Genomic DNA, 243,793 nt, shown 5'->3' with positions numbered 1-243,793 from the left:
AAGGCTCTCAACCACACAGGTTTCTCCCAGTGCGGGGAGGCTGTGAGAACAAGCAGGTGACACTTTTTAGTCACGTCACTTAACTGCATGCCTGGAAAGCACTTGGAGCTGCTGCTGGTGGGGAGGACTCTGTCAGACCCTCTGCAGAGCATCAACACTGCACTTCAGTAAAGGCTTTCACAATGGTGTAGATGGAACCATTCTTTTCCCCCAGGGTTTTAGGCACTGGATTCTTTCAAGAGCCATTTAATTATTTCGTTTTATTTCTGCTCAATCTGTATAGGAAGGCTTAGTAGAAGGACTGTTCATTTTGACAAGATTCCTCAGGGAAACTTCAAGACAAAATAGCAGTAATTTCTTCCACGTATAACTCACCAAGAAAAATAGCAGTGGAAATAAAGGGGTAATAAAATGGAAGATTATATTTTAAAAGCAATTCCTTAATACCAATGCACAGTGAATATATTTAATGTCATAAACATTGGTTTACTTAGGGAAGACATGAGGAAATGTCAGGAGCAAAGAGACTCATAGAGCTAAATTGAAATTAAAACTGGCAAGTGTAGGAGGAGAGGGGAGGGAGGGGGAAAGAGAATCCCTCTAGTGGGAGTCCCATGGTCCTGATGAAGACTTGATAGCTGTATCCCAGCTGTGTTTCCTGCTGGTAGGGCTGCCAAAGCACCTGCTAACCTGGTGGCCTTACTGGCTTTCTCTCTCCTTAGAGGGAGACAGATGAAGCAGAGACCTGCAGATAAATACACACATCTGCATTCCCTGGTGTGAACTTGCTTGCAGAGAGGAGACAAATCATAAAGTCCTGCTCCTCTGAACATGTGAGAGCTTTATTTCTGCTGAAACATCCAACATTGCTGGTCCTCAGGCTCTTGATCCACACAGCCCTACCTTTCTTCCCATCCTCTGGCTACACTCCTGGCTGATGACACCCTCTTTCTTCCAAGCACAAGGACACAGGCATTTCAGGGCTCTGCCTGCCACTGGCAGTGCCTTCCTTGCAGGACTGTCCCCAGGCCCCAGCTGAGAACTTGGTGTTGCTGTCTGGGGAGCTTGGCTGGGGCTCCTGCCCAGCCTGGGAGATGCTGCCTTCCAGGACAAAGAGGAAACTCCATCCAGCAGTTATCAGTATCTTTTCTGATTATAGATCTTTCCTCATGCCTCCACAACCAAGGTATGTTCTAAGGTGATTAAGAGACCACGGTGCCCAGGCTTGCAAACCAGCACAGTATTTTCTCACCTATACTTGTTCTGAACCTTCTGCACCCTGAAACCTCTAACACTCACTCAACTCTGCACAATTTTAGTTTAGTAGCAATGAGTTGCCCCTCAGACTTAATATACACCTGACTTTATGGTTTGTGATTGATGTGGTATCTATTCCCCAAGCTGATTTCTCTGCTTGCAGTGGGTCAGGCACATAAATCATGGCAGGTTTCAGGCTTGGACTTTAGGATAGAAACTCTCCCCTAGAAAATGTGTTGAAAATACTCCACTGGGCCCAGCTCTCAGCTGAGGATATTGGTGACACTGAGTGCAGGCATGGCTCAGTGTCCAGCACATATCCTTGCAGGTAGATGAGTCCTTCCCTCACACCAGGCAACCAGCCAGACACTGGGATCTTAAAAGCAAACTCCATTCCCATAAATTCATTTGTCCATAAATTTTATAGCCATGGGGATCTTTAGGACTCTCTGCTCTATCTTTTGCTTAATTGGAGCCAAAGAGGCTCATTCAATAAATTCTGTGTCGAGCTCAGAAATTGTGATTGAGCCATGGAGAAAGTTAGCCAAATATTGACATAAGACTAAAAGGAATGGGGAACATACCATATTAAAATCTTCTCATATTGGCTGTGTATCCTCATTTACCTTCTATCTTTGTAACAACTCACATGTCTCAGTTAAGTTTCTAGCTTTAGGTCTTTGATGCTTTTTTATTCTTTGCCTGTTTAATTAATTTTTTCTTCTCACCTCCCTCCAACCACCCCCACCCCCCGAAAAAAAATACAAAACAAAACAAAACAAAACTAAACACCCTTGTTTGAGATTTAATAGCTTGGTTTTCCAAGCTACCATCACTTATACTTCTCTCTACTGTTCCATGAGCATGCTACTGTTTTGTTGCTAAAAGCTGATTTATTTTATATTACCTACCATTTCATTTTAGTGTGAGAAGCCCTGGAGAGCTTAAAAAGAGCCTCTTGAAGGAGAGACAGCAGCCATTTAGACTGTATGGGAATTTTTGTGGTGCTTGTTCCTACAGATGACCCTGGCACAACAGATAGACACTTAAATGTTTACCTCAGCTGAGGCTCTGGTGCTTGGCCATCAAGGCCATGTTTTTGCCATAAGAATTGTGCCTTTGAGGAGTTAAATTACAGAGTTGAAATGACTGAATGATTTGGAGAAAATGCTGATCCCAGAGTTATACTGTACTGACTGGATTACTGGAGCTGTGTTTGGGCATTCAGGCATTAGGTCTTCTGTATTTGATTTTAATTCTCTTCATAACGTTGTTCTCTCTAATTTTTTACAAGGCAGAACTCTTGGGAAAGGAGAAAAGGAAAGCAATTATGAGAGAAACATATATTATACAGAAAGAAAAGCCTGGGGCATGATTACTTTTACAGCAGGCAGCTGCAGGATCCCATACATAACCAACAGCAATACAAAGCTCCCTTCCTTGTGATGCAGCAGATGTGGTTAGCAAAGACTTCGAGGAAGACTCAGGAATTTGGTGGGTATCAAACAGACCTGGGAATGTTCTTTTACAGTTTTTGTGTCCCTCAGGCTCACACTGGATCAAAAATGCACAAATTTCTGCCGGACAGAAGAGAGAAAAGCAGGCAGAAAGAGAAAAACCAGAGCTTGTGTTCATCACCTTATACAAACACTGTGTGAGAAAGATCCACTTCAAAAGTATAGGAAAATTGATGGCAAATGGGAACAATGAGGTAGGAAATAGAACTCTTTTAGCTGGAGAGAGCCCTTGACAATGAAAATTCAAATCAGGTTACTTCCACATCCCAAAGCAGCTGTGACCCTGAGCCTGCCCATCATTGCTTTTCCCAAAATCTTCCCCCATGCACAGACAACTTAGCTCTGTGTGAGCCCAAACTGAACCAGATTGCTCCACTTCTAGTGCTCAAATCACTACCACAAGAATTAGAGATCTGACTTGATGTTTATCATAAATAGATATTAAGTGTGACACTGAGTGTAAACCATGCAGCTGGAGTTAGTCTGAGCACAAGAATAATTCTTGCTACACATCGTGGCAGAAAAATCTGCTCTTGTGAGCCTCTGTCCTGCTCCTTCCTCTGAGAGACCACTGTGCTAATAAAAAATTTCTGGCTGCTAAGCCCAGTTTATATTCCATTTCCAATCTGTGAATGTTTTCACACTGACAGGCATTGGCTTCAGACTTCTTGCCTTACCCAGACCCTCAACCCATCAGCTTTGGGGCAATTCCTCAGACTGCTGTTCACATCTTCCATGAGAGCAGGTAACAGTGATGTTATTCTTTATCCTTCCCCTCTCCTTGCATCTTTCCTGACACAGCTGACTCCAGATGGTGCTTCTCAAACTGGAAATCTGGTCTATTCAGTATCTGGATTATCCCTGAAAGGAGAAGAGGAGGCTCTACAGACTCCTTTTGGCTTGCACAAAACAAAAGGACAACTTTCTCCTTTTCCTCCTGCTGATTTTTAAAATAGAGCTATTTGTTTTCTGTATTCTTATTCTGCTTGACTTAATGAGCCATTCTCCTCAAACACTTCACATTAACATGTTTATGTATTTTCTTGCCTGGCTGGGTTCTTTAATAGCATGCCTTTGGTTCAGGTGCTCCCAGCAGAGGCTGCTCTGCCAGGCTGCAGGAAACCCTCCATTCACTGCAGCTGTGTCTCCAATTTATGCTCTGTGACTGACTGCTTTTGGGGCAATTGCTCAACAGTAATAAGAAGGAATTGATAAAATGGGGTTTTTTTGTTCAGGACCTGTTCATACTGTGCTTTGGAGAGACTGGAATCTGTCTCATTCTTAGCAGGTTTTTTCTGCAGTATTAGCTGAAGATCCTAGCAAGGGGATTAATTAAGAGTAGAGTCTAGATTAAGATATCCTGCTAACCAAGAATGTGGCTAGGAAGGCTGATGCAGAGGGTACCAATAGGTTTGGGGGATAACCCTAAAAGGAAAACCATTTTAATTTTAAAGAAGTTTGGCAAGCCAATGCCATCCTTGCCAGAAAAGGGATGTCTGATCTGGCTTACTGACTCTGCTGAAGCCTGTTTCCAATGTCAGGCTCATTTCTTTGACAGTTGGTAGAAGATCTACACCTGCAGGGCTTTTCTTCTCTCTTTGCTCTTGTGCTGGGTAAACATGAGTTTTGACTGATGTAGCAGCCACAAGCAGGCAGGCAGTGAGAGTAAGCCTATCCACCATCCCTACATTGTTGAAAGCTTCCTGTGAAATTAGATTAGCACTTAAATGTTGTGTGGCAGAGCTTTATGTTCTAGGTTTTGTAAATGTTCTCAAGGAAAAAGGAAAAAAAAATCACTCCTCAAACTCTGTATCATTTAGGGACAATTATAGTATTGCCAGATTAATTACAGTGTTTCTACAGTGCTCTCCTCTGATTCTACTATTAGAACACAGCAGAAATCAGAGTCTGTTTTGACCTTTATTCAGAGCCTCCTGTTAAAGTGACTTTCACAACAGAACTCAATTTGTCACATTTTATTTGTACTTTAATTTTATTATTAACAGATTAATGAAGCTGGTAATGGATTTCCCAATGCTCCCTTTGGAAATGTGAACTGTGTCCCTTCCTTACATCAATCTGCTGTCAGCAGATGAAGTGCCTTTGCAAAATGCTATTAACTGTTACCAGAAGCAATTAGTCAAAATAGCAAGTCAGCTTCAAAAGGAGAGACTCCAGATTCCCTCAGTGTGTTAGGAAAAGCGCATTAGTAGGATTTAATCTCTCCAGCAGCCACAAGCTTTGGGCCCTGCAGTAGGTGTCTGGGTTAATGACACATAGAAATGTGAATGTATCAGACTTTAATTTGCTCGAAGGAGCAATGCCAGGTTAAAAAAAAAAGAATAATAAAAAAATCACTTTCCGGTGTCGTTAAACAGCAATCCCCACAGTGCCAGAAATGCCCACGCTCTGTTGTAAGATACTACCTCTGTGCCAGCCTTAAAAATCCATGAGTAAAATCCTGGCCTTCTCAAAGGCAGTAGGAGACTGCTTGTGACAATGCTGAGGCCAGGCTTTGTCTTCTTTGTCTTAATTTTCTGGCCCATACAAATATTTGAAAAATATTTCACATCACCTTCCAAAGCATCAAATTCCAACCCCTTCCCAGACAGCTTTTTTTTTATGCTGTGCCAGAAAGTCACAAGATAATTGCTAGTGAGACACACACAGCCCCCAGCTCCACTTCCCCCCTGGGAAGTGATGGTTTGGCATCATCATTGTTCTGACAGCTTTACTGTCTGGTCAGGGGGGCTGGAATGAGATGATCTTTAAGGTCCCTCCCAACCCAAGGCATTGTATGATTTGATGGGCCTGATGAAATTGTGTTACTGTGCACATACAGAACACAAGGTGTGCTCAGTAAATGGTCCCTAGTAGGAGGAGGTAAGGCTGAGGAACAAGGTAGCACTGGGTAAAGAGCCAGCAGTCCCCAGCTCCCTCATCATTGCTCCAGATGAACTGGCAGGGAGGAATATGGGGGATGGGAAGCATCTGGTTTAACATCCTACATGCTTAGCAAAAGTTTCAACCATGTGATTTGGTATTCCTACTGCTTTCCAGACTGGACATACCAACAATTGCCTGCCTTCTCTTTAAAGGATGGAAAAGGATGTTATCCATCACTATTTCCAGTGCATTTATAAGTACATGTGTATTGCATACAGGGGTCCAATTAAAGGGGGAAGGTCACAAAAACAAGAGAAATTCCACTGATACTGAAAATAAAAAAGATTTGTCCCCAGGAATGGGCAGTGAGCTTTCTGTCTCTATGCAGAAGGTTAATATTTTTCATGTCATTTGGCCCTTCAAACCCAGTCCCACCTCCTTTGGGTGGTTGCAGTGGCCCTGATGGCTGCCTGAGCTGCATCCAGGGGCAAACTCTGGGCTCAGTTCACATGCCCCCCACACAACCCTGCCATATGCCAATACTCCCACATTGGGGGTTTTTTTGGAGGCAAAGAAGAACTCAACACAGACCTTGAGGACATTTTTCCTCAAAGAAAACATAAACAGCTGAACCCCACCCAGGACTTGGACAAGCTACAGTCTGGATAAAAACCACCACCCTTTATTTTGCCAAGATCTCATTGATTAAGAATATGCAGCTCTAATGATTTTGCTGAGTGTTTGCAGAGTGTATTCCTGCTGGGTATTCTTCCCTCCACTGCCTTCAAGTGAGTATTCACTGTGCATAAGGTTAAAAGGGTGTTTTTTTTTCCCTCCAAGTGCAGAAGGATACAAAGAGAGTTAGAAATCCAAGACTAAAAAAAAGCCTGGCACAGTCCACTCTAAGATGTAAGAGCAGCACATCCTATCTTTCTTTGATATGAGCTAATGACAGCAAAAGACTGTCCTCTGGTCCCTCAGTCAGCTCCTTCCACTGATTGGAGAGAGAGCTTGTTGAAAAAACACAATGCCTTGTTCAAACACTCCCATAAAAATGGCCTTCTGACCATCCAAACACATTGTCTGTTGTCTTAAATCAAGCATGGCTCTTACACTTAAACATTAGGATTAAAAGGCATCCATTAAAAGGAGAGTTTAAAATTCTATTTTAAAAAAAGCACAGAAGCTTAAAAGACTAATTATTTGTGTAATCTTCTAGATCAAACGTTGTTGAAATAAAGACTTTAACTCCTTTATCAGATAAAACCTGTGTGTGAAGATTGCAAGGGGAGAAGAGACTATTAAGATAATCTAGTCTGACCCCATGACCTCAGGTTTTGGCATTTCACTGGTACAGGACCCTTTCAGTTGTTCATGTAACTATATGGAAAATTGAGTAAAACCATGGAGGATGCAATAGACTACATAAACTTGAAAAAAACAGACCATAGGTGCTCATGTTCCTTTAATTGTTGTGTTTGTAGGCAAGGCTCAGTGCTTAAAGGGATAGTCCAAGTTCTCTGCTGACACAGTTGGTGCAGGTCTTGCTGAAGCTCATGGATGTAATTTTCCATTGAGGATCTAGCCTGAGGAGCTCCCAACTGCAAGGGAGAACTAAGTACAAAAGTGCAAATACCTAGAAAGGACAATTTGCAGAAGTCTCTGGGTAAACTACCTTCCCAAAGTCTCTCTCAGTTTTTCTCCTTTTTGTCTATTTTTTATGACAAGTGCATAGGATTGTGTTCACTGTGCCAGTTTTCAGCAGGACAGGAGGGAGAAGCTGGGACACATTTCTTTGTGTGTGTCTTTTCTGATCTGTTCGAGCTGTCTGATGTCTTCATATCTAATACATTTGGGACTTTTGATCTGAGTTGGAGGATGTCTCAAGGAGTGATGATTCACAGGAAAACAGGATATCCACAGGGGAGCCAGTTGCCCAGTCCAGCAGAATTAATCAGCATTAGCTGTGTGAGCTCTTGCTCTGAAACACTGTAAATAAGAAAAGCGTCACAGGTTATTATAGGTATGGGAATAAACAAAGAAAGAAACACAATTTAAACCTCTAAGTGTCAAAAATGGTTTCTGAACCACCCACTTGATTTTTTGGTGGAGCAAAACTGGTGTCCAGATGAAAACATGACTTCTGTTTTGCAAAGAGGCACCGTTTCAACATTTGCTTCTGTTCTGGCACCTAGACTGTTTTTGCAAACCAGAGACACACCTAACAGGTGTGTAACAGTCTGAAACACAGACCTGCCTTCCTGTGCCCAAACAGCCTGGTTACAACGCTGTGCTCTCCCTGGCTTGCTCTGTCTTGCAGCTTGGTTTATCTTTCCCTCTTCTCTCCTGGCCTCGTTTCTGCCAGCAAGTGCCTGCAGGTGGCCTGGCCAGGGCACAGGAGCTTGGAGCAGCCTCCTGGGAAGGAGGTGTAACTGCTGCAGGTGCCCTTTCACCCAGGGACCCGAGGGACACACCTCCCTTGCTGTGCAGTCCCTGGCTGATAGAGGAGGGAGCTGGTACTGCACTAGAGGATGGTCACTGCATCTTCCCTGGCACCTCTTGGGGGCAGAGACTGCCACCACTGCAGTGTCAGTAGCTGAGTGTAGAAGAAATGGGCAGCACCATCTCCTCCTCATGCTCACATGTCCAGGATGAAGCCCTTGTGATTGTGTTGTACAGAGTATGGTCACTCTGGACATAGTGTTCCTGAAGGATACTAACCTTGTTAGATCCTGTGCAGGACAGCTGGGTGTCAGAAGGGCAGCTGCTCAGGCTGGGGAATGTTTGAGCATTAGCAGAATCAGGGGATGTAGTAATTTTCTGTTCAAACAGGGAATTTTGGCTTCTTGTCAAAATTCCTTCTGATTAGTCAAAAATTTCTGTCAAAAGATGCCTTTTAATCCTTCATGTTGACTTGATTTGACTTGATCATAAGGGATGGGAAGGGTTAAGTCTCAAGATGATGGCTTTCCACTCAAGTGCCTCAGGTCTGGGTAGGTCCTGCTCATAGAATCGTGTTTCTGTTGGAAGGGACCTTTTAAAGGTCTTCTATTCCATCCCCCCTGCAATGATGACAAACTTCTTTTTCAAAATCTGCTCCTGCTCAAGGCCCAGCACTGAGCAAAATCCCTACTGGTGCTCCTTGTCCTTGTGCTCCTGGGAGTGGGTGGATGTTCTTGGGGATGCTCCCTCCGTGCTGTGTCCCTCACTGCATGTTCACATCCAGGGATCTGTGAAAAACCCCTCGTGAAAGTGGGGCTGCAATGGGGATGAGTTCTGTGCCAACAGGAGGGCTCTGAACTCACTTCCATACCGGGGCTAGAGTAGGAAGATAATGGGGTGGAAAACAGCTCTTAGTGGTCAGTGATTTTAATGGAGAGCTTATTACACAGATGGAACTGTCATTCCATGCTCTCTTTCTCAGAAGGAGGAATCCAACCCTAAAGTATTTAAGCAACAATACCAAAACACCTCAGACCTGAATGACCTGCAAATGGAACTTCTGAAGCCCAAAGGGATGTTGTAACTGCCTAAACTCAACAAAAAGAGGAAATGCTGGGGGCATTTGACTTTCCAAACAGCCTTCAGCTGGCCCATTTCCAGCACAAATGCCTCACGCATGGTAATGGATTTCAAATACACTAAAGAGCACAGCCACAAAAACCAAACAAGCCTTAACATTTGACCTTATTGGGGAAAACAAGCCTACAATTACCAAGGAAAACTAAGCATGCCTAGCTAATTGACTCATCTTAGAACTCCAAGTTTTGTTTCCATGACTGAACCATAGGAATGTAAAGCCTTGCCATCTTTCAGCCAGCATGGTTTCCTTAGATCTTGTGGAATATCTGAAAATCACCAATCACCTCCTAACATTCTGAGTAGTCTGTTCAGTATAAAGAGGAGAAATGTACAGACAAACATAAATAGCAACAACACCCTTTTTTTTTTTTTTTTTTTTGATTTAACATTCCTGGAACAAAACATGAACATCAAATCAACGAATTACACGCTGTTACACTCTTGTTGCTGTATGCTCATCCACCCATGAACATTCCATATAAAATTACCTAATAATCGATTTGAAGTACTTTATTGTAGCATGTTTTCATCCTAAGTCAGTAACAGAATTAGCAGTCCAGGGTCTACACCTAAGACAGGGGTTTTATCCTCAAAGATATAAGCCAGAAATGGTGTTAAGCCTGTGCTGGTTTTAGATATCATTTAAAAAGACCATCTGTAGGTGCTGAGACTCCTTACAGGGAACAGAAATTTCCCTAAGACATGGGAAGACAATTCTAATAATGTTTTTTTTAGTCATTCATAATGTAACATTCACAATTGGAGACTGGCCAGAAGTCACCTAAGATGGGTGACACTTTGTGCTCACATGGAAAACCAGGAAAGGAAGGAAAGGATTCCCTGCTATGAGATGGTCATACTGGTCTCAGAGGATCTTTCCAAAGCAACTGAAGCTGTGGCCCATCAGATAAGTCAGCTGAAGGTATCTTGAGTGAGCACTCTCACTTGTGGATTGTTTGGTTTCCATGGCTCTTGGCAAGTCACTCATGCTAAAACTCTGGATTTTTTATTTTGTTTTGATTAAACTGTCCCAATGTTAAATACATGTTTGAAGGGCAGTTTACAGGTTTAAACTGCAGTGTTTATGAAAGCTTAGTGTGGATTATCTTGCAAAAAATGAGGACTTCTGGAGTAAGTTATATAGTGACAAATTAATTTTATATTGTTTAACTGCATGCCAGTAAACTCAAGGCGAGATAAATCTGTTAGGAAACCATACAGAATGTTTAGCTAAGTGTAAGGCATGGTGTGTCTGTTTCATGGTGCATTTCTGGCTTTGAGGTGGACCATATTGTGTTCAGCCTAGTAGGCTGTCTGAGATGAAATGCATGTGATGGGCACATGAATTTGTATGCAATACACTGCTGTCAGACTTTCTGCCAGGGGACTGGCAGATATGGACCAACTGTGGGCTGCTCTAGCCTCAGGGCATAATTTACAGCAACCTGAACTTCAGCAAATTACTTGAGAAAGAAAGGGACAAAGATGTGCACAGCAGCAGTAACCAAAGCACGGCAGAGCATCCCTGCACCTACAAAGTTTGCTTTATTTCAGCTGTGGTCCAGAAGCTGGGAGTTGCATCTGGGGATGTAATGCTACAGGTCAAGAGATCTGAGGGCAGGTACATTGAACATGTCTCTCTGGTTTAGTTCTTGACCTAAGAAGTGACAGGTAGGCCAGGCTGTAGCTTATTAAAGCCTCAACAAGAAACACAGCCACATTTAATAGAGTACATGTTCCAAAACCATTATTATTATTATATGGACATGATGCCTCCAAAATCAGGGACCTACATCACCAACAAACATCATGCATTGCAAGGAGATACCAAGTAAGGTCTAAGTTGAAAGAGCCACAGGCCACTGGCCACTAATTCTTTTTCTAGTGAGGGCTTTTGGCAGATCACAGGGAAGCATCTGCATGGATCCCACAGAGCTGGCTGTGCCCTGTCTGTACTCCGGCTGTATTTGTACCCAGCCTTTAGCTGGCACCTGCTTGCACCCTCCTGATGGGAATAGGTTGTGAGAAGATGCCAGAAGATGCCTGGGTACTCTGAGGAGCAGCACTTGTTCTGGCTTTTTAATGTTTAAACAGCTGTGCTGGATTTGCCAGAGGGTGTCTGACAGAGTCGTTAAAAACTGATCCCTGAGTAAACAGCCCAGTGTTATTTACTCCGACTCAGCTGTGATAATTCACACCATCTGAAGTGCAGCCTAATCTTGCACTGGCAGGTCTCTGAGATGTCTGCTACCACTTTGAACAGAAAGATCCTTGGGAATCAAGGGGAATGTGATGACTCAAGACAATAAAAGATACAATGCAATTTAAAACAAAAGGAATTAATTCAGAATGAAAATGTAATTGCTAATGCAGAAGTCACAGGTTTGTGCTCATGCAGGACACCTGTGTGTGCTGACATATTTATAGATGTTGGCTACAGGCACGAACAGAGAAGGTCTGGTCACACTGTTAGTTTGTTTCTTCCTCTTGTTGCACACGATGTAAAGGCAACTCAAGGAATATCCATTTGGAAACATCCTAGAGGGAAGGGAAACAGGACCACAGTCACATTCAGGACCACAGTCTTCTAGAAAACTGCCATTTCCTCCAACCTTGATGTGAACACTAGATATATCTGCAACTACCTGCTAATAGTAGAGCTCTTGCTTCAAATGTGGCTTATCTGCTTTGTCTGGGTAAGTGATGATTCAGTATTTGTCCTCAGATCTCTTGACCTGCAGATTTACTTCCCCAGAAGCAAATCCTATCTTCTGGGACTCATGGCTGAATCAGTGCTCACTCTCTTGGTCTTTTCTCTCGATTGTCCTGATATGAACTTACCAAATGACACATCTTAACATTCCTCTTTGTGACATATCTGTTGTCATGCCATTCTTACTCTTCAAGATATGCTTCCATCTTATCCTTGATGTCTTTAAAACACCTAGAATAGAAAAGACAGATGTAGATCACCCGATTCACCAGGCTGAATTTTCTGTTAAATTGGAGACTTCCTGGAATTAACCCTGAGCAGAATACGAGCGCACCACAAATTGCTTGTCAAGTAAATATTTAAGATGTGTATACAGTAAATCTCTGGAGTTTAGTAAAATGTGCAACAGCAATTCCTTACCCACTGCTGCCTTATAAAACTCAGGGAATTGGTAATAAGTTGTGATGGCATTCAAAATTTGGAGATAACTTTACTTTGCTGTAAAGCTGTCTGATTCTGTCATCTTTTTTTAGTCATGCTTTCAACAAATAAGCACAAATTAATAATCATAGTTCTAGTTTGCTGGTAGGTGTCCATTTCAAAGCAGCTAAAACTAATGCAAAATTTCTTGAGTTCATTAACTGCAAACCGCCACCTGATTCTACTAGAAAAAGCTTCAGGCTCTCAAAGCACAGGAATGTTTTGGTTCTAGCTTTGGCTGCTTGGCTAAGTTCACGTAAGTATAAATGATAATGGCACAAGACACGGTGACACCACTGCTACACTCATAAAAAGAACACACAGATGCACAGTGACACTTGGCACGGGGGTGCACGTAAGACACTCACAAATTTGGAGTCCGGCGCTGCGGGGAGCCCTCCCCGGGCACTCTTAACTCCCATTAGGCTCAATGTGAGCTGAGAGTGCTTGGTGGCTCAGGTGCTCAGCAAGGCTCTGCACATTCATGTCAGAGACATTCCCCCTTCCTAGTGTGTGTGTGTTTCTAATTGCTAGATTAGTACAATTGCCTGATGATCACGAGTAATAGAAATGGCTTTCTGGTACTGAAGTGCTCTATCTGGAAGTTAATAAAGCTCATTCAACATCGCCTACAGTTTTACAACACGCCGTAATGGAATAATGTAGGGAGTGCAACGTGAGCACTGTACAAAAGCCAGGGAAAAGTTAAAAATGGATCTAGGGTAGTGCTGCTTTTGAATGTGAGCAGTGCAAGGTATGAATTACTTCCTTGAGATGGATACAGGAGTTAATCTGTGAACAATGCAGCCCAGCTCACATTCAAGTTCACTCCCTTTTTTTTTTCCCCAGGTTTGCTTCCCATCCTTTTCTTCCAGTTGTTTTATATGTGCTCCTCCTTGTTAATTCCATAAAAGTGATCATGCTTTTAATTTACACCTTCCAGTTTCCTACTGGAATTTGGCTATTAAAAGGGTTATAAAAACTTCTGTAACAATATGATAACAGCATATTACACATGGACACAGCATGGAACCAAGTCTACTTAAAAATTACAGCATGAATCCCAAGTCATTTTGAAACTTCTAGGAATGTGTAGCCCTGTAACTTGTCAGACATGTCTCCTGCCATATTTGGAAGGCCTCAGCAATTCAGTGATAATTTTACATTGCTTTCACTACGTGCAAACAGAGGAGTGTTAAATTTCTTTTTCCGGGATCCAGCCACGTTTTGTATGCCCAGCATGACAGGTCTGTTGTTAAAATGGCATTTTAGCTGTATGTGTGTAAAACCTCTAGTCCCCTCTTCTTTCCCTTTATGAATAAGACAAAGTTCTATTTAGGGAGAAAATGGCTTTTGTCTACCTGTAAATAAAGATCTCCTGAAACGCAGTCTCATAAGAGGTTGATGGTAATCAGTAGTGCCAAATCCTCATTACAGCAGTGGCATTTTCACCAACTGTATGGCAGATTTCGCAATTAACACACAAAGAATTATTCCTTTCTTGTGTAACAACATTTTAATGTCAGTAAAAAGTGGTTTTATAGTTCAAGATTACAAATAAAAAGTATTTCATCTTGACTCTTTTGCCATTTTCCCTCAGGCAAGTCTTCAGATTTTAGGAAAAAACCACGAGGTGGATGGGTGCTCACTCTACAGAAAGCTGAGGGACTCCCTCCCCACTCTGCAATTGCCAGATGTTTTGAAATGGAAGATTTTACTGCAAGTAAAGTCTGATGAGTTACTCTCTCTCCCATGGCAAGTGAAACCACAGGGGCTTTTACCACCACCAGATCCTTTCAAGCTGAACCAGCTGGAAGGGCACTGAAAGGAACAAGTCAAGCACCTCTCTAGCTACAGGGCTGCATCAAAAAGGCACAACATAAGCAATGGTAAAGTCAGTAAACAAAATTTTACTGTAATATTTTGTAACACAGATACTGTATTTCTCTTTGAAGTGTAAAGCTACCGTCTTACACAAGAAAGATGGACAGACCCTTTTCCAAGACTAATATGGATACAATAAATATGGAGTTTTACATACTAGATCTGTACACAGAAACTTTGTCCCACAGCCATAAAAATTTACATTTAACAGTGCAACATATAATTTAATCCTTTATTTATCTGACATAGGATGTTTACTTACTAAACACAAGCAACTACCTGGTTTTAATATACATATTTTATATATATATATTTTATATATATATATTCAACAATCTGTACAGGTTTCTAAACATAAAACTCCAAAAAGGCACAATTGTCTATACAACATGTACAAAAATGGCTGGAGCTGACAAGAAACGACAATTATTGGTCAAGAGTTCATGATTGCACGAGGATTAGTAATGGGTTTGTGTCAGAAAAATGTGCTTTAAGGAAAGGAAGGTTTGCAAAGAAACCTGCAAGTGTTATAAAAAAAACCCAAAAAACCCTAAAAATAAAACCACAATGAAAAACAAAGACTAGGTCGCTATTACGAGTCTATCCTCATCGTCACTGCTGCCATCGCTAAACTGCACCGTGCTCTGCCGCTGGGGCGGGGCGGCTGCCCGGGGTACCTGTCTGTCCGGGGTGACAGTTCGGTGCACCGGGGACTTGCTTAACGCGCTGGGATTCACCTTGGAGCGGGGCTCTGCCCTCTTCGCCGGGAGGGCAGCGAGGTCACGCTTTGGCTTGCTGGGGTTCGTGAGGTCAGTCTTTTCAGGATCAGTTTTCCCGGGGTTGCTCAGCGGGGCGGGCTCGGCGTGGCTCTTCCCGCCGTACCGCTGGCCGCCTGCCTGGGGAGAGGCATCCCGGCCGGGCTCGGCCGCGGGGAAGCCGCCGGGAGCCGGCTCCAGCTGGGCCTCGCCGGCTTTGGAGCCCGCGGCGGGCGGCTCGGAGGCGCCGTGCGCCTCGGCGGGGCTGACGGAGGGGATGAGGGTGGGCAGGGCGATGTTGAGGATCTGCAGGCCGGGCAGGTGTCCCTGCGGGCTGGGGGTGCCCTGCGGGGCCGCGCCCGCCGCCAGCACCTGCAGGCCCACGGCGTTGAGGGTAATTCCCGGAGGGCGCATCTGCGGGGCGAGGTTGGTGTTGGCCAGGCCCAGGATGTTCACCGTCTCCATGCCCAGCGGCGGCAGAGGCTGCAGGCTGGGCGTGCCGAGCCCCTGGATGCCTGGCACGCTCACCTGGCCGATGGGAATGCACGGCACCACGCTGTTCACCTCGGCGACTCCCACGGGATTGGCGGCGCCGCCGGCGGCCGCGCCGCCCGTCTCGCCGAGGGCGCTGGTAGTCCTGTGAATCACGCTCACAGCCGGGATGGTGAGCTGCACCGGCCCCGCCTGGATGGGAACAAAGGTGGAGTAGGTGGCCAGGCCGGCAGGCACCACCTGGATGCCCCCGACGGGCACCATGCCGTAGGGAGCCTTGGCTTGCTGCTGCGAGTGCAGGGGCAGGTGGCTGAAGAGGTGAGTCTGGGGAGCTCTGGGCTCGGCCGCCGGCTTCTCCTCCGGGATTTCGCTGTAGGGTGAGGGCACCGTGCTCGGCATGCTGCGGTCTGCCGGCGAGGACGGGGAGCTGATGGAGGGCGTGCTCTGCGAGAGAACCACACAGTTGTGTTAATGTGGCAGTCACAGCTGCCCTTCAGTGACATGAAAACACAAGGGAGCTGGGAGTGCTTCCCAGGCCCCCTTTTAAGAAAGAACAACACAATGGTTCATAGTATATAGTGCTCAGCTTAAACAATGAACTGATTTCCTTCCTTTCTTTTTTCACCTCCTTCCTCACCCACTAATTGCATTTTCCTCTCCTAATCACCCTTGCCTAATTTCTCTCAAACACTAGTGCTCAAAAACATTGCTGAATATCTTTTGCACATGTTTTAAGTGCGAGAAGACTGGAGAAGTGTTTTATGTGGAAATCACCCCAGGCGAGAAGGTTAAATAAGCATAAGCTGGCATTTTTTATGCACTGGTTTTGATGCACAATGAAGGCATTACAGCCTCTGGCAGGCAGAGGCAGCATCACGGCACATTTGTCATAGCTGCTTCTAATGTGGCAGACAGGGTACACAATGACAAGAGATGGCTGACAGCTACAGCTCCTGCAGAGGTGGAGGTGATAGGTGGGTGCTGGAGTGAGATGTGGGACCCACATTCCATCGCTGCCTCAGCTCACTGTGATTTATTTGGTGCACACATCTGCATTTATAATGCTATTTCTATCCTCCCTCTTCTTCTCCTACAGCCTGTCACTGACCAAGGCTTGCAACTCCTTTCCTAGAGCCTCCTAAAACAAGTAATCCGAAAGTGCAATTGCAATCTCACAGTTATCTTTTTGTTTTAGGCACATTCATCACACATGCACACACTGGTGCAAACTTACCTAGTTTTTACAGTCCTAACACTCAAAAATTCTCTAGAGCAGGCAAAAAACTCAAAACCAGACAGAAATGCTTTTGAAATCTGCTGGTAGAAAATGTACTGGCAAAGGGAGAACATGATTAACTGGCTATGCAGTGCCGATCTGTCTAAATGAGAAGATGGGTGTGAGAAAGAATCCAGCATCTTTCTCAGAACTGACACCTCACAAGAGATCCTGATAAACTGGTATGGATGCTTTCGAAGGAATGTACAACAGCCTTCCTGAGCTCTGTTGACTCCTTTTCTTGACTGCAAGGACTGGCATGCACAGCCTTTCACAATAGTAACAGACTGTAGATTAACCACTGGAGACACAGGCTAATGCTACTTTGGTCTGGGAAAGGAGAAGAAAAACTGAAAAGGAATTATTTCCTCGTATTACTTACATGACTTTTTTTTTTTTTTTTTTTAATATATATTAATGTAGACAATTATTAGAGCTATATAATTGAACACCATTCAACATTTTTAATTGCATGAATATTTACTTGAGGCTTCAGTGGTTCTACTTAATGAGGGAGTAAACTCAGTTAAATGTCCTTCAGGTATCCACTGGCAACAACGGAACCTAAACTCCAAATATTAGGACCCTACCCATTTTATGGCAGGCATATAGAGTGACCAGAGACCATTTTATTCTCTGTCACATTACAAACTTGCTCCAACATTTGCCACATGAACTTACACTTCCTACAGGCAGGGATGAACCTGTGTCAAACAATACAATACAGCAATAATTTTACTGTTTCTCCATGTCGACAGTTTGCTATCTTAAACTGTGTAAAATAAATAAATCCAGTAGTGTAAATTTTCAAAAGAAAAAAATCAAGTCACTAAGTACTTAAAACTCACTGAAATTTTTACTTTTCATGCTTTTGAAAATTTTCTGCTACTTTTTTTCAGTAACTGCACACAGTTAGGTTTAGGCTTGACTTGATGATCTCGAGAATTTTTTCCAACCTAAATGATTACATGGTTCTATATAGTATTTCTAAATATTGCATTCATCATGGAGAAGGCAGAGCTTTGATTACTCCTTTAATTAAACTATTTTGTATCTAATTTTTCTGAGCATTACTCTGAAAAGCCTGAATGTCTTCATGGTCTGTAGCAAGAATTCCAAACTTTCAAAAGCTGTCTTTAGGGTTAGTCTAGTAAGTGACTTGTACTATCCCTGTGACAGTCCATTAAAGCCATTGCTGAATTGAAAAAGGCTCAGCACCTGCCACTTCCCTCTGTGATTTCGTGGGCATAGTTTTAAAAAAATCAGTTGTCAAAATTACTGAACGCTCCCACAGACCTGCACACAGACTGACCTCACCTTCCTGCACACTGCTTTGAAAAGCTGTGTGTCTAACATGTGCATGGGCAAAATCCATCCATTTCTGATTCAGCTTGGAGAAAAGCTGAGAGCACTGGGAGCTCAGGTCTCAGTCCTGTCTTCATCTCTCCTTTTGTTATTGTGCAAGGGCAATCTCCTAGTTTCTTTGAACATCTGGTGATCTTTCTAATTCTACTATTAAGCATTTTTGGAGGATAGATAAACAATGGCACCATTTATTTTTTTTTACACTAATAAGGCAAAAACTTTAATTTCCCTTTGGAATTACCAGTGATTGTATCACCATATTTCAGAGTGGAATGATTGCTGAATTCTATCACCTTCCCCTGAAAGCTTCATAACCATGTTCATATGTTCATTCCACATATTTGTTATTTCCTTATGATTTGTAGCACAAGCTACCAGCTTAGCAATCTACCAGCTGAGATAACCATATTACAAATAGACCTTTTAGGAAGAATACAATCAAATTAAGTAATTTGAAAAGCAATGCTCCTACAACATCTTTGTGTCTAGAGTCCTACATGTGCTCGGATTAATTTTAACACTTCTGAAAGACTCATCACCAAGAATTCTAAGAATGAAGCGAAAGGCAAACATGAAAAATCTCCAAAGAGATCTTTTCAGAAGGAGGACTCAAAATCCCACTGTCTCCCTGGTTTTAGACACTCCTACCTTTGTAAGAGCTGCAGTTGACATTAAAGAGTGGCCCAAGGCTGTATCTGGATCAGGGTAATCCACAGACATCTGGCGACCTGGAGATGCAGGAGCGATGTCCGTCAGCGCCGCATCAGCCCCGCAGGGACCCGCTACCCTCTCCTGGACTTTGCCCTCATGTGCCTCCTGAAGGGTGGACTCTGCTGGCGAGCTGGAGGTCCTGCTGACCGACTGCACTGTGCTAAGGACAGTCATCTTGGTGAGCAGGGCTTTTGGGAGACCATCCATGGAGTCCGTGTGCGCCCCCGTGAAGCAGTCCGGGAGCCGGATGTCGTCGTCGGTGCTGGCGGCGTCCTGCAGGCCGTGCCGAGAGGGGTGGTGCTGGGGGCTGGCTGTCACCGAGGGCGTTGTGGATAGCACTGACTCGGCCTGGCTGTCTTCATCATCGTCCTCATTGTCATTTTCATCTTCATCCCCACCGTCAGACTCCTCCACGTCGTATCCTGACCGGTCATAACCAAATCTTTGCTTCTCCCCTGCAAAAGTGCAAGGAGAAGTTGACAATGAAAGCTCTGGATGGACTGGGAAGGAAGCAGGAGAAAACAACTAAAACCACCCAAAAAACCACATGGTCCATGTATTTTCCGCTCACACCCCACTGCATCAAAGCAACAGGGAAGACCTAAATTTTTGTTTTTATTTTCCAGCTTACATACTTAACTACACAGCTACTTAATGTTTCATCTTCTGCTTCTGTGTTGTTTTTAATCTTCTGGATTTGGCCGTTTTCCTTCATGCCATTTGTAACCATTTGCTCTAAGTCACCCTTCACTCTTGTGCTCAGGGAGCAGTGAGCAGATTCCTGGTTCATTAGGTTCCCTGTGCTGATGTGTGGGGCTGCTCTGTCAGCCTTAGCAGTGGGATATTCTCTGGCTGGTTCTGACTCATAAGTGGGTGTCCTTGTACCTAAGATGAATCATGGCTGCAAAGGTTTTTGAAGGATTCAAACAGAAAGACTGGAGGCTCTTAGTCAAGAATCTGCCTCGTTAACAGGCAAAAGAGACCAAAATTAGACCTTACTAGATTTCTTCACTTCACAGATGTTTAGAAAGGTTTATTACAAAATTACCCGGGATGTCCCAGGAGCCAAGAAGCATTAATTGTATCAGAACTCACCTCTTACCTATGAATCTTTGTTTTGCATAAAAAAAGCCCTCCTGACTTCAAGCCTAAAAAGCCAAACCTCTGTCTAGGGCTAAATTTCTCTACAAAATGTAGTTCTACTACAGCTTTTCACCTTCTTTTGTATCTAACTTGGAAAGAAAGAGTCATCTTTAGTAAAGCGACAGAAAATTCCATCTGCTCTGTCTGATTCCAAGCCAGACTGTCTGGGATCATATTTTATAAAAGACAAAATGCTTTGAATACATTAATATTTTGTATTTGATTAAAGGTCTGTCTCTTGAGCTGTCCAAAAAAGCATATCAGCATAAAAATCATTTGGCTCTGTAATACCAAAGATGTCAGATAAAATCTCAGAGATGCTGTTCTAGGGAAATTTACACAGCAACTTACCATCAAAATGAACAATTCTGAAAAAAATCAGACCCTGAAAAGAATTTGAATATACTGCCTATACTTTAGTCTGCTAAGTTACCAAAACCCAAACTAACATTTTGAACACCAGATAAAATAAATGGGTTTAATTGAGCTACCTTTCAGTAAGTTACCCATCATTATAAACCTTTATGGTTTCAAATGAGCAATGCAATTAGGAACTAATAGCTTCTTTGAAAAAATCCCTCTGTAATGACTTTCCTCCTCTTTGCCTACACAATAATTTGTACTTAGTTAAATATGGAAACTAGATTTCCTACATTTACTACAGCAGATGTGAACATGTCAGAGTTATTAAAAATACCCCATATCCTCCAGGTCATTGGAATGATCCTAACAAAAATATTTATCAGAATTTTAAATAGTCCTAATTTATGTAATTCTCATCTACAGACAAAGCTGTTCAAAATAGAAAATACACTTTAGTGGAAAAATTAATTCATTAACTTCCATTCCAAAATTATGGCACGTACAATTGTTAAAGATATTATTAACAGTAACGTGGAATGACTTAAATGTTTTTGGTATTTTCTTCTCTATAATTCTGTCATTTCTATTCTTCATATAAACAGTGTTTTATTGATAACTTGCAAAGCAGACACGTCTAAAATGTTAGAACATCTACATCTGTTTGATTTCTGAATGGAAACAAACACCTCTGCCTTCAATACCAATTACAAGCTAGAAGAGTTCCAGTGCTTGAGCTGGAGGACCATGGCTGTGAGAATATAAATTCCCAGTTGACTCTGAAGTTATATGGGAACTGCTGCTCCAGCTGGATGCCTGAAGTCTATGGGGTCTGATGGGACTCATCTGAGAATACTTGAAGAGCTGCTGATGTCATCACAAGAACTCTCTCGATGATTTTTGAGCAGTCTTGGGAACATGGAGAAGTCCTAGCTGACTGAAAGCTGACTAAAATGTCCCAGTTTTCAAGAAGGACAAGAAAGAGGACCCCAGAAAGTACAGACCAGTCAGTCCCATTTCTGTGCCTGGTAAAGTTATGGAGAGGATTATCCTGGGAAGTATTGAAAAACATCTGGAAGACAACACAGCCATTGGTCACAGCCAGCACAGCCTCATGAGAAGAAGAGTCCTGGTTATCAAACCTAATTTCTTGTATGGCAAGGTAACTCACCCAGCTGACCAAGGGAAGCCAGCTGATGTAACCTTTCTGGATTTCAGTAAACCTTTTGATAGGGTCTGTCACAGGATCCTTCTGGACAAACAGCACATCGTGGTGGGTGAACAAATGGCTCACAGGTCAGGCACAAAGGGCTGCAGTGAATGGGGTGACATCAGACTGGTGACCTGTCACTAGTGGGGTTCCACAGAGCCCCATCCTCAGCCCTGTGCTCTTCAACATCTTCATAAATGACTTGGATGCAGGACTGGAAGGGACACTGAGCAAGTTCACAGATACAAAACTGACAGGAGCTGCTGAACTCCCTTGAAGGCAGAGAGGTCCTGCAGAGAGACTCTGACAAATTAGAGATGGGCAATCCCCATCTGTATGAAATTCAGCAAGGGACAGTACCAGATACTGCCCCTGGAACAGAACAATTCTGGATTTACAGACTGGGGAATGGGAGGTTGGGGAGCAGTCCCATGGAAAGGGACCTGGGGGTCCTGGTCAGTGGCAAATTGAACACGAGCCAGCAGTGCCCTGGCAGCCAGGAGGGACATCCCTGTCCTGGGGGCATCAGGGACAGCATCACAGCTGGGCAAGGGAGGGGATTGTCCTGCTCTGCTCTGAGCTGGGGCAGCCTCACCTCCAGTGCTGGGGGCAGCTCTGGGTGCTGCAATATGAAAAAGATATCAAACTCTTAGAAAGCACTCACAGGAGGGTAAAAAAGATGGTGAAAGGCCTTGAGGAGAAGCTTTACAAGGAGAGACTGGTCTGTTTAACCTGGAGGAGACTGAGGGGAGATCTCACTGCAGCTACAACTTCTAGGGGAAGAAGAGCAGCAGGCACTGGTCTCTTTCCTGTGGTGACTTGTACAGGACTGAAGGGAATGGCCTGAAGCTGTGTCAGAGGAAGTTTAGGTTGGATATTAGAAAAGGTTTCTTCCCCCAGAGGGTGGTTGGGCACTGGAACAGACTCCTTAGGGAAGTGGTCACAGCACCAAACCTGAAAGAGTTCAAGAGGCATTTGGACAATGCACTCGGACACATGGTGTGACTCTTGGGGATGCTGCTGTACAGAGCCAGGAGCTGGACTTCAATGATCCTTGTGGGTCACTTCAACTCAGAATATTCTGTGATTCCCTCAATGCCTCTGTAACAGAAATTAAAGACTTCTTCATGTGTCATATCTAAAGGGTGACCTACAGGTTTCCTGCAACTCTTTAAATAATGCAGGGGGCATTGCAAAGTGTTGGAATTCACTCTGGACTCCCTCCTAAATTCAGTCAGTTACCAGTGTAACAACTATTCTCTATTCAATCCTACTGATTCTTTTCTTTTTCTCTCCCTCTCTCCACAAATTACATTTTCTATGAAAGCAGATGTCAATCATGAATGACTGTTTCTACTGGCAGGAGGAACTACCTGAAGTCATTAGACTGACTTGTGGCATTTGTAAAGCAAGGAAAACATAAGTGCAAACAGTGATTTAGAAGAAACTATCTTCTTTCAAATCAACACTTAAAAATGCTACCAGATTTACCAGCAAACGCTGCTTATGTAGGAATTTTCTGCATCCACCTTTCTACAACAAAGCCATGGAAAGAGAAAGGGAAACTGTGTGGAACACAGATTCCTTACATGCAGGAGTCCATGGGATATCATTTCCCTCTATTGTTTCCCTGTTTACCTCCACCCTTTGTGCACTTGCCAGCTTCTATTTGAGTGTGGTTACCTGGAGCCAGAGCCTGCAGTGTAGGCGAGGTGACAGCGATGAATGTGGTTCCCTTACTCCCACACCGCTTTGCAACATCAGATGAGAAAAAATAAGATTCCTGACTTGCTTGTTCTGGCAATGCACAAAGGAATGCTTTGCTCTGACTTTTATATCTGCATGCATGTTTGCTGAAACAAGAGGTGCCCAGACTTTTCCAATCAGTGATCCCACTAAGCACTGCTGTGGAGTTACAAGAGGACTGATGCTGTAGTTTTAAGCAGTACAAGACCCAGGCAGGGTTATGGGTATCCTCTGAAGGAGGCATCAGGCTGAGGCTGTGACCACTCCTTGTGGTGGAAGATTCTCTTTCAAGCAGTGTCTTTTTAACTAAGTAGTATTGGCTCCAATCCATTCTGATGATTGTACACTGCCTACTAAAGTGCCCTGGCAGTTTTAATTGGGGAAAAATTAATTCTTCACTTCCTATCTTGAACTATGCACAATTATAACCATATGCTTATATACATACATATAACTACAACAGACTCAATTTCCAGAGGGAGCAAAATTACTTCTGTGTTTAACTTTGTATGAGGTTGTAAAATGGTATATGGTATTTTCGAATGAAGGATGTATCATAAATTTAAAGGCTCCTAACATATGGAGAAATGGCTTTTGGCATGAAAGTTCAGTTTCTTTTTTAAAATTGAAAACAGGAAAAAAGTTTCACACTATTAAGTGAAGCCTTATGAAAGCTACTTCTCTTTCGAATCTGTAACTCAGCTCTCACTATTTTAACTGTTTAAGACAGCCTCAATGTTTTACAAAGAGCATTTTTGGAAGAGTAGGTGATGCCTTTCATCCTCTCTCAACTGCTGCAATCTTTTCTTTTAAATCCTTAGAAAGACTCTTTCTGCTTCCTGGGCTTCACAGGAGTAAGTGAATTTTACAGGCTTGAACTCTGCAGAAATTAGGAACAGCTGAAAATAAAGGCTTAATAGAAACACAGACAAAACTTTTGACTGGGGATTTTGTTCACATACAGCTACAATTATTTTTAAGAAAACTGAATTTTTTATCTTATGTATTGAAGTGTATACAAATCATAGGCAAAAATACCTTAATCCTTCATTTATTTTCTGTCAGTCCTCAGTTGGTCAGCTCTGCACTATGTTTGTGGTGTTGCTGTTGATCTTGTTGGACAAGGCTCTGTTATAGTGACATTTTACCCCAGAGCAGAAAAGAAAAAACTCCAAGTTCCTTAGCACAGTAGCATTAGCTGGAATTATCAGCATCCTAATACATTCATTTGTGAAGTGCCTGGGGCTGGTAAATCCACATACTGCTATTTCCAGCTGGTATACTATGAATTAGGTAACTGAAATATGTCTCCTTATGTACTTTGAAGTTTTTCATTTTATTAGAAGTTTTTCCTGCAGGAATCCTTACTGTACATGGTTTTAACAATAGTCATCTAATTATCATCATACTGCAAAATACTAAAACAAAGGTTCTTCAGAACCTCAACTTCCAGCTTTTAATTTTAATTGCAGTATCATTGCCACACGACCTGACTTACTGAGGACCTGCCACAGATTCAGCAATTTCTGTACCAAATCCAGTGATGAAGTTGAAAAGCTTATAATTTAGTCACATTTAGTTGTAACTTAATCATATTTAAGTAAATTGTCACATAAAGAGCAAAATGTTCATTTTCATTCTTTCAGTGGCAGGAAGACAGGAATGGTTTGAAAATACAAGTCTGGACTGCTCAGTTTTACAGATCCTTAAAGAAATGTGCAGTTATATAGACAAGTGTATGACTGCCATTAGCTCATGCAGATTAAAGACATAGCTTACTAAGTACCTATTCATTGTCTATTAGCATCTAAATCTAAATTTATTACATTTATTGGCTTTTAGCACCTAAGTAATATAAAGTAGTGTTTATTGTCTTAAGTTCTGCAAGTGTCTTCAGTTATGGACTGGCATTTACATCAAAGCATTTAAAAATAAAGCATCCATTTTATATTCTATATATTCTCCATCAAACTCAAGAAAAAATGTAGACTGTGGCAAGAAAGACAGTAGTTTCCAGCATGTCATTAATGATCATAGATTGAAAGTGAGGTCTGTATGTCATCAATTCACTCCATTCTAAACAATTACAACTTAGACTTGACTTTCACACGTTGTATTAGACTTGCAACAGATCATTCCACAACCATTCACACAAATTTAAACAGGGGTAAACAAGATACGGTTAAACAATGCCAGAATCTGTACCCCACCCTGCTGTCCTCCTGTCATTCTAAGCCTGTTCATAGGCTTCAATTATCTGATTTCAGTCTTCCTTCAGCTACTGTCCACTGCTCACCACCCTCTAACAGGACTCACAGTGACATCTACTGGGTTAAATTCAGACTGGTGATCACCAGGGCTCCTCAGAAATGAGAAGAAAATCTTTGGGTTTTTGACTTCCATTCTTAAGAGCACAGAAAGCAATGAAGTGAAACTACACCAAAAAGTAAGAGCAACTTCTGTTTAAAGAGATTATTTACACCTAAACTTTCTTAAGTAACTTGTTAATCAAGTCTAGCACTAGGTTGTCTAATGTCAGGCTGTGGGTGTAGGGCTTCAGCATGTCTAATGTACATCTAGCTGAAGAACAGATACTGATATTAACAAAAAAATTTAAAAAATAATTATTCTAAACTACACAGAACCAGCCTTCCATTCTCTTTGTAAAAGGAGGATATTATTGCAAAGATTTGCATTTATTTTCACTTCTTAAATGCAGGTTCACTGAAAACACAGACTAAGTCATGATTAAGATAATGAAGAGTCATTGAAACTCACTTAAAATCTACTGTAAGTAACGTATAGCTAATTAACTTAGAACTGTGGTCATAATACTGCAGAAAATGAAAGGTTTTTTTAACTGTGTGTGTGCGTGTAGATATCTATAAACAAGTATCTGAAACTTACAGTTAGGTAAAGTAATGAATATTTTGGGATAGAATTTCTGCACAGAAACCCCTTAAATGTTCTGCCCTTCTACTGATTTCATTATTAAAGAATTCTCTTGTGCAAGTTTACTTAGACATACCATACCATACCATACCATACCATACCATACCATACCATACCATACCATACCATACCATACCATACCATACCATACCATACCATACCATTCATACATTAGCTTATTACAAGTTTGAAGTTTTTAACTGGTTTAATTTGATCACAAATTATTGTTGTTTTTAAGACTGGATAGCAAAACGTTGTGTGAGCAGGGCCAAAGAGGATATCCCCAGTTGCAGTCTGTCACACTAAACAGTTCACCTCCTCTGACAATTTAATTCAGATATTAACATTCCTCACATTGTAACCCTGTATTTTGGTGACAAGAACATTCCACAGAGCAGAAGATGAAAGATAAATGGATGAGGGAATGGTTTTGAACACAAAAACCCAGGCCAGAAAGTATTTACTAATACCCAAATGATGACAAGTCCAAATACAAAGAATGCTATGTTAAAAGCTGTGAACACATACAGTCTTAGACAGCTAGAGAGCATCTTTCTTTTTTCCCGAGACACCACAGCACAACAAAATTTCAGCTTCTCAGATTACTGAAAAAACAGACTGTGTGTGTCTCTGCTCAGCATTGTGCATGAGTTTGCACTCCTGGTTCAGTTTGTATCCATTTAATCTGTACTGCTGTTGGTCACAGCTGGCTTCTCATATGAATCAAAAAAATTTTATATTCAAATAACTGTATTACCCAGCCTTTAAAAAAACCTACAAAAGACTGGAACTAGTGAATTCCTTCATAAATAAAAGGTTGGTGGCTTTCTTAAATTTCTGGGTAAATTCTCTAATTCATAGTGGAATTCTAGTGGAAGACATACAGCTTAGTTATTTTAAGCAAAGCTGCAGACATTTCTATTACTATAAGAATAATCAGTATTCCAAATGTTCAGATAATGAATTAGGTGGAGACAGACAGATAGACAGAAAGACATTCTACAGGTCAGGAAATGGGCCAATTTCACACAGTCTTCAGGAAGAAGGTTTTTTTTCTGAGGTCATAATTATTTCTTATCAGTTTTTTCTGCACCTTCTTCTACTGCTTCTCACGTTGCCTTCCAGCTGAGACAAGCGATGGGAGCAGATAGGCCACTCTCCAAGAGACAAAACATTTTTAACAACCAAATCCCAAAAATTCATGCATTTGAAGATGTTGTTTTTTAAAATACCTGAAGGGTATGTGGCACAACTGTGCCAGCAATGCATGCCAGAGGGCAGAGGGGTGCAGAGGCCAAACTGCAACACTGCAAGAGCAGCTCAGTACCTTAGTGGGTGATGTGCTGCTGCCAGGGCTGTCCCTGGAGCCCAGACCTGGCACGAGGGGTGCTGGCCCCAGTGTGAGCTCTGCTGCTCTGCCCTGGGGAAAGGGCAGCCAAAGAGGTGGCTGAAGCTGATTCAAACACTGCCTAAAATTAGCATGTTCAGGATTTCAGAGAGGGCAACTGAACCACATTTAAAAAAACACATGTGCAAATACGTCACTTTTCTTCCCCTCCTGATTCTGACTTAAAAATAGGCTGACAAGAAAGATTCTGAATTATCATGAGAAAAACCTTCATGGCTGGCCAGATAAGCAGATGGATGAAATCACATTTTTTAAGTGTAGGTCTGCTTGCTGAATTTCTGTGGATAATTGTAAATGCCCTGTGCTCTGCAGCAACTGGAGAGGCCAGACTGGTTTGGCTACAGCAAATGCACTTTTACCAGGGGTTTAATTACCCTTATTCTTGGAGAGGTCTCTAGTGCTGAACTTTGTGCTGCACTGCTGGTTTTGCTATGGGTACCTGTGCCAGAACCACTTTTCACCACCAAGTCGTTTTTGTTTTGGGGCTCCAGTTAAAGAAAGAAATGGTATGTCCTTTATTTCAGGGGGAAAAAAAAGGCATTGTAGCCATATAATTAAATTCCATGAAGAATTTCAAGGATTATGTAGCAAATCCTGCAGAATGTCTGAGCTCTTATTTCCAAAATAGAGTATTTCATGTATTAAGTAATTACTGTGCTGAGCAAAGAATATACTTCAGGGAATGTATAATATATTTATACTATGGTCAAACAGGCCTGTACATGATATGTAAAAAGGGAAAGCCTCTCTCTTTCTCAATCAAATAGTCTTGAAGTCAAAGGAAAGAATTCTTTCAACAAATGTTTGAAGTGGCTTCCTTCGACCCGGTGTTACTGAAAATTCACTTAACATTCAAAACATTTCCCATTGCACTATAACCACAAATTCAACTTTTAATGCATGCAATTGCGAGTATCACTTTATCAATCAATAAAATGTTTTCAGTCACTAGTAAATGGAAGTGTCTGTTCACCTGCAGTTTATGAAACTCAAAAAAATGTCAAATGCTACAGAATATTGCTTTAAAAAGTGACAAATTTTCTGTCATGTGAAGACTGAAAATATTAATAAAAATTTTTCCTCCGTAAGAAAAAGACAGTAATTTCCCCTGCTACTTATCTTCTGTGTTATTTATCTGGTACCTCAAATTGTGATGGGAGACATATTTTTTGCTTATGAAAAAGGAATATATTGAAGAAGACCAAAAAAGGGAAAAATGCAGGCTTCTTTCTACCTAGTGCACTACTGAATCACAGCAGCTGAATCATATTCCCAGCATTATTTAGAATTTGATTCAAGGTGATTCGCTTATTCTGCCAGTGGTTGTCATATGGGAGCAAGCGCATTCATCTTTCTTTCCCCTTATAGTTTAAATAAAGACCCCCACTGCTTTCTTTTTTCCAAGCCTCATCCACAATCTAATAAGCTATTCCACTGGAGGGAGAAAAATACACCAAGGCGAGGCAGCACAACTCATCTCCTCACAGAGGAATGTGAGGAAAGGAAAAATGCCATCACTGCACTGAGGCATGCTGACATCTCTAACAGACCTAATGCACAATCCTGTTCTCCATCTCACTGGCTCTGGTGCAGGCACACCTTTCTTATCATGCTGAGCAAGTCACTCATGAACCTGGTTTGGCCCTCTTTGACTGTCCTTGATCTCATCTACTCTTCACCAGAATCTTCTTGGGATGTGGGAAGTGCAGAATTCCTGTTTTTAGCAAATACATTCATTCTGATAATATTCTCATCACTAATGAAGAAATAGAACAGGTCAAGATGAATAATGTTTTTAATTTCTGTATGTTCTCTATCTGCAGATTTATCCCAGTTATTTGTGAAGGGGGACAGAATTCCATGCTGGAAGATGATTAACCTCCTTGCATAGCACTCAGCAAAATATTTGTGATTTGTGTGGCATGTTAGTAATTTAATTTCTATGAAATATGCATCCCAAAACTTGGACCATTTCATGCACAACTATTTTCAAAGAAGCACTACACTTGACTGCATTTTTTCCAGGCAAACAGCTGTTTTTCTGGTATTTTCAATCTTGTCATATTTATCTGTGAAAGTGATAAAGTTAAACTGCATAACACTTTGTGAAAAATTCAGCAGCAATTTATCCTTAGCATATGCTTGTCATTTCTTTCAGTGAAAGTTTTTCCAGTGTTTCTGGCTCCCTTGGACTAGGTCTTAAAATTTTTATCTCTGTATCTTTACCCTGTAGAAGAATTAAAAAGCTTTGTAAAAGAAAGGATAATAAGCTCAGATGACAAAAAAGACACAATAATTCAGTAAAGAAAGAAGACTTTAGTTTCTTACCAAATTCTTCTTCTCCATCCTGGTCATCTATTAAGCCTACTGAGACTCCCAAATCCATGCACTTCTTGCTATGTGCCTTTGACTTCATATGCTTTGTTAAATTTCCTTAAGGAAAAAGAAAATAAAAATTACCTGCTCTGTGAGTGCACAAATGTCTACAAATATATGCTCAACATGTCCATCTCTTCTTCAGGTACATTTATATCAGCTGTATAATTTCACACTTGCTAGAACCTTGTCTCTCAATGCAAGCTGTCAAGGGCTGCAGCAGATTCTCCATCCTGCATGCTATCAGCTCACTGTCTACATCTCAGGAAGTTTTTTATTGCTTTAAAATAGAATAGGATGGAAATTCTACATGATGATGTATTTTGTACTGGTGTAAGAGATCCTCCTTTGTTCACAGCAAAGTTAAAAAGAGGTGATTCAAAGTCATGTTGACAGAAAACTATCACATGAAACTGAAGTTTGTATCTTGCAGCTCTTCCAGTATTTGATGAATTCTATTTTTAGTATAAACACTTTCAATGCCAACTTAAGCAAACATGTTAATTTTATTGAAAATCAGAGCATGAACATACTTGATCTGAATCTCAAAAGTAAAAGTGTAGCTGAGAGGCCCCACAGGCTGCTCTCTCCTTCTCCTTTAAAAAAATGTGGTAAATATCATCAAGAAATGGCTAAGAGTGGCTCAGATCTGTAAACTATGATATTTATGAAATGCATGTTACCACAAGTAACTGCCCACCTTAAACTTCACAAAAAATGTTTCTCTGAGGTATTTAAACAGGAAAAATTGAAGTGTAATGCTGACTCTTCTATGGTTATGAAGTACTTTATTTCTGCTTTGAAATGAAGGTGGTAACTCATGCCAAGTGTTGAAATAATTGTTGTGAATATATTGACTCTCAAATAACAAATTTTCTAGTTTTTGCACACTTCATGAAGCTGCTGGCTACATCATTCTGTCATGAAGAGTGGCTTACCAAACACCAAACACCCAACTGTGTGACCTGACTGCCAGCAGTAATGGCAAGAGCCAGGCACAGCAAATGCAGAAGAGGATGTGAATACAACAAGCATGCTACAACTGAAACCAGGGAGAACTTTACATAGGCAGAACTTAATTACTTAAATTTGGCCAGCACCCCTCCTCTGCAAATACCATAATGAGAATTTACTGGGTTTGCACTCCAGCATTTCATGGTAAAGGCAATAGGATGACCCAGCCTGTCAGGATGCAGTGATGAGTTTTGACACATCTGAAGCCTGTTCATCCCACTTTGTGCAGCACTGGGTTATTTCTTGGAAGTCTTCCACCCAACCACTGAGTACTCTCAAACCCAATAAAAACACATATGTTCCTGAGGTTACAGCTGGGGCGGGGTGGATTGTTGCTAAATGATGTTCAAAGCCAAGAAAAATTTTACTGCTTAGAATTTTTTTTCTGAAATTATTTTGGCTGTGAACTTCTCCTGTCTGTTTCATTTGAGTCCTGGATATACCACTGTTTAATATACTGCCTGCATAAACTGGGATGCATTTAAATATCTAAAAGTATAAACAGGATTTAAAGAGTTGATGTCCAACTCTGTGTCTTAGAAGGTCAAGTGGAAAGCGAACCTTTGCCCTTCAAGGGTAAAAAAAAAAAGAATTTCAATATAATCATTTATTAGAGGCCAATTTCTTTCCTAGAGCAATTGATTGAGTGCCAATAGGAGTACAATATCCATCCATCTCCTACCTCCAAAAGACAGTGTAAGGGACTTAAAATTCTGTGTCCCATGTCTATCTAGGATGAGCATCATCTCATTTGTCTTCACCTAACTTTCATCATGCTTCCATGATTTCCCTCTTCCACACCTTTCTCACTCACTGTGGCATGCCAGACAGTTCATTGGTATGAAGATGTGATCACATGAATAAGTATACAGAAGACAAAGGAAAAGCAGGAAATAAGAAATTACAAATATTTGAAGCATTAGACAATAGAACTCCACAGAGAGGGAACCTCTTTAGCTCATGAGCAGCCAACTGTGAGAAGAAAAGAATTCTACTTTAAAGTAGAAAGAAAAAGAGAGAAGAACAAAGGCAGTAAAGAAGCCCTACCTTTAGTTTTGAAGGAAAAGTTGCAGTAATTGCAGTGGTAAGGACGGACATCGGTGTGTGTGCGAATGTGCTTCTTCAGCATGCTGGGCTTCTTGCAACGGATTCCACATTCCTCACAGATATACTTCCCTCTCCCTCTCCCTCTCACATACACATAGTCTTCGTTTGACTTGTACCTAGTAACAGTACCAGAAGAGTAAGGCAAGCAGTTGTAATGGGAAAGAGTTCAGCTAGAAACCCTCATCTCCCAGAATTTTTAAAATAACACATTAGATGAAAATCAATGACTAACAAAATCAATCATGCTCTTTTTCTGCTCATTCCTGCATGTATTTGTTAAATTAATATCTATATTTATCACTAGCTAGTCATAGACTTGTTTAGGAATAGCAGCTAATCTTTTTTAATAAAGGTACTGTTGATACTAAGCATTTAAAGATTTCAAATTTCCTCTTAGCAACACAGGAACATATCTTTTAAAGGTGTCAGTTCTTGGGAGAAGGTTTGAGCACCATGAGGGAACTTTAAAAGAGCATCTTTGAGACTCTGCCTTGTGCAGAAAAGGATTAACATTAGTTACAACGATGGGAAACTCTTTAAAATTCCCTATCAATGTCCTCTGGACTCACCCTATGAGGACTGTCTCTGGATGGAAAAAGTAATTGGGATTCAACTACAACCTTCATATTTCCACTCAAGGATGCCAACTGTTGTGCTTAGCTTTTGTGACCTGGTCCTTGCAATGTCTGGATCTGAGCAGGGACAATATTTTACAGCAATATTTTACCTGGGCAGCTGGTAATGATTTAACTGCTGGCCTTGACAAGATTCAAACTGGGAACCAGTAACTAAAGCCCTGCAGCTGACAATCAAGACTAATCAAATATGCACTATTTGTGCTACAAAATTTTACAGGTGTCACTGGCACTTTTCTGTTTAAAAATCTGTTTTATAAGATGTTGTACATAGTGCAACACTGTGGCTTAAGCAACTGTTATTTATATCAGGCAACAGATTTAAAGTATTATGGTGCAGGGAGGAGGGCTCTCAGTAAATATTTCCACGGCACTTTTCAAATCAGAGCTCTCCAGCCTGTGTATGCCACAGCAAGCTGCCAGACAGACAGCACCGCAGGCTGCTGCTTAGCCCCTGGACTATTTCCTCTCCAGCTACAGTTATACAACCTTGCTGCAGAATAGGTATTATTCATCATCTAAGAGAAACATAGGAACAAAATTTACATCTCTGGCTGTATCTAGCTGCCTTAAGTGCTGATTAATGCTCATTCCCTGGGAAAAAAATGCATCGCACTGCCTACTGTTCTTTATTTTATTATCCCTTCTCATAACTCTCATGGCTCCATGCTACTGATGACTTTCCATTTTTCTTGGAAACATAAACCAACATCCACAGACTGCAATATGGCAACTGTTGTTTAAAATAAATCAATCAAGAAGTAACATCTCTGCGAAGTCTAGAATCTAGGAAAAAATATCTTCCCGATGATATCTAGTATACAAAGTACAATACTTGCCCTCCATCAAATATTTTAACTCTTCTTGGTACAGTTTTGATAAAGGAGTTTTCTTTATCATGCTCAGTGCTTGATTCAGAGTTTTCTTTACTGCTGAATTCAGTTGGAGTCAATTTTTTCCTGTTTAATGCTCGCTGAAAGAAAATGAGATATGCTTATCATTAAAATTAGTGTCTTTCATATGCTGTTCAAACATTCAAGTTATGGTGAATAAAAGCATCATAAAAGCCACAATTCTAATAACTGATTTTTAAAACTGTTAAGAGACATGAAACAAAAAATATCTTTTGCTAAACTTCTTGTCTAATATACATTGCCTGTTTGTGGACTGCTGAATCTATACAGAGAATATGGACTTGTAGGAAACAAGGAATGCTGTGAGTCTGAAGTAAAACATTCTTTTTCCTTGTTCTGGGAAGATGAAGGTGATGCTTTTTAGCTCACAAATAGCCTTCAGAGAAAGATGTGTACAATCAAACCAAAGTGCTCCTGAACAGCAGCAGCTGGACCAACCTGTCTGCTGACCCAGGACACAGCAATGCCTCATGGCAGCAGGAGCTGCCTTCCCACGGCACAGCAGAGAGAAGATGGGTGGGAGGGAGGGATGTACCTAGGGAGGTTATTAACAGGTAACATTTCTGAGTGCTAATATTTTTTCAAGAACTACAGCTCTTTTGCTCTGGAGACTGACTGTTCCCAATTTGGTGAGGTTATTAACAGGGGTTCCAGAACCCTTCAAAAGCAAGACTCCACACTTAAATTCCTACTGCCAGACCAAATTATAAGAAAAAACATACAGTTGTCTAGCAGAACAAGATTATATTTTTAATTTTCCCTGATTATTAGTCAAGGAACTTTTTTTTTGTTTGTTTTAAGGAGGATGAGTTCCCCTAACATTTGCCAATTAAAATCTACTTCCAACCCTAGAATATTTATAAAATGGGCAACAATGAAGGAATGATCCAATTAGCCAGCAATTATTACTGTTATTTATAAACTGTTCTACCCACGTAGCTGGCACATTTACCTCATTTGCTCATATTGATAAGTGAATAAAATGATGAGAGGAAAAAAAGTCTGGCCTTATGTTTTTCCCTCATTATAAAATTTAATGCTGTAAGCTTGTGAATTCTTGGCAAGAGGAATGACTTCACTGGCTGGCTTAAAATGACTGATCAGTTATGCTGGCTGTTACATACATTGAAGGGTGACATCATTCTGGCACCTGGTCCTTTGCTGTTGTCCTTCATGCAGCCTCAGACACTGCCTTCACTTCTAATTCCCACATGATAAGGAATTAACACAGATCAGAGGAAAAGCATCTTCCTATTCAATTGAAAGCCCCAGGAAGCAGCACATGCACAAGGACTGCCCCAGTCTGCACCCCCTTATACAGCCCTCTGGATTGATTCAGGCTGCATTTTCAAATGTCTGAGCACCAAAGCACACATGACAACTCTGCCTGTGTGTAGGAAGAAAGAAATTTCACCCTGCATGTTTTAACAGCGCCCATACAAGGTGAAAGGAGATGATGTTCTGGATGAGAAATATCAGAAGTGAAGCCTGCTCCAATAATCACAACCCAGCCATTCTGCAGTTCCTATACACTACCTGGCACATGAACTGCTTTTGTTTCCACTGCAAACAAAGAGTAACAAGGTGACATTTGTAGCTTAACAGGAAGAGAGCTGTAGAAAATACAGAATATACACAATAAAACAACCACATAAATATTCCCAGAAGCTGAAATAATGCAAGCTTTAAGTGCCTGATCTTTCAATACTATATACCAATTAGTTTTTTCCAGATTTAAGTAGCGAAAAGACAAAGTTTTTAAATATGTGTCTATGTACAGATATAAGACAGTACAACTTATGTATTAAAATTATTTACTTCCCCTACTGTACTTTAGTTTACTGTTTATTTGCTGCTTTAGGAAATTGTTTCAGTGTCTTGGACATGCAAAATGCTGATATCATAGTAACAGAAACGTTGAGTTTCTGTCACAGAAATCTACAGAAATGCTCACTGACAATGAAAAAAGCAGTCTGTTTAGGTTTTTCTGAAAAATTTCAAATGGATGGTGAAAATGATTTGGGCCCTCTGTACATTTTAAAGAGCAACCAGCCTCTAAGGAGCACAGGTTTCTTGTGTGGAAATCCTTTAATGCACCTCACCCAAAATTCCCCCAAGCCCCACATGAACTGGTGGAAAGGGCAGAAAAAAAGCAGTGCTGTAAAATGTTCCTCTCTATTATTACTTCTGCCTTCTTTTTCTAACAGAGAAATTTGTCTCTCTACTCCCATAGAGACAAGGACCATGATTCATTTCTACTTTACCCATTTTGCTCCAATTTAACTCCACTGTCCTCAATTACTGGTATAAAACTGAAAAAAAAAATTCTCTTAGGGCTGCTCAGAGACCAGAGTTCAACAGATACTTCTGGTACTTTACAACATCCTTTGGAAAAAAAAAAAAAAAATGCTTGCAGCCTGAATCATCAAAGTTATAAATTTCAGATTAGAATATTCATTAAACATTTTTCCCACTGGCACACAGCCACTTGGGGAAAATGTTTCTAATATCTTTAACCTTTTACTAGTTTACACATAAAAATCTTCTACATTTAACTACTTTCCAGTGGTGAGCTGGACTGTTGTGGCATATCATCCAAGAAAGGAAAGCTTTCCATAGTTAGGAGAAACTTTCCATTCTTCAGCCTATCCTTGCTCAAAATTGTCACCCTGGAATATTGCACACTCTAGTGATTCACTTTAGTGAGAAGAGCCAAGATCAATGCAGAGGCTTTGGAAAGAGCTCCTGTGAATTCAATGAGGAAAACTGGTGAAAAGTACTAATAAATAGAACAATAAAATAAAAAGAGGAGGGACATAAAAGCCTTTTCCATGCAGGTGAAACCTCCTGTAACATTTTAACATGCTGCACTCATTCCAGGAGCTTCTTTCACAATAACATTTTGTGGTTTGTTTTCTGAATCACTGGAACGTGGCAACTTCACCTATTGCCTCTGAGCACTGAATTGTGAAGAGCAAACAAAATCCCAGGGCTCCTTTTTGTTTGCATTTTGTTCACGTGTATCTTCCTTTCCCATGGTACCTATTGTTGAAAGAACTGCCTTTTCTTGTGACAGTGATTAGTAGTGGTTATGCAGCAGCACGAGGTTCCTGTAAAAATGGTTTATAGTTCTGGGGGCAAACCCAGAACAGTTCAGCAAGGTGCTTTATCTCGGTGAGAAGATCAGCAGTTACAGACCCACGAGCAGAGTACACCAAATGAGTCTAGAAAGGGCTACAGCTGTGAGAGAGGAGGTGAGACATAACAGTACTGTATTTTTATTATTATTCTTAAATTGGATTCCTGTAGCATTTAAAGCTCTCTGTCAGATCAGGGTTAAAATGTGCAAACCACTTGAGCAAACACCTGCAATCCAAATCACGGTTCTCCAAGGAACTCAGGACCCTGTCAATCTAAGCAAGAAATCAACAACTTTTTTTTTTTTTTTTTTTTTTTGGTTTTGTGTTTGGTTTTGGGTTTTATTTTAAATGGAATATTAATTTCTGAAATTATCTCCAATGCTTTCCATCCTCAGATTCCAACAAAAAAGCCATCAGTGGAATTACTGGGCCTGAGCTGAGGAATTTCAGTTTTTGCTTTTTTTAAATATGGCTTCTGTGAGGAAGTTTCCAAGTTGGCATCAGCTATTCCATTACCAGGTCTAGCTGGAGACTGGTAACACAGAGGTCTATTGTAATAGCAGCAGCAGCATTCTGGAAAACAGCTGAAATCCTGCTGCCTAAATCATTAGAAGGGAAAGTAGACAAACTCTGGAAGTATTAGCTAGAAAAACCTATCAGGTCTTTGAAATTTTTAACTTCTGCCATGGTACACCTTGCTCATACAATCTGTGGTGCCAATTAAACTTCAATTGGTGCTATTTGCTGCACTTTTTTCCTTAGTAATGGTTCTGAGCAAAGCCTGTAAATCAGCCCAAGCAGAACTTGAAAATTCTTCATTTCCATCATGCTCATGTGCTTCATTCAAAATGTCAAAAACAAAGACTGAAGAAAGATTAGTAAATGTGTTCCTTTTGTGGCAGAAGCACTGTAAATGTACCTGACAGCTGCCTATTACAGCATTTAAGCACTCCTGGAGTGTTTTAAAACAGTGCTGTCAAAATATTTTTCCAAAATATTATAATCCATTATTTGTACTCTAAACAGAATTTGTTTGTAGAGAAAATCTGTTTTTCAAGATGCATACATTGCTTTGCTATCACTGAATTTCTTCTGATAGACTGTTCTTCAAAAATAAAACAAACATGACTTAATGACACAAGGATATGAGACTTGCCGGAGAAAGACTCACTCAACCATACACAATGCAAAAAGCTAAACATTTGTTTCCTTTTTTTTTTAATTTAGCACTATTTAAGTGCAACATCTCATGAAATGTATGAGGAAGCAGACTGAAAAAAAAAGGTAGTAAGAGTTTAAAACCACGGCAGCACACTAACATGGAACCAACAATTTGATTCAACTACAGCACTAAAACAAACTCAGCAGCCCATATGCATTTTCTGCAGGAATCACTATGGATAAATTTTTGAACTCCAATATAAATGTTAACAAGACTCCCACTGATTTCAGAAGGACCAGATTTAACTCCACTGTCATTTTGGCCTTAAAGGTTTCAGCATATCTTCACAACTTGCCCTGTAATTCTGAAACTACTTCTTCCTATCTCACAGTTTCTCTTCCTATTGCTTTTCTCCTCACTGACAATGTTGCATCTTAGGAAAACATTTAGCAGACACAGGAACATTCCAGGGTGACCTTTGACAGCTGCAGTTTCTGTCTCTCAACACCCACTCAAACAGGGGTCTCTTCCCAAAGCTGTGGAGTGTCTCCTCTAGAGTGACTGCTGGCCTATGGACCCTGAGTCCCAATGTCTGGGATGTTTTGCTGATGGCAGTAGGACAAGTTACAGCCACTTTTACCCCCTTGCCAGACCATTTCCATGCCCTGAAGGATCATGGAGAAAGGAAGGTCTGTGGCTCCATTGATGCCCTGTTTTTGCCAGCTCCCACGTGTCTGACAGCAAAAACATGGCATATGCAGCTCAGAGCAAGGAAAAGTGAAACTGTGCGGCAGGCTTCAGAGAGCTTTACAGCTTCAGTGAATTGGACAGTAAAATCCACTGCTGGGTCCATCAGAGACACAGACACCTGCTGCCAGAATGTGGGGCTAGGAGCCACCTTCACCCACGCACAGCAGTGGTTCAGTCACTAAGGAACACCAAATCCAGTCTTCACCAAACAGCTTTGCTCCTGTCCCTAACAAAACTGTCCAGCAAATAAAATCTTGATCACATCTTTGCAACACCAAAGCAGCTAAGGAAATAATGAGACTATTTTGCTCTGCCACTTTGGACTCTGGAATGATGTGGTTTTTTATGTGGGTCACAACTTTTGCCTAGATTAGATTCCTCAGCACAAGATTTAATGTTATCTTTGGAGCCATATCAATCCAATAAATTGCCAGTGGTTTTATGGCAGTGGAAATTTTGTCTAAACCTTGCTATTTTTGTTATTATTTCGCATGACTGATTAACCTAGGTGGGAGAAAGAGAAATGGTCCTCTTAAAATTAGATGATCAGTGATGGTGAAAACTTGTTTTTCATAGTGTATTCATGGACACCTGTCCAAGCACTCTTTTGAAGCAAAAAATATCCCTATTGTTATTTCCTTAGACGACTTTTAAGGCAAAATATGCAATTGTGATCTTAAATTAATTTAAGTTAGAAGTGTTAAAAAATATTTATATCAGACTTATTTTGTTCTACTCTTTGCATGACAAAAAATTGCTAAACACTTATAAATACTTAATACACAAATTTAAGCCCAGGAACTAATTTCCATTAAAAAATGATAAATCCTTAAGAACAGGTTTCCTAATTGAATTACTTAAGATCTTTTTTTAGCAGTGTGATCCAGCATAATTAGAATAAATAAGCACATATATGGCATGTGTCAGGCATATCACATTCTCTAAAATAAGAAGAAGCATGATTTCCAAAGCAAATCCCCTGTAAATGATCAGTATATATTAAACATAGCTTAAGTACCTTGGTCAAGCTGTTCTTCCACTTGCTTGAATAGACCAATACATCAGATCTGGGGTGTGTAGTTCTTGCTAGAGTGTACAGTGGTTTTTCAACTTTTTGTTTGGAATTGAGGAGGGAGAGAGCTACCTTTGTTGACAAACCGAGTGGATTAGGGTTGTTGGGACTAATGGTCCATGTGGAATAGGCAGAGATTTTTTGATCATTTTGCAGCAGATGCAATGGTTTTCTCTTCATGAGGTAACACCAGGTAAAATTTGTTGTGGTCTTGAGGCTTGGAAAGGACAACCTCTGCATTTCTCCTGCATTCATCACAGCCAGCGTCACTACAGGCTTTGCTTGGCCTGGGCTGCTGACGTGAGCGTTCTCATCACTGTTACTCGGGGATCTTCTCTCTTGGCTGCTACTTACAGCCTTGAGAAGAGAACTCTGGCTACTCACTGGAGACAATTCAGAAGGTTTCCTGACTACAAACACCGGTGATGTGGAAGACTTAAGGTCTTCAGATTCTGGTGACTTCTTTACGGTTTCTGTAACCCCAGTGTCAGATGATTGATGGTCAGGAGGGTCTGAAGTACTGGCCTTGCTGCTTTTTTCACACTGTGTAACATCAGGATCCAAGAGGTGATTTTCAAGAGGCTCTGTGGTGCAAACCTGTCTTACCAAAACTGGTTTCTTTTGCTTACTAGTAGGGTCATTAGATCTAACGCTCAGTGAATGCGATGGTCTAGCATCTGTCATACAAGCAGCTCCACTCTCCTCTTTAACCCGCTTTTGCTGTTTTTCCATGGCAATATCTAAACTGTTTGCTGGGGAAAGCATTCGTTTACTTGAAGCTGTAACTTCTGGTTGAGGGAAGAGCCCGCTAACTGGCACTTTCTGAATGATATTCGAAGAGCTTGACAAAGGTGAATTTCTGGTTCCACTTTCCAGTGGCGAATTTTCAAATTCAAATGAATTTGGCAAAGTCCTCTGATGATCTTTGTGAGATTTTGGCAGCTGAGTTTTGCCTTCAAGCGTTGGCACTGTCACAACATTTGTTTTGCAGATGGACTGATTTCCCTGATCCTGGGTCACTAAAATGTGAGGCAGGGGTGTAACAGTTGCAAAACCATAGGATGGCATACTGCTCTGAATACGGACGGGAACCACAAAAGGAGGAATCTGATTTATCTGACTGCTGCAGTTATTAGGAACAATTTGCTTTAGAGGAGGCACAGAGTATGGATTAGACATGTCAGAGAGTTTTGTCTGCACTTCAAAGGAAGATGCATTCTGGTCCACCCCAACTTGACTTGGACCAGTGTGAGCTGATAAAGTATTTTTTAGCAATTTAGAAGAGTATGGCTGACCTATATGTAATGTTTTAACTTGAAGTTGATACTTTGGAGCAAAACAGTCCTTTTTTTCGTCAGGATGACAAGAAAGCGAGTTCGTGCTTGCTTGCTCCCCTTGGGCTGATGTTTTCGTAGATGGCTGGGAAGGCTGATGAGTCAAGGATGGTTGGCCTTGATTATTCAACATGTGATCTAGAGGCTGCTGTGCTGAAGACAGGCTAACAGGATTACAGTCTTGAATCGCTGAATGGGGCCTGGAGTTAGTCTGTGAGTGCTGAGTACTTGAAGGGAACTCCACCAAAGATTGGCCAGGGGTCTGCAGCCTGTGCAATGGCACTGTGGACACATCTGTGGCATGAGCTGCCTGCAATGAAGAAGTTGATTTCACTTGAGGCTGTTGATTTTCTGGGGCAATATTTAAAGATATTTGTCTTACAAATGGCCCTCTCCTCCTTTCTAGGAGAGGCACGTGTCCAGCAGCTCCATTTGCAGATGACACTTTTGGAGTGGCTACCTCTACAAGCGGGACAGGTTTTGATGGAGACATGCTTCCACAGTCAAAAGACTTACTCCTGTAGTCCACAACCTCCATGGAGGGCTGCGTGCAGCTGATTTGCTCTGAGGCAGCACGTCTCATTTCCCGGTAATGAGGTCCAGGCACTGCCAGTGCATGTGAGCCAGCAGGAATCATGAGGAATTCTGAAGACTTACTAGCAGGCTCTGTTTTGGAAAGGTTCTCAGCCTTTAAAATATCATCTTTATCAAGTGAAGTTGAGAAACTGGAGGCATGAGACAAGCTACTCTCCCGACTTAGGCTTCTGGAAAGTGTGGAGTCAATGCTTGATTCAGCAGATGAATGTTCCATTTCAGCCAACCGAATCCTCTTCTTCTTGGGTGGAAGCTTTTCTGTTGGCAATTTTGACAGCGTTTCACTGCGTTGTGGCCAGTTAAACCTTTCTGTCTTTTCTGGGTCGCTGCATTGGTTTTCTTGCTCTCTGTCTGGTTCTTCTGTGACGAGTATTTCAGGAACCTGGATGTTATGCTGGCGAACGAGTCTTGATGGCTGAAGTGGAGCACTCCTCTCATTAGAAACTAATTGGCTTCCCTGAACTTCCCCTCTGGGCGGTTCTGATGACAAGGGTTGGTGACGCTGGGGAGTGCTCAGATGAGAGTGTCTGTCTTCTTGGATTACAACTGTATTCAATGAGCGGTGCTTTGCAGCCTTGTTGGGCTCTTGAGAAGAAACTGGCGATACTCTTTCAAACGACTCTGATTTCTCAAATGAGCTATTTCTGCTTAGTGAATTCGTGTGCTGTATTACTGAAATGCCAGTCCCTTGTCTCTTCAACTCCACCTTTTCTTGCACAGAACTTGCCTGCTTTTCAATGAGTGGAGCCATCTTTGGCTCAGTAGTCTGATCTGTGCCGCGAGCCACAAGCTGAATTTGGGAATTCTGAAGCAGAAGTTTGCTTGGTTGTTGTGATCCTACCACGGTTGTGGCACTGTGTTTTGACAGACTGGAAGAATTTGCTGCCTTGCTTTGGCCTTCTGTGTTCTTTGATGATACACTCGTATCATTTTGCTGTGGGTCGTCATCATCACCAACACTTTTCATTTTCCTTCTTTTTCTTATCTGGGGTGTCTGCTCCCAGACACCAGTTGAAGTTGTGACTCTGTAGTGTAGAATTTGAGGCTGTGTACTGTTTGGAGCAGTTTTGTGCTCAGGCTCCCGGATTGCTGCTTTAGTTTTAGGTCCATGCAACTCTGAACAGTAAAATTTCTTGTGGTTTTCAAAATTTTCCAGTTTTCTATATCTGTTCCTGCAGGTTTCACATTCAAACATTGTTCCTCGCACCTGAGGGGACTTCTTTGTTTTTTCTAAATTTGATCCCTGTGCCAGGGATTTGCTCCTTTGCAGTAAGGATTCATTTGATAAATTACACCCCAGATAACCTTCTTCTACTGATCGCACTGGTCCAAGACCTTGGCCTTCACCAGTAGAAGAATCTTCTATTGCTGCCTGTCTAACCAGGGTCCGAGGATGTCCACCTTGGTTCAGCGGAGTGGCAGGTCCCGACACAAAAACATCATCATATAAAGAGCCAATTTTATCATCAAATGACTGGCTTCCTCGAAGGGGATGAGAGGGAGTTATGACATTAGGAGGTACTGCTGAGTAACTGGTTGTAGGCATGGAATTACTTCGTGTTATAGGTAAACAGTCAAGGGATGGTACAGAAAGAAGGAAAACTTGCTTGGATTTCTCAGTGGGTGTGAAAGGAGACTTTGGTATATCAGAACTTGAGCTAGTTCTTCTTCCCATGGGCTTTAAATCAAACTGGAAAGAATCCTTAAATATGTAGGATTTTGGTGAATCTATGCTTCCTCTTCTCGAAAGAGATGTTCTTCTTGGTTTCACACTATCTAACTGCTTGTCATCCACAACAGCCTCATTATCAGAAATTAACTTTGAGATACGCTCCTCAAGAGTTTTTGTTGCCAAGGGAGGTCGCATTTGGCCAGAGAGAATCAGATTTTTTTCAGCACAAACAGTTTGTACCACTGATGCTACCATGCCACTTGCTCGTGGCACACAGGGCAGATTTTTATTTGGATCTTTCTCAGAGGTCAACAACCCCCTTACAAAAGGAGCTGGGGGGCTCATTGTTTGATCGGCACTTTCAGAACGAGAGAAATAACCAGAATCAGTACTACCTAAACTTCTAGGGCTCAAAAGACATTTTCCTTGCTGATCTTGAGAACCATCAGTTGCCTGTTGTCTCTGGAGTTGAGCATGCCCTGGTCCCCCTGTTGATCCTGGCTGCTCCTCTAACAGGCCTGCTTCTACCTTCTGGTGCTGCTTTACATCATTCTCCTTGAATGAGGCTGCATGTGTTAAATTTGACTGAAGAGTTGTGACTTTAGAATCTCCTTTTCTCTGTGCTGCAGCAAGCTCGGGTGCTGTCTCTGTCACTTTTGGGCTATCGGCCCTCAATGGAGAAACATTTACAGGATGAACTACTACTTTTGGTAAAGCTGCCCTTACTTGAGGTTCTGTATCATGTAACGAAGAGTCACCTGGTATACAGTCTGGGTTGCTTAATGGAATAGGGCTTCCTTTTTGCAGTGTTTCTGCACTCGAAATGACTTTCACTAATTGTGCAGGTTCCAGTTCTTGATCATCTTGTCTTTCATCTGCAGTGCCTTCATCTTCACTTTCACCACTTTCTTCCACATCTGAATGAATGCTAAGTGCTTTATCTGAGTCATGAGATAAGAAGAGGCCACCTGAATCTGGCTGTAGGACAAGTCCGAGTTTGATGGCGTGTGCATGAGATTTTTTGTGCTTGTAGAGATTGCTTTTGGTTTTAAATGAAAACCCACACGTCACACAAGGATATGGTCGCTCTCCAGTATGGGATCGGATGTGCTTTTGGAGAACACTGGGCTTGGCACAGGCCCGATTGCAATACTCACAGACATATTTCCCCAGCTTTTTAGGCTTCTGGTCTTTTAAGAGGTTACATATTTGTTCTACACCGTGGTTTACAACTGATGCTATCTGGGCTGAATTATACACCGGACCTATAGACAAGTGTGTTGAACTCGATGTGTTAATTGACAATGGTGAAGACGAACTAGCTACTAACGGGTTTTGAGAAAAAACCTGAGATACAGTGGAAGATGAGGTGTGAACGACAGACGAAGTCACTGCTATGCTGTAGATCTGCTGGAGCTTGGGATTTTCTTGACTCTGCTGTTGCACCAGCGACCTAGTTAAACTTGGACACATAACAACCTGGTGATTTTGTTGACTGGTTTTAGTAATAAGGTCTTGTGAATGAGAAACTGATTGGCCTTGTGCTTGTCCAGTCTTGGCTGTTGTTGCTACATGCACATTGTTCAACGGGTAATAGTGAGGTCCAGCTGCAAACTCCTGCTGTGACAAAGCAGGCTGATTTTGGACACTTATTGTATTGGACGTGAGACTAGAAGAGGTGCTTACAGTTTTATTTGGTCTCAGTTTCTCTATTTGCATTCCATAAGGGGGGCACTCTTGTGCTAAGGTGTTCAGTTCAGGCTCCATAGCTTTTAGTAAGACATCGAATGCAGTACGCGTACATGGGGACGACGTACTGCAATCAACAAAATTAATACATTCATTACTGTCAGTCTTTGTATTACTTGATGAGGAGTTTGAGGGAGGCTTCCTCTCTGCTGAGTTCAGTTGGTTTGCATCAGTATCCCCCGCTGCCTGTTTACACAAATCTAAGGACTGATGCGTCAGTGAAAGCTTTGTCCGCATTGTTGTCTCAGATTTGGTTGTTTCAACACTTATCTCACTGCTAAGTGCTCCCCCATTTTGTTTGGTACATTGATTTCCATTTTGCACGGGCAGGTGATCCTGTGCCCTGGCATGTTCAGAGGCATCCGGAAGAGCTTTTAGTGATGAAGGGTCTGCATTTTGCTTAACCTTGGCTTCAGCAGGGTTTCTCAAAGGCGATTTTGGTATTTTTTTAAGATGGTTTTCAGACACAATCTTTTTTCTTTTCACACCTTTAATTGTATCTTGGGTTCCTCTAGTACCAGCATCAGTGATTTCTGTTAAAACAGAAAGAGAAAAAGAATATTCAAACTGGATAATGCAGTATATTTTTTATTTATACCATTTTACCATCTCTAAGTTTCAACAGTAAGCCCTGGGGCAACAGGACTGTCTGTCTCTCCAGCCTCCAACACTTTCAGTTAACAGTAAATGTATCTTAGAGAAGATCTATTTTTTCATCTAAGATGAGCAATGCTTTCTAACTAAAGCTTGAAGACATTACAAAAGTAAGTTACTATAGGAAAGACTTCCAAGGAAATGTAAGAAAAGGAAGGCTACTGAAGGAATATTTTAGCAACTCCTTTTCAGACAAGTTCAGAAGCCTCTCTCTTGCACTAGTTAAAGAATTCAAATTATTATAGGAGGAAAATGAAGAACCAAGACACATATGTAATGTTTGTCACTTTTTCCATCTATATGTTCCCGTAGTCAAGGAATGAACACAACTTCCTCATGGTTATATTTGTAAGTAGATTTATCATGGAAATGGCACAACCACCCACACCATCTGTCAAATACTGTATTTCAGAGCTCCAATTACTGAATTTCAATAGCATTTCAGATGAGCAACTATTGTGGATGAATAAAATCAGTCACACTTAAATGACTTCCTATTTGTGCATCATGAAACAAAATAAACTAAATCTGAATTATTTCATTACTAGCTACACTTGTTGCTGATTTTAAACAGCTATGCATGCAGAGTTTCAGGGGGGTAGGGAATAGCAAATGAATTGGAGCATTATTCAGCAGAATAATAATTTTGTGGGAAGCACTTGTATTTGTAGACAGTCCATTCCCTCTATAACAAAAACCACAAATAGACTGAATTTCAATGTTGATACACAGCAGCCTTTTTTTTAGGGGATACCCAAGTTACACACCTTTGTCTACCCGAAAGGTATGATAATCTATCAGCCTTTTTTTTTTTTTTTTTTTTTACTTCTATCCTAAGATAGACACAGTCACAGCCACTGTCTCCAGTAGCTTCACTGGCAGGACAGAGGAAGCTAAATATTAAATGGATGCAAATTCATTTTTTTAGGCTTTAACAACTCCTTCATCATGCTGTTAGCAAAACCCCTACTCGTCTGACTGCCAATATTAAAAATAAAGGAGGAATCCAATGTGACTGGAGGGCTGATGGCTCTGGGAAGGTTCAGACACACACATTTTGGGAAGCAGAACTGAATAACCTTATGTGGGTTTTTCTGCATGAGTAACTCAGGAACAGAGGTTTATGTGCACTTCTAAGTAATGAACAGCCTTACAACAACATATAAAGGGACAAAATCCTCACAATCAGCTTCACAAGGAGTCAAGTGGAGGAAGCTCAGACTTCCCAGTACCCATCAGCCCTACAGCCCCCTAGACTGGCACAAGGACTGTCCTCTTGCAGAAACACCAGCTGGATTCCATACTGTGGTGGGAGGAAAGCCAATGCATTGTGTGCATCTGACAAGAGATACTGTAGTTGATGAATCCAGAGTGAAATTCCTGCTCAGTGTAGAGGAAATCCAGGCAATGCCTAAAGCACGTCTAGCAGAAGAGAATGCAAAGTGACCAGCAGGGGAAAAAAAGCAAAGATATTATGTTTTCTCCATGCCAGAGCTCAACCCAGCTGGGATGTGTGGTAATGCCAGATACTTGGAATTTCAAAATGTAATTTCTGCCTTGATGCCAACTTAATTATACACATATATTCAGATAAGGTGAATGGATATTACCCTGCAAACTGAAAGATTAAAGACCACATATCACACAATGTGCTGGTTTTGGCTGGGGTAGAGTTAACTTTCTTTACAACGGCTAGAATGGGAATTACAGAGCCTTGGCTGCTGGCTGGGGTGAAACCACGGCACACATAATTCACTGCAAATGTGGAAGCTCTGCAGAACCTGACCCATTCCTCTCCCAGCCCTACTAGCAAAAGCTTACCTATGAAGAGTAAGAGTCTGTTTTGCCACATTCAGCAGTCCCTTAAAAGAGATGCTTGGATCCATTGCCAGAACTACTGCCTCCATATCCCAGTTCTGGTAACTTTGTGCTCCTCTTGGGTATCCAGAGAGAAATTTCTGCAGCAATGGTTCACTTAACCTCTAAATGAACTTTGGATTTATTGCTGTATCATCAAAACCTATTCCTATTAGGCTGGATTTAACATATTACAAGCCAAGTAGTCTCCCATCATGTTTTGTACTTTCTATTGCTTCATAATTTAATAGTGACTTAACACTAATAAGTTATCATTCATATAATGAAGGGTGAATTCTTTACAATTCATAGTCTATTGCAACTGTTTTTTCTTCAATAACAACAAAAACCAGTTTTACACAAATCAAAGAGAAAATAACAAGGTAATTACATAAAAGTGCTTTTAGCCATGGTTTGGTGATCTCTCTGAAACATGGCCACGTTAATTGCACATAAGTGATTCCTTTTATGCACACACTGTAGCTTTTGTGCTGTCACAATCACGCCTCCACACCAATCATACTCCAGTGTTTTTACCGGAGCACTAGGGGAAGAGCTGGGCAGATTACACAGCTAGGAAAGTAAGAGTGCCATGAACTGCAAACATCCAAGCAAATGCACACAAAAAAAGACCAAGTTGTTTCATACTGCAGCAATCGAACAATCAAATGATGCAGTGCTTCCTGATATATCGGAATATTCAAAGCTACTGTTTCTGAGTTTCAACCATACAAGGATACTCAACCTGCACAATGTAGTGGTGAACTGGAAACCAACACAGCTGAAAGATAAAATGTGGCTTACAAAAGCCTTAAAGGAAGTAAAAATGTGTCTCCAATCTATCAATCAAGCAATTAAAAAGATTCATTCACTTTGAATAACAAGATCAGAATTTTCCATAATCTCCTTACTGCTTTACTATTAAAAATGCTGTTTGACACATGCCAGAGTATAAAAATTGTTTGGGAACCTCAAAAGAAAAGTAAAAAGAATGAACAAAAGTAAGTTATGTGTTGCATTACATATAGAAAAAGTATTTTTTTTCAGTCTTCACTATAGTTGTGCTGCTTTTATACCTATAAAATTCCAGTCTACAGAAATCATGAGAACTAAATTCTTATTTGTATTTCTGCCTCTATATGTTTTGTGATCCCAGAGATGGAGTGACAGAATTCCTTCAATGTACTCATCTATAAAATCCTGTAAAATGTACTTACTTGACAATGATTTTACATGGCTTAAAAATTGTGTAAGTGCTGTGTTATACCCTTCTCTGGATAATTTAGAAATCTTTATTATTATTCTTAATGGAAATATTCACCTTATGTTTGCTAACAACCAAATTTCTGGCATATCTGAAGAAAAAAAGGAACTACCAACAACTTTGTTTCACTTATTTTTAGCTGGTCATTGTTGTTTTCTAAGTCTCTGCTTCGCATTCACAGTTTATATTGAAGATATTCCACCACACGTTTCTTAATCTACAGCTACATGATTGCACAAAGGTCAACTGCATCAATATTTCCAGAGGTATCAACAAAACTGGCAGAAAGCACCAGTCCCCAAATGCTAAGGACTCCTCTGCCTTGCAACTTTCAGGAGTGTGATGACTTGCAGGGGCCGTCCATGTAGCCACATCCACAAACTGACACTGAACAAAAAGAATGCAGAAACATCCTCATGTGGGAAAAAAGTATGAAGTTGATCTGCTTTTCTTTCTCTCTCTGCCATGCTATGGGCTCAGCTCACCCCCTCTGCAGTCACCCAGCCATTCTCATCATTCAGTGGTAATTCCCCTTTTCCTCTGGTGGCGAAGTGGTATTTTTCAGAACTGCTGTCACCTCAATCAGATGTCTAGAAAGAATCTTTCTCATAAAGCTGTATTACATCAAATATGATTACGTTTCCCAGGCCAGAAGAAGAGAGGACAATGCCACGGTGCTCAGTACCTCACTTTTCACATTCCAGGGACATCAGAGCATCTTTTTATGCTTTGCCTGGTTGGCTTTGTTCTGCTTGCTCTCAAGATTTTCCACTTAATTCCTTTGTTTCAGCATGAATTCTGCACTCAAAACATGACAAGAAAAACCTGACATTTCTAAACATGATTTTGTTCACCTACAATTTCTCTGATGCACTTCACTCTATGCACAGGAAATAGAACAAAAGAACACAGGTGTGATGGGGTAGATAGCAATCTGTGAAGTAGCTCACGCAGCAAATAAGGGAAGTTATAAGTGATCTGATTTTTTCTTCCAAAGCATTTACTGGTGAACGAGACAGTGTCTTGACAAAATGATCTCAATGGTTTTGTTTAAGTAACTTCTAGAACTGCCTGTCTCAAAGCCTACATGTTATTATAACACCTACTCTCTTTCTCTCCCTTCTAATAGTGCTTTGAACTTAAACAAAAGAGGAAGAGGGAACCAAGGAAGGGCACCACTCCCTTCTCCCTCAGTGTCACCCTGTGAACATGGAGCAAGCAACCATCCCTGCAGTCCAATGAGAACCATAATTTTCATCTCATGCACTCACTTGATGTTGCAGAATTTTAAAAAAATCACTGTTGGCTCCTATACAAAGACCAGACCTTCAAGTCCAAGATCCTGATCTTTAGCTCCTAATCTGTACTTTGGCTCTCAGGGCACTGCAAGTAAGATCAAGTCTCTTCTGAAAGTCTTCAACTACTAATTGATGTCTTAAATGAATGGCTAAGAGGTTACTCTGACGCCCAAAAATGCTAGTGATCCAAAGATGGAAGGGTTCCCAAAAGAGAGAGACTGTTACTAAGGATCTTATTCTGATTTAAACTAGGCTTACATACTCTTTAATTTTGATTTCACCAAAACTATCAAAAGTACTCATGAATCACCTCACTGGGTCTGTTTCCATGAATAAGTAAAGAACATGATTATAAAATAAAGAAATAAGTATTGCTGGCAAATATAAGGCCACCAGAACTCACATTAAATGCAGCAAGAAATAAGTAAATGTTCATTTTTTAATAAATTACCTTTTCAGGTAATTTAGCTTCATACTGCTTCCTACATGTTAAGAACAGACAAAAATATTTTCCCTAAAATTACATTTTTCCCAAACAACAAAACCTTGATTACATAACACACCCATATAATTATCAAAATATTCATAGCCAACAATTCAGCACAAAGATTTGAACATGATTAACACAAGTGCCATGTTTAATTTTAAGTTCAAATATAATGGGATTTTAAAGCAAATCACCAACAATTTTAACAGTCTTATTTCAGGTGCCTGATTTCAGACTTCATGAAGTGGCCAGAGGGTGGTTGCTCCCTGTCTCAGAGGTCAGGAGGCAAGTGACAGAACTTGGGGCAGTATAAGTCATCAGTGGTATTTGACAACCCCTATCAGCAGGATTAATGCATGTTTACGTACTTTTATTACTGAGAACACCAGTCCAAACATATCTAAAGCAGACCTTTAAAAACACTGGATTTGTATGTAAAGCACATTTTGACATGGATTAGTTGAAAAGCAAAGTAGGGAGGAGCTTTGACATTCAAAGGCTAAAGCAATATGACAGGGATTGGATCAAGTATTCATCAGTGCCAATGTTTGTCCTTTTGTTCATAGCAGCAAACAGCAGATGATTCTATAGGGCATGGATAAAGTGAGTATGGCTTCAGGATTTCACACTGCCTGTAAGCACATGATTATTCTTCTTGGTGGTTTTAACAGACAATGTTGATATGTGACCCATCAGAGGTACTGTACTGGCTGTCAGGTAGAGGTTCCCCAATCCTCTTTCAAGGATCATTTCACACCAGATTTTTGTACTAGAGTGACTATTTTATCAGCATAATTCCCTACACAAGCTACAGGAAAGGTGCATCTATGTTAATATATAGTATCTGCACCCATCTGAGTGCCACTAACTTCAATGACAACATACATTTTTGTAAAGTCAAATTAAAGTTTAATGCCCCCTACCATCACACCCTGGCAAGCTCATAAAATCAGTGTTTCTCAAGCTCATATATTAAAAGCAATTGTAGAGAAAAATATATATTGATCTATACACACCAAGAAATCACATCTGCCACTGAGTGAATTTTCCAAACTGAAAACTGGTACTTCATACCATCACAAAACAATTCAGGTGGGAAGGGACCTCAGAAAACCTCTAGTCCAGCCTCCTGCTCAAATCAGGACCAGCTATGGGATCAGACCTGAGTCTATAGGGCTTTGAAGTGTAAAGTATTGGAAGCCTTCAAGGAGCTACACAGCTTCTTTGAACAAACATCTTCTGCTGCTTGACTGTCCTTGAAGGGGACAAGCCAGTCTGCATCACTCTTGTTTCAACTTGCTCCTGTTGGCTTCTCATTCTATACCCATTTTCCACTGTGAAGAATCTGACTACATGAAAACCACCTCCAAAACCATCTTTTCTCAAGGCTGAATGAGCTTCCCTCAGCTTCTCCTCAGAGGGCAAATGCCTCCTGCCCTGATGGCTATGGTGCCTCAATACTGAATTCATTTCAGGTTTCTGATGTTCCTTCTGCACTGGGGGGAGTGGGGTGCTGCTGGTGTAACTGGAGTATCTAAAAGTGCTCTAAGGATTGCTGAGTAGAGGCAGACAATTCCTTCTCCTGATCTGGTCATGCTTTCATCCATGCAGCCCAGGATGCTGTGGTCTTCCTTGCAGCCAGGTGTGCTGCTGGTGGGTGCCCAGCTTGCTGCCCACCACATCCCCAGGGCCTTCCCACAGAGCTGCTCTCTGGCCTGTCAGTCCCCAGCCTGGGGCTCCTCCTGCCTGGGTGTAGGGCTCTGCATTTGTACCTGTTGAGCTACACCTCTGGTTGTTCACTCAGTCAACCTCACCTGGATACAGCAAGATTGTGGGAAACAGTGTTCCCTTGTCCCCAGCTCTACAATAGAAGCCATTTTATCATAGTTATCAGAGCTTGCATCAGTTTCCATTGTTGTGAGAGTGGAATAGATAAAGCTGAATGTCTGTAAAGTACTTTTGCTTATGTTCATATCCAAGACACTGTTTGCATGCTTCCACAAGTCTTCATCTTGTTAAGTCATCACAATCAGAATACACACCAATGATACATTCTCTCACTACACCAGGAACAGCATCCTCAGGAATACTGCTTTTCTATTTTCCTTTTTACTTAATTCCTTTTCCCATTTGCGCTTTCATTGTGAAACAAATCCCACCACTAAATTCTGCTCAAACTGCATCTTACTAATGACAAAACTAACAGGTCCCTCAACAAAACCAATGCAATATAAAAACATCCTGCTCATATGGAATTTTGGGATTTTCAACTACAGACATTCCAAGAAATACCCATACTGCTGGCTAAAAAAATAAGCAATTGCTAAGAACTGGCAAATATTATTTTATAATGTTTAGTACAAATGGTAAGGTTCAAACTCCACAATCTACTGTTTCCAGTAATTCCATGTTTTCAGGAGTGAATTGTGAAGGTATGTGAAGGTTAACATTGAGGAAAGGAAGAAGCATTCCTTGCCTTTGAGTAATGTTTCTCTGAAATAACAGGCCAGCCTATTCTTCTCTTGTGAGGGAGAGAAAAGCTGGTGTGGGAGTGAGCAAGGGGCTCCTCAGCCCCCAGGTTTCAGGACCTCCCTCGCCAGTGATCAAGTTGCAAAGTTACACTGAAGCTGAAAGGGGAGAACAATGCTCTGGACGGATCGAAGCTACAGTGAAGAGATACAGATATGATCCAGTCATTAATTCAAACCATAAAAGAACCAGGAACACACATAACCTCCTAAGTGAAATACAGCAACTGACAGGTTTAAAGGTTCCAGCCACAAAGGTGTCCTCTGGGCTAGTCCTCATATGGTGAAACACCATTGCGAGGGCAGAGGGCAGAGCAGATTAGCTTTATAAATTGTGCAATAACATTTTAGCATAAGGAAAGAGAGACACCTTCGCCCCCAGGCACAGGGCTTGGATTTATCAGCAAGCTCTTCCCTGATACAGTTTCATCTCAGGTGTGAGAGCCTGCCAACCCTTGTTTGGCCTTGGGACAGGTAAAGAGTAAATGATAAGCTGCAGTCTGAGGCTGTCTTCCTGGTGGCACCTTTTCAGGACAAGCTTGACTTCTGATGAAATGTAAAGGAATAACTGCCCTATGTCAACAAGACCAAGAAATACCTCCTTTAGAACAGTTTGGTCTAATTTGGTGCACCTAGCATCTCAAGTAAAGAAAGGAACAAGCAGCAGATTTTTAGCCATAAAATCAGCATGCTTGATGAGGAAGACCCTGAAGATCAAACAGGAATAAACATCTGACAACTGAGGTAACACAAAACATAACATTTGATGCTGATTGAGATTTCTCACCGTTATTGTGGTGTAAGAAACCAGCAAAGGCTGAACCACTGTGACTTGACATTCACTGAAAAACGAAAAGCAATGCAAACACAGAAGACACTGATGGCACAGGAGGCTATGGTTAATGCCTAACTATACACATGAAATGGAAATGTATGAACGTTCAGCAAGGGCATATAGTACAGCACTTTAAACATCCTGAAAAAAAATTTAATGTTTGCCATATTAAGGCATATAGGCCTATGGCATTAATGTACTTGTTCTCTCTGCATTATAGCTCTTTAACAACTCTGTATTCCTAATCTACACAGAATCCTCCATACTAATCTAAGGAAAGTAATCACAGTTTAGGTGCTGTTAAGATAAAGCACATTGACTATGAGTAGGTGTCGAGACAATGCTATGATAACTCACATCACCAGCAATCACAGCCTGAGAAGTTCTTCCTTGCTAGGCACTCCAAAGACAAGCAAAAAGACATGATGATTCCCAAAAGGCATATTAATAACCTCCCAGTCAAAGCCAAAGGAGAAACCAGTTCCACCTAATTATCCATGTAAAAATAAAAGCTGCCTAAATATAAATCATTAAAGCAATGTCAGAAATTAACTAAAACAGCTCAGGGATATCCAGAAATTTTCCTTGAGCACCAGGCAATGCTGTCAACAGTTTCATAACTAAAGTACCTATTATAATTTAAGGATGTCCAGTTGTTACTGGAAAGTTAGGATTTGGCTAGGAAATCATTAGAACAACTTCCACCTCTAACACTGCTTTAAGAAGAAAAGCCACGAAAACAGAATGACAGGTTCATGAAACAGCAGCCAGTCTAAGGGTTTTCAGCAACTGCTACATGGCCAGATGAGACACTGAATACAAAATATCCAAACAGGAGTCTGGGGAGAAAAAACAGAAATGAAAGGAACAAGATGTTAACTAAGCCATCCTTGCACATAATGATTTCAAACAGAACAAGCTCCTCAGTCACATTCTCTGCATTTCTTTAACATAATCTTTCATTTGAAAAGCAGGGATCAAATGGAGCAATTTCCATACTGCCTGTAGCAACTCACTGCGAATGAAGAGCAGGAAAGAGCTCACACCTAACAACCTTATTTAAAGACAGAGAAAGGAAGAGGAGGTTTGGCAAAGAGCTAGGAGAAGTCCCTTACAGCAGGTCTTTCTTTTGGGGCTAAATGGTGCTTTTAACATGACAAATGCAGAGTAAAAGTCAATTTGACTGAAATCTAGATGTCCTAACCAAGGAATAACCAGACTCTGGAAAGTGTTTTTTCGTGTTGCAGGTGGGAATGATGATCTCCCCAGGGTAGGTTTGCTTCAGCATCAGTGGGAGGCTCCCAATTCTGAGACCTCTGAGCTACTCAGAGTCCTTCCCCCAGTCTCACCTGCCCTTTTTCCACAGATGTGCACAGTCTCTCTTTTTGCCCTTTCACACATCTCACACATATGTTCAAGGAGATTCCTAGGAAAGGCTCCATCCAGGTCAGCCCATAAGCATATAGTTATTAAGAGACTGGTACATTTTATCCAAGTCATCACTCATCATCCATTTATATATTATATTTTCCCTTCCAAAGCAGACCAGAGGAAACTAACAACTCCCTGAGCTAAAGGAGTATCAGGAAAGTATAAAAAAACCCCCACTCATTACTCATATGCAAGGCAGACTACAAGGAAGCTAACAAGTAAAAACCTTGCATTTCCACAACTGGCTTGCTCCCAGCTCACATCAGCTAAAATTAGCACCCTATTGAATTTACTACGCGTGTGTGCGTAGGTATGCTCTCAAATTAGCCAGTTTGTTAGCTCAGCATCCTCCCACTACAAAAATGAGCTTGTTCTGGCCTCAGATTCTATAAAGTTGAAAGAAATCCTTCTATTCATTAAAGCAAGACTAAGCTCAAAATGCTGCTGTGTCTGAAAACATAGCCACTGATTTAACAATGTACTGTACAGTGGATTTGGAATAGATACATTCCATTTACTTCCATTGGGGAGATGCTTTTCCAATGATTGCTTTATAATGTTAATTTATAAAATGTCCCTTTGAAAATTATACTTGCAGGTTGGAATCTCTTCTGCTGAACTGTCACTCAGAAAATTTGCTATACTTGTCAGGAGAAGTCAAAATACTATTACTTTATTATCTCATTAATGCTTTAACCAAGTTCTCACAATAGCTCCAAAGGATGAATTTCAATTTAAAACTGTAAATCTGTTTGTCTGCCTGTCAAAACAACACCAGCTCTTGCTATGTCTAGCACCAGCAATGGATATACCAAGCAGATTTCATCTGCTAGTAGTCTAAACTAAATGTACTAACTGAAGAAAATTAAAATAGAAATAACAGATACAGACATTGACTCACAACACAGGAGCTTTACAGGAGCCAGAAAACTTCCCTGGGTTAAGCCCATATTCTAACGTTGTCTCTTAGAGCACAGAACACGTAAACATCTCCATTTTTATCAGTTTGCCCCCACTGGCTAAGTGGGGACATTAAAATGTACTTAACCATCGAAGACAAGAGCGAAGAAAAATGAGGTTAAATGATATCAGAGACTATTTCTGTTCCCAGAGAAGTCAGGAGAGTTTTCTATCTGTTCTTTGTGGGCACAAGCCCCTGCATTGAATGTGCCTGAAGACAGAAAGAACCTTTTAAGTTGTCACTGTTGTTATTAGCAGCACTGTTCCTTGTGAAATGTGAAATCCTTCAATGTGAAAACATCAGAGATTTTAAGAATAGATGTGATTTTATGAAAACGTGACACGAGCTATAGACACGAATAGTTCCTGCATTAAGCCAATCATAGATGTCTGAGCTGATGTAAATATTTTAGGAAGACACTTCAGTCTTGAATTAAAGCCTTATAGATTGACACACAGAGAACAATTTAAATAAACTACCTCTCAGATGTATTGACATATTTAAACGCAGATACAAACACCTGATTAAATCAGGTATCAGGAAAATGCACAAGTGAATTGCTTGAAATCTCACTGCTAAATGGTAGTTTTGAACACTTGGAAAGTAAAAGTTAGGTATTTCTGGTGTATGTCAAAAAATAAAAAAGCTAATCCTCTCACCAGCATTAAGTAACAAACACAACATTACTGTAACTTGCCATTTTTGAAAATTATACACTTCCATTTAGAATGACTGGATTTCTAGCCCATGGGGTTGCTGAAGATAAGGATGAAAGAATAAAAATTAAAAACAAAGAAACTTTGGACCTCAGTTATATACCTTGCCCAAGAGTAATGCGGTTTCCTACAAATACAAAACAGAAAAAAAATGTTTTAGACTAATGATAGTACATTAGTACCACACATCAACAAAGAATCCTGAGAGCTTCTGTGCCTGTGAACCTCCTGGAAAAATTCAGGGAAACATCTGTGGACGATGACATCACACTAAGCTAGTAAACCAAAACATGGAAATTGTTTAGCATCACATTTCCAGATTTTTCTTTCATACCTCCCCTTCTCATTCCACTTCCTATTTCGCCCAAGTGAAAGAATACAGTATTGATTGCAGCTGTCTGGCTGTATTCAATGCCAGGTTTGATGAGCCTTTGAGCGACCTAGTCTAGTGAAAGGTGTTCCTGCCCATGGCAAGGGGTCTGGAAGAGGGTAGAACTAGATGATCTTTAAGGTCCCTTCCAAACCAAACCATTCCATGATTCTGTGATAGCCTAGGGAGCAGGGCACACAACCAGCATGCAGCTCTCCCGCCTGCTTTTTTGGAGAGGTGTAGTGGCAGAAGGCAGGAATGGGAGTGTCCATGAGGAGGAGAGAGGAGGGAAGGGACCTGGCTGCTCCTTTGGGGCCAGATGGTGGGCTGGTGAGAGTTGTCTGTAAGCTGGGACATGACAACATGAAAATAGCAGCTATCTTTAAGGTAAGACAGATGCAATGATTTGTTTTTCTAACCATAATGCCGATATATTTATAAATAATTTATTTCAATTTCCCTCTATAATTTTGTCAACAGCGTTCATTCATTTAACAAGAAGGATAATAAAGAGAGAAGGGTTTGCAAGAGCTCTGAAGACACAAAATATGTCTACCATGAATCTGAAGTAGAACATATATTTGTGAACTAAAGTCTCATGCATGCATTTATAAAGACAAACCTTCTCACTCAAATCTCAGTGCTGTTCAGCTTACAAGAAAAATAACGTTCTGCTTAAAAAAACAGCAGATGGGCAAACAAGGTAAAGGGCATTTAATTTTGGTTGCCTCTCCTCCATGCCAACACACTGCTTTGAAGGGACTGCACGTGTGGGAGGGGAACATATGTGCATGTGGATTGTGCATCTCAGAGACTATCTGGAGGTGAATGTAATCTCTACTTTCTTTTCTCTTTCTATGCACGACAGCTCAAAGGTCCGCTCGCTCCATGGGTGGTTCCACACAGCTACACTGGGACTGAAGGAAGCAAATGGAGAATTATGTTCTGCACACAAGCAGTGACTACAGAGTCACTCTACCAAACACTGCTTCAACCTTTAGGCTTCAGAGACAGATCAGCACCCACTGAAAATAATGATGGAGGCTTCAGGTAGCTCCATGACAGAGGCTGGAAATAAAGGTGAACTTCAACAGCACCCCAGGAGTTGCTTGGACCTTCCTGGGGTCCAAATCAGGACTTTGAATGGTTCTGTTGAGGTGGTTTCTTAGTGAACACTGACAGAACCTCTGGCCATTTGAACAACCACTGATCGAGTCATGCAAAACTCTCGAACCTGCCAACTATATTGCTGTATCTCAAGATACACATGAAGAGAATCTACTTATATCAAAGCATAAGACTCTGGAAAAACAGCTGATTTGGGTGAAATTCTGATACTGTCTTAGGGACAAACCTGTGGTTCTTCTGAAAGGGAATGCTATTACCAAGACAGATCTGCCACAACTGGCCTCTGGAAAAAGTGAGAGCAACTTATCTGCACAGACCAGAAAGTGAACAGCTATGCTGAGGATCTGAAACTGATGACACAGAAGAATGAACAGCTTAGTATTTAAATTCTTGCATCTCCAGCTGAAGGCAAGAAATTGAAAAAGCTCATTAAGGAATGTGGAAAGGATGGAGTGAGAAACTACAGCAACTTGACTGATAGGCAAATGACAGACTCAAATAGGTGCTAAATAGACCTTAACACAGATCCTTTAACTCAAGTGGGTACTCCAAAATGAGTACTCATTATCAGAATTGGCAAACATAATGTTCTGAACAGATCTGGAACTTAAGTAACAGCTTATTCCTTTCTGATATTTATGGCATTGCTTTTACTGGGGGTAGGACTAAGTGTGCTGCAACAAATGGAGCCACCAGAACATGGATCCTCCTTGTTCATGCTATGGAGCACAGACCTTGAAGGAAAGGTGACATTCAAGATGTAACTGTTCCCATGCTTTGTCTGAATAAAGTCAGCTGCAATTGTTGACGTAGCATGTAATACAAAGCCTCAAATCCATAACAGGAAAAAAAAAAGGCTTTTCCTTGAAGCTAGACAGAGATACACCTTTCTGGGAAGAAATATGAGAAGAGACTGGCAGATGTCTGCATACCCTTAAGAAGGTCTGGAAGTATGAGCTCAGGATGGATTTGTTATACCATAATACAGCCTGCAGAGACAATCAGTAACCTATTTAAAATTCTACCTATTGAATAGGTACAGGCAGTACATTCGTCTCCCCCTTTCCTCTATGTGCTCATTATGGCTAGGATAGAGCTAATTTTCTTCACAGATGCTCGTATGGGATTGTGTTTTGGATTTGTGCTGAACACAGGGTTGGTAACACAGGGATGTTTTCATTACCCCTGACCAGGGCTTGCACTGTGTCAGAGTCTTTTCTGCTCCCCACACCTCCCCACCAGCCAGTGGGCTGGGGGTGCACAAGGAGCTGGGAAGTGACACAGCCAGGACAGCCAACCCCAGCTCATCCAAGGGATATTGCAGACCATATGGCATCATGCTCAGCATATAAAGCTGGGGGGGAAAGGAGGACAGGAGGAATGATGCAATTTGTTACTGGACAAATGCCAGTGGACCTCTGCTTTCCTGGAGATGGAAGAACACCTGCCTGCTGATACGAAGTGGTGAATGAGTTATTAGTTTTGCCTTGCTTGAGTGCCTTTTGCTTTATCTATTAAACTGTCTTTATCTCCACCCAGTTTTCTCACTTTTACTATTGTGATTCTCTCCCCCATCCCACTGTGGGGGAGTAAGGGAGTAGCTGTGTGGGGCTTAGTTGCCAGCTGGGGTTAAACCTTGATACTGCAGGAAGTCAAAAACTTGATCAAACAATAAGCAGCAGCTTATTCAGAGGAATGAATTCACACCTGAAAAACAACCAGGACAGCCTGCAAGTCTAAACTCCAATGAGGCTGATGAACACATGCAAGTCACCAGTCCATCCCAGACCACCCTATAGTCTGAGGACAGCAATAGCCATGAATGAGAAGGAGAACAAAGAAATCCATCTTCCACCTTACCCAGAAATTTATCATTGATCTTTTTGGCTGTGACACAGCAAGAAGTAGTTACCTGAAATGATGGAGTCCTAACAGTCTGAGAGACCCCAGGATTGGTAGGTAATACTGATGATACATCAGGCCATAGATGGGCCTTTTGGAAATCTTTCATCCATTTTCTGGCAAATATTGGTGCTGCTAGATTTTGTCACCAACTTGAGCTCCCAAAACATTTTCTAAAGCAGAGAGAGATATTTAGGTGGCAGTCAGCATTGCTGACACCAAGTAGGGAGACAGCCAAGTTAGTTCCACTAGTCCTCAGGAACGTGATGACAGTGTTGGTGGTGCTGATGTACCTGGGACCCAGAGTGCTGTGACAGGCAAAGAACTGCTCCAATGGATAAAGCAGGAAACAAATGCTTACAGCACTTTAGATGCTGGACTGTTTCTGGGGATGACCAAATCAGATGGCCTCTGTGGTGATCACAATCTGACAGAACCTGACTTAACTTGTCTAGAAGCAAGAAGACAGACAGACATCCTTGGAATGGCTTTCTTAGGAGGATGGCCACTGGCAGATCACAGATAAAGCAGCTGCATTCACCTGAATGCTTTCCAGCCCACAATAGCCTCTGAGTCCCACACCACAGAAAACTTTCACTGGATTCTCAAGGAGAGATTTTGTGTAGCTCAAGCTCATCATCCCTACCAGATATTAAAGAACACCATGTGGAGTAAGACCTTCTCTACCACACTAATTAAACCCTGTACATGTGTCAGAAGTTGAAATTCAGCCCCCAAAGTAGAGGCACACTTAGGGTGTAAAAGAGCATTGGGAGATAGCAGCAAAAATAAGGAGAAGCAGTTTCTCCTCCTGAAAATTCAGAGGCAAGTGGGCAGCAGAGAGAAAATGAAGACATGAGAATTAGCCACCTTGCACACTCACTGAGCAGGAAGCTGAGCACAGCCCCTAATGAACATGTTTCTGGTCTCAAGTGGTTATTTGATTCAAGGCCATTTGAATAATTTGTGAACTGTCACTTCAAAAAATAAAAAAGCAATTGCAACTTTATACTAAACAACCAAAATGCAAACTTGAAAACTATGTCTGCCCATTTGCTATCTCATCTGTGCTTGAGTCCTACTCCAATTTGCACTTAATTGGATTAATATAGCTAATGGCAACATGAGGTATTAAATACATGTATTTCTGTAATCAATTAAATTCAACTTAAATCCCACACATGTAAAAAGTTATGACTGATCAGTGCACAATGCTACTCAGTAGAAACTCAGCATGAAAACTTATGAAAAACTCTTCCCCACAAATACATTGTGCCACTGACAGGTCCTCTGACAGAGCAGCAGTTAACTTATGATAAATTCCACAAAGTTACATTTCTTAATCATTTCAGATAGGAAATAAACAAATCGAAAGTGATCTAGATGAACTGAAAACCCAAATATATTAACCAAGAGGAAAAATATACAATCATACTTCACACGAATCTGTATACACTGGATTGTGATTTACAATAACTTATGTGAATATGTGATAATTTTGTTTATTTGTTTAGCTCAAAACGTGTATTTTCCTTTTTTCAGCAGCCTTCAGAGCCTAAAGCTTCAAATAAATGATTTTGTTTACTTCATATTACCAAGAATGTGATCTCTTCAGGCATTTAAGAAACAAAAAAACCCCACAGTGGCAAAGGACAGTTTTAATTTGAAAAGAGTAACTTTATTACCTCAGTTATTTCTATATCAGTTTTCAATGCAAAAGTTTATTTTTCAATTTCCAGACATAAGAATTTAGGCCAGAAGCCAAAAATTAAGTCAAATCCTTCTTTGATTCTGAGATGCTTGAAAGCTGAGTGCTACCACCACATGAACCTTTGTAACTCCATCCTTTTCAGAGTACATTGCTAAGTTTACCTTAGAGAATTTATCTTCCTCTATGCAAAGATGTTACTGGGCCACACGTGAGAACAAATGCCTGAAAACAGAGGTTAGCTTGCCTTCAGCTTGAACACATCCATCCCAAAAAATCACCCACAGCAGTATTACTTTTGTGAGACCAACAGCAACAAGAACAGACAGCTATACCTTACGTGCCAAATTTTTCACGTTTGGATGACAATACCACTTATCTACGATACATCAAATAGAAATACATAAGAAATATTCAACAGAATGACTAGTTTGTTTAAAAGTCTCTGCAATCATTTGAAGGTCTGCAATCCAGCCACTTTCATTTTATCTTTTCTACTTTTTACAAATACATAGAGCAACATCACAGTCCTGGTACCCATATGAGACATTTTACATTAAACATCTTGAAATATGAAGACAGCTACAAGTTCAGAGAGAAGAAAGCTGAGCAAAATATGGACAAGATTTATAAAATCATGAAGGCAGTGGATAAGGTGAGTGCAGAACTGCTATTTAATGATTCACAGTGCTTGAGCTAGGGCACACCTGTTGAAAAGGGAAGAAAAATTGGAAACTGAGGAGAAAAGATAAAATCACGTATTTTTAATGTCATTGCTAGTGAAGTACTGCAGTCTGCTGCCAAAATATGTTGGGTGCAAACAGCATTTAATCAACTGTGCTCGTAGATAACAGCTCCATGAATGTCTAGATAATAAAGGCATGAGGCAGACATCCCTAAATTCAATGTAGACTTCATAAGGGGAAGAGGCTAAAGAAAGTGGCCAGACTTTTGTGGTGTCCTTAAACAGTAAGTCCTACTCCCTCCATTGGAGGCCAAATGCTGAGCCAATGAGACCTTGCTGAGATCCACCTGGGTATGTCTTCTGCTCTCTAATCTTCAAAAAGTTTTGAAGTTCATTGCTTTAAAAGATAATAAACCTCCCAGGACAGACCATCAACAATTTACAACACTGTTCACAGATGTGTCACGAGCCAGATGGGCAGTTCACTACCACTGAAAGGTGAATGCCTACCCAGAAAAAGCCAAAGCACTGACACCAGATACTAGAAAATATCTCATCTGCCAAATCTAGCAGCCCAACAGAAGTGAGCTGCTGCTCCCTGCCCCCAAGGTCCAACCAGCAGCAAGGCTTAAAATGTTTTCCCAAGAGGGACATATACACAGATCAAACACACACACTCCATTCATACGTACATATATATGTGGCTGGACACACAGATCCTGGACAGACACTCTGAGCACTCCTACCTCAGACTGCTCCTTGATTTGGCTAAGCAGGGCAAAGGTCCACTAATGGAAATATATCTATGCAAGATGGATCTCACCAGCAGCTCAGCTCAGAAACTCAATCTGTCCAGTAGTCACCCCTGGATCTCAGACTCCCCAGTTGCTGCACCTAGACATATCAGCCCAGAGGGTTGCAGCCCCAGTCCAGTTGCTGGTACAGAACATTACACAATCCCCAAAAGCTTTTCCCCTGCATCCCCCAAGGCATCCCACACCCCCAGCCAGCAATACTGTCAGTCCAAAAAGTGAACTGCAGAGCTGTTCCCCAACTGCACAAGGTGACAGTTTCACTCCTGGACACAGGCTGGGGCTCTGCAGGCACAGGCCTGAGAGGAGACTGGGCAGGATCACTCTTTCTCTGAGTCCTTAATTTGGTTTTCTTCCTGCTTCTGTGCTCCTCTAAGCTGTAGAGATGACTTCTCATGCCTCTCCCATGATGGGCCCAGTAGTAACCTGGCAAAGTTCTGTTTGGGCTCCCCATTCTGTGTCTGGGCATCCCCAGGGTATGCAGATGAGATTTCTCACACAACCAAACATGTATCACTGCAGTCAGCCATTCTTGAAATTCAACAACTTTGCACCAGCTTCCTAAGCTCTAACACACAGATTAAATCTGCCACAGGTTGTCTGCTTCTTAAAAAAAACTGTGATGATCAGTCTCCCTCCTCAGCATCTGTTGGAAATCATCACATATTGCTCACCATAAACCAAATATGATTATTGATGATTAGGTAAATCACATAATGAACCAAGGGTTAGCACAGACTGTGGTCAGCAGTGTGCATGGCCCTGATGCTACAGTTTCAGTCATCTCATCAAGGTCAAGACAGCTACTTGAGTGGTTAAAACAAAGCTTTTGTGTCTCAGCTGAAGTGGGACAAAGCCCCTCATCTGCAGACAGACATGCCTGGGGCCTCATCCAGTATCCAGCCCAGCCAAGTCTTTTCACTGACATAGGAAGACTTTGGACAAGCCTCTAGGATCACAATATTTTATTTATTTTCTATTTTATTTTTGGGGGATATGTTATTACCTCTCTGTTGGTCTTCTGTTCCATTAAGTTGTTTTTGTGCTTCTTCAATTTTGTCTGCAAGAAAGAGAGGTTACTATTAAAATACATATATAAAAAAGGCATGATTGTAGTAAGTCATTTACTGAAATCAGTCTTGAAATATCTGTTTATATTTAGGAGGGATATCATTCATGTGTAACTATGAGGCACATTAAGAGTAATACAACCATATAAAATTTTATCATGTTTTACCAGGGAGGCTATTGACATGTTAAATTACACGGAACCACAGAAAGAAAAGCACTGGCATCGGATCTGCAGTCAACAGCTAATCCCACTGTAGCTTCCTACCATCTATAATAATGTGTGCAGTCAGGGGACTCTTTGGAATAGGTATTAGGATGCATTACAGAGTATTTTAATACATTTTTGAAAAATGCTGTCAGAGCAAGTCAATGTTGCATTAAACATAGTGAGAGCAGCAAACAGGATTTGCTAAGTGAAGCAAAGGAGACAATAGTCTCACATGGGAGCATCAGGGAGCGAGTGGTAGCCCCCACCTTATTCCTCTGTGAAATGCACACACATACAGAGCAGGAGCAAAGGGAGCCCTGAGTTTTTACTCCCAGTCTGTCTTTGCAGTTCACCTGCTGCCCCTCAGATGCACTGGTGTTGGAAGGAGAGTTGTGCTTCGCCTGTTGTTGCACAGAAGGTCCCACGGAAAGGAGGTCCTTGTTCTGCATGTGCACATGTCTGCATGTGCAGAGCAAGAAGAAAGAAAAGGTGCAACTGGAGTGAACAAAAATTCAAGACCGATTTTCTCTTGGTAGCAAACAGTCCTCTGAGTGGGTTCAGGATAAAAGGTTGTGTTGGTAAGAAGCAGCAGCACTGGGAGAGGCTGAGCTCTCTCTCGATGTTCTGAGCATCAAATTACCAAGACTGACCAAGATCTGAGCTTGGAATGTGGCTTTCAGTTGTAAATGATAATTTTCTAAAATACCTGTGAAAACCTTTTTTACTTGTATTTTTTTTTTTTTTTCTTCTTTTCCCATGGTGAGGTCAGTTTTTATTTAACAAAACTGAAAGAACAGAATGTAATCCTAAATCTCTCACTCTATTGGTACAACTCAAGAAATGCCAGACTTCATGGCTGCCATACACAGGAGGAGAACGACAGCTCTGCAAAGTCCTCACCTTTTCTTTATAAGCATAGAGGCTTTACTCAGCCTGATTTTTACTCAGCCTCCCTATGTAACACAAGGATTCAAAAAAAGGCTCTTTCCTCAATACAATTATTAGTAAGTGGATTTAAATGACTTCTCTATTATTTATCAGGTGAATCACTCAAGCATGTTGGAACCAATTGTTCACAGTTGAAGTCTGATATTGTTTCTCGATTATTTCCTCAGTAGAACCAAATAATTATAACTGAATCAAACTCTTCTTGCAGCTTTTAAGACCGAGTTTTGTCAAGCTCACTCTGGTTCTGCTTTTTTTTTTTTTTTTTTTTCAGAACAAGCACCAGGTTTCCTTTCTCATTAAAGCTCAGTAATTTTCCCATTGTACATTGTCCCAGAGAATGAACCAGAGCATCTCACAAGAGTGCTAACTGAGCAGACTCCCAGAGCTTCTCATGAGGAACACTACCACTGCAATTTTAAAAGCCAAATTTCTTCCTGCTTCCCCTGGGGTTAGTGAGACATACATACATACTTAAAGGAAAGTTTTATCACATTTTCTTTTGTACTGACTTACTGGCTGCTGAAGACAAGCACAACTCAGAAAGAGCATAATCCTTCACCCTCTCTTTACCAAGTCAGTTATGCAGGCTTACTTTAAACAGAGAAGACTTGATATTTAATGCTTTCCTGGATTAAATACTACAGCTGAAATACTACATGTGTTAATACATTTTTTTTGTATAGAAAGGGATGTAAAGAACCATTTCCAACAAAAATAAGAGGAAATGTAAACAAAGCATCTTCTATATACATGTGCCACTAATACAATCAGAGGAAAATATTTCTAGCAATCTTACACGGTTTTTTTCACAGACTGTTGCTTTACAAAAAGCAATGGAATAAGCAATTTACAAAGCTGCAGGACAGCCCATAAAATATATGAACACACAGGAAGAAAAATAAATATCAACAAATTACCCATGTAAATGGAACTGTATATTTTACCAAAAGGCAACAAGAAATCTAACCTATAATTTGGCTCTCAAACTCACTTCCCCTATGCTTAGAGATATACTGAATGCACAATATTTGGTGTTTCTGCTCTCAGAGTAAATGCTTTGTCAACAAAACTTACACCTAAGTACATAGCCAACTGCAGTTTTATTATTAAAATAATTACCTGCATATTTTACATAAATGCTACAAGAAATATATGCATTTAAATTCACAATCATCCTACTTTTTAGAGAAAAACTACTTCAATATTTTGGAACTATGCTACATGAGATTGCCAAAAAGATTAAAGGCTTTGATCTCCTTAACTGAAAACTGCCTCTCTTATTGGAAAAAAAATCAGTTCCTATCAGTTCTTTGTCCAACTGTAATCCCAAACAAAGAACCACAGATAACAGAAGTAACAGCTAGGTAAACAGGTGCTTGGCACACAGCCAGAAAGTCTCCTACACTTCCTGCCTCTCCGGCTATGTTTTCCCCAAGGAGTTATATTTGCTCTGTATATTTCTTCATACCTGTGGAGGTATCTTTGTGCAGAGCAGTTTAGAACACTGAAAAACCTTGATCTTGGTGCTGGAAACCAAAAGCAGTGATCTGGTCTGCAAATGAGACGTGGCTATGAAAATCAGTTTGGGCTAAATGTTTTGTTAATGTCTACATCCTCCTGATGGCCAGCATCACACACTACCTGCTCTGGCTACTGCACCATGGCTCGTCCAAACCATCATACAAAACCTGCGGCAGCTGCTTCCTGCCCTGCCATATTTCACAGCTACAGATCCTGCACAAGCAACTGCCTGACAAACTGCTGTGCTTCAGGCTGCAGGGAAGAACTGGGTTATCCCTAAGGGCTCTAGAGCAGGTGGCAAAAGCAGGCTTAGAGCCAAGTACCCCAGCAACACCAAAAGGCAGCCTCCCCAGGTCTTCTGCCAACTCGCACGTACGCCAGCAATAACTTGCTAACTACATCAAATTTATATTATCCAGTCATCTTCTTCTCCTGTGTGCCATTAAATTAGCTGCATGTCAAACATCTTAAGGAAAATTACTTCAGACAACATACCACATTCTGTCATAATTACATTTTACATGTTCTAATGGTACACACCTTTGAAAACGCTTTATAAGCAAAAAAATATCACACAAAAATCATCTGCAAAGCCCAGGAGGAACTGAAAACCAAGAAGTCCTCTATTTAATTGCAAATAATATTATCCAATCCAATAATTGTTTGGTTTAGTATTATTTCAGAATTAAAACTGTGATACTGTCTAACCTGAACATTTTACAAAAGAAACATTTCCTTATCACTGGAATATTATCTACTTCTATTAGGGTAAGAGAAGGCCATTTAACTAATGGAAATTTCTAATACATGGTAGGTATGGCACCCTCTTCATTTCCCCTGAGTGCCAGAATAGTACATATCTTGACTACTTTACTGTAAGACCTATCCTAAATGGCCCCAAACTTAGCAGACAGCCTCCTGGAGTAGCACACATGTAGAAGCAAATGACAGTGACAGCAACACTCTCACTGAAGATGGGACACTTCTCACCAAGCACTTACTACAGGGGAAAATGTGGAGGCACAATGAAAGAGGAAATCATCACATCCATCACTGTAGAGAATGGAGGTTCCATGTGTCAGCAGTGCAAGGAGCCACAGAGCCAGCTCTCAGTTATTCTAGGCAGGTGCATGCCACAAAAATGCAAACCACAAGTAGCATCACGTAATAGTTTTATTTATATATTATATATATAAATTATATATAGACACACAGACCTGCATATGTGCAAAAGAAAATGAAACAACATGGCTTTTCTTACTCCAGCATGAAACCTCCTCATGTTATTCTCCAACACAGCTCTCCCAGCAGGTATCTGCTGCGTGGAAATATCATCAAATTCCTTGAGGTTTTAAATATATAATGCAACTGTGCTTTTTAGGACTGCAAGGAAGGAGACTGGCATGCAGTAAAATATGCTTCTTGTTTTACACACCTCCCGCTGTGATAGATCATTACAAGGATACCAACAGTCTGCATTAAATATGGTGGTGCTGTGGTGGGGTTTTAAATGAAAAAATAAACCAGATTTTTCAACAGCTTTACAGTCTCTATTTTTGGTCTTCACTGAAAGATATAACCTCACATATTTTAATTAGTTCACAAATAAAATGTAATTTACAGGGTTTTTTAAAAGATATGATCCCATTAATATATAAAACCTTGAATATGTCTAGTATTCTATATATTAGATATGCATTGCAAATTTTCAGAAAAATTATAAAGGCCTTACTTATATGGTGAGTTAAAGAAAATAAAGGTTTAGGAATTCCAGCAGGGAAAGACAAAATACTGAAAAGTGTGAGGTTGGCAAAATATAAAATCAGTAACTTGTGACAGCAATTTAAGCTGAAGCACAATGTATTTTCTAGTTGGGTGTTTGTGTGTTTTGGTTTTTTTCATCTCTCTTATTTTGTTTGTTTTGGTTTTTTTTTCCTGCTCACAAGTGTCCCCAGAGCAGCATAATGAGATGACTTTGTCCTGTAGAACAAGTCACCCCACCCCATACAATGACAACAGACAGAAGAATGAAGTCACTGAGGAAGACCTACTTTTAAGCCTCCAGGAAAGCTTACAGGGGAGTAGTCTGTGTGAAAAGTTCATTAGGCTTTTGCAAAACACCCAAACAGAGTATTTTTCATTGCACATATTTGCATGTGTCTGTATCACTGTAAATAGGGTATTTTTTTGGCTTCTTGTTTAGGATGTACAATTGCTGCTCTAAAACAATAAAAGTGTTTTGTTGTGTTTGGTTTTTTTAATCACAAATACTCTGCTTATGTTTTGTGTGGGTAAGTGGAAAATTAGGAGACTTAGACCATTCTGGATGCTGAGAACAGGCTATGACATCAAAACTTTTAAAAATACAAGCTTCCAACTGGCCTGAAAGGGTAGAGTTATATGTTCAAACATTTAACCAAAACAACTGGAAGGAAAATATCAGCGTATTTTTTCCCTTCAGTTAAAGACAAGAACAATTCTCAGGCCTTAGGCCTGAGTCATCCTAAAAATACCTCCTGCAAAACAGCTTCAGATGGCAGCAGATTTTTTTCTTGCTTTCTCATAAACCACACTCTCTTACCTTACTGCATCAGAAGACATTTGAAAAGTAATTTAGAAAATTACTTTGCATTGGCTTTAAGATGGACACAAAGAAAGATGTCACTTCAATTATTTTTTCTTGCATTGATCATCTAGATCAGGGGCAGAAAAGAAAATCAAAGTGACAAAATATTCTTCAGCTGAAGTATAATAATGCAATCAGTCTGTATGCACTGGGCAGTATCACTGAAAACATTTGTCAGTGGGTTTTTATTTGGGGGGGAGAGGGGTGTGCACAGCTTAAGAAAAACACAGATGAAAGTATAAAATGCTGCATTTTCCACTACTTCTTTTATTCAGAGAGCAAGTGAAAAGAGGCTGAGTCCCTGCATGGAAATATCCATCTTCAGACTATTGAAACCTGCCAGGCTAATGTGCAAGTAACATTAGCTTCACATTTCATTGGATGAGAAGTATGCCTGAAAGCATTTATTATTAAATAAATTAAACAAATAATGAATACTCTGAGCACCAGATGGGTGGTGCAGCGTGGCACATCTTATGAATCACAGTATGGTTTGGATTGAAAAGAGCCCTCAGAGATCATTTAAATCCATCCCCCCAGCTACAGCAAGGGCACTTTCCACTAGACCTGGCCTTGAACATCTCCAGGGCTCATACTTGACACAGCCCCACATCCCAACTGAGCCATTTCTTCCCTCCCCCAGAGGGGAGACCCATGCTCCAAGGAGCAGTGCCCATGCAGCACAGGCAGGGCAGGAAGGGCAGCCACATGAAGCCAACGAAGGACGCAAAGATGATGCAAGCCTGGAGCATTTCCCAGATGGCAGGTTCCCTTGGCACAGGAGGCAGTGTTTAATCCCAAGGCACCCTGCCTGCAGCAGTGGGTACCCACCTGGGACTGGGGAGCATGCAGAAGCACCCACACTCCACTGCAAGGGGGCTGTGCTGCTTGTCTTTCCCTTTTGCTAGGAGGAGGAAAAGCTCTTTACAACCTGCTAAAACAAGAACGCCATAGTCCTAGTGTGTTTTGGTTAACTGAGATGAATCCCAAGACTTCCTTTAACCAGCTAATTAAGAAAAAAAAAATAAAAAGAACCCTAACCCAAAACCCCAGAGTCTTGTCTGCACAAGGAGCCCATTAGGTTAATTGGGAGGTGGTGCAGCCAGTGGGATGCTGCCTCTTGCTGCTCCTCAGGGAGTGCAGAGGCTCAGCAGGTCCCTGCATGTCCCCACACCACAGGAGAGCCTCCAAACCTGAAACCCAACCAGCCAAGCCAGGGTCCTGACTGCACCCTGGGCATGGCAGCACTGTCCCTCTGCTGAAGGAGGGCACCCTGCACCCAGGGCTGCAAGGGCTGCCAGACACAGGCAGCTGAGGATGCCTTTGATGGCCCCAAGTTTCCACCACCGCCCTCCTGCCACAAAGCAAACACCTTCAAAGCCGGCAGACAGCAGCTTTTCACAAAACCCACTGGATGAGGCACTCATCTCACTCAGATTTAAATCTACTTTTAATTAGAAACCACTCTTCTGTCCCCACACATTTCCTTTTTCCAGTTTAATGAGGAACACTCAAGATTAAAAGAAAGAGATCCGATGAGGAAAGACAGTCTCTTCATCTTTGTAATTTCATACTGTGGGAACTCGACACTTTTTGGTGCATGGTTTGTTTTGTGGTTTCTCCTTTCCAGTTGGGGCTTAGAGAATCACAGCACCATGGCTTAGTGAGTTGCCAAATGCTGACCCTGATGACTGATAGCTCGGATGTCCCCAGCCTATCAAAAAATGCAAGGTAAAACAGGTTAAATCTCAAGTTTGTCCAGTACTACTAGGTCTGAAGACCGTTTGTACAGCTCTAAGAGAGGGGGTAAAAGAGACCTCTTAAAAATTATGTAAAAACAAAACAACTAGTAGGGTGATGCAGCAGTCATCCAATTAAGAACTTCAAGTTATTTTTTTAAACATCTAAAAAGAGATTTTAAACAATTTAAAATGTTCTGCTAGTCATTATAACCTTGACTAATGACCTGTTTGATCAGTTTTTCAGAAAAATTTGATGTATTTTCATTTTAATGTCAACTTTGAATGCTCATCAGACTCCCTGCCATATATAATTATTTGCATTTAAAAATGAAGAACTCATGACAGATACTTTATATAACCCTGTTAAAAACAGAAAATGAAAATCCTCCTTTATTATTATTCTTCATCTTAAGAAAAAAAGAAGCTTGTATATTTGAAAATACAATCTATAATCTCCAGTTTAAATTTGTATCAGCAATGATCTGCTGTACTGTATATAGAATAAAACAGTCAATGCAAAGGCTGTATATAAATTAAATATATAAATAACTTTATCCTTGCCATCACATGTATTACTCAAATAAGTGAGGGCTCCTGATGAGGTTGGCAAGGTGTATGTGCATAAATTACATAATCACTTTACATATGAACCCAAACTCTGTCCCTGTGTTGTTTATTTGGGATTGAGGAGCTTTCAATCTTGTGTTTGTTTGTTTACACGATTTGAATTTTTATTATGAGGCTTTTAAACTCATTAAAAACGGAGCACAGGAGGGGGTGGGGAGGAAGAGAATTTTTGGATGACTGTCGCCTTACAGAAGGATATAGCAAACAGCGAGGCACCTGTGGGGACAGGCACAGTAGCTGCCAAGCATGAAATTTCAGAAGTGTAGCTGAAGTATCCTCCGAAATGCCTCCTGCCTGGCACCTTCTCACCCTGCCTAAGCCAAAAGGCAAGGGTGGCACTTACCACAGCTAGTTCCTTCTCCACCTGCCCCACCAAGCCAGGTGATCCTGCATCCTGTGGGTGCTTCTGAGAGCACCCAGCTGAGTCGCCAAAGATAATTCCTTCACACATTGTCTCCCTCCGGTACCGAATTACAAACAGAAGTACTGATTGCATTCCATTTGCATAGCTCCTAATTAGCCATCTAGCACAATAATTACCCCATTGCTATGCTGATCCTACGGCATTGTTCTGCCCCACTGCCAAATTTCAGCTGCCTACCTAGGACAGGGTGATTATTATCACTGAAATCTGCATAATAATTACTTAACAGCCTCTAGGGTATTCACTGTTCCGAGGCCTGGTTTTGGCTTTCTGGGTGTTTTTTCTATACCTAACTCAATATCAGTGTTAGAAGTTAAAATATTAAAGCCATGAGTTGCTCTAGTTCATGACCTTCTCCAAGCTGCAGCTAGGAGCACCTTCATACCTTCTGCACTGAGACAGGTTCCCTCTCTTGGCAGGTTTACTGGCCTATGATCTGCTATCCCCAAATTGGCAAAAGGTGTGGTTTTCAATGGTGTATATATATATATAGATTTTTTTAAGAGTCTGACACAGAAATACAATAAATGCCAGTGAAATAACTGAAACAATTAAAAAAAAAAACAAAACCAAAAAACAACCAAACAACAAACCAAACTGACAGCTTTACCACTCACTGGAAACATGTCAAAATAATAACATGTGGAGCCCAAAAGATTTCATTAAATTCTGTATTTTCTCAAATACAGATCCTAAACCAAAGCAACAAACAGTGGAGGCAGCCACTCCCCAGCCAAACAGGGGAAAAAGTTTCTGTGCATCTTTCTGGTACTCCAAAAGCACTTGTTCTCAGCTGCATGGCTGGTGAGGGAGGGCTTGCCCAACACAGAAAGGCAGAAAACTGGTTCAACAGGTAGAACAACACCAAGGTTGGTATTTCGTCACCTGAGACAACTGTGTAGAGGCTTTCTGCAAGTTCTCTGAGGGGTCAAACTTCTCTGTAATGTCTTCTTCTATTTCTGGACTTCCTCAAACACTATCAAGTTTACAAGGCAGATCATCAGGTAAGTAGATGCATTAAGCATGAGGAACCTACAGCACCAATCACCCTGTTTAATCAGAGACTCATTTTCTGAAGCTTCACATATACCCTAAAATAATCTCTTTACTGAGATTCTAAAGTGTCTATAGAAATGGTTTAAAATATGAGATCTTTAGTAGGACTTTGGATACTGAAGTTCTTACAATTACCTGATATTAAGATGGACAGTAAATAGTACTGATGGCTAAGGAAAAAGGAAGTTTTTGATGACTGACAAAATACCAAAATAAATCAAAAACCCACAAGTCAAGCCAAAAGTCCAGCCCAACATCTTGCCTTGAACAAAAGCTGACAGCATAAGCAGAAGAGTAAGCTGAAGATTCTGAAACCAGGCAGCTCTGAAGTGAACCCTAGGAGCTGTTCTTGAACTTAATGGGTCCCACAGATTATTCCTATATTAGTTTCTCCAAGTATCATTTGAATCCTTGGGAGCTTTTCATACTGAAACCGTGTAAGCTTTTCACATCTTTCTGCAAACTTCAAATGGCCTGATCTTCTTAAGTCATTCCTTACACAAAAGCCATTCAATAGACTTATGACCTCTGCAGCTTTTGCAGTGCTATTTTATCCTCTTTGGAGGTGGAAGAGAAGAAGGGAAAGACAATCAGAAGGAAGACATCAGAATCGATCCCACTGTTAGAGATGAAGGCACACCACAGATGCTAGCATGACAGGTATGTTTTTCTCTACTACAGCTATAAATATTCCTAATGTTTTATTTGCTTTTTGACAGCTAGTGAGTGTACAGTTGACTGCCACACAAATACATGACCCCCAGATCTCATGCCCAAATGATAACAAGCAACTGAATTTAAATGAAAAGTTTGAATAATTTTCCTGTGGACATCACATATATCTGCACTGAATTTCATTTGTCATTTTTGCAATTTGGTTGCACAGCAACCTAATGTCATTTTGAAATCAAAATTGCTATTTCATTTGCATCTTCATTTTCACCTCCCTTGATAACTTCCACCAAATCAGCAACACTGTCACTTCACTATTCCTGCTCTTTTCCTGGATCACTCAAGTGAATGGGAATCGACAGTGGCACATTTCTATTAACTGTAAAAAAACAGCAGGCAATGTTTGTCTGCTAAGGAGCAGGTATTGACTGCAAAATGTGTAAATATCAGCCTCTCAGTAGATTTACACACAAGGGATTTTTCTGCTGGGGTATATGTTGGGGGAGTTCACTTGATACTGTCTTCTTTAAAGCCTTGCCCTTATTTCCCGTCTTTAAAATCCAGCCTGCCCACACAGGTACATCCCTTCATCCCTTTACCATGTACAGCCCAAAGCACAAAGTGCCTCTGGGTCACCACCTCCAGCCACCCTGCCCACTCCTTTCTCACCAGCTCCTGCCTGTGCTGGAGCATCCTCATGTAACACTGCAATAACTGATTGACTCTAACACACAGCTTGGGGCTTTTCCATGCTGAAGGGCAGCTGCCTTTTTATGCTATTTGGTAAATCCCCTTCCAGCAGGGCTGCAAAATCACACCTTCAAATCCAAAATCACTCTCTTGGCATGACTAAACATTAAACACAAAGTCAAAGTTTTTCATTAACTTGACTAAAGTATCTCATTTTCAGCTTACTTGTTTTACCAAGAACTAAGTAAAATCCAAATGGGAGTCTAACACATGAACCATCATAACAGCATCTGTGAGTCTTAGAGTTAAAAAACCAAAAAACCTAAAAATCCACAATTCACCTGCTATACTAGACCTTGCTCTACAGACTTTGTAAGCTCCTTTTTCATAGTAATTTTCTATTTTTGCCCTAACTTTTATATGCCAAATGAAATGTTACTAGCTGCAGCTTTAAGGTGAAAAAACATCATGAGGATTCATAAAATGAAAAACACCTTCGAAAAGCTATTCAAATACGAGCTGATGTAGAACTAGGTGTGCCTGAAACACAAAACTTCAGCAAAGGCTGAAGTTTTCATTTTAACAGTATGCTGCAGCCACGAACAGGGGCTTAGCCTCTTAAAGAGGCTTACAAACCAAACATCCCAAGGGAGTTCATGTTATTTTTCTCCAGACAAATTATAAATTGGTGGCAATAAATATACATATTAATCCAATACTTCATTTCAATGACTCTTTTTACTGTTTCCCTCTATCTGCTTCCATTCTCCTTCAAGACCTGAATTAAAACCTAGGTCTAGAGTATCCCAGTGAGCACTTGGGTCTTTTCCAACCTATGTGCTATTCCTAACAAAGACAGCAGGAGTGAGGATAAACCATCTTTCCAGAAACTGATCATGCCCTACCCAGGTTTAGGCAGATCCTAAGCAGAGCAAGTTAGTTGTGCAGTGATTACCTACATCATCCAAATTTTCCCAGACACACCCCAAGGAATGGCTTGGGGAAGGAGGGGACCAATCAGCAGGCATTCAGAGAGGAAATCAGCCAGGGAGATGTTTGGTACTGAAAGGACAGTTCACGTTATTATGAAGGGGTAATTTCTGGTCACAACCACACACCAGCCTGCTGAGGCTGTGCTTGGCTTTAAGCACCAATCTGGTTACCCTACAAACCACACAAGCCATTTCCAAGCTCCCCTCTGCTTCTCCAAGAAGATTTCTGCTTGGAGCAGGATTGTGCTGGTCCCAAAACACTTGTTAAAACCTGTCTCCAGCACAGGCAGCTCTGTCTCTCTCCTCTTCCATGCCTGCTCCAGCTGGCTCTGGAAGCCAAGAGAACAGGCTGGCCCCAGGGCAACCACTGCTGCAGCCTTCCTGTTCCTGGTCCCACCCACAGGTACCCTGCCCACCCTGGCTCACCCACTGCCCCTGTCCTTGTCCTCTGCAAGAAGTCAAAATTGCTCAGACCATACAAATCCAGCAAAAGGGAGCAAAAACAATTTATACAGAAAGGGAATAGAATAATGAAATCTTTAATCAATCCTCTAAAGCAGAGTCCCAGCCAAAACTGTTTTTCTTTCTCTCTCTTCGAGGAGGGCTGGGAGTTTTTAAAATATTTGGCCTAGATGGTAATCAGCAACAAATCTGAAGAAAAAAACCTGAAATGCTGTTTCTCTTTCCCTCCAAGAAAGATAATACATTCTCTCCCAGGAAATAAAAGAAAGGAGGCTGAAGTACGTGGCATTTATTTTTTTATTATCTCCAAGATACCCTTGGATAATAAATAAGCTCTTGAAAAAAAAAAAAATCCTGGAATATTGACTCTGCAAAGTTAACTCATTGACTTTTCTACAAAAACCCCTAGTTATTACAAGTAGCTGATAAGGTTTTGTTCAATAAATAAAGAATAGAAAACAAAAATGGTAGTATGCAGATAGTTAAGTGTATTACTAATATGCTATGAAGTGTTTTGAAAGATGAAGTTTTATAGATCGATTCACATTCACCTCATCCCACAAGAAGTACAGGTTCCTGTTGCTATGGAACAGCAAACTACTATGAATTCTTTAAAAAAAACCCCAACAAGTAAAATCTACACCAATCCAAAACCCAGCCCTCTTCCCTTCTTTCTCTAGTCTCAGTGGTGAAATTTTCTTCCTGTACTTGCAAGCTTAGGAAGATAATTAATGAGCTACTTCTCAAACACCTACGAAATGACGGCACTCTGCAATGTGAACATCACCCAAGTGTTTTTTCTCTGTTTTATTTAGAATTCACACTCAATTTTGTGCTGTCTGATTGAAGATGAGGGGGCGGTGAGGAACGTGGGGGAGAAAGCCACAGCAAGCTGCTGCACACACCATCCTGATCCTGCATTTGGAAGTGAACAATTCAACCTGGAGACAGCTTACTTCAACAACCATGTGCCAAAGCGAGCATCCAAGGATTTCAAGTACTCAAATAAAATTTTTTTTTGGCCTTTAGCATAATGATTTGACATTAGTCAACCTCATGCTACAACAGAGTAGAAAGAATTGCATCCAACTTTATTAACTAATTTACAGTAAGATTTTTTTTTTGTTTTGTTGGAACAATAACTTCTGGAAAATATGGTGGGTGGGAGAAGAGATTATCAGAATGTGACACTTGACTAAAACAATGAAAATGAAAAACCAGTAGAATGTCCTGAAGCTGCTTTTTGGTTTTGTTTTTAATAAGTTTGTTGGGACATTTTCTTGGCACCACTAAAATCAATTATTTAAGAAACAGCCCCAAATTTCCTCAACTATTCAGATTTCAAAGGGCATGTTCTCCCTACCCCTATATATACTCTAATCTGTTTATTTCAGTTTTAAATGTCCTACCTATTTACAGAAGTATTTTTCTCTCTTTTTCTTTTTTTTTTTAACAGCTTAGCTAAAATAAATTCCTGCTTGAAGTTTCCACATTTCCTGGCAAGAAAGGCTGAGACAAAAATTATGCATGGTTAATAGGAAGAAAAGTAACATTGGAAACTTCACATGCACAAAGAAGGGAAGGAGGACAGAAAACAAGGCCAACTGGATGACCTCTCTTGCTCTTTGACTTCTCTTCTCTGAGGAGGTTCACAGTGACTAAGTAAACCACTGAGTCTCCCAGGCCTGAGCACCTGGAGTTGTGTTGAGGGAAAAGGCTTGGCCAATTTCTCAGTAAAGCTTACACCTTGAGCATTTCAACTAAGATAAGAAATCATAGTAATGGCCTGCCAAGGAACAGATGTTGATTTCCTAAGACTTGCTCTTCTCCACTTATATCTTCTCCAAATTCACTTTGTTCGTTGCTACAAATCATCAAGCATAACTTCTGGAATGACTGGATTTTCTAGCACAGAATAAACAGGAGAAAGGCTGGGCTCGGTGCTCCTCAGCCTCTCAGGGATTTTTCCTTGTCAACCCCTCCAAGAATCACCTCAGCAAGACCAAGTTCCTTCCATCTACTGCCACCAGATTCACCTGGCGCTGATATTTAGGGCTGTGAGTCTTGGGCATCCACCACATGCATGGATCTGTTACTGCCCATGTGAACTGCAGTAGGCCAAAGGGCTTCTGACTTGAGGGAGACCTCATTTTCCTCTCTTTCTTTATGGTTCTCAAAAATAGAAATAGTTTGTTCCATGTGGAAACTGATAAGAGAAGGAAAGGACACAGAAAAAAGGCAGCATAAATGATAGTACTTGGAAAAAAAAAAAAGAAGAATATTATGAAGTACAATACAAGGCATATAAAAATTGGCTACACTGTAGAAATGATGCACTGAAATTATTTGCTTCTTTTGCTTCCTTTTTCCTGAGAAAATGACACATCAGTTCATATTTTAAGGAATCTACTTAGGAGAAATCACAGCAAGTAGGAAAATACTAAATATATGATTTCCCAATTCTTTTCTCTTTTAACAAAACACTGGACAATATTTTATCAGTGACTAAATTTAACTAAAATAAATACTCTTAAACAGATGACCCAATGCTTTCATATCTTTGGCAGTCACTCTGTGCAGCTTCTCATTTTCTGTAGCTACAATTCATAAATACAAACTAAATGATCTCAGGTTAATCCTGAGACAAGACTAACTAATTTCATATAGATTGTCAAGTATTTGGCTTTTGGTTTCATGCTGTAGAGTAAATTTTAAGCATAGAATACTTTCAGAGAAAGAAATAAAAGACTAAATCAACCAACCATATCCAAAAGTCAACAATACATCCTACACCCTTTCCGTTCATATCAAGTTTATAGTTTAGGTGTTTAAATACTTCAGTTTTCATTTAACATTTTAGCAATTACTTGAAACCATACTAAACTAAGAGAGTTTTATTTTTAAGAGCTTCCAGAAATTATGCTTTATTCGAATTGAACACTCAACCAGCATTCATTAACAATTCAAGCCAGGATTCAGTAACAGAATCCAACGTTAATTACCAATTATCAACTAGATAAAATTTTCACACTCCTAGTAGATGATCTTTAAGATTTTTGTGGCTCTGATTTCATTACCTCACATGCTACAGTAAACATAAGATTTGGAAAGTATCACTCCAAATTTAGCATAAAAGCAGGGGCAAACCCAGTGGCATTCATTAAATACCCCTTGAAAATTAGGATTTAAATATGGAAAGATGAACAGAGTTTTAAAATTATTACCAGGATATAGTTCTGAGCATGCAAACAGTTTAATTTCCTGGCTTAATTCCCAGCTGAACTACAGGCTGTCATATGGTACCTTGCGAGTCACCTCCTTACAGGACAGCTGGAGCAATACAACCCAACCAGCACACTAGCACCCTAAATTTTGGACTATGGGAAAGTGTTTGTACCTGGAATGCTGTGCTACAACAAGAATGCTAAGGTAAAAAGCCACAAAGGCACTGAAATACATAAAGAAAGAAATAGGTCAAGTCCCTGTATAATTTTAAACTACTCATAACATTCAATTTATGACCTTTTGGTCTGTGGTGCTGAAGAACTGACCTGCAGGTCTTGATGACTCTCTGAAAATAACCACATAGCACATAAAGTTCATTCCTGGGTACTTCGTTGTTTATTTTTTTAAATCTTTGTAGGAAGGGTCAGTCTTTACAGATAAAACATTAGGCTGCTTCAGGAAAAATAGAGACAATACAACTATATCAGAAATAAAAAAAGTTCAAAGAGCAATAAAAATATGAGACTGCAGATGATTCCCAGTGAAAAGAGTCTCACATTTTACAGAGTTTAATTTACAGAAAGGTGAGGAATATTTGAAATAAGGGTATATTAAACAATAAATGATACAGGGAAGGTCAAACTGAGCATTAGTGGAATAGAAGACCAAACTGAAGCTTTGTAATCTTATTTCTTATGTCAAGTTGTAGGTCGTAGGAGTTGAACTTCTCACCAATTTTGTGTCTTCAATTTGTCTTGGCTCAATTTCCTCTCTGCTTTCAGGCAGATATTTAAAATATATGTATTTGAGATTTAGCTTTCCCATTGCGAATGAATTCATTGATCAATTCCGTTTGACACACACTTCTAAACAGAGTGAGGTATGAGCTCCTGGGTTTTTGTCCTGGAACACTGAAGCTGTGGACTGGGGAATCTCAGCACTTTCTTTACTAAGAAGAACACACCCTAGGTAAGGCCAAACAGATAACACTCTCAATGAAGATCAAATGTGACTTTCAGAACACCATCCAGCTACAAATCACACCGCCTAAAGATTAAAAAATCCAGAAAACAAAATACCATGGTCCACAGCTGGTTCTTGCAAAACTGAACTTCTTGTTATTCTCCCTCAGAAACACTTTGCAGGAGCCACTTTGAGACAGGATCCTGATGAATCACTCTGAATTTGTTTTAAAGAACTGAGGAAAGAGTTAAAAATAATTCTGGTTGCTTGAGAAACTGACATCCTTTGTTTTGGTTGAGATGAAATACCATTACATGCATGCAATACCCTTTAAACTTGCCACTGTTCCAACAATAACTAAAGCTATTCTGAGAAACTACCACCCAAAAGGAGATCACCACAGAGCTAACAGTAAGTGTGCTGCTGCAAAGCTGGAATATACTTGCAACATTACCAAAAATGCTCAGCCAAGCCTAGCTGGGAGTGACCTCAGTGTAACCACCAAACACGACAGTGACTGCTGCTCACCAACTTCATCACAACCACAGTGATAAAACAGCAAGAGAAGCATTGCTATTTTCAACAGCAGCTTGCAGCTAAGGTATTTTCAGCAAACTTCATACTCAACCCAAATAACTAAGATAACATTTCTACGCAAGAAAGTTAAAATACTGCTAAAATGTAATGATTAAGGTAAACCCATGTGGTTTTACCATGCATTTTTATGGTTCTCACCATCTCACCCAAATGCAAACTTTTAGACTGATGAATTCACATTCTCTTATTTGCTTTTACAAACACTCCAGTTCTAGTCAGAAGCACACCTCATCATGGATCCTTCAGCATTTCTTTTAAACAGTACAGACTTTTAAACTTGCAAGCTGTTTCAAGTTGGCACCACATTATTTCAAACCATCTCAATTAATACAATTCAAGCACGGAAAGGAATTTATGTTTTGCAATATTTTAGCTTTCACAAACCTGTTCCCAAGCCCATCCATGCTGAGTCATCTCCCACACTCCCCCCTCCACCTGACAGCCGACCTTGGCCCACAAGAACACAAACCTCCTGTTTTGACATCCGTCCCTCACCAAATGAACCTCAAAGGACCACTTTGGACTGAGCCAGGAAAAACCTTTAAAACAATGTTTTGAAACATACTGATGTTCCAGTAATAGCTATGCTTATACAGTTCACAATGCTGCATGTGACAATATATGTGACATGACTTCTAAGTCTTGATCTGTCTTTACATTTTGGAGATTGTTCTGACTAAAATTAAAAACATTGATAGGCAAAACGAAGCTCAATATTTTGCAAACTAAGCTGCCATCTCTCCCTCTACATATGCCTATGAATGCACACATTTTTAAGAATGCATAATTAACTGTAAGAAAATAGTTCTCAGAAACCAGAAAGCTAAAGTATTTATATCAAAAGCTGAATCTTTCTCACTCTATCTGCACAAATAAACCCGCTGAAGTTGCCAGTTTTGTCAAAGTGAGCAAAATTAGGTTCTAAACATAAATCAATTTAAGCAGTCAGAAACCTGCAAGAAGTACTAAGATTGCTTTCAAATTCCTTGCAGATTTTTACAAAATAAAAGTCACTGACATATCTCTGGAAACAAAGTTAGTATTTTCTAAGAAAGCATCGCTACCACATTTCTATTAGGGACATTTAAAAAGTGATTACAATGCTGCTATTTCTAGATATTATTGCAAGAGTGGTTTATGGGTGGGGACTGGGGAGGTGGTGGTGGTGGTGAAAGAGGATTCTGATCTTACAATTGCAATGTCATTTAAAATCACAAGTATCCATCCACACTGGTCAGTCAGATTTGCACTGTTCTGGTTTAATTTTGTTGGGGTTCTTTTTTATGTTTTGTTTTTATTTAGGATTTTTTTTCTGGTTTTTCCTTTTTGCTTCCAAATTTTGCTATGTATTTATACCCATAGAAGTCAGTAAAGTGACTTGATTTGTAAGAGGCACTACAATCAGACAGATCTAAGATAAAAATAAAACTCATTATCTATAAGGTTGCTCTCAAAAGTCAGCTATCACACTGGCATCACAAGAAATTAATTCATCAGTATATTTTTGACAAGCACAGTCTTTTTCTCCGAAAGGTCATTTTTCTAAATTAAGCTAAGTATTAAATATCTTTGCTGTTCTGTCACACATCCCAACTCCTGAAATGTTTTCAAAGTAAAATCAAATTACATTTGAAATAAACATATGAAATAAAGTTTAACATGCATTTAAATTTGACATTTGTACTGTAAGCAATGTAAGCAAACACTAAGGCCTGTTTGTACATTTTATAAACTACATTAATGGAAAATGTGCTTACTTGGTAAATACAGTATAGCCTAGTTTTGCCCAGAAAGTGCCCTTGTTTTAGAACTCCCCTAATGAGAGGTAGATCTGGAAATCACTGCTGTTCATATCACAGTCTGCTAGTGAGGGATTAGGACCATATTTACTGAGCATTTGCCAGAATCATAAAATAGTTTGGGTTGGAAGGGACCTTCAAAGGTCATCTAACCCAATCCCCTGCAATGAGCAGGGACATCATTACAAGATCATGTTGCTCAGAGCTCCATCCAACTTGATCTTGACTGTTTCCAGTTAAGGGGCATCTAACACCTCTCTGGGTAACCTGTTCCAGTGTCTCACCACCTTCACAGTAAAGAATTTCTTTCTTTGATCTAATCTAAATCCACCCTCTTTCGGTTTAAAGTCATTACCCTTTGTCCTATCATTAATGCCCTTGTATAAAGTCCCTCCCCATCTGTGTGGGCTTTCCTTACTGAACCAGGGAGCCCAGACCAATATCCTGCACACTGTGCCCTGCTGCATGCCACCTCGACATCCTCCCGTATCTTTCCTCTCTCATCAAACAGCACTGGAATGGAATCCACCAGAGCTGCTGCCCAGGACTCTGCTTCTGACTTCTACCCTGCCTCCAGAAGGAGCTCTGCTGGGCTCTTTCAGCCAGCGGGGGTGAAGCCTTGTGATGCACTATGGAAAATACCCACCTCTCCCCTTCCGCGTTAGGAAAGGAAACCTACCCGCAACACCGACAAGAAAAAGCAGCTCCGCAGGATAAAAAACGGGAATCCTCTGGTGCCAAGCACACATGCCAAAGACAACTTCTCTTTGTGAATAAACACAGCACAAAGGTTCTCCTCCCCTTTTGCACCTACTGGAGTTCCTCTGCGATGAGTGACTTTTCTGCAGCGCCTGCCTTCCTGGCAGGCGAGGGTTACAGGAGTGTCTTCACTTATGTAAGTGCAGTTTCTTGAGTACACAATTACCCAACACACCCAAGGCACTCCAAGGCTTTTTTTTTTTTAAAGAAAAATCAGTTCCTTTCCAGCTGGAACATTTTTGTTTTTTTCAAACCTAGGTCTGTAAGCAAAGCCTCAGAAGCGTTCTGAATGTGGTGCGCCGAGATCCTCAGTATCCCAGTAAAGGAAACATTAATTTCTTGGCAGCACAATTCTCTCACTATCTACCGGAACGTAGGCTGAGCTCCAGACTTGCAAGAGACCTCGACATTCACAAGAACCTCCTCCATTTTCACCTGCGCACCTTTTTTCCTCCTACAGAAGGTCATCAAGTATCTGCTGAACATTCCTTCCAAAGCCACAGAAGACACCTACGCCAGCAAGCCCCACCACCAGGAGCAAACACCCCTTCTGCCATCTCATAGCACAAAATACTTGACTGTGTTCTTCCTAAATTAAACACTTCATTTTGAAAGAGAAAGAGAAAGAGCAGGATATGAACAAATAAGGGAGTATTTGCCCAGGAAAAGGAAATAAGGCCTTCCTTCTGTGAGGAGATATCTGCAATTGTTCAGCTGCAATAACATGTAGAAAATCTAACTCTGCATTTGAAAGGCCATCAGTGAAATCAAATACAGATCTGTCAGGCAGCACTGCATATACCACAAGAGCCTTATTACCAGGATTTGTACCTACCACAGTTTCCTTAAAATACCTTCTCCCTCCTGAACAAGTCTTCAGCTAAAGGCCATGCAAAAACCGTGGAAAGATTCCCTTTGGGCACACATTCAGGAAAAGACACAGCAGGAACATTCTGTGTAGGTACCAGTGACATCCATCATCACTAGGTCTGTGCCAAGCAGAGTGCGACAGAAATCTCTGATCACATGTTGGTAGAAATAGGCCTTTTTTACTGACAACCTGAATAGTTGAAAGCATGAAAGAATACAAATCATTCCAATGCTGATGTAAGATTTTAATCACACAGGTCTGAAGGAGACGTGGGAAAATCACTGATGTTTATATCACAGTTTGCTACTAAAGGATTAGGACCACATTTACTGAGCAGCATGCCCAACACATATAAAAGGGAAAAAAATACTTAGTTCCTTTTTCCCAAGACGTTTAAAGTATCCATACTCTGGGCAGCTGCACGTCACCATCAGAACTGCTGCAGAGATGGAAGCAGAGATGGGCATTCCCACATCTGGCAACCACCTCAGCTACAGGAAGGGTCAGACACATTTTTCCAGACCCCCAAGATACTGAGCCATGAATACATCAAGTTGAAAGGTTGTTGACAAATATTTGTCCTTGTCATTATTTGAAATAGAAGAAAAAGGTTAAGCTGTCTGAGAGAAATTAGATGTTTTAATAGAGACAAGGACAAAAATGAAGTTGTCAGGATGCAAAAAGGCAACCTCCATAAAACTGTTCATGTTTTAATCTAGGCAACCAATAAAGATACAGTAAAAATAACCATGCTACACTCTGCTTGAATGCTGTTGACATAAGATCTATGGGAGAGAAAATAAAAAGTAAATAACCAATCAGTCTGCTGTTACACTGCTGATTGCTGAAGATACACAGCAGGAAATGATACCTTCTGTCTCATACAGTTCAACAAGACTTAGAGCAAACCAAAATTTTATTTGTAATATTTCATTTCTAGCTCAGATGTGAGATGGCTGGCCATGTTAATTTACAAATTTTTGCTTTATATCACATCTAATTTATATTTAAGAAGTAAGATTTGAAAACAAACAATGCAAAGTAAAGCTTCCTGAAGGCATAATGCCAAGAAAAACCTGAGGGCTGCACTAAACCACACTAGCAAACACATTTTGGGAATACCTTTTCCAGACCAATAAGAAACTCTGTGCTATATTATCAAAGGGGCTTTAAGTATTATACTGCAAATCCTGCATAATAAGAAGCAGATCAAACATATCAATCCATACACTCTCACCAAAAATTCCCCCTATAAAAAATAGGTTTTAAGAAAACAGGTTGACAGTAAATGTCAGCTGGAGAATAAAATGCATTAGGTAGCACATTATCCTCACATTTATCCCCAAAACAGGTAATGTATGTCCATCAAATCAGAGTAAAATAAATTGAAACACATAATGGTTGGGAAACGCACTGTTAAGGCACATGGAGACTTCCTAAATCCAGAGTCAGTACTGGGACTCTTAGATATTCTAGCATTTTGAAATCATAAATTCAATTTTCTTTAATAATGTACTGGCCATTTCTCCTGTTCTAATATTACCAAAGGACATGTTGCTTGGCTACAGTATATGATGGATGACACCTATCTTTCCCTAAAATTTTAAGCTCCCATGGAGGTGACAAGAACATGCTGCCAGAGGGACTCTGACCTCCCCCAACAAAAAAAAAAAAAAAAAAAAAAAAAATCTGGAATTAACAGTTTCATCTTTCCCAAAAACAAGCAACAAAAAGGTCTCAAAAACAATTTGTCCAAAGTTTTCTTTCAAGTTTTTTATTAAATTAAACTAGAAGCCATGCAGACTTTGAAAATCCAAATTCAGTACAAAGTCTTTAAAATTTTTAACAAGAATCCCTCATTTAATGCACATAATTTCAGAAAAACTGAAAAACTATAGAAATATGACAAGTTTTTTAGGTTTCTAACATTTTTGTTGGTTTTCTCCCACTAAATGCAAGTTATAAAGGGAAACAAAGTCACACTTCCAAAAATAATGTCAGCACTGTCCTATGAATCTAATTTCAATGAGCTTTAATTGTGAATGTTTGAGTACAGTACAAAGCTACTCTGAACGCCATCTGACAAAACCAGAAGGAATGGCTTGGCACACACTTATTAGGAGTGGATTTAACATCTATTGCTTATTCCAATCTGTGAACAAATTTACTACTGTTCAGGGGACTCCTTCTGAAAATACACCTGTTTTAAGCAATTTCAAAAGGCATATGTTTTGCTTTTTGCACTAACAACATCGTAGCCATGATAAAGCAACATTTATGGATGTTGAAATGCACGGCTTTTTGTTTCTTATATATCTACCTGTCCCTTGCAGCACTATGCAGGCACACACAGGTGAATATCTCACACAGAATAAATTAGGTGAAGCTGAAATGCTTTTCCAAACTCCATGCTCCAGTCTCAGATGAGCATTTGACTATAAAGTTCCCAAAGATTTTAAGAGAAGCAGAAATTCGTCTTTCAATTTTATTAGGAAACCAAAACTTCCTGGCACAACCCCACGACATCCACCTATCTGTGGGAACTCCCTTGTTATTACTTCCATTCCCCTGTGGCAAGAGACTGCAAACCAGCCAAATCTCACACAAAGGTTCACTTCTCCATCGCACCTGTGGAATCCCAGGGTGTAGATGAAAGGGAGGACTGACTGCCTTGGAAAATATCCAGGCACAGAGCAGTAAAAACAGCAGGCAGCAAGTCACCTACCAGAAGCTCAAAATTCCCTCTTTTAAAGCAAGAGGTGAAAGTGAAGGAGATTCTTGTTTTTGAACATATAGCTAAGTAATGGGAAGGCAGAAGAGAATTTGTGGCATGATGATGGAGAGACGAGGGAATTTCTTAGTAAGGGGAAGTCTGCTCTCTGTGTTTAGGAACTTGTCATGGGATATGTGGAGCTTGGTACCAACGCCCAACAAAACCTTCCTGTGTACTTTATAGTTCCAGTCCATAAAACAAGATTTCCACGCTCCAAGAATTTATGGGAAAGATAATTATATTCCTAAGGAACTTAGTGGCTGCACACATGAAGTCTCACAGAGATATTTAGATACTTTATTGCCAACTACTTACATAGAGATACTCTAGAGTTAACCCCTTGCCTGCCTTCCTGAGCATATCTTCTCATTTACTCATTACAATAATGGAATATTTTGGGTTGGAAGGGACCTTAAAGATCAGGTTCCAACACCTCTGCCATGGGCAGGGACACCTTCCACTAGACCAGGCTGCTCAAAGCCTCATCCAACCTGGCCTTGAACACTTCCAGCGGCATCCACAGCTTCTCTGGGCAACCTGTGCCAGTGTCTCATCATGTATTATTATTGCATCCAAGAGTGGCCACAAAATCCTCCTGCCCTTACACATTCTGACAGGTAATACTAACTAGTAAAACCAGAGACTTACAAAACAGCTAATGAATCAAAGTTCTTTTAAACCAGCCTGGTTTTCAGCAAGAGGCTTTCTGAAAATCAGACCCTATTAGCTACTGCTAAAACTCTTTTTCAAAAACAAAACTGGTTTTTGTGTCTCCTAAATGTAAACCAGTGTCTCCAGTGTAAATCAATTTTGCACAGACAATGCAAAATTTGGGTACTTAGAAAGTAGCCTCTTCTTCCAACCTGTAGGAATTAATTTAAAAATCAACAGTCTTTATAATACAGTTGAGAATTTTCAAAAGGCCTTTGTGATGGGTTTTAACTAATTCATTTTCCCACAGAAGCTGGTAATCTCCTGCCAATTAAAACAGCATTCATCTAATTCAACTCTCAGGTGCTCCCAACAATCACACTCATAACTCCTAGGTGAGGTAACAACCCATTTCAATCCTTTAGAAAATGATCTTTAAAGATAAAACTTATTATTAGGTCATAAAGCCCTGATATTTATCTTGCAATGATGATAAAGACATATAATAAAGCATGGATGTTCAACCAGAATGAATACTGAGTTCAGTTATGAAGTGGTTTACAACCATATACTTCACAATATACAAAACCCAAACAAGTAAAGACGAAACAGTATGGTAAACCTGTAGAGGGTCTCAAACGGACACTCAGACCACACTAAAAGAAACCCATGTGGCTCTTTCAAGACAGCTCTGCCTCCCACCTGACACTTCCTCTCTGGCTAAGCTAGCTTCATTAAGATTCAAAAACCTTATTCCTGCTTCTCAATCTTGCTGTACTACCCACTTTCTGGATGAAAGACAACTTGCAAACATTTAGGATCACGTTTGGTAAAATATACTACAAAAACGTGCACCATCAAATTTAGTATCACAAAAAAATTTGCAAATATGGGAAGATTTATGCTTGGTGTTCTTCTGAAATCTTCCTCTAAATAAATTCCATGGTTGAGCTATAGGCACCTCCTAAATATTTTTTCACAACATAAGCAGGACTGGACTGGATGAAGCAACATTAACAGCTGATGCTCCAGTATTGCACCGTGTCCTGTCATCTATCATCTCCAGGGCCATCAGCACTGCTGGGAGTTGTAATCAAATCATGGCCCATAACAGACAAACGAGCAAAAATTCTTCTTAATTTAAAATGCCATTAATTCCATTAAAACTATATTGACTGTAGTACAGGTCTTCCATTCTTAAACAGTGCACAAATATGTAATTCCCTGTGACAAGCACACATATACCAAAATAAAGATACAGAGATGGACTAGTTCCATGTCATGGAAGTGAAAATATCCAAAAGACTTATCTACACAATATTGATTAACACAAGTCATAAATCCAGGGAATTTCAGAAAGGCTTCAGAAGTGAAGCAGATGACATGGCATGTCTCACTTCCTTCAAGGAGGAATTACTTACTGAAACCCTACACTGTCAAAGGTAGCAGCAAAAGCAGCAGCAATTAATGCTCTTGGCTGCATTTGCCCAGGCTATCCGAAATAATTGTACGGCCAGGCTTCATCCATCTTAATTTGTTGATAATTTTGCCAAGGTAACTGTGATTAACTTATCAAGTTTCAGGCTGAACTACTCTGGGGTCAGGGGAGATGGGAGGAAAAGAAAGACTAATGCCAAGTCATGTGTTTCCCTCAGACACCTAAATAAATAACTGCTGGTGATGCAGAACAACACTGCATTTGAAATAAACAGGAGTCAAATCCTATAGCTGAAACAACCAAAACAAAGTTACTTTATCTCTTGGATATGCAAGAAACAGCTGAATTACACATAAAACCCCTTCCTGTACTCTTACTTCTAGATATGGAGCAGAAGCAGTATTTCCAGTTCCTGAAAAGTCAAGGTGTAAGCTAGTTTGGGGGCACCCAAAGACGTCTAAATGCAAGCAAAGTTCTCATATCCAAACTCTTCCAGTTCTCTGAGCAAACAACAATTGCTCATGCCCAGAGAGCACAGAGCCAATTTTGCAGGCTGCTTCAACAGGTACCAGGCCTGCTTTGCTAAATAAACACTGTAGCAACAAAACTATCTAGCAAATTCCCCGTGGGAAGTTTCAAAACCAGAAGGCACCAGAAATGTCTGCAGGCGTATCTTCTACCCTCCAGGCACCCCTGCTTCCCAGCCAGGGAGCTCAGAAACTGATTCTCAGCTCCTTCCTGCACCACCTGGAGTGAGCTGAACTGCTGCATAATCTTGCTGCAATAAATCCCAGCTTCTAGCTGCCCATGCTGCCCCTGTGCTCCCACAGTTCAGTACAGCTCTGAGATCTGGCTTTTTGTGATGCCAGCTCTGACTTTGACTTTTTTAGAATATCAGCATGCATGCACACAGGTAAGCAGGCAGGCTTTGCTAATGAAAGCAATGATGCTGTACTCAAAAGTCTTCATACAATAAATGGTCAGCTTATGGAAAACTGGTTTGGTTGAGATTTTTTGGTTTCCAAGTACAACTGGGAGGGAAAGGCCTTGTCAGATCTGTAAAACCCAGTGATAAAGCTACACTACAGCTTTGCCTGTTTATACAGCAGTGTCCTCACTTCAGTGAGTTCTCGTAGTCCATTTCTGTTTTTTTCATAGAAATAATATCTGCAAAAGTGAAATGCCTTTTCCTCCATAATGGCCTTGAAGCTAATAACTATTTTAGAGCAATTCCAGTACAGTCGGAAGCTGTTATTGGCTGTTTATGTAACAGTGAATTAACCCCCACTGACACCTTTCAGGAATTCAGAACCATAGCGCACAAAATGTACTTGTTAATACATGGTAAGTGCAAGAGCCGTCTCAATTCAGAAGACTGGCTTTCAAAGCAAACATGCTTAACCTGCAGTTTCAGTCATGGAAGAAATTACTCAATTAATTGCAGGCAACAAAAACAACAGGGTTATAACTAATGTACAGTATATGCTCTGTGGGTGTAACGCAAGCTCATTTCCCAGAAGTATTCTCTCTTACATTTCTTACCCCACTGCTGCTAAACTGTTTAAGAATGTTAAATTCACTTAAGACTTTTTCCCCACACACATCTGTTTTCTGGCAATGAATATTATTATTAACACAGGTAGGGGCTGCTCTCTTAAGAAACATGTTTACAATAGAGTAAATTTGGAGACCGGTATTTTTCATACTCAATTCTAGACCAGACATCATCTTTTCCGAGCTTAAAATTGAACAGCGGAACTTATAAACTTTTTGCCTGCACTAATGACATCTTTGCAGCAACAAAGAAGAGACCACAGCAAAAGGGTTCAATAAACGCTCACCTGCCTCTAGGAATTCTAGCAGGCAAAGAGTAGTGAGAAGATCAAAAGCACAAGAAGACCCCAGCAGAGTTGACTGCTCCCATTCTGACACTGAGGAAGAGATGGTGTAAAATACTAATAATGATTAAAGGTAATGGAAAGGAAACTTACCCAAGCAGACACTGATGCCTTCTCCCGTCATTCCCTCCATTCATGTAAAAGACATCTGTCAATAATTTGATCTAGGCTTGGTATCAGCATAGGGCTGGTACTTGGACTCGCTGCTCAGAGATTCTCAGGGTGTGTTTATGTGCACATCTTACGATTAAAACGCTGACAACTAAGTGTGATAATAAAACATGCAGATGAAGATTAAAAGAATCCCCTTCCAGCACCTGCCAGGCAGCTCTCAGCAGGCACTAGGAATACTCATAAAGAAGGATGCCTCCCGTTTCCATCGAGGCCAATTCCTCAAACCCACCTCCCTCAAGCCTTGCAGAATTTTTCTCATCCTGGCCCCCATGCGAGCGCATCTAATCCTCTTACCCCGAGAGTCACCCCCCTCCCTCCCTCCCAGCTTTATTTTATTTAAAACGATGCCTGCAACAGCCCGGAGCTGCCCGCCGGGTCACCCCCCCGGGACACCTGGGCGACCCTGCCACATCACGTTAGGCGCCGCGGAGTGACGGGTTAAGACGTAATCTGTCCCTCTCCCCCGGCTTACGGATCCCAGGAATCCTCCCCCGCTATCTCGCCATGGCAACGGCACCACCGGGAGGGCGGCGGGGCCGCCGCTTACGCAAGAGCCGCGCGAGGCCGGGCCCGCGTGAGGCCTCGGGGCGGCCCGGCCGGGGGGCTCCGGTGTGAGGGCTCGGCCCGGGGCTCCGGTGTGGGGACTCCGGTGTGAGGGCTCGGTCTGGGGGGGCTCGGTCCGGGGGCTCCGGTGTGGGGGGCTGCGGGCCGGGGGGAGGCTCCGGGCCGGGGAGCTCCGGGGGGCTCCTGCCGGCTTGGGGGACACGCCGTGCTCGGCTCGGGGTTTTCCCTCCCTTTTTTCCCTTCCCCCCTCTTTTTTCCTCCTTTTTTTTTTTTTTTTTTTTTTTCATTTTTTTTTCTCTCGTCTTCTTTCTCCCCTTCTCCCGTGATATTTTTTTCTTTCTCCCCTTTTCTCCTTCTTTTTCCTTCTTGCCATTTTTCTCTTTTATTTTTTCCATCCCTTCTTTTACTTCCCCCATTTTCTTTTTTTCCTTTTTCTTATTTACTCTCTTCTTTCCCCCTTATTTACTATTTTCTTCTCATTGTCCACCTTCTTTATTTCGTTTTTCCCTCTTTCTTCTTGTTTCCTCCTTCCCCCCCACTCCTTTTTTTTTTTTTAATTTCCCGTCCCCCTATATTTTTTATAGGGTTGGTTTGTGGTTTTTTTTCCTCTCCTGGCTTTGTTTTTTTTTTCCTCCTTGCATTACCGACAGCCAACCAAGAAGCAGCTGATACAGATTTAACCCGCTCCAATCCCATCTCCCACCACGGAAAACTGACCACAGCCAAGCCGTTGGACAACCGGCCAATTCCCGTTCCTACTTCCCCGGGAACAGGCGCAGCAGAAGGGGGTTGTGCCTTTGAGTTCTTCAAATGAATAACCCTGGGAAGGGCAGAGAGCCGGCAGATGAAAGGCAAGGTACGGACTTTGATCGTGCAATCGGAGCCATGCGGGCAGGCTCCCGAAACATGTGGAGCACCCCTGAAGGTCAGCCTGGGCTGATCAGATTGCAGCAAGAGAGCCACAGAAAGCAGGGCAAACGGAGGTGGAAAAATCTATACACACAGATATCTGCCAAGAGATGAAAGAAAAGTTTGCCTCTGATGCTGGGATTTATGAATAAAGTAAATGAAGCCGTAATCTAACACTTGAGAAGATGCTTAGGTCTTCCTTCAGGAAAACACTTAAGCATGTGCTTAAACCCATTACTATTCAGAGCAGCCCATAAGCGTTTGCTGAAGGTTAAAGCACAACCTTCTTACAGGGAGCCCCATAAGTACTGTGCTGATTAAGGTGGGTTTTTCCCTTCTAAATCTGAGCCACTGTGAACCACAAAATGAATTGCCCTCATTATATTTTAGTATTGTCTCTGTCTTCTTTCAAATTAAACCAGAGAATGCAAACAGAAGGTAAGTCTTATTTTACATTAAGAGGAAAAAGCCCAACATTACACTCTGTCGTGTTTTATTTCTTTCTTATTTTAGATCAGCTGGCTGCACAACACCATGCATCACTATGAATGAATATGTTTCATAAGGAAGAAAGAGCACATGGAAAAGTGATTGCTCTGCTACTCCTGAACTCTGGAATTCTCTTGATGTGTTGTTACAAGCCAGAAAAGATCACACAGAGCACTGCATACATACATACATATGCTTTATCCAGTGATCTCTTTTGAAGCAAACCTGAAAAAGGCTGTAGATGGTGTACACATTTCAGCTATTGAAGGTCATGGATAAGACAGCTATTTATCAGTTCAAGTAAGGTCAGTGTTACATCCACCGGCAGAGAGCTCTGCCTGTTGCACAAATGACACTGCCTGCCCTTAACGTCCCGAGAAACTTTTGACAAGCTAAGCATATGTAACAAGCCACAAACCCTACATACAACTGCTGCAGTTCATTAATGTTCAACAGGAAGGTATTATATCTGAAACGGATTCCATTTCTGTATCACAGTGCATTTCCTCTCCTCCAAGCTCTCCACTGGTGATTTCTGACAAAGAAATTGTATCCCCTGATGGAGAAGGAAAGCTCACTAACTAGTGAATTGGTGGTTGTAGCTCTTTCCAAGAACCATTCTTCTTTGCTGCTATTTAGGAATATTCTACCTCATATACTAAACTATTGGTTCATTTATGTTCTTTATACACACAGAAAAAGGGACCTTGGAAAACAATTTGTGCCAGTTTTAGACTTCTGCTGGAGCTAAAATCAGGGTCTTGTTTGAATTCCATAACACAGTTTTGGAGGTAAAACACTGTTATAGAACTCCTCTTCTTCCCTTTTTGGTAAACAAACTCGGTAGAAGAGCTTGTAGAAAGCAGTCAAATCTTTTGCAGGTCTTGAGACAGATGGCAAAAGAAGGAGGGCAGAAGGTTACCTTAAGGTTAGGGTGTTTCCCATCCTTTTTAGATATAAACAAATGCTACAGGCTGGCAGGAACACTTCTGCTACATTCACCTCCAAGAAACTTCTTCTCACTTGAAGTAATTTGCCCTAGTAAATCCTGAGCTATAGGCAGTATCTTCTTCCTGGAAACCTTGTTATTATAAACAAATAGGGATGAAGAAATTAAGAATAATCTCAAATGTCTGTCCCTAAATAAACAATCTACCTTTCAAGAACTAAAGGTCTCACCATGCTCCTGTACTTGGCATGGAAGCTGGACAAAAGAGATGAAGCTTGCAAGCTGGATACTGCAACTGTCCTGACATGCCTCATTCAGACCTTCAAACAGAAAAGCAAACTCAAGAAGTAGTAGGTTGGATCTTAAAACCATTTAGTCATTTAGGTTAGAAATACCTCTAAGATCATCGAATCCAACTGCTGACACGGTGCTGACAAGTCCACCACTGAACTATGTCCCTAAGTGCCATGTATACAAATCTTTTAAATACCTCCAGGGATGGTGACTCAACCACTTCCCTAGGCAGCCTGTCTGAATGCTGAAGAATCCTTTTGCTCTTTCATTCTAAACCTAACCAAATATAAAATTGTCATAGAAACCATTAAGAGAAGGCCACAGTCATGCTGCAAAGAAGTTCTGAAATTGCATTCAGCTGTCCATGGATAGTGAAATTACCCATGAACTTTACAAAGTGACTCCTTGGGTGAATGCTGTATGATATCTGTTTAATTATAAGAAGATGGGGAAAATTAGATGTTAAAGTCTTTCTCACTGTTCTCACATTTTAAATACCTATGGACATTAAATCAACACTAGTATGATGATGAAATTAGTAAGTAAACAATGACAACCTTCACTGGTGCACAAAGAAGCTTGAAACCAAAGAAAGATCAATATGAATGATCCCAACTCCATATCTGGAAACCAAATCAAAAACATGTCTTCTTATGCGAGATCACAGCAGGGCACAAATGGCTTCAAGATAAAGCATACATGAACCACTCTCCTCTGTGAAGGCTCAAAATCGGATGCTGAAGTTAACCACCCATGAGTTTTCCCACAGAAGCAGGACCTTGAATAGAGTGTTACTGCTGGCACCAGATTCCGTGCAATGACCTGGCAGCGTGTCATTACCAGCTAAGTTTCTCTCTCCTCCCCCAAAACAAGAACAAAATGAAGGATTCTAACAGTCAGTGTCATTAGTCACTGGAGATCATTGCATCTGTATCTCCCTACATTTGCTTCCTTCTTGAAAGATTATTTTAACAGTCTATTAAGTTAACTAGCAATGAAACAAGAATAGTTTACAAACTGAGGGTCTCAGTTTTCTAAAGCTGAACTCCCAATCTCTATCACTGGAGTAAAAGTCCAAGTGATGAAATAAACCTTGAACTTTATTGCTTTACTCATCATTTTTGGAAACAAAAGAGCACCTTGTCCCAGACACCGCAGTTTAGCAACTTCATCTGTATACGTGTCAGCAAGAGGGAGCAGAAAGCTCCAGCCAGCCAGTATCCAAACAAGAGCATTCCCCCAATCAACGTCACTGACTGGAATCGCACTTGGAAGGGACGCACACCAGTGCAGTCACTGTCACACCACCATGACCCAGTTGCAGGCAGGAAGCTGTGCTCCCAACCCAGTGGTCTCAAAGAGTGGGCCACATGAGCAGCAACCAATCATGTACGGACGAAATGAATGAGAGAATGAAAAGGAGGAGCTATTTACCACCAACAGGTTCAGTAGAACTCATCCTGCATTATCCTGTCAGCTCTCCCAGAAGCAAGTGAGTAGGAAAGATAACAGAGAAGAGCTTTGAACTGGAACTCTCTGGCAGAGGAAAGGGAGGGTTGTATGGACCATAGCCTTCTCAGCTTCCAAAGTCCCCAAGGGAATAATGGGTACCTTGTGCATGTGTACTGGTTCTCTCTAATCTCAGACACCTCAATTGTTCCTGAACGTGAAACTCTGTTTCACTAAAGAAAAAGGGTAACAGAATCTGTCTATTCCTGATGTAGAACATTCAGCTGCCACAAAAGACAGCACTGCAGATACAGGAAAAGAGAACTATTTAACTAAGTATTTCTCCCATTTTTTGTCCAAGGTAATTCCAAATAATGAACAAGGGGAGGGAAGTTCACTATGTTACCCAGGTTCCTCCTAAATCGGATTGCAAAATATATTAGAAAAAGATAGCATTTCACTTTAAATATCATTGAATAAAACTTCCTACCTGGGCTTGAAATTATCTTAACTAGACTTTCCAATAGTTTTGTCCTGCTACCCTCCAATTTAAACCAGGTATAACGCAATTATGAATCATATTCAAACAAGGTACCTCAACCAATTTAAACTATATTTAGACCGCAGTATTTTTACTACTAAAGAAACATATCAGAGGAACAACATGCTTGGAACATCTGTCGCAGTGATTGAAAGAAGTCTATGACAGGAATAGCAAACAGTTATTTTCTCTCCTGAGATGATGTCAATCTGTCGAAGCAAAGTATCAGTGCAGAAGATTGTTTCTAAGAGGTACCTCGCTCTGGCCTGTCTTCTCCAAAACAAAAATGATTAAAATACCCCCTTGCTGCATAACCTTGTCTGGTTGCTTATTATTATCTGCTATCTCTGTATCAGGGGAAATACTCTTTGTCAAAGCTAGTAAGCATGTTGCAGCATTACATGAAAAAAATAATTTATTTGTTCAAGTCCAAAAACGTCCACCTAATGAAATCCAAATCTTAAAATGCATCAGCTATTATTTACATTTAGATTATCAACTGTATGACTCAACACAATCTCTATAATACAGACCTCTAAGCAAGGCTGTCTCATACAGCATGTTCTGCAGTGATCAGAACCTTTGCACGTTCTTTATGACACCACTTTGCAGTTATTTCATGGAAGATAACAACAGAATGGCTCTCACTCTATGCTGGTTCTCCAGGATGGATTTCAGTGTGGTAGTCCAAATCAGGGTTCTTTCCTACAACAAGTGTCTTGCCTGCCCAGACCACATAGAGGTGGAGAATGAAGGTGAAGAAGGAAGGAATCGCTGGGGGTAGTGATTGGGCTCCCTCTGAGCACTAAGGTATAGGAAATGGAGATGTCAAGCAGCGACGGAATGGCTCACAGGATTCATTACAAGTTCTTGGTATCACCATCATGGGTCCAGCTGTGGGGACCAACAAACTGTGTCTCTTCTGACTGTCATCAGGCTGAGGTTTCAACCCCATTGCCCAGTGGCAGCCACACGCACTGCTCCCCTGAGCTAGGATCTGCTGGGGCCCTTAAATCAGGCACAGAATGCATGATCAAGAGTGGCCAGTTATCCCACATCACCTGTGTGTCTGACACCATCAGCACACAGCTAGGGCAGGCACGTCTGTCTTGAGCTCTGATACAATAAGCCTTGAGGCTCAGCTGGAAGAAGACAGGTCTGGTAGGCTGCCAACATGAGAGCATGGATGCCTTTAATAACCAACAGCAGTGCTGTGTGACATGAGGCAATGCAGCCTGTGACGGGCCCAAGGTGGCTGTGTTCGCACAGCCTGGGTGTTTCCCCTGTGCTTGGTGTTAAACCTGGTTCAGGAGAGGCAACCAGAACCACTACTGGTGTTCTCAGACCAGCCTGGGAAAGAGCTGCTCACCAGCTCACAGCCCTGCCATGAGGCTGCTGGATATGGCAGCACAGCCACAGCTGAGAACACCAGTGGTTTTCTACCAAAAAAAAAAATGGAAAAAAAAGTGACATAGTTTAGGAAACGTTGTGATAGGAATTAAGATGAGGACTTCAAAAAAGCAGCCAAACAGTTTGTAACCAGTGAATGCATGTAAAAGCTTTCTGAGAAACTTAAGTATCAAATCACTAAGAGAGAATCAAGTATCAGCACTCAGGAAGAAATTACTAAAAATTACTGTAAGAAGGGTGTGAAATGCCAAAGGCTGCTGATTATTTGAAAAAAAAAAAAATCAAGCAAGCACAGGGATACTTGCATACTCAATGGAATAGTTTAAAATCTTATTTCCTTATGTAAATATTTCTGTTAACATATATAGTTTAAAAAAAGATTCATAAGACATATTTATATAAAATACAGACTTGAAAACATAATTTATCCCTCTGTGTAGTATTTTCTTGTAACTATAGAACTGTCTACTTCAAAAGGGACTGCAACAAAGGAATCATTATTAAATTTTAACTTAACTTTCAGTATCAAAAGTATTTTGTGTACCAATCCAAAAACCAAAAAAATCACAATTCAGCCACAACTGGGAGCTCATGTTGGGTTCTTCTACAAAAAAATTCAGGAAAAGTTAATGGCTTACTTACTGGGGTGACCCCAAGACTTGCCTTATTGCACCCAGTTCCATCCATGGCTCAAACCCTACTGTACCTCTATGAAAACCGATGGACACAGATGCCACCTTCCTGAGAGCAGAGATTTGATTTCACTTTGCATTCATTGCTCCTTCCTTTGAGCTCTCCAGGGGCATGTCAGCTTTTTCCTCCTGTTCTTTTCACCCTTCCTTTAATTTCAACTGAGGGACTTTAGCAAAAGCTATGTATTTTAAACTGGTGGTTTAAAGAGACCTTTCCAGAGCAATAAAAAGGTAGGATAGAATTTTCTCTGTAGGTAGGAGACGGGAAGGGCTCCTTCTTGATATTCATTTTAATGCTGCCATGATTTTGTTATAGTATTAATTATGCAGGAGAGCACACACAGCTTTGTATAAGCATCTTTTAGAATTATTTAGAACAAAATGACATGGAAACAGTAGTTACACAGCATTTCTGCAAACTGTACAACTCAAATTTTAGCACTGATCATAGACCATGCTAAACAGCAAATAATGTAGTCACCAATAGACCTTGAAAGATAAGCACAGGTCAATTCTATGGGTGATTGTTGCCTTTGTAGCAGTGCACATGCTGAAGGACAGAAGCAAAGTAGGATTATTAAGTGCACTACTTTGTGGATTCAGGTGGTTGGCTACTTAAAAACATAAAACAAAAAAGCAACTCCAACCCCCTAACCCAGACCACATATTGGGTGGAAGATACACTACATTGAAGAATATATTTCAATTCCATTTTTGCCATTCTGGTTCGAAGTAGCCCAAAGTGAAAGACCTAAAGGTGTATAAAGGGATCCCAGAGTCCCATATTATTTCAACCCAGTCCTTGGCCAAGTCAGTAATAGTTGGATCAGAAATTATAGAGGAATATAGCTGATATTTGACGACATGGTTTTGCAGCCACCATGGGGCACCCTTCCCTCCTGGCTCCCAGATCCACCCCAGCCTCTGGTCCTAGCACAGGACTGTGAAACCATGCCCTTTCCTGCTGAGGATGGAAACAACGTGGGGTAGCAGGTTTTAAAGAGCTCCCTTCAGGCTAAGAAGGAAATGTCGAAACGAAGCAGGGTGCAGTCATAGCTGTGTGACTCTCCGAAAGAAAGCATTTAGAAACAGATTCATAAACAAGGGGATTGTGGCTGTCAGTAGGGGCTTAAGACCCATAATCGGGATCAGGCAACACAACGCGAAGCGCGGCATTCGCTGCTGCAGTTACTACACTTCTGTCCTTTTTCCAGCAACTTCTGCTGACTCAGGAGCACAAACTGCTGACATCCCTCCCGGGAGTGCCTCTCACACACTTCTTTACACACACACACAGTATGAATGTGGAAAAGGAGTATGAAAGAACAAGTATATGACAAAGAACTTTAAAAAAAAAAAATTCTCTGCTCTAACCACCTCTCTTTTTAAAAAATACTCTCATTAAGTGCTACACTGAATGAAAGCAGCTGAACAAACAATCTTGGGATTACTGGAAAAAATACAGTGCTGAAATTTTGCAGGATTTTAGCCCACTACAAAAACCCATGTTTTTTTTGTCCAATCTGGAATACAAATTGTTTCAATGAGTGAGGATTTCCCCTCTTTTCAGGAATAAAATCTCACTGTGTATGTGTAGAACATTCAACCAAAACCATCATGGGACTTGCATAGGTCCCCATTCCAGACACTGCAAGGCAACACTACTCTTCCATATGTGGGATAAAAAGATCTCACAAAAAATCTAAAGCACCACTTTTTGAAACGTACAAAAATACTATTCTTACAAGAAAATGCATACACACAAACCGAACTGAATTTATCTCATACAAAAATCACTTAAACTGAATGTTTTTCCACAAGGAAGATGAAAAGGTAACACAGAAAAGCAGCCTGGGCTGCAAAGTGACAGACTTCAGAAGGCACCAGAGCAAGCAGGCAAATGTTAGTGTTAATACTATTAAGAACACTGTCTTACATATACAAGCAAAACATTTCTTTGGCAATCTCCTAGCCTCAAACACGTTATAACCTTGATACCCAAACTGAACTTCAGCACATTTTGCGCCAAAATCCCTTTGGCATCTGCTTCAGTAACTGTCGAAAAAATATCCCACATTTTGTGCTTTTTTTTTTTTTTCAGTGAAATGTTTGCTGAGGTGTTTAATCAGGTAGTTTTCCTCTAAGCCATTGCTACCCCTTTTTTTATTTCACTATCCCAGGCCAGCCTCACAACCAGGTTTCTATCTTTCATTGACTGCCCAACTTGCAGTCTCCCAGTTAGGCAGGAGCTCTTTGGAAAAAAGCGAGAGGTTACAGCACACAATAAGCTAGATAAGCATCAGCAATATCACACTCTTGCAAAAAAGCAAATGTTGTGCTGGAACAGACAGCAAGAGAGGTCTGTGAGGAAAGCCGTCTGCTGTACTCACCATTACTAGATGTCAACAGGAACATTTTGGTCAAGTTTCACTGCTGCTCTCTATGAGATATGTGGACAAGTCAGAAGATATTCAGAGAAGAGTGGAAAGAGGATAAATTAAGTATCTAATCTAAACAAAAGGAAACTGAAGGCAGAGAAAGTAACAGTTTTCAATTGTTCAGAAGGAAGATGCAAACAGGAAATTAATGTATTTTCAAATTTAAAGAGAAAAGACTTTACCAAGGCAGCGAGAAAAGTTTTCTGACACAAAGAAAAGCACGTGAATAGGTTACATGTTTATATATATATCTGTATGTATACATTTACATCATATACGATATACAGTGTGTCTTCTTATTAGGATGAGAACAAATATCTGTATGTTCTGTAGAGAGGCCAGCACTAAGTGCCCACTGAGGCCTATGAGAGAAGCAGTCCCTTTATTTTAAAATACAGAAGCAAGAGAGACGTCAGTCTTGCTGTCCCTGGTAGTCCTGGATGAAGGTCAAGTACAGCCTGCCCAGCAACACCAAGTCTAAGGCAGAATGATGAAAGATGGTGTAGCCATGTGGAGTACTGCAAGTCACCTGAACTGCACAAAAACCCCAGCGTCCTTCCAATCAGCTACTGAGAAAGAAAAATCAGGGGGTTGCAGTTAGTTGCTAAGATGCCTCCAAATAAGAAAGGGAAAAAGTCTACTGCTTGCCTTAGCACAGCCTTGTCCACAGCACATGCATAAGTAAGTTTCAGCAACTTGTTTTGGAGTCACAACTCATGCAAAGAAACTGTTGAGTTTAACTACAGCAGCTTTTAACAAACAATTTATCACAACCATTACTGGGCAGACATGTGGTATAGCCAGGACCAAGGGTGCTTATCTGAAAAGTGTATTTTTGCACATGCATATATAAAACAGACACACATGTTCTCTGAACTTCAAGGAAAATAAAAAGAAAGTTTATTTTACACTTCTGTTCATCGTCCTTTTTTTCTAAAGAAGCCAAAGCCTCATACAAGGGCATGGCAGATCTGGCTTCACTGACAGGGTACCAGCAGCTAGCCTAGTGAGGTTTGTGTGGGCCACAGATGGCAGGCTGCACTCATTTGGAAAGTACCCAGCAGCCACTCCTCAACTCATTTTGAAATCACAGAACGGTTGGGGTTGGAAGGGACTAGTACAACCCCCCTGCTACAGCAGGTTCACCTACAGCAAATGCAAAAGGCTCCTTCTTCCTGGTTTGTATAAAGTTCATCAGAAAACCACTGTTTCCCACAGCAGTTAACTAAAAAAAAAACTTAGATGGGTATGCATGTGCAAGGCTGTTTTCTTAAACACTTCATGGACTGAACCCTGGCAGAAAGGTGGACATTCTACAACAGCTGCTGTACCAAAACCAAGTAACTAATATGGAAGTTACCTCCTTTTTCCTAAATACCAAGTGCAGTAGTATCAGCAAACTGTTTGGAAACTAAGGACCAAAATTAAGGAAAAAGAAAAACAAAAAAAAGCTGAGTTCATATCAGAGAAAGTGCTGTCCATTTAACAACTTTCACTGACTTCACCAGAACTTACTGTATTTATATAGGCATCTGAAAAAATTGAAAAAGAAATGGGCTTTAAATTCTGTTTTTGAAGACCAGTGTGCTTGGTTACATAACATGTTATAACCAAGTTTCTTCTTCTACTTGGAGCATTAGGCAGTTATAAAAGGCTCTAATGACATCATAAACCTTGCCAGTGTTTGATAATTTCTTAAGGGATTTGATAGAGGAAGCAGAAAGTTACCGAAATCTCAGTTTTACTTCTTAGGTTCCTAACCTTCTCAGCAGAGCAGTCATGTGGAAGAAACTTATGTGAGTCACCAGATGAAAAAAGGCAAGTAAATACATTTTAAGTTACTTTTAAATTAAAAAAAAAATCTAATAGAATAAGCAAGCTTCAGGAAGCTCTGGCTGAAGACTGAGCATCCAAGGTTAAGAGCACCACTAAGCTTTAGTGTTTTGTAATAAAACTTCTAATTTCATGCTGTGTTCAAGCCAGCAGTTACTACCTGAACGAACTTCCAAATTCAACCTGGGTTGGGCAGCAAGGGCTCCATGCACCTGTGGCAATCTGCAGTTGAAAAATGCAGAAAAATCTTCTCTATCCCAGCCATGGTGTGTTCCCCACCTGCGCCCAAGGTCACCCCTCAGCCAGGGGTGATGCAGTCCTTCCCCAAGCCTCTCCAGCATCACCTACGTCCTGCACACCAGACACATCATAGAAGGCTTGAAAATTCTGCATGGCCTCTTTTCTTTTAGGAACAACAGAGACACTGTTTACTATAGAATGACTTAACAGTGCTGCTTTAGGGGGACACTGCTGGCTTTACTTCCTTAGGATGTAAAGGATGATTCCTTCCTTAGGAGCTAAGAAGGATGAAGCTATTACTCATGCAATGACAGTAACTAATTGTTTCTGCCATACAGCATGTCCTGCCCTACCAGGGAAAACATAAATATGTACAGAAGAACCAAGTTCTGCCCCTAGAGTTACAGTAACTTAACTCCAGTGGGAAGAAGCATGCCCAAGAAAAACTCAGAAGAAGATTTTTTCCTTCAACTTTTCTCATACATGAAATATAATGCATGTATAGCAATATCCCTGGTTTTTTAGTTGTTCTGGTATTTGTTTTCCATTAAGCAGTATGAAACTTGCTTTAGCAAATATGTTTTGTGGGTTGTCATCCATAGCTTGTTAACCACTATATTCATTTAGGGACTATACATATGCTTTTTCAAATATAGACATAAGGGGAAGTGAAAATCATGCCAGAGAGCATTGGTTAGTTCCCAGGAAAGACAGCATCTAGAATTTGGCAGCCTTTAGACATGAGAAAAGTACAAACACAGTCAGATGCAAAATTTTAAGTCATTTGTGTGGACTGTTTTTTTAATCTTGGTGATCCCAACTTCTACAATTATTTGTAGCTTAAATTGGTCTTATTTCTAAATCCAAAATACATACCATGGTTTCCTCCTGCTGTATTGTACTAGAAAATGACATTTGCAAAACACCTTCCCACAATTCTGAGTCCTTCCAGAAACTGAGTTTTCCTGGACATTTGATGAAAATACTGTTATAATTTACTATATTGCTACCAAACCTCAAAGAAGAGGTAAGAGGTTAGTCTTCTGTTCTAGGACAGTAGGGTTGTTAAACAGAAAATAATGAGTTTTCACTGGCTCACCAATAAAGTAGAGAAGGAATGTGGTCACACCAAACCACCAGAACACACTGAGACCTGGTCACTACCACCCAGCAGAAAGTAGAACAGTGATCCCCAAGGTCAGGCTGAAATTATTTAAATTACCTTCACACATGAAGCAACAGAGGTCTTGGATCCTCCCAAGAACTACAACCTTCTGCACTATGGCACCTGGCTTGGGTACAAGCCCAGAAGAAGTCCCTGCTCCCCAGCACTGGTGTCCTTGGGTGGCAGCTACCATCACTGAGCACGGAATCTGTATCTCACATTCATGTGCAGTAAATAATAAACTCTACAAAACCACTAATTGGAAAAAACACAGCCATTCCAAGCCGTCTGTTTGGATTATATATTATATATTGGTTTTGTTATAGCCAAGATGAAACAATCTTATCTTAAGCTTACAGCATTTTTCTTTTAAGCAAAAAGATACTGTTGGTTCTGTTAAATAAGCCAAAACAAAAGAAACAAAACAAAACCAAACCTAAAAACCGAACAACCAAAGAACACCCTCAAAAAGCCCCCAAATCCCCACCATCAGCAGAAGCATCTGTCTAAATGCAGATAACAAGAGGAAGCTCATCATGAACATCCCCTGCAAACACTGCCTTCAGAGGGCTGTTCCCTCTGCAGTACTCAACTCCAGCCTTTCCTAAGGGCTGTCTGGCTCCCTCCCTCAGCAGCACTTCACTCCCAAAGCATGGGGTTAGTCACAAGCAGATCTGTGTTGAAGCGCATCACTGGGGCGAGGCTGAAGCCAGAGCCTGCCCTCAAGCACACCTGCTGTGTGCAGCTGCTGCTCTCACTGGGAGGAAGAGATGGCCATCACTTGGTGGTCATCCATGCACTGCCTCTGTTTTGTTCTCAGGGAATGGCCCTGTGCCCACTTTGGCTTGTTTTGCCAGTCCACTTGGTAAGAGACAATGTTTAAAAACAAGTCTGGCTGTTAGAACAAAACACTGATGAGGGCACTGTTTGGTGACCATCACCAAAGGTAAATTTACTCTGCTGATGCAGCTACTTCTTAACACTTGAGTTCTGGGATGGCTCTAAGCAGTGAACTCTACATTTTAACGGGGCTTCTGCATGTATGGTTGAGCCTAAGGTACTTATTACATTACAATCCCAAAAGATATCTGTAGAAAGAATATATTTTTATCACCATTTAAGAAGAAAAAAGCTATTTATATTGACATTAAAAGGAGGCCTTTTTGGGTTACAAAAAAACTTGAGCAAACCTTCAATTATGTTCAACATTATAGATTCAAAATTAGGAGTTTATTCTGCAAACTGTGATTGCACTGTGAAAGGGGAATAAAACCATTCTGTGTGCTTCCTTGAGGTTTAAGAAGGTAATTAAATACTGCACGTTTATAATATTTTATTTGCCTCAGCTCCTGGAAAATATTTAGACATGTAGGGGGCCCATTCAAAATTTTGATCTAGTTTAAAAACTATTTAAAGGAAATATTAACTGATATATACATTGCTGAATCCCTCTGCCAACACTTGATGATTATCCCAGCAGTTTTCCCTGCTACTGCTGTATGAAAGAAACAGCCAACTAATTCATTAACCAGGAGGTGCTGATTACATACATATTGTTAGCAAAAGCACAAACTACACTTTTCCCCCTTCTCTCAGTTACAATAATTTTAGGTGCTTGCAAAACAAGCAGAGAGAAAACATTCAGCCTGAAACCCAATACTTAAATAATACTTGGGCATTGCCTCCTCAGGAACCCAAATAAGACACAGAAAGCATTTGTACACTTAAAGCCTAGCTAAGCACAGCTAGGAGCTATCCTCAATTAAGTATTCTATTTTAAAAATAGTAAACTTGAACAGACACAGAGCACTTGGTTTTGTTCCAGAACTGAAACATACCCTAACTTTACATTTATACATCCTTTAAATTCAATTTAATTTAATTTAAATTTAATTTCAAATGAAAAAAAAAAAAAAAAAAAAAAAAACAAAAACCAACAAAATAAAAGGGTTTGTTTTTTTTTTTTGCATGGCTCAACTATGGGAGATGTGTAAGGAATGGATGCTGCCTTCTAATAAAATGATTTAACTGGTTATTTTCAATTTTACGGTCAAGTGAAAGAAGCCTTAAAACCATGAAAAATTACCTAGAATTTTTATCAGCACTTCCTGCTCATATATATTTACGAATACCAAAATTTGTAGTTACAACAGACTCTCTAATAATTTTCAGTAATTCATCACTGTGATGGCCAGAACCCCCAAAAATTACTAACAGTTAAACAGGCTAGTACCTGAAGACTATTTAGAAGTATCATCCTGCAAGCCCAAGTCTGACATCGATTTAATGCATCAGGTGTGGTCCCCATGTAAAAGTAATAGTTCATGTTAATGTCATTCATAATCACAATAAAGTGTTATTGCTCTAGAAGACAAAGTGCTACATGATTCAATAAAGTGCTTCTAGTGCATGATGTAAGTGAATTATTGTAAGGTAAAACACTGGAATTTTAAGGATGCTCTTCAGCATCAAGACCTGTTCCTAAGTAAGATTTAAGGATATGATAGGATCTTGGTTGCCACATAACTGAAGACAAAACAGGAAAAAAGGAGCTTAACAAAAATCATCACAAACATGATCTGAAATTTTCTTTCTTTAATTCTGGGAAAGATTTCCCCTCAGAAAGAGACATTATAAAGGCAAAAGACACCTATGTAGAGCTGGATTCTCTGATTTTTATAGCTGTAAAACACCTTGGCCAAAATTGTAGAGAAATAGGTTGAATAGAATATATAGCAACGGTCTTTGTGTAATTCGGTTTATGTTTACATATTTTGCTTGTGCTAACTCAGTAATCAATTACTTAAACCACCACCTGGCTGAACCAAAACTAGCTTTTGCCTGAAGTTTCTCCAGCACCTCTAGTCACTTTGCAAGGTCACACTGAGGAGTAGTGATATCAAAAGCCAGGAAAAGCAAGACTTTTTGCCAAGCAGGCAATGTCCAGTGCCTCCCTGGCACAGGGCAGACAGAACAAAGGCAAAGACAATCCATGACTCTGGGAAATGTCTGATTTCACTTATTTAGCCCTCCAAAAGAAAACACTGAGACCAATCACTTTAATTGAAGAGAATTTTATACAGCATCTTACTTCATCAGACAATATTTGGGATGGCAAGGCAGTATTTTCACCATCACCAACTTCTGGTATATTTCAGCAGCTCTTTTCCTTCTTTCCATGATAAGCCAAAACATTCTACTTAATAATACTATTTTGCATAATCTTGGGCAGAATACTAACTACAAAAGGCAGGTGGATATATCTTCAGGAAGCTCCAGTAGCTAATGGCAGTAACTTTTCAGAGCTCAATGACAAAAATACTATGTGTTTTATAGTTCCTACATCATACTTACAGCATGAGGTTGGTAATTCATGCTGCATTTTCAGAAACAGCTTTCCCTTACCAGTCTGGTCATAGAATCACGTGGGTTGGCATTAGGTTCATAAAGGGTAAAACTGAGTATTTTTTGTGCAAGAAGGATGTCTAGTGCAGCAGCTCATTACTGCTTCTAGCACCTGCCATGTGATGGCTGCTGAGGGAATGGGTTGCCATACTGCAATTCAATGAGCTGGTGAAGGCGTGCCCCAGCCCCCAGCTGCAATAAGGTACCTTTATTCCCTTCTCAGTATCTCTCACAACAGCTGGATATCCCTGCCCAGCATTACTCTGTGCAACGTCCTGAGTTCCACCAGGAATGTTTTACGTAACACAGCTAAAGCGCAGCGCCCCGATGGCAGCGATGAATGGGGACTCTGTTGTTGCAGCCCCTGCCAGCTGCGAGCATCGCGCTCGGTTCCGCTAGCACCGAGCGGGGACAAAGGCTATATTCTCTCCTTTATGCTGTAAATTAAAGAAAGCACAACATGCTGACAACAGACTCATTACTACCTTCTTACTCTCTGTTCCAATACATACATATAGCATAGAGTTCCTCACATTGTGCTGAAAATAATGGGAAAGGGGAATAAATGTGGGACAGCCTTTGCACAGCTCAAGAACATAGATCCCATTTCCTCCATCTGGATCTAATTTTGTTGGGTGTTTTTTGCACCAACCATCTATCATCATTCTTACCTTTTCTTCTACATATTTTCAGAGCGTATCAGTAATTTAAAAAACAATCTTCTCTGGAACAGGAAAACTCCTATGAGAATCTCCACCACAGCCTTTTGTAATCTCTTATCTCACTCCAGTATCTTTACTTCAGGCAAATAGAAAAAAAATAAGTTTGTGGAAACATCTAAGAAAGTTTCTTTCATAACTAGATGTAGACATTTCCCATAGAGATATGTAAATTACATAGTTCTGATTCCTCCTTAACCCCTTGTTCTATCCCTGTTCCCTCTCCACTTCTCCTTTCCCCCACATAAGGGCTGCCTGACTGCTTGGTGTCAGCTCAATATCATCAGGATATTGAAAGTAACCTAAACAGAGACTTCAGAAAATGCGTATCTAATAATAAAGCTGTCTGCAGACAACTGTGGGAATTCCAGAGAATATTACAAGCCTAAAGGATTAAGTATGCACACAGAAAAACCAGACTCAATTCTGATGTCCCAAGAGAAAACACCTCTGTATCAATACTGTGCTTGCCTTAGGAACAGAGAAATGCCCATCAGCATCCTTATTATCTCCACAGAAAACAAAACAAAACCAAGCAAAAACCTAAAACAAAAACAAACAAACAAGCCCATGCACAAACATTTGGCTACTTTCAGGAAGTTTTATCAGGATTACACCCAGTACCATTAACAACTACAGTGATGAAAGACTAAAGGGTACCTGACCACACCTAACACAGCCACTAGTGCCTCTAAACAGCTCCACTCATACCCAACCTAGACAAGCCACTGGTTAAAGAAAAAAAAAAAAAAAAACAAACAAAAAAACAAAACCAAACCTGGAAGTGTTCATAATACAACTTTTCATGGAGATGACTACATTACGATTCCCATAATGTTTAGAAATTAGATTAAAAATTGGAGAAACTGTGAACATAATCCTACTGCAAGGAATAAAAAAAAAATAAAAAAAAACTTGAAAATTTTCAGGTTAACAGCACCCTGAAATAAATCCCTCTCTGTACATTTGGGAAATATTCTCATGCAAACAGAAACACAAATTAAAACATCCACTAACAGGAAACATGTTTTCCTTTTTCTATGTTTCCAAAGGAAGCAGAGAATTTGGTGCAAATGTTACCCTTTTCTCAAAGGTGTATTTCTACAGAAGTTAAGGCAAGCAAAAAGTCACTGTGTGAAAGCTCCACAACTCAAAGGAAACATGCAGCCCATACCAGTCTATGACAATAATTAAAATATTCTCCTAAAAAAAACCCAGAAAATAAGCTTAGGAAGAGTTCAACCATTATTAACAGCTTAGACTTTAAATACACAGAGTGAAAAATACAGCTACTCATGGGCATATGTTAGGCTAAAACAGCTGCTGGTGTAAGTAGTGCCCAATGGTAGTTGTAAACCGGATTTGTTGGAGTGGAAATTACAGTCCTGAGCGGACTCTGTGACACAGTGACTGACCTGAGTGCCAAAGGGCAGTGCTGACTGGTCTACAAGGATCTTTTGTTCACTTACAGGGGTGAAACTGTATCAACTGTGGCAAAAATCAAGACAAAAACTCCACTAGGGCTGCTGACCTCTCCCACATTGCTTCCAATTACATATTGTAGTTTAAACCATTCTTACAGAGATACTGGTGAAACTAATCCAGTGCCAGCCTGACCCTAATCAAATTCTTTGCCAAATAAATGAGTAAGTAGTCCCTATGAGTAAATCCTGAGCAACAAGAAAACTTGTACCTGCTGGATGTAGCCACAACAAACAGATTCCCTATGCCATTCACCTGCTTCTGCAGGGATTTAATCTGTAGACAGCATATTTTGGAATGAAATTCCACAATCACTGAACCAGGATTTTCTGCAAAGAACATACAGTGCGGCAGGAGCAGGAAAAAGAAAAGTCAAGGGTTTTGACGTTGCACAAGCATGCCTATTTACCTAGTGGACATGAGCACTGAGAAACACCTAGACTTATAAGCTTACTAACTTCCATGCAGAATTTAACATTTCATATTAGCAACCACTCAAAAATATGCCATGTTTAAACATTCCAAAACCAAAACATTTTGAGTTCCCTTAAACAAGATTTTCTACTGTTTTAGAAGACACATCGCCTGCCCTGTAAAGTTCCTCTACTCTGTTTGGCTTTTCCCTTTTGAATTTCCCTTTCACTTACCGAGAATGTTTTGAGGTGGGTTTTTTGGGGGGGTTTTCGTTTTAATATACTTATTTTTTGAAACACTACGTTAGAAAAAGGCAACACTGATACAAAATTACTTCTTTAAATCAAGTCACACATTTCAATACCATGTAATTACCTTGGTAAGAAGTCTGGCAACTTCTGTTTACATGCCTTAACTTGCTCCTTTGCATTCTGACAGATATTTTGAAGTCATTAACTGGAAGTTACAGTATCCTCTCCGGTACACAAAAGGAGCCTTCATCCTTCACCCGCAGTCATTTTTTGTCATTAATCTGCCGCATGATTCAAGCACATCTGGATTTCTGGTAAGGGCTTATGACCAGTAATAAAAACTATATATAACCTAACTCAGTTTGGACTCCTGCATTCATTTGGGAAACTGTCAGCAGAAGCTCTTCGCTTGGTTGTAGCTGTATTACTCAACATGCAGTGTGCAGGAATTGTTTGTGGAAACATTTGGTATTTTTAGCCTGCCCTCTCAATGGGAATTCCACACTGAAAATAAAGGTATCATTTATACACTCAAACCCCTTATTGAATCCTCTGTTACAAATTTACATATAGGGGGTGAAGGGTGAATTGCCCCGTTATAAGCTGGAATTTACAAATGTTTTTAAGCACCTGCTGAAAATAACTGTGAATTATGCTCTTGACATGAGTACATGCTTCTCATTTTCTGCAGAGAAAAAGACTTAGCCTGATACAGGACAGGAGTATATGTAAAATGAATTAATATTGAATGAAAACCCACAAATCTGCTTTTCTGATTTCCAGTTCTTGTCTTAGTTGTTCAAATATGTTCTTTTAATCTAATTTTTAAGGTAAGATACTCTATATATCATTTTTATTGGGAAAAGAAGAACAAATAAAATAATGTCTAAAAATATTTCCATGGGCATTAATCATGAATAGAAAGGGATTATCAGGAAGAAGCAAAGAGGACTCAGCTGGAATACTGGAATATTTACCTCCATCTTTCTCTCAGCTGCATGCTCCAACATTAGTGTCAGATAAGGACAGTAATGGACAAAGCTTTTCTTTGAAAATATATTTATCCACTTAACTGCAAACTACTTTTTTGGCGACTGTATGGAGGATTTTGACACTGAGCCTGAAAGCATTTCTGTACTTCATCACCAAAGGAGTGCAGTTATTAGGAAAGGGATGAAGCAACCACCATGACTTGGAAGAGCATTCCTGTAGCAATTCCTCAGCTCCAGTTTCTGAAGAAAATGGGTGGGGTGATTGGATTTGCTTCTGGAAAAAGCTCATCTTTTTTTCCAAGAGCTTTTTACTTAGAAGGCTGCATTGTTATTTTAATGAATATTTAGAATAGCTAGCAAGAGCACCAAAAGAAGCTGAGCAATGTGTGGAGCCAGCAGTTTTATCAAGGGAGCAAAGAAGCAACTTATCAAGAGTGAGGCATCTCTTTCTCCATGTGTTGGCAGACTCCTGGATGATTTGCACATGACAAAAAAATTGACACAACACAAAAAGCAGCAGTGTGGCTTCAGGCACCCACGCTGCAGCATCATTAGCCCTCTACAACTTCTAAACACTAAGTAAGCAGATCTGCAGTTCTCACATTGGCATTTACATATGAAGCAGAAGAAACAAACCAGGCTTTTTAAAATTCGTTTACCAAACACATTTTTCTCACGTGGCCACACATAGAGGATAAACCCATGTCGATTTTCATCTCACCAAGGTCCTCAGCACTCCTGGGCACACAGAAGGCAACAGTGGTGGAGAATAAGTTTTCCTCCCTCTGGGCAGCAGAAGTCTATTCCCTCTATCTTCCCATGAGGATCTCATTCCTGTGATTCATGTTTTATGGTTCCTAGGCTAGTGCAGCTCCACAGGCATGAAGTCAGCTGCTTCACGGAGGTTGCATACAGATGAGAATTCCACAGCCTGTACACAACTGGGGCCAGGCTCCACTGAACCTGCTGGTGATTCAAAATCAAGAGTAGGTGCCCTAGTCCACAGTATAGGCTCGCTCTACACACAGTTCTTCACATTCAGCAGCACACCTGCCATATCCACTGCAAGAGCCTAGCCAAATAAAACGCACAAACACAGTTGCAGGGACACAGAGAAGGACTTGGCCACTACTGAAGGAAATTAATTCTCAGCAGCAAGATATCCAGATGTTAATTACTTCTCAGGATGAATGGAAGTCTAACTGTGTCTTCAGGCGCTTCATTTCAGTAATTCATTCACCACAGAGAGTTTCCCTCAGATAAAACTCCTAAGAGGAAAGTGCAGACTGGGTAGCTGGTGATGCAGTCGTGTCCCACTGGCAGTGTGAAGCATGGGCCCCTGAACAAACACATCTGTATTTCATTAACCTACACCCCTGTAGTGGTAGGCACAAATACGTGAGTGGGTGGCTCTGGTAAAGAGAACCAGAAACATTTTAGGAAAGGGTTCTGCTGGAAAATACTGGGTCAGCAGTAACACTGCTACCCAGGTCAACCAGGAAAGACCCAGCTTCATTTCCCAGCATGACCCTAAGTGACCATCCCAAGGCATGATCCAGCAAGGACTTTGGGCACAACAGCTCCTCAGGCTTTAGTGGAGTGTGGGTGCCTACACACCTTGGTTAAGCTGTCTCTTAATTCTCCTGTGCCCCCGCTTCTTTACTTGTGGTAGTTGTAACAGCAATATCTTATTTTCAAAGGTCTGTTGAAAGAAGTGCAGCTAAAAATATGGAAACCCCAATGACAGTTGGTGAAAAATGTGAAAAGCAGAAGGGGAGGAAAAAAAAAAAGAAAATTATGAAAAAAATAAGCCAGTAATATCAGTCATAGACTTGCTTGCTATGAGAGGAGGGCGATTGTTCCATTTGTTGCTTGCATATGTTTACTTTCTATCCCTTCCCAGTCCTCAAAACCTCTGCCAGCTCAACAACAGAAGTCCTTCTGTGTAAACAGAAGTCTTTGCTCTACAAGCCCAGGTAGAACACTAATAAGAAAACTTGTAGAGAATGTCAAACCTAATGCAACAGAAATACAGCAGGTGGAGGGGAGAAAAGGGTTGTGTCATCAGAAGGCTCAGAAAGGATATTGAGTTTGCTTTGGAAGAAGGAAGAGTCAAGCAATCCTGTGCAGGAATGCCCTGTCCAACTCCTGAGAACAGTACATTTCCTTTCAGGCAGTCACATTAAGGGGAAGAGAAGCCATGGCTTTTCAGAAGTGTCCCACCTGCCTAATGTTATCCCTGTGTGAATATTCGCCTTCAAAGATAAATCACTCTGCCTAAAAATTTTTTGAGAACAGCTCAATCCTTGTGTAAGATGCCAGTTTTTAAAGAGGCACCATTTAAAAGGCAAAGGGTAAGAAGCAAACAACATAAAAACAGAGAGTCACGAGAAAGCAAAGGAGGGGAGGAAGGGAGGGAAAGGATTCCGTTTTGCCTCTCTACAGAAATTGTTTTGATACAGTGTCCCTGTTGCATGAATTTTCCATATGCCTGTGTCAGATCCACTATTTCAAGCCACAGAGCTGTCAGATGCTCGTTTTTTATGGCATGCTTACGTGGCAGGCCAACCTTTCTGTTGAATCAGTCAGTTTTCCACAAAGTTGGGATCTGCAACCCAGAAAGATGTGCATGCTCCTTCGGCCACGAAGTATTAACTGTACAGCTGAAGTGAGTTGGCAAAGCAAACCACTATCTCTGGTACCTAACAACTGTTGTCAGAATCAGTGCTTTTGCACGGAAAAAAAACACATTATGAGCAATATAAGGAATAGTAGCTATTCTTCACACACATATGAAGCACTGGAAATGCAGATTTAAATGATCAGATGCTATCACAGATTGGCAATTCTTAAATTAATCGAGAGAAAACTAACAAAATTTTGTACCTGCTCAACTTGCTTTGTCTTTAACAAAATGAGGAGCAGGACACATTTAGTCTTAATACTTAAATTAAAACTTAGTTCTGTAACTTAACACAAACACGTCTTCCTTTAGTCATACCTGATTATGAAACTCCATAATCCCACAACTGAAGTGAAAATATCAGTCACATCAGTATCACTTTACAAGGCTGAGGGAGGTGGGCTGAGGTACATTTTTTACCTTACATCCCCAGCATTTAGCATCTGAAAGATTATCTCCATTCTCCATGCCTCATATTTTGCTAAAATAAAATTGCATATTTAAATACAGCCTAAATGCTAATCAGGATATAAACATTTAAATAACAGAATGCAGATCCGTTAATCAAAACTGATTACCAGCTTGCTTTCCATTTACTGGGGGCTCTTCTGTAAAATACTGCCTTAGTTACTGTTGCCAAAATTGTGTTTTTAAAGCCTCTTGGAGAAAAAGCCTATTACTTACAACATTGGCTCAAGAGACACATCTTAGGACAGTGTTTCCTAGAAATGTAAGACTGCAATTTACTTGCAGGTATAACCAATACAAAATGTACATCTGCATTAACCCTTTTCTGTTATCTTAACATCACTCTTTGTCTCGTATCTCCTTTTTCTTTATAACAGTAGATTTTAAAATATTTCATATTTCTGAACACCCTTGAAGAACTATGTGATTAGCCAGAAACTTTCAGCTCTGGAAAACACTGACCACTACATCCTTTTCAGGCCAGTATTTCCCACTTGTAAGAAATTAATGTTCATATTCTCACCACTTTCCAAGTATTTTTTAACAGTATTTATATATGAATACATCCAACTACAGAAGGTCAGTGCTGGTGAGCTAGGACTGTCACTGGCCATGCTGTGCAAACCGTGGTTTAGCAGTCAAACTGAGAAGCAGAAATTCACAAGCAGCATTTATAAGATTTCACCACTTGACTGCAGGCAATACTGAGGTCGACAGAAAAATATATTCTAATGGCTTCAATCTATCTTTTACCCTTGAGGCCACAAAGTGACGCAAGAAAGGAGGCTGGGAAGCATGTGGGGCACATCAGCCTGCTTATCACACACAAGTTTCCTTTGACTAAAGAGATCTACTGGAAAATCTCATCAGTGTTTTGCTAAAGCACAGACATTGAACATTCAAAAGAAAAGAAAAGCTGTTAGAATGTGAATCTCCTACAAATGGGAAAACTGAGAACTGCTCTGCCAGTAGACCCTCCTCACCCTTCCCCAAAACAAGAACAAAACAAAAGCATTAAAATTACTGAAAAAGTTGGGAAAATATTCCAATATTAACCCTTTTATTTGTACTTTCAAGCAATCCAAAATGTGTTTATATAGACCTATGAGAAATGCAGCCATATGCACGCTTTCTCTTTTATCTTGAAGACACTGTAGAAACACTGCCTAAAATAATGGGGTCATTTTTCAGATATACTGAAAATCCATTACTTGTCCTCGCTTCCCAAGTATGTTACATACAGGTATCCCATACTTTAAACATGGGTTCTCTAAAGCCAACTTCTTGCTCTGCTTTCTCAAAGCACTATACAGATGTTATTCCTGAAGAACACACTTTAACCATATTTTTTGTATCTACAACTTTGTTCAAGGAGCAAACTGAAATGTGTGAAATGGTTTTCAGGTCTAAAAACAGGAGGAAAAACCAGGCAAGAATAAGATGACACTACGAATTTTTCTGTTTCCTAGATGCCCATTATCTGTTTACCATACTTGCATTAGCAGGCAGAATGGTAGAAAAGAAAAAAAGCACAGAAGAAGAAGAAAAAAAAAAAGCTGTTAAAAAAATCAAGTCTTAAAGGAGAATACAAAATGTATTTATTTCTGAAGAGGCATGATAGAAGTCAGTCATAAGATACTGGGGAGACATTAATAATTAAAATGTGCTTTTTGCCAAGCCCATATCCCACCTGGGTGCCTATGAAAATGTCCCACATGCTCTGGGATGTGCCCCCAGGGCACATCATCTGTGTATGATGCCCTCTCACTCTAGAATAGGATTTTAGCCTCATTAATGAGTCTAAGAGAGAGAAGACTGACCCTTTAAACAGAGAAGCAGACTCACATTTTAGCAGCCAAACAAGACAAGCTGGCTTGCTTTCTTCCACTGCAGCAATGGACTTCATGTACATGAAGAGGGATGCCAGCCAGGTTCTACAGCAATTCTGGTACCAGACCTTGCTCAAAGGGCACTAAGGACCAATTGCATTTCATAAGTCTGACAAAAGGAAAACCATCTGGAATGAGAACAGCAATTTCTCCTGGTATCTCCAAAAGTTACATCACCATTTCAGAATTTTAAGAAAGAAAAGGAAAAAAAGCATGTAAGGAAAACACTATTCTGAACATACTAATGGACACATATATCTGGATCTAGCACACGTAGGCAGTGTTCTAAAATAAACGTAGTATTTTATTGTCACAGAAATGTATGTTGTTTAAAATAAAGAAAAAAGCACCAGAGGAAAACAAAATTAAATGTTCCATAAACTGTTAACACAAAAAAGGGTACTATCATACCTTCTAACAAATACATGCAATACTTGAGACAAATGCAGCAAGTCCTCATTGTAAACTACATAAAGATATGTTTGAAAATTACTAAATCATTCCTGCAATAAAGTTTAGTATTTTCTGCCTCTCAGCCACAAAAGCACTGCCCTTACACTGAAGAAGGAAATTCTCTTTCATGATTCAAGCATTAGACTATGCAATGTACATATTTTGCTCTGCCTCTTGACAGCAGAGAATTTCAGGAATACTTGGGCATATTAGGTATTCTGCTAGTAAAAATTATAGAATACAGTATTTTAAACACTATTAGTACATACATCATTGTGCTTTCTTCATGGACCTGTGACAGAAATACTTCTTTCTATAAGTAATCCTAAAGCAGGAAGAAAGGTAAAATCTATACATCTGAGTATGAGACATGCACTTCTCTTCAAAAAAGCATAGTGGTCAGATTCCTTACAGGTAATGGAACAGCATTATATTTTAAATGCCACTTCCATACACTTTTTTCTTCTTCCTGGCTCTGTATTCTGTCTGCATTGCAACCTTTAGGGTAAGAACAAGCCTGCAGTCTCCCATCTGACTTAACAGAGCTCAGTAGTTAAAAAACAATGCCATTTAATATTAACTTACCCTACTTCCCAGCCCCTAAAACTAGGCCAAAAATCAGAGGAAATCATGCGGTGTGCTCTGGATATTCCATGACTACCACTGCTGGCAGGGAGTAAGCCACATATTTCATAGGTAACTAGGAACACACACACAGTTGTTTTGTAGCGACACTACACCACGGGCTCCTGCTGAACCGCTGCTTTTCCTCCCTACAGCTCATTCCAAACCTTTCTCAGTTCCAGCTCAAGAGGTCTGTCCTGGGATTTACAAAGGGCACTTGCTGGGAACTTATCTTTTAAACACACAGGAATTCATGGGGTTCATGGGGTATTTAAAATGTGAACACGCATTCTCTACTTACTGTTTCTGTTGGTAATCAAAGATGTTAAATCCAGTTTACTGAATTGGCCACATGCATATGACAAAAATAAAATTTTCAAGTGTAGAGACTTTTTCAACTTTGCCTTAGCAAAAATCCTCCTTCTGCTTTTCACAACTTGTGGATCCTTACAAAGACATTTCTTCTTCAGCCTGCCACCAAAGGTCATACAGGAATTGCTAAGCCAGCACAGTCTCTGAGCAGCCTCATTCTGAGAGAAGTTTTACAGGCATTTAAAAATCTTTTATTTAAAAACAAACAGCACTTCTTTACCTACTGAACTAGAGCTTCCCTACTTCCCCCATAAATGCTTTATTGAAGGCTCCAAAAATCTGCCATGGTGTTTTATTTCCCCCCTCTTTTCTCTTAATGTAAATATTGTGAGTAATGATACATTTAAACAAGTAGTGGGAAAGACTGCACTTTGCCCAACACATGTGATTTGGAAACATAAAGTCCAGTTTTATTCATCTGTTTTCACATAGCAAGAAAATCTTACTTTTCCAACTAAGAGCCCCAGTTTCTTTATCCATAATCTCATAATCCATTACTGAACTAAAATGCTTAACATAGAAGTCCAACATACCAAAGAATGAACCAGCCTAGGAACTTCATACTGGTATAACCAGCTCTCTGAAAATGTGTAGCTCTAGGAAGTCTCCTTTATGTTTTCCAGCATAAATATTTACAGCAGTTTGCAATTTGATTCTAAGAAGAAACTCAAAATACACAGCATGAAAGGGAACAATTCCTGGATTAAAAACCGAAAACAGAACAACACAACTCTCAAAACAGAGTATTTTGCAAAGTTTCCTGAATACATTTAGGTGGGCTATGAGTGACTGTTTTGAAAGTAGCAACTGACTGTGGTTAGAAAAAAAGCAGTTCTCATCTTTTCAACCATTTTGCAAAGGGTTAGGTCAAACAGATGCTCCTACCTAACATACAGGCAACTGTGTTGTTACTGAGCTCCCTGCCCAAGGTTCTGCATGCCTGCCTGCCCAGCTGAGGACTGGGAATTCCTTCCACAGGCAAGAACCCTCACCTGGAGTAGCAAGCAAGTATTTGGACACAAGCCCTTTCAAACATAGTAACACTGGCAGATGCAAGTTTGAAGGAAACAGTAACTATGCTTGCAAATTCCTCTGGTATCTTTTTAATTCAGGATAATTAATTAGAACAAGGTATTTTTAAATGGTAACAATTTGTTCTTGGACAGTTATTGGCCGGGATATAAGACTCAGTTACACTACCACAACTGCAAAGCACAGTGAACTGAAAACTTCCAGGTCTGAAAATACTGTCAGGAGTCAACAGAAAAACTTCCATAGTTCTGAAGCCCTACAAAGTCAATTGTGAAAAACATAAGACCACAAGTCTCTCCCTTTTTCAAAGTAGCCATTTAAGATGTAGTTGACCATAAATCTCCAAGAAGACTCCCTTAACCAAGGTTCTCTGGAATTTTGCTATTTACATGTGTATTTCAGATGGTTATATATTTAGTGGTGGCTGTAGGGTTTTTCATTTGTTGCTTTGCTTCTTTACAAACACATGCACACACACACACACACACACAAACCCTCCCCACTTTTACAGTTACCTTACACACTCACAGCAACACAAATATCAATTCTGAGATGCAAAGATTTTAAGAAACCCCCAGAAAATGAAACAAAAAGCCATATTCCTCTAAATGCTCATAAGAAACCTTGGTTCTTAGAAAATGTAATTGTTATTGGCCTCAAAAGACTGGTCTTAGCTTCATTCCAAAGTCAGCTGCCTGCTGTAATAGAAATACTTGAAAGAACAACTGCTGAAATCTTACTTTTTGTTTCTCTTGTCACAACTACCATTTTCTTCATGACCTTCCTAACACGCTGGAGTTCACGCTTCAGCAAATGTCAAATTCTGTAGCATTTCTTACTCCACGCTCAATTAGCAATAAAGAAGATACAGATGTAAAGGTGAGGCAGAATTAAAGACGTGCACAGTTTCCACTTCACTGTATTCTGAGAGAAATCTAAACTGGCTTATACATACTTTCAAGTTCCACTTCACTGCTACTTTTTTTGTTTCCATAGGAATGCAATTTTTTTTACATTACCCTTGACCATTCCTTTCCAGCTCAAGCCTGGTATCTAACTGCAATTATAATGGTTTTCTATTCCATAAAAATACAGATTGTTGTTTCCTGAAATCAAAAGAGCAGAACTAAGCTCCTTCCTCCATTCTTTTATTTTCATAAATATTCTTGCAGGTATTTATTTGGAATGCCGTTAGCTGGAATACCATTCTTACACCCTCCTCCTTAATGTTATTTTAACTCCCTCTGAAAGCACCTATTTTCACCATGCAGCAGATTCAATCCAGCAGATTCTCTTTGTATTATACCAATTTTCTTTTCCCAATATTTAGCATGCAAATGCAAAAATCTATAAATATTCAAAGCTGTCAGTGCCAGCTACAATCAAGTTTAGTTTTCTGGACTTCTTTTTTAATTTCTTAAATCTTAACCAATTTTTTTTTCATTCTGAATGAAAGTTCTACGCCAAATTTTAGAGTGAATGTTCTTCATTTCATTTTTCATCCAGGTGTCAGCTGAGACCAGTTCAGTTTCCTGCTGGCTTACCAGTACAATAAAATTCCTAAAGTCATGCATTAAGAACCTTGTGAAGCCTGGAAATTCATCAGGACAAGGAGGGCTCTGGAAGGCAAAGCAAAAAAAGCAGAAACAGAGAACACACCTCTTGTTATCATGAAAACCTAGACCTGCTTTTGGGTGATTAAAGCAGCTCAAAAAAGCCTGCTGCTCACAGATGGCAAACAGAGGCTTACAACAGTTTCACCATGAGTTCAAGCACGAGGCTCAAGGCAGCTCCTGCCTCTGCGCTGTCTATCCCTGTCTGCCACTGCCACTGGCTCCAGCTCCAGCAAGGGTGTGATCAGGGAACAACCAACCCAGACCAAAAAGCCAGCCCAGATGATGCTGCCATAACTTGCTCTGGGTGCCACTACCTCTTCCCTGGGGGAGACGAGGGAGAAGGGCAGCGTGCACAGGGAACAACCACCTGAGGTAGGCAGGAGGCAGGACCACTACACCTCCTCTTTTTCCAGCAGCAATGGCTTCAGCCAGTCTCAAAACCAACTGGGAAATGACATAAAAGGTGTTCCTCTCCAGAGACCTTTCCCGCCAGTGAATATTCCCTCATGGCTTCAGGGGCTGTCTCGACAACGGCGTGAAACTCTGACACATGATGATGAACACTCACTGATGGGAGAGATTCCCCTCTCCAGAGCCCTGTGCCAGGTCCAGGCAGGGCACACCAGCACACGCTGCCCAGCTCACACAACAGAAACCTGCGCTGCAGCTTGAGGTCCCAACACGTCGATGACTCACAGGAGAAGTTTGTGGTTCAATACGGTGGAATTTCTTGGGTTTTTAGTTTGGTATTTTAGAAGCTAGGAAGTAAGCTTTAATAATACCTTTTAAATGTTAAGATTGTGAGGTGAAGCAGCAAGAAGTTGGAGGATGCCAAAAGCAAGGGTGTTTACGCAAACGAAGCCAGTGCGCAAACTGAGCTGTGCTCACTGCTTGGCTCTGTTTACTACCAGTTTCTTCATCATCCTTTCCGTTATTTAGCCACCAAGTGTCTGCTTCACAACACTAACAACTTCATCTTCTGAGTCATTAAAAGCTGATGTGGTACTGGTATCTTGAGTTTACAGCAAAAAACAGAGGCATAGAAAGATTAAGAGACAGAGATTAAAAGATGTGCCAAAAGCGTTGGCTAATTTTGGATCTTACATCACCTAAACCTTGATTTTTTTTTTTTTAATGTACCTTGCACTTTTGCAGTATTTTGCACCGAACTGTCACTATAGTGGAACAACTGTGGTTGCATAAACTCAGAACTTGTGCCTGGGTATTTCAAGTCAGGCAAAGTGCAGCACTCACCATTAGTGGGCGGCTGCAAAGGTTTGGTGTAACAGAATCTCTCAAGTCTCAACACAAGAAACTCAGTGCTAGAGGCAGAAATTCAACACAACTGTCTCAAGGCAACAGTGACCAGTACTATCCACCTTACTGTTCCTTCCTCTCTGCAACCACTCTCAACAGGCTTTTGTCCATCAACTGTGGATACTGCCACAAGACCTCAACTATCCTGTGAATAGGTCTACACCCAGCTGAAAACACATGATCAAATTTAGGAACATGGCACCATGAGACAGAAGCAATAGAGGTGCTGGGAAAAGGTGGCAAATTGCAGCTTCAAACATAGCCTTTCTAACACCATGGAGTATGTGGGACAGTTTTTTGCATTTAGATATCATTCACATTACAACAAAATTTAAGGTCTACAGGCACATAGATATCTACTTTGTAAGATGCTGGACCATACACATCGTAAGACACAGCCTAAAGATCTTACATCTTTAACAAGTAAAACAAACAAACAAACAACAAAAAGCAATATTCTTCCACATCCCAAATGAGAAACTCCAGACACACAGGAAGAGAGCACTTCTGTGCTCTCAACAAGAGACCTCCTGGTACTCCAGCTGGTGACAGAGCCATGCATTCTCTCTACCTTCATGAGAGAAGTCTGGAGCTCAGTTTTGGTTTGCAGAAGAAATCATATTAAACTATCTGATATACAGAAACAAAAACTGCTGCCAAATCACATGATATTTCTGTAGCAAAGTCACTAAGTCAAAACTCTGACTTCTTGCTCCACCTGTGTCTCATTCTTGCTCCAGAAACTTAGGCAAGACACATATGCAACATCTTTACAGATGCCCACAAGTAAGGCACAGAGCGCAGACCATCAGCACTTCTGATTTACTAACACTGCACCGGCAGCCCCTCTGGAACATCCTAAATTAGAGCATCGTTTTTGTCTCAGAAACAATACACAAGACCCAAAAGTCAAATGTGATTTTAGCCTTCTTTCAACTCAAGCATGTACAAATTCTAGAAGCAAGCCTTGAGAAAGCTCAGTATTTTTATTAAGTCATTTGGTGAAAACCATGAATAAAGCACAGCACACCAATCTATTCATAACTTACACAGACTACACAAACAACACTAATAAGGATATCAATCTGTCAGTTTTCAACTTAGACAGAACTATTTCAGCACTAAAAGCTCATTAAAATCTTAAAACAACACGAAGAGACTTTGCTAACTTGAGAAACAGAAGACGCCCAGCTCTTCTGGACATTTTAAGGCCATAACATACACAGCTTTCCAGCAAACTTAAGCATGCTTTTCAGATTACTGCAAAGCTATCAACCTATTCAGCGAAGTTACTCATATTATACTGCATTTCCTTATCAAGTGCAAAGCACTAGAAGATTTGGAAGTGGCCATTGAACATTATGGGCCTGTCTGCCATTGCTTCCAAAGAGAAGTACTTGATTGAGAAGGAAAAACAGCAACAACTTGTCTGCTGAAAAATAACAGAAAGCTTATCTAGAAAGAGACAAAATTCCAAATATTTATTACAGTTTTGTTTCAGTGAATCACAGCACTGTGCTAAACAGTGTACACATAACAAAACTTTTCATTTTAAACTCTGCAATTGGGTACTTCTAAGTAAACAAAAGCATGAGTCGTTTTTCCTTCTATATCCTCACAACCACCTGACAACAAACCAAGCCCACTCAGCCCTGCTAAAAGCACGACTCTCTAATGTAACTGTACTTCTGGGAATACATTACAGATTCTGTGAAATGTTTTTTTACACATGTGGATCACTTGCCCATGTAAATACAGGGTGCAGCCACATGCAAAGGAGTCTTTTTGTTAGTTTTAGTAAGCTAAAATGGTAAAGAAAAATAAGAAAATGAGACCTCTGGGTATCTGAGCAAGACAGGTATTTTCCTCTTTTGCAAATATTTTCCTCTTTGTTTTCTGAAGAAGGAATGATGACGCTTTTGATTAGCAACACCCTTAATATTTAAAAGACTAAGACAACACTCGCTTATGAACCCAGCTCCAGCCACATCACTGATAGACAACCAATGCCAGGCTTTTCCCAGGCATACCTTTGTCCTCCACCTCTGAAACTACTAAACACTCCAGAACTTCCATGCATCCAATCCATATCTTTCTTTGAGACCTGGAAAACTGCAATTTCTCTCAAATTTTAGCCACCCAGCCCCACTGCTGGGGATGACAATGCAGTTAAGCTGGTCAGGAGACTAAGCCTGACACTGTGCATGACTCCTCTTACCAAAGCAGCCCACTGGTGAGGACAACATGTTGCAGGTTAGGGAGGGATTTGCAGTGAGGAGCAGGGAAGGCTGATGTGACAAAACAACCTAATGAAACAAGGGCAGCACAGCACATGCCTTATTGGTACCTTCAGATTCAACATGTTCATTCAGATGTAAACAGGCATCAAAGCCATCTCACTAATGCATTCATAAAAACAAACGGTGAACTAATTAGATTCGTTTTTATTTGCAAAATAATGTTTCCCATACCCCATCTTACTTCTGTAGGTTTCTTTTCCTGCTGTAAAATCAGGTCAGTACAGCACTGTATTGACACATCTATAAGCAGACAGTGAAATCTTCAGGATAAAAGACAGTGAAATCTTCAGAATATTAGGATCCTTCACTGATCCTAACACTTTAGGGCCAGTGCTTTTCTGCCAAAGGGTGTCAGATTTCACAAAATATACAAAATGAGCAAAACCAAGCCAAGACACAAAACAAAGACCCTTAAGGTTTCCTGACAATATCTTAAATTTAGCTCTCTATATTAAACAAAGTTACTTTATTTTCCCCAGACAATAAGGTTGCTTACAGTAAACACAGCCAATATTTAAACCTTCAAAACTTATTCCTACACTGCAGCAAACCTCAAATTAACTAATGGGAGTGTATGTGGGGGATCTCTATGGTGGTTTTTCTCATGTTTTCCTGGCAGGAAGGGAGAGAGGGATTGCACTGGGGTTTTTTTAAGGGAAAATACTTTAGGTTCTTGGACTTGGTTATTTATTCTCCAGGCTGATTTGGACTGCAAGTGCAACCCAAATAACTCATCTAATGCACAACAGCATAGGGAGTCTCAAGGGCTGTTCAACAGTGATCTCCAAAAAAGTTAAACATTGATGGGCTCTGAGCAAGTCTAGTTAAAGCTGCTGGCAATTTGATTGCTATGGGGCAACGAGAGGAGCTGGCAGCAGGGAAGGAGAAGCCAGGTAAGGCCATGGAGTGCTCTTTGTACATAGTACAAAAGGTGACAATCAGGTTTAGACAACTTAAAAATAGCTTTTAACCTAAAAACCTGTAAAAACACAGGTTACTTCATCATACAGCTTCGTCTTTCAAACGCTACAGAACGTATTTTTTTGCTTACCAAGTTTGCTGAGTTTCACCTTCAACCATATACATCTATGCTTTTTTGCACACTTAGTAGTCATCAACACTAATTACCATGGATTAAAGCATGTGCTAACCACACATTCTTTAAAGCTTTAATGGTTAATTAATAGTATCAATTTAAGATGAGTCTAACTTTGCATACGCAAAAATAAGCTGTCAGAAAACAGACCTGTCAAACCTTTCAGTTTCCCCAAGTTCCAGCAAAAACTGAGGGTTCAAGCAAGTATTTTCTGCAATGCTCTCAGGGACAGGTAAGATGACTAAAGAAAGTAAAATCCAGTTTTCTTCATTATCTACATTAGAAATGGAAATAGTGTATAACTAATGAGAAGTAAACTGATTTTTCAAATCACTTCACCTCTAACAACCCATGACAGTAGCAATATATGCTCACAAGGTGTTTAAGTTTGCAGCAACCTGTATAGTTTTGACAATCATTTAGCTTCAGCATAATTTCTAACTATGGGCTTGCTCTATTCTGCTATTTCTCTTCTCAACATTTAACCCATCTCAACTCATTCAAGAACTCCATTAGTTGTAGAAAAATAGGAACTGATGAAAACTGCTGTAACAGGGTTGATAAAAGCTAAATGACTGGAGAAATTATGCAAGGAAAAAAGGCAACTAATTTCTTACACAATTAAGAGTTTAATTAGATTATTTATTTAAGTGAATAGAGAGCTTTACAACAGATTTAACTCCTATTAAGTCCCAAGCAATACAAGAGTAGATATCAGTCAGAGTACTAAAATTAGATCACTCTCATATTTGATCAGAAAACATAAGCTCAGTTATGTCAGCAACTTGGTAAGCAGCAATAATAAAAACTCATCTCTGATTTATTACTTCACATCCAGCAAGAAGGAGAAATGTAAAATTCCTGATCTGTGAGAGAGGTTTATCCATCATACCAAAATGCTAGTCAGCACTTCCTGAATAAAGACAATGTCTTCTCCAGCAGAGATTGTTAGTGGTAGCAATGACAACAATCTGCAAACACGAGGTCTCAGATACAGCTGTATGCACAAGCCCTTGAGAGACTCTCAACTGTAAACTAACTGAGACACATGAGGAAGTTTGCTGTGTTTTGATATAAAAAAATTGAAACCAGAATCAAATGCTGTTCCTGCCCCTAAAGCCTTATGATGATGTTTGTGGTTTTGTAATGGCTTTTTTCCTCTGAAGGGATGCTTCCACACTGCAATTGTAAAATTAACCTGAGAAAAGCTGATGACAGCTACATGTAAGGGTGCAGGTGGAAGCATGCTCTCCGAAAAGCTGGGTAAAGGGTGGGGATGGAAGTGTGTTCTCCCTCAACATGGATGTCTGCTCATCAACTGACCTGCATTTTTCCTCTCATTTAATTCCTCTAGGGCCACTTCTACCAAGGCAGTAACAAATGTCCATAGGATCAGATTGCTCACATTCATACAGGCTTGGTGAAGTGCACTGGGATTTTGTTCAAGGAAATGCCAGGACATGTAAGCTTGCCAGTTTGCAGAGCAGGTTTGTCACCCCCTAGAGCCAAGCTACCATGTGGCTGTGCAAAGGCAGGAGAGCGAGGAGACCAAGGTCAAACCTAGCAATGCTCAAGGTAGCATGGGTGACAGGTGATGGATAAACAGTGAGAAGCCATGCATGGGAGGAGATTTTGATCCCCTCAAAAGCAAGCCAAACTGAAAAGTATTAAAGAAAAACAACTACCGGCTGCCAGATGTCAAGTTCTGCCATGTCACACCCTTTTCCTACCTCCCCCTGTATTTCAACTGTAAATTCTCTGATAAGGAAACTGCTTCTTCCTTTGCATTTTCTGCCTTTGCTATTGCTGTAAGCTGGAGAATATCAAGAATGCTGTCAAGTACACAGACTGCAGGAATAAGGATATATTCCAGTTATTTCCCTGTGAAATTTAGAGAGGTCTCACAGACAACTCCTAAAACCTGCTTACAAACTATTTTTGGAAGAAAACCAACTTCTTAAATACATATTCCTTTAACCTCATAATTGAAACTGCAACTGAGTTTCCCAAGAGCTTTTCCTTCTCAACAGAGAGCTACATACCTCTCAGATTTCTGGGATGTATCTGCTTTGTCCGAGGCATTTTCCTCTAATCTCATGCACCACTTTCTCCTCTCAGAAACAGAAGGTACAGGAAGCAGAGAGATGGCAGCTCCATAAACTTGTCAAAGGGCTCAGTTAATCCGTATGCTAAAAAAAAAAAACAGAGAGAGAAAGTTATGAGATGTAGGCATCAATAAGAAAAACAAAGATACCTATCTGATCCCTTTCATCCTCAAATGACTATGGAAATTAGCAAGAAATATTTCTGCACTTACAATTTGCTTAGGAAACTTTCCTGTCTGACAGCCCAGGAGCCACCGTGGCAGTCACGCTCTGACCATCAGTTACACTGCTGGGACCAAAGTTCTCTTCACAGCAGGCTTGACTCTCTCCACTCTCACACAGCCAGCCAAAATTTCCCTGCCGGCTCAATCCAGGTTTCCCACAGAGTCTCAGACCTCTGGTCCCTTTAGGTAATTTTTCCAGGGTGCAACACCAGAGTAACAGCCCAAGCTGGTGCCTCAGGGGAGGGATCCTCAAGGATCCCCGGGGCTTTTACATCCTCCCAGTCTTATGCGTGCCATAGTCTGGGGTCTTCCAGCTGAGTCCTGGGTTCCTGCTGTGTCCCTGGACCCCTGGCAGGGCCGCAGATCCGTGTGCCCTTTGTTGTGCAAAGGGTCGGCAAAACTTCCCGGCCTCTAGCCCCGGGCTCCCGCCAGCCAGAGCCCAACCTGCAGCTCCCACTGTGCCTGCACAACCTGCACTGAATGGATTCCCCAACAGGTTTTATGCAGCCAAGAGTTCCAGTGTCTGAAGAAAACCACGTGAGGCTGGAACTCCTTTTAGGATTACTCAGGAAGCATGAGAAAACTAAAACACTTTTCCACATTTGTCAGCTGTTTTCAAGCCAGAAAACATCTTCCAACAACCCTTGCCTCATGCAAATAAATCCAAAAAAATTAAACAAAATTTCGCATCAGGTTTTCAGATACAGATCTTCAGCTTCGGGTGGGGGAAGTAGAGGGAAGGGCAAATGCACAAAGCAACATCCTATTTGTTACACTACCTACAGAATCTTTACGTGGAATGTATAAGTTTGGAAGAATTCCCCACGGGATGTTTCTGCCAAAATATCAATGTACAGCAGAGGATCATACTAGTTCTTGACCTACCTGCACTTTCTTTCTTTTAAAACATTCTTAGGAATTGCTAACAGTTCAATGAGAGTTTTGTTCAGTTTCTGATATAGGATGTGAAATCTCTCAAAGACCTATGGAAAACTACTTATGCACAAAAACTTAAAAAAGAAAATTACTGTTGTAATTACACTTTTCCATCTACACTAAATTTAAAAAGAAAAAATTTCTGCTTCTTTTTATAGTAATACTACTTCATGTTAACAGATTTTTCTTTTAAGTAAACACTAGGAATAATTTTTTTAAAACTATATGAACTTTGTAATGGCCCCTAATACAGGCAAATTGATTAAGGACAGCCACTCAAAGGAGGACGGATGTAAAATTTTTTGCATTTTTTGTAGGTATTAATTTAGGGGCACTTATATTGTTTTTCAAGACAACCATGTTTTTGTGAAAATTTAATTCAAACCCAATTAAAATAGACTACTTGCAACCACCCCTTCAGTCTACATACTGTTGAGGAATATAATCATTAATTTTTAATGTTTCTTTTGTGTCTGTTGCTGCATATGAAGACCCAAACAGGAGGAAAAAAATTACTGCAACTGACACAAAGGCAAGCTGGAAAATGTTATTCTGACTAAATGATTCTTCACTAGGGTATTACTGCACGTTGAAGAAAAAAGACGGAAAAAATCCGAAACAGAGCACAGTGCCTGTCAAGCTGTTAAGTCATACCACTTTATCTGCAAGCATAACAGAAATATTTAGAAATTAAATAAAACCTTATGCTAACAGGTCCATTTTCCAGGTCTTAGGCACGAACTGGAAATGGAGAAAAGTGGCTGGATGGCTTGAAGCGACCAGCACTCCCTGAGCCCCAGTCCCCCTTTCCTCTGGGTGGACTGGGAAAGTCCCTGCGGCTGAGCTGAGCTGAGGTTTTTAAAGACGCTAATAAACACCGTCACTTCTTTACACAAGTTATTTGGAGCGAGAGTTTGAAATCCCCCGGGGTCTCGGTGAATCGGGAGCCCTTCCCGACGCTTCCCTGCAGTACAAATGACATCCTGCTGACGCTTTAATGCCACCAAGCTCCCCTGCTCGCCAGCAGGACCCTCTCCTTCGGGGGAGAGATGGCCACGGCAGGAACACCGGGCAGGACCCACGCCAAAAGTCCGTCCCTCCCTCGCTCGAGCAAGAGAAAAAAAAAAGGGGGGGAGAGGGAGGAACGGGCCTTTGCGATCAGCGGTCACATCCCCCCGTACCCACCCAAAAATGGGGGAGCGGGGCGGGAGGCAGCCCGGGGAGCCGCCGGTATGCGCGAGCGGGACCGCGGAGGGAAAGGAAGGGGAAGGGAGGGAGGCAAAAAAATCCATGAATGAATAAAGAGGGAGGAGCCTGGGAAAACCCCTCTGCAACGCCGCACCGAACAAAGCGCTGCACACATGCCGCGGGGGGGTGCGGGGGAAGGGGGGAGAGGAGCGGGGGGCGGCCGCGGCCCGGCACCCGGCGGGGACGGCGGCGGGGCCGAGCGCAGCCGGGCCGGGGCTCCGCGCCTCCCCGCGCCCCCGACACCCCGGCTGCGGAGCCGGGCCGGAGGGGGGGCCGCCGGACAGAGCCACCCGGAGCCGGGGCGCAGCGGCACCCCCGGGGGCGGCCGGAGCGCGGAGTCCCCGCGCGTCCCGCAGGGGCCGCGGTGCGCTGAGGGGGGGATCGGGGCCTGCCGTCCTCCCCGTCCCCGCCCGCCCGCCCGTTCCCCCCGCCGCCGGCGGAGGACACATTGTGTTGTGGCTGCCGCAGCTCCACGCCGAGGGGGGCGGCGGGGGACGGCCGTCCCGCCCCGCACCCCCCGTGCCCGCAGCGCCTCCCGAGCCCCCTCCCGCCCCCCGCGGGCCCGCTGCAAACCTGGCGGAGGGGCCGGCGCGGCGGCTGATGGCGGCGGCAGCGGCGGGGAGCGCGGCGACCCCTGCGCGGCGGCGGCGGCGGCGGCGGGAGGGAGAGGGAGGGAGGGAGGGAGAAAGAGCGGGGGGAGCGGGGGGGCCGGGAGCCTCCTTCACTTGACAACCTCAAACACAAACATGACCCAGCGCCGCCGCCGCCACAGCCGCCACCGCGCCCGCACACACACGCACACACGGAGCCCGGCGGCGGCACCCACCCCTCCTCCATGCACCGTCCCCCCGGGCCGGCCAAGGCGCCGCCCCCCGGCACGGCCCCGCTCCGCAGCCCCCCGGCCCCCGGCCGCGCCCGCCCCCCGCGGCAGCAGACCCCTCCTCCGGGAGCCCCATCCCCCACGTCCCACTCGGGAGCCCCCATCGCGGCCCTGCCCCTCGGCCGTGGGGCGGCGGGCGGGGGGGACACAATGCGGGGGAACGGGGGGCGGGGGAGCGGGAGCCTCCCCTGGCAGGCAGGAGAGGCGGGGCGGGCCCGGCGGGGGAGGGAGGGAGGGAGGACGGGCGGGCTCGGCGCATCCGCCGGGGTCCCCTCGGGGAGAGCCGCGCTCCCCGCCGGGCCCGCCCCGCCCCTCCCCCCGGCGCCCCGGTCACCGTCGGGGGGAGCGCGGGGGGGCGGGGGGTGTTTTACCTTCTCTCACTTTCTATTGCAGGAAGCGCGGCCGGAGCAGTGACGTCACCGGGTCTCCCGGTCCCGCCCCCTCCCCGGGTCGGGGGAGGGGTCACCGAGGGGGTTTCCTCGCGGCCCGCCGGGGGAGGCACGGCCGGCGCGCCGGGGGCCGCCGCTGCCCCGCCGCCTCCTCCTCCTCCTCCTCTTCTTTCTCCTCCTCCTCCTCCTTCCCACCGCTGGGACCCCCGGGCGCCGCCGCCGCCCCGGCCCCTGCTCCTGCCGCTGCCCCGCGGCAGGGGGGGCGCCTCGCCGCCGCGGCTCCCGGGGTGTCCCCAAGGGGGGTCCCCGCCCGGCAGGGCACGAGGCAGCGCCTCCCCCCGACGGCCGCCGCTCGGGGCGCTGCGCCGTGCGCGTCGCGCTCCCCCCTGGCAGGGCCCGGCCCCCGGGGCACCGGCACGGCCGGGCGCACACACACACACACACGGACGGACACGCAGAGAGACGGGGCTGGCGCGGAGATCCCGGAGGTTCCTCCCTGCCCGCCCGGACGGGCTTCCCCGCGCCCCCGCCCGCCCGGCCCGCCGCGCCCCGGCGCCGCCGGGGAAACTCACCGCCGCGCCGCGCATCCCGCCGCGGCTACAACTTTCCATCCCGGGCGGCAGCCGGCGGCGGCAGCGAGCCCCTCCGCCGCTGGAAGTGGGCGGGGGAGGAAATACGAGGAGGAGGCGCGTCGTGCTCTCGGCCGCGGCGCCCCTTTTTTGGCCCGGGACGCGGGTTTTGCCGGTGGGGGCTGTGCCGCGGTCGGTTTCCTGCATCAGCTGCGGGGGTGTGTGTGCACAGCCCACACGTGTGTGTGTGTGTGTGTGTGTGCGCTCTCCGTGCCGGGTCACCCTGCCCGCCCGAGCGCTGCCCTCCCTTCTCCCTCGCCTCTGGGCCGCCTCCAGAAGGCGAGGGGGCCCGGGCTGGGCTTTGGGTACTGGCACTTCTTTCTTTTCTTTTTTTTTTTTTTTTTTTTTGGTCACCTAAACTCCCCGACAAAGCAGTGCTGGCAGCTTTTCATTGCCACTCGGGTTTTTCATCGGGATTTGCTTTTGAAGCCAGTACGTGATGTCTTTAGCAAATAAACCCAATTAAATATTTCTTGCATCACCTCCGTGTTCTCCCTCCGCGCTCCCCCGGCAGCCTGTGTGCTCAGCTGTGAGCACCTTGGCCCTGCTACATCCTTCCCTTTGGAATTCAGTGTCCGGACCAGATCCTGCTTTAATCGAACAGCACCACCATTCTCAGAGTTTTCTAGGTTTTTACAAGCCCTTCTTTCAACCTACCTTTAATCATGTTTGTAAGACCAGATGAGTATTTTAATGCCCGTTTCACAGGGAGAAACCAAGGCAGGAAGATGCAGAGTAGCTTGCTGTGTAGCTGTGGACTGACGTGACTCCACTTCTGCCTGAGGTTTTGGCCACGGGCACTGTCTCTGGGCTATTTTTCCTCTTGAGTTCACTTAAATTATACCTTGAGAAGGCTTACAGTGGTGGCAGGTTCTGTGCTGTGGGTAACCTGTCCTACGTCCTGCCCAGAGGCAACACGGGAGGCAAATGTAAGTGAAATCCCTGGCTAGTTTGCAGCTGGTGGTTAGGGCAAGACATAGCATTTAACCTCTGAACTGGGGATTCATGGAAAAATCAGACCCTCAAAGAATATCTTCTGGAGAAATGTGTTCTGCTACTTCTATTGGACAAAAAAATGATGGCTCTTTATTGTTAGAGACAATGCTTATCATCCCCCTTGTCCTAGGCACAAACCCAAGACCAAATGGCCTCTGAAGCTAGGTCTGAACCTCTACTTGTCATGCTCAGCTGTCCCTTAAAGTCTGTCCTGCAGGCCTCTGGGACACATAGCACCTAGCTCCTTCTTTGCTACTCATTGTCGGAAAGCCTCAGATTGTGATCACCAGAGTCATCAGGGAGAAAGCGTCAGATACTGGCCCTTCCTTGTGCACAAGATGCCTTAGAAGAAAGGAGCCATCCCAGCTGCTGCTGGTGCCAAAGGGAGTTCTAGGTCAGTCATCTCTTCACAAGGACTGGAGTAAGTTCAAAATAGATATTCCAGGCTGCAAGTTGAAATAAGACCATGGCAAACCCCCTGCAGCCAGCAGGAAAAGTTTCTTCTGCTAGAACTAGTCAAACTGCCTCCCAGCCATCAGTGTGAAAATCAGCCCTCTGACCACACCGATGTGCACAGGAATGTAATAGGTGCCTTTCCTTTGCAAAAAAAGCACAACTGTCTTAACAAGAAAGACTCAGACTCAATGAGGTGTCAAAGAGAAGACAGGTCCCCAGGAGTGCATATCAGATGGTGGCAGCTGATCCCCCCTTGGATATAAAACCAGTCATCTCAAATTCAGTTTGGGTCAGAGGAAGAAGGAAGAACTGAAATCTGGCCCTTGGGGTTATTTCCATGGCCATCTGAAAAAGCGGCCAAAGAGGCAGCTGTGAGCTGAGGGCTCTGCTCAGCCTGTTCCCCTCGGGGGAGCAGAACTAAGGGCTGAAGAGCTGCCTTGAGCCCAGCTCAGTGTCGTTCCAGCAGGCTGCCCTCCTGCCAGGTAAAAAATACAATCCCAAGGGCTTTGAAAAGGCAGCATACCAAACTATTTATCCCGGGTAGACCACATCATCTCCTTCTGTTTTTCCATCAGTAAAAAGGAAGTGCATACCCACTCAGCACTTTGGGAAAAGTGCTGTGGATGATTGCTAGTAGGAGGCACAGAGTAATCTTCTCAAACCTGCAAATGAGGGAAATTCTTTAAAACTTTTCAGTGAGATCTAAAATGCCACATCAATTGGCACATAGGAAAAAAAAATCCAACGCCTTCATGGCAGAATTTAGATAATTTTAAAATTTCACCTAAAAGGAGTTCTACAGGATACAGATCCTCTTTAAGTGATTGTATGTGTATAGCTGAACAGGGAAGATTATTGAGGTTTTCTTCTCTCTAAAACTCTGCTGTATTTTTCAGGAGGACACCTATTTTTAAGGATCCTCAAGTTTTACTCTTGAAATCTCACTCAGAAACTGGTTTTCTGAAATGGCCCACAGGTATTTTATATATAAATATATACACATACACACATTAGGCTCTCAAGAAACCACGATACATTAGGTAGTCTTGAATAATTCATTGTTAAGCACCCCATGATAAATCTCTAGTTGAACAGTATGTGATTTTGCTAGAATTCTTGGCATAAATTGAATGTGAAGCACTGTGGTAAATTTAACTATGCTGAGCGTCAAATGTGAAAACTTTACATTGTACATTACATCCTGACATGCAACTGAGAATCATTATTATTAAGGCTTCGGGGAATTTTTGAGGGAACTTCTGAAGTTCTGAAAAGAAAAAGAGCAAGACTGAGTGCTGTTCTCTATAGAAGCTGAGATTTTCTCAGAGAAGGGAAATTCCATAAGTAGTCTGTATTGAATTAACATAAAGGTTTCACTAAAAGAGCTGCTGTCTATTAGCTTATGCTCTGAGGCTTCTCATTGAGCACTACTCGTTTAAAAGTCAGAGGGTCTTGGTTTACCTGGTACCAGCGGGTGCTTAGAGCTTTTCTAGGGCTTGCCACTCCTGCAGCGGGGCTGGAGAGATAGGGCAGCAACTGCTGGTGTGAGGGGAGGTCATTTTCCCCTTTTCTGTAGCAGTAGCTGTCACCCCAGATACTCACAGCTCTCCCTTGTCAGCACCAGCCAGGGCGCTTTCCTGGAGGCAAAGGCAGCAGCAGGGACCTGGTTGTGCACCACTCCTCACAGCCTGCAGCTCCAAACAAGAAACTGGGACATTTTGCATGGCAATATCCTTCATCTCCACTCTTCTCAGGATGTCCTGAAGGTGGGTTGCTTTTCATTGTCCCATAAGTTGGCTCAGTTCTTTCTGATTTGGAGAAACCGGCATTAAATAATGCAAACTGTTCCATCGAATAATTTTGGCACGACCTTACTTTTTATTTACTTGTGTACGCTGCAGCTCTGTGTGGTGGTGCTTGGTATGAGCTCCTGTGGCTAAGAAAAGGTACAAATCTGCCCAACTTCAGGTTAATCGTGATATAGGGCACAGTTCACTGACAGAGCTTCACCTTTTTTTCCAGGTATTATTAACCAAACATTTCTATGAACTTCAACATCGCTGATACCAGATCTACTTATTTACATCATGTTCATCTTAATGATACCAGAGCATCTCAGACAAAAGTACCTGTGTTTAAGAGGCCATGCTAAAATCTCTTTTGGTGACTTTTTGTCCTTCTCCCTTTTTGGAAGAGTCCCAGCTGCTGGGGTGCTTACCCAAGGGTAATCACAGGACAGCTCACAGAGGCAGGGGAAGAAATCCTATTTTAACCCTACTTTAACCACCACCACCACAGCCTGACATGCTTCCAGCACATGAGGCCTCATGTGGCTGGTCACAGGACAGAGATCAGACAAGAGACCAGCCACAGAGCACAGCAGCCAATGAGAAGAATTGAGCAGAGTCCCTGTGAATGTCCTTTGGTACTGCAAGCCCTGGTGAGACCAGTGCTGAGCCCACACCTTGTGCAGCATCCTCCCTGCAGAGACACCTGACAAAACAAAGAGACAGAGAGTCACTCCCAGCACTTTTCAGGCTGGCCCCACTCTCTGCCAAACCATTTATGATGGCATGCCAAAGTCATGGAGCAAAACAAAGAATAATTAAAATTGTACTGGTTAAACCACGGTGCATTTCTGTCCAAAGGAAGCCCCAGTGGCAGGCAGATGGTGTGGCCCTGCTGCTGCTGACCTGCCCTAAGCAGGACAAGGAGCAGGCTGGACCACTGGCATGCTGTGAATGCCTTGTACTCAGCACACCACACATCCAGCAGGGTTTTGTGGGATGTGACATTAAGCACTTCAGGGAGGGAGATAATTGCCACACAGAATTACGAGATCTGGAAATCTGGAGGATTTGGGAGAAGGCAAAGGCTCATCTGCAGAGCATGGAATTATGATACCATTTGTGTTACACTAAAGGGCTGAGCCAGCACAGACTCCCCACCTCCTCCCAGAGATGGAGCTCACCCAAGGCCCTGAGCAGAGTCTTGTGTCCAAACACGAGGCAAGTTTGAGCTTGGGCTGGTGCTCTGAAGTGAGTGTAGATGTACCCATGAAAAGCAAGTCCCAGAGCTTTTGGCTTTCCACTGAAAATTACTTCTGTCTTTTCAGAAAGAGCTGCTTTTCTGTAGGTCAGCAGGCTCTGCACTTTCACAGCCCTTTTACTCCTTTCCACCCTGGTATTTTTACTTCTGAGTTAGAGAGGTTTCTGAACTTTTTCATGAAGTTGCTCATATTTTCCACTGCATCTCCTTTTTACCTCACCCCATTAGTTCACTCTGATCTTTCTCAGTAGCTCTAGGTTCTGAACTCTTCATTTAAATATGGTGTGGCTTGCCAGCACTTTTTCCTAAGCCTTTTATTTTATCAGTTAAAGAAACAGGAGACACATGAGGCACTTAACACAAGTGCACCTTGCCAAGATGCCTTCAGTGGTATGCTTTTTCTTTAGGTTTGACCACAAACATTTTAACATATCTGAATGATTAAAAAGCATTCCAACCCATGCTTTCTTCCCCAAGTATTTTTGCCATTCAGTGGCCCTCTAGTATTGCTTGCCACAGATGTGTGGGAGAGGTCTTTTAAATATCACTTTTTGAGCACATTAAGTTGGCTTAGCTGCTCAAAGGTTGCAGGGTTAAAAGGAAATAAGTAAAACAGTTGTTTTCTGTGGAAATATTTTCCATTGCCTTCTTCCCAGTACAGATATGAAGAGAAGAAATCCACAAAGGGGAAAATCCCTATTCTATTGAAAATTCTCAAACATGTTCAGGTTTATTTGATTACTGGAATGTTTACTTTGTATGCATATTGCAAATCACTAGGCAAAGATCAACAACAAAACTTCAAGTTCCTTTAGCCTTTATTCCCCAGAACTATGAAGTGGCATTCAAATAGTACACAGAATATTTGCAGTGGTGCATCACAAACCACACAGCTCACCTTTCATAAGCCATGCTCTATCATTTAAAGATGTTCAGTCATCTTTAAATCCAAATGGCTAAACAATAATTAAACATCTGGCTTTGCTTTGAATGACTGAGGTTGTATGTAATTTCCCTGTTTAGGGGGTCTCCTGAAAAATCATTTTCTCTAGATTTGGCCAGTGATTTTATAAATCTTTTTAGTCTAAGGCTAACAAGGTCAAGCTCCAATGCTAAAGAGTGTAGAAAATTTTAAAAACACTCTGTAGGAAATAAATGAGAGTTGAAAACACAGCACTTGAAGCCTTGCAGCTGTCCCAAAATTTCACAAGGCCTACACTGTAAAAGCCATGGATCTCATTTTCCAAAAATCCTATCACAGTATGACTGCATCCTTTACCCATTTTCACACACTGATAAACAATTACCCATGTAGTGTACAAGACAGAGAAAAGGCAGACGAAGGAGAACTGCAGTGATATGAATAAGAAACGTGGGTCAAGGCTGGCTTCTCGCTGCAGTAAGGAGAGAAGTAATTGGGGTTTGGGTTTTCATGGATCAGCTGATGGCTGCTACAACATCCAGTTTCCTGTTTCCCCCTGACCCAAACTGTTGCTCCAGTCTGGCTTGGCAGCCTCCACATGGACTTCTTCAGCCCCAGCTGCACATTGCAGCTCTTCCAGAAAATTGTGCCATGGCCTCATCACATTCCAAGCTCCTTTTTGTCAAAAAGGAGTAAGACATTCACAACTGACTCTATCTTCTGTTTAAACACTTGAAAGGCAACATCAAAATACATTATAGGGTGCAGCAGGTCTCAAAGCTGTTTGTCTGTTGGCTTAAGAAGTGGAGTGGCACAACAGAAATAGCAAACTATTTCCTTCAGAGGTGAATCATTCCCCAGCCCTGTCTTTACAGCAAGTGTTAAGGCCTTTTGTAAGTCACAAAAACATGGTCTATATATTATTTGGACCAAACTGTGGAGCAGCCATTCTGATGAATTAAATATGTGTATATTTGTGGAAAGTAGAATCTGACACTGATGCACTGTTAAACTTGCAGATAAGCTCATGGAAACACAAGAAAAAGCAAATTAAGACATTGAGTCCTCTGCTGGCTTAAATTGTCCAAGTTTCTTCAACATGCTTAGATTATATTATTGCCATAGAAATGCTACAGGAGGAACAGCCAGTCAACCCATAATCCCAAAAACGGTGTGCACTCACTTCTTAAAAATAATGTTTGTCTGCTTGACCAGAAGAAATCCAGCATGGAGGCCAGGCCAGCTGAGATAAAGAGAACCAAGCCACATGAGGCAGATGCTAGACACAGATAGGAGACAAGCCTGTGAAGAACAGTTCAGCTCCCCAAAGGCTTCAGGCACCAGAGTGCAGTGAGGGGGAAGAGTACATTGCACAGCTGTGAATCCCTCTATGGAGAGGCATTTCCTTTGTGGAGTGATTTTTCCTGTGCCTGTCTTCAGGAAAGAATTTGTGTGTCTGTTAAGTCCCACTAATGCACTCTCAGAAAACCAGAGCATGTGCTTAAGGGGTTGTTGTATCAAGTTTTGCAGGCATCATTTGAGCATGTGAGTTATCCCCTTGGCTTAGTGGGACCATGCGTTCATGGACTCCCTGATGATCTTACTGTAGCCTCCACAGTGAACTCCAAATGAAAAAGTGAATATCACTAAATCAAGAAAGTTCATAAGTGAAACATCACTGAGCACCTCCTCCCCCATCTAAGGCTCCATTTTGGGGTATCTGATCCTGTGAACAGCTTGCACAACAAGGCACCGAGGTCAACGGTGCTCACAAACCACAGGTTGTGCTTTCTGTTGAGTCACAGGCTTTGCTGGCAAACACTCAGAGCCAATTCTGCAATGATCCACCATGCATGTTCTAATTACCAAGACAGTAGTGCCATTCTGGTGTAATGTTTTAGAGATCCTTCTCTAGTAAAAAAAAACATAACTGTGCATTACTTTTTGTTGTCTCTTAAACAGAAATACACAAAGCTGTAAAAACACTTCTAATTATGTTTAAAAACCAAATCACATTAAAACCAAAGCTGATGCCAAGAACAAATTATTCACACAAACCAAGGGATGCAGAAACACTTCACTCCACTGCTATGGACTGCAGGATAAAGTAAGCAGGATAATTCAATCTGGTTTATGGAGGCCAGACTCATGGTACCTACCTTGGTATCTCCCCTTTTTGCCCCACAGGCTGCACATAAACTTTCTTTTTAATATACCCTTTCCATTTACACATTCTTTTTAACTACTTCTTCATTCCCTACTCCCTTTCCCAGGGCTTGTCTTCCTGTAGTGGTTTGTCTCTTTATCCAGTTGTACTCCATACTATTTCTCTTCCAATTTCAAAGCATCTTTTCCCTACCCAGACTGCATGTGGAGACACTGTGTTCCATCTTATTTTTCTCAATTTGGATATAGCTTTAGAAGTTGCAGGTTAGGAAAGGAAGGATTGAAATTTCCTTCATCTATTTACCTATCATCTTCTCTCTGGGCTGAACATTTGGTGGATACCTCTCTTAAGCAGCTCCATGAAGCACAGAGAAGACATGGAAATACAAAGCTGCTTCTTGTTTTCAAATTTGGGACCTGCTGCCCAGCCCTGTTACTACCAAGGTATTGTGGAGTTGGTTGGATGCAGTCACAAAAAGAGATCAAAAGGTGATTCTGGAAGCTTACTGCAGAGTGCCAGTCCCCTTGACCTATAAAGCACAAGTGGATCAGTCTGACTGATAAAAGTACCGAGTGTGACCTAAACACTGAGCTCTGGAACCTCGTGAGGCACGTCAGCACACATTTCTCACCTAGACAAACAAGGATTTGCAGTGAACTGAAACACTGAATAGAGGATTATCTCTATTTGTGGGCAAAGTCCTCTAGCTAAATCTGAACCACAGATCTTCACATCTGAAAATAAAACCATTATCTAGATTTTCCTCCTGTGGTGCAGATGAAGTAGCAATGCTGCCAGAGACTTCTATTCCTTATTGCTGTCTTCTGCTGCTGCTCTCCTGCTTCCAGGGGAAGAGTAAACAGTTAACAGCAGCTCCTTCCTCCTTAGGCAAAAAGATGACTTCAGCTACAGCACTTGTGTGGAGTGGGCAGCAGCCACCACCTTCTGTCATTGTGACAGCACAGTGCCTCACCTCTGTGCACTCACACACACACTTGAAGAAAGCACAAGAGAGAGCAGCAAAAACAGGTCTCTGCTCCAAGGGATGGCAAGCCAGGAGCTGAGGTGACCCCACAGCCTGCCCTGCAGCCTCAAGTAAGCCAAGCAGGATGGGCTCAGAGATAGCAACCAAGAGTCCAGACCATGAGGCAAAAGCATGCTAAGGCAGATCCTAGATCAAATCAGGAAGGCAGACACAGGAAGCCAGCTCATAAGTCAGGTCCAGTGATGCCCAAGTAGGGCCATGATGATTAGACAGTGCCCAGTTTAGGCTGGGAAGCCAGTCCAGAGAAAAGGTCTCTATATCAAGCCCTAACCAGGCTGAGCTGGAGACCAAAATACCCCTGACAGTTCAAGCAGAGGCTGACAGTCCACAGCTGAACTAAAAAGGCCTTTGCTCCTTTTAAGGTGGTTGGGTAAGGGTCCCAGATGGGGCTGGCCAGGTTTATTGAGAACTGTTAAGTGTTCTTTGAACTCTGATGGTGAGAATGAGCAAAAGAAACTGCAAAATATATATATATATATATATATATATACAACCTATATGTCACTATGTTAATTCTCTGTTTATTAAGCCCCTCTCTCCATTTCCAAATGTATGGCTTATGATTTTAGAACCTCTAAGGCTTGGAATAGACCTTAACTCTAAAAATCTATCTGATGTCACACAGCAAGCAAAAGATTAGGATGTTAAAGAAAGACACAGCTGCAATAAAGGGATTGCAAGTACTTTTAGGCAAGTTTCAAGCTGCAAATAATATGGCCTGCATTCCAATTTTCTCTCTCTCTCTATCTCTCTCTCTTTCTCTCTCTCTCTCTCTATCTCTCTCTCTCTCTCTTTCTTTCTCTTTCTCTCTTTCTTTTTCTTTCTTTTTTCCATTACTGCTTTGTACTTCTACTACTACCTGTTGTGCTCACTTTTAGACTGTTTTTCCCAAATTGATTCTCCCTTTGATCTTTCCATTCCAAAAGGATAACTTTTCCAAGATGCTCTCTATCTTTAATGGTCTTTAGCGGCACCTGTACTCCTTCCTAAGTTAAAAATCAACTGAAAAATGAGTGCTGTTTGCCTTCTCCCTGCTCTCTAGTAGATACTAGTGAGTATCTGGCACATCAATCAGGTTATTTCAAGCAGTGTGCAGACAGGCTTGAATGCAAACACACCAGGGCTGGGCTTGCAAGTGCTGGATTTCCTGGAACAAGATTATATTCTAATTATCCTGCAGTAAGGCATTTCAAGGCTGTTGGAAAAAAGTATATAAAATATGAAACAATGATTCTTATTAATAACTTACTTTACCTCATGTCTCAGCTTAATTTGGTTTTCTCTGTGTTTACAGTCTGATTTTATGTGATAATTATTCCTGGCCAAATTATCTGAAACAATTTTTAAAACATTTAGTTTTGCAAATGTTCCCGTACAAATGGAAATCCCTTAATAGAGTTCAGTTATTATGTTTATTCTTCCCTCTTCATTGCAAGTTTGTGTAATTAGTTTTTAATTGAGTTTATGCTGGAATATTTTAATATTTTAAATCCTGTCCATGTGCTACCATTACCTCAAGTGGACCAGCTTGAAGTCAGATGGATTTCCAGGCTGTGGATAAATGTTTTAAACTCAGGTTACTTTCTCAGCTGTGATTGTGTGAGTCGTAGTCCCACCTGAAGCTCACAGCTCCTTCTTTGCCAGCAGAAGGGGTTGTGTGGACACTCCCTGAGCTGCTCCACTGCACATGGGCTAGTTCAGACTGCCTTCCTCAGTGGTTTGAGATAACTGAGTTCATTCTGTAAATAAGCAAATGGTGTATGTAAACACATTTCCACCTGCTGGCTGATCAGTGGGAATGGAGACCTCTGCACTGGAACAGTCACCAGTACCTTGCAGGGACATTATCTCCAACCAGCAGAGACAGCCTCACAGTAAACATGTGCTTGTGACCTGGCTGAGCTAAAACCTGGAAAGCAAGAATGCTGCAGGAACTACTTTACCTTCAAAAAGAGATGGGGATGGCCAAGAATGGTGTGTGGTACTGCATGCAGGACACTGTGAGTGACTGCATGGGGCATTTCCCCTGGGTTGGGCTGGAAAACGCAGGCGTGGAGCCAGCACACAGCAAACCCTCCCAGACTGCACAGATGAATCAACAGAATGTCAAAACCATCTCTATGGAAGAGTTATTCAAGGATGATTCATGACCACCGTCAGAAGGAAACCATCCAGGGAGAGGACAAGGACAGTTTCAGCTTCTCAAATTGCTTCAGAGAAAATGAATCTGATTCACACTAAACTCTGGGCATCACGAGTGCCCAGCATGCCTTGATCTTTAGAGGCTGGCAGCTGCTTAGCATGTCTTAATGGAGGAGGTCTGAAATATTTTAGCAACTACAGAGCAGCCTGGGAAGATTTGGGCAGGGACTGCAGCTACCTGCATCCAGGAACACTCCCATGAGCTGGAGAGGTGTGGCAAGGGCTCCTTTCTCACCTAATGAGCATGTGCTTATCAGAAGAGAAGCCTCACATCTGAGAAAACAAAGATGAGGACAGTGAAAAGAGAAAACCAAACCTGATAGAAAGAGCATCACATTTGAGTCCAGGCAGCTTCTTGCACCCTTTTCCATCTCTGTAATTATGGAGGGGCTGCCAGGATCCAGCCTTCAATAAAAGGCATCTGTTCCTGAAGTGAAAACCAGCACTTAGCTGCTAACAGCACACAGTAACTCTACACATCAGTGCAGAGCAGGAAATGAAAAACGCCTTTTCTAACTATGTTATAATGGCAGTTTTAGGTAGATGGAACATTAGCAGCAGATGCCAAGCTGGAAGTTGGCCACACCATTGGCTTTTCAGCAGCAGCTTTGGTCTTTGGAAGCTTTTCACAGGCTGACAATGCTTCAGAAGAGTCTACTTTTGTCTGGGATTACAAAAATGAATTGCATCACGTGTACATGGCATGAATGGTTACCATGTGGACAGCCTCTTCAACCAACTGGCATTTATTCTAGGTTATCACATCAAGAGCGCCACATGGAGCATTCTCTACCTTTTTTGTCAGAAGATGATTACCATTTTTAAACTCAATTTTTCCTCATCCAAAGAAGAATAGATTATTTTTCACCCAACAGGCAAAATTAGTTCCCTCAGGGAAGATTCGTATGGTAAAGTGGTAAAGTGTCTTGTAAGGCATTTCAAGGCTTGTGCACAATACCCATGTCACTGTAGTGGTGCTCCTCTTGTCTTTTGAATTTCTATAAAATGGGTCTTGAGCTCTAACTACCTTTAAATCCTTCTTTCAGTGCAGAAAACTGTACCAGGTGGTGGGAATGATAGTTCTGCCAATGTCAAACCTCCTTGCCATTGGTAAATCCTTCTCAATCAAAACAGATGCATTTCATACATGAATTTCACTCAAGGTACACCAGAGCAGAGGGGCAGGTTTCCCAGCTCAGCCCACATATCCTCACTACAGTCTTTTGGAACAGCAGAGACAAACCACAGTGTCCTGAAAGCCATCTGGCTTCACTCTGGGGGAGTTGCCTAACTTGCTAATATGTAGTTAGCAGAGCACCTTATGTATCCTTTTATCTTCTTTGAGGATGGCATAAGGATCAAGACTAGGGCATCCTCACCACCCGTCCATGCTTGGTTGCTACCCTCAGCCTATTTGCTTCTCCTTTTAAACTGTTCTTGGGACCACCAGTTGTCACAAACTTAAGAAGCTTTCAGATTCCACCCTCAGTTAGGAAACTTGTTTTGTCCACTTCTGGCCTAAGATTCAGCTAATGGGTGGGGCTTAAAAAACATTTCCCTTTTCTACTCCCCTAATCACCACCCCTTACCACTCCAGTTATGCCTTGTATCTGCTGCAGAGACTTGGGACACACTTCTTAGCAACTCCATGGTGAATCAAACATGTTACACAATTATTTGATTGAGGGAATCATTCCTTTTCAACTGGGAAACCATTATGTCATGGATCTGCACAAAACACTTTTCAAGTGATCTTTCATCCAACAGTCCAGAGCAGCTGTTAATATTTAAGGAGCACCAGAAGTTAGTAAGTGTCTCTGAAATGTCTATGGGATTTAAATGTTCTCTGTGAGGTCTACTTGATAGACTCATTGTAATTTTGACTGGGCCATAGGACTGATTCATCTGCTCCTGGACTATTTCCTAGTGCATAGCAAAGAAAAGGTAGCAAAAATAAATTTCCATACATATGCATGGCACACATATACCTTATGTACCTTATGTGTACTAACATATAAAAATGTGCTCAGAATACGTTTCACGCTGTAAAGTTCACTACTTAGCAGTTGGGAAACACCACAGGAAATGTCACCTGTGCAGCAGAGTTTAGTCCTGTGTAGTGAGTACTATGTTGTGCTCCTTTGCTGTGTGTGAAGGCCAGCCCATGCTCTGCATTTTGCTGAGGGTGGGACCCCAGTGAAACAGGATCAGATGTGTTTTGATCACAGCTCGTCCCAAGAAAGAGTCACTGCCCTGGTGCTACCACCAGCTGCTCATCACCCCTCCTCTACCAGGGACATAATCACACTTTCTGATCTGCCAGCACAGCTCCATCTGTACTCATTTCCTAACTCAAATTCTGTCAAACGATCCAGTTTTTTGGGGGGCAGCACGGGAGTGTGTGTGCCTTTAAATGGCAGTCAAAGCAGTGCCCACTCTAAGGCAGATCATTTTTGCAAAGCCAGGGAACAGTGAGATGAGCTCTTCGAGCAGCAGACCTGAGAGGTCAGCAACCCGTGAGACAGGATCTGCTGCAGCCAGAAAATTGTGTGTGATTGCACCATTAATGAGCTCCTGTTCAATATTCCTTTTTGCCATATTGCTCAAGGCATGCTACCAAAGCTTTAGTAATGGTGCCACTCAAACCCTGTGGTGGAGACAGAATTACTAATATCCATAACCCCCGCCACTCTAGTATCACAAATACCCATTTGTTCATTAAATTTAAATGCCCAGTTTGATTTTTTTAGAAGCTTTAGCATTATACAGCACTTTACTTGACAAGGGAACAACTTATGTTGACTTTTGCTGCAAACATAAGCATCAGCATCTGAAATCTGGAATACAGTATGTAAGAAACACACTTGCTTAAATAAGCTGTCAAGCTGTCAAAGCTTGATTAACATCATATAGGAATTAGAGCAGAACCAAGATACAGCTCTGACAATCTCTAGTCTCTATCCTCAGTTCTTTTTCTCATGCAATACCCATTTGCAATTTTCTATGTAGAACAGGGAAGGGGACCCTGGATATGTCCCAGGGCAGATTCATCCTGTGTCTTCAGCAAAGAAGTGTCCTGAGGGAAAAGGTCTGTATGATTATGCAGTTAAAATTATAGGTCTCAGTGCTGAGCGCGTTTTGCAACCTCTAGCATTGCCCAAAAAGTAAGGACATGATATTTTTAAACATTAACAAGGGGAAAAAAATATCTAAGTTTATAAAAACATAATGAAAGCCCAGAAATGTACTTCTGTTTTCTCTCAGTACCCCAGCACACAGGAGCCTGCATACTGTTCTTGAAGACATCACCTACTTTAACTGCAGGACAATTCGTGTTGGTGTTTGACCATTGCCTGGTGTATCTGACAGGCTCTCACCTGGTATGCAAGTTTGTGTATGTGAATGTACACCACACACACACACATACACAGTCTTTGTCAGTGGGTTCAGTGCTATTTGCTGACAGTGTATGAAACAAAAAATGAAAAAAAAGATATTCTGCAAGAGGCACACAGAGTCATAGAATCATAGAATTGTTTGGTATGAAAGGGACCTTACAGATTATCTGGTTCCAACTCCATTGCTTAGGGCAGGGACACCTTTCACTGGACCAGGTTGATCAGAGCCCTATCCAACCTGGCCTTGAACATTTGCAGGGATGAGGCAGCCACAATTTCTCTGGGCAACTTGTGCTAGTGCCTCACCACCCTCACAGTCAAGAATTTTTCCCTGATATCAGACCTAAGCCTACCCTCTTTCAATCTGAATCCATTCTTCCTTGTCCTGTAAAAAGCTCCTCTCCATCTTTTTTGTACATTCCCTTCAAGTACTGGAAGGCCACAATTAAGTCTTCCTGAACCCTTCTCTTTTCCAGGCTGAATAAACACAATTCTCTCAGCTTTTCCTCATAGGAGAGGTACTCCAGCCCTCCAATCATCTTGGTGGCCTCCTCTGGACTTGCTCCAGCAGGTCCATGTCCTTCCTGTGCTGGGGACCTGTTGGAGCTGGATGCAGTGTTCCTGGTGGGGTCTCATCAGAGCAGAGCAGAGGGGCAGAATCCTCTCCCTCACCCTGCTGGCCATGCTGCTTTGGATGCAGCCCAGGACACATCTGGCTTTCTGGGCTGGAAGCACACACTGCTGGCTCATGTCCAGCCTCACATCCCTCAGCACCCCAAGCCCTTCTCAGCAGGGCTGCTCTTGAGCTGTTCATGCCCCAGCTTATCAGGAGTAGTCCCCCACCATGTGCAGAACTTTTTATCTTATTAAACCTCATGAGATACCCATGGGCCACTTCTCGATCATGTCCAGGTCCCTCTGGATGGTATCCTGTCCTCCAAGTGTGTCAACGGCACCACTCAGCTTGGTGTCATCTTCAAATTTGCTGAGTCTGCACTCAATCCCTTTGTCTTTAATGAAGTTGTGAAATACCACTGGTCCCAGTACAGACCCCTGAGGGACACCATTTATCACTGGTGTCCATTGGGACACATGCTCTTCTGTTTTTCCTTCCTGGGCTTGACTGACTCTGTCCCACCCCACTATGATGCTTCTGTTTTGAGTCTTTTCCTTTGACACTCCTCAGCCCTACTCGTTTTTCCTTGTCAGCTGAATCCCTTCCTTGGTTCCTTCCTCCTTTCCTTCCTTCCTCCTTTGGGCTGTGAATCCACATCTGAGGCTCTTTGCCAAACTCCACTTTCCCCCACCTGAGTCTCTTCCTCCCTCAGTGCTTCTTCTTCACAAGCATCCCCTCGCTGTACAGTCTTCCTGCCCCTGATGAATGCTCTGCCTTTGCCCCCTTGCCCACACAGTCCCAGCTCTACCCCAAAGCTTCCTCCTGAAAAGTCTCTCAGCCCACCAGGGTGCCTCTGTAGACCCTCCATCCAGCTCCAGTCTTCTGCCTTTTCTTACCCTGGCTACTGTCCCTGTCCCACTGTCATTCTGATTTGCCAGTCTCACACTGTTGAGCCAGTTCTGGCTCTACTCTCCCAGCTCCCATACTCATCCTCCTTTTCCATTTCCTCATCAAGCTTGTAATCTTTCTTTAGGCTTCCTCTGTCTCAGTTTTCCCTTAAACCCTGGTTCCCAGACTTCTCTTCCACAACTTCTCCCCTCTCTTGGAACTACCAACTGCTTGGCTGGTAGCACGTGGATGGATTATCAAAGATGGAAAGAAGGGGACTCAGTCTAGTTTTGTCCCTTCAGCCCAAGGCCTGAGTTGGAGCTGCTGCTGGCTCTGTCCTTACAGACACCTTGACCTGATCTCAGACACCTTAAGTACCTTAGCATGTCAGCTCCACAAATAAAGTCTCTTGATTGCTTACAACTTGAGAGCTTAGACTCCAGTCCTCAGGGAATGGCAGATCTTGGGGTCAGAGACCTGGCACTTGCACCACTATAAAAATAGCCAGGACTATCTTTATCCTTCTAATACATTACCATAAACCTGCCTTGAGTATCAGGATCAGTTATCTGCCTGTACTTATATTAGACATTACAAAATATGCTTCAAAGGATGTACAGTTGAATCAGACCAATAAAACCCATCCCAAGAAACGAACCAGAAAAAACCTCCAAACACAGATGGAAGTGCTATTGCCTTAGTATAATTTACTAGTTCTGGATATACTCTTGGAATACTGATAGCTTGCTCTGCAAGGCCATTTACACAATGCTCTGAAAATCCCCCGAGGTTCTCTCCTGAGCAAGAGGACCTGGAAGTATGCAATAATGAGCTCCTGCCAGAGAGTTCTCATGCACTCCCATCATTTGTGATGGAGAACACTCCACACTGATCCTCTGCATTCACATTCCCTTCACCACTCCTGCTGAGCTAGCAGAACAGTTCAGGTAACTGAGGGCTTCCCTTCCCTGCCAGGGAGGGATGGCCACGCTGAAGGGGAGGCTCAGTACAGTGCAAGGGTTCCCAGCTCTGCTGGGATCTGTGCCCTTTTTCTTGGGAACTGGAGTAAGGAAGACAGCAGGAGCATGGGGAGCTGGGATTCTATGTGGCAAGATGAAATGGGAAATTTCAGCTGATATGGGCAAAGGTAGAAGTTATCCACTGGGGACAAGGGCCGGGAGAAAAAGCACTAAGAGGCTGGCTCCAAAAACGTTGGTAACCACTGACCTAGAGACACTGGCAGCTTGCAGTAATTAATGTATTCCATTACCTCATGGTTTTATGCTTCAGATGCAGATTAATAGCACTCATTCAAAGAAAGAGTGACATCATCTGCATAAAATCCTTTCCAGTGTCATACAGTGTTCTCTTGCTCTCTGATTATTGCTGGTCTACTGGATTAGTGATGGTGTTTCAGATTTTGTTTTACAGTTTAAAAAACGTAAGTTCCTCAATCCTCCATTCAAGCCTGTTTTGCAAGAATCCTCTTAATGGAGAAAAGGACTTTATATACAAATACTTTTTCTGAGTTCTCCACCTCCTCATTCCTACAGCAAACTTTCTGCAGAGGTTTTGTGTGTCTTCACAACCTGAAAGGAGGTTGTAATGAGGGGGAGCCAGTTGTGTTGCAAGCACCAAGCAATAGGACAATAGGAAATGGCCCCAAGTTGTGTCAGAGGAAGTTTATACTGAACATTAGGACGTTGCCCAGGGAAGTGGTTGAGTCACCATTCCTGGAGATGTTTAAAAGAAGTGTGGATGTGGCACTTGAGGGCATGGTTTAGTGGTGTTCTCACTAGTGCTGGGTAAATGGCTGAGCTCAGTGATCTTAAAGTTCTTTTTCAGCTTAAATGATTCTATGATTCAGCCTTCATCCTAGCAGGGTCATCTAGGGGCAGTTTGCGTACTTGCAGGACCTTTTTTTGAGGAAAAACAGTCATTAGACTCCTACACACCATTCTGCATAGGCAGCACAATCCAGCTCTGCAATTTTTTGATGCCATTGCCTTATTAAAAATAAATAATCTCCAGAGATAACAGGGCGAAGGAAGTAAGACAGACAATATTCCTTTGGACAGTAAGTCTCTCACATGCTTGTATGATATAACCTGATATCAAAGTACTTGAATTTCACAGATGTATGTTTTTTCCTCAGCATTTTCACAAAGCTTCCATTAAACACCAATTGAGTTCACATGCATGTGGCAGGAGAATATGCCCAAGAGTACATACAAAAAAAGAATGAATGAAACAAATTCTAAATACTTTACTGCTTTATTTGGCTATTCATTTTTCAATACATTTCTAATCTGAAACCTGCAATTAAGATGTTGTGCTATCTGAAACAATAGGCTGGGTTTACATATAGCTGTCAATCACCAGGGAAGGTGCTGGGAAACATTCTGTAAAACTCTGTCTACACTGTGCAAAAAGGAAATCACAGCTGCAGCTAAGCAAGCAACATCATAATAATTTTCCTGAAGTCATCTGCTTGGATTTTCAGATGAATTCACCACAAGCAGGCTTAAGTTCAAATAACATTCCTTTTCCAGCAGTTTTATGTCAGTTCAATAGCCCAGACCCTTGTGGAAAGGATACTTCCAGGACCTTAGAGCTGGGAAGATTTTCTGTGTGTCTGATTATTGTTCCTTGCTGTAGCTTGCAGACACATTGCATCTGAATTCATGGAAATGACAAAGCCCTGTCTTTAAAAGGAAGGACCAAGGAAGGAGGGGGCAAGGCAATTTTTTCTATTATTTCTATTATTTCCTATAAAAATATACTGTCTGCTCAGAAACACCTCTTTTCCAGCTTGAATTTTTCTTAACTAAGCTAGACTTTTCATATCAGTGATCTTCCCACTGTTTGCCCAGGATTTATACACCACTCCCATACCCTCTGGCAGCATTGGTTTTGACGAGGTAAACAAGCTTAACTTTTCTGGTATCCTCCAGAAAGTTTCTAGATGGTCTAACATAGAAAGTTTCTAAATGGCCCAACAACAAACAAACAAACAAACAAACAAACAAACAAACAAACAAAGCCCCCAACCTGAACAAAACCAAAACCAAAACCAACTAACCAACTAAACAAACAAACAAAAAAAAATCACAAAAACAGATATGTATCCAGACCTACATATGGAGGTTTCCATCAAAAGTCTGTCACCTTGCAAATAATATATAAATTCTCAGTACTGTTCTGTAGTGTTGCAAGAAAACAGACTGGCCCAATGCTCCAGAAGGAGCGAAAGGACTGTATTATTTAAGCCCCTGACTGAACATCAACACATCCCAGTTCATGTCAGGCCTGTTTTTCAGAAATATTAAGCAGCATTGACCCTCCTTGACTTCCAGAGTAGTTGAGGATGCTCAGACAAAGCCCTTAAAAGCAAGGTTTGACTCTTGAGGTGGATGTAGAATGAGTCTGTGTTCACACAGTTGTCTGATGCAGCATCCCATGTCCTCAGGTACAATTATGGTTGAGAATGGTGGCAAGCTCTCACATCCTCAGAAACCCTTTTTGCTCTTCCAGTCACTTCAACTTGGCACTCTCATTCTCTGAGTGAATGACAAGTGGTCAGAAGCTGTCTGGAGGAAGTGTTTTCTGCCCATTAGAGAAAGCTGACTCATGCACACTGAACCCTCTGAAGAGACTGATTACAGAAAATGTCCAGTTGTTGATGCTAGGTGACCCTCTTGTTTTCAAGGTCTTTTCTGGGATTTATGCTTGGGTAATGGATGGATGGATGGATGGATGGATGGATGGATGGATGGATGGATGGATGAAATCTGCATGCATAGGTGAAAGAGAGGTGAAGCTCTGTCTTTGGTAATGGATTAGATGGGCCACAGGTACTTTCAACAGATTTGGACAGTGCAATAGATATGATAAAGAAAATAGTGCCAAGAGGCATAATTTTGAGTGTTTGTTAATAATGTTGGAAGAAAGAAGGGGTTAGGTCTCACAAAAGGGAGAGGAAAACCATTAGTCCATGTTGTAGTGTCAGGTCCAGAGATAAGAGGCTCTGCATTTCTGAGAGCAAGACCCCAGAAAGCTCTCAAAAAATGTTCAGCACGATGAGAAAACTGAGGCATGGTATGGCACACAGACATGTTATTGTTTTGCCTAGATCTGTATTTCTCTTGTGCTGCCTAAAATAGTGTTGAGGGATCTGTAAGGGGGGGGATTGGGATGTGGTTGGAAACCTCATGCAAAGGCTGCAGTATTCACTTTGGCTATCATATGTCCCCAAGGAGACAGCCTGCCAGAATATCCACAGAGCTGGTGCTCTGGGAAAGAGTTTGATTAAGCCATCAGGGAGTCTCTGAGACCTGAGACCAGTCTCAGGATCTGCATCAGCAGGAGCAAACCATTACACAGAGGTCAAGTTCACCCTGACTAAAGATCTGAGTTGGCACCAAAGGCAAATCAGCTATGAAGTTTTTGCTTATAAACTTGGCACTCAGCTCCAAAACTCTTACTGAATACCAAGGCTGACTGAATACCAAGGTCCCAGTTCTTATAAGGGGATGCTCAGAGAGGGTCTGCACTTTGGGAATGCATCAAGAAATCCAAAAATGTGAAGCAAAGAGATGCAGCAGACTGGACCAAGTCACACAAGGAGGAGGGAGAGAAGGGCTACAGCACCACCTCTCCAGAGATCACCATGTGGACTGCTGGGGAATGATGGATTGAATCACCAACTTGCAGCCTTGCAGCTGCCTGGGAAAATGGGAAACCCTGTGGCTTTCAGGCTCCCTGGTCCCAGTCCTGCCAGTCACATGGAAAGCCCTGGGATGAGAGACTGAAGGTTTCCAGCACCCTCCCTTGTTCAGCAGCCTGCCAGAAATGCAGTGACCCAAGGGCTTTCCCTTTCATGGAAAAATGTTGAAATTTAAGTTTCATTCCAATTTGAAATGAAACCAGATTTTGCAATACCAGAACTCTCCACAAAATGAAATGACTTTTCATAGCACACTTTACTGATTGATGCAGACTGCATGTAACTGAGAGGAGCCTGATAAGTGGGTGTTTCAATCAGAATTTCCTGGTCTGTCACTTCCAAGAAGACAATTCACTGCAAAACCTGGTGGCTGCAGTTTTGCAGGAACACAGTGAGAAAGCAGATGGGGCACAGCATTGGTGCAATGTCACACGGTGTCCAGGTGCTGGTGTGGCAGCATCTCAGGAGAGGTCCCCTTGCACACTGCACCTTCCCTTCTGGGTGCTGTGACATGCCTGGATCGTGGTGAGAGTCTTTTCCTCGTGGACACAGGCACAGTTTCCTGGCTCTCTTGGCTTAGGGTGTTCACACTGCAGCTAGCAAAGCTACAACAATTGGGTCAGCTGAGCTCACCAGTAGATATCTGATTTAAGGTGAACAGGAAAATAAACACAGGATGGAGGAGCTCTGGAGATGAAGGAACGCTGCATCAAATGTTTTTGCACAGGAATTATTTCTGTTTATCACCATTATGCACATGCACATGGCTCCAGTTTTTACAGCAGTTGCCCAACTCACCTGCTGCGTGTGGATGATAAGATACTCGACTGTGAGGAAGATTCAATTAATTCTACTCTGCAGTTAGTTTGGTGAATTCGTTTGATAGTCTGGTCTGAGCGACACAGGGTTATTAATATCTGCAGGAGGCACAGGAAAATGCTGCAGAGTAATATTTCTGAAACAAAGGTTCCAAGACATGATTGAGACAATAAAACTCCCTTGTACGAGATGATTACTTTAAACTCACTTCTCTAAATACCAAAAAGCTGGTGGCACAAAAATGGGTTAAAATACTTGGGTTTACTATTTATTTTACTGGAAGAAGATCAGAACAGAATAAGCATAAATATAAGAAAATATAGCTTACAAAACAAAGAAACAGACTTGTATGGCTTTTTAAATCTCTTCACCTCTGGAACTAATCCTGACTAATTTAACTGCATGTATGTGTTGTCCTTTCTATTGTAGGTGTTGCTTTCTTGCTGACTTTTTTTCATATTATTAATTCATTTACCTCCAGCAGTTACAACAAAGTGGACAGTCCTCTTCACCAAAAGAAGAGCAGAAATGGGTCCCCCTTGAAGGAATTCCCCACCTAAGGAAAATGAGGCACAGACAACTTTTATCCTTTAAGCTACCCAAACACAGAGCACAGATTTCGCATGGGTTTTATTTAAACCATTTAAATTGTTTATATAATAAAATAAATTAATAACATTATGCTTGAGACAGCCAATGACAAGGTGTTCCAGATTGTCTAAAATCTGTTGGTCTGTAGGTGTTCTCCATTCTCCTCCAAATTCTGATTTCCTGGATGCAGTTTTACAATCAGAGCCCCAGCTCTGCAGTCATACTTAGAGCAAGCACTTGTATTAAACCTGGACCTCTCTGCTGTGGCACCCAGCTTGCACCAGTAAGGCCAAGGCAAGTGAAAATATGCTCCCAGCAAGGTTTTCTGCAGACAGAAAACGAGAAATCTGTATTGAACAGAGTAAGCAAGAAAGTATGTTCACTGCTTAAAAATCAATATTCTCTGGGAACCTCACCTCATCCTTAAGGTATCTAATTACTTGTGAACTTCCATTCACAGTGACATGTAGTGTTGAAGGGAGGAAAGCTAATGGGAGCTGTTTGTCTTCCTTTATCCTGCAGAAATGTCAGGTTTAAGAACTGTATTTGTTACAAGCACACTCCTTCCTTTGGGAAACATTACATATTTAATCCACTTAGTATCTTGCTACCAAGACAGGTACTGTTTGGAGCAATACATATTTTTCAGTGCAGTCTGGGATCTCAGTTTACCAGTAAATAAACTACAAAAAAAAAAAAAAAAAAAAAAAAAAAAAAAAAAAAATCAAGAGAGCATTTATCTTTGGCCAGGGCTGTCCTCTTCTACTGCACCAGAATATACAACCACTGAAAAAAAAAGAAAAAAAAAAAAAGGAAAAAAAAAAAAGCACAGTGATTAAAACAGTGAGCTCATTTGAAAAATATCTGTAAAGTTTCTAGGAGCATTTTCACTGACCTGCTCTTTCATACCAGACATCTTTTGTTCCCCTCCTCTTTAGGCTGCAAGCTAAAAGAGTGCTTACATGTAAGTAATAGTTTGCACTGGAACAGTAACATTTCTCTGGGGAATTTTAGGTGTGGAGGTCTTTGGTTTGTCCAAAGAGAAGTTCTTCGAGGACAGACCAATTAATTGCTAGCCATAGCCTATTTTTTCCCTTTTCTATTATTTTGTTTCAAATTAATTTTACATTGAGTGTTAGGCAAAATAAACATCTCCCGTGGAATTTTAATGAACGAGAGAGTAAATTCCAGAACTTTACAAAATAGGTAAGTTAACAGAGAATTCTCTCAGGTGTGCAGGTGGAAATGTGGAGTAGCCCAGATGAAATTATTGAAGTGATTCCACACAAAGGAGTAAGTATGAATTAGAAATTCATTCACAGTGCTAGAAAGGATCAAAGAAGAGGAATGATCAGGTAGGAGTAAGGATGATGGAACACAGACTTTGTCATAGGAGCATAAGAATGAAACACAGACAAAGGGAATCAGCCACCCTCACTCACACACAGGGCTGCTGCAATACTGGAGAGTGTGCTGTTACTTGGGTGAAATACTCAGCATTGCCTTATGGGCTGTGCATGCCTGCAGAGTTCAAATATTTTTTGTGAGACCTATCTGGCCTGGAGGGAAATTCCTGCTGCCCCTATATTTAACTTGCATTACAGAAGGCCAATAAAATTCCCCTTGGATTTAACTGTCTCAGTAACAACTGCCCAAAATTAGCAGGCAGTCTTTTCTTTTCTTTTTTTTTTTTAAGAGTCTAGAGCAATCCAAAAGAATTTTACTAGATTAAATAATATTTACCCTGTGCTAAAGTGGGATACCCCTTGAGAGGAGCCTGGCTTGTGGCAGGGAAGGGGGTGTGAAGGTCATCTGGACCCTCACAAGTGGATCAAGCAGTGTGGCCAGGAAGGGCAGCTGCCATGCTGGCAGTGGTGTGGGAAATGCTCCCAGCTGCCAAGTGGGGAAGGTGCTCGTGCCTGTGTCTTGTTTCTGGGGCAGCATCCCTGGACACCCTAACCCATCCAAGGATGGGCTGAATGGGGCTCTGAGCAACCTTATCTAGTGATGGTGTCCCTACCCATGGCAGGGGGTTTGAAGGAGATGGTCTTTAAGGTCGCCTCCAGCCCAAAGATTTCCATGAAGAGGCTTCACACCAGGCACATGCCAAGAGGCAGTTGTGCCTCTCTGGTGCAGGGTGAGGGGCAGAGATTTGCAGAGATTTGCAGGAAGGTGCCAACAGCACTTGCAGGGCAGCCCCAGCCTTGGGAGTGCAGCTGAAGCTTCCCCACTGCCGCTTAGGAGGGACAGACTGCAGCTCTTCCTTGTCACCTCCTCTGCTCCCTCCTGCAGGGGCAAGCCCTGTGCTCCCAGTTCCTGTGGCAGTGGTGGAGCTGTTGGAGGTGACAGTGCAGGAGAAGATGTCTTGGGCTCCCAACTTTTGCTGTGCTGCCCCTCAGCTACACTGATGCCATCAAACTACAAAACTGATGAGGTAGGCAGAGACTTCTGGAGATTATCCAGCCAATCCTGCCTTCTCAAAGCAGGGACAGCTATGAGCAGTTTTTGAGAGACATTTTTAGTTGAGTTTTGAAGGATGGAGATTTCACAACCTCCCTGGACATCTATCCCAGTGCTCCACTTTCAAAGTGAAGGCTTAAATTCCTGTATTTCAGTGTGTGCCCATTCTCTCTTGTCCTGTCACTGGGCACCACTGAAAAGAGCCTGTCACTTTACATCTTTCCTTCAGATATTTTTACACTCAAGGCCCATCTTGTGCCTTCTCTTCTCTGCATGAAACAGTCTCAGCTTTCCCAGGACAGAATGCAGCTGCAGGGCACAGCCATGAAACCATACTGACCAGTCAACAGCTTATTTACAACCACCCCTTTGTATAACTTTATCCTGTTATTTTCCCACTTCTGTTCATGCAAAAATCATCTAACCCCCTCCCTTGTACTGCCTATCACATAACCTGACACACTAATATTGTTGTAGAAAGCTATCAGATGGTTTGAGCACAGTTTGCCCTTCTGAAGTCCATGCTGACTCCTAGTCACTTTCTTGTTCTTCATATATTTGGAAACTATCTCCTGGATGAATTTTCTATAATTTTCCTGGGGATCTAAGTGGGTGACTGGCCTGTAGTTCCCCAGATTCTCTTTCCTAAAGACAAGGAGTGACATGATTTCTTTTCTTCCACTCCTAAGGTACCTCTCCCCAAAACCAGGACTTCTTAAAGGTTGTTAGGAGCAGTCTCACAATTTATCAGCCTGTGAGTGCACCCTGCCAGCTCCCACGGGCTCAAGTTTGTTAAAATGCTCCCTAACTCAGTCTTCCTGCACTGAGAGCACATCTCCCTTTCTCTGGGCTTTCCCTCTGGTCTCAGGGCCCTTGGATTGCTGAAGTCCACTCTTACAGTAAAATCCAATGGGAAGAAGGCATTGGCCTTTTCTGTGCCCTTTGCCACCAATTCTCTTGCCCTCTGCCCCATACAGCACTAAGCCCATATTTTCCCTAGTTGTCCTTTTCCTATTAATGTACCCAGGGAAGCTGTTCTTGTTACCCTTTACCCCCCTTAACGATTCAACTCCATGTGGGCTGACATTTCTTACCCCAGTCATGCACTCTCAGTGTCTCTGCATTCCTCCTGGATCACCTGCACCTGCTCCCACTTTCTGCATACTTCCTTTTTACATTTTAATTTGGTAAGGAGCTCCTTGTTCATCCATGCAGATCTCCTGGTACCTTTGCTTGATATCCTGCTCAGTGGGATGGACCATTCTGGTGCTGGGAACAGATGACTTTTGAAAATCAATCAGCTCTCCTGGACCACTTTTCTTCCCAGGGATGTTTCTTGTAGGTTTCTTCCAAGCACATCCAAATCCAAAGCCTGCTGTCCTGAAGACCAGGGTTGTAATGTTGCTTTGTTCCCTCCCCTCAGGATCCCCAACTCCAGCATATCAAATGCTGAAGAGCAGACAAGCACCTTGTTCCCAGCTTGGGTTCTGGCATAAGATGTGTATGAAAAGCCAATTCTTCATGTGCTTGAATGAAGAAAAAGATTGAGTCTAAAAATAATAATAATAAAAATGATAGATCTTCCTTTGCAAATGTTGGCTGAAACATTTGTTTTTGTCTCTTTTTTTGTTCCCAAATGGCTTTTATGAGAATATTTCTTAGTGCTTTTACATAACATTTTATATTGTGTTAAATCACTGATCAGATTTCTTTGAAGAGAATTCTTGTGGGGCTTTTGCAATGCTAGGAAAAGAAAAAAAAAAAAAAAGGAAAGCATATTCTTTTCTTTCTTTCCAATTGGAAAATTTCAACCCAAATCAACAGGGAAATGGTTTAATTTCAGGCTCCTAGAGAGATACTAGAAACACTGGCAAGGAGGAGAAAAATAATTTTAAAAGGTACAGCTGATACTTCATGTTCATTCTGCATGTTTTGAATTGTTTTCCTTGTCAACTAAAATGGTGTCAACAATTTTTAAAGATGCAGATTTAAAATATCCAGCTCAATCAGATCCATAGTATTTTTTTTGCAAAGAAGAAAAGCCTGGTGTTTCTGAAAGGCAACACAGCATGATGAATTCAGACTGATACTACTGCCCTGCTTTTTGACAAACACAGCTGAACCAGGAATTTTTTATTTCTTTTGGTAAGTGTAAGAGTAATCTCATTAAGGTTTCTCTGCACACTGTTGATAGTTTTTAAACTATGGGCATCTAATTGCAAGCTATTTAAACAGAACTTCATATAAAATTTGTGCAAAATAATCTGATATTAGATAAAGAATGCACATCATAAATAAGGCCACAAAAGTCTGTAAAAGTACACAAAGCAGTTAGTGTGGCTAAAAGGCTTACAGAGATTGCTGGCAAATGTGGCAAGTTTTGGAATCTGTAAAAATCTGTAAACATTGGTGGAAGGAGGTTTCATCTCAAATGGTACAACTTGCACGTTAACAATCACCAGGCAGATTTTCCATTCTGTCTTGTAGCCTTTGGGAATAACAGTGTGGAAGATGGAGGAATACTGTTGCCCTTCCCATGGACATGGACATCAAATCACCAGTTTGTGTGTGGTGCTCCTTTTGGCACCCCAGCAAAACTAATTCTGTCTGCTCTGGCCCCTGACTGAACACTGACCATTTTTATCTCCTGCTTTCCAAGACCCCATAATTTTCATTTTAAGACCAGAATGAAAATAATTTAAGAAAGATTTAGTACTCAATATCTTTACTGAAATAAATAGCTTTTTTTTTTTCCTCAAGGAAGCTCAACAGCTTCTCTATGTGCCAAACTTTCTTCTGATCATTGCCTCAGTTTGGCATCTTCTCTTGAATGTTTCACGAGCTGAGTACTGGTCCATAACAAACACTCTGGATTTCTAATTGAAACCATTACCATTTTTTGAGTTCTGTACTAAAAACAAATATAATACAAATAAGGCTGAAAATCTGGGTGATTTTTAATACCTAAAAGTAACTCTTAAACTTGAGAGAAAGAGTTGCTGTTATTCACTGTCTAAGCCACTGGAGCACATTCCAGCACAGATAAATGAAATCTCTGCTGCATTAAACATAGATAGCAAAACAAAAAGAAGTCTGCTTACAAATCCAGGGAGATTCTCATGCACAAAAGCAAAGCTGCTGAAGTTCTTATAGGATTAAAAATGGGAAAAATATGCAATTACAACCAATTTTTAAATAGAAAACCATTTAAAATTATTCCACCCTTTTAAAATACTGGTGCCTATTAAAATACAGACATATTCATGTGGCTTTCAAATGCATTCCAGTAGAGTGTAAACTGACAAGTCACTGCATTTCATCACACAATAGTCAGAAGCAAAAAATGATGTTGCATTCTAAGCACTCATTAAATGCAGAAATATGCACTGAGGATGTAAATGTTGTATAGATCCTCGGGGAAGCTTATAATTTATATTCAAAACTAAGATTCATGTTAAATACCCAGCTTCAAATCTCCTTGGACAGTGTCTCTCCATAGATTTCTAAAAGTGTACATTTATGGAGTAAACAGAATATTTAATGGCTGCTAGCAGTATATCAGATTTGTTATGCTTATGGCTGCTGTGGTCATCAAATATTCATGCTGATGGTTCTTATGCAATGCTGACAGCTTTCTAACTTGTGAAATAAGTAATGGGTGAGTGGGAATTGATGAGATAAGTAGACTGCTTTATCTAAGAAGGGTGACCAAGCTTTTCTGTGGCAGCAAGAAGATTAAGAGTTGCACTCTCAGAGCAAGAGGGAAAATCCAAAGGTGTATTTCTTCAGACTACAAACCAGACACATATCTTGATCTTGCCATGTGTTTTCTTATTCTTCTCAATCTAACTGTCCTTTTCAGCCCCTGGGATTTATTTGCTGGAGTCAGGGTCAAGTAGTGGAAAAATGGCTCGTGAGTTTCTGGTACCAGGCAGGCTGTGCTGAGATACTGGGTCATTTCAGTCAACTGGGGGAAGAATGATAACACACACATAAACCAGTCCCATATTTCTTACTTAGGCAGTTTGTCCTTGCTCCAGTGAGGGCAAATAAAGGATTTTACCTCTTTAAGGAGCATAGGGGATGGTCCATTAGAGATTTTGTTGTTGGAGCTTTTTGTTGTTTTAGTGGACTACAGTTCTCAGTGTTGGCACATCTGTAGTACATTGTCTCACTGCTACTACTAAACAGTGCCCTTCAGTTTGATAATTTGGCATAATTGCATTGGAAAAAAGCTGCAGGTTAACCAGTTATCTTATACTATATGCCAAGATCAGATCATAGGAAATTTCAAGCAGGGATGTTCTTCGCTCTCTTAATAAATGCTTATTTTATATGATAGCCATTACTGTGCAGTAGTTACACATCCTTCATATTATCTGATCTCAGCATTCTGGCCTTCAGGCTTCCAATTCCTGGCATATCTCTATTATAAGTCAAAGAAAGAAAAAGTATCTCCACAACAGTCTGGAGAAATAATTCAAGTCCAGTACACTGTATGATCAATGACAGTGGCTTAATTGCCACTTATGGTTTTCTAAATTTAACCACTAATATTACCTTAAATTCTTTCAGTCTGAGTTTCCTTACCTATGAGACAACTTGAAATAATTTTGGTTCTCATGTATCTACCTTGTTAGTTGTTTTTGTGGTAAGTTGAAGAATTGCCATAAAGATAGTTCAGAAAGTCCATGTACAGTGTGATGTGAGTTTAAGAAAACTATATGCAACTCAAAAATCCAGTGTCAACCACGAGATAAAATGTTTCAGAACATGAGCTAAATCCAATGGGCTTTCCAATAAAAAAAAAAAAGAAAACCTCCCTTCATACCAAAATCAAGCGGAATTGTATCCACACTCTCAAAAATAACTTTCCTCAAACACAGATAGTGATGCAAGGGAACCTGGGTAAGTCCAACTTTTTATCACAGGCCTTGAAAGATAAGAACATTACTGAAAGGATAAAAGCCTAAACCTTGGTGCTCTCAGATTTATCACAAAGTGTGAGTAACTTGAAACTAAGTCTTGCAAATTTGGCTTGGGAAGAGCCTTAGAACAGACTGAGCAATAAAAATAAGGGGTATAGGCAGAATGACTACTTTTTGTCTCATGGAGTTTTCTTCAAAGCATAAACTATAGTTTAGTGAGAATGTGCAGCACCAAAAGTTTGCACCAAAATTCCTTTGCTGGAAGTTGTATTTCCATGATACAAGTAGTATTACAGGACACACAAGAATTTTTGTAGTAGATAACTTAGGGATGTCTTCCTGCTAGAAGAATTTCTTTCTAGTGCTCCAGCAGTCCAATTTTCCCTCACTTCCTGAAGAAGGAGAATTTGTGTTCTTGCCCAAACTAAGCTGTTTTCTTCTTCTCTCCCAGAAATCTTTGTGCTGTATCTTTGTAGACAAGGGACAGCTCCAATTCAGTTTGATGTCCCAGGTGAAGTCATATTCGTCACTTACACTGTTCTAACATTACTTTAATTTTTAAATTGTTCACTGTTCACAAAAGGCTGTTACAAACATGTAAGACACTGGGAAAAGGAAAGCCACAGTCATCTTCTTCTCTATGTTCTCTTCCAACTAGAGATTTGTTAAAAAAAAAAAGTATTCCATACATGTTTTGACATACTCTAGATTCTGTTGGTCTTCCTTTCAACAAATGCCAAACCCAGAGGAAGCTGCTACCTCAACTCTGTTCTAATTCTTTTGCAGCCTTTCTGCAAATATTCACTCACTACAGTTCCATATTCCCTTTTTGCATTTTCTGTCCTAGACCAGTTGACGTTGGCAAATGTAGATCAGCTAAGGTTCAAAGACAGAGGGCTGAAGAAAAATACCCTGAAAAGCCTTTTCAGCCCAGTGGAGGTTTTTTCCATTTTTTACCCCCTCTCTGTAGGATCTAAAACTTTTTAATTTTTCTTTGCTTTTTATCTTATTTTTAAAAATCATTCTTCTAAAATACTGTGCTATTGGACTATGCCAGGATGCATTTCATTGTCCAAAGATGAGGAACACAGCTGGCAGTTCTGTTTGAAACCAGATTTCTACTTTGTCAGTGTAATATAACATATTTGAATAGACTGTGGCTACTATTTTTATTCTTTAAGACAACTTAACATTCTCCACAAGCTTCTGTCTTCCACAGGGTAGACTAAGTGCACCTGCTGAACTGTTTGCCCCTTCCCCTCATCTTCTATTTGCAAAATCTACACGGATGGGAAGTTCAGCAGTTGCAAATTAGCTTTTACAGTGGGAATTTGTACTGGATAAAATTGGTTCCTGGTGGAACAACAGCTGGTCAACACACATGCATCTTTTTCCAGTGAGGTTTCTGCTTTCTCCTTCAGGTGGTTTATGGGTTTTATATAATAACTCATGTGTGAAAATACTTGACTGGCAGTAAAACGTGATGGAGAATTTATCAGTGCTATTCCTGCATCTAATTCACAGGCCTGTAATTAGGGTTGTGAAAATGAGCAAAATCTTCCCACATAATACTTTGCTTTTTATTCCTGTGCTTAGCCTAAAGGTATGGAAAAGTCCTTTGCGTTGTCCTACACAATAATTTTATTTCTTTTCCTAGAAAAGCTGAGCAAATTTGCACAAAATATACAGTTGTTTAACCAAAGTCTTCTGGAAATTCTGCAACCCCTTGTTAAGTCTGGAAAGGTGTGTTATTATAGAGACAGGAAAATACATGTGATACAAGGTAATGCAAAAAAGGTACAGGAACTTTTGCAATATTAAAGTTGAATCACTTCTCACCAAATCAGCATCAATTAACTTATTCAGCTGAAATTAGTAGAGTTACACAGCTATCCAAGTGGTGCTAGCAAGAGGAGGATTCAAAAGACAGCTAATCTTCTAGTTTCTCACAATGGAATGAACCAGAAGAACCCCACTGGAGCCAGAAGAGCAGGACTAGAGTGGAGATGCTGTCCCATTAGGGGTGAAGAGCAAGAAAAGAGCATGTGCATGGCCTCTAAAGCAATGACCACCTCCTGTTCCCCACACAGATAGTGCCTTATGCATGGCATCCCCCACAAAAAGTTTTGCAGGGTTGGTAGGACAGATGGGAAAAGCAACAAGAAAGTGATAGCAGCCTTTGGTCCACGTTCCTGTGCACAGCCATATAAGCCCCTAGCAGTGAATGTTTAGGTGGGTACCAGCAATTTGCTGGCTCAGATCCTTAGCAGAAAGCAGCTGGCAACCTTTGAGACTCGAAGGAAGCAAGCACAGCCAAACTAAAATAGCTTGGATACTCAGTGATGTGCAGTAATGCTTCTCAATAAACAATCCCATTTGGCTAAGAGGAAAATGAATACTAATAAACCAGCTGAAGCACAGTAATATAAATTATTTCTAAGATGCTGAGGAAAATCCAGAAGTGTTTTATTGGGAGAGACAGACCATGTGGATGGAAGGACTGTATTACATGCAGTGGCTTTCCTCTTCTGATGATGAATTGCATCCACCCCATTCTTTTCTTTTGTTCCTCTCTGTCTAACTCTGTTAGGACAATGATACTTCAACACAAGGAAATAAACATTTAATTAATAGTCTATGAAGGAATTCACTTATCTGTAGCACACTCACTCTCAGTATGATTTCCCAGTGTGATAATTCCCTATTCTTCTGTCTTCATTCTTCATTTTCAGCTTTTGTGACTCAACTAATTTTTAAACGTGACACAAAATAAATATTACTACAATATGTCTGAGTGACAATTACACTACTTACTAGGTCAAGCCATTGTGGATGCTGAATGCCTTCTCTGTGTGAACACACCACAATTGTATTTCAGAGGTACTGATGGTATTTTACCTTTTTTCCTACCTCTCCCCTCCCATGGTTTACTGTTATTTTTTTTTTTCCTTTTTGCTGTTTTATATCCCTGCTGAGTATAATTTTTAGAAAATTTCTCTAAAAGGTAATTATTGGAAAGCCAGTTCCACACATGCCAGTTTGTAGTCAAAGAACACAAGATGGATTACAACCACTATATCGCACACATTATCTGTGTTTTCAAATGAATTTTAATAGATTAAGAAAATAGAAGGCAAATCTTAGATTTTCATTTATGACAGCTCTCTTTGGTAGAAATAGATCAAAATGGAGGGAATAAATTATTGCAATCTATTGAGGTAAAAGGTATGTACCTGCTGTAGCTAAAGGAAATATTTCTTATTTCTATGTGCTGATTCTGCCAAGTGCTGAGGATAAGGCTCAGCAATCCCAAAGTTATGCAGATGCTCAGTTGTGAACCTACAGCTGGTTCTGTGGCAGTCACAGACTGAAACAGCCAGAGGAGAGGGACTGGGGATGCAACCTGACTCCTCCAGACACACACAGCAGTGACCAGTTTCCTACCTGCTCTGCAAATGGGGAACACACCCTCTTCTGGATTAGAGCAGGGAAGGTGGCCACCCTTCCCATCCTTCCCACAAAACTGTCTCCCTGACACAACTGACAACCTGCCATCCCAGGGAGAGGAGCGAGACATCTGCCTGTAGTAATATCGTCTTGAATTGTGAATTAATCAAGTCTCAGAAGTTGAGCTTAGGTGTTACAAGCTTCTCTGGGGAGCTCAAATTTACCTGGAAGAATTCAAAGAGTTTTAAACAAAATTATAGCTACAATTTAGCAAAGGAAATGTGTATAGTTATGTTTCTTATCGCTGGAGTGCTGTAAAATTGAAGTGAATTTTCAGTGTAATTCATTCAGAGTGATTCTTGTTGAGTAATTATCTTCAATAAAGATCTGTCAATACAGTTTCAAGCTATTGTCGTTTTATATCAAATATAAATTAGACAGTATAATGAATTCAGGTGCACCTAAGCTCAATGTCACATGAAGTTCTTCTATGATAATCAAGTGAAATAATTGCTCTAAGAAGATAAAAACAAAACCATTTAATACAATAAGAGTAAAACTCCTTTCTGCATTAACATAGCATAGATGATTTTGCAAAATCTGGGTTATACATCTCAGGTAAATTCTACCTAATAAAGATTTTGGGATTGTTTTCTGGAAAGAAAGACCCATCATGTTGACTGGTGTAAAATAGCATAGCTTTAAAATAGATAAAATAATATCTGTTTAAACTGGGTGAAGATTTGACATAGAAACACTGATTTAAGCTTGTCAAGGTACTTAGATAAAGGCTGTGTAGCCAGAATCACTGACAGGGTGTGCTGCCCAAGGGGCTAATTCAGCAATATTAATATTTTCTGAGACACAGAGACAATTGCTTAAATACCTTTTGGTTAGGGCATCACCAGCCTGACACATCTGAGCAACAAAGAGTGTCAGTTCAGCAGCTATTGTGACTGGACCTGGAAAACAAGACAGTGCTGAATCAGAGGCTGGTCACAGCTCCCATCAAGACTAGGGGCAGCTGGGTGTCTTTTTCCAACAGGAACATTTTTCTGACCTACTCAGTGGTTTAGAGCCAGTGGACACAAAGCAGCAGAAGCTCATTGTCCTCCATTCTGTCCTCAGAGGCCAGTGGTGACACAGCCATCAGGTTGTTATTTTAACAACCTTTAAAGTGCTAAAAGTAGTGAATATTTTTTGAGGAGACAGAATCTGTGCTTTTAAGTCCATGCATTGTTATTCTGCTGTCTATTCTATCTCTAACTCTAAATGTTTCTCCAAGCAAGGCTGCCACAGATATTGCTTAAATTTGTCCTGCACGACCACAACAACTCAACACTTTTTGTTTCTGAATACAAAATTAAGATAAAAACCACTGCTTTTATACATCTATAGTTAATAAACAGAGAAAACCCAAAGATAGCTGGAGAAATGAGGACACGTGTAAAGGCTTTTTCTTTACAAGCACAGCAGCAAATTGAAACATGGATGATCCAAAGCAGAAAAGCCAGCAGCATCAAGCAGTGCCATACCAGAGATCTGAAACCAGCATTCAGCTCTCATAAAATAGAACAGAAGCTACTGAGAGAGTCCTGTCCTGACTCTAAGTAACAGGGAGTGGTGACAATGGGGTCCTGAAAGACACTGGCTGTTGAAATGGCTTTTATTTTTTTTCAAGTTACTAATAAGTTTTCTAAAATCCTCCACAAAATGTGGTCATCTCCAGTGTCAGTACAACTTATGTGCATAAAGCAAGACAATGCATACAACGGGAGGAGTGTCTGTCTAGTAAATACAGCTCATTTCTCCAAATGGATTTAATAACAAAGCATTTTTAACAGAACTTTCAGTGGTCAAATCAATCCTAAATGGGAGACTGGCACTGCAGGATGCTGAGAGCTCTCAACCTCCACCTACATCCTTGGGGACATCCAGAGCCTCCTTGGATCAGGTCTCTGCTCTGCCTGCATCTAGGGATCACAGAGGTGGATGCCAACAAACCCTTAAGACACAGGCAAGCATTTTGTGTGAGTCTGCACAGGCACATGCTCTCAGGTTAGCTCCTTAATGCTTTGCACCTGACATTAAGACTAAATTATGCTGCAATTTGCAATTATTTCTCTTCCTGGCTGTTCAAATCCATGCTTTCTGGTTGCTGTAATCCCTGCTTTGCTCTGCAGTGCTCCTTGGCTCCAGTTGCTCTATAATTAGTAAATCAGCTCAGACAGGAGGAGTGCAGAGTTACTCTTCCACTTACCCTCTGCCTGACCAGGCACCAGCAGGAGTGACACACATCCAAGTACCCAGTAAAGCTGGGTACCCACAGGTCAAAACTAAGGCATGACCTGTACTGCACTGTTTACTTGCACTTGTGCCATGACAAACTGTGTCCCAGCTGATAAAAAAGGAACCCTATTTTGAGAGACACTGGAACAAACACTGATTGAACCCTGTTTTCTTGCCCACATTGGATATTCTAGAGTAGGGTAGTTAGAATTGCTGTTTTGATGCTTCTTTTACTTGCATTACTCATTACATTTTTCCTACACCCAGACAGAGCAATCTGGAAAGATTTGTTTCTCTAAAACAGTTAAGTGACCATCTATACATAAAAACACAGATGTATTTATGCTTTTGCATGCTGCAATATAAACCAGCATTTTTATAATCCTGGGAGAGTTAAACAATTGAATTCCATTAACTTTCAACTGGGCACAAAGGACCTGAGGGAACATCACCAAGGAGCCACAGCCTAGGGGGTGGCCATATGACCACTGGATTCTTTCTGCCTTCCCCTCAGAAGTCTGGATACTGGGACATTAACTGAAACACTGACTACAAGTCAAGTCCATTTTTCTACATAAAAACTGAATACACTTGCATAATACCTCCTGGGCCAGCAAATAACTATCCTATGTAGTATGATGGCTGCTCTGGCAGCTTGACAGGCAGAACATGCTCCCTTTCTGATTATAATCCATTTCTCCTCCCAAGCTGGAGAATGGGGAAGGCATGTGAGCAGCTTGGATTTGGGTTGTTTTCTGATTGCAGATGGGTTATTTAAGGGTTACACAGCTCTCCTTGTGCAGAGCTGGTGTCAGGGGCAGGCAGCCCTCGAGTCAGAAATCAGTCTTGCACTACAGCTCTTGACTGCCTGTAGGGTGCTGCCCTGACCCAAGAAATCTTGAAAGCAGAGAGCAGAAGGCACATTTTATTGCCATCTGTAACAGCTTCTCTGGAAAGAAACTGCCTCAGAGGTGACAACAAGGTTGTCTTCTGAAGTTTGGGCAAAACTGGCACATTCAGAGGATGAACACATGAGACTCCTACACAGCACTCTCTGGCAATCCCCAAGCAATGATTTCATCTATCCTGCGTCATGAGGGCACATTTCCTTTGCCCTCTAACTCAGGGTCAGACACGTGGAGAGGCTGGAGGATTGTGATCAATAAGATGCATATCCCCTTCAGGGCTCTCCAGAACATCTAAGAACACAAGGAGTGCAGAGGCCACTGGCTGCCCATCTGAAATCTCCCAGCACTGGGTTCTGCCCCCAGAGTTACGTGTTATGTGCTGTCTCACATTCTGCAGCTTGTGCTTGAGCCTGGCAGAGAAGCCAAGAGCTTTAAATGTCAGCTGTTTATTCTTCACTGAGTCCCTTCCCGTGGGGCATCCTGCTGGTTCAGGGGTCACCAGCTCAGGTGTACTTTGCTGGGAGCCTCCCATGTGATGGCAGAGGACCCCAGGACTGAACAGTAAGGGCAAAATTAAGCATGCTGATTTTTTATCAGAGGGAAAAAAAAAAAAAGAAAGGCTTCCACTTTGCTGCCCCTACAACTTCTTTCACTCCTCATGTCTGCAGAAAGCTCTGTTCTGTGAGGCTTTACAAGCCCTTGACTTGTATTTTTCTGAAGAGTGGCTGCAGCCACTAGATCATGCTCTCTGCAGGAGGAAATTAAATGTGCCACAGTAGCAGTGGTGTGTGCTGGGCAGGTAAGAGCTCACACACGTGCACAGACCTCCTTTAAAATAAGGCAAACACAATGGGAAGCCTCTGTGCCACCTTCACCAGATGGTCTCACACCTGCCATTGTCTTCTGCTGGTTTTACTGGGGTAACCACAGAGCTTTCTTTCCTCCCCCATCCCATTGCATCTGTGGAAAAACAACTGCCACCTTACAAGATGTCCCCAGAACTCTGCCTCCTACAAGGCTGTGGGCCAGAGAGTGAGCTGGTGACATCCCCATGTGACAAACCAGAGCAGGGCAGGATGTGTCAGTGGGCATGGCAGGGTGTGTTTGCACAGATGTTCCCATGCAGGGCATGATCCTCCTCTCTGCTGCTGGAGGAGTGCAACAGGTCAGAGTCAGCCTCCCCAACTTCCCTCGCTGATACACGTGTTAAGTCCATTATCCCATTTGCAGCACTTTTTCAGGATAACTGAGATGTGAATGTTTGAGCTGTGTCAACAGCTCACGCTGTTAGACCTCCAAGGAAATCAAGGCCCCAAAATGATTGCAAATGGAAAGACTTTTTTTTTGCCTTTTTAATTAGTAATCCAACCAACCATTTAATAGAGAGCAAAATAATCACAGAGGGGTGAAGAGAAGGTATGTAAACTAGATTTCTGCTTGGCTGGACCTGCTCTCTCAGGGTGCAATTGGTAATACTTGTCTTCAATAATAAATCTGTGCTTACCTGAGACATGTGGGAAAAGCTGGGGGAAAATGTCATTGTTGGCTTCTACAAAGGTGTTTGTAATATTCCTATTTTCTTCCAATTGTTCCTCAAAGGCCAACTTTGATCTCACTAAAAAGCTAGGATTTCTACATTATTTTGAGAAAATTAAGAATACATTTTCCAGTGGATATTTCCACATTACTGAGGTTTGAGATCTTCATTAAAAGCCATTTAATCTTGAGGAATAATTACACTGCTTCTCTTTAGATGAGGTCTGTGCCAGTAGGGCTTCTTAGCTCCATTTATTTACCAAAAAAATGGTAAGCTTTTACAAAATGCCCAATCCTGAAAGATACTCTTACAACTGCATATCTGAGTTATATTCCACATTATATTTTAGCCCATACATAGCACTCTTGAGCCCTCCTTATTTTAAGAAACACGCTTTTCAAATTCATGCATCCGTATCTAAAAATCTGCACTCTCCCTTTGCATTGAATTTTTGTTCCATGCTTTTTTTTCCCCAAGCTAACCCAGCAGGAGGTATTCTTGCTGAATATTTTACTTAATGCTGAGATCTAATCTGTGTCAGCTCCACTGCAATGGGTTTTGTGGGTTTTTTTTCCAATTTTGCTCATTGTGAGAAGGGATGTCTGGGGCATTAGCTGTGCGTGGAGGGAGAGAGCTGGCGTGTCCCTGGTGCTTTACCTCCTCCTTTACCTGTGTGCTGGTGTTATCTGCTGCCAGATCCCAGCCTCCTCTGGCATGCCAGGCTGTGCTGGAGGAATCCCGGGTTTCACTTCATCATCCACTGCTGCCTCTGACAGAGCAGCCACACTCAGCACTGCAGGGAGCTCCCCCAGCCCAGGCAGGGCCATCTGTGCCTGCGCCCTGCCAGATGTGGAAATTCGAGGGAGCTTCACTGCATCCTGGGCTGGGTCCAGACCTCCCCGTGCCCGAGCATGATCCGCAGCACATCAAGCACTCTGCTTTAGCTTGGGCCATTCCTACAGCCTCCGGCAGAGGCTTTCCTGCCTTTGTCCTCCCTCCTTCCCAACGCTTGGGAAGGGGGAGCCTCTTTATGCTGTCAGAGATGACACGTAGGAGGGCGAGATTCAGACATAGTTGGCAGAGAATTACCACTCAGGCTAATCTGGTGAAAGAAATATTTTAAAGCAACCAAAAATAAGGAGGAGGATAAAGTATCGCTTTATACTGTGGGGTGCCTTTGGACACAGATCTGTAAAGAGTCCCAATGTACAGGACTGTTCCAGTTCACAAAATGAGAAAGCAACGCTTCTCCCTTGCAGATTCATCATGAACTCCAGGAAGGGAAGATTATAAATGCTGGACAAACGCTGGAAATAAAAACATAAATCTGCCGCAGAGATCGCGCTGTTCAAACAGCGTTACTCACAGCCCACACCCCTTAATAGCCCCACCGCTGCTATTTATACCAGCACAAGCGCCCGCGGAGCTATGGAAAGTCCAAACACTGCTGGGACAAGGATTTCCCCCCGTGAGAACAGAGAACCTGTTTGTGCCACGACAGTGACTCAGAAGTGGCTGGGGCTGCTCCATCGCCTGTTCCAGGGCGATGGTGAGACAAACCCTGCGTGCACCCAGCTGCTGCTTTGGAAGCCCAGCGTGCTGCACACAGACTTGCAGAGCAGTTCTAGGCTAAGCACTAGAAAGCAATCAGGTTTTTTTTTCAGGAGATATTAAAAAAAAAAAAAAAGTTCATGGGAGAATTCATGAAGAGAAACATGTCCAGAAACTCTTTCAGCTGTCTGAGGCTCATCATCTACTGTTTTATTTGTAACAGGAGCTTTTAGAGGTTTGTTCCTTTCCCCAAGACAAATCCAGGCTCCTTGCACCCTGAGGTCACATGTCCTTGAATTTTCCCAAACAAAGCAAAATCCTGGGGCTTTGCTAAGAATTTTTTGTGGCTGTTTCAAATGCATCATTTCACTTGCTCTAGTGAAGGGGTTTATATGCAAACTCTCATGCAAGTCTTATCCTTTAGTAAGCCACAGTAAAATCCCTGGATGTATTTAATAAGGAAGCCTCCTTAGGTGTGAAGAGATGCACAATGATGAAGTTTAGCCCTTCCAAAAAAGTCTTCCCATTCTCTTCCTCTGAACTCTAGAATATGCCATTCATCTGAATGTGTCTAGAAGATATCTGATGCTTGAGGATCAGAGAGTTTATCTGGCTCAGTACCTTGACTGCTGTCTCTTGGAAAGTTTCAGCTGTTGCAGAAAATGAAGTGAATGGTGGTGTACAACCATGACTTTTTTTCTTCTTTCTGGGACCCAAAGCCAGGACTTCGTTTGGTACATGGAGATTTTGTTTTAAACAGGGATTGCATCTAAAGGGAAACGAAATTCCTGCTCCAATCTTAATGCCAAATTAAAACATGTATTGTTTATTTCTTGAGAGCACCTTGACAGTGTAGAACCTCCACCATCACATTCCAGAGTAAAGATGTAGACTGCCTATCTGCCAGGGACAGTGACTTAGAAAACAATTCTGCAACTGCAGAAACCACAGCCTCCGGCTCTTGCCCCTTGGGGCCAAATCCGGTAAAGAGAAAAAGGCAAATGTCACATTTCCCAGCCAGCAAAGTTCCTGACCACCCAGAAGGCAAGCAGCTTTTTATGTAGCTTCTACAGCATCTCCTCCCAACCCTTTTTAGACACAAACCAGGCCAGTACAGGCAATGAACAGACTCTACAGGGGCTGCTACTCTGCACTTCAGAATCGTGGTAAGAGGTCTCACAACACTGCCCATGGTGACAGGCCTTACAGAAATCCATCATAGGAGGCAATACTTGTCCTGAGAAGCACCAGAGCCTAGAGAGGGGGAAAGAAAAGCTCAGCTTAGTGGGGAAATATATCATAACTCAGCCCAGCAGCCAAAGAGCAGACAGATCAGACAGAGAACCATACAATCATTTAATCTCACAAACACCTTCAAGATCATAGAGTCCAACTGTAAGCCTAACACTGACAAGTCCTTTGTTAAACCATCTCTCATTCCAGTGATCCTTGTATGCTTTTTACATTTATCCTGGATCTAATTGTCTATGATCATCTACAAACAGCACTGAGATGGACAGGGTAGGAGTAAGGTAAAGGGAAGCTCTGTTTTCTCTGGTTTTCGTTAGCAGGCCTCTTCTCCTACACATTATATGGGTATTTATCTGATTTTTCTGATCTAGACCTGGTTTAAAACTTATCATCCTCAACACAAAGGACAGCAGCTCTCACCCTGATAGAAAGGGGCACTCCAGCAGACTGCAGCTTCAACTTCCCTCTCCAAATCAGGCAGATTGGGGATTTTAACATGGGCTTCCCCAGTGATTTCTGAACCACAAGGCTGCTGGTTACTCTGCTTAAACATTCAGCATTTCCTGTTGGAGCTGCTTCACTCTGTGCTAAATAATTAAGTGTGAACAAATCTGGTTTGGTCACTCTCATTAAGCTTAAAGGGAAATAGGATTAGGGAAGGGTTTTCATAAAGACAGTCATGATCTACATCACATCATGTCATGAGGGGAAGTTGCAAATTTCCTCCACACAGAAAGGAGGAACTGAAGTGGAAAGTGCAAACCCTGGACAACCCCTGTTGGTCCAACTGCAGAGTGAAACAGAAACAAACACAATTACAGGAGGAAGTGATGTGACCAGCAGAGTGTCACATCAGCACTGCTCCTCTGGAGACCTCCTGGCACAGGGTAGGTGGGAGAAGACTGAATGAGGCAAAGAAGAGAGAAAATGTCTCCTCACCCTGCTTGACCTCAGTTCAGCAGGGTTTATGAAAAATTCCTTGCGTGCTCTGGATGTGCACATCTATTGGCATCCATTACCTCGCTCAGGGAATTTCTCAGGGATGCAGAGCAAATTAAACCATATAGGGATGGCCTTGGCAAGGAGAAAATGTAGATGTTGGAGAGCTACTCCCTCACACACCCCAGTTTAACATAATCTGGCTTCTTGAAGATCTGTGTCTTGTGGTTGATTTCAAACTCCCAGGGAAGCTTTTCCTGTGGTTGGGACATTCATAAAGTCTCTTTCTCTCATGTGGGTGTTCCAGCAGTTAACACCATCTGCAATCAAGTTGCAGACATTGCCATGCTGGAGCACACATTTTGACTCTTTTTTAAATTTTAAATATTATTTTATGGAGACCCTAATTTTCACATGACTGATGGAATTTAATGACACCTCAGACATTTCCCTCTCTGAAAAATGTGCCTAAAAATGACTAAAGGATTCAAACATTGAGAGGTTCAAGCCAGGCAGCCAACATGATTGCATAAGACTTGCTTCCTTAGAAAAGCCATGCTAGAAAACAATGAAATTCAAAGTAGCTGCTTTTCTGTTCTTTTAATTCTTTAATTCTAACAAACCAGTCTGCCAGCAGGACTGGAAAATTTTCCATTCACAGAAGTTGCACAGTCTGTGTCTGTAAGGTCCTAGAGATTTGCCTAAATTTATGGGTGCCCAATTCCACACAGAGGTGTGGAAATCAACCCTGTGTTTAGCAAAATATTCCCTTGTTTGTCTGTGTCTTTTGATGAGAATAAGTAATGAAAATTCTCTTGACTATTTTCACAGCCCAGTTGAAAAACAGATACAAATCAGTGCAAAACCGAGCAGACTTCTCTCCAAAATACTCCCCTGTCAAGAAAAAAAAAAAAAAAAACTAGATTAAAAAGTAAGAAAAATGTTGATTGATGGTGTTCATCAATCTGTGTAGCTGAGGGGTGAGCAAAAACACCTTGCTTACAGACTGGCACTGTAAAAAAGAAGATGACAAGGCAAGGGAAAGGACCATATTCCACACCCACTGTATAAAATCCAGGGAAGATGGACTTGCTTCCTCTGAAGAAGCTCAGACAAATGCCACAGAAACACCTGGGAGAGTGGGAATGTGTTGATTTCTCAAACAACAGTGCTGGATCAGCACTCCAGGGTTGGACAGCCTGGCTGGGATTTTCCACACTTCCTACAGCCTCATCACCCTCAGGGCCACCCCTCTGAGTCAGGCGAGATGCACATGTGCTGCTGGCATGAAGGACATGGCTGCAACTCCAGAACAGCCCAAGCTGACAGATAATGCCAGCCTCTGTCCCTGGGGGCTGGGAACATAGACATTTGGGAGGAGGAGGAAGAAGAGGAGGAGGAAGTTGGTGTCAGTGACATAACTCACACGTGTGGCAGCAACCACAGCAGCTGAGGAGGCTCCTGAGCCAGGAAACAGGATTGCAGATAACTGGGAAAGGTTTCTCTGTGTCCTGTGGGTCCCTAAACCTGCATGTGGGTGAGTTCTCTGCCTGGGAGCAAGCCTTGTCCCTTGACCAAACCTGGGCCAACAGCACATCATTTCCAACAGTACCCAGCTCTGTGTTAAGGAGCAACTTGTAGCTTGAAAAGTGCCTCTGTCAGCCTATATATAAATAACAGACACAGCACAAGCTGCATCATGTCTAACTGGAAGACAATCATAGCTTCTCTGGATTTATTGTTGACTGAGAACACACCAACATGAAAATACTTTTTTAAAAGTCTGAACACAGTACATGTTTTCTCTGTCTGTGTTCTTAGACTGATAAAATACATCTGCTCTGAAGAGCTATTACAGCTTATCACAGAAACTTGGATCTAATTTATTGCCAGCAAAAAGCTTTCTTCAAGCCTCTTTCTTTTTCAGATGCTCTACCATAAAACATGATAATTCATATTAAGAATGCATTTAAACACTGCTGAAAAGACAACTTGTCTGGAATAAAAGGTAGCATTCAGGGTGATGGTTAAGATAAAACATAGCCAAGATTGGAAATACAAGCTTTAATGATTTGGAATGCATCTAGTCTTGCCTAATGACCCTTATATAGCCAAAATGGCCTACAGCCTGCTGAAAATCATCTCTCCTTAAATCAGCTTCCTTTTGAGTCCTCAAAATCGCCTGCCAGATGCTTGAGAAATCCAGATCCATTGCTTTCTCCCATGACACTCTCTTTACCGTTTTATTGTGGCTTTGGGAGTGCACCCATCAGGCAAAACTTGTTGCTCCTCAGAGATTTTAAAATCAAATAAAATCAGAAGGCTGTGCAATACCAAACATAACTGCTGGCTGTGGCACACAGATGGACAATCTGAGCCCTCCTCTCCTGCAGGGTTGAGCAGATACCACAGTACCTTCAGGGAAGGTTAAAGAGTAGAGCTTACAGAAGAAGCCTGAAGGGTCAGTAGGGTCTGCTTGAATCCTGCTTGTGAAAGGTCCCTATGCAGAACAGGATGCTGCCACAGCCCATAGATGTTCCACAATTATCACACAAATTCCTCCTCATGCTGCCCAGATTTTCATACCTTTGTCATGTACTCTGCACCCATACCTTGGCTCTTGTGCTCTCCTTCCCCCTCTGGGTAAAGAGGTGAGCACAGAGCAGGTGCTGGGGGAAGGTGATGCAAACACACCCCTGGCATTCCCAAGAAGCACAGGTTTCCATAAGCAAACTGTGTCCCAGAAGCTGTGCTCCTTTTGCTTCTGCATCAAGGATGCTCTCCAGATCCAGCTTGTTTCTGTAGTGGCTCTGCTGGATTTGGACAGGGAGAGCTGCAGTTGCCTGCCATAGCTGGTTCTTGTTCACCTGTTCAGATCTTCTCCTCATGCCTAATCTCAGAGCTCATGCCATGAGAGTTAGGGCAGCCCTTGGCACTATGGGGTAGAAACACCCTTCTCCCAAAGAGAAAGGCTGAGAGTAAATACTGTAATGGTCAGATTTTATCTTGTGGCACAGGATAGATCCAGTCTTCTTGATGATCTCAGGGATTTCCAGGCAGCTAGCAGCTTTTTTACATCCTTGTCTTACACACTGCTCACTGCTTGCTATGGCAATGAACCGCTTTTCCCAGGAAACAAGGGGTGCTGAGGTGTTGCCCCTGTTCCTGTGCAGAGCTGCCCTATTGAAGGCCCAGTGGGTGGTGGGGCAGAGTGACCCATTGTGCACAAGGCCACTGGGACTCACCTGGTGGCTCAGGAGATGCTGGGCAGGGTCACATCCCCACCCCAAGATCTACCCTCTGAGCATTCAGCAACCTCCCTCCCCAGCCCCCATCAGCTCAGCAAAGCAACCACCCTGCTCTGGCCACTCTAAGGTCTGGTGGGGCAGGAATATTTGTCTTGGCCACACTTTAGGTTTGTTTCCACCGCTGTGTTAGCCCCATTAAGTGCCCCCCAACAGCTGCTGTTTTGAGCATTGCTTTCTCAACTCACTCCAAAGCCCCTGCTGAGTCACTCCAAAGTGACTCCATTGCTTGAGTCACTTCAAAGCCTCTGCTCAGTGCCACCAGCAGACACTTCTGTGCAAGACTATTCTGCTGACATTGGTGCTTTCCTGAGCAACACCAGCAAAGCTGCAACAAGCCAGGAGGTGCAGAAGGCAAATGAATGTTTCAGGTTTAAAAGTGCAGTGTCACAGATTAGTAGAAAGAAGGAAAAAAACCCCAAACCACCCCATAGGTAACTCTGCTCCCTCAAAAGGATCAAGTTCACTGGCAGATTTAGGAGTTTGAAAGCTAACAATGCTCCTGCATTATTGCTTGAACAACTTGGCTAGATCTTCATCCCTCTGAGCAGAACTCAGACTTTCCTGGAGACATCTCTGCAGCCACGGGTAAATCCTATTTTTTTGGCAGTACTTAAGGATTACTGGGATCTCTTTTCATGCACTCAGCTATCCATGTAAAAACACCACCAAAGCCTCCAGTGCCAAGCACGTAGCAAAAGCTGTGGACATCTACATTGGATGCTTTGGAAATGCCACCATGGAGCAGGCTCTTCCAGACACTGACTCCAGCTATTTGCTTGCCATTAGAAAAGGGCCTGCTCAGTCCAACACACACAAATCAAGAGTGCTGTGCAGTAATACAGCATTGTTCACTTTCTTTTCTCTAAGAAAAAAAAAATCAGATTTCATCACTTCTTTGTGTGTTACAGTTGTTTAAATGAAAGACTTAGCTTCGAATTTTCCTACAGTCATTTTCTGTCTTATTTTTGTTATGCTTCCAAATAACAGGCATTCACTTGGGAAACACAAGAAAAGGAAAATGTTGAAAAGCTATTGATCTGCCAGGTGGAAAACTCTACATTTCATTTCCATTTGCAGGATTTGGTTGGGTTTTTTTTCTGCTTGAGAAACAACATATTATCCCTTCAGTAAAATTCTGGAATCATAAAATTGTTTTATAACAAGAACAATCACAACCATAATTTGTTTTTTGAATTTATTTTGAAGCCTGCATATAATTTGTATGCCATGCTTATATGTATAGGTCAGTTGTGAATACAGTTTTGGGTCTTGTTCACAAAGCTGATTACAACCAGAAAAGAAAAAACTGCTAGCAATGCTGACATTCATCCCTATGGAAAAAGCATCTCTAAAATGACTGCTCATGTGCCATGGAGGGTGCCAAATTACAGTACCTCCCTTTCCATTAGTCATTCCACAACACTGTTCCCAGTTGCCACATCTTGCACTTCCCCAGTGAGAAAGCAGAGGTCCACCAGACTCCCTGCTATTCTTAAGTGATATATTGAAAAAATTTCCTTTTTTTTTGTTTTCTTTTAAGAAGAAATGGACCATGTATTTAGAGAAAAGTTTGAGATGCTGCAGTTCTAAACTTCCACAAAACCACTCCTTGACAGAACTGTGAGAACCAATGAGGCTCTGCTTAATGGGGTTTCAACACCCCGTGCTTCATGTATTTTCTCCAACTAGTTCTCAGCTTATCATGTCACTTCTCTCCAAAACAGAGCCTGTCCTGCTCTGTCTTTGGCAAAGCCTATATTCTAATGTCCCCTGGGCCTTCAGCAAACACAGCAGCAACAGCAGGTACTCATTAATTGCCTACCCTAGCTATTGCTATTTTCAGACCTAAGGTGGGGGTGACATCACAGTTTTCTCTAACTTAATGAACACTGCTTGTACTGCAAGGGTCAGAGAAATCCTAGATGGACTTCAACTGATGGTGAAAAAGAACTTAAAAAAAACCCCAAAAACAAAAAAACAAAAACAAAACAAAACAAAACAAAACAAAACAAAAAAAAAACCAACCAAACAAACAAACAAAAACCCAACCAAAGAAAAACTTAACCCCACCTCCTCCTTCAAACCCCCAAAAACCCAAAACAAAAAAAAACAAGGTAACAAAGTCAGAATCCTGCTCTTCCTGTATTTGCTCCAGAGTGGGTGAAGTTGTGGAGAAAGAATGGCTTTTAAAGGCACAAAGTGGATTCTGGCACGTTTCCCCTTTTGTATTCCAAGCTTGGGGTTGGAATAGGCTGCATTGAGGGTGGGGTTTTTTGTTAGTTTAGTTATGCTGCTAGACATATATTTAATCTTTTCCCTGATATTCCTGTTATGAGAAGTCACAGCCAGAGTTAGGGAGACATTTATCAATAGAGAAAGCACACACAGAATTACTTCAGCATGGTCTAAAACAAAGGGAGTTCACTTTTCATTACCCTGAGGCATTGAAAAAGCTCTGCCACTCTCAGTGCTCCCTCTCTTTTTCCAATATGAAGTTATTGGGAACTGGCACCCATCCTTTCCCCATGAAGACATGGGAAGCTTGCAAGCTGTAAGTGAAAACTCTAGGGGTGGATCACATCAGCCTGGTTGGGGAGAGAAGAGACCTCTGGGGATCATCTGGGCAAACTTTCCTGCTCAAATGAGGTCACCCAGAGATGGTTGCTCAGAACCATGACCAGAAGTATCTCTGAAGATGGGTATCTGTGCACTTAGAAGCATTTGTTTACCTCATGAAAATGCACAAAAGTGCATTATCTTACCCAAACCCAAACTTATTTCCACAAGAAATAAATCCTGTAGATCATGGATAGGCTCCCACATAAGGGAAAATGAAGCAAGCCTGAACATACTGCATGGTCAGGGTGGGCTTTAATTTCTCCTGTGACACCAATCATTCCTTTCACTTCCTATGAGAGGAACAAACCCACTTTCTCTTTTCTCTGCATTTTACTTTTTTTGACTCTCCAAACACCCACGCTTTGGGCCATCTAAGGGAATTACTGAGATGGAGGGAGCCCTTTACCAAGACACCCAATAACCACGCAGACAACTTTCTAATCATCTTGTCCCATCATGAGGGGCAGTAGGGGTGACAGAGCTGGAAATTTTACGTGGGTCAGATGGCTGGTTTTGTGGACAAAGGAGTGACTATGCAGGTTGCAGTTCAGCCAGCTTCCTGCTCTTCCCCTGGGGAAATACAAGACCATGTGAGAATGAAGAAGTGGTTAAAAATGGGGTTACCTGACCAGATCTCTCACCAGTCTCCCACACTTGGGGATTCCTTCAGCCACCAGTAAATGCATTTCTGAATTTTGATAACATGTACTAGTGCAGTTCTGCATATTCTTGTTAACCTTGGGACTGGTTTCTTTGGAGCAGCAGTGGGGGTTTTGTTGTTCTTTAGGGGTTTTTGTTTATTTTTCTTTGCCTGATTATTGGTGAGTTTTTTATTTGTTTGTTTTTGGTGGTTTTTGCTTGTTTATTTTTTGAATTGCAGCTTGCTAACTTGTGGACTTTACTGACTTGTGGTGGTAACAAGATTTTCAAACAATTGTCCCTTATTTAGGAAACTTTTTTCATCATATGCTCAACAAAGCACTCTTTGGAAACTGGCACAGATTCCCCAGCACTTTCCAGTTTTCCTGTTTTTAGGTGTAATAATATCCCTGCTCCAGCATGAGTGGAAACAATTAGGAGCCATCTCTCTGGGCTTCAGCAGACTGAGAACAAAGCCTCCAATTTGCTCTCTGAGACTTTTTGAAAAAGCACACCACAATGAGCTGCCCTGAGGTGTGAGTCTTACTCAAGAAGGTGTCTGGGGCAGCTGGGGACTGAAATCATGAGCTTTTCTTGAAAGACTGTGGCCTCCTTCCCTTACTGCTAGCAGGGAGATCTGTAGTACTGTTTCACTGTAGTGACTGCACTTTTAAAACAATCTTGTCTTGTGTTACAGGCTTGCTTGTCCCAATTGCTATCCGACTTAATTCTTTATTAGAAGGATGGTGTGACATTAACAGCCCAGATAAATGGACAAATAGTTAGTGTTATTGCCTAGACTGAGAATTGAAAATACACTATGAATGAAAAAAAATTCAGCATGATCTTTTTGGTTTGTGTCAGCTTATATTTTTCATTTGCCTTGTATCTCAGATTTGGTAATTAAGTCGATTTCACTTTTATTCACATTTAAATGTCACTGGTGGATTCAATTGCAAAAGCTGAAATAGGGAGGGGACAGAACCGTGTATGAGAACCAGCTGTTGATATTGGAATTAAAAAAAAAAAAAAAGGAGAGAGAGAGAGAGAAACATCATCTGCATTTCCTTGCCTATCATTGCCTAATTTGTGGCAAATCACAGACACATTCCTAAGAATGCAGATGATGACAGTGTCAGAAGACTCCTTGTTCTGGAGGTCACAGGAAGTCAGTGGCCATTGGAGGACCCAGGGCTTCCCTACAGAGATACTTCTAGTGTTTTTTGTGTTTGTCCACAGCAAGGAGAAATTTAATTGAAAATTAATTGACAAAACTGCCTCAAAATCAATGTTTTGGAAAAGATACTGCATATGTTTTCATTTTTATCATACACATTTGATTGTTATGTCAGGGTTTTTTTCAGACTTTTTCCACAAACACAAAATGTGCCAAAGCATGAAATTCTCAATTAACTGTGCAGTCTATCCTGTAAGCAGAGTGTGAATCACAGTGTTACTCTTGTCCTTAACCCTATAAAATGCATTAGAAAATCTGAATCATGCTGTTTCAAAAAGCTCATACCCTACAGATGGGCTTCAGCTGTGACATATTGATATCACATATAAAAGATCCCTCCTGCATGATGGTACCCAGCCAAGGGGGCACGAGACAACAGCCACACTCAGATGCCCAGTAGAGCCAGAGGGATTCATAGTAAGGCACAGGCACAGAATTTGCCTGCCTCTACTGGCAACAAATACTCTCTACACACAAACCTCAGGGGTGCTAAAATGCTCCACTCCAAGGGAAGGTCAGGACATCCCAGGGAAGCAGTCAGCCAGACACTGATAAATCATCCCATTTACACAAGGCAGTGAGAGCACCTCAGCCACGCTTTAAAGAACAGCCTTTTAACCCACTCACACAGCCCTGGGGCAGCACTGCACTGTGTGCATCTTTTCCCTGAAGTCAACAAAAGATATCCCACCCACAGCTGCATCCAACACTTACCCCCAAGTATTCAAGTCCGGGTTGTGTGGAGTTTGGAGCAATCTGTCTCGTGGAAGGTGTCCCTGACTGTGACAGGGGAGTGAAACTAGGTTATCTTTAAGGTCCCTGTTCAACATAAACTATTCTGTGATTCTTTGCCTTACACAGTGTTTTCATATTCTTTCTTGCTCCGTCATTCACTGCTTGATTTGGTTTCACACTCTGATGAACTCCTGCATTTTACTGTCCCTCACCTACCAGCTCCCTTTAGTTTCTTTAATCAGGCCATTGTCCTTCGCTGATTCAGCAAGCCAGTTTCTAATTCCTAATTCCACTTGACTAACCATCAGCTTCATACACCAAAGGCCGTTTGTTTTACTCCTGCAATTTCAATTTTCACTAGCTCTGCCTGCCTCCCGGGTCTGCAGTTGGCAGTAACATGAGGAGGAGATGCAGGACACAAGCAGACCAAACAGTCTGTGGCTACACAGCTCCAAGGAAGCAGCTCTGCAGTGTAGCAGCAGACAGCAGCTCCCAATACCTTCACTTTGAAGGGAGACAGCTTCCCCATTAATGTTACCCAGCAAGAACTCAGTCGCACATCAATTGCTATTGATGAAAAATTAAGATGTGAAGATCTTGGAATCAAACTCAGAAATGAATGAACTATTCATAGGAAATTACCTCTCTCTTCTTCTGTGTGCATTTTGTTCCAGAATCTCCTAACTTTTAGACATGTGTCGTCTGACATAATTCATCAAATAACTTAATCTACATGACAAAAATTATGCACATAATTTGTGAGCAGACTCCACAAACATTTAATATTCAAAATTCAAGCTGTGGTGATTAGTCTTGATTGAACACACAAATCAGGCAATGTCTTACTGTATTTGAATGATTAACTCCATAGTTTTTGGAAAAAAACTTCACACTTGTGATTATGATGAATTCAGAATCTGCTTTTTTTGGGACTACTTGATATTTGCTTGTGATTTTGCCACCCCTCCCATTTATTTATTTTTTTTTTGGGTTTTAATTCCATAACTCTCTCACCATTAAATCCATTTGCAGACAGTAAACAAAAAAGGAGGATGTATTCCAGAAATGTATTTCAGGATGCATTCTGGTAGAAATTTTGAATTGACTTTTTGTAAAAGCTTTCTGCAACACTTGCTCTGACCTCTGATTTTTCAGGCAAATAATGAATTCATGCTGACGAACAGTGTGCAATTTGATGATAACAAATCAAAAGTGCTTTAGAATTATTTTTCTTCTCTCTGGTCCCTCTTTCTTTTCTAGGATCAGACCATAATCTGGATGTCTTCCATTCAACTGTTTTCAGAGGAACATCTTGAAAGTTTTCTTTCTCCTTCTTAAGATGAAAAGTTCTTTTGAACTCCATTGGCACTTCAGTGCCAGCAATGAGATCAAAATGAAGGATTTCTTATTTCTCCCTCTCAGTGAACACCTGGAAGAACACCAGAGGCTATCTGATATTCTGAATATCTGCCACTTTTCTCCTGGTAGCAGATATTCTCTTCATCCTTGGACACTGCTGTCCTGTACTACACTTAGAAGCCCAGAATCAAGCAAGAATGCTCTAGAACAAAACAACAAAAAAGATCAATTACTAGAATATGAACATCTCTATAAATATCCTATTATCAGCCTCATTTGTAAGCTGTTTTATTATTTTGTTACAGCAAAATGCACATTTCATCCCCATGTGGGAGATGATGGAAGCAGTAAGTGTACAGCAAAGCAAAACCACCATTGGAACAGCACAACTTCCCTTGGAAAACAGCCTTAGAGCAAAATCAGAGAAGCACAAAATCCTGCCAAGACGTCAAGTTTTGCTGACATTTTGTTTTGGAAATAACATCAAAAAGTAAATGTTTTCAATACCAAAAGGGAATCTGATAGCAGTATTTACAGTTTCAGTGTGCTAAAATAGAGTTGTTTAACTTAATTCCAAAGCCACCTTTGCTTCAGATTTGAGCCTATCATAGAACCTGACTTAATATCTAAACTCTCAAGAAAAAGAGTGGGATGAAAACGCTCTAGTTACACTGAAGCATGCTAAGAAGAAGATTTAAGTTTTATTATTGTAACTATTTTAGGTAAGAACAGTGCAATTTGGGAATGTTAGTTTGAATTAACATAAAATCACACCTGGAAAAAAATTCAGAAGGGATAGTTAAAGAGAACCTCAATCCTGCACCCAGCTCCTGGTGTGGCAGCAAGGGGAAAGTTGTCCAGATACTGCACATGTTCAACCTCTTTCTTTTGCCTAGCAGGGAAGATCTAAGGATCTTTTGGGGTTTTCACTGTCTATATGAGGGAGAAGGAGATATTCAACATGCTACTGCCAGTAATGGAGCAACCACAGGGCACGGATTTCTGCAATAGAAACCTCAAGAGAGCAGAAAGAGGAGCAAGGAATTTGGTGGGTGCATGGGAAAGGGAAGAGCAAACAGGGCAGCTGTTCCTGGATATGGGGCAAAGGTGTTTTCTGAGGTTTCTGCAGGAGGGAATTCCCCAGCAGCTGTTCATTGCCATTTCTGACTTTAAAAGACAGGACTTGGGGAAATTCAGCACAGGGATAGATGGTACCGAGAAATACCCATCTCTCCATCTCCCATTTCTTCTTTAGATGAGGAAACCAAATGAAGCCTGCTTCTGCTCCTCTAGGCAGCTGCATCACACACATACACAGACTTTATGTGCATATTTGTTTCTATGCAACTTTTCACATGCCCAGGAGGAGGACAGGGCATGGGGAATGATTACATTTGCAGAGGTAGAAAGCCTAGATTAGTTTCCTGGGAAGAGCACGGTGAGGTCAGACAAGGTGAAAACTGGCAGAGCTATGCCTGTTTATGCTACAGGGTATTTTTGGCAGAAGGGGAATCCCAGTTTCAAAGTGAGCCTTATCTGAGAAATAGGAGCTATATCATGATGAGGAACCCATCTCACAGGTGCTTGTAGGGAAGTGAGAGTCACAGCACTCTCCAAGAAGAGATGCCTCAAAAGCCTGGGGAGGTGTAAGCTGAAGAAAGAGTCCAGCTCCATCTTGAGGGTTCCTACTAAACAATGCAAGATCGGGCGTGGATGAGACCCTGTGCTGCCACCATCCTGCTGAATTAAGGGATGATACCCAGCAGCGTTGCTGCAACATCCTTTTGGGATGCTAAATCCCACACCAGCAACTTTTCACCTCCTTCAGGGAGATGGGGCTATGCTGTGGCCAAGGATGAGGGTGCTCTTTCCCACGCCAAAGCCAGACCCTTTCTCTCAGAACAGAGTAATTTCATACACCGAGCGACCAGATGGCAAAGCTCAAATGTCATATTAGCCTGTTTCTGAAAAAAACCCACAGCCCAGGACAAGACTGGCAGAGCAGAGGGAGCACAGCACATGAGCATACACGCCCACTCACCAAAACACAGCTGGCTGGGGTTATTTTTAGACCCGATTTGACAGGGTTCCTTTAAATTTCGCTGGCTTTTGTCAGTTTGTATCACAGAGCGAACTTTGTTTAAACAGAACACATTATTTTTGGCCCGTGAATCACAGGACCCGCTCAGCAGCCTTTTCATGCAAACCACTGAGAGGCCTCTGTTTTTCTCTGCACCGGATTATTGCAAAAAAAAAAACCCAAAAAACCCTTAATCACCAGGTACGGCGATTGGCTTCAAAGATTTGCAAATTAGGAGTAAGCTATCAAATAGCTTCCTAGGGGCTGTAAACCACACAAATCCCATAGCCATTAATGAGGGCTTATGCCACTAAATAATATCTTTCTGTACATGCACACACATATATATACACACACACACAGAGCGTAGAGAACGCCCGGTTGGCTTGCTCCTGCGGGAGGCACATGGGATTTCCCCGATGTAGCATCCTTGGTAAACCTAACTGGCAGGGAAGCGGGGAGATCTCCCGGGGACCCCTCGCTGCTCCCCCAGGGAGCCAGCGCCCTGGGAGCAGCGGGGTAATTGCTCAGCTGCGGTTTGAAGGGAGATGCTGGCAGAGGAGCTGTGGGAGACAGAAACACCAGGGGACTTTTAAGTATTGCAGGGAAAGGGGAAAAAAAAAAAAAAAAAAAAAAAAAAAAAAGAAAAAAAGAAGAAGCAAAGTGGGAAAAAAAGCAAGGCCAGTTTGTTTTCCAGCTGTACTCGCAAAGACCTTTGTGTGCTGGTGCCTAGCCACTGTCAGGGGTGACAGGGATCTTCCTGGCTCCTCCGTGGCGGCAGGAGGAACATCCCCATGCCTGAGCTCAGCGCCTACGTCGGCTCGTGGTTCCCCGCTCACGCCGGGCTGCGGGCAGCCCTCCTCCAGCGCTGGAGCATCACCAGGACCCTGAGTCACCGCTGCCGGGGCCAGGGACCGCAGCCTGCGCAATGCCCGGGGAAAGCAAAACAAAAACAAGCCACACGCTCCTCCGCCCCGCTCCCACCCCAGGATGGGGTTTTTGGAATGATCTGCAGCTGTCGCACAGAGCTCTCAGCTCTGGGCTGCATCAGCGCCTTCTCTGCGCCGAGGGGACGGGAGGGAAAGGGGAAAGCAAAGCCCGAGGAGGGCACAGCTCTGGGAAACACAGTGCTCCCGCCGGGTCATCCCAGTGGGTACTGACATTCCTCAGCCTGTGCACATTCAACCCGCTCCTTCAGAACGGCAGGATTGTCCAAATCATTACATATGTGTGAAAATGAAAGGAATGCGTGTGTTCGGGAGTTTAAAAACTCAGATCTGCAGTTCCTCTTCTGTTCTAAATTAAAAATAATAGGGAAGGAAAAGAAAAAACCAAACCCGCGTAGCTTCCATGTCCCGGGCTGGAATACAATAGTGCAGCGTTTGCTGTTCTGCACTGGGGATTTCCAGGATGTGCCTTCCCCCATGCGCGCTGCTGGTGTGCCCGGCACAGCTGGAGCCTGTGTCAGCGCCCCGGGCAGAGGGCACGGCACCAGTGGGCGGCCTCCAAAATAAACTCAGCTGCGGCCACATTTCCTCCTCGCCGCCCGTTCTCCCACAGGTCAGGAGCCCTGCCCAACCCTGTCTAGCCCTACTTTTCTTAACCGAGGCAAACGCTGCTGCAGTTTGTCCAAAAGGGGTAAAGAGAAGGCGGTGGGGAGGGATGGAGCAGAGCCCAAAAAAGCAACGAGGCTGTGAGGGACAAGAGGCAGGATTAAAACAACAACAATCATTTCCAGGATAAAAATGGTAACTCCTGAGAAAAGACGGCTTAGAAAGTCTACAGGCAGATGGAGAGTCTCAAAACTTTCTATTTGTTTATTACAAAAAAAATAAATAAGAAAGGAAACAGAAGGAGTAGCCCCACCTAACGCTCTCCATTTTAAAGACCACTTTCCCAGCTGGCAGCAGCAGTCACTGCCTTCACTGGCTGCACAGCCCTGTGCAGCAGGCACTTAACATCACACCCCAGTAACAGGTCCAAGCACAACTCCTCATCCATTTCAATTTACACCCTCATTCGAGCATCCCAAATCCAGCCATTCCAGAAGGGCCCAAGAGGCACTTGGGGTGGGAAGCTCGGAAAAGGGGGAGGGTGTAAATTGAAATGGATGAGGTTGCAGGTGAGGCACTGGCCCTGCCACACACAGGTCACATCACCTTTCCTCACTGTGCCCACAACAAAGACCGAGCAAAACAAACGCATCCAAGGCTCAGGGGAAAGTCTGAGACAGGTACAAAGCAACAGTAAAAAGTGGCCTGTGAACATAAGGGTGGATGGTTGGTTCTTTGCCCCTAGCAAACTTTTCCATTTTGTTCACTCTCTGATGACACTGTCTCCTTTGAACAGCACTCTTGGAATCTTGGCCCCCTTCAGCATCTTCTTTGAAAGACGTATCATCCCTTGGGATTTGTGGATAACTTATCCACTTAAAAAAGTACATGTTACATACAATTACCACTGTAGCTTAATAGGAATTGTATTCTCTCCAAAGTAAACACTCTGGGCCAGTGACCTTCAAGTGACTTTCAGACAAGGTCTACCAGAACAGAAATAAAAGTGAAAAATGACATCTACTTTCTGTATCCCTACCTCTCAAATAAAAGTTTTCTCCTCAGTGGAAGGTTCCACCAGAAACTGAGGAAAAATAAGATTACATGGAGTCTCCAACATTTAGGAGAGGACGGAGGATGCTATTGAGAGAGAGGAAAAGGCTGATTGCTATCTGCTGTTTCTCCTCAACAGCTGAGAAACAAGGGAAATGGGTTAGTTTTCACACTAGGGACACACAGACCTCAGCAGGTTCCAGGGAGCAGCATCAAGACAGCTTTTCCTGAGGTACTTGGGACAAAATAAGGCAAGTGAGGGCAAAGGAATTAGCACTTCAGTGCAGAGCAAGCATCCACATAGGCAGCTGCTAAGATCACCTAATTTTGGGGGCAGGTCAGGTCCTGGGTTTGGGGACAAGGCTGATATGTGTATGCTTTGTCATTTTCAGTAATGTCTAATTCCAGTTGCAACTCCAGATCCTTAGCAGCATACTGGAAATATACTGGATTTACTCAAGCTTTCAATTCACCCTGCCTTGGGTAGGGACTTAGCTATAAAAAAGCAACCTACAGGTGAAATGTGAGTTCTGACTGAAGGGTGGTTATCAATCACCAGGATTTCATACAGAAGTCCAGTGCAGATAGACCCTTCCATCAGGGCATCTGATAGAAATGGAGCAACCCATGTAAGGCCATTCAGCATGTCACCACATGCATGGACATTATATTTTAAAATAAATACAGGGACTCCAGAAGACAGAATCTCCCTCCCTGCTTCACCAAGCCTTAGCAGTATATCTTCCTTTAAGGAATCAATATCCAAAGGTAACAAGACCATTCTGAACTGCTGCTCCTGATCTAAATGCCTACTCACACAGGTGATCTTCTACATTTGAAAAGCAAAATACTTTGGAAAAAGTTATGATCCAGCTTCCTGGAGATTGTTTGCTGTCTCCTCTTTTCATCCCTTTAGACTGCTTTCTCCCTTGCCCTCCTATTTTCTTCCTGTAGTTCTCATTATATTTTTGAATACTTCAAACTTTTCATCCTTCAACTTTTCTTGCCAGCCAAACTTCTCTCAGTGACCTAAATTCAAATCTAAGCATTGAGGCTCATTGAAAAAGAAGGTGCACTTAGTGAAACCAATTATACAAAACAGAGAGCTTATTTCTCCACTGCAAAAAGACACTTTAAGTAAATTTTTAAGAGTCCATTCATGTCCCACAGAATTACATGGCTAACTTCAGATTTACAACAGCAATCCTCAAACTCATCATTTAAAGATACCCAGATCACTGTACTACTGAGTCAGTTCAGAGTCCACTTAAATCTACGTTCTCCCACGTTTCCATATCTATTTCTGGCATTATTTAATATTTTCTTCTATATATTTAGAAAAAATACCAAAGAGTAAACAAGATATCCATTTGCTGTTGACTGTATGTATCCAAAGTCCGAACATTGCATTACTGAAATGCAATGGAATGCAGGAATGTAGATTGAAAGAAGAGCTTCTGTTCTTGGATCTTGTCTACTTCTTCTCACTGTACAAGGCTTGCTAGCAAAATCTGTTATCTTCTCTCTGCTGTAAGCTGGAGCCACTACTGGAGTGGCTTCTGCAAGTTCTGCATAGCCATGAATTTTGTGGAGTCACTTGGAAGTCATAAAAACTAGTTTTGTGGAAGAAGAATCAGCTTTAGGGCAGCTTATCTTTCTTTTTATTTTTTTAAATCATCTGATTACTTCCCATAGATGACATTTTCACTAATCTGTAGCAAAGTCCTCACATGCCCTGACTTTTGTTGTTGGGAAACAAGCTTCTGTTCCTTGAAGGTGCAAGCCATCTTTGATGTGGCTCGGATCTGCTCAATGTTTCACGCTTCAATTTTCAATACTCTGCTCAAGACCTCCCCTGGAACTGGCTTTTGGCAGAGCAATGCAAAGCTGCACTAGCAAATCCCTCTGCCAGCTGTGGGTCCCAAAAAGCTGTCCTGGGAAGGAGCCCTTTCAATCTTTTGCAGGACTTTCACTGTGCTCATGGAAACCATCTCCAGCATGATCCAGCCTTTGCCACCTCTGTGGATGATGCCTTGTTTGCCTGTGTGCACACACCCATCAGGATGCATTTCAGGGCTCCACTGGAAGGTCACTAGGGCATGAAGCAGGAGGGAAGTTCAACAGAAGAGCTCCTCTGGGTAGCCAGGGGAGCAGGGCTGCAGGGTGCACCAGTTTCTGCCTCCCACACAGTACAGATGCAGCCCAGGTGGCTCAGAGTTTTTATTACTGCACTGATGGGGAAGCTTGAAGGAATGTAGATTTGGACAGTCTGGAAGTCATTATCCCATGGTGCTGTCTTTAGAGTAGCTACTCTGCCTTGGACAAGCTCCCTGAAAATGTACACAGGCTAACTCTTATGCAATAATAAGTGAAATAGAGCTTTACACAAAAATAGCAATTGCCAGAGTGTATAGATTTGTCTTTCAGGGAAATATGCATTTGCTGAATTACAAGATCTGTTGTGGAAAGCAAAGATGCTCTGCTCAAGGTTGTTACTAAATATCTGCAAAGAACCAGAGGCCTAACTTCATTCAGCACAGACCTTCATTGTGCTGTGCAGTCAGCAATATTCACAAGTGATACTTGACCTTCCTGAACTGCATACTTTACAGCTCGATTTTTTTTAAAAAAAGCAAAAATAAAAGCAAAAAAGACACTTCAAAGCATCCTCAGCATGTGTTGCAGTCATGTGCCACATCCTAGCTACAGCTAGTGGGATTGAACTAGACATTGTCAGCAGACAGTAGTTTGATCCAGTCACTGGGGTCTCAGCAAAGCCTTTCTTCTAGAAGAGCATCAGTTTGCTTCAGCTCTCACACCAAGCTGGCTAGCAGATTAAAAAGCTTATAATCTTTTACATGTTAAGAGTGTATTTTTTCCATTTTCCAGTCACATAGAGGGCAAAAGTTCTTTCCCCTTTGAGTGTCCTAAAACACATTAGATTTTGAGTTTGAAAATTTACATCCCAATGGAGAGGAGAGAAAGGCAAAGAATAGGGTAAAATAACAAAATATGTGAAACTGGGAAGGCTCATCCTTTTAATGTGGCAGCCTCTGTTCCTCCCATTGTTGTGTGAACTGCAAGTCTCTTCCTTTAACCAAGTAGATTTGCTATTTGGTTATTCCTCAGTTGTCATTCTGCTCTGTTTTGCTCCTGGTTTCCTCATGGAGCAATACTGCCCAGCTCCCCAGCACCAAGCCCACTTAGCTGACACCAGCACCGTTCTTTTCAGCCAGGGTATACCAAAACAGGTTCTCTTACTCCACAATGACTACAGCATTTAGTGAGAAGAGCAGTGGCATCTGGATTCATGCTTATTGCATGAGTGCACCAGCAGGCATGAGGAAAGAAGCACAGACTGTGCTGACATTACATGGCTGTAAGAGCTTCTGCAACCCAAGTCAGTGGCACAACACCGAGCTAAAACCGAGGGCACAGGCAAGCTCTGGGCTCTCAGCATCAGCACAGCATCACCTACTTTTCCCCCTGTGCTTTCTGCATACGTGCTGGGCTAAACTCCAGGGATTAATTTACCACCCACTGTGCAGTTTTGCAGAGGAGGAAGGGATCAAAGACTAGTTCAACAGCATGAAGTTGTCACTAATGACGCAGAGGCCGATATTTCCTCTTGGCAGCCCAGAGTGTGGAGAGGACTGGCACCTCCTTAGGTGACACAAGCACTGCTCTCCATGCCAAAGTAGCACCACTGCAAGGCAGCACTGCCCAGACCCATATACATTCGGCTGTAAGAAAAGCTCCAGACATGGTATCCCAGGAAAATGCCAGCTCAGCTTGTATGAGGCCAGTGCTGATGGTACTCAGGGAAAGCCTCATCCAGATCTGGGGTACTTTGGATTATTTTAATACTTATCCTTTTTTCTTCCCTCCATATATTTTCCTGCCTTGATCACCAACACTGAAAGGAGTCATCACAAGACAGACTCCTGCTCTCAGACACCTGCAGCAGCACGACTTAGCATCAGTCCTGTTGGCATGGGGCAAAATTTGGGAAGAAATAAAACTCTCTGAACTCCTAACTGTTCTTTGTCTTTTTACTAGCTTCCATCTAATGTATTGGAACCAGCATACCTGCACTGCTTGTCTTGAAACTCAAGTTACCTTTTTCAAAGCAAGGGAGATGACACCCTCCTTCCTTAAAGGGTCTTAGAACACATGCAGAGAAACCAGTACTACATATTGCCACTGAGTGCTACAACTGAACACCAGCAGAAAGCTCCTGAAGAAAACAAGCAGGCAGCTCTGTCCTCCACTCTGCAGCTCTCAAGCTCACTGCCAAACACAAGCAGCTCTCTCACTGTGTGAACAGTAAACAATACAATTAGCTGATAACCAGCATCTTGAATTTGGCAAGGGCCGGCTTTTTTTCCACCCTCACTTTTAGGAAGCATGAATGCATGAAAAATCCAAGGCTTTGAGATGGGAAGTGAACAGCAAACACTGCCTCACTTCACCAGCTGATCCCAGAAATATAAAGGTGTACAAACTACCCATGTTTTCACTAAGCAGCTAAAGCACATGACTGAGGAAGGTTCAGAGCCTGCAAACACATTCAGTGTTGATGAAGCACAGCATGATTTCAGAGGGCAGGGAAAAGGAGGCAGCACAAGAGTTTTATACCAAACAGCCTTATTCCAATCTCAAATTCCTCACAAATATGTCTGATTATCTGACCAGTAATCAAATGAAGTTTTGCAAAAACTGAAGGCACTTCTCAGCACTGAAAATGTGGCAAAGGTAAGCCACAGTTGCTGCAGGAAGCATAGGGCTCCCCATCACCTCACTCCCCTGCAGAGGGCAAGCTCAAGCTGTGCCCAAGCACAGCCTGCAAAGCAAGACAGGCTCAGAAGCAGAGAGAAAATGCTTGTACTGCCACCTTCCTCACAGGTAGCACTGCTAGAGCACAGGTAGGTGCTGTGGGCCAGAGCTTGGTCATGCCTGGCAGATCTCATTGGGCAATACACATCACCACTGCCCTTTGAGGAGGTAGGAAAAACCACCCAGGGAGGACCTGTGAAAATTAGGAACAACAGTGAGTGTGACATGTGACAACTAAGAGGAAGCTGGGGCAAGTGGATTGACATCCTCAGAAAGGTGCTGCTGTTAGGAAACATCTTTATGTGGGGGCTGGTCCTGGTCATCAGGAAAAAATGAAGAGGAGGCAGCAGGCCACTTCAGCTTGGGGAAGCAGGGCAGGGCTTGCCCCTTCCCCATCCCATCTTCACCAGAGAGGCAAGAAAATTAAGAGAACTTCCCAGGGTAAAGGGTCTGAACAACAGGGAGCAGTTTGCCAGCCCTTCAGAGTTGCAGAAGTACTGATACATTGCTGGTGAAGAACAGCAGACAAAACACTGAAATATCATTGGTGTCACACACAGCTTCCGCTGCATGATTTGCTTTTTTGTTTGAGAAGGGGGAGATGAAGAGCAGCGTTGACTTGGTAAACCCAACATTTGCCTGCTGGCAGTGCCCAGCTAGAGTCTGATTGCCATGGCAGTGGCTCCCTGGAGAGCTGAGCAGGGGGTTTAGGCTGTGCCTGAGCCGGAATAGCCCTCTGAGTAACCCCTGCTCCAGCAAGGGCTTTCTAGCAGCTGACTGCTCAGTACACAAGGAGGGTTCAAAGCAGACACTGCTGATATTTTTGTGAAAACCACAGCAGTGGCTCTTGTGTAGAAACCCACTCTCTACCCATTGCTAGAACAGCAGCTGGACCAACCCACTGGTTCAAATTACATGATTCTGTAAACAGGTTGTTAGCATCATTAAAACATTGCAACGTTTGTTTTATCCTGTCTTTGACAGACTGATAAAATTACTTTGTTCTTCAATGTCTGGTAGTGAGCAGGAACTGGACATGGATGTGGTGTGCAAAGGATAGTAGTGTCCCCAGGGAGAGGAGATCCTTGTACTTGCCACTCTGGCCAACTTGAAAGGTCCCAAGGACCCAGCAGGCTTTAGGGAATTCTTGGCATTTACACACGTTTTATAACCCACTGAGTCATCAATCAAGATTAAACCAGTGGTGGGAAGCAAACCAGCACCTTTTCAACATCTCTTGCAAAATTATGTCCTTTCCTCCAACATGCTTCAGAGGTTATCAGGACTTAATGAGAATATTCATTAATTTACATTTCAGCAAAAGCTTTTCATGTGACTGGAACACTGTTTCATTGCTTTGGATTGCACTTCTCCATGCACACAGCAGGGATAAGCATATCCATGCTCTGCTCTGCATTTGCTGCTATCTAGGTACCAAAGGTTCTGACAACAGATTTAGGTACTATACTAATACACACTATAGATAGGACTTTATCTTATTATCTAATAGATAATCTATTACTATCTGAGACAGAGTTGCACATAAATGACATCAATTCAGCAAGCACTAAGTGGAGTCAGTGCTGGGTCTCTATTCACTTGTATGTGGAATAATTACTTATGGTTATGAATAGGCCACATTAAGAGTAACATGCTAGATCTGCTATCTTCTGAAAAGGAAGTGGAAAAAATGCTGTAAGTGATGTCTCCTTCATCATGAAAAAGTGACTTCTGTGGTTTTTCTACTCTGCCACCTGCAATTCTTATCCCTTCAGTCCAGCAAGGTGCTCTCTGTGTCATAAATATTTATGAAACTCTTGTGTCATGGAGTTCTATTCTGTTGTCCTAGACCTTTCTGAGTTTCAGTGGTAGATGAAGAAACCCCATTTGAACAAATTTGAAAATTTTTATATGCAGTATGTTATGAAACACACATCTATTTACCAGACCAGTTCTTGACCACCCCCTCTGGAAAGGGCAAAGCAAAAAAAAAAATTAATATAAATTAATATCTTAGCTTGCCCAACACAACTGTCTAGAAGGGCAGAGTTTGAGAACCAGTTATAGTTTGTGTATGCAGGATAAATACCCTGGCCTTTTTTTCCTAGTACATTGTGGGGTATTTCTTTCACTCTGAACTTCAGGTTGTTTGTGCACAATATTTCTAAATAATCAAATATTAATTTTTCCTCTCTGACAGAAAAAGGAAAATATAAAATTAGGAAGCAACTTATATATCTCTTAAAAAAAGTATATAAGTTCTTGGAAGCTGTTGAAAATAAGTGAAAAACATGCCTTTTATTTCTAAACAATATTAACCTTGCCAAGAGAGGACACACTCTTGGGGCTTGGTAGTAAGGTAAACAATTACTAATTTCCTCTATGAGTAGGAGATAATGACATAGGAAAGCATTTTTCTGATAAAATGTTTTTTAATTTCAACATACCTACTTTTAGAATCCAAGTTGTTAGCTGAAAAGGTTTTGTTTTGATTAATGTCATAATTTTCATTCATTTAAAAGAGTCAGAAATGTCAAATCATTGTTATACCGGAAGTTTTGGGCTTGGATCAAAGTGACATTTCATTTAGCAGTCTGAATAAACACACAGTTTAAAAGCCAATTCAATGAGAGGAAGAAACTCTGAAACATAAGCAAATACTTCTAACTACTGAATCCAATTTCTGCTTGTACACAAGTCATCCTTTTGGGACTGAGAAATACCTCTGAATTTTGGTTTTTTGGAACAACCTTTTAATTCAATTCAGAACAAAGATATTGAGATGAGGTAAGCCATTTCCTGCCTTCTCCTTAAAAATATGTATTAAAAATATTAATCTTACACAAGAGAGGAGGGGAGGATGCTTAAGCTGTCTAAGAAATGTGAAATTTTCCTGCTTGCCACACATTAGGTAGATGTTGCAGAGTTGCTTGTTCTGAGATTTGTAGTGAAATCTTTCAGGCTATTTTTAATCAATCTTTATTACTTACTGCTGTCACTGCTGCATTGCTGGGCAAAGCCCTCAGCTTTTATTAGAAGTTAAAATATTTTTACACTTGCTGCTCACGCAGCTGTGAAGAAAAGTTAACTCAAACCCCCAGAAGCTACCAAAGCCCAAGACAAATGTAACCAGAGAGAATTAAGTCTTGTGAGTTACACCAACCACATGACTTTGCCTCAGGATTTGATGATGCCTGGAGCAGACTATGCTGAGCTTGCAGTTTTGTCAGTTATGTTTCATTTCATACATTGGGGCTGTCATAGAATGAATTGTTATCGTAGATGTCCCTGGGGGCATAGAGCTCAGGCAGCTCACACTACATGCTAAAAAGCTTTCTCAGATAGGGCTTGTCAGAAAACACATCTTCAACACAGGCCCCTGCACTACCTGCAGCTGAGCCAGAACAAGGGAAGCAGAGCCCCCAGACACATTCACATTCTGCAGAGAATGCTGCACAAGAACAGCCCCAGGCCCCCCTTTCAAGAGATGCTGCCCCTAATGGAAGCCAGCTGACAACAGCAGTAAATTAAAAACAACCAAACTAGGAAATCTACACATGAAATAGCAGAACTGAGTCAAGGACAGAAACATGCATCAAAAAACTAGAAGAATGTACTTGCCCAACTCCTTGTGGCTTTTCTCACCTTATAAAATCACTCTGGCAGAAGCAAGACCCCCTCCTGTCCCAGTCTCTTTTTCTTAGATGGTGTCTAGAAAGGAGAGCTAAGAACAAAGATGGGTTTTTTTAAGTCTCTAAACCTTTCCCATGCTTTTGCATGGCTTTGAATCTGTTCCTATCACCTGATTCTAACTGCTGTCATCTGCCAGTAGTTCCCTGCCTGGCTCTCACTTGTTTTGCCATCACTGGATGCTGCCAGAGGAAGCAGAAAGGAAACCTTGCCAGTGCAAAAATATTGAAGAATATTTGAAAGACACCTATCTGGTCTCTAAATGAATTTTTAGAAGGGAGAAAGCAAGAACATTTGTTTCTATCAACTGCTTCATTAACGACAGGTAGAGGTGGTAATTAAACACTATATGGTAATGATGGACTTAACTGGGGACTGCTTGATGGCCTGAAAATGCCATGCCCATCAGTGAAGACACACAATCATCTAAGATATTGCCACTTCACACTGTTTGCTGTCACCTCTGTATCTGAACCATACTAATACCACAAGTGAGTCAAACCCATTTCAGTGCAGCCAAGCAAGCTGGCCTAAGTCACTCTCATGGAATTGGGCATGAGCAAAGGACATTTTGTGAACACAAGGTGATTTACAGTCCAGTTACTAGTTCTATCCTTCAGCTGAACCATGTTAATGAACTAACTGGGAGCTCCCAGTTTGCTTCAGCACAAAGTCAGCTATTGCTGCACAAATGAGATGAGCCCCTGAAGAGGGTTGGGAGCATTGTCAGAGTGTGTGAATGTGGCTCAGCTCCAGGGGAGAAGCAGATGCAAGCTGGGGTGTGGTACCAAGCAGATGGAAAATGGTGTTTCCCTAAACAGTCCCACTAGATCTGAAGTAGCACATCTGCTGCACCCCAGTGTGCTCCTTCTTCCTTTTTCTACTCAGTGCAAAAAGATTTGGGCAGAATCTCCTATTCCACTGAACCTTCAGTTGATGTTCATACCCATGGAGAGATGACATAAGATATGACCTCCCCAGTGTATTTGCTTGCTACATCACAGTGGCTGTGAAATAAGAAAGACCCCACAAAGTGTGGAGTGTTGGATTTCAGATCCTGTTTGGTGCTCATGCTTTCTTTGTGGTGTTTCTGCATCCAAATTTTATCCCTTAGCTAGGCTGAAGGGAATGTATCTTCCTTCTTGTATATGGGAAAACAAAGCAGATGGTCTCAGTCTGAGGGACAGATGTCCACATCAGAAAACTGTCACCGTGCTTGACACCTTCCCAGCCATACTGGCCAAAATCCTCCAGAAAAGAAAAAACACACCTTGCCATTTTGCATACATTTACATTCATTTGCATGCATTCAGGCACCTACTGAACAGAATGCTCAGCCTTCCCATTTTTTAAGTTGCACTCAACCTCAGAAAGACTGGTGTGAAGATTACTTCTTAAAAGAGCTGACTGCCTGGTGACTTTGGTATGCAAACTATTAATAAAAAGGACCATTCCGTGCCATAGTCCTATTCTTTTCCTGCCTTTTGACACAGAGATGAATCTAGACAAAGAAGAGCAGCTCATAACAGCACTGCCTCTACCCAGAAATTCTGTAAATGCAAATGAAATCCCTTTTCTGCTAGATTTTCTAGGACATGAACAAAGCATTTGACACTGTCCCTCATGACATCATCCATGTTGCTAAACTGGAGAGAAACAAATTTGACAGATGCACCACTCAGTGGACAAGGACTTGACTGAATAGTTGCACTGAAAGAGCTGTGGTCATCAGCTCAATGTTCAAGAGGAAGGCAGAAAAAGTGGCATTCCTAAAGAGTTGGTATCACGACCAGTGCTACTTAACATTTCTGTCATTGACAGTGGGATTGAGGGCACCCTCAGCAAGTTTGCTGGTGACACTGAGCTGTGTGGGGCTGTCAGCACACTGGAGGAAAGGGATGGCATCCTGAGGGACCTGGACAGGCTGGAGAGGGGGGCTATGTGATCCTGATGGAGTTCAACAAGGCCGAGTACAAAGTCTTGCACATGGGTCAGGGCAATGCCAAGCACAAATACAGTCTGGGGAGAATGGATTGAGAGCAGCCCAGAAAGAAGGTCTGGGGGTTGTTGACAAGAAGCTCAGCATGGCCTGGAAATGTGAAAGAAAAATGTGAAAGCCAAATGTGTCCTGGCTGCATAAAAAGAAGTGTGGCTATCAAGTCAAAGGAAATTATTCTGTCCCCCTATGCCACCCTCATGAGACCCCACCTGTAGTAGTCCCATTCAGCTCTGTCCATAAGAAGGGCGTGGACCAGTTGTAGCAAGTTCAGAGGAGGCCACCAAGACGCTCAGAGGGCTGGAGCTCCTCTCCTATGAAGGCAGGCTGAGAGAGCTGGGGTTGTTCAGCCTAGAGGAGAGAGGGCTCTGGGGAGACCTTAGAGCAGCCTTACAGTGCCCAAAGGAGATTCTGCAAGAGAACTGGAGAGGGACTTCTTCCAAGGGCATTTAGTGACAGGATAAGGGGGAATGGCTTTAAACTGACTGAGGATGGGTACAGGCTGCCCAGAGAAGTTATGGATGCCCCATCTCTTCAAGTGTTCAAGGCCAGGCTGGACAAGGCTTTGAGCAACCTGGTTTAGTGGAAGATGTCCCGTGACAGGGAACTAGAGGATCTTTAAGATCCAAATAATTCTATGATTCTGTGATTCTATGAAAAGACTAGTGTCAGAGTATAAAAAACACAATCCCATTTTGTTTCCTTTTTTTTTTTTTTTTTTTTTTTTTTTTTTTTTTTTTTTTTTTTTTATTTTCTGGCAGGGAGTTTTCTCTTCCAACCTCAAACAACCACAGAAGACTCTACATCTTTACTTTTCATAAATGAGGCAGCAATAATTCTCTGGGATTGTGGTGGCTGGAATGCCTGGGGGATCTGGATGAGGGCAATCCGAATTAGGGGAGAAGTCAATGAAACACAGGAGAATACTGAAGTGCTTTTGCACAAGGTCTGTTTCCCAACATGCATGCCTATTGCTGTCTGAGTTCATAGGAAATTATTCCACATGGAGCCTTGTGTCCAGTAGGAGGAGAAAAAAAAAAGCCAGATCAAAACAAAACAAACCAAAACACAGCAGATTGCTCAATGCTGTCTGTAGGCCAGTTAAAAGGGGAGGGAAAAGAGATCTCTTCATGCAGTCTGCTTGGCCAAAGCTGAGTCCTGCTCACGGGGCAACCTCTGCAGGGCAGGAAGAGCATCCTGCCTCCCCATCCTGCATGGGAAGGTCAAGCTGTGGACTGAGGCATGATACCTGCTCCCTGTCAAGGCCCCCATGAAACACTCAGGTGGCAATTACTGCTGAGAGCAGCAATCACGGACACTCTATGAAATGTTGTGTGTGTTTTCAGTGCTAATTATGGCTGCTCTGTGGGGTAGGAGGAGAGGGAAAGCAACCATTCTCATGGGAATTTTTTTGTTTGCTTCATTTTTGGGTCATTTTGTATTGGTTCTTCTCTTCTTCTCAGTCCTGATGGTGCAATGATGTTGTGCCAGGGAAGAGGGCCTGTCTGAAGGTGAATGGCAATAAACAAAGAAGCAGAAAGGCAAGACATGCTGCTCAGTACTTGCTGTTTGTCACCCAGGGCCTTTGCCCTACATCTCCATCCCTGCCAGAGCTTAAGAGTGACTCAGGGTTTGTCCAAACTGCCATGCAGCTGCTGGGAGCGGCATAAAGGTGGCTGGGCCTTTTCCCACAAAAAAATGTTAACAGCCACAGAGATTTTCAGCCCCAAGGACCTCTGCCTATGAATCCTGTCAGCTTCCTTGCCACCTCCATAGCCTATCAACAAATCAACTAGCTTTTTCTTTCACAGGCCATTATATTTCCCACTTCTTTCTTTGGCACAAAGCAAAAACGAGTCACAGAGGCTTCTCAAGCTGAGCTGGAGACATGGCTGCACACACAGCTACAAGTGAGGAAAATGCTGCTTGTTTTCACTCTCTGCCTGATACATGACAGCCTGTTACACAAAATCAGCAGCAAAACTCCCCCCTACTTTTGCAAAAAAAAATAACCCAACCCAAAACTTATGTAACTCTGCAACTAATCTTTGTTAATCTTGAGCAAGGCATTTAAATCAGGGAATAAGCCTATTCTTCTCATCCTCCCCCCCACCCCCCAGTCTATCTGCACAGTGAAAAGAGAAACAAATAGAAGCAAAGTTCGCAGCCTGGTGGTTTTTCCTTTTGACAAGAGCAAAGTGGCATCGTGTCCTGAGACTGCTCTGAAGTAAAGCCTCCTGCTGTGCCTTACCCCGAGCACCTTAAGAGAAAAGCTGCTTTGGGAGCAGTTGTCTGCTGCTCTTGGCTGAAGCATGGAAATCTCTACTCTCGCCACGTACCACTGCCTTGCTTTTGTCTGGTATTTTTTCGTTGCCTATTCCATCACACACATAAAAACAGAGGAGCGGACATCTGAAGTGTTCCTTTACGGTGGGCAGTGGAAATATTTGACAGTCCTCAATCTGGTAAGCAAATTGTGTTGTACATTGATACCAATATGTCTATTTGTTTGTCTGCCATCTGCGCCTCAAGACATATGCAGCTGGTGTATTTGCTGCTGTTAAACTGCTTCCTTTGGTGGTTTTTACCCCAAAGGAAACTAAGGAGGGATCTGTGCTTGTGCTGTGAAATGTATTCACAGGTTGCATGCACAAAGAATATTGACTGGTGAAATGCTTGGTTTTCAGAAAGTACTTTGAAGCTAGCTGCCTCCTGTAAAATGACATTGTCAGTGAGAAGGACAGAAAAGTGGGGATATGACCAGCCAGGCCACATACAAGTTTGGTGCCTGTTTTCTAAACTTTAATTCAAAACATTTCAAAACTGTTTGGAGTTTTACTTATTTTTTAATAGGCTTTTATATCCTCTAAATTACAGGGAAAGTGAAACAAAGCAGAGCACCATGCTAATTTAGCCATTCAGAGTACCTGCTTTGTTTGACAATCAGTTGAGAACACATGGGAAAGAAATTCCAGCCTGTGGAGAGAGGTGCTTCTGATATTAATACAAGAGTTTCAGCAGTGCTATCAACTGGTTGTACATTTCCTCAAAGCACACAGAAAAAGAGAGACTGTAATGTGTTCTGGTTCTTCTAATGTGCTAACATTTCACAGGATAGAAATCAAAGTGAAAGTATATGAGATACCCAGTGGAGAAGGCTTGTTCAGAGCCTGAGGTGTTCATCAGCAGCTTGGGAAAGTAGTGCTGGTGGGGTGAAGGACCAGGCTTGTGGAGAGGTTTGCTACAAGGGAAAAATTTCAGGCAGGCACACTTGCTAATTTGAAGGACGACCGCAGAGACCTACACTGCCTTTCATCCATTCTGAGTGATTGTCAGAGTTAAATATCACTGGGAGGTCTGGTCTGGGGCATGTTTGTCTCTACTTTTACCCTTCAGAAGGAGACAGCCTATGCTGGAGTTCAGTGGAAGCCTAAAGGCTCCCCAGTTCCAAGGTCTCTTTTGGAGACCTTCAGGGAGGCAGGGAATTTGGTTCTCTTCTATCCTCAACCATTCTGTGACTCCGAGAAACATTTGTGACCAAGAGGCAGTGAATGGCAAGTGAAGGGACCACAACAACCCTGGGGATTCTGGGAGCCCCAGTGCTCTCCTCAGTGGCCAGGCCAGTTGTGGAAGGATCACATATATATAACAACATATATATCACTGCAGTCAGTTGGCATTTGTACTGCTAATTGTGATGTTTATCAGTATAGTCATTTTGGGGGGATAGCTGGCCCCACTGAAATACCACCCATACTTGCAGGCAAAACAGCATCTCCACCTCCATCCCTTGGCACCTTTATAATGAGATTTACCACCCAGCTCTAAAGCATGAGGTTAAAAGGACAAAGCAAGTAACCAATCTCCCAGTATTTTGGGATGAAGAAATGCCCACTGAAATTATCATTCAGCTTCTCTTAGTGACCAGCAGTGAATGGTCAGGGAAAGGCTGCACAAGGCAAGAGCATGTACAAGCATGAAATGAAGTTTCCATGGCTTTACTGTCCCACTAACATACTGAGTAACCCAGCCAAAAATAAATCCAGGTAGCTAATAGCCATCCAAAGCCTTCCTTTCATCTATCTAAAGGAAAAACATGCCTGTTCATACTGGTTCTTTCCCTATCCTTTGTACCATGAGGCAAGTGTGCCTTGTGTGAAAGATCAGTTCATTTTGTTGGTGTAAACCTGCTTCCTTGATCACTGAACTGGATGTCTCATTATTTCTGTGTTGTAATCTAATCCTCCATCTCTGTTCACATTTTCTTTGCCACTCATTAGAATGGTATTAGATTATCCTCTCAGTTACTCTTTTCTGCAAGCTGGAAGTCCAAGCCTTTTTAATTTCTCTCCACAAAGGGTTGGTTCTTTCATTAAAGCATCCATGTCACCCTTTGCAGCAGTTTTTCAAGTTTCAGGAGGGGGTAGGTGAGGCAGACAGCAGTGGTCAAGTTAGGAGCATATATAGGTTTATACAGTGGCCTAAAGGTGTTTGCTTGCTTGTAGTTTAATTCTTCTTGACTACTCTTAACTCTCTATTTGTCTTTTTTGATCACTAGTAGGCAAGGAGACAGCAAGTTGAGAGAGCTATCCATATTGAGTCCAAAACTTCTTTACTGGATGGTGATAGCTAATATAGAAGCCACTGTTGAAAAATATATAGTTGGAGCTGCTTTTTATGTTTTTTTCTGAAATGCTTTACATTGTACTCATCAGTACTGATTTTTGCCTACTATTTGTTCACTTCAGGCACTCAGTATCCTGAGATTCTTTGGCAATTTTACAGTCAGGTCGCTTTTACAGGGAAAAAAAACCCCATCAGATTCAGAAAAGTGTACCACCTCAGTATTTGCTCCCTTTGCTAGCTCATTTACAGATCTGCTGAACAGCTCAGGTCTCTCCATGAGTGAGGGCTCTTGCTCCTCTTCCCCAGTCCTTTGACTCCCAACTTTTAACCACACATTGATCTGATCCCAATGCTAAAATGGAGCTGCCAGCCAACAGGAAATGGTTTGGGCTGAAGATGTTGCCTATCTCTCATGAAGAAAATGTGGCAGTAGGACAGGGTGTGCAAAATTATTCCTTCATGGATGGTAATCCTCCTTCTTCAAAGATGTATTTATTTCAAGAAAGGATTGCCAAAAAATGAAGAGGGAAAGAAATGCTGTTACCCCCCTTCTCCTGCTGTACTGGGTAGCATTTCTTGGTAAACCAGCAGCAAAAAGATGGCAAAGGGCTCTTGAGCTGCTGTATAAGAGAGGAAGAGGGTGAGAAGACAACATGCTCACAATGCTGTGGTGCTCTCTGTGGGGTTCCATTGAAGCTAAAAGACTCATCCCATGGTCTGCCATTAAACCACTCCCGTTGTTGCTGAGGAACATAGAGGAGCAAGAGGTTCCTGTCCATTGGATGCACATCTAAAACACTGACTTTCTGTCAGTCTGGACAAAGTCCTAGAAAACACCTGGGGATGTCAGGAGGTATGGTCATGGGGAAGAAAAGTGGGCAAAAGGTTCACACTGGGCTGTTCTGGTTCAGTGGATCTGGTATGCTGGCAGGCCTGGGCAGTGCCTTGGAGGCTTCCCCAGAGCCAGGAACACAGAGACAGCCTTTGTCCAGATCTTCTGCCTGTGTCCTGCCATACTGGGATCACCTGTCTTTTGGCATTGGCTGTCTGAATTGCTTGGGAATTTTCCCTCCAAAATTTCTCTTATCTCTTTGAAATAGCATTTAAAAATTTCTCTCAGTGGAAAGCTGCTCTGGTTGCCTCACTGTGATCTGAAATGGAAAGACTGGGAAAAGTAATATTTTCTGGGGATGAAAATGCTGCTTGTCTCCCAGTTTTGCTGGAGAGATGCTGGAAGAATTCCTCTAGATATGGCCCTCTTTTAGCACCTCATTGAATTCCTTGCTAGTCATGTGGCTCTCCCAAGAGAGCTACAGCTCTGACATTGCTTCAGATTAATCTTATTAATGATCATAGCAATCAAGACTCAGAAAGGAAATATTTTTGTAAGGGGGGGGGGAAGGGATAAGTGAGCTTTGTATCAAAGAGGTTCATTGACCCATCATTGAAGAAGCAGAAATGACAGACAAAAACAGTTTTGTATTAATTTCATTCATCTGTGACACAAAACAGTGCAAGCAGAATCATTCATTGCCTGAAATATCTGAGCTCATAAAAAACTGCTCACAGCTGTAAATCCATTAGTAAATCACTGCATAATGAGCACACTGCACCTTTAAAAACTATTAATTGTGTTCCTGCCCCAATTTATTCCTTACACTTTTGTTTTTCATAATGGAAATACTTTTCAATTGTCCTGAAAGCTTCTTTGTATTTATTTCAGAATAGGTCCAGTATTTAGTAAAGATATTTTCCAAGACACTATCATGTGAATGGATGTGTGTCTACACTAAATGTTGACTTTTATGTCTAATAACTTGCTCACAATATTGGATTTATCCCTCCCTAAAGGGCAGAGCTTGGAGCTCAATTTATTTGTACTAGTTGGAGATTTCAATATACACATATGGTAAGATCTTATACACAAAAGTAAATCATGTCAGGTTAGTTAAACAGAAACACCCTTTTGATCACTGCACCAGATAAAAACTGAGCTTTGTCTTTGTCACTGTGAGTCTCAGTTTGGAAAATTGATCTGGCCAAATTAAATGTTTCTACAGCACCCAGCACCATGGAACTCTGCAGGGTCTAGAGGGGAAAGCAACCTCTCTCCAGCAGGGATAATCATATCCATATTCTCCTCTTTGGGTTAATCATTAACTTTCTGAATGCTTCCAGTCTTCCTTCTGTTCGTGTGGGAACACTTTAGGGAATCCTTTCTATTTACAGCCAGTGGATTTATATTCCATGAGCGCCTGCAATGGATTTGTGAGTGCCAACACTGCTGCTTGGGAAATTCACAGGACATCTGGAATAACTTGGTGTTTTCATGTATTATTTTTTTTAATGTCAACATTTTCCCTTTAATGGAGGGCTACAAGATTTGGATGCACGTTTCTTACAACAATAATCACAGTGGTTTTGGAACTCAGATTTTAATCTACTGGGGGTGTACAATGCCAGACTGTGCAGTACTAGGGACAATCCTGCTAAGTTCAGTTTTCTAGTTTGAAAATTACTTGTATAACCTTCCATTGCTCTTGGAAATACAGGGTGATCACTAAAGTGTCTGAAAAACCGTTGAAACTATGGTGATGAACAAAAGTAGAGCTACAGCAGCACAAATCCAAGCTCCTGAGGCTGAGTTCAGACTTCTTCAGGAGTTGTTCTTCTCTGTGTTTAGCCAGAGAAATGGGTCAGGTTACACATTCAGATAAGAATTTTCCATACAGAAGATAACATTGTCCTCCCCTGTGTATAACAGAATATTTACCAGGCTGAGAATGTGGCTGTTTTGGGACTGTTTCTTTTCAGTAATGTTTATTTTAGTTAATTTTGAAGCGGGGAGAGAAGCAGCCTATCCCTGTCCCATGATTAATGTAAGGCTGGCCATGAACAAGATAATAATAGCCCCATCCTCTGGGAACCAGGCTTCTCCCTAATTGCTTTATTGGCAATTAGTCACCATGTGTCACTGGACTGTCACCACCCTCATGTTCATTTTTCATGCTTTTTACAGAAAGTTACTGCTGACTCTACAGGGTATAACAAGAGCTTCTGTTTATTACCAGGCTTTTCTTAGCTCCTCAAGGACTTGGCATTGGTGAGACCAAGGATTGGGACAGACATTTGGGCTGAACATGTGTTTGTGTCTAAGTACACTGCACCCCACACGGACTTTACTGGACCAGAGTCATGACTTGGAGGGCTGAGTTCCTACTGGCTGAAATAGTGCCTGCTAATTGTGATAATGGGGAGGGGAAAATCACACTTGTAAGAGCGCTTTGGGTGCCTCAGAATTGAAAAAAACCTGTGTGGGTTCTGATGAAGCTACTTGGGTTTTTTTTACGTAAGGATATGTTTGTTCATTGCAGGCCTTGATAGGAAACATGGGGCTCTGCAGCTGAATTGGGTGATGCACCTGGTCCTGGGTGACCCTGGGCCAGTTACCCAGTCTGTGTCACAACCTCCCTATCCCCACTGCTGTGGGTCTGAACAGGGAGAGAGACAATCCAGCAGTGGTACTTACTGTCCTGGTTCCCTGGCATTTGGAAAGGATAGGGAAGGAAGACTGTACCTTTTCCTTGTGCTGGGAAGAAACAAAATGTTTGGGCATGGTTGCAGACAACTGCAAACTATGGTCATTCTGTTGCCCAGGAAGACTCAGTCTCTGGAAACTAAATCTTGCAGAAGCCCTTGTTTGACAACAGGCATGATGAGATCATAGTCTCCTCATCCCCGCATGTATTTGATAATAAATGAATTTCTAATGGAAAAACATTGCACTAATCCTGTCTCCTCCCAAGCACCACCCTTTTCAGCTTCTTCAGAAACTGATGAAGTAACCAGCCACAGCTTCAGAGTCTTTGCTCTAAATAAATATCTGATTCAGAGTAAGATCATGGCAAAAGAGATCTCATCCTGAAAGCTGTAGCCCTCTTTCCATTTAAGCACCACTAGCTGATCCAGTGTTTGCAGTAGGCTGCATTTCCCATATTCATCACTCTGGGACAACCTAGCCTTAAAAAGTAGAGGTCGCCTCATGAGTTAAGTGAACTGAACTGACTCGGTGCTCAATGCAAGACAGTGGGAGTATTTTTCTGCAAGGTTCTATTCTGCCTTTGTGTGTCTGACAAACCTGGTTCTTCTTGATCTGCTGTGTAGTGTTAGGAGAGAAAATGAGATAATTAGACATGCAATATTGAGTTAAACCACAGTAATATGACAATTTTACTCATTATTTGGAGAACTCTGCTTTGTCACTGTGCATGTATCTGATTCTTTACCAAATCCTCCTAGTGTCCTCCCCCAAAAGTCCCACTCTCACTACTTATAAATGATTTAAAGAAAGAATGAAAAAAACTTCAAACCAAAACACAACCTCCCAACCCTAAAATTCATTAGTTATAAATAATTTCATTTAAACTTCAGTAAAACTTCATTTTTACTTGGTGACGTCTGGATCTTTGCTTCTAAGCATTTGAAATCTTTCTTAAATCCCTTTGAGTTCAGCAAAAGAGGTTCTGTTTTTGTAACTTCTGTGCCTAATTCTCACCTTAGATCATTTTGAGCTACTTGGCACTGAGATCAACTGCACTGTGAGTCCCTAGAAAGAAGAACTTGTGTTGGCTAAATAGTGGAAAAGCTATCTAGCAATTGCTTTACAGGAAAATGTCCTGGCACAATTTGTTCTCTCCTGCTCAGATACATCCAGTGGTCAACCATCAACATAGGAAGTGTGACATAGCTGGCTTTCAAGATGTCCTTTCACTCTACATACCTGAATCACATCACACATCTCTGTTTAGTCTGTTACCCGGGATACTGTTAAAGTAAAACTCCTGACCAACTTTATTTGAGCAGTTTGGGTTAGTAAAAGAGATTTAGCCAACAGCTATTTTCCTCACACAGGCTTGCAGCTTACAAACAAAACAGCTCCCTGAAGAGCAAGAACAGATTTCATTGAGGAGCATGCTAATGAAAGCTGGATGAGTTTCCCTCATTAGGTGTAATTGCTTTAGGTTTTGCAGGCTGTCTTCTATGGGGTGTCCTTCCTCGCTGATGTGTTGAGACTGATTAAGAAACTGCGATGTGCTAAGTGCGTAATTTCCAGCAGAGACCTTCTTTTCAGTGTCCTGGCCTTCCCAGTGTCCACAGTAAGTACCCTTTGTCTCAGTATGTGAAAAAAAACATTTGCATAAATAATTAGGGGTGCATAGTACCAAAAGAATGTGTATGAAATAGATAAGAACTAAGGGCTTTCTTCTACCATTGAATTTTGAATGGATTTGGACTATTTAGAAGAAGAAACAATGCTGAGCTTGTCATGGTTGAGAGCAAAGCCTCTTGCACAAACATTAGGGTTGCTGTCCTCAAGTGGACACAGATTGACCCCACAGGGTGAACGAGGCGCAACCTCTCTGTTAATCTCACGGTCCAAATAGCCGTGGATTTATCAACTTAGGGCTTTTCTCTAAAGGGCAGCACAGGTCAGGAGGACACAAGAGGGTACCTAAGAGGCAGCAAAACCTCCCATCTCCTCCTTCGACACCAGAGTAGCTTTAAATAAGCACTAGAGAGAAACAGATTCACGGAAAAATAATTATAGTCACAGCCTACATCAGATTCATCATGGATCACCTACTCCCTCACAGACAATGCTGTTTATCAAGATGCCATGGGATGGACAGGAACTGATGGGTTATTTATACACCTAGGTACGCTCTGTGAGAGTGATGCCTGCAGCCACTGCTGAATCTCAGAGGGCTGAGAAACACTGCTTAAACATGGTGCACAAGCAGCTCAGCTAGCTGGCTCCATAAAAAACCCTGCTAGGGATGGAGCCAGAGAGACTGGATAATTATCTTCCCTGCATAGCAGTGTTCAGTATGCTGCTGTCATATCCCACCAGGCATCCTCACCATGCCTGCAGGACTCATCTCACTCTTCCAGCTTCTCACACCCCTCATTTCTATCCCCAAGCACAAAGTGTGCTCAAATACAAAGCTGAGCCAAAAACTGCAAATCAGGTATCAGTAACTGATACCAGGGATCATTTCCTCCAGTTAAGTTGTCCCACTGTAATTCCTGATCTGTTGAGAAAAAAAAAAAGGGTGCCCACAGTGTGCAGCTTTCACCTGCAGTTTAGGAATTAGGCTCATGAATTGTGAAGGGTAAGTTTATGTGAACTGCCTTATGAAGATCTGTTTTTATTTTGTTACGGAGCAAAACAAAGGCTTGACAGACAGCCCCTTGAGGAGAACTACTTGACCATCAAAGGAGCCCATTTGCAAAGGGAAAGGGAAAGAGGGGGAAAAAAAGCAGCAGCTAATCTCAGATTCCACAGAAAATGTCAGTGTTGGCAGTTTATAAAGCCAGGTTTTTTTTCTCTCAGTATCAACACAGAGCACTGCATTTCTGAGTAAATGTGAGATAACATGAGTTTATCTGGCAATGTCATCATTTTTCATGTAAAAAAACAGGGAGATGTTTGGCCTTCTCAGAAATGAAAGCACTAACCAAATCCTATCAGTTTTGTCTGACAAAAAAAGAGAATCTGACATTTTTAAACTTCTTTCATTTTGCATTTTGATTCCAGTTTGTGTGTATATCCTTTTGGACACTGTATACCTACAACAGAGAGCTGGTTTACCCCAAAAGCCTTGATGGAGTCATCCCGCTCTGGTTAAATCATGCTATGGTGAGTAAGAAACACCTCAGCCTCTTGCAGAGAAAAGAGAGACTTTGCAGCTTGTGCCCCACCACTGCATTGTGCCATTTTCCACAAGAGCTTCACAGCTTTTCCTTTCTCACCTCCTCCTTCCTGCTTATCTGAATCTGATGTTGAGCTGTATGCAGCAATCAGATGCATGTGCTTGAAGCTGCCTCAAGAACACAAGGAGCATCAGTGAATCGGTGCTTGTCAAACCTCTGAAGTCAATGAAATGATGTGTAGTCATAAGAAAAGAAAATCTCACTTATTGCAGCTCAAAAAAGAAATTGTGTCTGCCAACAGAAGTCTCTGAAATACAAAATGGCTGTGAGTGTAACAAAGCAGCCCTTAATTTTTAAAAAAGGTGAAATAACAAAAGAGAATCTGACAGCTCTACAGCTAATAAGCTAATGTGTGCACAGCTTTGAATAGCTGGATTGCAATGATTGTTTACAGATTTTCTATAAATACTTTCCAGATTTCTCCTTCATTTGCTCTGGCCGTTTTTATGATGTGTTGAATAATCACATATTTCTCATCAGTCAAGTGAAAGGAGGCTGACAGTAACATGGAAACTGTGGGTGGATTGCAAGGTCAGGGAGGCCTCATGGGGCGAATGGGAAGTGGGAGAGGTTCAGCGCTAGGCTGAATCAGAGAAGCCAAAAAGCATGAAATAATCACATAGAAGACTCATTTCTCTCTAGACCTCATTTCTTAAGAGCAGTGCCTTGCCATCCACTGCAGCAGTCCCCAGTGAGTGTTGAAGGTAAATCTGTGAGTGTTTGGGGTGTCTGGCTGAGGACAGTTGCTCGAGGTTCGAGCAGCCCCTTGGTTTAGACAGGTGCACTCAGAGTCGTGTGACTGGAATCCAAACACACAGAGGCATGTCCGCATTGCTGATACCCGAGAGGTGAACCACAGCCATCGTGCACTTTTAACCTCATCACCTGCTCTCTGTCCACAAATGCATTTCCACCAGGACCTTTCTGTGGCTGTCCAAACCTCTGCACAGCTGCAAAAGGGCACTGCTCTTTCTGAAAACCATCCTCCACCAAAATGAAAGATTCTTCATATCCTCAGCACCATGCTGGTTTAAGGTCCAGGATTTAGTATGGGCAACTGGTTTAAAATCCTCACAGTGGTGAAGGTGCTGGGCAAGGGGGGAGAGGGGGTAGCACAAAGTGAAGCTCAGAGAAGATAGGCTTTGCTGCTTGTTTTAATCCTGGCTCACAGCTGAGAATTTGCCCTTTCCATTTCCACGTTTATTTATGACATGGGAAGGTTGAGAGGTGTTAAGGCATACATTTTTATTTTATGTGCAAGAATTCTTTGCAGGAACCCCTCAAACACATCTGTTATAACTTCTTCTTACCCTACCTACATCTACATTTCATAACAGAGTCATTTTGACTACAACAAAAAGCTTTTCTATATCAGAAATGTCAAAAACAAGTGTTAAAAAAGGAAAAACAATTCTTCCTGAGAATTATTTTGACGAGAGAGAAACTTCACATAAAAAGCAAACCTCTATCACAACCAGGTATTTTATTTCTAAAGCTTTTAATACACTGCAGACATCTTGTGCTTGACAGTTCCTCGGTAGGAAATTTTCCTTCCAAGCATAAAACATCTGCCACCAGCATAGACTGATCCCTGCTTTGACAATCCTAGTGTTTTAGAGCACCTTCCAACAGGTGCCTTCAGGATTAGTTGAGGCATTTCCTTCTTCCAACACAAAATATCTGCAGAAAACACTAGGGAGAACCAGGGACATAGCAACACTTTAAGGGACAATCTCCAAGTTCTGATTGCCAAGCAGACACTTTTTCTTTGGGTTCATTTCCTTGCATATTGCTATTACATTATGGCTCTGAGATTACAGGGATTTCACGGCAGATTGAAGGAGCATGTAGCTGGATTTGGAGGAGAAAGACATGGGTGTATCAGTAGTAACCATCAGTACCATATCATTTGAAGTGGGAGTGCTTTTTTAAAAATCTCAGTCTATTTTAATGTTGTAAATAGGGAAAGCATGTGTTGTTGTGCAACCGGAGAGTGAACCTAAAAAATAACCATGCAAACCCATTTCAGGAGCTCCTTGGCTTTGTAGTGATGCTGTAGCATCTTCCTTGCAGAAATAAACAACAATTTTTTTTCCTCACATGGACTGCTCTTACAGTGAGAAACAGTTGTTGTTGCCCACCTGGTAGCCCAGAGTTGCAGAGTGAGCACTATAACTGAGCCATGTTTTTGCACTCTGAGCAGAAACATTTTGTTTTGCAGACAGGATGGTAACTATAGAAAGGAATTTTGTTCACATTTGAAGGAGACCAAATATTCCAGACTATCTAGGTTTCTCTCTTTGCTATACTATTGAGTTTAACCCAGAGGCTGGGCCTCAGGTTCCACTTCTGTTTGCCTGGGATAATTATGTTTTACTGTTTTTATACAAAAACCTTGACCTTTCGGGATGAAAAAAGTCCTCTCTACTTATGTCTCAAGCACAATTATTTTATTTGAACAAGATTTTTGAAGTAGAAGATGGCTGAGACAAAAGATACTCTGGCCAATTCGTCAAGTGAATTTGTTTATTTCTTTCCCAGTCATCTCTTTTCAAGCAACATCTGGATACTCTCCAGAAGGAGACTAACTGCTGGAAACAGCTTGGATTAAACCATGTGCATGTATTATTCAACTTAATGGCAGTATTGGGGAACACTACACTTTGAAGGGTCTGACAGAATTAAATCCTAAATAAAGTAGGCCATTTGTGGGTCAGAAGAGATAACTCAAAAATATTTTTGATCTATAACAAAAGATACATATAAATGTTGAGCAGATGTGTTCACAAAAATGGTAATGGTACAATTGTGTTTTCATCAAAGAAGATTTATATTTTCAGTCTGTTGGCACAGCTCTTCTCAAAAGCACAATTTTCTTTATTTTCAAACTGCAGCTAAGTTGAGTTTGGCCACCTCTTTTTCTAATTTACCCTGTAGCTGTGTTACCCTTTCACCCTTACAAAAACCAGCATTTTAGTTCCCCAGGCACTCTACTGGCACATGGTTATGAATTGTGCATGTTCAGAAGATTTTGTAAGCTAAAAAGCTGAGAATAGACAAGGAAGGAAGGTAAATGGAAGTTCAGAAAAAACATCTCTTACCTGGCAGACTTTCAGCAAAGATGACAACACATCCCCCGTTCCCTGAGCTTCTGGAGCTCCTTTGTACTTAGCCTTGTTGTGGCTAAGCTGTATCTGAAAATAAAAAAAAAACAAAAATGCAAGTGAGTGAGAGAACCAGCAAGATACAGACAAGTAATTTTCCTTCACTGAAGCAGGCCATCGATGTCCTGATAGCAGGAATACCAGCAGGACTCACTATGTCCCCTCTCTTCTTGGACCTTCTTGGTATATACAAGCTGCTTGTGTTCTGCCTACCTAGCTAAACCTCACCTTCCCCAGTGTGGACACATGTACATCAACAGAAATGGTATTTCAGATCAGTATGATCTATCTGGAAGAAATGTAAGTTATGTGAATATAAGTTTCTCTCATATGAGGGTAACTGTGTGAAGGATTACATCTTACTACAGCTATTTTAGGAAGCTGCTGTATCACTAACCAAAAAAGGGGGCACAATTTTAGTTTGTAGGGCAGAACCCTCTCAATCCAGGCCACTCAAACTTGACTCCTACTCCAGGTGTGAACATGAGAAGAACCTCAGGTTCATCTTTGGCCATCTTAAATGATTCTCTTTGCAAGCGTTATTTAATGCTTAATAATTCTTGCATATTTATACAAGGGAGAAACATTTCCATTTGTTTGCATTTCACAGTATCTCAATTTTAAGCTGTCTGGCAACTATGGACATTCACAGGCTGCCAATTACATTCAGCTTTTGGCAAAAGAAGAAGAATGTGTGTGTGAGGAATATGGCACACAAAATTAATCACCCCACACATATAAGAGCAAAGATGCTTAGCTTTTCCCAGCACTACGCAGATTTTTTTTGAAGTTTCCATTTTTGTTGACATAAGCCCATTTCCTCAGGGAGAAAGTATGTGCTTCACAGACAAATATTATGGCAGGGAATCCTCCCGGGCTGCTGCTACCCCAGTGTGCACAGGTGCAGTCTCCCTAACCCTCCCTGCAAAGGAACAGCTGGAAAAAAATATTCCACGGCAAAGGATGTGTCACTTCAGCCTCATGTCATCCTCCAGCTGCAGTGCAACATCAGTTTCTTAGACTACATATCTAATGTCAGGGAGAAAGGCAATTAAAATTCTGGCACTGACATTGAGACAAAACATTTGCTAGTAAGCAATAGGATATTCAGCCAGGGCCTTATTCCCAAAAATGCATGTGTGCAGGCAAGAAACTTTATCTCTTTTACCTTTGATCATACAATTGGTCTAATGTTTCATCCATTTTTTCATGATAACACTTCCAAACTACCTACATGTTTAAGAAAAAAATACAGGTGAGCATGAATGGATCTGGAAAAGGCAGAAACAGATAGTAGCTGATGGTTCAGAGAGGAGTGCTTCTGGAATTAAATTGAGCAATAGCTTCCTCACTAATCTGCCACCACACCTGCTCAGTAACAGGACTCCCAGTGCCCCCCACTCAATCCATAAAATAAATCTGTGATTCCCTGAAAATGCATTGATGGTTGGAAACACAAGAGACATGTAGCAACCCTAAGAGAGAATTATTTCTTCAACCAAAAATGGCAAGGTACTAGTTAAGGAAATAAAATAAGCGATTATGCTTAAGCCCTTTCCACCCTGACAAATTAAGGGGGGTTAAGAGAAGAAGAAAAATGTATAGAGGGAGATTGCAAAAGAAAATTTCGATGGAGGCATTTGAACATGGACAAAATAATATCAAAATAAATCAAAAGAGGGAATTAGTTCCTAAACTAAGCCAAGAAAGGAGAGACCATACAGAGATTTGGAAAATTATGAGTATAAAACTAAACAGAGGTTATGGTGACAGGAAGCCATTTAGCTTTATTATGCTCAGGCTGTAATTGTTCATGAAAGCATCCAACTGCAGGAAATTTCCATAGACAAGAGGACGTTTCCCAACAAAGAGCTGAGAATCTGAGTAAACACCTCAAGGGACAACCAATGAACACTGGCTTATGAGCCTCATAAGGCAACACCAAAGTGGGTTTTTCCTTTTCCTTTGCAGCGACATACCGATGGGGAAGAGAGAAGTGTGAGTATGGGCCACGACTGGTTGTCAGCACACAGGCTCTGCAGGGAATTGGTCTGAAAGGAGAAACACAGGCACTTTTTCAAAAGCACTTGATGGTCTCCAACTGTGCCCAGCGGAGTTTAGTTTGGCCAGTGGAAACTGTTTGTGAAAAGATCCCTCCCTAAAGTCTCACATGCTAATGGAAAGCAGACATGGAGGGTATGTAGATGCAGACAAATTAGAAACAAACAGCTCTGGTCAACCCAGGCATCATTTCCTTCGCTCTGGAGTCAAACAAGGTCACACCGAGTGAACTGCGATACACGCGTCAGGAGCACGAGTGATCTCAGCAGCTCTGGGGAGATTATTCATGGGCTCAGAGCTCAGCCTAGGCTGGAGCCTGCAGCTGAGCACAAACTCTACCCAACCCCGTCCTCTCAGCCCCAGGAAACTCGCTCTCACTCGAATTCTCAACGGCAAAATGAGGATATAGCATTAAATAAATACACAAATTACTCAAAATATGGGAAGTAAAAATTCCATATGGTCTTAGCAGGCACTGGAAATAATATTCAGAGAGGACTATTTATCTCAGCTTAAACTTGTGAACCTGAAACGTATCCTGGGAAACATACAACACAGGGTAGGAAACAAAAAGTAAAGAAGCAGGGGAATGTTCTTGTCTGCAGGAGATAAGTTCATGTGCCAATATTTGAGATCAAGTTCAGAATATGTTTAAGAAACTCTCTTCCCCCTGTATTCATATGCCACAGTTTGTATGAGCAACAAAAATAAATTTTTAATTTTATAACTAGTTCACATTCACCTGAGTTTTTCAGGAAAGAAGCGAAGAAACTAGAACAAACTGGAAAATCATAGTGACTGTCAGAAAGAGACACAAAGAATTTTAAAATTGAATGTTTGGAAGCAGAATTCAGGCAAAAAGTGTGATTAGTCAACTTATAATAGTCTCTGATAATTTTGAAACTCATATCACTTTTACCTCTTCACTATAGAAAGAAAGAAAGAAAAAAAATTTCTGCCCTTGCAAAATTTGTAAGCTGAAAGCTTTCCTCAACAAACAGAGGTTGTTAGACTAATAAATACATTAATATTTCAAAAAACATTAAAAAAAATATCAACAGGATCCCTGCCAAGAGTAGGGAAAAGCTCTCTGATTTATTTTGGTAGCCTGATCAGTACACACAGCTATTGTTTTAGCCTGTTTTCCTTACCTTGAAGTAAAATAGGGTCTTTTTTTTTCCCTCCCTCTGTGATAATTATTTTTGACAGTTTCACTGTTTATATGTGAAACTGAGAAACTGTTAATTGAAATAAAAAATGAGTCACTGTTTCCACCAAGTTTTGCCAATGTTTTGATCTGTGTCAATCTAAGCTTAATAATTAAGTTTTCTTTAAAGGAAGAGGCAAAACTTTATATTTTAATTTGGCCCCATACAAATACTGTGCTCCTCAGACATACGTCAGTTTAAGAATATGAAACACTGCTAAGTAGGATTGAAAATATATTTAATGACTATGCATCAGAGACCTATGGTTAAAAATAATGCAGATGAGAAAATATCTTTTTTAATATTTTTTTTTTTAAGAGAAGGATATGAGAAGCCTTTATAGCCTTTCAGCAGATCTGATTAAGCATGATATATGGTATATCACTAATGATGTTGCCAAAGTCAACGTCTCTGGGCTGAGAGAGGGAAATCTTGTGGAAAGCCAACTGTGTTGTAGGCAAAGGGCAGGCTCTGAGCCCTGTAGCCATACACACATTCCCCTGGTGTCTCCTCCACAAAAATGCATCTGCTGTCATAAACTTGCTCCAGAATTCAATAGGAATTCCTCTGTGATTTTACTGTTAATGCACAAATTCAGCTTGGCAGATATAGACTCTGGGGTAGCAGAAGTGGAAGGGAAGATTTTCCCACATGTTTACAAGTCTGGGGTGTATGTATACATGAGAAGGAACTGCGGGGCAGAGGGGAAAAATGAAAAAAAACCCCAACCCTTGATATCCACAAAGGAAAAAAATAAAATTTTAAAAATCATCCTGGGAGTCCTTGAGGAAGCTGAGAACTGTTGTAGAAATCTGTCTCAAGAAGGCATTTTCACAGCAAATTTAAATGACTCTACAAAAAAATATCTAGTTAATATGCACAGTAAAATATATTTTAAAAGATACAACAATTATTTGAATGGAAACACAGCACAGTCACGGGCCAGTGACATCACTAGACTTGGGAAGAGAGCAAATTGCAGATTTCCTATGCCACAACAAATTTTATTTTGCTTTTTTGCATTTCTTTTTCCAATCAGGATAGCTCCAAGACCTTTAAGAAACTGTTTGCAAAACAAGAGTAGACCATCCCACTCCTGTATGCTTTTGCTGTCCTTGGATGTGGAAACATTCTTACAAGCAGTGGAAAGGCCATCAAACCAGGAAGAGCAGAAATTTCAACCTACCCTTTCCACTAAGCTCCTGGCTATTCCCAAAAGCAGTCAAATTTTCCAGTTTTGCCAGTAACTTTCAAGCTTCTTTTGATTTATAGGCCCCTGAGTGTTTTCTCTAACTCCTACATAAGTGGAGGAGCCTGACAAAAATGAGTAGTAAAGTGTATCAGCCTTTTCTAAACCAGCCCAGACTAAAGAGCAGATCTCCCAGCAATCTTTTGCAGGCACCACCAGCCTGCTGCTCAGCAGCAGTGCCAATGCAGGGTATGTTTGAGCAGCAGGATGCCCCTCACCACCCCCAGCCTCTCCCTATGACCATATCCTGCTGTCCACACCTTGTCTGTGTGCTTCCCAGCATGAAGCCACATCTCTCTTGTGGAGCACTGAGCCACCCAACCCTGGACATGGACACGATGGACACAGAACTCGCGCCCCTCACAGTCATCACTGCATCAATCCCTTAAACCTTTGAAACTTCTCTTTCTCCTTCCCTCTCTAGATGCAGCAACACGTTCAGTGCATTCACAATTTCTATGCCAGCCTTTGGGCTGCTTCACTGTTCATACTTTCTGGATCTTTGTGCTGCTCTTTCCTGGGTATCCTCCAAAATACCTATCAAAATGAGGTGCTCTAAATCAGCGTGCCAGCCAAAGGCTTAGGCTAAAGCCCAAAAATGAGGACAAGGTGCAGGTTTTCCATCACTGCTGCCTTGCCATGGGCATTTTGGGTTTTGTTCAAGGACAAACTATTGTTCAGCTATGGAAAATAAACTCTTTTAAATCTTTTTGAAAGCAGCTTAACACATAGATTTCTGACTAAAAGAAGTTACAGGGATTATATACAAAAACTATGTGCACTGAAGATATTTTTCTAGTTAAATGAATCCAAGAATCACTTGTACTGATATAAGACCTCTGCAATCAACCAAGCAGGTTAAAATCCTCCATGGTCAGACAGTTATCATTAAAGTCCTTGACACTGAAGCTACAATTCAAACTCTTCAACAAGAGAAAAGAAAAAAAGAGAGCGAGAAAAAAACACCTTCCTCTATCAATTTAACTACTCTGGGATAAGCTTGTTTGAAGTTCCTTCATCACCTTCAATCACAGCTAACTGAAGTCTCCTGTATGTTTACAATCCCATTTTTCCATTTACAAAGGGAAGCATGACACATTGGGATTGCACAGGAGCTAGTAATAAATGACACTATATAAAATACAATAACTACTAGAAGAGAAAATGAAGGCAATTCAGCAATTGCTTAGTGAGTTTAAGGAACACTCTACTGACATCCTCAACCACACATAACGATAGAGTTCAATATCTTTTGTACTCTAATGAGAATTATAAAAAAATTATTGCATTACAAAATGCAAAAAGAGAGCTTACCTATTATAAACATACACCACGCTACAGGCAAACCTCATTTTGACATATTAACAAGAAAGTTTTTGTGGTTATTACTCTAGGGGTACTTCTGCATTGAAAAAAATGAAGTCTGCATGTTTGTATACAATTATACTCCATATTCTTAAATAATTCTTTGCTTCTGAGCAGGGGTCTGAACTTTGTGATCAGTAATGACTAAAGGCACTGTGATCTGTCAGTGACAGATTCTCTTTTTTCCTCAGCACACAGCTGTATTGCCATTTGCTCTCCTGGAAATCTTTGCCTTGCCACATCGTTACCCAGCAAAGAAGAAGGGATTGATCCTACTGGGATTTGTCGCTTTTCTCTATATCAGTTGGTAAGAACTTAAATATTTTTCCCTCTTTTTAAAATAAGGCTAAATATTGTACTTTAGATCTAAAGTTCCCACCCAGACACATGGAGGACAGCAGTCTTTTCTGTGGAGAAATAATTTAAACTTCAGCTGAGATCCATGAAAACTATTTCCAAATGTAAGCAAGGCAAGTTTCCTCAAACACAATACAGGTCCTGAGACCTTACATAGTGACTCCTGCTCTTGTAAGGCCTCTTATAAGAAAGTAGCCTAATTGCCATAAACTCAGGGATAATTTGAGTAATTTCTTCTGAGCTGGAGTTTTTACTTCCACTGGTACCATAAAATTAACCTCCAATCGCTGTTCTGTTCATTACAAAACCACCAAATCCCAAAAGGTCATAGGAACAGGAGAGGAGTAAAACCCAGTTTAGTGTTTGGCAGGGACACGTGGCTAGTTTAAGAAACTTGAGACAGAAAATGATACTTGGAGTTAGGTGCAAACTGGTGGGTAGGGAGGAGGCATCTGCCCCACCAACACTTCCCATTACACCAGTGGACCCTGTGAACATTTCCAGCAATGCACCAGTTGATCCCCAGCTTGTTGGAGAATGATCCTGAGCGAATAAACTATATATCTGATCAGCACCTCCCACAGCTCATAGCCATCTGTCCGCCTGCTGTGTGATGAACCCCTGGAGTGGGTTCGCTCACTGCATCCTGGCTGCAGGGCTGGGATATGGACGCACTGCCACCCCATGTAACAGTGGGCAGCTGCCAACACTTCAAAGTTCTTCAGACTTCTCAGAGGATGCCTTATATTGAGACCCAACTCAGAAATGGGGCTGTATAATTTCAGGGCATGCTGTGATACAACTTTTCAGAGCTGAGGAAACATCCAGGCTCTGGGGTGAAGAATACAGAACACTGGTATAACATCAAGAGGATACTAGTCAGCAAGAAGTGACTTGCCCTCATGCAAACACTTCTGAAAAGTCACTGGAACTATGAGGAAACCCATCCTTCCCATTCCTACTGACCAGTTCTCACTCTCAGCTAGAAACCATCTTCAGCCCATGAGTGAAAATCAGAAATAGAAAATAAACTGTTCAGATGAAACACTGGAGTGACTTGAAACTCATCAGAGTGGCTGTGGAAACAGGGGACTTCACTGATACATTACATAAGCAAATTAGGAGCCATTTATTCTAATCCAGCCCAGAGTCTAATAGGATTACGACCATGGCTTCCTAAATTCCTTTTCTATGTTCTGATTCACCCAGTTGCTTAACACCAGCTTTGTTTTGCTTGTCTTATGAAAACATTTGGGTTTTATTGTATTTGAGACCAGACTGCTCTTACAGCCATGTGAGCTGTGCTTTTCCCTAAAATCCCTATCAGCTGAGCAATTTCATCCCTCAGGAGACATGGCTCACATCAGGACCTGAATCCACAAGGATGAAGATCAACACAAGCATCAACACATTTAAGCCCCCCCAGTACCTTCTGTGAGTTGGTGCTGCATTGTTGCCAGGGTCCTGAGTGGAAGGTGATCCCTTAGAGTCCTTGTTCCCTGTGTGCCAGGGCCCTAATGACTGGATAAAAGATATTAAGATGTCAATACGGTTTTCAAATCAGCAATGAACCTTCTGTCTGCTTCCTTTATGCTTTCACTTTGTGGTGCCCTGCAAACCACAGAAAACACCTTTCAACAAACAGAAAAACTTTCTGGCCCATGCACTGAAATCTCAACACATGTACATATTTTACTGTTGGTGCTACAACCTGGTGATTTAATAGCAGTGTTTGGGCACCTTATGTTTCACAAGAAACAGAGTCCTTCCTCCAAGCCTCTCCTTGGACCGTCACTGCCATCGCTGCAGTGCCAATGGGCTGAGAAGTGACTGGTCCCTTCGAGAGAGCAGATGAATTGAGCAGCCAGTTACACCTCGCACCAGACACCTGCCTCTGAGCAGGGCATCACTGTGGCTTTGAACTCCTGCACAGTCATTTATTTGGGTTAGAAAATGCAGGTTGGAGTGTTTCATTTGAGACACACCAGCTGGCCAAATTGCACAAAGATAATCTAGTTCCTCGTTATGCAAAAGAAAGGTGGTTGTCACTCTCTGTTTTACTGTTGGAGATAAAATATGAAAAGAGGAGTCCTGTGCATTGAAGAATACATGCTGACATTTGCACAGGCTCCAGTTAGCACCTGGACTTCAGTGTTTCTGCTCAGCTCTCAGGGGCCTTTCCTGGAGGCTTTTTTGTTTTCTAATTTTAATTACTTAGGTGTTGCACAGCTCTGTTTATTAGACGAAAGAATCATGAATCATAAAAATGAGTCCTTGCATTTAAATATTTCCATGCTTAGTCCAGACAGCTCTACTACGAATCCCCTCCATTTCTCCACTCTATCTCTTAGGTGAGGATAGTAAATTCTTAATTTACAAGCAAGACAAAACCACCTTTTAATGCCCCACTCCTTCCTTCTTTTACTAGAGAAAGGAAGAAGAATCTTTTTAGCCTTTTTTTTCCTCCTTAGCATACTCCCATTCCTCAGTGTCACGACACAGTTTCAGGATAGTGTGGCATCCTGTTTGTCACTTCTCTTTGAGGAACGATGCTCAGTGTAAGGTAGCAGGCTGGGTGCCATCAGAAAAAATTGTGATTGCATTCCCATGTTAGCACTGATGGTGGAAAGTATGCCATAATCCTCAGATATAGTTTTTTTAAAAAAGAATTAAACCTCTTAGGAGGTTTTTATTCACAAAAAAAAAAAAAAAAAAAAAAAAAAAAAAAAAAAAAAAAATTCCCAATAAAGTATATTTTCCAGTACTCAATATATAAAGATCACTTTTATATTCTTAAATTCAGGCATTCCCTACAAACCACTCTTATGAGCCATAAACAATGAACGTATTCCCAGCAAACTGACAGCCACTACAAGAAATTTTCTAAGAGAATAAAAAAGACAGAAAGAGAGGACACAATTAGAAGAAAAGAAACCCTATAAAGCAGGCATATTAATGCTCTTCCTTTTCCTTCTTTTACAAATCATGCTTTGCACACAGTTCTGGCACAAAAGGGTGAAGCAGCCACATCTGTTTCCCACCTAATCCCTCTTCTTTTCCTTCTCTTACAAAAGAAAAGGTGCTGGAGAATTCCCCTTGCCCTCTCACCTCCTGAAAACTTCTTTCCACTCCTCAAAACAGTGGTCAACAGCAGAAGGATTGAGACAGGGAGGAACAGCTCTGTCTCCACAGACTCTAGGGATCTAGATGGGGGCTGAAAAGCTGTTGTATCTAAAGAGCAAACATATGTGAGAGCTTATTTGAATGAGCTTCATTTAGCATAGCCAAGTGCACATCCCCGTTCCTGAACATTTTGCTATTTTACTGTGCTTTTACTGCTGTTAATAGCCAATGCCACCAGGGTGACAGCAGAATATTGTGTGCATTTCAACCTGCACTGAAACACATCTAATTTAGCACGTGCTCAAGTGTGCTTCACAGCAAATAGCCCAAGTGCTGAGGAGATGTATTGACATCCGAGCCAATTTTCTCTGTATCAAGCCTGTTTTGATAACTCAGCCCCTCAGGAGTTGGAAATTTTGAAGTGGTTCTTCTAACTGAATGGTCCTAACCAAAGGTAATTTCTCTCCTTCCTTGCCTAGGGTCCTGTGGATTCATTCAGTAACAGGAGAGTGGGTATATCCTCTCTTTGCTTTGTTCAGCCCCCCTGGGCTAGCAGCCTTTTTTGCCGGTAGCCTTGCCATCATCATCTCCTTCTACAACTTCGGAGAGTTCCTCAACCGTATGATATGGGGTCAGTCCAAGTTTTCTCGTTACCTCTATGTAAATGAAAAAAATACCCTTAAAATGAATTGCTGTGATTGCCCAGGCAGGCAGGGAGAAGAAGGGGGCATGAGTACACTGGGGAAGGTGTTGGGGTGGTGGCATTTGGGTGTAAGACAGTGATTGTTGGGTCCCAACCCCGTGCTAACAAATAGAGAACAAATTGGAGCAAGGAACCCAACCCTACCAGACAAGGGTTGGACCAGCTTCCTCTAATTTGTCTCAAGAAGCACCTCTTACCAGCATAATCTCTGGATTTTTAATTCCTGCTCAAAGAAGGGGGCAGAGAAGCCACATGGTTTGGGCTAAAACTCTTACACCTGCATCACATGTTGTTTGTCAGACTGGGAATAGCAGTGTTTACTGCAAATTTACAGGAATGCATGAGTGCATCCAAGCAAAAACACTGTGGCAGCAGCTCCATGACTAAAGCAGCACTTCGGAAAGTTTTACAAACTGTTGAGAACTTTTCCCTTCTGCTTTAGTAGTGGGATAATCAGTAGTGACCTAAAAAAATGAAAAGCAGCTTCCTTGGCTATAATGGGCAGTTGGAGGGGGGGAAAAAAAAGGTAGTTTAGAAAAGCGTATTTAACAAGTGGAAGAAAGAGAACTGAGAAAGCACCTTTGGAGGTTTGTCATAGGATATTATTATTATTATTATTATTATTATTATTATTATTATTATTATTATTATTATTATTATTATTATTATTATTATTATTATTATTTCTGTCACTATTATTCCTCCTGGTTTCCTCTCCTTTTTCATTCAAGATTGAATTTTTGAGGATGAAAGTGTTTCTGTCAGGAAAACGTGTGTATTTTATTTAGGACAAATGTGTGAACATTTGCAATTTCTTAAACTAGCTTTCTGATGAAAGGAAAAAACACTGCAAAAACACCTCTGAAAATAAATAAGACAACCTCCCTCTGTTCTCAGGGAACATTTGATGCCTGATCCATTTTGCAAAGTCTCACATGCCTGTCAAGCCAAAGTAGAATGTCTGTAGCTAGTCTCTCACCATCCATACTCAGCTACCTAAAAGCAGCAGATTGGCTTTCAAATGTGCTGAATAACCAACTTCACTGCTTGCTACCTTTGCAAACAAGATGCATGCTCTACATGTCCATGTTTGGAGAATTTGGCTACATTCTATCCTGCATAAACATAATATGAGATGAGGATTGCTGGTAAATGAAAACAGACCTGCAGTCTTTCTGCACTAGCTCTGTTAAAACATAAAGCATAACATAAATTGTAACCATTACTAAGCAAAGACCACACCATCACTACATGATGGCGTAAGTCTTTATATGAGATATCTGATACATCTATGTATCAGATTTTTTTCATTGCTGAGTACATTTTAGTAATTTTAGGCCTAGAGAATGCCTGCTGCATAAGCTGGAGACAATCAGAATTAAAATAATTTTATTTCCAAAATGTTAACTGATTGGACAAAATGTTGCACCAAGCAGAGATCAAATTAACTGCAAAAATTAGATGCACATTCAACAGCTGACTTAAGAAACTGGGGCAAGCACTCAACTTTACTGTGCACACAGAGAGGCTGAAAAGCACCCCAGTTGTGGTAGCATGAATGTAACCTCAGAGTATGTGTATAAACAATACACAATATTCTCTATTGATATCTGGTGTGCTCTTGCAATCCCTGGAGGCCTCATCTGTGTGGTGGGTCTGCCTCTCCATGCATAGTTGGTGTTTTTCAAAGGAGCCACAAAATCCTGGCCTTTACAATTACATGGTGTTTTCATCCACGTGCAAGACACTCCCCTTGAGTTACAGTTCACCATGTTGGTGCCAAGTGTTTTTCCTGATCCGCTTCCCAGCTGTGTCCACCCAAGAGAAGAGTAGGATTTTCTTAAGCTGGTATCAATAACAAAGTCCCAATAAGCCTTGAAACATAGCCACAGGGAAGCTATTCCAAATTACAGTGTGCCAGAGTTTTAATATATTCCTGACTGAGACAAATTTTTGGTTCAGCATTGCCAGAGAAAAAAGAGCTGCAAACTGAATGAAGAGGTAATTCCAACATACCTTTGTTCCCACAGCAAACATAGCTCCATGTACTCTCTTTCATTCTACCCCTTCCTGTGTCTCCTTCCCATCACAATAAGGCAGAGGATGCAGTGGGAATGATCCTGCAGGGAAAAAAACAAACAAACAAACAAACAAAAACCAAACCCCAAAAAACAAACAGCTCTCGTGGTCCCCAAGGCAAAACAATCAGCGGTGGTAGAGAACAGATGTCTTCATCTTTCCATACTCTCCACCTTGTCCACCTCCTCCCTCCTTCAAAAGACAAAGTACATGGAAGGGTACTTTTGATTTCTCTTTTGCTTCCTCCTCATTCCCCAAAGGCAGTTTGGACTACAGGTTAATGCAGTTATCTACTAGGTTCTTATAGGCATATCTGAAAACACCTTGTCTAACAACACCTGAAGCCACCAAACAATTAGTCCTGATGCTGGTGGGATCTGACAAGGCAGAGCTCTCCAACTGGGATGCTGGCACCAGGATCCTCCCCAAAGGAAAAAAATCAGGGTTGTTGCTTCTTTTTATTTCTTTCCCACTTGAAGGAAGAATGCTTGCCCAGATGAGTTTATTCAGAGGTGCAAGAAGCGATTAACAAACAGCTCCACCGGAGTGGGAAACCTGGTTTGCCTCTGGACTTACATCCTGTGGCAGCCTGTAGACTGCTAATGAACGTTGTTCCACAGCACACCGTGCTTCATACAGGCTCTTCCATGCTCTCTTTTAACACCAGGCCATTATCATTTTTCCTAAAACCAGCTACATAAATATTTACTCTATTTCACACTTAAAGGTGTATTTAGTTCCAACTTATTCCAAAGTCTATAGATGGCAGCTTCCAGCTTCAAGCAAGTAAGTGTTAAATCTACATCCTGTCCTTGACCGAAAAGATGCAGTATCATTTCTGAGAGCTGGAAAATCTAGGCTGTAGAATAATACAACCTTTTTTTTTTTGTTTCCTTTTCAGGATGCCAGACCCTAAATTCATTTTATTATTTATAGACAAACTGTTTCATACAGTATTGGAGGTTTTAAAAATGTATTATCTCTCATGTGCCTCTCCTCTCCCTCCCCTTGCACAGTTGGATTGGTGGTAACTAAGGCAACCCAGCTGCACAGCCTGAGAGGCACAGAAAATAGTACCAGTAATGACTTCTTTTTGTTTTAAATCCCAGAGTTTCTAGAGTACAAGACAATGTTGAGCAATAGAGGAACTCCAAAGAGGATAATTAGAAACAATGAGCTGATTCTTTTACTGCCATAAATTTACCTCAGCCAAGAACTTGGCTGCAGGGTCTGAGTACAAAGATGAACCGTGTGATAGTTTCTCCCATTCTTGATGGGTGGAAAACATCACACAGGCAACTGATCTCATGTTTCTTTGACCAGTCAAACTAGAATCCTCAAAAATAAAACAAAGCAGTCCTCACTTGGGGTTTGCTCTTGTTGGGACAATCCTTGGGAGAAATGTGGATCAAAATTCTCCACATCAGACAAAGCAATCTTTCAAGTGAGGTCTCTTATCTAGAACCAGAATTTGATGACGGAGCACATTCATTTGTCTTCCTTCTAACACATCTGAAAAAAAACCCCAGAAAGACATTAATCAGCTGCTTCATTTCAATACTCCGAAATGCAGCTGGAGAGGAGCTATAGGTAGAAACAGCTACTTGCTCCACACTGATTAAAAAGCCTCCTGAGGGACACCTGGCAAACCCCTTGCAACACTTTGTGGGTGCAAGGCTTCTCCCAGAGAAATGCTTATCCCCAGGTGATGGAACTTTCCTTTGGGAGACAAACAGAGGAGGAAAGGAGGCTGATTGTTGGAGTGGGCAGCAGCTCCAACAGATCCACCTGGACACTTGCTGTCCTCCAGAAGGGAAAGCTTTGGCCAGCAGCTAGCTGAGGAACACTGTCAGGGGCAAAACAAAAATTAAGGATATTATATTGCAAGGGATAAGGCAGCACAACAAGAACAAGAGATATTGCTCTGAGGAAACAGAGAAAACTTTATCATGCCCAGTGCAGAGATGAGCTCTTCTAGATCTATGAGGTCTTAAGTATCTTGGGAAGACATTGCTGAAACCTATTTACCTAAGCTGAAATACAGTTAAACAACAATCTTTTCTTTAGCCTGTTTTTCCTCTTCTTTTTGCAGTATTTTTGCATTCAATGCGTTTTCCAGAATCATATAACATGGTTTTACAACTGATTACTTTCTCTGAGATATTTTTTTGTATTTATGGGCTTTTGAAACCAAGCTCCTTTAATACCCTGTAGCCTTGGGAAATCCAGCCTATGTGACAGCTCACAAGTCTGTGCAATACAAAGCAATACTATAATAAGATTGAATTCTTGATGCTGTCATTATTCCGAGCAGCTGTTGAGACTGCAGAACCCAAATGGCAAATAAAGGGATGCAAAGGGCAACTGTGTGGCGTATGAAGCAGTGCTACCATTGTGCTGATACAGGCTTATCAATAGCAGTTTTTTTATGAATGTTAAAATGCTGATGTTCTGGATGGAGTTGTTACTCCAGACATAGGTTCCACCCTTTGTTTACAGTATCCAGGTGGGATTTTTAAACTGAGATTCTTCTCAGGAGGATTTGATGTATTATTCCTTTTAAAACAAAGAATAAGAGTCCAGAACCTATTTGTTCCTTTCAGTGACCAAATAATGTTTATATCCATGATTGCACTATACTGCTGATGATGAATGGAACTCAGATTCTACAGGATATAAATCCTAGACTTTGCAAACTAAATATGAATATTTACTTTATACTCATCCATCCATCCTAGTCATAGCACAAACCTGTGATGGCACATTTATGTCCTTCATATTTGTCACTTCCCAAAGCTGCAGTTTACCCCTCAGGCAGAGATGACTGACTGTGTAAAGGAAACCTGCACTATTTGTCACAGGTCCTATTTTTGGTGATAAGTTTATCTGGATATCCACAGGAGGCAGACTGGATCAGAACCTCTTGCAAACCAGGGCTTATGAATTCATCAGTGGAGGCCAGACATTAACAAGTGCTGGTTAACATGCTGGTCCTAGATCTGCCATTTTTTTTCTTTGTGGTTTGGGTATTTTTTCCTCACCCACAAATATCTATTTGGTCAGTACACACCAATACAATCCAGCAGTTAGTGTTTCAGAGCCTCTGAGGTCTACAGACAAGGAAAGATCATTTAAAGGAGAGCTTTCTGTGAGCAAATGCTCATCAGAGGGGAAGAAGGGAGGCTGAGAGAGTGTGTTAGAAAAGGCACCTGTTGATTATTGCCACACTGGCTGCCCAACAGTAGCACAATAACTGGTGCTTCAGAAAGCTGTGGGATTTCAGTGGGTCCTGTGCTGTCCTGACCAGCCATGTGAGGATCCTCCAGATATCCCAAGTGCAGCGATTACACATCTGCTGCCTTTCCAGACAAGCTTTATTTTTAAAGCTTTTCACATACTCTTACAACAAACTAGGTTTTCTTGGTGGCAGATACTTTCTCCCACTGGCAAAGCACAATTATTCTCAGTGGGTGTGGCCCATGGCAGATTTCAAATAATTCCTCAGTTGTTGAGTAATCTGTTACTTGCTGGGGACATCCCAGGCTCATTTGACTTCTGCAGCACTTGAGCATTAGCAGCTGATCCAAGACATGCACTCACAATTTTCTCCCATTCCCAGATGGGTAGAGGTCCCTGGGGATGTTGGGAGGCTGGGGCCAATTTCACATCCTCCTCGTGCCTGATGTGTGAAAGGACTTCTCTGTTGTGCCTTCCCCCTCCAACATCCCAATAATGTCTTCTCCTCTGTCTCCAAACAGGAGATTCAATAGTAATACTGGACCACAAATGGAAAGGCAAGTGAATCCTCCTCTTGAAGCCAAACAATCTCTCCATGAATGCTCAAGCCATGAAGTAGAGGAAAATAAATGTAGCTGTGATAAATCCTTTCTCCAATGCATTGCAGCTTCTGTTGAAGACATTATGACATCAGACATATGGAAAACTGGTGGAAAATATGAAATGTTTGCCTCTTTCATGATAACTCTGCAACTGCTATGAATAAGAAAATTGTGCTCATCTGTTTACACAGATTTCTCATCTCTTGCACAACGTACGTGAGGATGTGTCCGTGGTTAAAAGTTGTCACTGGTAAATGCACTCTCTCATGAGCCTCGCACCACTCTGTAAAAGACCTGTGAATGCAAGCCAGCTCTTGTTTGGATTGCCCTTCATCAAGTCTGGAAAAAATTAAGAGGAGAGATAATTTTAACAGTGCTGTGACTTCCAAGCTAGCTAGATAACAAATTGGGCTAACAAGCACTGTAATTAGAAATGTCTGCTCAGAAAGTTCACCAAGAAGCCGAGTTCTTCTAACGAGAAACTTTCTGTAATATTAATATGCTTAATATCTACCCTCCATTTTAACAGGAAATGTGAAGGCAACAATTTCTTCCTTTTTCTTGGTTTCAGTTAATCTCGCAGCAAAAGTAACCTAATTATACTGACTGTATGATTGCTTTGACAGAAAGCATGTTAATTTAAAGCACTGTTTAACATAAAGCTGCCTGCCATATAATTACACTCCATTCACATGTTTACTAATTTTCCTCAATATAGTTGATTTCTGTTATTAGCCTCAACATTTTGTTAACATCCAAAACACTGGAGATCTGCTTTGCAAACTCCAATAAACATGCAAAACCAAGAGTAGCATAAGTGTTCCTTAATGGTCAATGTGAAAGAGAAAAATCTCTCTTATTATTTCTGCATTCAAAGAGGATTTGAAACTAGTTGCAATACTTAAATGTCTAACTCCATCCTCATTGCCAAAACCCCTCGTTTAGAGCTACTGCTCACACAGTTCACTGGGGTATTATTTTCACCTTTCAAACGCCACTGGAGCTTAGTAAAAATGAAACACATTGTAAGCTGCCTGTGAGCAATAAAAAGATAATGTGTATACATAAGATTGTTCTTCTCATGTGTTAAGCACCTGATAAAAATTCTAATCTGGGAAGTTAACATGCAAGGCCTAGACTGTAAACTAAATGAACTCAATGAGAGATCTGCATGCATTCAGTAATTCCCAGCTTATCTAGATAACTCACTGCAGCTAACTTTGCAAAGGGAATGTAAGCAATTACACATGCCCACACATAAACACACTCCTCCCTCCTTTCTTCTTGAAGCTGAGAGATGCTGGTCAAAGGAAATATATTGGAGAGACAGAAGAAAAAACATGGAGGGAATTAGGGAAGAAGAGGAAGTTATGGAAACTCCCTGTACAGGGTTTTTGGTATTTTTGTCTCTACCTCTCTTCTTTTTAAATTCTTTTATTTTGTACTGATACTCCAGTACAAACAGTTTAGTTGAAATGAAAATATGAAATTAATGAAATGAAGCCTAGGCCCCAGCACAGAGGGATAGGTCTTTCCACTTCCAACCAGAGGAGACAAACAGCAGACCTCACCCTCAGCTCCTGCTTACACCAGGGGTGCATTGGGGATCTGATGTGGGGACTGAGCTGCTGGACTTTGAGGAGAATCATGAGGGAGGTTGTTTATTTCTTTGAAAAGGGCTCAGAAGAGGCACTTCTCTATGCTACATCCTGTGTGAAGAGAAGCTGGATTCCAGTCATGCACTTTTGGAAAGCAATGAGGAATGCCTGTGTCCAAAATACAACTGCTGGGATCTCAGATTTGCTTTGTTCCTTTTGCCCATGTCCACAAAACCCTGAGAGGAGGAAAATGTGTCAGTGCTCACAAACCAACATTTTCCCTGTGATTTTTCAAAAGGCTTTACTGAAACACCCTGTGTCAGGATCTGGCCTTGCCGACATTTACACCAGATTTCTCATTCCAGTCCATCGGTCTCTCTCGTTTCATTTTAAGCATGCAAAGTCAGTCGGAACTGTTTATTTATAGCCGCCGATGTTCGTGGCTGTATAAATTAGCTGCTGTTACTGAATGAGGCGCCCGCCCACTGGCCCAGAGCAGCTGCACAGGAGCCCTTTCATGCTGCTCCACGGAACGCAGCCCCAACGGGGAGGGACACGACGCTGTCCCAGGCGGATGAAGGGACCACGGCTCAAAACCCTGGGCGGAAAAACAGCAATTAATTTTTTCCACAGTGCAATCTGCAGCATGACAACCACAATTACCTAATACTGTTTAGGCCTGCCACTTGCATTTGGCAGGCAGAGAAAAGGAAGGATTAAATTGACCAGAGGAAAAAAAAAAAAAAAAACTAAGCAGACTAGAACCTACCCCTGGACTTTCATTTTATAAGATTAAGCGATATTTGTTTAGAACGGGTGAAGGTGAAGGGACAGTGGGGGGATGGAAATGCAAAACTGGTTGTTATTTGAGACAGAGCACCATCAGAAAATAAGGATTCATCCCATACACACACACTGAGCTGTTTCCAGCAGAAACAGCTGGAAAGCAATATCCACCACCACGAGGAGCTTTCATCTTAACTCACACCTTTGTAACAGTTTACTTCCACAAAAAAGCATAGGCAAGTGCTAATTTATTCCCTCCCCAGTTTCCCACACAAATTTCTTGGTTTGGGTCTCTGCCAGAGCTTCAGGGTCACAATGTGACCTCAACAACATAATTTAAGAATGTTCCAAGCCTTCAGTGGAACTACTGAGGATTTACTTTGATGGATATGGAGCCAGGATCTGGCATGCAGAAAATATACATTTACATTGTACCAAAGTGTCTAAAATAGTCGCCCAGGGATGCTGAAATTCAATTTGAGACCTTGTATTCACTTGGCAGAGCACATAATTAAATATTTTGTGCCACAAAATTAACCAGAGTCTCAGGGGTATTGGTAAGAGAAGGCTTAGGATCAACCATGAGAGACAAACTAAGACCCACTTCCCAGGCAAGTTATTCAGTAAATATTGGGAAAAAAATCATTGCAGACATATATGGGTTCATAATAATTTTTGTTAGTATTTAATCTTGCTGATTATCTGTAGTAACCTCTTACCTCAGAGGAAGAGGTTATTGGCAGTCTGGATTCATATAAACAACCCCAATAACAAGAACTACTCTTGAACTAAAGCTCCTGGTAACAGCTAAAAACTGTTTGTCCTTGAATTAACCATTTGGAAAGGAGCATAAGGTAAACCAAATACGATTGCAATAGACCAGATCTCAGAACAAGTGGTCAAAAGCCCCAAAGCAGAATTTTTGCCTTTTAAGGTTTCCAGAGACCCTACACTGCAAGGAGTTCAATCTTCCTGAAAAGCAAACCAAAATCCCTTAGTGTTTGATGTCAGTACCCTTCAGTTTAGATTCCAGACACTGGTGAGTCTAAAAACAAGGGTTTGAGTTAAACCTCTAGGATATGACCCAATATTTCTGAGCTATAAAGTTTAATGGTAACACTTGGTGTTTCAAATGTCATTTTCCATCAAATGCTCTCAAAATATTTTAGCAAACCTTCAAGTTCCTTTCTACTTGAGAGGGTAATTTCCTTCGCTACCTGGAGAACAGCATGTATTTAAGAGAATAATGCTTTATTTTACACCCAAGACAAGCAGAATCACCTTCAAGTACGCAGGACAATATGCTTTCACTGTTGGTATGGACTACGCTCCTTAGGGAGAGAAGGAAACCTATATATGCCAACACAAGACTGCATTTTGAGATATTAATTCAAGTTTTTGATGTGGAAACCCCCAGTGAGTGTGCCCAAGCATCAGTGCCCGGGTGGGACATGAGGAGCTCCATGGTTGAGCTTTTCTTTCCATCAGGCTTTTCTAGCTGTGGACAGAGAGAAGCACAATTGTGGAAGCGTGCTTCAAGCAGGGAGGTTGGAAAAGACTTCCAAGACCATTGAATTCAAACATTAACCCAGCACTGCCAAGTCCACCACGTCCCAAAATGCCACATCCACGCGTCTTTCCAACACCTCCAGGGACGGTGGCTCCACGATTTCTGTGGGCAGCCTGACAACCCCGCACCCCTCGATGTCCTTGCGGCGCTCACAGGCGGACCCGAGGCGCGGCCTCACCGTGCCGAGGACCCGCTGCACGGCTGGCAGAGGCGGGGCACGGCTGGCAGAGGCGGCAGCACGGCTGGCAGGGCCGGCAGCCCCGCTCCCCGCAGGTGCCGGCGCCGCGGCCGCTCCGTGAGGGCAATTCCCGGCGGGAAGCGCGGCGGGCGGGAGCGCGGCCCGCTCCCGAGGCGCCGCAGCGCCCCCTGGCGGCGGCGCGGCGCCACGGCCCGCCGCCCTCAGAGCGGGGCCGCGGGGCGCGGGCGGCAGCGGGGGATCCCGGGCGAATCCCGGCCCGGCTCTGCCGGCCCCAGCGCCGGGAAGGGCCCTGCCCCACCGCAGGGAGCTGCCGCAGCCTCCCCGCAGCACGTCATGTGCGTTGGTGGGCGATTTCGGCGTTCCGCGGTGCAGCAGCCGGGGGTCTCCTCAGCGCTCTGGGCGGCGTTAATTAATAATTCATCACTAGACACCCCTGGTGTGTTCCCAGAGATGCACCTCTCAAGCACAGGAGCAGCTCTTTGGCACAGGCGTTCCAGCACTCCCACATCTATGATCCCAAAGCAGCCCCGGCCCGAAGGAGAATCCCCGCGGTGTCGCAGTCGGCCGGCACCACCTTGTCAAGTAAAATCGAAGGGGAACAAACAGAGAGTCGTTTCGATCAACACCTGTAACAATTATGTGCAAGAGGAAAAAACCTAAAAGTTAATAGAGCACTTTATTTTTATCCATTGGTTCAGGTTTGTGGATGCTCTGCACTTTTTTCTTCCACCCCCCCTTACCACTCCCTCCCCCGCCCCTTTTTTTTTTTTGTTTTAAAAAACAGATGTTGCCAAACGTTTTTGAATCACACATACTCCAAAATGCCTCACAATCATTTGTGGAACAACCCCCAGGCTCTAAACCCTTCTATCACTAATGCAACCTCCTTGTTGCTAGCTTGCCAAACAATGGCCATTGTTCCCGAAGGGTCTAGCCAAAAATAATATGATGTGCAACTACCTCCCCACTGGTGTCTTTGCAAAACTACTTAAAAGTTCCAGAGATGCCTTTACGGATGGTGTACAGCACAAATAAACCCGAAAGGAGCAGAACAATTTGAAAAGCTTGTAGGAACGTTGGAAGTGGGTGGAGTAGAAATAAGAAAGTTGTAGGGGATGGAAGAGAGAAAAGCATGATGAGAAAGAGTTTATATGGAATGATAGTGAAGTGTTTAGTTTGGCAGCTGTTTTCATGTTGTTGCAGAAGTGAAACCACAAATATCTGAGTACTCATATCACTACAACTTGCATACAATTCATGAGTTTGGTGGTTGTGCAATTGCACCTTAGATGATGCTTTTATGCAGCTCTGATTTTGGAAAGAATCACTTTGAAGGAGGGTTTGGGAGGGAAAATAAAATGGCTACCCTTCCTGGTTGGAGAAATATATTATCTGAATAAGAAATATCTGGAAATTATAGGGGTCACAGACCCTCAGCTAGATATATATACCCTGTAGCTCATGGGCAATCTGGTGTGTATTGAATTCAAAACTTAAGCATTTAGGCATGGGGAAAAAAAAAAGAAAAATAAATTGAGTTATTTTGAACTGCCATCCTAAAAATTGACTTTATTACTTATGTGTAGTTCATTAAATACCAGTCCAGGCCACAAAAGAGGCTCCTTCAGGAACCACTGGAACTTCACACTGTTGTTCTCTGTGTTGTACATCTCTGGATATAAAGATCATCCATCTTCCATCAGCAATACATGTATCGATAAAGAAAGCCCTGCAAGGCAGGTCAAATCCACATGCACACTGTGTGTGGTGTGAAAATTGACTTTCAAGCTTTCCTTCACATTTCTACTTCTAATCATCGATCCATTTAGTCATCTGAAGTCTCAGTCCTAGACTCTGATACAAATTCAGAGCTGAACTTTGACTGCAGTCCTGAATCAGAAGTATAGAAAAAAACTGAGCAAGTGAAAAAAAAAGTCACTGCAACTATTTCAGAGGAAAGATAATTAAAAAAAAAAAAAAAAAAACAACAACAAAAACCCCAACATTCTGGCAGAAAAACAAAGCTGATATTTCTACATAATGTAACTCGATTATGAGGCATTTACTAATCACATCATAGTTATTGTTAACAAATTGTTGCTAGTGCCTGCTACAATGGGCCTCTGTTTAGCCATTACTGGCTACTTGACAAATGATCTGTGGTGTTAGAAGGTCACAGAAGAGTAGTAGAGAAACACTGGGAGGGGGGAAAAAGGGGAAGGAAAAATCCCCTGAACCCCGATTAGACACCAAGACGAGACTGTGGGAGTATCTCAGATATGCTCTTTAAGTATAGCCAGCCCTTTTAAGGAAGAAAATCATTACCAACATAAAGCACAGCCTGTGGGCAAAGCCGTGCCACTCAGATGTACCCCAGTGAGTGTCCCTGGTGACGTGTCCATGCAGTCATCATGGAAGTATGTTCCACTCAATGTACAGCTGCAGCGTCTTCCTCCCTGGGGACACGGCATCTATATGTCCTCAGAAACAACACGTGGGCCCAGGTCTGACCCCCCGACCTCCACATGCTGCAAGCTGCTTCCAGAGCTGGGGGAAAGGAAATGACCCGGAGGAAACAATGCAGGACACCATTCCATGAGTGCACTCTTGTGGTCAGCTGGGAAAAAGAAACCAAACCAAGAGACGAAACAGTCATGACAGAAATTAGGTTGATCTGGTAATTATACTGACAGAAAAAATGCCTTTCCTTTTAGTGGTTGTGGTGCCTTTTAGGAGTTTCTGGTTTGTTTTGCTGAATTGCTGGGTTTGGAGTTTCCCAATTATCAGAGTCCTCCCAAAGCACTCCTACGCTCTCTGTCTGTGCATGTGAGTGCCGTCTCCTATTCCCCAATGAGAAAGGCATTTTTAACAAATTGATAAGACAGAATTTTCCCACACAGTCACTATCAGGCAATCAGAGCACTGCATGGCGTGTTAGAAATGAAAAAATGTGCTCTAACTTGGACTAGCCCTCTTGTTCCTCCCCCTTCCTCATCCCAGGGTCAGAGCCAGATAGAGAAACATCTCCCAGTCTACAGCACTCACATTCCTGAAGCAAATGCCAGACACAGTCCTGTGCCCTGGGTTTGGTCCATTTGCCCACCTACGTTAACTGTTGGGGAATTTCAAGGGAGCAAAAAAAAACAGCAGCTGAAGGAATGAAAAACAGCCACTGTATCCAACATCAGCAGCAAGCAGAAAAAATCTATGTGCTGTGTCTTACTTGTGTGTTACCCCATAGGCTAGGAGGAGCAATCAGTAAAGCCTGATTTCCCTCATACAGACTGAAAAGATCTGAGACCAGAGCTTGTAATGAAAACAGTGCTTACGCTGGGGTTTATATATAGGAGGGTTTTCCTATGGGAATGAAGCAAGGGGCAAAGTGGAATTCCCTTTTTTCTAACATACCATCACATAAAGCACGTAAAATGTCCAAAGTATTGAAAAAGAGATTTAGGTTTGGGCAAGAAGGATGGTCACAGAATAATTTCATAATTAATGGAGGGGTTGTTTCATTTAACTCCAGCTGCAGTGAGCTTTCAGTTCTCCTTGGTGTCGGGAGCAGCCAGGGCAGGCAGCATGAGGCAGCAGGCCATATCTGTCAACAAGGCCCTGTGTGGGCCAGCTTAAAAACCTCTCTTCCTGCCATTGTTATCCTTGAAGCCCTGGAATTTCATCCAAATGGATTTGACCCCTTGCTAAACAGCCTGTGCATACTTCCCTGATTAGGGTATTCCTGTTAGATGAAAAGGAGGGGGCGAATGTGGAAGAAGAGCAGCTTTCTCCACCCCTGCCCAAGCAACAGGAGTGTCCTGCTGCCCACTGGACTCCAGGATGGACACGTGGCTTTGAGGGAAAACACCTTGGCCATTGTCCAGTACGGGAGCAAGTCTGTGCATCTCGGGTGTGCCCACAAGCAGCGATTGCTAAAGGGGAGAGAAAATAATTCAGGGGATACAGTTCTTCACCCAGCTTGCATTTGCTTGTGGAAGAAAGGTGTTGGCGTCATTTTGACCCAAGCTTTAGCAAAAGTCTTTTATCATGTCAAATTTGAGTCTGAAATGCATTGTCCTTTCCCACGGTGCAGCTCTCAGTCTGCCCTAAAGCTTTGCCATGCTTGCAAGCAGTTTTCAAACCTCTCCATCTGTTTTCCCCCTCATTTTTGTACCCTGTGCCCTGCTAAATTTCCTCACTAGATGATCTCAAAATTGTATATAACTCAGAATAATCACCGATTAGTATTAGCACCTGCTTCCAGCTCTCCACTTTGTTTTTCTCCATTCTATTTCCCTAACCTTCCTACAAAAGAAACTTCACAATTTCTTCCATGGCAGGGCTGCTGATGTCCAAGAACAGACCACTGCTACCACTTCAACTCTATCACTCATCATATTCCTCTGCCCATACATGAAGGTGTTCCAACAATCAAACTGGATTTCCTGGAAACAGAAGATCAGTTAAAACAAAAAACTGCCTTCAAAACACCTGAAACTAAAAGATCTGGACAGAATATTCCAGACTTAATCAGAAGAGGATCTAGGATTTCTCGCTTCTGGCACAGGACTTCATTCCCTTTGTCTTCACTGGGCTTTGGATCAATGCATGCAAAAAATATTTCCACTGAGCTTTAACTTTGGCCATTCACCCAACTATGCACTCCTGTGCTGTTATTGTGGTTCTGATTAACAAAGATTACACAGCTATATCTATTGTTTCAGCAAAATTTTGGCCACGAAGTTCACATGATCATACTGAGCTGAGGTTATCAAGCAGCAAAGCTAAGCACATTACTTGCAATTACAGCTTATTTGTTTTATTCCCACACACTCACCTTCTTGTCCTGCCTTCCCTTCTCCCCAGCCATACTGCCAGCATGCCAGCTGGAGCACTGCTGCAGCTTTGCTGTGAGCATTGACCCTGCATGATGTAGGCAGCTGAATTAAACAAATCCTGTCACTGTACCCATCTAAACTGACATTGTGACAGGGGTGACATGGCTGTGCCTTGGCAGCCACATGGCAATAAATGATGTTGCAGCAAAGACACACCACTGGAAAGGACAAAGCATATTGAGTTAAACCTCAAGCCAGATTGCTCAGAGCCAGTGGATGCAAATGATTGACTGAGAGTTCTTCCTGTGCCAAAACAATAATGAGAGACAAAAAGGGATTTGGACATTTCTCCTCTTTCACTCTCAGCCAGAATCCAAAGAAATAAGCATCACACATGCACAAAATTTTGAAACTAAAATTTACACAGAAGCTTGAAATTGTGGAACAAACTGTTCAAAGCATCACTTATCAGAGTTGTGTAAACTGCATCAAAACTTTGGCCACTGCAATTCAGTGGAACTTTCACCTTCTTCTGATCAGAAGGTTTATGCCTGATAAATTACACATAAAGTGATCTCTCTATATGGCTGTTTTCTGATTTTCATTTCACCCATCTTGGACTGTGTTACTGAATGAGACCATTTGACTTTTACGTTCAGCTTGTCATGTTTTTGGTTCTCCTTAGAATGAGGTAGTTATGTTTGGATCACAGTGGTGAATGCTGATATTCAAAACTTTTAAAAGGTTAGCTTAAAATAGCTCATTGATTGAATTAATTTGAGACCTGGAAACTATTCTATGGATAGTGTTAACCTGCTTAAGCCCTGCTTGGTTCAGTTTAGTTGTGCCTCTTACAGATTCAGGTTACTGGTACCACACTCTGCTTTTCACTGACTTTAAATGCCGTGTTGAAAAACTGTGACATTAAGAGTACTTCAACCTGGGGTTCTTTTTGTTTGTATTCTGCCCAGAGACCCCTTAAACCCTATGCTGTTCTCAGAAACAAAATGATGCTTAGAGTCTATTTTTCTGCCCTTTGTGCTATATGTATGAAAAATCAGATTTCCTCATAATTAAGTGACACTAGAACTGTGGACTCTAAACCAAGATGCCACCCCTATTCAGGGAAGGAAAATCAGGGACTTGCAGCATGGCTATGGCACTCCAGAGAAACAGTCTGGTACCACAGCCTCTTCCCAGAGACCACCTTTTGTTCTTTAACTTCTCCCACTAGTTTACTCCTCAATAACTTCTCCATATAGAAGACCCTTAAATAGCTCTTCTTGAGCTCTCTAGCTTGAGAGAAAAAGTTGCCAGCTATCCTCAAATCTAGCAGTGATCCCTCCACCAAAACCTGTTTAAAGCAAGAGTTATTTGTGGGGCACATAGATCTGTGGTTAGCCAAATACTTTGTACCTGTCATGGAGTGGTTACCTCCATTTTAACAAATGCAACAACAGAAAAATCACATTCTGTTTAATTAAATGGCAAGATTTATCCTTTTCTCAGGAATTAAAGGTGTTTCCAATATGGCAGTGAAAACAAACTTTACTAGATCTCAGAGCAAATGAAACAAAGTCCTCAAAGACAATTCTTTGGAATACCCCAAAATTAATATTAAGGGAAAAGATGCAGGCAATTAATTGATAAGAGGCTAGAGGTCAGATCTGATATAGTGAGCAGAAAATATTTGTTCTTTCTCAAAAAATAGAAGGGGCAATCTAGTCAGGATTCCTCAAAAAATTTGTGCAGGGACTGACACAAGGCATGGTAATTCTGAATGGCAATTCTGCTCTTTTTAAGCATCTGTTTTGCTTTCCCAGGTAATGCATTGTTAAGCACAGTATTGATTAGCTTTGATTTAATGCAGTTCTCCTGTGACTACTTACCCATAACAACGAAGATTTTTCCTCCCTAAACAGAAATAAGAAGCAATAACATTTTAGAGCAGTAGGCACCAAACCCCATGGTGGCTTAAAAAATAATGTTCATTCTTAATAAAACAAAATTTAAATACTCCTTTTATTATAGCTACTCTTTTATTTCCCTTCCTAACTTCCACATTAATAAAGGCTGTAGCTATAATAAAGTCTGGGAAGCTAATGGAGACATAAAGTACCTTCAGAACCGGTTAGAGTAGTGAATATCAACCCTATTTCATTTGACACCATGTAAGAAAAACACCTAGTTTGCCTTTCCCAAGCAACTTTTTACAGTTCTTTAGTAACACAGAACAGTTTGCATTTTGGTAAAACTGGTGCCACTTATGGAAAGAAATGAGAGCTTTCTAATACAGTGATTTCTAATACAATCCATCTATCCCTGCATGAGATTCATACTGCAACCAAAAATGAGCAGCATATATTAGTTGTGCACTGGAAACTTGTTGCTAGCCATTTCATTCCCAAGCTCTGAAAAGGCTTGCAATTAAATCTGGCAGACACAAGAAATTGCATAACATTGGGCTCGCTAAACACAGAGTTCCTGAGAAAGACCAGAACAGCAGACACTCCTGTCCCAGGCCTCTGCTGCTTCTCAAGGAGCAGCAGCAAGAACACATTGTTGCACCAGTACCATTTGTTTAATTAATCTATTTCAGGCTGTCCTCATGTGAGGCATCCGGTCACTGGATGGCTGAGCAGGACACAGCAGGTGACACTGGAGGTAGGATGCCATCACTGTGCCAGACAACTTGTGTAAGGGCACTCTTCTGCTGAAATTGAGGTGATGAAAGATCTTGCCCACCTTCTGCCCCTTCTGGCAATGACCCTGAATCCTCTTCCACGTCTGTTCAGCTGACTTGCTGTTACACACGTAGAGAGCAGGAAGGAGCAGCAATGTAAAGCTTTGGTTGGCATTTTGGAAAGGTCTTTGGTTGGGTTTGTTCCCCCTGCCTTGTCCCAAGAGTAGTATTTCTATTTCTGTCTCTGCCACTTCTCCATCTCTAATGGCATCTTTAATGTCAGACACAGAGTAAAAAAGAAAATAAGAAAGTATAACAGAGAGAGATTTGGAAGCTGCTACAAACCAAACACTTTTGCTAAATCTGTCTGCATTCTCAATTTCTATGAGTACGTGATGAGACCAACATGAGGTTGAAGAGGCATCTAAAAGTTCCATGTTACTTTGAGCCAGGTTTTCAATTATTTTCTTTCTTTTTGTGTGAAAATGTTCAATGAACCTAAAAGAACATTTTTATTAGAACTTTTTTTAAGTGCTTAAAGAAACCACAGTGGTGCAAAGAAAAGAGTCAGAACTCTGTGTAATGGATACAAAAATATTTTAACACCAGAGCTGGTGCTACAGACTTACTTTCTATTCCAATACTTGCTCCTGCTTTCTTCCTTTTTGGTGTCCTACAGTATTGTACATATTCATGGCAGTGCTCCAGTGGTGAGGTTGCAGTGAGAGTGAAGACAGCAGCCCTCACCTGCAGCAGAAAATGAGCTTCAATTTATGCCATGGATATCCTATGACATTTATAAATGCCAAGTTGTTTGGTTGTGGGTTTGGGTTTTGTTTTTTTTCCTGATATATATGCATTTTGGAAAACTTGCTTCCTCAAATGCTAAGCAGCTTCACAATGTCTCATAGGGAGGCAATATAACTAATAGTCATCTTTTAAAAAGTGACAACTGGCATATGAGTAGCAACTGTGCCTCATGCAGTATAATTGCTGGTATTTCAAAAGGTGACTTTGTAAGCAGGGATGTTTATAAGGCACCCTGCTGTCTGCATGCTATTTGAAAGTTGCTGTGGATTTGTGTGATTTTTTAAAAAAAAATGTTTGTTTTGAGCTTTTATCTTTTCCATAAAAGCAACAGTTTGACATTAAAGCAGAGTTTGGCAGGCAGTTTAGCTCTCAAGTAACAAAACTGTGGTCTCATATAGTGTCTGATATCAGAATAGAACAAATGAAACATAGAGATAAATTCTGAAAATCATTTTAAAAGACCTACTTCTAAAATACTGTGGCTCTTTGTGAAAAAACAGCTGTGCAAGAGAGAAGCATAAAATGAACTTCTCCTAAGTAATTTTTTCCTGAAATTTCCTCAAGTGATCTATTTAGATTACCTGCTGTCCTCTCAAACAGGTTTGTAGGATCATGGACTAAGCCAGCTTAGAAGGAGCCTAGGGAGATCATCCAGTCCAGCCTCCTGACAAAGCAGAGTCAGCTGTGAACATGAGGGTTTTAAAAAAAAAAAACTCTCCCAATTCATTTTGTTTATATCTTAACCACCACTCAGGACTAGAAGGCAGCCTCCTCCTCATCAAGCTTTTGAAAACAATTACATATGAATTTATTTTTCTTCTTTAAATACAAGGTTATTTATTTTCCATAGTGCAGTGAACAAGACAGGGAAAGAAAAGCCTCTCTTGGTAAATAAATACATCAGCACATACTAGCAAGGATTCCTGGAGACAATGGAAATGTGGACATCTGACTTGTACCAGTTAACTCCAGGGAAAAGAGGTAAAAAACATTATTGCCCTTGACATATATAGTTAGGTTTGGAATTACAGTGTTGTAAACCCAGACTAAGCAAGCTCATAATCAGGCTTTTCAATCTAGTCAAAGGAGGTGTTGGGGAGGGGTAATGTTGACAAGTAACTAAAGTATAACTGAGACAGAATCATGAACAAAAAGTAGCAGAAGAAGTCAGAAAAAAATATTGCTCCCCCCACTCAAACCTCCCTCAAAACAGTATTTTTACTTTCAGGTCTGACTTTGATGCTGTTGTTCACATGTAGCAAACTTGAGTTTAAGCCCAGGAAAGCTAAAGGGTTTCCAGGAAAGAAAGTGGCTCAACAGCCAGAGTACTAAAAAGGTAAGGAAGTCCACATCATGTGCTGAGTTCTGAATGTCTGCTCAAGGAGTGAGCTAATGTGCAATGTGACAAAGCAGGAAGCTGCTAATGACAGACAAGCTCCAAACTGGATTGTTCCTGGGGATTCCCAGGTGCCTATCAGATGAAAAAAATAATTGCAGGGAGGAAAATGCAAGAAAACATTAAAAAAAAAGAGTATTCTTATGATCTCTTGGTTGTGTAACAGTCTCCGTAGACTCATCCTGAGTCACTTTTCCAAAGCTTTGTATAGTCAATTGTAAATACATCTCCTAAAGAAACAGAATTGTGCTGGCAGGGAGAAAGATACAGTGATCCAAAAGGTATTTTCTGTCTCTAATTACCATGACCTCAGCTGGACATGCCCAGAAACTTTTAGAGAGGAATGTGTGTTAACACTTCCATGAGGACATGGGCCCCTGGAGAGGTGAATGTGCAATTGCTCCAGCAAAGAAACATCATCTAACTAGTCAGGAATGAAAAGTTATTGTATACTGAGCCAGTATTAGTGCAGTTGAGCAATTTTTTTATCTTTTTTTTTTTTTTTT

The 243,793-nt window shown here is 41.8% G+C and overlaps 2 protein-coding genes across 6 annotated transcripts; one reads left to right on the top strand and one right to left on the bottom strand.

Moving 5' to 3' along the window:
• Positions 1–14,325: 14,325 nt before the first annotated feature.
• Positions 14,326–132,608, bottom strand: HIVEP1 (HIVEP zinc finger 1). 4 transcript variants are annotated; one of them, XM_056483260.1, is made up of 9 exons: positions 132,520–132,608; positions 128,208–128,354; positions 64,899–64,952; positions 39,854–45,789; positions 33,709–33,842; positions 32,175–32,350; positions 30,066–30,170; positions 18,856–19,373; positions 14,326–16,010 (listed from the first exon to the last, which is right to left on the bottom strand). In XM_056483260.1, the coding sequence occupies exons 2-9, from the start codon at positions 128,245–128,247 to the stop codon at positions 14,901–14,903; spliced, it is 8,073 nt and encodes a 2,690-aa protein (XP_056339235.1). In that variant the 5' UTR covers positions 128,248–128,354; positions 132,520–132,608; the 3' UTR covers positions 14,326–14,900. The 4 variants fall into 4 exon arrangements, with proteins under 4 accessions (XP_056339235.1, XP_056339234.1, XP_056339237.1 ...); XM_056483259.1 differs by lacking the exon at positions 132,520–132,608 and adding an exon at positions 131,252–131,720; XM_056483262.1 differs by lacking the exons at positions 128,208–128,354; positions 132,520–132,608 and adding an exon at positions 91,999–92,707.
• Positions 132,609–200,464: 67,856 nt separating this feature from the next.
• ADTRP (androgen dependent TFPI regulating protein) lies at positions 200,465–231,212 on the top strand. 2 transcript variants are annotated; one of them, XM_056484935.1, is made up of 6 exons: positions 200,474–201,330; positions 208,513–208,647; positions 210,090–210,191; positions 219,504–219,619; positions 223,272–223,423; positions 229,333–231,212. In XM_056484935.1, exons 1-6 carry the CDS (start codon positions 201,178–201,180, stop codon positions 229,374–229,376), a joined length of 702 nt encoding a protein of 233 aa, XP_056340910.1. In that variant the 5' UTR covers positions 200,474–201,177; the 3' UTR covers positions 229,377–231,212. The 2 variants fall into 2 exon arrangements, with proteins under 2 accessions (XP_056340911.1, XP_056340910.1); XM_056484936.1 differs by lacking the exon at positions 208,513–208,647 and having other exon boundaries at positions 200,465–201,330.
• The last annotated feature ends 12,581 nt before the right edge of the window (positions 231,213–243,793 follow it).

The sequence above is a fragment of the Oenanthe melanoleuca genome, chromosome 2 (assembly GCF_029582105.1).
Source record: "Oenanthe melanoleuca isolate GR-GAL-2019-014 chromosome 2, OMel1.0, whole genome shotgun sequence".
NCBI lineage: Eukaryota > Metazoa > Chordata > Aves > Passeriformes > Muscicapidae > Oenanthe > Oenanthe melanoleuca.
This window is presented reverse-complemented; position numbering and strand designations above follow the sequence as displayed.

What these genes read in the sequence shown, in the direction of transcription:
- HIVEP1 (XM_056483258.1), bottom strand. Translation starts at nt 84,264, where the DNA reads ATGTGTGCTTGGCACCAGAGGATTCCCGTTTTTTATCCTGCGGAGCTG. An exon ending in GGAAGAACAGCTTGACCAAG is followed by an intron (nt 33,843 to 39,853) that starts GTACTTAAGCTA and finishes ATTTTCTTTCAG; the next exon opens with CGAGCATTAAACAGGAAAAA. An exon ending in CTTTTCCTTCAAAACTAAAG is followed by an intron (nt 30,171 to 32,174) that starts GTAGGGCTTCTT and finishes TTTTTCCTTAAG; the next exon opens with GAAATTTAACAAAGCATATG.
- ADTRP (XM_056484935.1), top strand. Translation starts at nt 201,178, where the DNA reads ATGGAAATCTCTACTCTCGCCACGTACCACTGCCTTGCTTTTGTCTGG. An exon ending in TGGCCTTCCCAGTGTCCACA is followed by an intron (nt 208,648 to 210,089) that starts GTAAGTACCCTT and finishes TTTTGATTCCAG; the next exon opens with TTTGTGTGTATATCCTTTTG. An exon ending in CCTCAACCGTATGATATGGG is followed by an intron (nt 223,424 to 229,332) that starts GTCAGTCCAAGT and finishes GTCTCCAAACAG; the next exon opens with GAGATTCAATAGTAATACTG.